Source organism: Corvus hawaiiensis, chromosome 19 (genome assembly GCF_020740725.1).
Source record: "Corvus hawaiiensis isolate bCorHaw1 chromosome 19, bCorHaw1.pri.cur, whole genome shotgun sequence".
Taxonomy (NCBI): Eukaryota; Metazoa; Chordata; class Aves; order Passeriformes; family Corvidae; genus Corvus; species Corvus hawaiiensis.
The window spans coordinates 7,686,694-7,958,004 of record NC_063231.1 but is presented as its reverse complement, the minus strand read 5'-3'; the positions used below and the strand labels follow the sequence as shown (position 1 = coordinate 7,958,004).

General features: G+C 51.5%; 18 protein-coding genes across 56 annotated transcripts in view; 11 read left to right on the top strand and 7 right to left on the bottom strand.

Annotated features, from left to right (window-relative positions):
- EXOC7 (exocyst complex component 7) overlaps positions 1-15,396 on the top strand; it is a 20,475-nt gene extending 5,079 nt beyond the window's left edge. Inside the window, exons 7-22 of one of the 13 annotated variants that reach the window (XM_048323593.1) lie at positions 782-793; positions 5,319-5,411; positions 6,397-6,465; positions 7,659-7,804; positions 8,034-8,186; positions 8,603-8,701; positions 9,280-9,342; positions 9,658-9,724; positions 11,159-11,197; positions 12,222-12,287; positions 12,914-13,034; positions 13,459-13,554; positions 13,844-13,907; positions 14,425-14,466; positions 14,630-14,763; positions 15,141-15,396. In XM_048323593.1, the coding sequence (XP_048179550.1) occupies positions 782-793; positions 5,319-5,411; positions 6,397-6,465; positions 7,659-7,804; positions 8,034-8,186; positions 8,603-8,701; positions 9,280-9,342; positions 9,658-9,724; positions 11,159-11,197; positions 12,222-12,287; positions 12,914-13,034; positions 13,459-13,554; positions 13,844-13,907; positions 14,425-14,466; positions 14,630-14,763; positions 15,141-15,243 (1,367 nt within the window). In that variant the 3' untranslated portion in view covers positions 15,244-15,396. The remainder of the gene's footprint in view (positions 1-781; positions 794-5,318; positions 5,412-6,396; positions 6,466-7,658; positions 7,805-8,033; positions 8,187-8,602; positions 8,702-9,279; positions 9,343-9,657; positions 9,725-11,158; positions 11,198-12,221; positions 12,288-12,913; positions 13,035-13,458; positions 13,555-13,843; positions 13,908-14,424; positions 14,467-14,629; positions 14,764-15,140) is intronic. The other 12 variants (XM_048323594.1, XM_048323599.1, XM_048323597.1 and 9 more) reach the window with 12 other exon arrangements.
- A 5,028-nt stretch (positions 15,397-20,424) lies between these two features.
- On the bottom strand, positions 20,425-24,067 carry GALR2 (galanin receptor 2). The gene is made up of 2 exons (XM_048324169.1): positions 23,211-24,067; positions 20,425-21,906 (listed from the first exon to the last, which is right to left on the bottom strand). Exons 1-2 carry the CDS (start codon positions 23,549-23,551, stop codon positions 21,126-21,128), a joined length of 1,122 nt encoding a protein of 373 aa, XP_048180126.1. The 5' UTR covers positions 23,552-24,067; the 3' UTR covers positions 20,425-21,125.
- A 3,243-nt stretch (positions 24,068-27,310) lies between these two features.
- SRP68 (signal recognition particle 68) lies at positions 27,311-42,620 on the top strand. The gene is made up of 16 exons (XM_048323790.1): positions 27,311-27,481; positions 29,331-29,397; positions 29,915-30,028; positions 30,869-31,064; positions 31,800-31,882; positions 32,098-32,207; positions 32,542-32,624; positions 32,872-33,012; positions 36,343-36,441; positions 36,726-36,790; positions 37,348-37,507; positions 38,176-38,270; positions 38,511-38,640; positions 39,057-39,132; positions 39,946-39,998; positions 40,435-42,620. The coding sequence occupies exons 1-16, from the start codon at positions 27,334-27,336 to the stop codon at positions 40,660-40,662; spliced, it is 1,848 nt and encodes a 615-aa protein (XP_048179747.1). The 5' UTR covers positions 27,311-27,333; the 3' UTR covers positions 40,663-42,620.
- A 7,626-nt stretch (positions 42,621-50,246) lies between these two features.
- On the top strand, positions 50,247-75,370 carry EVPL (envoplakin). 2 transcript variants are annotated; one of them, XM_048323916.1, is made up of 22 exons: positions 50,247-51,503; positions 57,841-57,940; positions 58,377-58,531; positions 59,200-59,323; positions 59,970-60,095; positions 60,376-60,414; positions 61,158-61,319; positions 61,868-61,975; positions 62,619-62,714; positions 62,953-63,078; positions 63,938-64,084; positions 64,229-64,383; positions 65,706-65,803; positions 66,360-66,541; positions 67,267-67,445; positions 67,862-68,000; positions 68,546-68,739; positions 69,082-69,232; positions 69,819-69,902; positions 69,988-70,098; positions 70,713-70,805; positions 71,560-75,370. In XM_048323916.1, exons 1-22 carry the CDS (start codon positions 51,430-51,432, stop codon positions 75,004-75,006), a joined length of 6,090 nt encoding a protein of 2,029 aa, XP_048179873.1. In that variant the 5' UTR covers positions 50,247-51,429; the 3' UTR covers positions 75,007-75,370. The 2 variants fall into 2 exon arrangements, with proteins under 2 accessions (XP_048179873.1, XP_048179874.1); XM_048323917.1 differs by lacking the exons at positions 50,247-51,503; positions 57,841-57,940; positions 58,377-58,531; ... (3 more) ...; positions 61,158-61,319; positions 61,868-61,975 and adding an exon at positions 62,221-62,378.
- A 2,622-nt stretch (positions 75,371-77,992) lies between these two features.
- Positions 77,993-81,970, bottom strand: LOC125336059 (collagen alpha-1(I) chain-like). 4 transcript variants are annotated; one of them, XM_048324165.1, is made up of 3 exons: positions 81,631-81,970; positions 80,854-81,128; positions 77,993-79,102 (listed from the first exon to the last, which is right to left on the bottom strand). In XM_048324165.1, the coding sequence occupies exons 1-3, from the start codon at positions 81,725-81,727 to the stop codon at positions 78,992-78,994; spliced, it is 483 nt and encodes a 160-aa protein (XP_048180122.1). In that variant the 5' UTR covers positions 81,728-81,970; the 3' UTR covers positions 77,993-78,991. The 4 variants fall into 4 exon arrangements, 1 of the variants encoding a protein (XP_048180122.1); XR_007207638.1 differs by having other exon boundaries at positions 77,993-79,116; positions 80,854-81,970; XR_007207639.1 differs by lacking the exon at positions 80,854-81,128.
- A 1,066-nt stretch (positions 81,971-83,036) lies between these two features.
- Positions 83,037-87,497, bottom strand: CDK3 (cyclin dependent kinase 3). Its single transcript, XM_048323536.1, has 7 exons — positions 87,327-87,497; positions 86,344-86,421; positions 85,886-86,006; positions 85,231-85,401; positions 84,716-84,817; positions 83,772-83,975; positions 83,037-83,376 (listed from the first exon to the last, which is right to left on the bottom strand). Exons 1-7 carry the CDS (start codon positions 87,452-87,454, stop codon positions 83,251-83,253), a joined length of 930 nt encoding a protein of 309 aa, XP_048179493.1. The 5' UTR covers positions 87,455-87,497; the 3' UTR covers positions 83,037-83,250.
- A 1,219-nt stretch (positions 87,498-88,716) lies between these two features.
- Positions 88,717-93,788, bottom strand: TEN1 (TEN1 subunit of CST complex). Of its 3 annotated transcripts, none has more exons than XM_048323533.1 (4): positions 93,608-93,788; positions 91,116-91,218; positions 90,839-90,996; positions 88,717-89,571 (listed from the first exon to the last, which is right to left on the bottom strand). In XM_048323533.1, exons 2-4 carry the CDS (start codon positions 91,199-91,201, stop codon positions 89,432-89,434), a joined length of 384 nt encoding a protein of 127 aa, XP_048179490.1. In that variant the 5' UTR covers positions 91,202-91,218; positions 93,608-93,788; the 3' UTR covers positions 88,717-89,431. The 3 variants fall into 3 exon arrangements, with proteins under 3 accessions (XP_048179490.1, XP_048179491.1, XP_048179492.1); XM_048323534.1 differs by lacking the exon at positions 93,608-93,788 and adding an exon at positions 92,512-93,041; XM_048323535.1 differs by lacking the exon at positions 93,608-93,788 and adding an exon at positions 92,982-93,041.
- On the top strand, positions 93,086-114,029 carry ACOX1 (acyl-CoA oxidase 1). 2 transcript variants are annotated; one of them, XM_048323532.1, is made up of 14 exons: positions 93,086-93,293; positions 94,354-94,513; positions 99,917-100,077; positions 104,915-105,022; positions 105,508-105,627; positions 106,777-106,892; positions 107,092-107,261; positions 107,564-107,726; positions 108,411-108,601; positions 109,208-109,387; positions 110,004-110,109; positions 110,190-110,333; positions 111,147-111,353; positions 112,300-114,029. In XM_048323532.1, the coding sequence occupies exons 1-14, from the start codon at positions 93,179-93,181 to the stop codon at positions 112,348-112,350; spliced, it is 1,992 nt and encodes a 663-aa protein (XP_048179489.1). In that variant the 5' UTR covers positions 93,086-93,178; the 3' UTR covers positions 112,351-114,029. The 2 variants fall into 2 exon arrangements, with proteins under 2 accessions (XP_048179489.1, XP_048179488.1); XM_048323531.1 differs by lacking the exon at positions 99,917-100,077 and adding an exon at positions 103,034-103,194 and having other exon boundaries at positions 93,088-93,293.
- Positions 114,030-115,125: 1,096 nt separating this feature from the next.
- MRPL38 (mitochondrial ribosomal protein L38) lies at positions 115,126-120,489 on the top strand. Its single transcript, XM_048323675.1, has 9 exons — positions 115,126-115,229; positions 116,383-116,562; positions 117,115-117,243; positions 117,328-117,536; positions 117,869-117,941; positions 118,609-118,654; positions 118,981-119,139; positions 119,473-119,609; positions 119,902-120,489. Exons 1-9 carry the CDS (start codon positions 115,163-115,165, stop codon positions 120,036-120,038), a joined length of 1,137 nt encoding a protein of 378 aa, XP_048179632.1. The 5' UTR covers positions 115,126-115,162; the 3' UTR covers positions 120,039-120,489.
- A 1,396-nt stretch (positions 120,490-121,885) lies between these two features.
- On the top strand, positions 121,886-127,873 carry TRIM65 (tripartite motif containing 65). Its single transcript, XM_048323674.1, has 6 exons — positions 121,886-122,790; positions 123,387-123,482; positions 123,554-123,787; positions 124,047-124,218; positions 124,560-124,640; positions 125,830-127,873. The coding sequence occupies exons 1-6, from the start codon at positions 122,344-122,346 to the stop codon at positions 126,357-126,359; spliced, it is 1,560 nt and encodes a 519-aa protein (XP_048179631.1). The 5' UTR covers positions 121,886-122,343; the 3' UTR covers positions 126,360-127,873.
- A 1,393-nt stretch (positions 127,874-129,266) lies between these two features.
- Positions 129,267-138,196, top strand: TRIM47 (tripartite motif containing 47). Its single transcript, XM_048323673.1, has 6 exons — positions 129,267-130,006; positions 131,726-131,821; positions 132,362-132,592; positions 133,152-133,347; positions 134,023-134,097; positions 135,233-138,196. The coding sequence occupies exons 1-6, from the start codon at positions 129,299-129,301 to the stop codon at positions 135,856-135,858; spliced, it is 1,932 nt and encodes a 643-aa protein (XP_048179630.1). The 5' UTR covers positions 129,267-129,298; the 3' UTR covers positions 135,859-138,196.
- Positions 138,197-140,950: 2,754 nt separating this feature from the next.
- Positions 140,951-148,722, top strand: WBP2 (WW domain binding protein 2). Of its 4 annotated transcripts, none has more exons than XM_048323773.1 (8): positions 140,951-141,058; positions 142,722-142,830; positions 143,366-143,501; positions 145,036-145,128; positions 145,351-145,467; positions 145,707-145,802; positions 146,910-146,986; positions 147,164-148,722. In XM_048323773.1, exons 1-8 carry the CDS (start codon positions 141,000-141,002, stop codon positions 147,215-147,217), a joined length of 741 nt encoding a protein of 246 aa, XP_048179730.1. In that variant the 5' UTR covers positions 140,951-140,999; the 3' UTR covers positions 147,218-148,722. The 4 variants fall into 4 exon arrangements, with proteins under 4 accessions (XP_048179730.1, XP_048179729.1, XP_048179731.1 ...); XM_048323772.1 differs by having other exon boundaries at positions 145,680-145,802; XM_048323774.1 differs by having other exon boundaries at positions 140,975-141,063; positions 145,680-145,802.
- A 3,061-nt stretch (positions 148,723-151,783) lies between these two features.
- UNC13D (unc-13 homolog D) lies at positions 151,784-171,032 on the top strand. 7 transcript variants are annotated; one of them, XM_048323326.1, is made up of 32 exons: positions 151,784-152,129; positions 159,036-159,068; positions 159,322-159,429; positions 160,123-160,182; positions 160,417-160,483; positions 160,567-160,744; positions 160,874-160,918; positions 161,336-161,404; positions 161,622-161,691; positions 162,006-162,110; positions 162,380-162,472; positions 162,709-162,815; positions 163,035-163,152; positions 163,711-163,835; positions 164,104-164,194; positions 164,470-164,526; positions 164,613-164,710; positions 164,945-164,996; positions 165,287-165,417; positions 165,688-165,808; positions 166,391-166,531; positions 166,690-166,788; positions 167,158-167,364; positions 167,537-167,605; positions 167,908-167,987; positions 168,206-168,311; positions 168,386-168,457; positions 168,580-168,663; positions 168,935-169,055; positions 169,653-169,776; positions 170,057-170,256; positions 170,349-171,032. In XM_048323326.1, the coding sequence occupies exons 2-32, from the start codon at positions 159,036-159,038 to the stop codon at positions 170,450-170,452; spliced, it is 3,135 nt and encodes a 1,044-aa protein (XP_048179283.1). In that variant the 5' UTR covers positions 151,784-152,129; the 3' UTR covers positions 170,453-171,032. The 7 variants fall into 7 exon arrangements, with proteins under 7 accessions (XP_048179283.1, XP_048179282.1, XP_048179284.1 ...); XM_048323325.1 differs by lacking the exon at positions 151,784-152,129 and adding an exon at positions 153,510-153,593; XM_048323327.1 differs by lacking the exon at positions 151,784-152,129 and adding an exon at positions 153,659-153,681.
- Positions 171,033-172,275: 1,243 nt separating this feature from the next.
- Positions 172,276-218,151, bottom strand: UNK (unk zinc finger). 8 transcript variants are annotated; one of them, XM_048323333.1, is made up of 17 exons: positions 217,996-218,149; positions 199,370-199,579; positions 197,740-197,916; positions 197,167-197,297; positions 196,902-197,037; positions 194,687-194,804; positions 193,661-193,745; positions 191,743-191,885; positions 190,433-190,480; positions 189,358-189,558; positions 185,113-185,181; positions 184,257-184,431; positions 183,020-183,121; positions 181,327-181,515; positions 178,340-178,437; positions 177,579-177,836; positions 172,276-177,199 (listed from the first exon to the last, which is right to left on the bottom strand). In XM_048323333.1, the coding sequence occupies exons 1-17, from the start codon at positions 218,091-218,093 to the stop codon at positions 177,044-177,046; spliced, it is 2,394 nt and encodes a 797-aa protein (XP_048179290.1). In that variant the 5' UTR covers positions 218,094-218,149; the 3' UTR covers positions 172,276-177,043. The 8 variants fall into 8 exon arrangements, with proteins under 8 accessions (XP_048179290.1, XP_048179287.1, XP_048179289.1 ...); XM_048323330.1 differs by having other exon boundaries at positions 178,340-178,521; positions 217,996-218,147; XM_048323332.1 differs by lacking the exon at positions 217,996-218,149 and adding an exon at positions 217,758-217,795 and having other exon boundaries at positions 178,340-178,521.
- A 3,528-nt stretch (positions 218,152-221,679) lies between these two features.
- On the top strand, positions 221,680-223,415 carry LOC125335606 (histone H3.3A). The gene is made up of 4 exons (XM_048323339.1): positions 221,680-221,825; positions 222,254-222,396; positions 222,473-222,626; positions 222,714-223,415. The coding sequence occupies exons 2-4, from the start codon at positions 222,269-222,271 to the stop codon at positions 222,840-222,842; spliced, it is 411 nt and encodes a 136-aa protein (XP_048179296.1). The 5' UTR covers positions 221,680-221,825; positions 222,254-222,268; the 3' UTR covers positions 222,843-223,415.
- Positions 223,416-224,130: 715 nt separating this feature from the next.
- Positions 224,131-230,511, bottom strand: LOC125335605. The gene is made up of 16 exons (XM_048323338.1): positions 230,408-230,511; positions 229,991-230,098; positions 229,835-229,907; positions 229,540-229,696; positions 229,412-229,457; positions 228,513-228,571; positions 228,371-228,406; positions 227,324-227,376; positions 226,921-227,053; positions 226,645-226,841; positions 226,376-226,421; positions 226,210-226,275; positions 225,634-225,693; positions 225,397-225,479; positions 225,145-225,239; positions 224,131-224,396 (listed from the first exon to the last, which is right to left on the bottom strand). Exons 1-16 carry the CDS (start codon positions 230,442-230,444, stop codon positions 224,362-224,364), a joined length of 1,284 nt encoding a protein of 427 aa, XP_048179295.1. The 5' UTR covers positions 230,445-230,511; the 3' UTR covers positions 224,131-224,361.
- A 1,021-nt stretch (positions 230,512-231,532) lies between these two features.
- On the top strand, positions 231,533-236,018 carry GALK1 (galactokinase 1). Its single transcript, XM_048323738.1, has 8 exons — positions 231,533-231,722; positions 232,558-232,747; positions 233,058-233,177; positions 233,677-233,812; positions 234,216-234,397; positions 234,617-234,767; positions 234,962-235,124; positions 235,824-236,018. Exons 1-8 carry the CDS (start codon positions 231,558-231,560, stop codon positions 235,893-235,895), a joined length of 1,179 nt encoding a protein of 392 aa, XP_048179695.1. The 5' UTR covers positions 231,533-231,557; the 3' UTR covers positions 235,896-236,018.
- A 279-nt stretch (positions 236,019-236,297) lies between these two features.
- On the bottom strand, positions 236,298-265,148 carry ITGB4 (integrin subunit beta 4). 4 transcript variants are annotated; one of them, XR_007207560.1, is made up of 42 exons: positions 264,664-265,148; positions 260,307-260,398; positions 259,948-260,030; positions 259,370-259,471; positions 258,761-258,965; positions 258,143-258,239; positions 257,563-257,734; positions 256,661-256,924; positions 256,171-256,260; positions 255,887-256,009; positions 255,603-255,770; positions 255,256-255,332; positions 254,888-255,099; positions 254,486-254,589; positions 254,235-254,333; positions 253,337-253,463; positions 253,082-253,201; positions 252,479-252,585; positions 252,121-252,154; positions 251,496-251,684; positions 250,888-250,991; positions 250,489-250,547; positions 249,880-249,903; positions 249,572-249,720; positions 249,311-249,490; positions 248,619-248,767; positions 247,943-248,147; positions 247,312-247,472; positions 246,775-246,955; positions 246,453-246,590; positions 245,767-245,949; positions 245,434-245,565; positions 244,227-244,427; positions 243,162-243,335; positions 242,504-242,677; positions 241,436-241,585; positions 240,605-240,793; positions 240,187-240,342; positions 239,582-239,746; positions 239,043-239,159; positions 238,177-238,487; positions 236,298-238,081 (listed from the first exon to the last, which is right to left on the bottom strand). XR_007207560.1 is itself a non-coding variant. In XM_048323734.1 (41 exons), the coding sequence occupies exons 1-41, from the start codon at positions 264,666-264,668 to the stop codon at positions 238,357-238,359; spliced, it is 5,592 nt and encodes a 1,863-aa protein (XP_048179691.1). In that variant the 5' UTR covers positions 264,669-265,148; the 3' UTR covers positions 236,298-238,356. The 4 variants fall into 4 exon arrangements, 3 of the variants coding, with proteins under 3 accessions (XP_048179691.1, XP_048179692.1, XP_048179694.1); XM_048323734.1 differs by having other exon boundaries at positions 236,298-238,487; XM_048323735.1 differs by lacking the exon at positions 242,504-242,677 and having other exon boundaries at positions 236,298-238,487; positions 264,664-265,147.
- Between the last annotated feature and the right edge of the window lie 6,163 nt (positions 265,149-271,311).

Sequence of the window (271,311 nt, the reverse complement as noted above, 5' to 3'; positions counted from 1 at the left end):
TTCTCTGGGTGCTGTAAAAGGAGCAGAGAGGCCCTGCATAAAGGGAGAGGAAAAGCCTTAACAAAGGAGATGAGTAAAAAGAGCCCTGAGGGGGCTGTCAAAGGATTTGATCTGAGAACACCTGTCCTCAGCCTTGGCATATGGCATATAGTCTGTGCCATAGCAAATAGAAAGCTCACATCTGATAAAAACATCACTTCAGTCATTACCTATGAATAAATTATTGTTGTGCTAGAAAGCAAGAAGTCCCCAGAAGTTGAGACGGGGATTAGGCAGGTGCCTACAAAAACGAGATATGACATTGTCTGAATTTTAGAAAGGCTCTTAAAGCTCTTGCCTCAGCCTGTCTCAGGAAGAGCTATGAATGTGGCTGGTGGGTTACTCCTCCTCTCCTCACAATGCAGTTTTGCTGCATTTGGTGCTGCTGGTGAGGGTGGTCACTCTGGAGTTCCTGTCTCTGGAATGTGCCATCTAGTGGGAGCACAGCCAGGAGGGACAGCAAAAGCTAGCACGGGGATATTGTTCCTCTGTGTCCCAGCACCCTGTTGTCTCCTCTGTAACAGTGATCTCATCAGAAAAGTCCATATTTCTGTGGGTTTACCTGGCCAATACTCCCCTTCCCTATTTTGTCCTGTGTTGTCCAAATACTCTTAGTGGGTTCAGGAAAATAGTAAGAAATGTGGGTAGGGACTGGGAATGGATGGGATGGGGAAAGGGAGGAAGAAGAAATACCCATTTTAATTGTGTTGTGTTTATTTTTATAATCCTGATGTGAATGCAGTCCTCATCCCAGGTAATGTGTGTCTGTGTATGTGTGTGCTGGCCCTGGTGCTCACTCTCTTCACTTCTGCGTGTGGAGAGGCTTTGCTGGGCCTCTTCTTGCTACAGCAGAGGGTGTGCCTGGGATATTTGGAGAGGGGGAAAGCTGTAGCATCCAGACATCACCCCTGTGGTCTTCTAAAATCAATCTGTGCCATTGCTGCTGTGCCCTGGAGCTGTCCCTGAAAGCTGATGGAATTGGTCTGTGAATTTCAGTGAATTTTCCCCTGGCAGCAGAGAACCACCTGATAAAGGCTCAGAGGCACTGAAAGGTGCCAGTGGGGATTTGTAGTTGAGCCATGGGAAGCTCAGGTTGCAGATGCTTCAGATTTGGTCATCAGTTCTCAGTTATCACCTGATTCTGAAAAGGTTCCTGTGTTTTTATTGCTGTGAATTCAGCATGGTCAGCAAACATTTCTGAGCAGCCTGACAAGTGATAACATCTCCTCTGTGCTCTAGATAAAGAGTAAGGGAAGGGGGAGATTGTTTGTTTTCATGGGCAGATTATTGAAAAAATCCTAGGGATTTTTTAAAAGAGTCTCAGATCTTGGATGCTCCCATAGAGAGGAGCCCACACGTTGGAGAGCACAAGTTCCTACAAACAGGATTCCTCCAAAGTGGATGCATTTGGGCATCCAGAATTACTTATCATGAGGAAAGTCTCAGCTGTAGATGTGCCAGAAGATTTTCATGTCTTTATGCCCAGTTTAGTTGGATTTTGTGAGATGGAGCAGGTAGAAGTCACAGAGCATGGTCTGAATGCAGTTACAGAGCTGATGGTGCATGAAGGAAAGAGTGTCCCAAGTGATCCATTGGGTTATTGTTGATGTCAAGAAAAAATAGTGGCTCATTTGTCTCCAGTGTTCTGTGAAGCAGACAGAGAACCAGACTGTAGCTCTTGAAGGACAGTGGATGTTGAACCTCGTACACCAGCCATCTCTTATGACTGCTGAGTTGTACTTAAGTGAAATTAAAAATGGAGAAAAATAGAGTCTTTGGGCAGAGATTCACTGTTTCTTCTGCAGTTCCATCAGTTTTCAAGCACAGCTCTTGAGGTGGAGCTCTCACACCCTCTTCACAGTGGCTCTCTTCAGAGCAGCATTACCTGATGGTGTTTGATTCCCCTGGGTTTAGCCTTTGTTCAATGTGGACAAAGGTTTTTTTCTGTTCTGTTACTTCATTTCAGTAAGTAAAGCCAAGTTCTGCCAATCTGAGTGTCAGACAAGGGGATTTTCTGACAGTTGCAACAGGAGAGTTGATTGCCTTGATCCTTGAGGAAGAATATCCCAGTGCACGCCCCAATGCATACTTTAACCTCTTGCAAGGGGTAAATAACAAACTAAATCTGATGTGCTATAGCTTTTTTTTTACCACAAAACAAAGCACAAGAGAGGCTCAAGGGAAGGTGAGTTATTAGGGGCAGGGTGACAAGGCAGAGATAGCCCCAGGGACTGTGCTAAATTCTAGAGAACAAGCTCCATATCCATGTGTTGTTTCAGAGGGTCTTCATCCCTCTGTTCCTGTTTTGTCTGTTGATGTACCCCGTGCTGTTTCCTGTTGTTATATCATGCAGTTAAAAATCTGACTGCTGGAGATGCTTCTAAAGCAGAGTTGTCTCCTCTTAAATGACACTTGACAGGTCAAGTTGGGCTGATTCTGAAGTGTTTTGTGGGCTTTTTCTGGTTTTAGTTTGCTGTTTGGAATGTCAGCACTCTGTCTCAGAGAGCAGGTGTATTCAGGTTCCCAAATCATCCTGCTGCAAGCCTGTGTGCATAAAATAAAGCTTCTTTGTGATACCTGTAGACCCTGTGCTCTCTTTTGGCTTGAGAGCAGCAGGCAGCTCAGCAGCGCTGCATTTTTAGGGAAGGATGGGGCCACCTGGCCTGGCTGCCTGCAAAAGCCAGAGAGCATTGTCTGGTTTCCTGCAGATTCCTGCAGCTGGTGCTTGAGAAAAGAGGACGTGTTGCCCTCCTGCTTGGATAGAAAACTGCCTAATGGAAGAGAGAAACAAGAGAATGAGTTGCAATTGGAAAAACGTGTCTCATGCATGCCCAAACCCCACTCTGTGTAACAACTGGGCCGCAGAAGCAAAGGTTTTGGGTGTTTTTTGACCTTTGGAGGCTCTTTTCAGACTACAGGGGAGCTCTTTTTCAGTTTCCTTAGTGCTCCAGTGGGGTGGTACCTGAAGGCAAGTTGAGTGGCAGAATAAAGAGCCCATTCCTGCTTCCCAGACTGCCTGGCTTGAATGTGATGTTTTTATTAGTAGCTGAAACACAGTCCCATTTGGTTAGGGAGCTGCCTAATAGGGGAAAACAATCCTGGAACAAAAGCATTTGGCTTCCACCAGAATCCATTAAAGCCTAATTATGATGCCAAGTCAGAGGGATCCAGCAGCACTGAAGTGATGCCCCCGGACACTGAACACTCAGTGTGTGTCAGTAAACACAGGTAATTGTGCTTATGCAAATAAAATGTAGCATAATCAGCTCCTGAAATTGAGAAAAAGAGGGGAAAAAAAAGGAAAAAGAGAAGAAACCATCAAGGGTGGGCTGTGAAAATGTCCACTGCATACCTGTGGAGTGAGATCCTGCTGACAGCAGCAGCAGTTGTAGTGTCTTGGTTTTCACACCAATTCACCTTCTATTTTTATTCCTTTGTATTTTCCCCCTCCCCCTAGATGCTTGGAAGTGGGAAAGATGAAGGAACAGATAGAAGGAGTACCTGGGTTGAGCTGCTCTGCAGCTGCTAGGCCATGGCAGCAGCAGTAAGGAAGGGCCCTCATTGCTCAGAGGAACTTGCTGGTGTGCCCAAGCTCTTGAGGTTTCTGGAAGCAGCTAAGAATAAAGTGGAGATATGGGGTGTGAAGAGCATCAGGAAGCTTGGAAGAAGAGGCACAGCCCTCATTTGATCATATGGCAGAAGCTTAGGAGCAAATGCATCAGCCAGCAGGGGCTTGAGCCAGCCCATCTCCCAGGTGTGGGTCGAGAGGGGAGAAGTTTTTCTAGAAGAACGTGCTTTATGGATATGATTTATTTTTTTTCTTTGCAAAGCAGTTGAGGACACTCTGAACTGGCAGAAGGACAATATTACCTGTGAAATATTACATTTTGGGAACCGTGTTCTGTCATTTAGTAAGTGCACCAGCTTAAGGCAGTTTGGTAATTCAAGGGGAACTTCTTTCTCCTGTTCTCCCCCAGTGGCTGGGGGACCTGAAGTTTCCTTTCCCTTGCCATAAATCCCTTTATGGGATGAAGCTGTCCTGCACCCTGGAATGTTGTTCTGCAGCAGTGTGTACTTGGGCTCCCTTCAGCATCTGGGCAGCCAACACTCATTTCCAGGCTGTGCTGTGGCTCACAGTTAGTGGTGGAAGTAGAGATTTTCTGCATGTTTGAAGTATTTATTACTTTATAGGGGAAGAACAAATCTTAATTTTGGCAGCAGCATTTTTATGGTTTTAGCTTCTTCATTTCCTCAGCCTGGTTCTGTTTCATTTGGGTATCCTATAGAAACCCCTTCCACCTTCCCAAAACTTCCAGTTCCCTGTTGTGCAGGCAACAGCAAAGCTCTGCTATGAGAGGGTGTCCGTGTGCTTGTGATAATTGTAGCTTGTTGCATGACAACTAACCTTTTAATGTGGAAACACTGCCTAGGCTTCAGTTGTCACATTAATGCTTTGTTTTGTGCTTTCCAGCTGTATATCCAGCACTGCCTTTTGTTCAGTTCTGTCTGGTTTTTGTGTGTTTCAAGTATAAATCTTTTAACCCAGTGTTATTTTTTTCCATGGTTTTAATTGATTTGCAGTTCTTTAGAAGAGAAGTGTCTTGGGGATTAGGGTGGCTTAGTGCAAGCTAGACATGGGTGGGCAGCATCCATTATTCTGGGACTCCTGTGATGGGAATTGCTGCTGCAAAAAAAGCGCAGAGGTTGTCACCCTTTTACTGCTTCCTGTACCATTCCTTGTCTTGGCTCTGGGGCTCCTGATGGCTCTTTATTGATTATGCTCAGAAAATACCCCTTGGAAAGGCACCTCTTACTGAATGACTGCAGTTGTGGCTCCGAGGAGCAGGTAACATGTTGCCAGACAGGAATTGTCCATATGCAAAGCCCTGCTTCTGCAGCTGAGAAAAAGCAGCAAACCTTGGATGCAGGGTACCAACTCCAATAAACCCATTACAGGGAAGGGAGCTTCATGCCTTCCCTTCTCTGATCATGTTTATCACCCAGCTGTACCATGCTGCATCTCCAAACTGATTCTGTATCCCTGGCTGGAATTTATGCCCCCAGCCTCAAAGCAGGGAGACGTTCTGGAAATGCCATTGTATCTGCACACTTGGACATGAGTTTGGGGTTCACGTTCCCGTGCTGAGCATCCTCATTGCTGCCCAGCATCCTCTTGCTGGGCCCAGGTGACTTGCTGGTGGAGGGCTGGTGTTCTGGGTTTGTTTTCTTTCACTCATTTTCTAGGTCTTCTTGTCTCTTCTCTCTGGTTCTGGTGACAGGCACGATCCGTAAGGCTCAGAACCTTCTGAAACAGTACTCTCAGCATGGTCTAGATGGGAAAAAGGGGGCCTCTAACCTCATTCCTATGGAAGGTAATCACAGCTCGAGCTATTTCACCCTTGACTTTCTCTGTGTATCAGCCTTGCTTTCCCAGGTGGGGCTTCCATTAGTTCAGTGCTTGGTGGACAGCATTGGATTGGGGAACCAATCCCCAATTTGGCTGAAGGGCCAAATTATTTTTCTTTTATTTATTCTATTTATTCAGCATTTACTATCTGAATTTCAAAGTCTCCATAAGCATGAGTACAGGTGGAGGGAAACGTTACCTTAACACTGACCCACCACAGCCACCTGGGTAATGGAAGCTCTGCTGACATCTGCTTGTGGTGTTCCTGTTCTCTTTTCTTTTTGTCTGGACTTTCAGACATCGAGTTTCCTAGTGACCTTTCCAAACCTGATGCTGCAGTGTTGGACCACAGGTAGCTCAGAGCATTGTGCCTGTACATCTCCTCTGTGGAGACCTGCCTAAATGGTTGTTTCCTGTTTTATGACCTCCTCTGCTCCTAGAGGTTGTGCCAGATGAGGGAGAAGACGTTTCAAAGCATCTCTAAGATATTCCTGCCTCCTGCTGTGAATCCATCCAAAGCAGGTCTCTTCAGCACCTCTGCTGTAGCCTGCTAAACCCCAGATGGTGACTGACATCACTCACGTGGGGGAAAATGCTCATGCTGAGCAGGAGAGGGGCTTTGAGTTTGGATTTGTAATGGTTGTGGGTAAAAATTGGACTCTGGTGCCTGCAATCCCATTCAGAACATATGGCAGGAGGTTCAAGGGACTATCGTGGTCCAAGAAACAACTTAACTCACACTTCTCATCAGGTTTCAAAGGGTTGCTACCGCTATATATAGCCCAACAAAAGGATTTGGTCAGGAAGCATTCCTGGGACTGTAGGGAAAAAGATGTCCACCAGATCAAATAAGCCAGGCTTGAAGCAGCTTCCAGCCAGAGTGAGCATCCTTGCTGTGACCACCCTGGATAAATTGCGCCTTCTGTTTGTGCCGGCTGCCATCTCACTAGGTCATGAGCATGACTTACGCGTTAAGCACCTTTCCGATGCCCTGAGCGACAAGCACGGGCCGGCTGCGGGTAAGTACCGGGTTGGCACTGGGCACCAGCTGGTCCCCCCTGCTTCCCAGCATGTCCCACTGTCGTGGTGTAGCCAGGGCTGTTCCCCTCCGTGGGCAGTCCTGAAGCATGAGCCTCCTCTGGCTAAGAAGCTCTGGCTCTTCTCAGTAGAATTCACTCCTACTAATCACACCCCCCGAAGGCCTCAGCCAAGGAACCCAGCTTTGTCCAACCAAAGGTCACCATGCTGAGGGGCATTTTCCTGTAGGTGGCTGGTGGCCTCTTGGGTGCTGAAGCAAAGCAAGCAGGAAAGGGATCAGTGCAGCACACGCTACAGTGTGCGCCACTGCACCATAAGCAGTCTGTGTGTCCTCTGCTGACCAAAACTTTGGAAATACCAACCTGAGGGACCTGTCAGCATAGGGAAGAATTGGTTCTTTCTCCATCAAAAGTTTCTGGGAGGAGAGAAGCAGCAGCCTATAGCATAGAGAAGGCCTCTCTGTGTCATCTTACTGTCTTGCAGGATGGGGTCTGTCCTGCAGACACATCCAGCAGTGGTTGGCATGAGTTGGTGCTGGTCCTTGTATCACTTCTCATGCCTACCACGTAGGATCTTTGATGGATCTTTGGCTGAGACATTCATATTCTAGGACTCGGATATTTGCATTTGTATGCAGCATTGTGGCAGATAAGTCACCTAGCTCTGCTGATATTCCTGCTTCATAGGATGTAAATGTTCATCAGCCTGGTTTTTATCTTGTTTCTGCAAGTGGGAAGAAGCTGCCTTCCAGGACAGCCTTTATTTCCCAGAAATGTTCATGCCAAATGGCAGTTCTTCATCTGCATGATGGATGGAGATAAGGAATTCTAAAAATACAAGCAGAGATGTTGAATAATTCACCTCAGACCTTCCTGAGTTTAGTACTCTGTGTTCAAGCCCTTGATTAAATTTAGACTGTCTCCTAGAAGAGCTCCAAACTTCCCTTCTGTCATGAGGCTGGAAAGAGGTGGTGCCCTGATGTGCATTTCCTGAACTGCGGGTGACTTTTCCTGCCTCCTGCAGGGTACTCAGAGATTCCCACACACAAACCCAGGGCAGGAGTGGTGAGAAGATGACTCTTGTTCTCACACATGGATGGGTGCAAAGCCAGAACCAACTTTCCCAGAAGAACCTCATGCTCCTTCTGTAAACCAAAGGCATCTTGCCCTTGCAGGGAGGGACGACGTCTTCGACATCGAGATCGACGCATACATCCACTGCGTCAGTGCCTTTGTCAAACTGGCCCAGAGTGAATACCAGCTCCTGACAGAAATTGTCCCAGAGCACCACCAGAAGAAGACCTTTGATTCTCTCATCCAGGTCAGTTGAGCCTCTGTGCTTGTAAAGGATGCTGGCTTGTCCTCCAGGACCTGTTCAGGGAACCAGGGCCTGCACAGAGCCTGGAGAACATGTGCTCAGAGTCCCTCACAGGCACCACAAATGACCCATCACCCAAATGGGCATCTGGAATGGGTGTCCTGCCTTGAGCCCTTTATGCTGCCTGAGCAAAAGTCCTGTCCTTCCTCATGAGTCTGTGGCTTTGTTGCAGGAGTCATTGGATAACTTGATCATGGAGGGTGATAACATTGTCTCAGCTGCCCGGAAAGCCATCATCCGACACGACTATTCAGCTGTGCTCACAATCTTCCCCATCCTGAAGCATCTCAAGCAGATGAAGCCAGAATTTGACCAGGTCTTGCAGGTAAATATGATGGGATTGGAGAGGGTCCTGTGGCTTGGGTTATCTGGAGAACTTCTTGAAATGGATTGTCACAGTGGCTTTGAGCAAAGCCATGCTGGTTCTGTCCCCCAGCGTGGACTGAAAGTGACACAAATACAGCTTACTTCTTTCTGTGGAGGTGAACGAGCAACTCAACATCTCTCAGCAGCAACTCTTTTCAGTTCAAGTCCTGACCCTGATGGAGCAGCACAACATCTTCCCTTTCTGCCTGGAGAATGTGGGATTTCAAGTGTTGTTGATGGTGCCGTAAATATTCTTCTGGCACATGGGGAGCTGAGAATGAGATGCTGGGGTGAGGGATGAGGAGGGGTAGGTGCTGGGTGGAAGGTCATATACTATTTGCTTTCCTTTTCTGATCTATTGTGGAACTGTTCCAGGGAACTGCAGCAGGCACTAAGAACAAACTGCCAGGGCTGATCACTTCCATGGAGACCACTGGTGCGAAGGCACTGGAAGAGTTTGCAGACAACATTAAGGTAGGATTCTCCTCAATGGTCTCTGCTCAGGGCTTGGAAGAGGGTTTTTTGGAGCAAAACCCCTAATTTAGCTTTCAGAGACATGAGACCATGTACTTTGTGACTGAATCAGGAACTTGCTGCATTGCTTGGGACAGTCAAATACCAAATGCTTGGTGCTGGTTTCAAACACAGGAGGCCTTTGCCTAACACCCTTAACAGGCATACTACAAGTAATTCGACATGAGCATCAAGGCTCATCTATCTCAGAATTAATCTTATTTAAAAGGAAAGGAAAATGGCTGCCTTGAAAAGTTTTGGAGGACTCATGTTAAGCTGTCCCTGTGTAAGGTGGGCTTGGTGAATGGTAGGTGAGCTGAAGGCGTGATGATCACATGCTGAGCAGACCCCTGAGGTTCTGAGCTGCTGGTGCATGGCAGCTCTGGTTTCTGAGCACCAGGAGATGGCACTGCAAGAGCCGGGCCTGAGGATGTTGGGAGTGGCTGGATAAAGAAGCCTTCAGCTCACTTGGAGCAGCAGTTGTATTGTAGGTGTCTCCCCTTACATGCTCATCTTATGTCTCTCTCTTCCCTTTTCAGAATGATCCAGACAAGGAATACAACATGCCAAAAGATGGGACAGTTCATGAACTCACCAGCAACGTACGTGATGATGATTTGAACCATCCTTTGTGGAAAACAGCTTCTGAAGGAGTTCTAAAAAGAGCAGTAGGGAGATTTCTTAAATTAAGGTGTCTTGGCATTAACAGTTACACAATTACCTGGGTTCCATGGCAGGATGAGCTGGTGACCCTTACTCAGCCATGTGTGGGAAAACACAGCAATTCAAAGGCGTGTAGTGATTTGTTTCTTGAATGCCTTCAAATGTGGGGAGACAAGTGGTCCTTCATGCTCCTTAATAGCAGAGCATAGGATATGTAATGTTGGTTGCTCCTAACTTCCCTCCCTTGCTTCCAGGCCATCCTTTTCCTACAGCAATTACTGGATTTCCAGGAGACAGCAGGTGCCATGCTGGCATCACAAGGTACGTACCTGCATGGGGCTTGCTTGGGCATGCAGTTCCTTCCTCCAATTCCCTGGACATCTTCCCTGAAGTGACCAAACCTCAGCAGGCACTGTGAGCTTGTTCTCATCCTGTCCTTCACCCTGTGGTTTGTCTTGTCCTGCGATCTGCCTTGACCACATAGTTGGTTATCTGGAGAACTCCAAGGGATGCAGTTTTCTGCTGGCCTTCCACACTTGCTCCTGTCAGGTACCATGGGGATGGTGTTTATTGCTGATGTGCTCTGAGAGAGGATGCCTGGGTCATTTAGCTCCAAGTCTGGCCTTGGCCTGATGCTCTGTGACTGTACTGGAGTGAGGGTGGCTGCTCCAGATGGGCTGTGTGTGGTGAACAGCACCTTCCTCTGCCACATCCTCTGCTTAGAGTACAACAGCAGCAGCAAGAATCTCCTCAGCCTCGAGGCATGGGCAAGCTGGGACTCTGGAGCTATTTGTGTGCCCTATCAGAGAGACAAATTTTAGTTCTGCTCTCCAGGCTGCTGAAGAGTCTCACTGCAGGAATAAATGCATAGATCAGAGTCTGAGCGCTGCTTGTGTAGCAGGGTGCTGCTGCATGTCAGCTGGAGTGGGATTCTTGGTTCTGTGCAGAGCAGCAGCTCCAGGCTCTCCAGTGAGCTCTTGGCCTTGGCAGAGCTCTTGCTTTCAAGGAGGTTGGAATAGAGCAAACTGGAGATTCAGGGGACATAGTGCTCTGAGGGGGCACAGACTGGAGAGGGTTAAAGAGCCCCTTTAGGAGCAGAGGTAGGAGGAAGCTTAGAGCTGCCTCCAGACTGTTACCTGCAAAGTCCTGTTTGGAAATCTTTGCTAATTCTAAATCAACTCAAATTAGGATGTCTCTGTTTCTGCCACATCTCCTCTAGCCACTGCCTCGTGCCTTTTCCACTTGAAAGCTCAGTGTGCTCAGACCCTTCTGGATCTTGACTCTCCTTGGCCAAAGAAGTGGTTTGAACTTTTTCTTGGAACAATGTTTCCCATGTTGTCCCCTGAATGGTGATGTCAGCACTGTTGTTTAGAAATCTTGACATGTTGTCTTGCAGTGAGATCTGTCTTAGCTGATTGAAAAGTCAGCATAGATTTGAGGTAGCTTTGCCTTGAAAGTGGATTTGGACTGATTTGGAATGAGGTGTCTTGCTAAATACAACCAATGACAATGCAAACAATGTCTCCAGCAGGGGAAGGAGGTTGGACTCTGCCTTTCCTCTGTGATCTCCACTCCATTTGTGGCCTTGGAGGGACTCCTGCCTGCTCTCCTGTGCACCTGCCTGTGGCTGCTCTGTGTTAATATCTGCTTTGTTCTCAAAGGGATGGTGGTCTCTAACCTGTCTTTTTGCACTTTTGCATTTCTTTTTCTCTCTCATCCCTCCCCTTTTCTCTCTGCTCTGCCTAATCTCTGTAGTTCTTGGGGACACATACAATATTCCTTTAGATCCCAGAGGTAAGCAAACTTACCCACACCTACCTGTTCATATTGCCTCGGACTCTGGTGATGTACAGTAATTCTTTATCCTCCAGCAGTTGTAAATAAATTAACACATAATTGAAAAGGGGAGGGTAAATAATCCTTGCCAGTGGGCTGGAGAGAATAGGGAGGGCTTGTCAGCAGCAGACAATGAGGGATGCCACAAGAGCTGAAACAGGCTCAAGACACTCTGATGGCACAGAATCTCTTTGGCACAGGTAGCAGATTGGCCCAGCTGGTGTCGTGCTTTATCCCATGTGCACTCAGCTCCTTATTGTCCAGCTCCCAGCAACAGGAGCCTCGAGGCCTTTCCCATGTGAAAGTGCTGGTGAACTCGGACCACCCGAGCTAGGTCTGGCTGCCAAACTCTCTGGAGGGGGCAGGAGGAGGTGGCCACCCCACGTGTCCTGTGGGCCCCATGCCCACAAGCCCTCGAGGGCAGAAAGCCATCTCCAGACAGAGGAGCATGTGCCAGCCTGGAGTCACTGTCGCCTGTAGGGGCAGCCTCCTGTGCTGGCACAGTCCCTCCTAGAGCAACCTCCTGTCAGCAGCCATGGGGATGGCTGAAGCTTTCCAGAGCCCTTCTGCTTGTTTCAGTTACTGTTGTGTGCTTGCTGTTAACAGCTCCAGCTCATTGTTCTCTGATTGCCAGTTTCTAGTGCTTACCAACCCTTTTCAGGTGGTGGGGGAAGGATGGGGAGGAGGAGTTTAATGACTCTCTTTCTGGTCAGGAGGATGTTCCCTGAGCATCTGGAAGGAAAGGAGAGATTTCTGCCGGGGTGCTCTGCCCTTGCTGCAGACACAAGGACTGAGGGTGCAGAACTCTTGCCCCCTCACCCTGGATGAGCTGCTGACAGTGGGCTCTGAAGCAGGAGCTTATTTCACTGTCCATGGGAGCTAATTCCATAGCAACAGGGATGAGGCTTGTTGGAATAGAGGCAGGCTGACCACACACCCCCTTCCCAGGGCATGTTAATTGGCCTAAGACTTTCCTTTTCAGAGACCAGCTCATCAGCCAGTAGCTACAGCTCAGAGTTCAGCAGGCGGCTGCTGAGCACCTACATCTGTGAGTACCCTGCACACCTTCCTACTTCTGCCCCGTGGACACGCCTTCACTGGGCTCACTCCTGGGTGAAGAGCACAGGCTGTGTCTCTTCTCCATGGGATTTTTCCACATTTGAGCTGGAGTCTGATGGGAGGGATGAAAAAAGGGTCAGACTGGGAGTTTCAGACTGTTAGAGTAGGACAGGGCAAAGCACAGTGCAGCAGCTCGCTGTGCTGCAGAGCTGCTGCCTTAAACCATTGTCACCTTCAACCCCATGAAGGATCCCAGCTGCCAAAGGGGGAGTTTAAGAAAGTGAGATCAGTGGTTTCTATCTCTGTTACAATGGAGATCAGCTCCTTCAGCTTCTGTGAGACTTGAGCCTGCATTGTGGCAGGTCCTGGGACTTCCTCTGAGCCCAAAATGCACCTGTAGTGCCAAGGCATGGAAGGCAGTAGTTTGCAGAGAGGTTTTGGTGACTTGCTGAAGAAAAATCTGTGTAAGGACTGTTAAGCGCATGTGATTGTAGCCTTTGTACGGGCAGCCAGGCCTGAGCTGTTCACTTTGCTGTGGGCCCACAGCTTGATTTGCTTTGTCAATATAAGAAGTTTCAGTGCAAAACTTCTTGTTCTGTGTTTTTCCCTCTTAAGGCAAAGTGCTGGGCAACTTGCAGCTTAACCTTCTTAGCAAATCCAAGGTTTATGAAGACCCAGCTTTGAGTGCCATTTTTCTGCATAACAACTACAACTACATTCTGAAATCTCTGGAGAAGTAAGTGTGTGTCTGAGTGAATCTCCCTCAAGTCCAAGGCTGATTGGATGGTTTTGGAGCAGAGCTCTGCCTTGAGAGCATTTACTTTCCAGCCTGTCTCAAATCTGCTTTTTGTTCCATTCTTGAAACTGCTTCTTTGAAGGTTTTGCAGTATTATAAACATCACATTACCTGAGAGTGGAAGATAAAAGCATTAGGAAATGCCTTAGGTTTTAGAGAATCCTTTGATCTTGGGAGGATTGAGGATGTGGCTTTGGAAAATAACTCGGAGTTGCTTCTGTCTCTCAGTTTGCACATTTCAAGGAACATTTTATTATGAAGGGCTGAAAGGAACTTGTTGATGGGGGTTTGAAGTGATGGCATCCTGAGAGCAGCCCAGAGAGCAGCTGGCTCAGGTGCTTCCTCAGGTTTCCTGCTCTTCCAGGTCTGAGCTGATCCAGCTGGTGGCTGTGACACAGAAAACAGCTGAGAGGTCCTACCGGGAGCTCATTGAGCAGCAGATCCAGACCTACCAGCGCAGGTCAGTGACATCCTCTGCCTTTCCCTTGCTTTTGTCACTTTGGGAACTCCTTGGGAGCCAGCACTGCTGGAGCAGCAGGAGAGATTCACCTAAACCAGAAACTTGTCTGAAACCAAAGCAGAGTATTTTTGGTTTACAAGCGATTAATCCAACTTGGGAAGGGGTCACTGTGGGAAGTTTTGGGGTGTGTATTGTCTGAGTTGGCCTTTGGGTCACGGGTGAAGACAGAGATGCTGTGGTAGAGGTGTGAGTAACTCTTTGCTTCTCTCCCATCTCATTGCACATGCAGCTGGTTGAAGGTGACAGATTACATCTTGGAGAAAAACCTGCCTGTCTTTCAGCCAGGAGTGAAGGTGAGAGGATGGGCTTGACATGACAGAAGTTGCCAGAAACATCATCTCCTTTGTCATATTAAAAAGTTCTCAGAAACCTTCTTTATATCTCATGCCAGTAGCACTCTGCAGAGTGAACACTGTGGCTGGCACAAGTGGAGAGCAGCAGTGCCTTCTGCTCTCCCCTGCCCCAGATTCAGCCAAGTCTTTTCATCTCTGCCTCTGCTCTTCTATCTTCACCTGAGCAGATGCCTCTATTTTGGATTTTCAAAACCCTGAGATCTTCCCTTGGAAAGGGCTGGAAGCATGAAGAAGTCTATTTTTGTGTCTGTTCTGGCTGAAAATTATCCTTGTTAAACCTACTTCAGCTGAGTGTAGGGTGTGCTGGTCTCTGCATCTCTCTCCTCACTACTGTAGGAGAGGGAATCCAGACCAAGTACTGGATATTGCTTAGGTTGGATGGGGAGTTGTGGGCAAACATTGGTGTTGGATATTTATTTCTGGAGATAAAATAAGATCCTTTCCCTCCTTTTTGCAGCTCAAGGACAAGGAGAGGCAGATGATAAAGGAGCGCTTTAAGGTAAGGAGGTGTTGGATGGTGTCAGAACATCCCCTGGTTGATAGGGACACACAGATCTGCCTGAGGAAGAGACCTCTTGGTGATCAGCAGGAGAGGGAAGGACCACAGACTGTGTGGAGATGTGATTGCAGATGGGCTGCTCACCGAGTTGCTCTTTGGACAGGGTTTCAATGACGGGCTGGAGGAGCTGTGTAAGATCCAGAAGGCCTGGGCAATCCCAGACATGGAGCAACGGGACAAAATCCGCCGGGCACAGAAAACTATTGTGAAAGAGACCTATGGTGCCTTCTTGAATAGGTGAGACCTCCTGCAGCACTGTCCTCTCTCTTTGGGTTTACTGAGGTCTTTGGGGCCTTGCATAGCCTGAGCTAAGCTACTTCTCTATTGTCCTGTCCTAGCTTCTCTGCTTTGCACACTCAGACATCCCCAAGCTGACCTTGAGTATTTGCAAACATCTGCTGTCACCCTGATTCCTTGGTCAGTGAGCACAAAGCCCTGAGCCACCCTGGGCTGTTCATGTAAAATTTGTGAGGCCAGTTGTAAGCAGGTCACTTGCTCTTACCCCGTCACATTTGAATGGGATGTGCTGGAGTGGAGCTGGTTTGTGACAGAGGAGGGGGCAGTGGATATCTTTGCTGGGTTCCAGTTGTTTTGTCACCTGTTTTCTTTTGCAGATATGGCAACGTGCCCTTCACCAAGAACCCTGAGAAGTACATCAAATACCAGGTCGACCAGGTGGGGGAGATGATCGAGAAGCTGTTCGACACATCAGCATAAATTTCCAGCTGTTGTGAACTCTCCAGCTGCCAAGTACAAGCCAGTGCTCTCTCAGCAACCTTTGGGACTCCCTTCCCTTCTCCCCTGCCCCATTGTGGTGGGCAGGGTGTTATACTTGTATTTATCAGATTTATAAACCTGTGGAAACACTAACTCCTGGCTGTCTGTGCTCCAGATCCATGGGATAAGGCAAAGTCTGCCCTGTGGGCTCCTGTGTTTGCACATCTACCTCAGCTGGGTTTGTGTTAATGCCTGGATGTGCAGCAGACATGGGGAGTGTGTTTAAAAAAAAGGAAAGAAAAGCACACAAAATACACCACAAAAAACCCCCTTATGGGTACACCCCTTCTGTTAAGGGCAGGAGGCTGTGAGCTCCAAATGGTGCCACCTGCTTCCCTGATGGATTTGGGGAATCTCAGTTCTGTAGGATCACAAGTTATTTTCACATTGTTAATCTCAACTGTTACTTAGTTCAGTGATGGGGCTTGATGCTGATTCTGGGGTTTGGGGATGCCTGGCAGGGCTGCAGTCCAGTCACATACAGGGATATTTTACCCCAAAACCGGACCTGTGTCAGTGCTCTGTTCCACGTGAGGCGGTGGGGTGATGGCAGGGTCTGGAGCTGTGACAGAGCAGTGGGAAGCAGAGGGAGCTCCATGGTGGCCTGGCTGGGTGCTGCTCCTCATTGACCTGAGGCAGAGCAAGTGTTCCCATAGTGATTTCCACTCAGCACCTTCCTCCCATACCTGTTTTTCTTTGTCTCCTGTCTTCCTAAACCTCATGCACCTCTTCTCTGCAAGCAGCCAAGCCCATTCCCTTCATTTAACCCATGGGCATCACGTGAGGAGCAAGTGCTGCTCTCCCATGTGCCTTGGAGCAATCTTGGCAGACTTTGAGACGGGAACTGGACTCTGACACTTTGCACTGAGGCCTTTCAGAGTGTAGGAGCACCTGGGTTGTATCTGTGGTCTCTGGTCAGGCACTTCCTGCTCCCCCCTCCCTCTCTCCTGCTGCCTGCTCCCTTGTTTGCCTGTAACAATTGAAATACAGGGTTTCCATAGAGCGAGGAGCACTCACAGTAGCTGCTGCTTTGCAATTTGAGGCAAATCCATTATTCACCTGAGCAGTGTTTACAGCAGTGTTTGCTGGTGTCTGATTAGCCCAGCTCCATGGAGGAGCTGTTGGGTGTTAGAGCCTGGATGAGAGCACAGGTCCTGCCATGGCAGACCCAGCTGCCTGCCTGGGCTGTGCCTCCTCAGACAGATGTTATTCAGGTAGCTCCTGCCCTTTCTGAGCCCCTGACCTCCTCTTCTTCAGCCTGGTGTAGCAAATGCCTGAAAAACAGCAGATGTGACAAGCTTGTCCAGCCCAGAGCTGGATGATGGTGTGAATCCAAGTCTTGACCACTGCACCTGACTATTTTTATGTGTCTGACCGTGCAGGCTCACAGTGCCAGCACGAGAGCCCTGCCTGCAGGGACCTTCCTCCTGCTGTCAAATCTCAAATATCTGTGGAAATCTGAGATCTTGTACTTGCTGTTTGTAACCTCTGCCAGCTCCAAGAGCCTCCGGAGGCCGGCAGGCGCCGGACAGTGTTTTTATACATAAGCAAAGCTCTGCTGACTTGAGTTACATGCAGTGTTGAGTCTGCTGGATACACACTCTGACACTCGCCAGAAGGAGCTGGATTCCATCTTTCTGCATCTGTTTCTGCCACTGCAGAAACAGATGAATATGAATTTCTTTCTTGAGGAGAGTGCGTGGAATTCACGCTGAGCTGTAAAACATGTTTTATTGCAGCTGATCCCAGGGCAAGGCAATTCACCCGGAACGGTCGCAGGCAGAGCCAGGAGAGGGGAGGGGGAGCTTTGCCTGCAGCATTTCTGGAGCGCCTGAGCTTTAGTGTTTCACCTCCCTGAGCTGATGCTTTTGTGCCAACCAGAGCCCAAAGAAAATGCATGATTGTCTGGGATGGGGCCACATGCTGTTCTCCAGCAGCTCTGGGAACGCCTCTGCATGGCTGGCCCCCACCAAAAGAGGCCTTTCTGGGCCTTGCTGTCAGCCTGTTGCCCCAGGAAAGCTGTAGCAGACGAGGGCTGGGGGGGAAATGCAGCCAGAGATGGGATGCAGAGTGTCCTGCTCCCTCCTGGTCACTCCATTACCAGCACCAGCTGACTGGGTTGTTTCTACCCCAGGGATGCCTTGGCTGCATCTGGAGGAAGGAATGGGGGTAAGAGGCTGCTGGGAGCTGAGAGCTGAGCTTGGTGATGTCTGTGAGGCAGTGAGGAGGAGCTGGAGGTGGTGATTCCCTGGTGGGAATCAAGACCCTCATTTCCCTGAGTTAAATGGAAAGCTGAGCCACCTGGTCCCTGTTTCCTAAATCCAGCCTCCCACACAGCATTCCCTCACTGTCTGCCTTTCCCCTGCACAGGGAATGGATGTGGGGAGCCAGAACTGCTTTGGGAGCAGCAGCACATTTTTTCCTGAGCCACCCCTTCCTCAGGGTGGGAGCAGGGGAGCCTCCAGGCTGAGCTCGTGTCCAACACTGCAGCACCAGGGGAGGGCTCCGTGTGCTCTTTGGCTTTTTATGGTAAGGAATGTGTTTGCAACACGTTAATTAAGAGCAACCATGGCAGCCAGCACAGTCTGACCCTCTCACAGCTGAGCCCTTCACGCCCCTCTAAGAGCTGAGAATGGAGCCTGGAGTGGTGCTGACACCGTGGTGAGGGGCCATGGATGGGGTTGAACCCCCTCTGCCTTCCCCGCTGCTTCCCCCAAGGCTCCTGTGGGGTTTTACCCCCTTCCCTCACCTCCCGTTCTGCCCTGACCCAGGGAACACTGATTTCCAAGGTTTTCGGGCCAGAGCCCCATTTCTTTGTTGTTTATTTTTTAGTGGCCCATGCTGGGGGCTGTGCCAAGGTCTGGGGGTGCTACCTGCTGCCTCCTGATACTGGGGAGCAAATTTGGCAGAGGAAGTGTTTGACAACAAACCCACAAACCAAAATAACTTCTCTAAGTTATAAATCTGTGTATAAATCTTCCCTAGTGATAAATCTGTGTGGAAAGCTCACTGGAAAACTCAGACTAACTGAGCTTTCAGCCAAGTGTCCCTCATCTTCCTGCTCACTCTTGGGCTTGATGGGAGCTGAGTTTAGCCTATTCATTTTTCACTTCCAGTTAAATATGCTTTTCTTAAATTTTAACTGGAACATGGGGACTTGTAGTGCTCTTAATTTAAGATAAAACCTCCCAAGGGAATTGACTAGGAGCCCATTTCTCTCAGCTGGGAGTGTGTTGAGTGTCAGCAGGTCCTGATGCTCTTGTCTTTTCCATCTGAGCCTGATACGCCCTGTTATTTGAGGGGGAAAGTAGCTTCCCCATATGGTTTTGTGTTTGGCAGAAACACCTTGTGTTTGCCCTTGGAAGGCTCATCAAGGCATGGGCTGGGTGTGAGGGCGATGGTTTCCTCCTCAGATGAGCTGGGACAGTGTCAGATAAGCTGGAGGGGGCTTTTTTCTCTAATTCTGTATATGCTGTAAACAGTGCAGTGATCCAGCAGCTGGCCCAGGCTTTACTCCTGCAGACAAGTGAGAGCCAGCGGATGGGTGAGGATCCATAAAACGAGGAGAGGGCTTGGATGTGTCACAACACAGAGGCCTGACCTTGTGAAAGCCCTGACCATGCTGTCTGACCATCACCAAGCCCCTTTCTGCTCCTGGAGAGGGTGAGAGCAGCCATGTGAGCCATGGTGCATGTCAGAGGGGATTTGGGGGTGCTGGAGGCAGCAGTGAGGTGCAGCCCCCCAGGCTGGGAGCTGTGCAGAGCCTGCCCCCAGCCCACTGTCACCCTTTGGGACCTCATTGCTGAACAGTGACCAGAAACAAGCAGGTGCCAGTGATGCCCATGGCCTGGGAGAGGGGCCATGGTGATGCTTTGGGCTGGGAGCTGAGTTAGGGTAGGGCAGGGTCAGCCGTGGGCCTGGGAGGCTGTTGGAAGGGCTGGGGTGGGATGGATGGGGGAGCAGAGTCAGTGTCTCCTCTGATGCCATGAAGGGACAGGGGACACTGCCAGCACAGGGACCTGTGCCCTTGTGCAGTGCAGAGGCGGTGGGACAACATCTCCATCCCCAAGGTGAGCTGATAACCGTCCAGGAGAGTGGATTGAACCCCTCGGTGTGTGTGGGATCCATTGGAGACAGATCCTGCAGCTCTCCAGGCAGAGGTAAATGAGGGCAGGAGGAAGATAAGGCTTTTAGCTGTGTTTGTGCAGCTGAGTCAATGTTTTCCCTGGCTGTGAAGGGTTGAGGGGGGAGATAAATGCAGATGTAATTAATGGAGCTGTTTATATGCTGCTCTCTGTGACTTATGCTGGGAACAGGACTAGACTAAATATCACCGTTACTGATAGGAGGAGGTGGCCAATTTATGGCCCTCTCCCCACGGAGAGGAAGATCTGGTTATAATAACACTCAGCAGGGGAAAAGAAATGTTTTACAGTCAAAAGCTTCTTAAGCAAAAAGGCCAAACACTGGGGCTGGGTGGAGGAGGGCTGTGTCAGGACCAGAACCCCAAGGAGAGCCAGGGTCCTGGACAGAAATATCCATCCCAATCCTGGGGAGCTCTGCCGTGGGGATTCACGACAGTGAAATCTGTGCAGGCAGACTAGAGCCTCTGGAAGTTTATAGAGACCTGACCTTCATGGGGGCTGTTGGGGTACACACCTAGGAATTGCAGGGATGCCCAGCACAGCTCATCCCAGCTCCCCAGCACTTTTTACACCACCTCTGGCTGTGCTCTTGCCACGGGGCTTTCAAAAGGGTGAATTGATCCTAGTCCAGTGATGCTCTTCTGGTGAAAAAAGAAAGATCTTCACTTAAAGCCCTTGGCTGGTGGCAGTCACAGGGCTCAGGCACCTGTTGGAGCCTTTGCAGGGTTAGGAAGTGAGGGTGTGAATCACAGCAGCCTCTTGTGGGCAGGTACAGCTGCACTCAGCGGCTGCAGTGCCATTCCTGTGCTGCAGTGCTCCCCCTCCAGGGATGTGCTCGGACATGACCCACATCTTCCATCCCTCCCAGCTTCCCTGCACCCAGCAGGTCCCACCACCCCCAGCACCTGCCTCTCCTCCGCTGCAGCTGTGGGGCTTCTCAAGGGAGCTGGACACAGCAGGTGGGATGGAGGGCCTTTATTGAGGCTTGCCCAGCTTGCTGGGCACTGCCAGCTCACACAGCCCTGGCTGTCCCACCCAGGGGAGCAGTGTCAGTGCCCCGCTCGTCTCCAGGAGCACCTCGCCTGGTTGAGATGCTGAGCTGTCCCCAGGCTGTCCAAAGGCATTAAAATCCTTCCCCTACCATGGGGCTGTGGTCCATGGCTGTGCTTCCCTGGCAAACAACCTCCCTCCTTGCTGGTCCTTGGTGACCTTCTGTGCTTTGCTCCTGAATTCTCCTGCCTGAGCTGGGTTTGTGTCCAGCGCTGCCCTGGGACAGCGCAGCTCCTGAACCAGGACACAAACCAAAACTTTCCAAATGTCCCTAGAAGTGCACCCACTAACTCCAGATGCTGTGCTGGTTGGAGGGACCAGAGCTTTCCACAGGCTCTGAGTGTAGATGCAACAGGGAGTCCATCCATGACAGGGGAACGGGTGTTTATACATGGCAGTGGATTTTTGGGTTTGATCTCTCTGCTCTCAGCAAGTGCTTGGTGGAAGCAAATTCTGTCCTTGGTTGGTTCTTGGCTGAGTCTGTATCAGCAGCATCACTGTTATGACATCTGGATGCATTTGAATGAAAAGGGTTCAACTGGACCCATTTCAACCCAAAATGTAGCCCGGTCCCAGGCCTGCGATGCTGCAGGATACTGCAAAGCCGCGGGGTGGGAGGAAGCTGTTCTAGCTGATGTTGAAGGTGACAGAGGAGCCATCTGCTCTCTGCTGCTGTCCCACCAGCTCTACCTCCTCCCAGGGCTGTGCGGGAGCCCTGCAGCGCGCGGCGGAGTGGCTGGGCAGGGCTTCACTCAGCTGGCTCACCTCGCTGAGCTCTGCCTCCAGCGTGCTGACTGTGTTGGCAGCCTGGGCCATGTGCACCTTGTGCGCTGCCTTCTTGTGCAGGAGGCAGCTGAAGATCTTCTTGAAGCCCTTGCGGAAGCGTTTGGAGACCAGGGCGTAGACGATGGGGTTCACGCAGGAGTTGGCGTAGGAGATGACGTGCGAGAGGATGCGGAGCACGTACGTGGAGTGGTTGAGGGGGAAGTACCCGAACCACACGCAGAGGATGACCAGGTGATGGGGCAGCCAGCAGAGGCAGAACAGGACAGCAACAATGATGATCATCCTTGTGACCTTCCTCTTGGCCTTCTTGGACTCCGACATGTCTTGGAGAGGGTCCACAGACCGCCACAGGTAGCGAATAGTCCGCATGTAAGTGAGGCTCAGGATGAGCACAGGGATGATGTAGCTGAAGATGAAGGTGCAGATGTCCATGACCTTGCGCTGGGAGATCTCCCAGACTGGGTGGCAGACGGTCAGGTTGGCCAGCTGGAACTCCTGGTAGTAGCTGAGGTAAGGGCCCGAGAAGATGAAGGAGAGCCCCCAGATGAGGCAGATGGCCAGGAGGGCATTCCTGGGTGTCCTCAGCTCCCTGGAGTGCAGGGGGTATCGTATGGCCAAATACCTGCACGGGAAAGGGAGAGGGACACAGCTGCAGTCCTGGGGAGGGCACAGAGAGAGCACCTCCAGGAGCAGATTGGAGAGAGGGCAGAAATGATGGATTTGAGCTTTCCAGGGCAGTTAGTCACACAACTGATTCCCTGGTGCTTCTTAGGGACCCTGTGCAGCACAAAGGATTGAGGAAGGTTCTGTCCCTGGCCCCATCCCATCACCCTCTGCTCCTAGCAGTGGTTGTGGGGACAATGGGGATGGTCTCATTCTGTCCCTCCCCTAATCCAGCAGACCCTCACTTGATCATCACTGTCTGGCACAAGTGATTGGAGCAGTGAGGATACAAAGGCAGGAGCAAGTCCCCGGGATCCCCAGACACAGCGTTCCTCGTACTGGCACACGTGAGAGCACATCTCCCTTTTTCAGTTCTGTAATTAGCTGGTCCATTAATTAATCTGAGGCTTGTGCAATCCCTCCCTTGCTCAACATGTCTGTTCCCTCCTGCTCCATGAGGTGCAGGGGGAGAGGCAGTCCCTGGATGTGTTTTAGCTCCTGGGGGTGCTGTCAGCAGCCAGTGCAGTGCCATGCTGGGATGGCAGGACACATCCAGCCTGGCTCCAGGGCCCCCCAGGGGACTTTCCACATCCCATCTCGCAGGTTTTGGGCACTGAGTGGAGCAGCACCAGGAGCTCCCAGCCTCTCACCAGCCTTGCAGAGGCAGGGACTGAGGTAAAGCACAGGCAGGAGCAACAGGCTTCCCAGCAAAACCCACCCTGGAACAGGCTGGGATAATCACTGGGACAAGGGACAGCATTGGGACAGAAAAGGGCTGCTTGCTAATAGACGGGGAGGGTGAGAAAATCAGTGTCTCAGCTCAAACACGGCAATGTTTTTCCTCCTCAAAGTCTGCCTGCTTTGCTGGGGGCTGTTGGGAGGGAAGGGGCTCTCTCCGTGCATCCCAGGAAGAGCCAGAGCAGCGCAGGGACTGAGCTTTGCTTGTCTCTTATTTTTCATTCCCATTTCACTGCCAGAGCCTGTGGACAAATCCAAGTCCTACAGCTTCTGGGTCTGAAAGCTTCCTCCAGCTGGGCACTGGGGCCAGGGCTCCCCATCCAGCCCTCTGCAGGACCTCATACTGGGTGGTTGCACTTCCTTGCACACATCAACTGGGAAATGCTCCTTGATTCCCCCAGGAGTCCCGGGAGATCGCAGGAACCAGGATTTAGCTCCAGGGGATTTTGTCCCCTCTCTGCCCATGTGGGACCCAGAGGAAGGGGAGCCTCAGGGTGCAGGGACCCCCCCCGTTCCCTTTCCTACCTGTCGAGGGAGACGGTGGCCAGGGTGAAGCTGCTGGCGTACATGGTGAGGTAGATGAAGAAGTGGACGGCCTTGCACATGAAGGGCCCGAACACCCATCCCTCCAGGGTGTAGATGGTGGCTTGGAAGGGGACGCAGAAGAGGATGAAGCAGAGGTCGGCCACTCCCAGGTTGAGGATGAAGAGGTTGGTTGTGTTCTTCACCTGCCCATTGCGCAGCAGCACGGCCAGGACCAGGCTGTTGCCCACTGTGCCAACGAGGAAGATGACGAGGTACACGAGTGGGATGATCACGGACTCGGGCTGCCAGCCCCCCTCGGAGCTCGCCAGCGAGCCGTTCATGGCCGGGAGTGCACGGACAGGGGCTGGGTGGGGGAGCGTGCGTGGAGAAGGCACCGGGGGGGGGCACACAGGGTGAGGGGGTGCACAGAGAGATCAGTGAGGAGCGCACCAGGGATTGCACGGGAAAGGGGGTGCAGGGAGAGCACGCTGGGGAGCACAGAAGGAAGGAAAAGGAAAAGGGGGTGCAGGGAAAGTTCAGTGACGAGCGCACCAGGGATGCACAGGAAAGGGGTGGACAGGAAAAGAGGTGCAGTGGGGAGTGCCGCAGGGATGCAAAGGAAAAGGGGGTGCACAGAGACCACGCTGGGGAGCACAGAAGGGATGCACGGGAAAAGGGGGTGCAAGGAGAGTACAGCGGGGAGCGCACCCGGGACGCGCGGAAAGGGGGAGAAGGGGAAAAGGGGCGCACGGGAGATGCACGGGAAAGGGGGTGCACGGGGAGCCGCAGGGGGTGCGGGGGAGCCGCAGGGGGAGCCGGGCGCCCTTCACCTCCTCCGGGGTCTGCGGGAGCCCGCGGGCGCTCGGGGCGGCTCCGGCGGGGCGGCTCCGGCGCTCTCCGTGCGCCGGCGGAGCGGGGGGGCCCGGGGGGCTCCGGGGCGCGGCTCCTGCCCGGCCCCGCGCATCCCGTCCCGGGGAGGGGATCCCGACCCCGCTTTGCCCTGGGATGGGGTAAAATGTCAGTCAGTGCTGTTATCCCCCGCGAGGGGCTGGGGCACCCCAAAAGGGAGCTGGACACCCAAAGTGAGGCGTCTGCGGAGCCTCAGTTGCGGGGGTTTTCTTATCGCCTCCCCCTTCGGTAGTCACTGGAAGAGGGTTTGTTCAGCCCCAGGGGCTGCAGGGCTGGTTTTTAGGAATGGGGGTCCTCGTACTGCGAATGTGTCCTCATTGTCCAGCGGGCAGCTAAACCCGTGCACCAAAACACCCGCGGTGAGCCCCAGTTTTCAGGAGAAACTGTGTTTCTCCCCACGGCTGGAAGAGCAGCTGATTCACTGCAGAGAGAACAAGTATTTTTCACGCCGTGTCTTCTTTTCCTGCAAAACTGCCTTTTTGTTCCTGCACAGATGGAAGTCCTGGGACCGGCCGGTGCATTCAGCTCTTCGAGGACTCTTCGTCTGCCCCCACCCCGGGCTGCCTTGCTTTGCTCCTGAGGAGAGAGAAATATCTAATGCATCGATTACTCCTGTAACTAACCCGCTCCACAGCGTCTCAGTTCTCTTAATGGGCGTTCAGAGCTGATCCTGCCGTGCTGGGAGCTCTGGGGACACTCACAGCCCTGCGACATTGCCTCCACAGGACACGGAGCCCTTTTCACCCTCGGCCGCCCACGAGGAGCCCCACAAAACCAGCTCCCGTTTGGACGAGGTACGTGGGGAAGTGAACAGACCACTTCGGTGTGAGGATGCTCCGTGTTCCCGATGACATCCCACAGGGAAAAGCGGGCAGTTAGGAGCAGCACAGCGGAAAACCGGCCACCCTGCAGGGCTCAAGGAGTGCTGGAGCACAGCTCTGCCTGCCTCTCCTGATCCCAGGCTGGCCACCTGCCCTCAGGTGATGTGCCACATCCCCAGCCACGACCATGGAGGTTGCTGGGACAATTCGTGGGGAAAGCCTGGCCACAGGGAGGTTTTACCCTGTGGGAATTGCCCCAGTTCCAGGGAGGTTTCACCCAGTGGGACCTGCCCTGTGTCCTCAGACACCGCAAGGCACTGGCATTTGGAGGATGGCACCGGTGGAGCTTTGGTCAGCCTGCAGAGAGGCCGGGTCCACCCTTATGCTATAGAGTGAGATTAAAGGGGGAAAAAGCGAGGGAAAACACTCAGTTTCTTCTCAAATATCAGCGAAACTCGCAAGTAGCAGGATAAAAATAAATAGCAGCAAAATAAATTCTTGTCCTGAGACATAGACGGGTTATTCGGGCAGGGGTGCAGGAGAATGATCCAGATCCCCAAAAGCAAGATCCTCTGGCCAAAATCCATAGGAAAAGGCACGCTGTGGAGCTCCCAGCCCTCACAGGCTGCAGGGCTGGCTGGCAGAGGGATGTGAATGCCTGCAGGCCGTGACTCTGTGGATTTACTCTCTGCAGCAATCCCGGTGACACCAAAGGCAGCTCAGCCTCGCGGCAGGGCTCCCCTCCAGGCTCTGCTCCGTGTGGAGCTGCAGGTTTGTGTGGTCCTCCTGTCCCTCTGCCCTGGGGGAGAGCAGAGCCAGCCCTGCAGGAGGAATCCACGCAGCCAGCCTGCGGCTGATGGTTTTATCCTCCTGTTTCCAGATTCCACAGGAATCCAGAGGAGCAGCAAAGCTTTGTGCCGGTGTACAAGAAAGGTGGTGCGGCAGAAATGTGCCTGTGCCACATCTGGTGGCTGGCCTGACACAGGAATAGGTCCTTTGGGGTGGTTTTTTGGGGCACCTGAGGGTGGGTGCTGCCGTGCCAGCCTAACCCGAGTCTGTCTGAATCACCAGAATGAGAGAAAGGAGCTGTTGTTTGTAAAATAGGCCTTAACTGCTGTGCCTGCTTAGTTCAGCATCATCCTGGAGCACAGTTTAGTTCAGATGGGGAATGAATCTTTGGGAGATGCATTTGGAGCCCGGAGCAGACAGGAACAGTTTAAAAAAGAGTTGCCACAGCAAGCTGCAACTTGAGGACATGGTTGATTTTTATCTCCTTTTTTTTTTTTCTTTTTTTCCCTTTGAGCTTTCCTGTCTATGAGAGGAAAGGAGAACTTTGAAATCAGGAATAACAGATCACAGCTGAGCATTTGGAAGGGGAGAGGAGCCAAATCGCTTCTTGCAGTATGACAGCAAAGTGCAGCCAGGCAGGCAGAGCCCAGGGCTGGCAAAGATGGGTCTGGGGGCACGAGCCCGGTGGCAGCAGTTCCTGGAGCAGTTTGTACTTATATGTTTATGTATGTTTATGTAAATATTACTATTAGGTGCTCAAATAAGTTTGGTGTTTGTCTCGAATGAGCTATTAAACCCCATGTGCAAAAGGACCTGGTCTGAAGTGCTTAGACCATGAAATCACTCCAGGATTAGGTGAGATGACAGCAGAGTCTCTTCTTTTATCAGTTTTATCAGAGTATCTTCTTTTATCCACCCCGGCTGGAGGTGGGAGGTTTTTCGGGCTTGGCCTGGGGGAATTTAAAGCCCCTCTCCCGAAGGGCTGCCCAGGGCAGCGGCTCACAGGTATCCCGGGAAGGTGCAAAGGGATGGATGGAGAGGCTCCCCCGGGACTGCCACAGCAGGAACAGCATCGCCAGGTGTGGGGTCACCCTGGGGCTGGGCTGGGGAGGCCAGGCTGGGGGGGATGGCCCCGGGAGCTGATTTGGGGGTTGGGGGGGGTCGGTTCTGGGGTGAGCGAGCGGGGCAGGGTTTGGGGTGGTGACTCTTGCGGCTGATTTGGAGGTCAGTTCTGGGGTGGGTGGGTGGGTGAGCGGGGCAGGGTTGGGTGGGTGACCCTGGGGGCTGATTTTGGGGTCAGCATTGGGGGGGGTGGCGCTGGGGCACAGCACTGCGACGGAGCTGGGGGGCTCCGTCCGGGATGGATGAGCGGGACAAGGGCGCAGGTATCCAAACCTTGGGTGACGCCCATCCCCGGGAGGCGGCCGGGATTCCCCCCATCCCCCATCCCCCTTCCCCCTTCCCGAATCCCCCGATCCCGATCCCGATCCCGATCCCGATCCCGATCCCGGCCTCCCCCCCCGGGTCCTCCCCGTTCCCGGCGGCCCCCGCGCGGCCCCTCGCGCCGCTCCCCGGCCCGTGATGCCCCGCGGCCCCGGCGCAAGATGGCGGCGGAGCGGCAGGCAGGCGGCGGCGGCCGCGGGGCCGGGGCGGAGGAGAACAAGGACCACAAGGACGGCAAGGACAACAAGGAGAACGAGCGGCCGGCGGGGCCGCAGCCCGGCGGCCTCGGCGACAGTCTGGGCCTGGAGAGCATCCTGCGCAGCGGCGGCAGGGGGACGTGGCAGGCCCGGCCCCGTGGGCGGCGGGGGGGACGTGGCGGCAGCGCGGGGCCCGGGCGGGCAGGGACGGCGGGGACTCCCCTTGGTCCGGCCTCGGGCCCCGTGCAGGGCCACCCCGGAGATGCGGGCGGTGTTGACCTGGGCCTGCGTGAGGGTTTGGATAAAACGCGTCAGCCTGGCTTTTCCGAGTTATGGAATTATCTGTGCTGCTTCTCCTTCTGAACCGCTGGCGTCAGTCTCCACAGCGGAGTTGTGTGCTGGGCTCTGTGCTTTAGAATAAGAGCAGTATCGTGAGCTGCTCGTGGTGACACTGTAGCTTGAAGTGAGCAGTAATAGGTAAAAAAATCTTTAACAGGCGCGCTGAGGTGGCAGACTGGCTCCTGCAGATTTAGCACTTCTGAAATCTCGGCGTGTAAAGCTCGTGGGGTTTTTGTAGGTGAAACTTCGATGTGAAACCAGTCCAGCTGCGCAGCTGTGATGGGGCTGAGTTTTATCTTCTAGGTCAGAGGAAAACCCGAGGGAAATCAGGTTGCAGTTTTCCACGTGGCATATAGCAGGTGTTGTGCAGTCAGTAACCGTTGAGTAAGATGCAGATATGGCAATTGCCCTGGTAATGTTGGGAATGTTTAAGTCAGTGAAAAAAATTTAAAAATTCATGGGCTATGAATTCACTAAGTAACTGTGCAGGATAAAAGAGAGTCCTAAGAAAATCTTGGGTAGACAACAGGGATGAGGAGGGCTGTGTTGAGACATTGCATTTCGACTTGGTTGTTCTGCAAATACAGAATAATTCAGTGTAATAACTATTGGTGCAGGTTTTTAATACTTCAGAGACTTTCTTTTAGGTGTAGTCCCAAGAAAACACCTTGATAGACACCTGGCATTTTAAACTTTAAATGTTTGGTTGTTTCTTTAGGTATAGTAACAGTGGGGCTTTTGTTGGGGTTGTTGTACAGTCTCTGTTGTGGGGTTTTTTTAAAGGCTTCTTGATGCATCTTAAAAGGGAAATTTTAGGATGTGAATATATATATAGCACAGAAATTTCTTGTTTGAGATTTTATTTCACAAAATAACCTGCCTTGTAAACAGAATGAAAACATCAGGTCTGCTGGAATGTGGCATGATTTTATTTATTGGGAATAACTGAGGGAATAAAGGAAGTGCAGGAAATCTGCAGATAACATTGAAGCATGCAGAGACTGGATGGCAGTGATGAAGTGGGGGTGTCACGGGGCAGTGCTTTGTGTCACAGGTATTTGTTACTAGAAATGTGCTGAAAAATTGAGAAAATCAGCCCCCTGAGTTATTTCCAAAAGCCCTTTTATGAGGTTCTGTGCTCTGTGGAAGCTGTGCTGGGCAGGCAGCAGTGATTCTGTTCAGGCTGGTTTTATCCTTTTCCTGGGAGAGGGGACGTTTCAGGGCAGGAAAGCTTCTCTCTGCCTGAGTTCTGCCGGTAAAACTGTGTCACAAGCGTGGCTGGGCAGTCAGGTGTGTTATCCTGGATGGGTCTGTTGGCACAGCTGCTTATCCCAGAACGAGCTCTGGTGACAGCAGCACTCCCCTGGATGTGGAGGAGGAGGTGCTTGAGGTTTGTCTTGGTCTCTGCTGACAGTCAGGAGCTCTGGAGTGAGCCACGGACTCATGAGGTGCTTTAGAACCATCAGCTCCCTCAGCTCTCTGTTTTTAGGAGGTTTTGAGGTGCCCCCGTGTTCGAATTGCGTTTGTTTAATGGGATCTATGGGGTTCCCTCCTGTTATTTTGGGGTGGAAGGAGGAGCTGGTGCCAGCTGCACTGTGAGTGTGCCTTAACACAAGTCGCAGTCCTGCAGATCGTGAAGGAGTCGCAGCAGCAGCACGGCCTGAGGCATGGGGACTTCCAGAGGTACAGGTGAGTGTTGGGAGCTGCTCCTGGGACTTGGCTTCACTTCATTTAAAGTGTAACCCACCTGTAGCAAGCAGCAAAATCCGTCTGCCAGGTGAATACCCCTGACAGGCTGTTGCACCTGAGGCTATGTGTGCTGATCTCCCTTGGCTGTACTGTGCTATGGCTGTGCAGATTGGCTCTTGCATCTCCACTGCCCACAGGAGCTTGAGTTCACACCTCCCTTATAGTCACTGTACCCTCCAGAACTCGGTGTTCAATAAACACACATAAAGCAGTTAGTAATGAGAGCATCACCCTGATTTTTTCAAGGTCATGCATAACTGCACGTCTTCTTATCTTGTTTTCTAGTAATTGCTGCTTTACAGGTAGTTCTAGAGCTACCATATGTCACACATGGAGTTTTAGTTGTTAAAACATTGCCTGGCACAACCTTCAGCCTTTTTTTTTCTGTTTGGATAGAGCAGTAAACAGAAGCAAAGATGTCCTTTGGCCAAACTGACTGTGGTTGTCTTTTCTTTAGGGGTTATTGCTCCCGCAGGCTGAGGCGGCTCCGCAAAACTCTCAACTTCAAGATGGGCAACAGGCACAAGTTCACTGGGAAGAAAGTAACTGAAGAGATTCTCTCAGACAACAGGTACAAGGATTGGATGGAATTGAGAATTCAGTGTGTTACTGAAGAGTTTCTTTCAGTAATTTCTGTTTCAGGTGGAAAACTGTTCTGTGCAATATCATCCAAAATACTTCGTTTCAGAGATGTGTGTTGTTGATATTAATAAGAGTTCAGGCTGTAGTGCAGGTGCAAGAGACACTGCTCAGATCCAGCTTCAACCAGTGTGATAATCAGTAAATTCCTATGACATTAAAGAGGAGATGCTTATTCAGGTCTGTTGCAAGATAGCCATGGGAGTTCTGGTAATGTAAGCGGTGCAGCCAGCAAGGTTGTGGTTGGAGATGCAATCCCTTCCCTTTGAACAGAAATACTGCATTGCAAGTTTTACTTAAATCTTCTAAGTTTGACAGAATGCTCATCTGACAGAATGTGTGGAGAATAGCCAGGATTTTGGGCTCACTTCCCATCTTTTAGGAACACTTGAAATGTCTCCTTCTCCCACCTTTTCTTGTGGGAAAACAGCACATGATGCTGCATTCACCCGTGTTGTTAAGAACATATTGAACCAGTTTGAAGAGTGGCCTAAAATGATAAATCCCTTGGCTTTGCAGTGTCTATGGTGCTACAGAATGATACCAAATTCTCTTCCTCAGTGGGGTAGTGACACTTCTGAGTGAAAAACACAGCAGAAACCAGTCAGGAATAACAAGACTCTCTGTGCTTAGAACGTTTAGAAGTAAAAGCATCTGCCTAACCAAGCTGAACTTCTGCTACCGAACTTCGCAGACGAAATGGCAAAGAGTGGTGGTGATGCAACTTGTCTGAGTGTCATTATTCTCCCATGGATCCTGCTGTGCCCTGCAGGTATTTGCTGCTGATCCTGATGGATGCAGAGAGGGCCTGGAGCTATGCCATGCAGCTGAAGCAGGAGGCCAACACGGAGCCCCGCAAGCGCTTCCATTTGCTGTCGCGGCTGCGCAAGGCCGTGAAACATGCTGAGGAGCTGGAGAGGCTCTGTGAGAGCAACAGGGTGGATGCCAAGACAAAGCTGGAAGCTCAGGTAACCAGTGATACTTTCAGCTTGTTGTACAGCAAAGGACGAACAAGAAACCTTTGGATTTGGGGTGAAGAAATGATTACTGTCTCTCAATAGGTAATAAAAGTACGAAGAATTGAGGGTGACTTAAGATGGTGCAACACAGCCTAAGAAACTGCTTATCTACTGTTACCTTTTTGTTAAATGTGCTGAAGTAGCCACCTAGAACACAAGATTTGGGGGTTCACTTCTGGGAAAACAGCAAACAACTGTTGTGACCTCTCTGAACAAGGGGCTGCAGTGCTGTACTCAGTTAATTAAACTGCTGTTGTATAGCATATTGCTGGGAAAAAAGTTTTGTGACATCAGTGGGCCATTGCATAACAAGCCAGAAATATCTTTGCTTTAATTTCTGAGCAACCTTGTCTCGTGGAAAGTGTCCCTGTCCATGGCAGGGGGGTTGGAACTAGATAATCTTTAAGCTTCCTTCCAACCCATTCCATTTTGTGATTCGATTTTGTGATTGTATTTTATGATTCTGTGGTTCCTTAGAAATGTAGCAGAGTCAGTTAAAGGAGAAAAGGTAGGTAGCTGTAACCTGTCATCCAAATCAAATCAGTTGTCTTCTGTGGGAAGCCCAAATGAAAAGGGCAAAGCTTAGTCACTCACTGCAGGAGTCACAGCAGTCTTCATGCTGAAGGTGGCACTAATTAGGCTGTTGATGGTGGGGAAATGACCTTGCTGTTGCTCTGTGTGCAGGCGTACATGGCTTATCTCACCGGGATGCTTCGCTTCGAGCATCAGGAGTGGAAGGCAGCAATGGAGGCTTTCAACAAATGCAAGTGAGTCCTTTGCTTCACCAGCTTCGTTCAGTAAATAGTGTTGGATCACTTTAGTTATGTACAGCACCTCTGTGAGTTGTTTAGTTAATTGTGCTTAACTGGGAGGTGCTACTGAAGAAATAGCATCCTCCAGAGCAGAGACACAAACTGTTCCCTTAGGATAGCACCTCCCAAGTGACACACACTGCAGTGTTAGCATTTGTCCTTTGCTGTAGGACCATCTATGAAAAGCTGGCCAATGCTTTCACAGAAGAACAAGCTGTGCTGTATAACCAGCGTGTGGAGGAGATCTCGCCCAACATCCGCTACTGTGCCTACAACATTGGTAAGGGAAGGGGGGGCTCATCTGTTCACAGGAAAGCAATATTGATTTAATTAAATCCTGGTCTAAGTGACACCGAGGCTGTAGTATTTGGGGCAAATTCCACACGTGTTCTGGGACAGTTTAGCAATGGAGAAAGGGCCTCATTTCACAACAGCACCTGTGGTTATGTGTGGAAAGACAGATTAACAGTTTGTGGTAGCTTGCCTGTGAAGTCAGAATGAAATTGCAAGTTTGTCCTTGAATAGACAGTATAAACTCTAATGATTAGTTTTTGTATATGAAAGTAATTTTGAAGTCAAATGAAAATGTGATCTCAATTTGTTGATTCTTTCAGGTGACCAATCTGCCATGAATGAGTTGATGCAGATGAGACTGAGGTCTGGTGGCACTGAAGGTCTTCTTGCAGAAAAACTGGAGGTAATTTATTTGCATGCTTTAACTTGAAATACTCATTATCACTGTGCTGAGCATGAATATTGCTGCAGCAAACCATTCAAGAGCTAGAATAGAACAGAAGTGAGTGAGCAAGCCTAGGCTCTGTGGGAAACAACACTTTCCCAAAAAGCCCTTTGATTTCAAAATAGTCAAGTCTAACATGAATTCAGGAGGTTCAGTTTTGCATCCCTGTAAGTTCAGGCTCCTAAGCTCAGTGTGTTCTGTGCAGGCACTGATCACCCAGACTCGGGCCAAGCAGGCAGCCACGATGAGCGAGGTGGAGTGGAGAGGGAGAACTGTCCCAGTGAAGATTGACAAAGTGAGGATCTTCCTGCTGGGGCTGGCTGACAACGAGGCAGCAATCGCTCAGGTAATCCAGCAGCCCTCTCCATCCTGCCCTTCTAACCATCCTCTTTCCTTCTGTGCTAAAAGCTATCTGAGCTAAAAGCTTTTGAGTAATCTTCTTTTTCAAACTTGGGGCTGGAAGGCTAAAGGTAAAAGTGGGAATACTGATTATAACCCACAGCTGAAGTGTCAGCTGGGGATAGCTCTCACAGGCTGCTGAGTGGGGTAGTCTGGGAGATCTGTTCTGAGTGTTCCTGCTCCTTGGAACATTCTGTGCTGCCTTTCAGCAGCAGGGTCATAACCATTATTATTAGTATATCACTTGGAAATGAAGGTTACATTTTTAAGAGTAACTGGTTTTGAATTACTCTTCTAATTTCTTTAAGCGTCTTGCTCAAATGCTCCAACTTCAGAGTAGCCAAAATAAAAAAGATATGTATTGACCATGGTTTTTTCAGCCATTTACCAGGTGTAGCAGGTGCTATGTGATTTATTCCATTCTCTTATTGCCTTATGGAAATCTTCAAAAGCAGGAAGTGGATTAATAAACGTCAGGATGTAAATCAATTTCACATGTAATGGTTCTGAAACACTTCATATAATCATAGAATATCCTGAGTTCGAAAGGACAAGGATCATTGAAGTCCAACTCACTGGAACTTGAAGTGGCACATGCTGTGCATGTCTTTAGTATTGTAGTCAAGTTTTCCACAGGTATTTCTTTCCTTGGAAATGGTGACCACATGGGGTATCCTGCTTTCCAGTGGCTGCACACACACTCAGAGTTTGAAAAGGCAGTGAAAGGATCTTCAGTAATAACTGTTGCCACTAAAAATGGGATTTTTGCATGCAGCATTAAAAACCTTTTATCACCAGGAGAGTAATGATGATAAATAAAAATATAAATTATAAAACAAAAGCCCTACAGAGGGGTAAGACCAGAGCAAGGTTTAGTGGTAAGAAGAGTGTGATTAGGATAAACAGGATGTGGCTGAGTTGGAAACCTGAGTGTTACTCACTCTTGCCATACTGTTAGGAATTGGATGTTGCTGAATGGAATTGGTTTCAGGAAGCACATAAGTGTGGCCAGCAGGTGGAAGTACAGCTCGGAGTTCAGTGTTCCCTCGTTTAACTTCCATCCTGGTAGCTGATAGTTGGACATTTTCAGTTTGATTGCTCTCTAAAGCAGTGGCAGAACAGCTGGAATTTGTTCTCGTCTTGCTTTGCATTCCTGGGAAGCTCTGACTAAACACAGGAGTTGAGTGGACTGGTGAGAGCTGAGCATGCAGCAGCACTATTTACATTCCCAGAGGGCTAAAACTTGCCCTTTTGGCAGCACTTCTGTAGTTGTGTCAGCTGTGATGGGCAGTCCAGCTTCAGCTGAATGAATTGTGCTTCCTGGGATCTTTGGCACCTTTCTGCTCATCTTCACTGAGCTGAAACCCTGATGTAACAGCAGTGCTCTGCAGGGTTTAATTAGAAGTAAAACCAGTCTGTTTTGTGTAAAAATGGAGTCTCCCAGGGCAATTATCCTATTGCCTTTGGTGCCTTATTGGTAATGGGAGGAACAGAACAGGTAAGCCAAACTGAAACAGGAATCCTGGTTTAAAATTGCTTATGTCAGTCCTTCTGTAGATTTGAAGGCGTGACTTTGAGGGCCCATTGGCTCTCACCAGGTAGAAGTGACAAGGCTGCAGGGCAGCATGACACAGGTGTGCTCCTACCTGGTATTGCCTCAAGGATTCTGTGCTCATCTCTAGATTGCAGCAAAAATGGGTGGTAATAACTGTCAGAGATGTTACACAGTGGTTTAGACCAAAGAAAAACTGACAGCTGAGCACTCCACACTTCTGGAGCTGGGTTCAGTGGGATTGGTTTCCATGAACCCTCTAACATGAACCTGTGCAGTTCTGTCAGGACAGTTGAATCGCCTGCTGTAGCACTTGTATCTCAGCTCTATGATCTGATATCTCCCAAATCAGAACATGTGTATTTATGCATAGAATCAGCTTAAGGAGTTTTTGCTTGGAAAGGAAAGCCTTTGTTTCATTGCAGGGCCCAGCCCTTGCCCTGTTTGTGCCTGAATGATGATCTGGCCATGTCTGTTTTCATTTTTGTGCTTACAGTGAAATTGCTGTGCTGCTCTGGGTGAGGTTGAGAATGCAGTCAGACTCGTCTCTGGTTATTCTCAGGAGTCAGTCCCACCTTAAAAATTCTTGCAGCAAATCTTAAATTAAAAACAAAAACAGAAAAACCAAACCCAAGAAACTGCCTTCATCACAGGATACCTGAGGCTTTGTGAGGGAGTAAAAATAACATTCCTGATGGGGTTTGTAAATGTAGGAAGTGCAGAGGCAGAGAGCATAGAGCTGTACAGAAGATAAACAAGTGAGCATGTTTTTAGACAGTTTTTTATTCATTTGGACAATTGCAAATTTATTGCAGCAAAGCTCATCTTACACTGTCACATGACATGGGAGTGGTAGAACATGGTGCTGGTGCTCTTGAATCCTCCTTCAATCCCTGAGGTTGAGGTTTGCTTCTGAGTAGTTTTTTCTTACTGAATCAGTGAGAGTCTTGCAATCCCCACCTGGTTTCCTTCTCAGCATCTGAATAAAGGCTGAGTTTGAGTTTGGGAGCTTGTTTAATTGGGTACACGATATGCCAGTAAATTAGGCAGAGATCAGGCTTCAACTTGTTTTTGAAACGTTGTTTTCAAGTTCTGGTTTTGGGGCAGAAGGCCAAAAGCTGCTTCACTTTTTTTAACAAAACTTACAACGACAGCAGAAAAGCGCTCGGTCACTCCTGCTGCTAAAATATAGGGTTACTGTAAAAAATGCTTCAAACAAGCAAGTTATTTCCACTGTGAGCATTGCTAGAGTGGGAGTGGAGGGAAGATAATCATCTGCATGTTCTTACCACATGGGAAAAATTAAATCAGCATAACAAGAGCTGTCTGCATTGGTAGTTTGCCAGTTCAGGACTGCTCAGCTCTTCTCTTGCTGGGCCTTTCCCACAGTGCAGTCCAGCCTCAGCTCAGGGAGCAGTGCAGGTGCCATCCAGGAAGGGAAGGGAGTTGCTGGGAAGGAAGGTGGCTGGTGCAGGAATGAGGCCATGGGCTGTGTCTGCTAGGCCTTCACTGCTGCTAAATTCTCAGCACTGACCCCATTCCCCACCATTTCTGGCAGATTTCCCCCAAGAATGCATTGCAGGCAGGCACACATCGGAGTCCTAACTACCCATGGACCGTAAAGACATAATTTGGGAGAAACTTTTGTTTAATTTCCTCAGTTAATTCATGCATCATACAAAAATTTCTGATTTCTAATCTGTCTTGAATCTCCTTTGCTCTTAGGCAGAAAATGAGGAGACAAAGGAACGTTTGTTTGAGTCTTTACTCAGTGAGTGCAGAGATGCCATTCAGGCTGTTTGGGAAGAATTGAAACCAGACCAGGTAAGCAGCAAACATCAGTTTCTACTTCCAGTGACACGGTGTTTCCTTGGAGCTGATTTAGTGTTAAACTTGCTGGGATCTCTTTAATAAAGAGCTGCAAAATTTGAATTTATTCTCTTCAGAACTGGAGTGGAAGAATAGCAGTGGAGAAGCCTTCCCTCTCTTGCCTAGAAGTCTGTTACAGCTTCCATGGTTTACCCAAACCTTGAGTTCTTCTGTGTTTTTTGTCCCTTGGCTGCCAGTTTTAAGTAAATCATGCAGTGTTTTGTCTCCATTGCCCACAGAAGCAGCGAGAACACTCTCTGGAAAATGATTCTGGGAAGGTGTCCAACATCCAGTACTTACACAGGTAATAGGCAAACATTGCTGCCAGTGCTAGTGTGAAGAAACCGTGTTCTTACGTCAAGATTTTATTTTTGTTTGGTTTGTTTTATGGGGTTTTTGTTCTGGGCCTCTGGGATCCCAAAGGATGACTGTACAGATAAGGATCTGATTGGGGCAGCTCTGTCAACATTTGACTCGAAGACTCTCACGTCGACCAGTTCAGAACACAGAGTAACGTCCGAGTAGCTCTGACAGTGCTGATGGGATTTCCTCTCCTCTCCTCTCCTCTCCTCTCCTCTCCTCTCCTCTCCTCTCCTCTCCTCTCCTCTCCTCTCCTCTCCTCTCCTCTCCTCTCCTCTCCTCTCCTCTCCTCTCCTCTCCTCTCCTCTCCTCTCCTCTCCTCTCCTCTCCTCTCCTCTCCTCTCCTCTCCTCTCCTCTCCTCTCCTCTCCTCTCCTCTCCTCTCCTCTCCTCTCCTCTCCTCTCCTCTCCTCTCCTCTCCTCTCCTCTCCTCTCCTCTCCTCTCCTCTCCTCTCCTCTCCTCTCCTCTCCTCTCCTCTCCTCTCCTCTCCTCTCCTCGCAGTTATTTGACCTACATCAAGCTGTCCACGGCCATCAAGCGCAATGAGAGCATGGCCAAGTCCCTGCAGAAGGCCCTGCTGCAGCAGCAGCGCTCCGACGAGGACGGCAAGCGCTCGCCACGGCCTCAGGACCTCATCCGCCTCTACGACATCATCCTGCAGGTAGTGCTGGAAAAACACTTCAGCTCTCCAGTCTAACCAGGCAACTTGGCTCCAAAAGGTTATTGTAGAAATACAGCCGTACAAGTGAATGCCATGAAGTCTGAAGGGCAGCTGAGTACCTTCAAGTACCTCAAAGATGTTCAACATCTGCATGAAACACAAAAAAAACCTCTTGAATGGGTGTCCTTTGTTGTGCACTCTAAAACAGTTTTAAAATAGTCTTTCTTACTCTTACACAGCATGCTTAGAGCTGCCTTAGTTTCTGCTGGCCAGGGAAAGTAGCAGCTAAAACTACTTGTTCTTCATAAGCAGGTTCTCAGTTTCTCCCTTAATTTTGCAGTTAACTGAGGGAGCCATGTGAATGGGAGAGGGAAAGGGAGCCATGTGAAAGGGAGAGGGAAATGCCTTATGAAAGAATTAGTTCATGGGAAATCTAAGGAGTCTTTGTCCTAATTCCTGTTTGTGTCAGGAAGTCTGTCCTGAGGGCAACTTGCACAAGTTTCGATGAGAGTCCGTCACAAGGTTAGAAAACTGATAATTAGAAAACTGGAAACTATTTCCCTGGGAGTGTGCTGTTGACTTGTCAGAAGGGGCAGCTTTCTCTTAGACCAGCAGATTCCAGAGGAAGGCAATGCCTGCACTTGTTACTCTGACTCTCTTTTGCACAGAACCTTGTGGAACTGACACAGCTTCCTGGCCTAGAAGAGGACAAGAACTTCCAAAAAGAGATTGGATTGAAGACACTCGTGTACAAAGCTTACAGGTGACTGAGAAACAGCCAGGTTTTCTTCAGCCCACATGACACCTTCCAAGGTTGTAATTCCAAAGCTCTGTGTGCTGTGCAGGCCTTGATGCAGTTTCCTTTCTCCAGTTTCCTCTATCCTTTTGTTCCTAAAGGGAAACTTCCCACTGCTACTTAAGGATATCTCCTGTTGTCAGCCATTTCAGTTGGCAAAAGGTGTGGATAACAAACACATCAGGAATGAACTCTTGACTGTTGCAGGTGTTTCTTCATTGCCCAGTCCTATGTCCTGGTAAAGAAATGGAGTGAAGCCCTTGTGTTGTACGAGAGGGTGCTGAAATACGCCCGCGAGGTTCAGTCGGGAGCTGGAGCTCACAGGAACAGCTTGAAGGTACGAACCCGGTCCTGAAGCTGAAGTTTATGAAGCAGCTCTGTCCCACAATTTATTGTTAATTAGGTGCCAGGCCATTACAATTCAAGACTGATCTTTAAGTAGGGAGAAGGGTGATGTTCATTACAGCAGAGACTTTCTAGGGACATGGGAACACTTCACCAGGCTGCTCGATTGGAGGAGGGACAGACTTGCACCAGCTCCAAAGCAGTTTATCACTTTTTCTTACCTGTGCATTTTCTCTTTTACAACTTCTGTAATGCCTGAAGCACAGTGCTGTAGCTTTTCCCCTTCTGGGAAAGCTTATCAACACTAGGAGTTAATTTCTTAGTTCTTACTTCATCTGGTTTTACCTTTGCTCTGACTCTTAGACTGGCACACTTCAGGCTCTCAAATTATTTTCTTTAATGCTCTAGGAGCTGCCTGATGTTCAGGATCTCATCACTCAAGTCAATGCAGAGAAATACTCCTTGCAAGCAGCAGCTATTTTAGGTGAGTAACACAACTATAGTAGAACTCTGCTCTAACGTATCTCAACTAAAACCCCTGAAGCTCTTTCATTCCTTTTATTTAATTTCTGAAGTTCCAAATGTTTTTCCACTTCACTCTGACTCATGCAGGCTCTGGAAAACTATTTTTCCCCTAGTTCTAGGTGCCTGTAGTTGTGTGTAGTGCAGGTAGGCAGGCAGCGACTGGACATTGGCATCTTGCTCTCTGTCCTTCCTGGGGATGTGCACCCGTTTTGGGAACCTGCACAGAAGCATTTCAGTTTTTTGCTGCAAACACTTTGGCCTTACTCATCCCAGTTTTGCCTGGCTGGGTGAACTACTGAGAAGAGGGGGAGCAGTGATGTTCTCTCTGTCAGTGCCAGCCTGGTCAGCAGAACTTTTGGGGATGGATGAACTTTGCGATTTCTCATGCTGCTGTTTTTGCTGTGCCTGCTGCTGGAAATCCAGGACAAGGAGTGTGTTGCCTCCTTTCTTGCCTTGATGTTGCTTTAACAGACCCCCCTGGGGTGTTCTCATCATCTTCTGCTGTGTGCTTCACTGAGTCTGTGCTGCTTTCCAGAGCTTCTCTTGACAGTGTGAAGGAGAAGCTCCACCACTGCAGGGCTGTATTGACCATAGATGAGTGTGTGTGGTCCTTACTCTAGAAATCAAGTTGATTCTGCTGAAAATACTGTCTTGTGCATCCCAGAGAGCAAGGATCATGGCTAAGCTTGGAGCACAGCTGCTTCCTGAGACAATCTTACTCTACACCAAGGTCAAGCCTGTTATTCTTACCCCTTTTTGTTCAATTTTGCAGATGCAAATGATCCTCATGAGACTGAGTCTCCATCTCAGGTCAAGGATGGCAAGGTAAGAGCCAAGAGCTCAGGCAAATTCCAGCTGTGCTCTTAATGAACATCACCTTTATCCTGTTACCTGAGTGTCTCTCACAGCTTAAGAAATGTCACATTGGTCAGGATTTGGTCATGACTGGTGTATTTAAGAGATGTTATTAGGCTTGGTGCTGAGGGTACCTGACACAGTGGGGTAGGAGCTTGGAGGCTGCTTGCAGCTTCCAGTGTGGCAGTTTTCTTTATTTGGCTTTCTCTCTGCACATGTGGGAGGGTTTTCCAGAGGTCCTGCAGCTGTGCTTTGACAGGGGGTTAAATCATTTTCAGGGTCCCCAGAGGCCTCCCAAGGGAACTTGAGCTTCTCTTGTCTCAGTTGCTGTTCAGTCCTCTTTGCTTGTTTGACCCTTGTGATGTGACTGGAGTTTAATTCGTGTCCCTGCCTCGGTCTCTTGCAGCCACTCTCAGAACGGTTTGAGACTTTCTGCCTGGATCCTTCCCTGGTCAGCAAGCAAGTCAGTCTCGTGCACTTCCCACCAGGATTCCAGCCCATTCCATGCAAACCCTTGTTCTTTGACCTGGCCCTTAACCATGTTGCTTTCCCACCTCTGGAGGACAAGGTGGAGCAGAAGGCCAAGAGTGGCCTCACAGGATATATAAAGGGCATTTTTGGATTCAAAAGTTAACCAGGACCCCCAGAGGAACAGAGGTTTTATTCTGTATTGAAGGAAAAGCTCCAAGAGGTTCTAGGACACAAATATCTGCACCTGAAACCAACAGAGGGAAGTTTCACCATCTTCTCCCCTGTGTCCTGTGTTTATGTCTATGCACACACATTCTCTCCCAGTGTATTAAAAGACAAACAATTACTCAGAAACAAACATACACTATAAATAGCTGAAAATAACCTGGAGCACAGAGAAATTCCTTTCTGCTTGGAGAAGTTTTGTGATCAGTGGCCTGTTCAGGGCTGGTACACATCTACTTACCCTGGACCAGGGTATAGATACAATTTGATTCCTCTCTCTGCCCCATTATTTGACACTATAATTTGGTATTTTTGATCTAGAAATTGGGGTGTAATTGGGAAACACAGGCAGAAGTAGATGCAGAACTAAACCAGCAAGGTGAGGCTCCCACACAAAGGCTGTGGAACAGTAGCCAAGGGGGGCAACTTCTCCTTTCCTTTAAATTCCCAGAAGTCTCTATATTTTTTAAGAACGTAACATTGAGAAATGACAAAAGAGAGCCTCTTTCCTTATCAATAAGGATGGCAAATGTCAAATGTTGATGGTTACTCCTGCTGTGGTGGTGAATTTGTACTCTGGGCCAAAAGCACCCTTCTTTATTCATACACACACTTCGTTAAATACCTAAATACAGTATAGAACCTAGTCCTAAAAGGATTTTCCTGGGAAAATAGCTTCATGGGTGGCTTTAGAAATAGCTGCTTGCTCTTCTTGGGAAGTTGGGTCTTTTGGTGTTCGTTTTGTCTCTGATCTAAACCTTGCCTGAAAACAAGATGATCTTTTTCTGGAGTTCATCTGTTGTTTTGTTTCTTGTCCCTGGTCAGTTCAGCTACACCTGAAAAGAGGGATAAGGAACAGGAGACCAGTAGGTTTGTGAGTGATAATTCATCTCTGTCGTGCCAGACAGCTTTTTTTATAAAGCACCCAGGTGCCATGGGGATGGGCACTTTGAAAGTGCAGATAATTTCATAATTGTGATCAACAGGAAAAAATCCCACAGCACATGGGCAGAACTGTTCCTAAATAAAGCGTTTGGAAGTTTCCACCAGAACTGTGTGGGTTTTCACTCAGCCTGTAGCTGGCAGGTGAAGCAACAGTTTGTTCTGGTTGTCTGGACTTGGTGTTTTCTCTCTTTTAGGCATTGGAGTTAAGGTTGGAAACAGAAGGACTGTTATTAATGACTGGAGTTTTGTTGTAATGGGAATTTTCCTTGCAAGGTGCATGTCAGATGAATGGGGGGAATTAACAATTCCCATTATTTTATTATGAATGTTCACTTTGTTCCAAGTTGACCTGATTTGTGAGTCCTCAAAGTACAGAAGGACGCTGTACTTAGAGAGGACTCTGTGCTCAGAAAGAGGTGGGAGGAGGAACTTCTTGTTAGCGTTTAATTTTTGCAACCTGGGAACAATGGAATTTCTGGTGTTGTAGCCAATTCCCTTTGCCTCTGGACTCCAGGGGCATTTTACAGGGGAAAGGGAAGTGTCCAGGTGAAAGAAACGTGGAAGACTTTATTCATCAGATGGCAATTTCTAGAAAATTTGGTCTTGACTGGCAGATTTCTCTTCCCCATAAAGCCAATTTCCTTTTAGACAAGGAACGGCCCACAATGACCAGGCTCACATGGTGCCTGTGTCCAGCTGAGCTGCTCTTCTCAGCTTTTGGATCAAATCACTGAAGTGTTCTCCTTTGGTTTGCACCAAACTCTGCTTTCCTTCCACAGACCTGTGTGGTGCCTGGATTGATTCCAGGGAAACTCCTACTGCGGCCACTTTCTAGTTACAGTTACAAAAACCTAAGAGTAATTGGCCTCTTTCTGCCAAACATCTTTTGACAGATAACTGGTGAGTTGAACGCAGATAAGAAATTTGAAAACAATAAAGTTTTATTCCTGACCTCTGAGGCGTGTAGTTTGTATTAGGAACACTGAGCACTCTTTGCCTCCCAAGCACTCAGAAGATCGAGGTCACACCATCACCTGGGGCTACTGAACTCCTGGGGAATGGCCACTTAGTGCTAGAGGAGGATCTTGTCCCCCAAGGCTCAGATAACACCACTCCGGGGGTGATTCGGCTTGTTTGTTTTGGTGTAATGCTAGTGGGAAGTGAATGGAGTGGGGTTTGTGAGCAGTGGTGAGGCTTAAATCATGGAAGGTGCTGATGAGGCTCAGGAAAAGAAACCTGAAAATGTGAAAAAGGAAAAAAAAAGTTGAAGTCACCTGTATGCTGCAGACCAGAGCAGACTGACAGAGAATACTGAGGCTTTTAGCCCTGCAGTGGAGCCTGGGCCGGCACAGGTGAGGCTCAGGCAGCTGCCGGGGGACGGGGCAGGCAGGTGAAGTGTCTGATGTGCCAAACAAACCAATTCCCCTGGGCCTGCCCGGGTGTTGGCCCTGGAACAGCCGGGGCAAGGTGCAGAGCACTGGCTTGCGGGGCTTGGAAACTTCCTTATTGCACTGCTCTTTCATCACTGTTCCTCTAAAGTGCTTGCTCTCTTTCCATGAATTAATTGGCAAGGAGGCCACGTGATTGCCCTCAAAACAGGAAACTCCGGCAGAATGGTCGAGAGGATTGCTTTCAATCACCTTTTCCTAGGGAGTATCTCTGGGATTAGCACTGGAATTTTAATTACAGGCTGAGCTAGCCGTGCCTGGTACCATTGCATCTGTTAAACTAGGAATGAGATGTTCATCATGGCCCTCACTCCACCACCAGTGATAGGCCTGTGTCTGAGCAATGTTTATTTATGGCCGTGCACTCCGAGGGGTCTGGGGACAGTGGATGCTTCTGGAGGGGCTCGTGGGGGACAGAAGTGAGGAGCATGAGGCAAACTGGGCAGTGAATGAACTGAAAGGTGGCATGTGGGACTGTAACAGTCTGGCCTGGGAGCTCCTAAATAACAGTGTCTGCCTCCTTTAAAACCAGGAGTTGGGGGTATTTTAAACAAGGGACTGTGATGCTAGAAAATTGTTGCCTAATCCAAGCTACTCCAGCTATGGGACATCCCAGGTGGGCACTGTCAGGAGTTCTCTGGGGCATTTGTGGCTGTGGCTCTTGAGCAGCAGGTTGTAGGTTTGGCTGGCAGGTGCTGAGTTGAGGTGTGGGAAGTCCCTGTCCAACTGCAGTGGGAGTAGAACTCATTCTTGGGAGAAGATGCATCGGTGGAGGGATTTCTGTGCTCCCTCACAGCTCTTGTGCACTGCGCTGTCAGCACAGGTACCCCGTGGGCTGCAGCCGGGCTGTAAATGAGGTGTTTGCTCACTTAAGGAGTGATTTGATGTGATACTGACTCTGTGGCTGCTCCTCTTTCTTCAGGATGGGATTGTTTTCAAACAAGAACAGCTGGAGGTCGGTTTTGCTGCCAAGGAAAAGCGCTTTGTGACCCGGGAGGGAGGGATGCGTGGTGGGGATCCCGGCAGAGCGGGGCTGGGAGCAGCCGCTGTGCTCGGGCTGTCCTGGGCTGCAGCAGGAGCAGCACCAGCTCTCGGCTGCTCTGCCTTCTCCTCCCTCCCTGCTCCGGGCTGAGGAAGTGCTGGGACCGCAGCTGCTCGTCCAGCCGAGCTCAGAAACCGGGGTCACTGCCCGAGTCCCTCTCCTTCCCGGCACTCGCAGGGTTCGGTGACTTCACCGGGAGCTGATCCCGCAGAGCTCCGGGGGGACGCACCTACAGCCGAGGTTCGTGTTGGGCTCTGGCGTACGCGGCTCACCCAAACCACGCCGAGGGTGAGCAGGTTTGAGAAACGCAGCCCCTCCCTGCCCCTCTCCCTTTGGGCGAGGTGTCCCGGGGCTGACGGTGCTGCTTTGTGCCTGAGCAGAGGCTCGGTCCTGCAAAGCCGCTGCGTGGCAGCTGCTGGCACCGGGCTCTCGGGGAGGCGGATCGCGGTGGGATTTGGGTGGGGACAAAGCAGCGAAGTCCTTGCTTGGGAGCACCACCCCCGGAGTGTGCTCACGCTGTGTGTGTGTTTGCATCGCGGATTCACTTTGTGACCAACAGCGCCTTGCTCAGTGCTGGTGCTCGATTACAGCGCTCGGGTTAGGGCTGAGCCCAAGTGCAAACTCCGCGTGGGACGGAGGAGGCTGTGTCCATCCCCAGCCCTTCCCTGGGCTGCTGCGAGGGACCTGGGGTGAAAACCTTCCCACCTCTGGCCTAAAAAGCAGTAATGGCTCAGAGGGGGAGGTTTAAAACCACTTTCAAGGGGTGTCATTTACGTGTCTGTTGTGCAGCTTTTATGTTCCCCGGTGCCATCCGTTCAAATCCAGACCCAGGTCCGAGCGTGCACTTGGCACTTCCAGGCGCTGCCACACATTGGGGTCTTCCTCAAACTCCTCCACTGCTGAGCAGCCGAGGTGCTGGGGTTATTAAAGTTAAAATTCTTGCTCTGGAAATGATCTTGTTGGGCTGCAGGACATTGCTGGCCGTGCACAGCACAGACACGGCGCTTTGCCCCAGGCTCACACGCTGTGCATGAGGATTAATGACTCCCATCCCTGCCCGTGGTCAGTCCAGGGAACGATGCCGGTGCCCGAATGACTAAAGAGCAGCATCAAAGCCTCTGAATTACCTTCAGTGCTTGCCTTTTTTCCACAGAAGCAGGAGAAGGTCTAATTTTCTCACAGCATCAAATTAAGTCGGGGAAGGTGAGGTCTGGCCACGCAGAATTAGCTGTGGCAGACACATTCAGCCTGCTCTGGTCCCTGCCTGTGACACAGAAGCACTTGATGCTGAATCAGGCAGCAGCAGCTCAAAATTGGAGCTTTGCAGGAGGTTTATGTGTGATTGAAAAACATTTGGGGCTCTGGGCTGGAAGCTGCAGTTTGGGGTATGAACCCCCTTGGCTCAAACGTTCTTGGCTGCTGCACCCTCTGCCCTCACAGATGGGCTGGGAGGTGTTTTGCAGGGGCTGTCACCGCTCTGTCTCCTGCCTTAGTCACCCAGGAGGGGTTTGTCTCCTCTCCCTGATGCCCTGTGGTGCAAACAGAGCCCTTCCAGGAGCTTGATTTGGTTGGGTTTGGTTTGGTGTCTGAAAGCAGGATCCTTCCTAAGAGCTTCCTAAGGTCTTGCCAGATGAGATGCTCCAGCCTGGGCCCCTGTTCTCTGAACGCTGCTGCTTCAGTCAGCTCTTTGTGTTGGGGCTATTCTCCCAAGCAAGAACATCTGTGAGCTGTTCCAGGGCACGTGTTCCAGCTGGCCACCACCTGCAGTTCACCATCCTGCAGGTATCTTGCACATTGCAGGGCCTTTGTCTTGCACCTGAGTGTGGAGAGCAAACCTGCCCTCATGTTTGACTTTCCATCATCCCAACACGGGCCGGTTGCCTGGTGCTTTATCCCAGCACTTGCAGGGGATGGTCCCTTCTCCAGGGTGCTCCTGTTTGGGCAAAGCAGCCTTGAAAGAAGCTCTGATCTCCCACCCTGATTCTGTGGGTTTCTTCTCCAGCTGTGCCATGTGTGTGAAGGCTGCCTCTCCAGGCAGGTGTTTAATTACCTCGTTAATGATCTAGGAGACATCTTGTTCAGATCCAATCGCTCTGTTTGGGAGCAGCTCCCTTCAGCCGTGTCACTGGATAATAAAGCCAAATTTGCAGGCTGCATCCTGTAAGTTATAAGCAAGTTTTCCAGACAAAGTGTCCTGAGAATCTGCCATTAGTGAATTTATTTAGTGCTATTACAGCCTTGCTAATCCTCTGGGGAGAGGAAAATTAGGCTAACGCATTAACTGCTGCAGGGAATTGCCCTGATGTCCTGCTCCTTAGCTCTGGGGCTTGAACTCAGAAGGAGCTGTGGGATGCTGGAATGAGGCTGGAGAGGCCATGGGGTGGGAAGCAGGCAGGTCCTTTTGATGTCTGAAGGGTCTGGAGATGAGTAGTCCACAACAGCCCTGGGACTGGGCTGTTAAGGAGATGGCGTGGTGGGAATGTCCTCTGTATTTAGAGAGACACAAAGGAGCAGGACAAGGGCTGCCCGTTTGTGCTGTGCTGGATTGGGCCACCTCTGGTTTCTGGGGAAAGATCCCTTGGAGCTGAGCTGGCTCTGCATCCAGAGCCCCCCGACCTCTGCAGACCCTTCATGGTGCTGAGCCTGCCCCAACCTGGGAAGGTTTTTAATGGGTTTTAATTCCACCTGCAGGGAGGAGAAGTTTTGGGGCCTTTGCACTTCCCCTCTGCTTATCAGTTGGCAGAGATAAGGCAAAGCAAAACAATGTTTGAGGACCCAGTAATTTTAGACTCCAGAAAATCAAGTGTATTATTTTCCCAGTGGTGAGGCAGTTTTTTCAACTAGGCTCTTCTGAGGCTCTGGAGATCCGCTTTGCCTTGTATGAAAACTGCTCCATGAGGGGGAAAAAGGGCTGGAATGGGAATTGTATGAAAAGGTGCCATCCTTGGTGTCTGCAGGGCAAACAGAGGCTGATGTGTGTGTGGGACCAGGCTCTGATTCCTCCCAAGGTGGTGTCTGGGGGCCCTGATTTAATGCTCCACCATTCTCCATGGCTTTGGAGACACTCAGAAGGGTTTCCCCATGGCTGAGGTCAACTCAAGGGTCACAGGCTCAGTCTCCAGTTGCAAAGACCAGGTATCCTTTGTAAGTCTTGGCCTGGGCTGCCTGTACCTGCTGGTGCTGTTGCCAAACAAGCAGCACCTCCACAGAGCAGAGCATCCCTCATGGTGCTGCTGGCGAGATGGGCCCTTGGTTTTATTTGGTGTAAATATGGGTCATCACAAGCAGGGGCTTTCCAGGGTGAGGGGATGCACAAACTGCTTTTCTAGAGGTGTTTTGTGAACAGCTCCAGGCTGTTTCCAGGTGCTGAGCAATTGGAGAGCAAACCCCAACCACCCTCTGCATCTGTGCTCACTGCTTGTTCCTGTGTTTCTGCTCCTACTTCCCAACGGTTCAGTTTGTTGTCAGGGTCCTTCCCTTGCTCTGCTGTGGCACCCACTACTCTAAAGGGTCATTTAGGACCTTAAAAGTGGAGTTTCCCCTGCAGTGTCTGGCCAGTAACAGCTCTGGCTGGTGTGACGACATGGGAGGTTTGTGCACTGCTTTGATTTTGTTGCATCACTTCCCAGGGGGATGATTTCAAGAATGAAGAAGTTCAAAAGCAAGAGGTGAAATGGAAAGAAAACTGATCTGAAGGAATGATGTGCAGAGGGTGATCAGGAGGGGAGAGGCACAATGGGGGAGGCAAGTTCGTTGTCATCCAGGAAAGCAAAGGTAACAATAACTCATTTATGGGCCATGTTCACCTGGCATCTCCTCTGTAAAGTCCTATCAGAGAGGCCAAGCTGATAATGAAGGCATGCCATCCTCCAGCCTCTGCCAATCCCTTATGAAAGGTTAGCCCAGGATGGTTCCTGAAATCTCCCTGCCCCGAAATGTTCCGTGCTCACCGAGGTCCTCTAGGCAGCTGCACCTGCTATCTGTCCCTGCAGGTGACTGCTGAGCTATGTGAGCAGCAAGAGGCAGCTGCTGGGGCTGTGACTGCCCTGTAAAACCAGGCATCTGCATCCTGGCACAGCTCCCGGCCACGGGGATAAACCCTGTTCTGGAAAACGAATGAAGTGATTATGGATTCCCATACCACCTCCTGTAGTGTCTGGAGCCCTGCAGGAGCAGCCAGCCCCAGGTCTATTCCCCCAGGAGATGCGTCTCAGCCCCCAAACAGAGCTGGAGCCCAGCTGGGAATGTGCCTGGGCAAGGCACAACCTGCTCGGGGATTGGCTTTGCCTCTGGATCAGCAGCAGCATTTCCAGGCTGGAATAACTGGGATGAAACTAAGGCTGCCCACCCCTGACCCATCTCTGGGCAGCTGTGGCAGGAGGGAGCTTAGTCCCTGTTGCAGCACAGAGTGATCCTGTTGGAGATGGAGCTGGGTGGGGGCTGCCTGACTGGAGTGGTCTGGAGATGGGGGACCCTTGGCAGTGCTGGTCTCCTCTCAGACCTGTGCTCAGGTTCCAGCTGCAGGGGGACAGGTAGCTCCTGCCCGGGATTTTGGGCCCAGATCCCAGTGCCAAGTGCAGCTGTGTGGGTGGCTGTGGTGGAGAACTGGTTGAACTGGTCTCCTTGCCTGTTGCTTCTTGCAGGGTCTGGGTTAACCACCATGCTCTGCCCTGGCATGGCTTGGGCTGGTCTGGGCAAAACCCATGGAGGATCTGGAAGTGACCTGGGCTGAATCCAGCAGTGCCTGTCACAAGTGTGAGGATCTGTCATAATCCCTGGAGGATTCCTGCAGCGACTTTGCCTTCCCCTGAGCAGATCTTGGTGTCCATCACAGAGCAGGCGAGGCTCAGGCAGCAGCAGAACATTCCTTGTGTGCCACAAGTGTTGGGCAGCAGCAGCAGAAACTTCTGGGCTGGATGCTGTGCCAGGGCTGCTGGGCTGGCCAGACCCATCACCCCAGAGCCATCCTCTGGCTTCTGCTGCCAGTCTTTTCTCCTGAGGCTGGGATGGGGCTTTGCTGAGGGCTGGGCAAGCCCTGCTCCTCCGAGGCTGAGCAGGCAGCCAGGAGCTGCCCCTCACATGGACTCTGCCTCTCCTCCTCCCCTGTCTGGCTGAGTGAGGGAGAGGCAGCTCGAGGCAGGTGCCTCAGCATCGCTCCTGCACCAGGCAGGACCCGGCCTGGCTTCTCAGCTCGTGTCTCACACAGTCTGTGAGCAGCCAGGTGCCCTGCCAAGGACGCTGCTCTCCTCCCAGAGATTATCCCTGTGTTTGTCTGTCCTGTCTGTGTGGCACAGAGGCTGCTGCTGCCTCATGCCAGGGCATGTGTCCGTGTGTGCACAGGGCTGACAGCAGAAGCTGCTGCCTCTGGAACACTCTGTCTGTCCCAGGGATCCTCGCCAGGCAGGGACCTGGCTGGGGGAAGGATCTCAGCTGTGTCTTGTTACACAGAGGAGAGGAAGGTGCTGTGGTGGAGCTGTGCAGGTGAGGAGCCCCAGCCCTCGGCCCCAGGCTGCTCCAGGGTGATGGATGGCTTGGGAAGCAGCCTGTCCAGAGCCTGTGTGGTATGTGCTTGCTTTACTCCTGGTGCTAATTCTTAGAACTTCCTCCACGTGCCAGGGGCTGTTTTCCAGGGGATTACAGGCAGTTGATCTCGTCCAATTTAGTTTCCTTTGTATCTACAGGGAAGCAATCCCCTCCTGGCCCATGCAAACAGCAGCCCCACACAGAAGAGCTTGTCCCATGCTCCTGTTTTGTGTGGGTACAAAATCAGGTCTCTGTAGCATCAAATGCTTTCAACTCTCACCCCTGGCAAGGCTTCAGATCACTTAAAGCCTTGGAATGCCAATGACAGGGACTGGCCCTGGTCTGGGGATCCTCCTGGGGCTCTCCAGCAGCTCTGGTCAAAGAGCATCACTGCTGTCACCAGTCAGTGGGATGGCAATGGAGAAGGGCTGATCTCTCAGCAACCACTTTCCATCCTGTCTGCATCTTTCCCTCTCTCCTGAGACAAGTGTGATTTAAATTTAAAGAGGACAAAGAGGCCACCCAGGAAGGGACAATGGACCCCAGGCCTTTTCCTCTGGTCCTGGGTTGTCCCTGGACCACACAAAACAGGGAAGAACAGCCACAAACCTGTGTTGGCATCACTGGTGTCTGGCTGGTGCTTATGTGGGGGCTGTGACTCCCATCTTCTCCTGTCCCCTTCCTCCTCCATCCTCCCTCCTTCCCTGGTCCTGCACTGGGTAGGATCCCGTGTTGCTGTGGGATCTGTGATGGATCAACCTGAAACACAGGGTTCCTGGTTTGTGGAGACCTTTGAACTTGGCTTTATCTGAAACCAGCAGGTAGCCAGCCCTGGCTGTGGCTAAGGAGAGCTGGGCAGCCCCACTGGGCAGCTCGGCCTGGACGGGCATCCCTGGGAGCCACAGAGATGCCAGGGCATTGCTGGGAACCACCTGGGACTCTGAAAGAGAGGAGAAAGAGCTGCCCAGAGGCAAAGCCTGGTCTGAGGTCTTGTGTAGACAGGGTGCCTGGGCAGAGCCTCAGACCCAGATCTGTGGGGCTGGGTTTGTCCCAGAGCCTGAATCCCACTGGATCCCTGAGGCTCCTGTGATGCTGTGCTGGAGCCGCTGACCTTCCCTCTGCCGTGAGCCTTCGGTGCTTTCCTGGGAGCCAGGGCCACCTTGTGCTGAGCCTGGGCCAAAAGTTTACTGGCCTGCAAAGTAACACCATGTTCTGAGAATTGCTGATGCCCAAACTGCTGCTGCCGCCTTGGAAAACGCTCGGTTGGCTTTGTCCGTGGGGACTCTGCTGTTCTGTAGGATTTTAAACAGCCGCTGCCAGGGGATGCCTTAAAACGTGTTTCAGCGGCAGCAGTGCACTCCCTCCAAGTCGTGCTCCCAGGCTTTTCCTCCCTGCAAAGACCCTCTCTGCCCCTCTGCCGGGCAGCTGCTGCTCGGCTGTGCCTGTGTGAGCCCAAACACTCTCCGAGCCAGGGCGAGGTCTCCCGTTCTCCCTCTGGGGCGCTGCTCTTTCCACCCTAAACTGGTTTTTCGAGTCATTTTTTTCAGATGTGCCTCCATCTCCGCCGCTGGTGCTGCTCACCTGCGTTCGGGGAGGAGCCTCCCGGGAGCTGCTCTTTACTGCGCCGCCGACCGTCCCTCGCTGAGTCCTGGCCTTGCACCCCGACAGAGCCGAGCAGCGAGCAGGGAGCCAGCGCCCACCACCAGCACTGTGCAGACCCCGGGACACCAGCTGGGACCTGGCCAACATGTTCAAGGGGGTGGGCAAAAGCTCCCCGAGCAGAAGTTCCCCCAGCAGAGGTTCCCCTGTCAAACCGAGCAAGTAAGTGGGACCCCTCTCCTCTGTCTGCGCTGTCCCGTGACCCTAGGGGGAGATGAGGGATGGGTGGTCCATGTCTTTTAAGCCACCCTAAGTGCCATCGCTCCGTGGAGCAGCAGAAGGTGGGGGTTTTTCCAAATCGTGCTACCCTGGCTGTTGTACTCGTCTTTGGTGGGCTTTGTGCTTCCTCCCAGAAGTGTCCGTGCAGCCCCTGGGATGTGCTCAGAGCTGTGATCACTGAGCAGGGAGGTGCAAAAAGCAACTGGGAGCAGGATCAAAGCAGCCCCTGTGCTTGGGTGGAGCGGGATCTGCTCGGTGGTGAAGCAGATCCCACCCAGCCTGGCTCTGAGATCCTGGGATTCCCTGGCTCTGTCAGGTTGGTGTGATGCTGCCCAGGGATCCCTGGAGAAGGATGCTCAGCCTGGTGCTGCTCAGGTGGTGGAGGTGGGTGAGGATGGGTTTGCTGGTGGCTGCTCTAACCCAGCCTGGGACAGGCCGGGTCTCTGCAGGTGGAATCGCTGAGTTTGCCTCTTTCAGACCTGCTTGGAGCAGCCTGGTCTGGTGGAAGGTGTCCCTGCCCATGGCAGGGGCTTGGAACTGGATGGTCTGTAGGGTCTCTTCCAGCCCAAACTATCCTGTGATTCTATGAAGAGATTCCCTCCATTCTGAGGGAGTGAGGTGTGTGATGCTTCCCTAGGATCAGGGAGTCCTCTGGGAGGGAGTGCTCCTGCAGGGAGATCTCATCCCTCCCTCCAGCTGCTGTTGTTAACTCAGGATTATTTTCCACCTTCCTCAGCAATTTTGCACACTGTAGTGTTGGTGGACTGATTCCATGGGAATTCTCTGCCCTGCCATGGTTGGAAACCGAGGAAATTGCCAGGGGTGTTGTGCTGAGGAAAAGGGGACAAGAAGGGAGAAGGGGTGCTGGCCACATCTCCTGGGACCACCAGCAGCAGTCCAGGACAGTGTCTGTGTGTGTGTGTGGACACCTGGCTGGTCACAACACGGTGCTGGCCCTCAAATGTGCTGGTTTGGGGGCCCAGGTCAGCCAACAGCCACTGAGGAGTGGGGTGGATGGGCAAGGCAGCAGGGCCTGGGGACAAGGTGACCCCAAATAGGTTGGGGCTGCCCATGGGGATGTTGGGCTTACTGGGAACCGCTTGGGACTCTGAAAGAGAGGGGAAAGAGCTGCCATGGGAAGCTTCAGTGGAGCTGAGCACTCACAAACTCATCTCAAAGGCAGGTCTGGGGGCTCTCTGAACACCAAGCCTTACCTGGAGCCTGGCTGCAGTGAGGCACCTCCCCGGCAGTCCAGGAGCTGTGTCAGGCTCTGGTTTATTCAGCCTTATTAATGCAATCTCTCCACCTCCCCAGCCAGCTTCCAAAGCAGGCTGGGGATTCCTCAGGACCCTGCAGAGGGTTTGGGCAGGCTCTCCCCCAGCATGAACCTCTCAGAATAACTGGAGCTGCACCCCAGCAAGACCTCACACCTCTTCCCCGTGCAGGATGGAGGCTGGAGCCAGGAGCACAGCAATTACTGAGCTAGTTGTGCTTGTTTCAGGAGGCACCAACCATCAGACACGGCCTAATTTGCTTGGCCATGGCCTGGGGCTTGGTCAGCGCCCAAAGTAGCTGAGAAAATGAAGGTGGATGAGTTGTCTGCGGAGCAGCTGCCAGCACACGCTCTGCAGATGGCCCCAAGAAAATGTTGATGGCCCACAGCTGCTCTTGGTGGCCCTGAGGCCAGAGCCTCAGCAGCAGCTGAGTTTCCCTGTCTCCGGGGTTCACGATTAGCAGCTGGACCCCCATAGAGGGGCCTTGGTCCCCAGGGCCATGGTGTTGAGCCTCCCAGCTCTCAGGGCCCTTTCCTGCCTCGTTTGGTGGATGCATCTCAGGGAGGCACCAGCGAGCACAGGTTTGCCCCCAGGAGCAGCCTGGATGTGCCCTGCTCTAGGTGGAGGCACTGCGGGGCTGAAAGGGAAAACTCCTGAGAAGGTGGAATTGAGTTGGATCTGGCTGGACTGGCTGTGCCTGGGTGTGATTTTGACAAAGGCTGTGGGTGGTTTGGGAGGTGGATGGCAAGTCATCTCCCGGGATTTAAGTGTCTCCTGGGATTGCTGCTTTTTCCACCACCTCCCTGTGCTTCTCCCCAGTCAGCCTGGAGCAGTGTGGGCCCTGGGGACAGGCAGGGGCTCGGGGACTAACCCAGCACTAGCAGGGGGTCAGTGGTGGCCTGCTGGGATCTGCTGGCAAGTCAAAATGTGCCAGGACTTCTCTGTGTCAGGGAGAACAGACCCAGCTTTGGGCCCTGCAGCCATAAAGCAAAGTCCCCATGAGGAAGGGACAGAGGGGTCAGGGACTGCAGTGGGTGGTGCTGTGGTCCTGCCCAAAGTGCCCTGGCAGGAGTGACCAGGAGTGGGGGACAGCCCTGCTGCTGCTGGGAGACACCGCCCCTCGTGTGCAGCTGGACTGTCCAGGAGGCAGAAAGTGGTACAAGAAATGAACCAATTAATAATGATAATAACAGTGCTGTGCCTCTCCTAGGCATGAGATAGCCCTAGGGAGGAGGCTGCCCTGGCTCCTGAGGAGGAGAGCAGGAGGAGCTTTGCCCAGCCTTGCCCTCAGCCATCCCGGGGCTGTGGCTGTACCATGCTCTGTGTGTGGAACCAGACCTGAATTCTGGGCGGCTGAGGGGTTTCCAACACGAGCTCGTGGCTCCCTGTATCCCACCTGATGCCAGGCCACCTCTCTGCAGCCCAAATGCCAGCATGTTCACCCTGAAATGCAGGGCCCACCTGGCTCAGCTCAGGTTGAGTGAGAGCTCCTGCCCAGGGGCAGCAGGGATGGGCAGGGGGACATCCCAAGGAGGGACAGTGATGTACCCGAGTCACCAGGGGCTGGGTGGGTGGGAGTTTGCATGGACTCCTCTCAGCACACCCCTGCTGCTCCTGAGATGGTGTTCTCCTCTTTTCTCTGAAAATCAGGCTGTTTGCAGCATCCTGGTCTCCAGCCTCAGGTGCCCCGTGCAGCACAGGCTGGGATGGGCTGAGTCCCCATGACCAGGAGGTTGCTGACATCTTTTCAGTCCATAGTTTTATTCTGGCTCAGCCTAAACAACGCAGATTCCTGTGTCCAGCCTTAGGAACTAAGGGATGGAGTGCCCCAGTGTTTCCTTCAGCCAGAAAGGGAGTGCCAGCAGGAATAAACAGGATTTAGTTGGTGATCTACCACTGATGCCTTGAGAGGCCACCTAGAAACAGAGACTGGACAGGAGTAAGGGAATAAGGCAGGTATTTATTTGAAAGGCCTTCAAAGGTACCCCTGGGGAGCCAGAGGCCACTGCCCAGATGGACCCCAAGATGGACAACAGGTCACGAGTTCTTCACACTTTTATAGGTTTGGTTCATTTGCATAGCAGGGTTAATTCTCCAATTAAAGCTTCAGGTTAATGATGTAATTTCCCCTCAGCTTGCCCCCCTCTCAGAGGCTTTTGGTTTATACTTTTTGGGCCTAGGACAGCCTGAGTGTCCTTGAAGAGCAGGTCTGGAGAGGCTTTGTTATGTGTGCCTGGCACGAGAGAGCAGAAATTAACAGGCTACAAGAAACTCAGAGTTACACACTGGGCAGTGCAGGATTTGAAAAATACAAAAGTTAAAACCTAAGGCATCACCATCCCTGGGAAGGCCAGATCTTCATTCTCCCCTCTTGGAGCGGCACAGAGTTTTCCACAGCCACAAGACAAACTGGGATGGGCTCAAACAGGACACCCCATTCACGCTCTTTGGGCAGGAGCTGAATTCAGCCAGACCTCCTGGGAGGACGATGCTGTTGCCGGCGCTCTGGGAGAGGCTCCGTGCCCCGGGCCAGCGGCCAGCGCAGCCCGTGACTCACACTCTCCTCCCTGCGCAGAGAGCCCGGGCAGGAAACCTGGGTGGTGCTCAAGTATTTGCTCATGGGACACCACCTCATTCCAGGCGTGTCAGGGATGAGTGGGAGATGGTGTAACCTCCTGGGGAGGGGGGACCGCTGAGAGCTTCCAGCCTGCTGCACGCTCAGGCTGACGGGGACCGAGTCCTGGCTCTGTGCTGCTCCCATCCATCCACCCCGTTGTGCTGGGAGTCAGGGACAGCACCCATCTCCGTGAGCACTGCAGCTTACACCGGGAAAGGGCATGGATGGAGTAGGAGGGATGATTAACGCGCTATAAAACACAGGTTGTAGCAGGGGATGATGCTTTGATGGTGATGGATGTGCTGCTTAGGCTCTTGGGCTCCATGATCCCTGGAATCAGACCCTGCACAGCAGTCCCCTTTTCCTTTGCTGATGTGCATTCCAGGCAGGAAGGCTGAGGCATGGCCGGGAGATGCTGCCAGCCCCAGACCCCAGGGGCCGCTGAGAGCTGCTGTGTGCAGGCCCACGCTCGGGAAATTAAAAACAAGGGAGGAGCTGGGGAAAGGGGACAGGAGGATGCTGTGAGCAGGAGCGCTGGGGCTGTGCCTCCTCTGGAGTCACACGGGCCGTGCTCAGTGTGGGCTGAGCTCACTTCAAACGGGAGCTGTGGCACCCGAGTGCTTGGCTTGGGGTGACTGTAGCACTCCCTGGCACATTACAGTCACTTGGGGCTGTAATAAATGAACATCCCAGCATCTGTTCCAGCCTATGGAATGAACTGTGGAACAGCTGGAGCCACGATTAGGAGCTGGAGCAATGACAGAGCCATTAAGGGAATAATTTCCCTCTGTCCTTTGCTGGATTCAGGGGCTCAGAAGGAAAGCACGTGGCTAAAGGGCAGATGTGGTGGCTCTGCTGCAGGACATCACCTTTCTCCTACCTTCTTTGTCCAACCTGCCCTGAGGAAGTGTCCCCCCACCCCAGCTGACCCCCAGTGACATCCCACTGTTGCTGCTCAAACTCTTTCCTGCTGGTCTCAGGTCCCAGCACGGGCACATAACGTGCTCAACCTCTGCTGAACTTTGTCCCATCGGCAGCATTCCGAGGGCTCCATCCCTGCGTGATGCTATCACTCCACACCCTCCTGCCTCTGCCCACATCCTGGCAGTGCTGTGCTCTCCCTGCCTGCAGGGTAGGGCCGGCACTGTCCTCAAGGGCAGATGCTGTTAGAAACAACAGGACACGAGGACAAAGGTGGCACTGAGGTTTGTGCTTCCGTGACTGCAGGGAGCGTTGGGAACCATCCCGTGCCTGGCTGCAGGCTTTGGATCCAGCTGTTGTGGCAGGGCTCGAGGTGCTCATTCCCAAGGGTGGTGGTGGGATAAGGGCTGTGATGGCACCGTTGGTGGTGGCACTGAGGTGTCAGCAACTGGGAATGGTCTGTTGGGGACCTTCAGTGACGCCTCACTGCAGCAAGGAGGGCTGGTTGGTGTGCCATGGCCTTGGGAAATTAGTCTTGGAATCATAGGATATCCTGAGTTGGAAGGGACCCATCAGGATCATCAAGTCCAACTCCTGGCCCTGTGCAGAATACCCCAAGAATCCCCCCATGTGCTGGGAGCATTGTCCAAACGCTCCTTGAGCTCAGACGGGCTCAGTGCTGTGACCACTTCCCGGGGGAGCCTGTTCAGTGCCTGAGCACCCTCTGGCTACAAAACCTTTTCCTGATATCCAACCTAAACCTGCCCTGACTCAGCTTCATGCTGTTCCCCAAGCTCGGAAAACACCACAACTACAACAGCCTGCAGCACCCAGAGGGGCTTGTGGTCTGCATAGCAAGTCCTTGTCCCCTGCAGCCCAGTCTTGGGGTGGCACTGGGCTCTCCAGTGTCTCAATGGGCCCAGCTGTGGACAGCTTCACATGGAACAGGATGGCAGCTCTGGGCTGGGCTGAGGGGCCACCTGTGCCAGCAGCCAAGGGCAGGCACCCAGGGAAAACACCTCCAAACAGGGTGAGCATGTTGTGCTGCCTCTGCAGGGTGCTCCCCTGGCCTCCAGCCGTCTGTGGCTTCAGGTCTTCCCACCCCAGATGTGGTGTCGATGCTTTTGGGAACCCTACAGCAGTTTTTTTTCTCTTCATTTTTTCTGGGTTTTTTTTCCCCTCTCTGATGTTTTTTTGAATCCACACAAAGTTTTGAGCATCTGCAGCAAGGAGTTGTGCAAAATCCCACTACCACTAGCTCTGAACACACCAGCTCTTGGCTGAGGGCAGCAGCCAGGCACTGACAACTTGTGTGTGTCCATGCCCTTGGCCACAGCTCAGACTCTTTCTTCAGAGACACGGAGGACGTGGGGGAAAGGCCTGGGACAGGTCCTGGGCAGTGATGGACGGGGTGAGCTCTGCTTTATCTGCTTTACCCACCCATCTGCTTTGCTGTTCCCTCTCTCAGGTCCTCCACAAACGAGCTGGCCGTGCTCATCTCCCGCATGCAGACTAATGCTGACCAGGTGGAGAAGGACATCCTGGAGACTCAGTCCAGCCTCCAGCAGGTCAGTTGTGGCAGGGGGTGGGTGGTGGGAGGTGAAAGGCTTTGCCTAGAAATGCAGTGTCTGGGACAACAGGTCGGGTGTCTGCTCTGTGCATGCTGGTGTGGGTTTGGGGGCTGACTCGAGGCTGGGGAGGAACAGACACCCCACAAAGCCTCCCAGCCCCTGGGCTGCATCCCGAGGCCACCCAGATTCTTCCTGCTCGGTGCCTCAGGCTTCCCTCAGCCAAGGCCTGTGCCTCACAGCAACCCTGGAGGCTGCAAGCCTGACCCGCACAGCCCCTGGGTGGCAGGGAGCTGGAGCAGGAGGCTGGGCTGGGCACCAGGGCTCCTCTGTGGTTGGTGTGTGGAGGATCCAGAGCCTCTGTGTTGGCCAAGGAAAGTGTTGTGAGGTCTGTGTGGTCCAACCAGGCTTTTTCTTCGGTCTCTCTGGTCTCCAGGATTCCAGCAATCACCAGAAGAACAAGCCTTTTGAGTTCCAGACAGAGAATGCCAGGAACTTGAAGGAAGCTGAGATCCTGCTGAAGGATCTCTTCCTGGATGTGGACCGTGCCAAGAGGCTGAAACACCCACAGGCTCCTGAGATAGAGAAAGAGTGAGTACAGGGTGGGGACTGGTGTGATGGGGGCACCAAGCAATTGGGAAACCCCCAGGACATAGGATGAACTCCAGGCCTTGCCATGAGTGCTAGTTTCACTCTTCTTCCCACAGAGTTTAGCCCTAAAATCAGCTTTTCTGCCAATATATTATAAAGATATTGGTATGCAAAGTGGCTGCCAGAACAATTGCCCAGTCTTTTGGGAGCTCTTATAAAAGGTACTAGAAAAATGCAGAGCTAAAAAGTGGCCCCACTCTCAGGACAAATCCCCTTTTCCTCTTCCTTCCCTAAAATAAATACCTTTCATTTGGGGCAAGCACAGAGTCAGAGATGGGTGTTGGAGTGGGAGAAGAGCTTCAGTTGGCTTCTGGTGCTTTGCTTCCCTTCACTCCCAGCCCTTCTATGTAGAAATCAGGAGGGAGTTTCCTGGCTGGGAAGGGACAGCCCTGACTTCCCTGCAGCATCCTCCTGGGTAGTAATTCCTGAGACATCCCTGGAGATGGAGAACAGCAGGACAAGTGCTGGACACTGCTGAAGGAGGCCAGGGCCACGAAGGGACAGCAAAGTACTCTGGGTCTTGCAAGTGCAATCTGGGCTCCACAAGGCCCACCTTGGTTCTCCTGCTTCCTGACTGACACAGGAACCTGTGCCTTTCCCCTTGGCAGCATCCAGCAGCTCCATGACCGTGTGACACAGCTCTGTGCCGAGTACCGGGCCCTCTACGAGCAACTGAACGTCCCCGAGCTGGGGCCCAGGGTGGACTGGGCCAGGATCCTGGACCAAAAGATGGTAACAGCAGCTGGGTTTGGATGTTATCTCCCAACTCCTACCAGGCCAGATAATGTTTGCTGTTGCCTGTAGGGCTGTGCCAGCCACTGCATGCTCAGCATCACGCAGGGATGTTGGAGGTGGTGGGAATAATTCAGTGGCCCTGGGTGGGAGGAAAACTTTTCTCTCACCTCTTAAATCCCTCTGGAGCACCCTCTGAATTAGCCTCTTCAGATTAAGAGTTACCAGAGGGGGACCAGGTAGAGAGTCCTGCTGTGGGATGAAAGGGTGGAGAAGGTGATGTCTCCTAGGATTCTACAGCCCTGCCTTTGAGGGTGTCACACTGCAGGGTCTGGGTATGTGGAGTGCCCAGACTGGAATCAGTTTGGATTCCCCTGAAAGTTGGATGGTAATTAAGTGCATCCAATGCAGGTCACCATGGGCAGGGGGCTGGCTCAGCTCAGGTCTGTACCCCAGGGTTATGTGGCCTGGTTATATTTGCCCCTGTGTATGGCTGGGGAAATGGGAAACAACAAGAAAATCCCCTCCCTTCCTCCTGGACCACTATCAGATACCAGATCTTTTCATGCCCTGCCAGCCCTGCCTGGGGTTTCTCCCTGAAATGAAGCCTTTTGCTTTAGTCTCTGCCCTGACTCCTTTTGCACAGAAACAAGTCAATGCAGGACAGTATGGCCCTGGCATGTCGGAGCTGGAAAAGCAAATAGCTGAGCACAACATCCTCCAGAAGGAAATCGAAGCCTATGGGCTCCAGATCAAGAACCTCCGTTCTGGGGTAAGGCACCCGCCGTCCTCTCCTTGTCCCTGCCACTCCACTGGGGACCCTGCTGGCTCTGCTCAGTGTCTGGCCCTGTGTCCCACCTGCTCCTCTGCACAGTGAATGTCCACCCTTGTTCTGCAGAGGGCATGGGGGGGCCAGGGACGGGGCTCCTGGGTGGTTTCTAAAGCGCATTCCATAAATCAGTTCATCAGCATTCACCACATGTTTTGCTAACAGCTTTTCTTTACCTATTTTTTTTGTTCACCTCCTTGGTCTTGGCTGTGTTGTAACCCAGGATGTGGCAGATTTAAAAAGCCAGTACAAGGACTTGCTGGTAAGGTTCTCGGTGGTTTTCTGAACAGATGGGGTCTTACAGCAGAGTAACACCATCCCTGATGGGCAGGGAATGCCCAGCTCAGAACAGGAGCTACCCCTGGGCTTGCAGAGTAAAGTTGTGTCCCTCGCATCATTTCCCCATTTCCTCCCCTCCCTGGCATAGGTGTAAAGAACTCTTGCTGCCCTCAGGGCAATGCTGAGAGTGAGAGCCATGTCTCTCCTCTTCATGGGTCATGGATCTGCAGTTGCCTCTGTGTCCATGAGCACAGGGACCAGGAGGCACCAGGAAATCCACCCCAGCTCACACGCTGTTCCCAATCAGGATTGCAAATGTGGAGGCTTGCCCTGATCCCTAACAAGGGCTCCAGAGAGGAAATGAGCAGCCAGAGCAAAGGAGGTGGCCAGGAAGAAGGTCCTGGGTTTACCCAGCTGTGCCCATGAAGGTTGATGCTGAAAATGGGATTTGTGAGAAATAAAGCAGAGCTGGGCCAGCTCTGAGGCTGCCCCAGGCACCAGCCCACACCTGGGATTCTGGTTAGACAAACATATCCTGTCTGTGAGGAGGGAAAGGGAATGGCAGCCCCATCAGATAAGAGCCAGCGGTGGAAGATTTCTCACCAAGGTTTCTGGGAATCTCCTGCTGGATGTGCAACAGGAGTGTGGTCCTGGGGAGCAAGAGGAGGAGGGGAGGGGACTCCCCAGGCTGAGCACTGACACTGTCTCTGTGCTGTGTGTGGGCAGAAAGCTTCCATCTGGCGAGGGCAGAGCCTGGGCAGCCTCTACCACCACCTCCAGGGCTGCACCAAGGAGCTGGGCTACCTGACAGACCAGCAGACCAAGATCCTGAAGCAGGACTGGAGTGACCAAATGATGGATGTCCAGAGCGTGCGTCGGGAGTACGAGGTGAGCTCTGTGTCCTGGCCATGAAAGGCTGGCCAAGCCTGGCATGTGGGATCTGCACATCCCCCACTAGCCCTGAGCATGGGGCTTTCCAAAACAGAGGGGGAAGAGACCCCCTGGGTCCATGCTGGAATTAGGGATGAGCTGCTCTGTGTGACCCCTCCAGTCCCCTGAGCTGACACATGGGATCAGACACTGGAGAGCTCTCAGGGAGGCTTTCCATGGTCACAGAGGAGGGAAGGGCTCAGTGCCACATCAGCCTCAGTGGCCACAGTACAACACCCAGTGACTGCCATTTGCTGGGACACAGGAAATGAGAGGGATAATTGCTTAGGAAAATGCTCTTTGAATGAATGCCCTGATGCTTTCTGAGGCCTGAGCGTGTCTAATTTGTTTTAGCTCTGCCTAGCCCCTTCTGTTTTAAAAAACAAACAAACAGGCAAGGGTGCCTGTGCTTTGGGAGTCTTACCTCTGCCATGTTTGGTGCCCCAGGAGACCACTCTGTGCTCCCTGCATGCTCCCAAGGTCAGGAAGTTTCTCTTCCCCTCCAGGATTTCAAGTCCAACGAGCTGCTCAGCCAGGAGGAGTTGGTGAACCACCTTCAGGACGATGGGGACAGGATGATTGAGCTGAAGCACCCAGCCATCAAACCTATCCAGGTAGGCAGGAGGGTCTCTTCTCCAACCCTGTGGGAGAATGAGAGTGTTCATGTGCCTCAAGAGCCACGTGGTGGGTTGGAGGAGACTCCTTCACCTCTCCCTGCAGTTATGTTACTCTTTCCTTCCACACTGCACTGGCTGCACTGCAGCATCTTTCTGCCTGCCCTACAGGGAAGCTGAGGGAAGTGCAGGGTCTTCATCCTTTCCAAAATTTCCAGGAGACAGTGGCCAACATCTGTGTGCTGGGACCAGCTCCCGCTCAGGTGCTCACACACATCGGTGCAGCCACCCTCACACTGTTAGGAAGTCCCAGCTATGACATGGAGTGACTTCTCCCAAGTGACACCAGCTCCCAGCCTCCAAGGCTGAATTTCCAAGCCTGCAGATGCAGTGCCAGGCTAAGGTGGGCTCTCAGTCCCCAACACCACTGGAGCTAAGACCACTTGAGAAGTGATGGCTGCTCTGTATGAGCCAGGTCCTCCTCAAGGGGTGTCCTCACTCAGGCTCAGCATCAGGCAGGGCCTGGGCACAGCTTTGTCTCTGCTCTTCCTCTGATCTCTGGGACTTCTGAGGAAAGGAGAACCAGTGGTGGGGGAGGTAGGACCAGCTGGAACCCACTGAGATGTGCTGTGTCCCACCACAGGCTCACCAGGAAGCCTTGAAGAATGAGTGGCAGAATTTCCTCAATCTCTGCATTTGCCAGGAGAGCCAACTGAAAAGTGTGGAGAGCTATAAGAAGGTAAAAAGCCAATTCATGGGCCATGGCTCTGCAGGTCAGGCCAGAGTGGGCAGGCTGGGAGGACAGGCGACAAAGGGATAAGGATGGGAGACCCTTTGCTTGCACCTAGCAAAGGTATTTTGGGGAAGCACCCCTCAAAACATAACCTTTTAGAGGTGCTGGGAACTGAGAGACCCCACTGGACTTGGAGACAGTGATGTCCCCCCATGCCTTACTGTTTCCCTCCCCACACCTCCAGTTCCAGGATGATGCTGAGGCTGTGAGCCAGTCCCTGAAGAAGATGAGCTCTGACCTGGACACCAAATACAGCAAGTTCAACAAAGACAGCCCTGGGGTGGTGTCAGATCTGCTGCTTCAGCTGGAGGTGAGGCCTTCAGGGCTGGTGGCACCAGCCAGACCTAGAGGCAAACCCAAAGTTAAAAACTCCCCAATAAATGACAGAGGGGAAGGGAAAGAGGTGGGTAAATAATCCTACAGGGAGAGCTCAGCCCAGCTCTGTGCAAGGGAGGGGGAAGCCCAGAAGATCCATGCTGCTCACACTGCCCTGGGATGTCACTGTCCCCATCAGTGACACCCAGCCAGGCCCCAGGTCACCATCAGAGCAAAGGAGAAGTGCAGGGAGGAGCCATGTGTTGTCCTTAACATAAAACACTTGGATTAGAGGGCCTGCAGAGTGTGAGCCGCTGGCATCCAAGCAGGGAAAGATCCTCCCATCTCCTCAGCATTCTCATGAGCCAAGGGCAAGGGTGGGAATAAAGAAATCTGACCTCAGGGGTGAGAGGCAGATAGGAAAGGAAGATTTGCCCCGGAGAGAGGGAGGGGACACGTTCACCACAGTATCTTCCCAAGCATGCAACACATTTTGCTCTCAAGAGATGCTGGAATCTTGGTACTTTCTGACACTGGAATGCAGCCACCTCTTGGCAGGCCGGTGTTCCATTTCGGAATAGGAAAACTTGTTTGGGATATTTGATATGACAGTGTGGGTTCACCTAAGGTTAACCCAGGCTGTGTCCTCAAGGGCAGATCTGTGAGCAAAGGAAACTGAGGAGAGTGCTGGTAATGAAAAGGGGAAGAAGGGACATGGAGGGATCTAGAATGGAGAAACTCCCGACTCCACCCCACAAGGACAGAAGGGTCCCAGCATAATCACTGTAGTGTGACCCTCCCCTTCTGTTTTATCCCAACCTGGTCACAACCACTGTCTCCCCTGTTCTGTCTAGAATGAGGAGAAGGCATTGAAACAGGCAGAGAAGAGCATCGCTGACCTGAAGAGAAGGAGCAAAGAGATCAGCCCACTGAAACTGCGCAGGACACGTCCCTCCCAGCCCCTCACCCTGGACACCCTCTGTGACTGGGATGCTGGGGAGGTGAGGGCCAGACTAGCAGCACCCTCAGAAGAGACAGAGAACTGGATTCTTCTCTGGTTGCTCCAGACCTTGGCTCTGTGGTGGGAGGAACCGTCCTAGTGCCAGGAAGCCAAGCCTTTCACTGGGTTTTGTGTTCTCTCCCAGGTGCAGCTGACCAGAGGGGACAAGTACACTCTGAAGGACAACAGCAACCCCCAGATGTGGGTGGTGCAGAGCAGCACTGGCGTGGTCCGGGAGGCACCTTCTGCTTGTTTCTCCATCCCTCCTCCTGACCCTGAGTCCATAGACAAGGTCAATAGGTGAGTCTGCAGCAGAGACCCTGACCCAGAGAGACATTTAGACTCTCTCTTGGGTCATAACCAGCCTGACTGCAGAGAAACAGCAGCTGGGGACAGGCTTCTCCACTATCTAGTACTGAATCCCTCCTGGAGGGGGATTTTTCCCTGCACCCAGGTATCTCACCCAGGTGCCTGCCATTCCTCAACATCCCTGCACGCTGCACAGCCCTCACTGTCAAAGAGTTTTCTGGCAGTCAGGTTTGATTTCTTCACTGAAACATGTGACTCGCATAGGTTTGACTAAATTCATTGCAGAATCAGTCTGGAGCTTGGGACTTGCCAAACAGGACAGAGTTATCTGTGGTATCTCCTCTCAGCCAGCCCCAGCTGGAGACTGAGAAATGCTCCTTGAGCCTCTGTGTAGGTTTGCTGCCTGCCTGTTCCTGCTGTTCCCACAGGATGGGGCGGTGGTGCAGGGAGGTCGGCATTGCCTTTTTAATCATGGCCTCAGGTGTTTGGGTAAATCAGTGCTACTCCAGTGCTGAGGAAAGGCCACAGCCCAGACTTGGAGCTATGCAGGCATGCCCAGGGTGGGAGCTTTGGTCCCCAGTGCCATGGGTGTCATTGCTGCATTGTGTTGCTCTTCCTCAGTGTGTGCCCCTCTTCACACATCCCAGACTATTGAAGCCTTTGGATTTATGGGTTTCATGCATGTTTTAAAATAGAAATTCAGTTCCTCTGCACAGAGGGACAGCCCTCATCTGACAGCAGCCAGGCAAGCTGGGAATTGCTGGTTTTAGCCCACAGTGTTTAGCTGGAACAATCCACAGCAGGGATGAGAACTGGCCTGGTCCTTTCTGTTCCCCCTCCTCCTCCTTCCATGAGTCTTTTGTCACCCAGAAATATTTTTCTGTCCTTCCAGCTCTGGCAGATCCCAGCCCTAGTTTCATGAGGCAGGAACCATCCTTACAAGACTTGGCATTTCCAGTGCAGCAGCCACAGAAGCAGCCACTTGTACTCGCTTCCTGCAAGGCTGCAAAGCACTGCAGCCATATGAAATACATTTCCAGCTTTGGTAGCTTCTGCTGAGAGTTGGAAACACTGGCTTCCTTGGGAGAACTCAGCTGCTCAAACCAACCAGCTGCTCTTGCTGTCATTCCCTTTCCTAGGGGATGTCTCCAAGTTACAACAGGCTGCAGGCTCCCAGCCTTTGAGGACACCTTCCCTTGCCTTTGGGGCCAGCTCCCCCGGACAGCCATGCAGCTGCTGCTGTGCAGGGCTCTGTCAAGGCTTGCTCAGCTCTGTGTCCCTTCCTGGCTGATGATGCCCCTCTCTGCTCACAGGTTGGAAGGGGAACTGAACACGGTGAAGCAGAAGCGAGCAGAGGTTCAGAACACCCTGAGACGCAGCCAAAAGGAGCAGGTCCAGCCCAGCCAGCAAGGTTTGTCAGCTGGATAGTCCAGCCCTCTCCAGAGGCAGCCCTGGCAACAGAGCACCCACCCAAGGTGGGCAGAGGCACCTGCAGTTCACACACAGACACCTGCAGAGGTCCCTGTGGGAGGCTGCCTTCTCCTCCATGGCAAGGAACAGCTGACAGGATAACTTGACTCCTGCCTCAGCAATTCACTTAAAGTCTGCTGCCCTTCTCAGGCCTCTGAGATTGACCTCCAGCTCCATCAACAGCTGCAGGGTATTTAGGATTTCAGGGGGATGTGCCTATCCAGAAACCTTAATTAAACCTGCTTTGTAATCTGGGTCCCTTGCAGTTCTCTTCCCTAGCTGGGGGCTGTGGGATAAGCAGGCACAGCCATGGCTAAATCCCAACCCTGGGTTATCTGTGTTATTCCCACAGCTGTAGTTCAAAGGCTCCCAGCAAAGCTGAGAAGGGATGTGTCTGCATGGCAGCATTTGGCTTTGTCCCTCCTTTGGACTTGAGCTCTGGCTCACCATGGCAGAGCTAAAATCTGGGGATTAACCTAAGATATGTCTCACTACAGCTCTATCCAGGAACCCTCCAGCAGTCCAGGATGATCCCCAAGCTGACCGGCTCCTCAGCAGCCTGGATCGTGTTGGCAAGGACCTGGTCCAGGTAGAGAAGGAGGTCTTGAACCGAGTGAGGTCTCCTGTGAACTACAGCGACCCTACAGATGACCTTGGCAGGAGGATCAAACAGCAGCAGGTGAGTTGGAGCAGGAGCAGTTTGGTAGTGCTGGGTCCTTGGCCCAAAGCAGGGTGACGTGGGAATAACATGGGAGATGACAGCTGGTGCTCCAAAGGAGAAAACCATGCTGCAATTTCAAGGGTTTCAGGCTGGCTTGAGCCCTTGAAATGGGACTAAATCAAACCCTCAGAAAATGCAGGCCCTTCCCTTGGCTCTGGAGCAAGAGGGTCCATTCATTTCAGAGCTGTGATCCAGGTGCCAGTCTTGGGAATGCTGTCACCCTGCATTCTCAAGTCTGTAACAAAAAGACTAAGGGATAAAGGGAATTAATCTAAGGGCCAGCTTTGGCTCACCTGATGGGAAGTACAGACTGGTAAACGTCAGTGGGACAGGAAAAGAGGCAGTGCCCTGGAGCCCCCCTCCTTTCCTCTGGGTTAAGGTCTGGGTTTGCAGTATTTCAGCTTCTTACAGCTTCATCTGTGAGTATTTATCCAGCCCCAGCAGCAGGATGGGCTCAGGCAGGTAGGTTTTTTCCATCTCTGTCTATTTGGATCTCTTTCCCACACCCTGCCACTGCCAGACAGCCACAGTCTGGATGGGGCTGTGCCCCAAGGGGCAGCTCCTTATGAGAGGGGTACCACGCCCTGAGCCCCACAGCCAAATCCGCCCCTGAGGGAGACATATTTCCACAGCAGCACTGTTATGGCTGTGTTGGGTGACTCTGCTTCCATCTGGTGTGCCAGGAAACAACAAAGAAACTTGAGAACCTGGGGGCAGCCAAGGATGCCTTGCAGAAGGAGTGTGAGACCTACCTTTCCAAGAAACCCACCAGCACCTCGGCTTCCCAGCTCCCAGTCACGCTGAATGCCCTCAGGAGCAAATACAATGATGTCAATATGCTCTCCAGCCTGTACAACGAGAAGTGAGTGATGGGGATGAGGGAAGGAAGTGTCCTTGCACAGGTGTGCCAACACAGAAGCATGACAGAAAATGCTTTTCATCTATATGAGTGGTGGTTGAGGTCCAGTGCAGGTTGGAAACCTCCCATCCATCATCAAAGGCACCTCTGAAGGAGTTCCTGTGTGTAATTTGTGGGCAGATCCCCCCAGTGTGGAAAATGCACCACAATGGGTGTGTGTCCCAGCTCTGCTGTGTGGTGAACTGCAACATATCTGACTCGTGAGCAACACGACAGGGGTGTGAGTGCACGTTGCTTGTTCTCTGACATGTTGCAGAAGCTCTAATCTTAAGTAAGGTTAAACATCCAAAAACAGGGAGAAAAGGAGAAGAATGGGGTTTCTATAGCTAACCTTGTCCTGTCGTTTTCCCCTTTCCCAGGGCTAAGGCTGCCCTGAACCTGGAGACTCAGATTGAGAACACAGACAAGATTGTCAGCACGTTTGAGGCCAAGCTGGCTCAGGACAGCATCATTCCTGCATCCCCCAATGCCCTGCAGGATCGAGCCAACGATCTGCAGGTAAGGGAGCATCAGGCTCTTCCTTAAGGATGGGAGATCCCTGAGCTCGGGGAGCAGGGTGGGAGGAGCTGGACTCTGCTGATTTGAGCACCTTGAGGCACCAGCAATGAAGCCTTTTTAAGGGCTTGTTCCTTGAAGGTTTAATGTTGGTGTTTCAGGCTCACCTGCTTTCACTGGACAGCAAAAAACTTTGTCCCTCTGTCCCTCCCTTTGGGGTCCCTAAAAGACATCATGACCCCCTTAGCATCTAATCTCTGTTGCTCTGCCTCACACCTATCCCTAATATTTCCTGCTCCCAATCTCCTTGCCCCATCCTTAGCACCCACAGAGACTTTATTTTTTTCCTTCCTCAAAATCTCTCTGTTCTGCTCCCTGCGCTGTCCAACCTTGCTTCCCAGCTTCGAATAAGCCTCACTGCTCCACCTCTTCCACCTTGGAGAGCCTGACCATCCCCCAGCTCCCACAGTTAGTGACACTTTAAGGAGGGTGTTTGAGTGTTGCACTGACTGCTGCAAACCTGGAGGTGCCTTTTCTCCCCCCTGCAGAAGATGAGGCGGGACCTGGTGGCCCAGGAGGACTGTGTGCTGAAGCTAAACCGGGGGCTCAAGGATGCTGAGCACAGCTGCAGTGCTGTGCAGAACAACTTCCAGGAGTACTGCCCTGACCTGCCCCGGCAGAAGCGGGAGGTGCAGCTCCTCAATGATCGCTACCACGCCGTGGCTGACCAGCTGGATCAGCGGTGAGGAACTGTGGGGTCATCTCTGCTGCTCTTAGCTAAGGTGGACGGGGAGGGGTCAGAGCCCTGAGTATGTTCTTCATTGCAGGACCCTGATCCTGACCACAGTCCTGTAACATTGAGGACCAGTTGTGTCCTGCTGTGTAGTTGCCACTTTCCTACTCACAGCACAGGCTTTGAGCTTCCAGAGTTGTGCTCCCCACTCAGGGATCAGTTGTCACCCCCCTGTTTTTGTTATCTTGGTGTTTGTTGTGGTGATATTTTCACTTTAGTGTCTTCCTAGGAACTTGCACATGAATCTTTGCCCTTCCCCTTAACATTCCTATCTGCTTTTGTGCTGTGCAGAGAGAAGACCCTCAGAAACATCAGCCTCACCTACCAGCAGTTCCAAAACTCCAATGAGAACCTGATGTTCTGGATGAACAACCTGCCCAAGCACCAAGTGAAGACCACTGATGGGCCAAGCCAGATCAATTACAAGCTGCAGGCACAGAAGGTGTGTTCCAGGGCAAGAATACCCTGTAACTTTACAGGGATGGGGCAATTTGCTTGTGAACAGCACATGCAAAATAGTACCAGCCAGCTCGTAGCTGTGTGCTCCCCCATCACAGTGAAAGAACTAGAGAAGGATTGCAGCCCACAGATGGTGTTACCTGGTGTTACCTCACCTTGCTGGGTTTATCTACAGTGCTGGTGTCCTCCTCTGTGCCAGTCACCTCCAGGTTGAAATCCTCTCCGTGGAGAGGACGCTTTCAGATCCTGAAACATTGTACTTTGGACTGAGATGCTGCATCCAGGTCCTTCACTTTCCTCTCCTTGAGCAGACTCTAAACTCTCTAGCTCAGACGAGGAGTTGGGGAGGTCTCTGCATTGGCTGCTATTTATCTTATTTGTGATAAATCCATGGGGGAGGTCCTGGGCAAGTGATAGCACTGCTGAGATATCCTAAAACCCTGGAGACTCTTCCTAAATGTCTTCCTGTTCCCACCATTCCCTCAGCTGAGCTGACTCTCTAGGCTGCATGAGTATTACCAGGCAGCTGGATTTCAGTGTGTCCTTAACACCATGTGTGTCTCCTGCAGAGGCTGGTGGAGGAGATCCAGAGCAAGGAGCCTGAGAAGAACGCCCTGGTCAGGCTGTCCCAGAATGTGCAGTCCACACTCAATGTAAGGATGGGTTTTCCCATTTATTACTGCCTTAGCATTTCACCCAAGAGATCCTACCTGATTCTCGTGTTTCTGCTCTGAACAGGACTATGAGCTTGAAGCAGGCAAATACAGCTCTTCTCTGGACCCTTCCCTGACCGACTCTGCTGCAAAGAGGCTGCGTGTGACCCCCCTGCAGGAAAGCATCCAGGCCCAGGTAAAATGTTAAGATGAAGGCATGGAAACCATTGTCCAGCTCATTACCCATGCCCCAGTGTCCTCTGCAAGGCCTTAATCCACTCTTACAGCCACCACTGATTATGGTCCTAATCCCAGAGTCAAAGTCCTTGGGGGACCCCTTGGTCCATGGGGCAAAGCAGCATGTGAGATCCTGAATTAGGGTTGTGCCTGGCACCTTGGTTGAGATTGCTGATGCTCCTTACCACATTGTGTATGAAGATAAAACTTACAGGGTAGGTGTGTGGGGAGAGGAAGGAGCCAGAGTTCCTCTGTGCTCTTCCCAGTTGCAGCCCGGTTCTCCTACATCACCTTGAGGCTTTTGCTGACTGCCCTCCATGTGTGAATTTGGAAAACTGGAACCTGTGTAGAGCTGCAAGCATCTAACAGGCATTCAAATAACAGGGACAGGGTCTCCTGCATGAGTCCTTAGACTCTGCATCTCTCTAAAGAGTCAGATGGGAAGACATTAATCCCTAGAACTGTGCTATACACAAAACTCAGCCAGGTGAAACAAGGTGTGGCAGAGTCTGCCATGCAACAGAGCTGTGTCAGGGTGAGGGGACAAGCCTCTCACCGCTCTTTCTTTTGCAGGAAAATGATGTCACCAAGCTCTACATGGAGCTGGCAGCAGAAAATAAACAGCAGCTCAGCCGGCTGGAGTTTGCCAAGAAGATCGTTGAGAAGGTACCAGCTCACTGCAAGATTGGGGTACTCTAGATTGGGGTCCAAATCTGCTCAGCCTGGGGCTTCCCCACCCCTCCCTGAGTCTCCATATCCAGGTGTGAGGAAGGACAGGAATGGAAACCCCTCTGAGAAACAGACCACAAGAAACCACAGTTTCACTGACACTGATCCTGGGTTGTGACTCTCATCACCTCTGGGGGCCCTTCGCTTGTTACTGAAGCTGTAGTTTATGCTTGGAAAAAAAGCTTAGGGCTTTTAAGTCCACTTCTCTTAGCTATAGCTCATCAGCGTTCACAGACTGAGAATTTCAGATTTGTTTGTGGGTGTGGCTGGAATTTAGTGCTCACCACCTTCTGGAAACACTTCAAAGCAATAGGATTTTTATACCTTTCTAAGGTTTGAACCACCTGTAGGAAAGGTCTCAGGACTGGGTGACTTTAAGTCAGTTTAAGCTGGAGACTGGCTGTGATGCTCTCCCTCAGCTACAGCTACAAGAAGGCAGCACAAAGCACCTTTGTGGGCTGCTGCAGCACCTCCATCTCAACGGGAGGACACACCAAGTCAGTTGCTTGACATGATGGGATTGTGTCCTCATTTTCCATTTACAAACAGCCTTTTTGAAGACTGCCTGGGGATTTTGTGCCAGTTTTGCCTCCCACCATGCCATGTCATTTAAAAGATCTCTGAGTCACCTTAAAAGAGATACTTGGTTTCCCTGCCTTTTTTAAATTTTTTTTTTGTTTTTCCCTTACAGAAGGAAGTGCATGAGGACATTGAAGCTGTACATGAGCAAACCCAGAAATCTGAAAACAAAGCCACAAGCAGGGAGTCCGAGGGGTTGAAATCGCAGCTGGAGGAGGAAAGGAGGAAAGTGGCCAGGATTGAAGAGGACCTGGAGGAACACAGAAACAAGCTGCTGATGTTGAAAACTCAGAAGCCCATTGAAAGAGTGGAAGAAAAGGAGGTGATTGAATACTACAGAGACCCCCAGGTGGAGAGCAACCTGTCTAGGATGGTACAGCAGATTGAAGAGGAAGGCAAAAAGAGGCAGAGCCTGCAAGAAGACATTGATGTGATGAGCCGTAAGCTTGCCCAGATGGAGAGCGAGAAGAAGGTCACTCCTGCCCAGCTCCTCACCAAAGAGATCACAAAAATTGAGAAGGATCCAAGCCTGGATGGCCAAGCAGCCAGTCTTCGTCAGGAGATCAAGCGTCTCCAGGAGGAAGGCTTGGCTGCTGCTTCTGAACTTGAGCAGCATAAGAGGGAGCTGCACATGCTGGAGAGAAAGCAGCCCAACATCCGGGAGAAAGTGGTGGTGAAGGAGCTCATCAAACTGGAGAAAAACCCAGAAATGCTGAAGTCTGTTAGGAACCTGCAGTTACAAATTGATGAGGAATCCTTCAAAAGAAAGTCTGCAGAAGAAGCAATAGTAAAAGTGAAGAACAAGATTGAGGAGGTGGAAAGACTGATTGAAACAGCAGAACCCAAAATTATTGTTAAGGAGGTGAAGCAGGTAGAGCAGGACCCAGAGTTACTGAAAGAGACTTCCAAGCTTAAAACTCTGATTGAAGAAGAGAGGAGCAAAAACTTGATGCTTACAGGTGAGCTGGGAGAGCTGCAGAGCCAGTACAGCATTGCAGAGAAGCAAAAACCCAGGATAGAGGTGAAAGAGAGGGTCAATGAGATCTTCCTGGTGGACCCTGAAACGGAGCGGCAGATTGCACACCTGAAAAGGGAGCTGCAGGAAATCACTCTGAAAAGGACGAAGATTGACAGTGAAGTGGAAGAGGCCTTAGCAGAGCTCAAAGTCCTCAGGTCACAGAAACCAGAGGTGGAGTTTAAGGAGGTCATAGAGGAGGTGGTGAAACATGAAAAGAGTCCAGAGATTCTCAGAGAAATTGACAGGCTGAAAGAGCAGCTCAACGAACTTGTGAACACCAACGGCAGGACCCAGGAGCAGCTCATTAGGCTGCAGGGGGAAAGGGATGAATGGAGGAGGGAGAGATCCAAGGTGGAAACCAAGCTGGTCAACAAGGAAGTCATCCGCTATGAGAACGATCCGCTCTTGGAGAAAGAAGCCGATCGCCTGCGTCAGGAGGTGCGCAACATGTCCCAGAAGAGGAGAGCTGCAGAGGATGCCATCTATGACCTGCAGAATAAATACATGCTGCTGGAGAGGCGTAAGCCAGAGGAGAAGGTGGTTGTTCAAGAGGTGATACTGACCCAAAAGGATCCAAAGCTCCGAGATGAGCACAGCAGGCTGAGACGGAATCTGGATGAGGAGGTGAGCAACAGGCGTCGCCTGGAACGCGACGTGCAGCAGGTTCGTGTGCTGGTGGAAGAGCAAGAGAAATTGCTCAACTTTCAGGAGGATCGAAGCAAGAGGCTTGCACTGGAGAAGGAGATGAGACAAATTACACTGAGAATAAAGGAGCTGGAGGAGAGCCCAGCCCCAGTGCAAGAAAAGATCATTATGGAAGAAGTGGTCAAGCTGGAGAAGGATCCAGTCCTGGAACAGTCTGCCAGCAACCTGCGCCTAGCGCTGGACCGGGAGAAGATGGAGGTGCTGAGCTTGCAGAGAGAATGCAAGAACCTGCAGGTGCAAGTCGATGTCCTGCAGAAAACCAAGTCCCAGGAGAAGACCATCTACAAGGAGGTGATTCGAGTGGAAAAGGACAGAGCACTGGAGAGTGAACGTGCACGCATCTGGGAGCTGCTGAGCAGGGAGAGGGGAGCCAAGCAAAAGGCAGAAGAAGAGGTACGGCGGCTCCGGGAGAAGATCGAGAGAGCTGAAGGCATGAAAAGGACATGGGCTCGTGAAGAGACGGAGCTGCAGAAAGCCAGGAACCTGGCCATCCAGGAGAGAGCCAACTTGGAGAGTGAACTGCGGGAGCTGGAGAGGCAGAAGCAGCAGAAAGTCCTTTTCCTTCGGGAGGAATCCAAACTGCTCAGCCAGCGGACTGAGAATGACAGGCAGAAGAAGAAGCAGCTGGAACATGAGGTTTCCCTGCTGGAGGCAGACATCCTTAGGGAGAAGGACCAGATCTACAACAAGGAGAGGTTCATTCGGGATCTCCAGTCAAAGGTCAACCGTGAAGAAATCAATCATGAGACCCAGATGAGAGAGACAAACCTCTCCACCAAGATCTCTATCTTGGACCCTGACACAGGGAAGGACATGTCTCCTTATGAGGCCTACAAGCGAGGTATCATAGACAGAGGCCAGTACATCCAGCTGCAAGAGCTGGAGTGTGACTGGGAAGAAGTCACCACCCTGGGCCCAAATGGGGAAGTCTCACTTCTCCTTGACAAGAAAAGTGGGAAGCAGTATTCCATCGATGACGCGCTAAGGCTGAGGAGGATCACAAAGGAGGAGTACCAGCTGTACCGGGATGGCAAGATTCCCATCTCTGAATTCGCCTTGCTGGTGGCTGGGGAAACCAAGCCTCCCTCGTCCCTCTCAATTGGCTCCATCATCTCCAAATCCCCGCTCACATCACCCACCACCCACCAAACACAAACTTTCTTCCCCCCAGCCTCACAGAAGGGCATATCTGATGACACATCCCCCATCGCCGGGGTGTATGACACCACCACCGACACCAAGTACAACATCAAAACTGCCGTTGCGAAGAAGCTGCTCGATCCCATGACAGCTCAGAAGCTCCTGGAAGCCCAAGCTGCCACGGGGGGCATCATAGACCTCATTTCCAGGGACCGGTTCTCGGTCCATAAGGCGATCGAGAGGGGGCTGATTGACAGGACCTACATGCAGAGACTGCTCAATGCCCAGAAAGCTTTCACAGGCATTGAGGACCCGGTGACCAAGCGAAGGCTGTCTGTGGGGGAAGCAGTCCAGAAGGGTTGGATGACCAAGGACAGTGCTTTCCCCTACCTTCAAGTCCAGCATCTAACTGGAGGGCTCATCGATCCCAAGAAAACTGGTCGCATCCCTGTGCTGGAAGCTGTCCAGACAGGGATGATAACGAGCAACCTGGCCAACAGGCTCCAGGATGAGTCCAACTATGAAAAAGATCTCATTGACCCTGTCAGTAAAGAGAAGATAAATTACAAAGAGGCCATGGCCCTCTGCCAGAAGGATTCTCTGAGCCACCTTCTGCTGCTCCCGGCCGCGTCGGAGGGGTATCAGCGGTACCACCAGGCGAGCCGTTCCCCCAGGCTTTCACGGTTCAGGCATTGAATGAATTCAGGCACATACTGGGGCTGGTTCCTTCAGGAGTTCATCCCTTCAGAACACCTCTCCCCACGGGGCAGCAGGCTCACAGGAATGGAGCATCTAGCATTTAGGGCTGCCTACTTTTCTCTCTTAGCTACCTGCTTCCCAACACAGCTCAGCGGTGTGAGGAAGAAAACATGGTCATGGGCCGGCCACAGAGGGGCCCCCACAGTCCCCAGGTGGTGTTCCCTAATCAGCCCAGAGAGAGGTTGATTGCAAGAACTCCACGGGCAGTAGGTTAAACGTGGCTATGCCCAGAAAGGGGGGAGAGCCAGAGCGTTTTCCAGTTGGGTCATTCTGCATGCAATAAACTTAGCAAGTGAGTGTCTGTGGCTGTGTTTTCTCTGCAGGCTGTGGCTGCCATGTGGCTGAAGGCACAGCTACTCCTCCCCCATGCAATCCCATGCCCTGCAGCCCAATCCACAGAGGGTTTGCTCTCCCTCATCTCCCAGCGCTGAACCCCTTAAAGTGTCCTTCTGCCTATGAGTCCATATTTTCAAAGATTCTGTTATATTTGTCTTTAAAACTGAAAACCAACGGGACTTTGCTTCCTGGTCATTTGGACACCTCTAAAAGAGGGACTTGAACGCCAAAGGGGTGCAGTCCCACCCAACAGTACTGGAAAACCTGCACTTGCTATTTCTTTAGGTGAACTAAAAGGAAGTTACTCTTCTGTGTAACTTCCACTGCTCAGTCCTTCCTGACACAAGCAAGTCTCACATCTCAAATATTCCTCCCTAGTATCTACCCTATTGCAGAGCATCCCCTGGGTTTATGGGATGAGAAAATTACTTTCTATTGATACCAGCTGCTCCTTTCCCTCTCCCAAAGGCTCTTTTAGATGATGCTATTCAGGAACTCCAACATACCCAAAATAATCCATGAGAGTAGAGGTTTTCTCCCCCACCTTCACCCACCAGAGCAGCAGCATAACCTCTATTTCCATATAGCCTAGCTGGAATTTGAAGTCTGGGCTCCAGGAAGAAACTGTTTGCACTCTGGCAGGCTCAGCACACTCAGCTCCCACTACCCTCCTGCTGGTAGGTAGTCCCCAGCATTAATAATCTCTAACACCAAGCTTCCAGTCTGAGATCTGCCCAGGCTCTGTCCAGGCTCTGCAGGGACTCTGGTGATTGTCAGGCCTATGGCTGCTGTTCGTGGCCATCTCAGCTGCCATGATCAATGCTGGGCAATTTTTTGGTTTACAGTAGGGAAAACCATTGCACACACCCTGAAACATCTATTCCCAGCCTGCTTCCTTTGGTAGAACACTGCTGGCACTGCTGGTCTGGGCCAGCAGCAAGGGCTGGAGCTGGGCAGTCATGGACCAGGAGACAAACTCTGCCCAACAGCCCCTGAAGCACTGGAGCATGGCCAGGTGAGGATCCTGTCCCAGTGCAACCCAGGAATCCTCGGGTTCCAGCTCTTCAAAGCTGCTGGGAGCAGCCTTGCTGTGCCTTGGCTTTGCTTCCCTTGGCTGGCTGAAAGCAGGAGGATCCATCAGAAACAGAGCTGCTGCCTTTGCTGCAGCTCAGCCCAGCCCAGCCCAGCCCAGCAGGTGAGTTTGCTGCCAGCCTTCCTCACCCTGCTCTGTGGGGTGATTAATGGTTTGGGGGAATGCTCTGTAACTATGAGATTTGGAGTCCTGGTGATTAGGCAGGCAGTTAATCAGTTTGGACAAAGTGCTCCCTAACTGTGGCAGGAGGGATTTACCTGGGGTTGGGTGAAGTTGTTAAGAGATGATGGCGTGGCTGAGCAGTTTAGTCAAGTCTGAAAAACACTCACTAAAATCCTTTTGTTTTTTACCAAGTGGCCCTTACCTTCACAAAGTAGCTCAGGTCATGTCCTGATGTGTCCATATGAAGCACCACTCAGACATGAGGCTTTCCCCAAAGCCTGGCTGTCTGGCAGGGTTGTGAGTTGCTCAGAAAAAGCCGGCTAGAACTTTTCCTCCCTTCCCAAGTACAAGGTGATGGTGCTATGTGGCAGTGCAAATGGCTGCAGCCACCCTGACCCCAGAGGAACCTCCAGAATCTACAGTGTGGTGATTAGGCACCAGTGTTTAACAACTCACTCTGCAGTTAGGGTGAACCCCCCAGTTCAGTAATTTGTGTATTTCAAGTTGATTGGTCGATGTTTTTCCCCTCCTGTTCTATGTATGAAGTTGTAAATATCCATTTCCCCTAGTTAACCATGTATTAGTTCTAGAAAGTTCTGTTCTCCTCGACATCCCATTGGTTGCTTCCCTTGGTCCCGCCTATGTGTTGTTCCCATTGGTTCCCTCAGATTCAACCCCTCAGATTCAATCCCTCTATTTCATTGGCTTGTCCCTTATCCCCACTTTACTTACTCCCAGTATAAAATCCCTGGATGCTGGCTTATTTTTGGCTCTTCGTCCCTAGTCCCTTCACGAACAAACCTTCGCATGGAACCTATACGAGGAGTCCCCTCCCTCCTCCTTTACTTCTTCTGCAAACAGTTTGTCTGGTAAAACATGAGCATTGTTTGCATAGAGCAAACAGCAGAACGTTGACTTTACAACATATATGCAAAGGCAGGGAAATGATTCCCACAGCAGAATTCATCCATGTTTCCATGGATTCATCCACAAATGTGTGCCTCCAAGCTGGCTGTCACCACACAGAGGCCATGAGATGAAGGAGTACAGCTGTCAGGTTGTGCTGAAATTGGTTTTTTGGGAGTGCTGTTACTAGGAGAGCATGTGTGCACATGCATGAAAAACAGGAGTGCAGAAGTTTGGCTTCCATAAATTAGATCTGTCTTTTGAGTATTTAAATAAGTAGAACATAACTCTGAAATAGTGTGTTGGAACTTCTAAGGGAAAGCAACCCCACACTGAGACATCACTGGACTGCAGAACCATCAGCCCCTTGTTCTGTCACTGAAATTAACCAAAAACCGAGTAAAATAAAACTCCTTAGCACCAATGTAGTGTTAAGAAGGGGGATCATTTATTACAGGATAAGCTCCACCTAACGTGTGCACGATTCACTACAAGTGCATTGCTTATATACAGTCACCACATGCATATTATAAGTGCCCATTACCATTAAACCATCCCCATGCTCCCAGGTTCAGCTTTTTTTACAGCCTTGTTTTGGCTGTAGGTGCATTCCTAAGCCAGATGTTTTAGGAATTCAGTATGTCCTTGCTGAGAAAGCAGCTCCTGCGTAGCCTTTTTCTTTGCTAAAAGTACAAACACACAGCAGAAACTCGATTAACCCTTTTAGTGTCATTTCCCCCCTTTGAAACATCTCAAATTCCTTAAGGCCATTTGGTAAGTTCCAACTCGATTTCTATCTATAGTCACCTATATTCCCACAAGATTGACTGACCATTTTGCAAACACAATCAGTAGCAATGCTGATAATTATAACAACTACAATCACAGTTACGATGGTTTCCAGTATTCCAGCCAGCCTTCCTTTCAGGGACCATCACCCTATTCCTTGAAGAATTTCATTGAACCAATTAGTTTCAGGATAGCATTGCTATTCTCAGCAACTGGCCACATTTTGTGGTCTTTGGAGATCTTCTGTTACATTTGGGATGTGTACACAACTATGTTCTCTGTCCAATTTTAAATACCCACAACCCCCTTGTTCTTTGCCCAGCAATAGAGCTAAGGCCATTCTGGTTTGCAACGTCAGATTACCATACTGAATCACCATTGACAGATATATAGGGATAATTCCCCAAGAAATAGGTTCCCCTGCTGAATTAGGGACAAAGAGGCAGGCTGTAATGCTGGACAAATTGTGCATCTTACCAAACCCTTGGATTAAAGTCAATATTAAATTTTCTTCAACACTTCCACCTAATTCCCATAATTAGTCCATACATTTCACTGCTCATTTACAGATGTCTTTTCAGCTGCAAGGGTCCGGTGTCAGGAGTCCTCTGAATTCAGGTGCAATGTATCCAGGAGTTAGTTCCTTTTACTTTCACAGCTGTTCTTGTAGTCAGCAGAACCAGGTCCTTTCCACTGCTCCTGAAGTGGCTCAGATTTCCAGGTCTGGACGTGTATGTGATCCCCGGGCTGAAATGAGCGAACTGGGGTGTTTAGGGTAAGAGGTTTTGAGAGAATGACAAACCTTTTTAGTTCATTCAAGGGTTTATGCTACCTTCGGCCCTTTCAGGTTCTTGGGACGTTCCCGTTTCCAGTGCCCAGGCCCTCTACAGCAGCCGCACGGATTCAGCCGCAGCTCTCCGTGCGCAGAGCCCCTCTCCGTTCTCCCATTAAGTAGCGCCCTCTGCAGAGCTACACTTAGCATTGCATCCCTACATCTTTCTCTTTTCTTTCTTTCCATTTCCCGTTTCTTTTCTCTCTCCTCCCTTTCCATTTCCCGTTTCTTTTTTCTCTTCTCCCATTCCACTTCCCGTCTCTTTTCTTTCTGCTCCTTCTCCTTTTCTCTCTCCCGGATTTTGTTTTCTTCCTTTTGTCCTGTATTATTAAAAGCTATCCAGGCCACTTGTAAGAGTTTTCCTAGGTCACAAGAATCTGCTCCCTCCAGCTTTTGTAACTTCTTTCTAATATCTGGTGCTGAGTTCCCTATGAAAATGGAAGCCAGCTGTACAGCTTCCCCTGGCTTTTCTGGATCAATATTAGGGTATTTCCTGGCAGTTGCCCTTAGATGTTCTACAAATGCAGTCGGAGTCTCATGCAGTTCTTGTTTCACCTCATAAAGTTTAGACCAATTGGTTGCCTTTGGCATTGCATGTCTAAAGCCAGATAATATCCACTGTTGATGCTGTCCCAGAGAAACCCTCTCCTCCTTTGTGTTAGGGTCCCAATGGGGGTCCTGCGAGGGAAAATGCTCTTCCACAGTTCCTGGTAATGCACCTGCTGTACCTGTCCTGTCCACCTCCTTCCTAGCAGTCCTGAGTACCATCTCTCTTTCTGTAGAGTCTAACAGAGTATCTAACAGAACTTGTATAATCCCCCAATCTGGGTTCTGGGCCTTGAGAATGGTTTCAAACACTCTAAATACTCTCTCTGGATCTTCTCTGTAGGGCCCTGCCAGTCTCACCCATGCCTCAAGATCGACTGGGGAGAAAGGGACCTTCACCACTATCAGGCTGTGAGATCCCACCCCTGGCCAGAGCTGAGCTGTCGCCTCCTGCTTATCCCCCTCCTGCTTTCTCACCACCTGCTCACCCTGGGTTCTCCCCATCACTGGACTTGAAATTAACTCTTGCCTCCCAGCTGACTGCTCATCCGCTCCTTGTGCTTGCCCCTTATCAGGCACACGCAGATTCTCTATTCTCATATCTCCTGAGTCTGGTGCCTCCATCATTTCTACATCATCCTCCTCCCATCAGCTTTGGCATTTCAAACAGTGGTGCCCAATACTACAAGAGGAAAAAAATCGCTTCAATGTCCTATCCTTTTCCCCTTCTTTTCCAAAAGCTAACATGAGAGAGTTTGACAGGGTGGGTAGGCACCCCCTTTGCAATTCCAGATGGTTTCTTAAAGAAAAGATCTACGTAAGGCATCTCATTCCACTTCTCCTCTCTTCTACAAAACAACCTCAGCTGTAGCAGGGTGTGATAATCTAAGGTGCCTTTCTCCGGCCACTTTGCCTCATTGTCCAGTTTATACACTGGCCAAAATATTGGATTAGTTAGGATTTAAGTAGTGAGTCTCCTCTCATCTTTTCCCAGTGGTTCAATATACATTTCAATGGAGAATTCGGGATATCATTTCCCACTCTAGCTTTAGAACAGACCACCCCCATACTCAATAATACAAGTATATAACAACGGCTGGAAAGCGAATACAACGATTACCTGGGCGCGGGGAGTCCCTGCGGCTGCTTCTGGGCTGCAGCAGGGGGGTGACGCTGCCCAGGCGGCTGGCGCTGGAGCAGGCGAGAACCTGCCGGGCCGGGGCCGGCCTGCTGTGCTGCGAGTCACAGCAGTTGGTCTCTTTTCTCTTCTCTCCTCCGTCTCCTCTTCTCTCTCCTCTTCCTCTCCCCGGAGCCAAGACGGCGGCGGGGGAGCAGCTGAGCTGTAACCGGGGGTGCCCCCGCCTGCCCGCCCGCTCCCACTGACACGAGAGGGCGCTGCGCGTCCACCAATGCGATTTCGGCCGCGCACACAGAAAACAAATCAATAATCGAAACCCCAACAGAGAGTTAAGTTCCAACACTCTTTCAGCAAACGAGCTTTATATCACAGGCGTCCCAGTGTTGATTTTACAGGCTGGCAAACTCAAATCAACACACAACCCACTCACACCCTCCCAAAGACCAAAAAGAATTCAGGGTATCTAACCAAACTCCACCACAAAAGCAGGTATAGCAATGATTTAGTTCCTGTGTTACGAGCTTGTTTTTAGTCTCCTTGGTCAGCTGCAACAGTGCTTTAAGTTTCTCGACCCAGGGGAACCCCTCGGAGGGAACTCAAACCCCATAGTCCTGAGGGACCGGAACCCCCAGACAGTGAGCTTACCCAGGGACGTGAACCCTGTTGGATGATTCAACCCCCTCACCAGTAACTGTGAGGGGATTTGTACCCCTCGTCAATAACCCCAAGATAAACAATTTAAATGATGCCTTTACTCACCCCAGGGATCTTGCCTTGAGCCCCTGACGGTCTGAGGCCGAGGTTGTCCCCGGGAACCCCTCGGTGCCGGCTGGAGATCTGTCAACTGCAGATCCATCAGGGCTCAGAGGTGAGCTCCCATCTGGGTGGCCAATAACTGTCACCGAAATTCGCCGAAAAGCGCGTAAAATAAAACTCCTTAACACCAATGTAGCATTCAGAAGAAGTTATCACAGGCCTGGTGCACGGGGGATAAGCTCCACCTGGTGTGCACACGATTCCCTACAAGTGCGTTCCTCACATACAGTCACCGCTGTCTGTTATCATTGTTCATTACCATAAAACCTTCCTCACGTTCCTGGGTTCAGTTTTTTTCTGCAATCTTTTTTTGGCTGTAGCTGCATTCCTAAGGCAGATGTCTTCCCCTTATCTTCCTTCTGTCCTTGATGAGAAAGCAGCTCCTGCATACCCTGTTTCTTTGCTAAGAGTACACAGACACAGTAGAAATTGGATTAACCCTTTCAGTATCAGTTCCACAACAGGACTGAGAGCACATCTCTGCACCTGCTAAGGATTTGGGCTGGAAAGGATAAAAGAAAGAGTGCAGGAGATGAGGAAGGGAGGGCTCTCTGAAAAAAAGGACCTGTTCTGTGTAACCAGCCTGATGGGCTGTGCCAAAAAACGAACACCAAGGTTTCTGAACGAATTACAAGTATTTATTTTATACTGAAGAAAAAGAAATTGTCAAAACCACACCAAGAGTCAGAGACAATCTCGCAAACATTTGAAGAGCAAAAACATTTCCGAGACAATAAAGCAAAGGAAACAGCATTACATCGGGAATTGAAGAGCAAAAACATTTCCGAGACAATAAAGCAAAGGAAACAGCATTACATTGGGAATGATGAAAGCCAGTGGTTTAGCTGCTCCCTGTTTGCAGTCATATGCAGCGCTTTATCCTAACTGGATCTGCTTTATGCTAACCAGATCTTTTGGCTTCTTGGTCCCAGCTAAGGCACAAACTAAGACACTGATAGTGCTCTTCAGCTTGTGAAAGAGCAGGATGTCAGCTCTGTTAAACAGCTCAGACTAAACAGCTTGTCTAGTGCTGAGAAGCCTGGCTGACAAACAGCAGCAAAAGGCTGAGAGAGAAGTGCCCGCCTTCCCTGGTGCCAGCAGCTGCCCAACAGAGCTGAGGATGCTCCAGTGCTGGAGACAGAAATCACTGTGTGTCACCTTAGCTCACTAATGCAAGGACAAACCTCTGAGAGATGCTCTCTTCTCTACATTTCAGTGGTTTATGCTGTTAATTTATTTTATATTTATATATATATAAATATTTATATATATATATATTAATTTATTATATATATTAAATATTTATATATATATATATATTTATAATTAATTTATAAATAACCCCCACCTTTTGCACATGACCTCTTCGAAACAGGTCTCCGGTCTGTAACCCAAACTTTCCCCCAGCAACAGACTGAAAGTCTCTAAATGCCAAGAATGTCCCCTCCCAGGCTCCTCAGGAAAAGCAAGACCCTGGATTCCAGCCAGGCCCCTGCTAAGTGCCCCAGACCAGATCTGCAGTGCTACCTGGAGGTACAAGAGCTTGGGGACAGCTATGGCCTCTCATCTGCAGTCTCTCCTCAGCACAGATTGCTGTTCAGGGCTCCCGGAGTTTCTGCAGAGGAAGTACTGGTGGTTGAGGGCTGCTTTGGCTGAGATGCGCTTGCTGGGATCATACAGGAGCAATTGCTGCCAAGAGAAAAACCCAGCAGATTTAGGATTTTAAAATTGGGTGATTGATTGCACCTGCATGCAGCTGGATGCAGTTGCAGATGTTGGTCTTGACTTTTTCCTTCTCTGGGCTTCAGGAGTCACCCACAACTGAACTTAATCTGGGGATTATGTTAGAAGAGTTTCTTGACTCCCAATGCAGTGGTTCCTGGAGGAACCTGCAATGGCAGTCCTTCTTCAGAGTAGGACTGAGCCCTATTCCATTTTTCAGTTCTTCTGCAATGGCAGAGGTGGGCATTCAACCCAGGTCAGCTAACACACTTCCAGGTAATTCAATCTCAAATATCCCTATTCCTTGCCCAGTTTGAAAACATCCTGTCTATCCCCAGGCCTTGTTCTGAGCCCTCACTCACCATCAGTAAGTCTCTCCCATCTCGATCTAAGTTGGGAACAATGTCCTTCATGTCCTTCCTTGGCCACCGGGGAAAGCTGCCCTTGTAGTCAGGGAGCTGGGTCACACCAGGCCAGGTCACCTCGGTGGGAGTACCCAGGATGCGAAAGATCTGGAAGAGCTGATCGATCTCACAGTCCCCTGGAAAAAGGGCCTTCCTGGTCATCTGGGAGAAGAAAAGAAAAAGCCAGGTCTCACCTTTCCATCACCTGTGTGTGCTCTATTTCCTGCTGCAAGCAACCTTCTGTCCCAGCATGTGCAAACAACTGCACGGACCAGGGCAGTCACAATGCAGTGATTCTGCCAGGCAGTGGTTGGGAACATCACAGGTGTCTGACTGCTTGTCTCCAGCTCCTCTCCATGGATCCACACCACCTTGGGGCTGTCCTCTTTCTGCCAATCCCTGATTTCTCTTTGTCTCCAGTTTCCTCACACCCACTCTTGGCTAGCTCCCTCCTGCCTGCTCTGGGACTTTGGGAATGAGGAAGTGCTATTATAATGCAGGGCTAACCAGAGCTCTTCCAAGAGGAGCATGGACCCCTAGGAGATCTACTTTGCCATGCCATGAGAGTGCTAGTTCTCTGCAGCCCACCATGGGGACATCTGGAAGAGAGTCATCTCCTCCCAGGATCAAAATGCTGCCGCAATAAGGCTGAAGTTACCCCTTCTGCAAGGAGAGCCATGGTGTTCCCATGTACTTGGAACTGCAGCCTTCTGCCAGGCCCCCGAGGGTGGTAGATTTCCCTCTGAGATAAGAACCAGCTAACCCTTGGGGTGGACTTTCCACAAAGCACACCTCAGGACAGGGTGGGAACACAGTATCCCAGATGTTCTGTATCTCATCCCTCCTTCCCACTGCAGCTGCCTCCTCTGGCTCATGAAAGAGATGATTTAAACCCATCCTACCATTTCTGCAAAGATGCAGCCGATGCTCCAGATATCCACAGGGGTTGAGTAGTATCTGCATCCCAGCAGTATCTCAGGGGCTCGGTACCACAGAGTCACCACCTGGAAAGGAACCAACAAACAGGCTGTGTCTGGTTCCCTGGATGAAACCAGAGGCGTGATACCCTCCCTTCTCAGCTGTAATGCAGTGACTGTACGAATCAAGCATGCTAAGGCCTTGCTGAATTTACAGACACTTTAGTGCCAGCAGGGTTAGGATTACCAGAACATTCTTCAACAACACCCTCTGGAACAAATAAATGTACCCTGTGCAGAGAAGGTGGGAGCTCAGCTGGCAGCCAGGCTCAGGTAGAGCCAGCCAGCACACCTTGTGGGGACATGAGGTAATCCCTTAGGCTGCAGGTGAGGTTAAGAGCATAACACAGGCTGTGCCTGTTATGGATGACCAACTTCTGCTGCTGCTGCTGTTCACCCACTCTGGATTGTGTACCCTACTGAGGGAGCCTCGACACTACCTCATGAGTGTATGTGCGTAGCGGGACCCCAAAAGCTCTCGCCAGTCCAAAATCAGCCAGCTTGATTGCTCCTGCTTCGTTAATGAGCAAGTTCTGTGGCTTCAAATCCCTGTGGATGACCCTGTGCGAGTGGCAGAAGCTCACACCTTGCAGCAGCTGGGAAAGGTAGTTCTAAGGAGAGAAGAGATTTCAGATAAGGCCACAATGAAAACGCTTCGGATCACGTGAATCAACACACTTTGGATCACTTAAAGATCTGAACGGGAAGAAAGCGCTTGCTACAGTGCAGCATCAGGCTTATGGGCCACTACTCAGGGATACACACCAACTGCTGCCGTGCCACATGGGGACAGAGAGACACTAATCCAGGCACTGTCAGTCCCTTCCACCCACCCATTACTCTAAAAACGCAATTAGCAACACATCCCGCCTTTGTTCTGCAGCAAGATGGGCAGGAAGGCCTGGAAACGGCTGGGAAATAAGCGTTACTGAGCAATAGTGCCATGAGGGTTTCCCAGCTGAAATGTTTGAGATCTGGGAGGCTGAGGAATCATTTCCGGGCCCAGTCTGAGCAGCTCTGAGATGGCTCTGCCCAGCAGAAGGCAGCAGGGACATGCTGTCTGCCCTTCCTGTTGGCAACCCTTTCTCACTGTACCTTGACCAAGCTTAAAGGAAGGTCTCCAGCTTGGCATGAGTCCATGTACTTCTTCAGGTCCTGATTCAGATACTCAAACACTATATAGAGCTTCTTCTGGCTGTGTATGACATCTAGGAGCCTGGAAAAGAAGTCTCTCCCTTCAGTATCTGCTCCAGACCTCTGCAAATACCCAAACATCCCTCCTCCCACACATGCCTCTGCTCTGTTAGTCCTTTGGTGCAGAGAGGGGCAGTTTAAGGGCAGCATCTAGTATGGGGCAGCAGCAGTGTGTTGCTGAAGTGGCAGAGCCATGATGTATTGCTGAAAGCCAGGGAAGTGCAAGTGATTCCTGCATTTTCCTGTGTATTTTGCTCCAGCCTGTGCAGTTGGGGAAGGACAGAAAAAACTCCTTGCTGTCTGCTCCTGGAGCAGGAGCTCATGGATGAGCTGGTGGGGAGGGTTCATCCAGGTCTTACCTGACTATGTTGGGGTGCTTCAGCTCCTTCAGCAGTGAGATTTCTCGGATCGCAGTGCTGGGGACACCCTCCGACTCCCTGTGGCAGAGACGGGCTGTACAGCACCCCATAACCCAGGGGGATCCCACAGCCCAATGGGGCTCTGTGTCCCTTCCTTCTTCCACTGCACCCCAAGGGAGCATTTGAGTTTGGGGTGGAGCAGTGGCTGGGGCGTGCTGGGGTGAGGCAGGGAAATGAAGTTGTGGGCAAGGAGAGGGAGAGGATGACCTAGACATGCAAGCCTTGGGGCAGAGCTTGTTTGGAAGCACCTGAGGGTGCATTCTGAGAAGCAATAATGTATTGAATATCCAGGTCTCTTTTTTTGGAGGTGGGAGGAAATGAAAGCTCTTTGCCCCTCAGGCAGCCACCTCCCCCACCCTGAGGGGCCACCATGGGGTGCAGCCCCAGCATATTGGCTCCCGGTCCACACAGACACCCTCACTGTGCAGACAGCTCAGGGCCAATCCAGAGGAATAACAATAAGCTTTTACCTGCTCTGTCCCACCCTGGAGGGCCGAGGCTGACTCTGCCCCCACAGCACAGCCCTGAGGGAGACACTCCCTCACAACACGGCAGCTGCTTCCCCCTGCCCTGTGCCATGGACCCAGGGCCAAGCGGTGCCAGGTCAGGCCTTAAACACTTGCACTCAAAGATTTTGAGCTGCTGGCTCAGCAATGGGTTAAATCAGCCATTTTTCAGGTCACCTAAAAGTTGGAGTCTTCCCTGTGGACCCACGCAGCTGCCATGCCCATGAGACACGGAGCCCCCAAGCCCTCCAGACAACATTCCCTTTGCCTCTGCCTTTCTGGGAGCCACAATACATAAGATTATTTTAATCCTAGAGACACCTTTGTCCCCCCTCATGTCAGGCTTTTTTGTGCCTCTCGCACCACACTGGGCACCGGCCTGGCGCCGTGGTGGGCCCAGGGCTTTGCCCCACTCACGCGTCCAGGCGGATCTTCTTCAGGGCCACCAGCTGCCCCGTGCGCTTGTTGCAAGCCTTGTACACCACGCCATAGGTGCCCTCTCCAATCTTCTCCACCTTCTGGAACGACTCCTGGATGGCCTCCATGGGGCTGCCTCTGCCTGGTGATGGCAGTGGGGGTGGCCGGCACTGTGCTCTGAGGGGAGGAAAAAAAGCGGGAAACAAAAAGGTGAGTGTGGGGAAAGCGTTTGAGCCCCCCAGGTGTTCTCTGAGGTGCTGCCAGGGTCTGGGTCCCACCTTGCTGCTCCTTCAGCCTTGAGGGACACCTCAGGGACCTGCCTGGGGCAGCTGGGAGTGGACAGGGCTGCCTGGTGGGGTCTGGGGTGGCCGGGGGGCTTCAGGTGGACAGAGCCAAACAGGAGCTAGCCAGGGTTGGTTGTTCTGTTGCCCAGGTTGTGCAGTGTGCTGGCTACAGGCAAAAATTGAGGAAAATGGATGTAAAGAGGTACTTCGGGGCCTGGGGAAGGGCAACAAGAACGGCACAGGGCCAGGGGAAGCTCTCCTGCTCCATCTGCACAGTGGAGTAATTGGGTTCATAATTACGGCTCCCTGGGACACACTGAGGGCAAACACCCAGCAGAAATGTCTTTTTTACTGGGTTTTATTTTGTCTTTTTTTTTGTCTTTTTTTTTTCCCTTTTATTTTGTCTTGTGCAATTGTCCCTTGAACCTCCCCAGCGTGGGCTGTGCTGCTCTGTCAGCCTTTCAGGAGATGTCCTTGAGGAGGAATTAATCATTGACTTGATAGCTGACAGAAGACAAGATTAAAATAATCTTGTGTATTGTGGCACCAGGAAAGGCAGAGGCAAAGGGAATTTCATCTGGAGGACTTAGGGGTAGGTGGGCATGGACATTGCAGCTGCGTGGGTCCACAGGGAAGACCCCAACTTTTAGGTGACCTAAAAAAGGGCTGATTTAGGCCATTGCTGAGCCAGCAGCTCAAAATCTTTGAGTGCAAGCAGAAAAGGCTGGAGGTGGCTGCATTCCCTTGCAAACCACAAGCACAGCTCACTCCAGATCTGGGGATTTCTACAGTGCAGGAGACTCTTCTCTCCCTTGCACAAACATTCAATTCTCATCTGACATTAGCAATGTTCTGTTCTTTTGTCAATGATTTAATTCAGCTGGGTGGGCCTGGAACCATGTTCTTCAACCAGAGTGACTCTGATGTAACTTCATCTCCTTGTCTTACAGCTTTTTTAAAGCCAGTCCCTTCCTTACACACCCAGTACTTAGGAGAAGGAGGAAGAGGAAGAAAACTGAATTTTCTTACATCATCTGTAGGGTTTGTGTAGGGGCTAACACACTTGACTTGGCAAGAAAGAGGGATTTAATCAATAAAAGACAGGCTGCCTTCTTTTTTCATCTTTATTAAGGAAAATTTCAATCAAAATTTTAGATACTTCAAAAATAGTGATTTAAGGTCTCTTGAACTTAGCTGTGTCAAGGAAGAAAGTCAAGTGGTGGTTCTCAGGGTACTGCAAATATTTATTTTAGAGTTAGAATTAATCCTCCCCTTGGATACCAGTTCTTCCTACCTGAAGAGGCAGGTGCTACTGAAAATAGGGACTCTTTGTTCTTCTTGTTTCTTTGGTCAGTCCAGATACATGAGTGTTTTGCCAGGAATGCTCCTGCGTGGCAGCTGAGTCAGGGTACCCCAGCACATGCACTCATGGGCCTGCAGCCAGGCAGGGCTAATGAACTTTGTGCTAATGCCCTCTCCCCCCATCTGCCAAAGGTGAGATGCTTAGCTCCAGATTCAGAGACTACTTCTGACTTCTTCAGGTCGTGCATTACGGAAGGACCAGTATAAGCCAAGTGTTCCCCTTCCTTAACTACCCTTTCAAACAAACAACAAACCTGCTTCCCAGAGCTGTTTTCGGTGATGACACCTGAGGCAGGAATGGACAGCCCACAGTTACACACTGACTCACAGTCTTCAAGTGTTTCCTTGCTCAGTGACTTTGCTGTTTGCCACAGCAAACCCACTTCCTAATTTACTTTTAACATATTTGTTCCAAATAGTAGTCCAAGGACCAGTGTGTGGCTGGTCTCGGAGCTGCTGTCAGGATGTGCTGTTTCCCCTCTGCTCCTGCCTCTCGTTGAAGTATTTCCTCTGCTCCTGTATGGCTTGTTCCAGCAGGGGCACATTCATCCCTTCCACGCAGGTCAATATCCGTGCTTTCACCACAGGACTGGAAGTTTCTGGAGAAAGGAAAACAGACAGAGCAGCTTGGAGGCAGAGAGTTCCCTCAGGCAACATACGACTCCAGCTGGGCAAATAACCATAGCCTGAGAACTTCCAGGAGGCTGGACTGGCCACATGCTGCCACTGATGTGAGCAGCAGGACCAGCTTAATTCAGTGACGTGCTTTCCCTCTGCTCTGATGGCTACAAAATGCTGGTGACTGACACTGCACTCCCCTTGTGACTGACACTGCACTCCCCTTGCACTGGCGAACAGTGCCAGTGCCTGCCATGCAGCATCTGTCTCTGTCGTGGCGGGATGCACTTTGGTTTTCCCTGTCTGAAAAGCAGCAGTGATGGGTCTGAGCTCATTTCTGAATGCCCCTGTGCAGACAAGAGGGCTTAGAAGAGGCTCAAAGCTGGCTACAACCATCAGTTCATTGGTAGCATTCAAGTGGTAACATGGAGCTGCACAGAAGGGGCCATGGCAGGTGACATAGCCTTGGTGACACAGCCTTAGTGACACAGCCACCATCTCAGTCTGCTCTCCTTCCACCCCTGCAAAATGGGGCAAACTCACTCCTAAGCTAGGATGACCAAAATAACAACTTCTAAAGCAATTTTGCAGCAGTGGCTTAGTAGGTCACTCTCTAGAGGCCATGTGCAGTGTGGCTTTCCACATGCCAGTGAGGACTTCTATGGCATGAATGCAAATGCTTTTTATCAGGTATGGCCAAGATAACAAAGAATTTGCTTCACCATCCCATGGCCCAGCTCAGATCAACTCCCCACAAAGCACCAAGCAGCTGGAATGCAGGGCACTCCAGGAAAAGACAACAGGGTGAGCTGCATGACAGAGCCTTCCTCACGCGTCTGAGGGCAGGGATAATAATTAGAGCCTTTCAAGGATGGCAAAGACCAACCCAGCCACTTGCAATGAGGTATTGCTGCAATCTGCCACATTTGGGGTGAAGGCGGTCGGTGTGGCAGCTGGCAGTGATGCCAGGCTTTTTAGTACAGGTTTCTCAAGCCCAACAATGCTGCTGAAGTACTTCTTGTTTCTAAAAAAATCTGTGCCAGAGGACCAGATTTTCACCAATGGTGGCTCTTCTGATGGTGAGCAGGGACAGAGAGGCTGCTCCTACCTTGAATCACTCGCTCGTGTGACTGAAGGAGCTGCATGAGATGAACTGGCTTGGCCCAGGCTGCCCTCAGTGACTAAGGGAGCTCTGAAGGAGCTGATGTACCATGAAGAGCAAAGGGCACCAGCTCCTGGAGCATTTACCTTTCCTGTGTTCAGCCTCTCCCAGGACCATGAAGAAAGATCCCACTTGGGCTTGGAATGGCTCCACAAACTTGGTGTCAACACAGACTTGGTACTGAGCCGAGTTGTGCTGAGTGGTGAGAATGGCTTCAGATCGGGCCAGGTCGTAGCAGCATAATCTGGGAAGGATCAATTTGGGAAGCTCAGCTGTGCAGAAATCCAATTACAAACCAAGGGGGGGTGCTCAGCCAGTGAAGGAAAGGCCTGGCCTGCAAGGAGAGCGGGGTACCCTTCTCACCTGCCAAATGTCCTCAGTGTCGTCCCCTCGGGGACTGAGCTGTTGATCTCCCATGGGAAGTAATAGACACCAGCACTTGGCAGCATCTCGCACAACGGCTGGCCTGCAGTAAAGCAAAAGGTCTGACTCCATGCTTCTCCAGTACCTGATCCAAATTATAAGTGACACTGCCCTTCAACTCCGTCCTTGCCCAGGTTCCACCATCCAGGAGGCTGCAAGAATTTCCACAGCTTCCCCGCTGAATCCTATTTGCAGCTCAGTGCATGTGCCAAGGCCAGGGCATCCTGGCACAAAGAGGAGCTGCCTAGTCCCACACAACCCACAGCATGAAATACAGGCAGCCCACCAGGTCCTCTGGGTCTCCCTCAGGCTATGGATGAGTTGAGAAAGGTTAAGGAAGGAGGGAAATTGGTGACTGAGAAGTTCAGACAGTGTGAGGGACTGAGATGCAGGGATAGCTTCAGCTGCTGGGGTGACAGGGGACTACTATGCAGCAAGATTTAAGGAATGATCCTGAGCCTGTCGTCTTACTGCAGCATAAGAAATTCTGACAGTGTGTGATCCTGCAACTGGAGAACAATAAATTGCATCCAAGCCAGCCTGGTTTCATCAGAAGTCTGGTAGGGTTTAGCAGACAGCGATGAACGAGCAGGATTAATTCCAAGACAAGGCTCAGGTGGGACCTCCTGGGAGCTCCTGTGGTGGAGCAGGGCTGGCACAGGCAAGTCAGGCACACCACAGAGCACACAGAAAGGCGGGAATGCAAAGCAGCTCCAGAAAGGTCCTAATCCTGCCTAGTCAATGTCATAGCCAGGCTCCTGGCTGTGCCCTAAAGTGGTTCCTTTTGGCCTTGTTTTCCCTCTGATCTCCCTTGCAGGCTGCCTGTGTTTGGAGAGTTTCCATGCTCCATTTACTGCTTTTCTCTTTTTTTTTTGCCTCACTGTGGGAGACCCCAAGAGCCGCACAACAGCCCAGGCAGGGACTCCTGCCACTCAGAAAGTGGGTCTATTGCAGGGCGTTCAAGGACCCCCCATACTGACTAGGCAGCAGTGGGGACACTGAGCTGACACACGCCGTGGCTTTAATGCTTGGCGTCCCTTGCCCACCCCACGCATTGCTCACGGGGTTGCAACCTTGCAAAATGCCCCACAGAGGACTCCGTGGGAGGCTGTCGAAACCTGGGCAATGCTGGCTTACCCCGTCCCTACACGTGCCTCTCTCTGTGCCTGCTGCCCCACAGCCCCATGCCAGGCTGTGGACACCCACAGCGGGCTGAAAAACCCCTCTGGCAGGGTCCCAACGTGGGCTCCGTAGGTGGAGACCCACCTCCCCGCTCCCTACAGCTCCGTGCATCCCCGCCGCACCTAGCATTTAAAAAGCAAGGACACTTCTGCACCTCCAGAACGGCAAAGGCTGTCCTGTATTGCTCGGGTTTTGCTCCTGAATCACGCTGTGCAGCAAGGTGGCTCAGCCAAGGATGCAAGACGCTCGGTGTGCCATTTAATGCACTTTCTAACGAACAGAATCATTTAGGCTGTAGAAGCCATACCCCAATCGCCATACACGCTGTGCCCACCCAGTGTGCTATATAATGCGCGCTCCACCCCCACTGCAGGACCTCGCAGGGAGATTTCTGGCAGGCCCAGCCCCAAGCGCAATCCTTCACACGCAGATCAAGAGCACTACCCAACACCGCACTTAGCGCGTGCACAGACGCAGCCCGCTAACGGCATGTAACGAGCTGTTTATTTAATTAGCTACTCCGTGCCGACGCCGCACGTGCCGGGCGCTCTCGCAGCGCCGCTCCATGCCCATCGCAGCGCGATTTAAAGCACCGCTCCCAGCACGACTGAACGCGCCGCTCACCGCTCCTGCTCCGCCTCACGGGGGAAGGGCGGGCACGGCCGCGGGACCCACGTGGTCAGGACCCACGTGGCGTCGCGGGAGTGACGTCACACGGGGGCGGTGCCGGCGCAGCGGGATCGGGATCGGGATCGGGATCGGGATCGGGATCGGGATCGGGATCGGGATCGGGATCGGGATCGGGCAGAGCCGCCGCCGCGATGGCGATGAACAAGGACCTGCAGAGGGAGCGCGCCGGCGCCACCTTCCAGCCCGAGCTGCTCACCCACATCCTGGACGGCGGCCCTGAGCGCACCCGCCGCCGCAAGGAGATCGGTGAGGGAGGGCCCGGGCCATGGGGACGGGGAGAGACAGCCCCCGTCAGGGCTCGGAGGAGGAGAAGGATATGCGGGGGTGGGGAGGGGAGAGGCTGCGTGATGAGGGGGATCCAAGGGGCGACCTCCGGGGAGAGGGAGAGCGGGAAACAGGGCGGGGGGAGCGGGGTGGGGAGCCCCGGGGAAGGTGAGGAACGACCGAGTTGTGAGGGGGTCGTGGGGCGGGGGGGGTGTGGAGGAGCTTTTGTGGAGAGGAGAAAGTTGTCAGGAGAGGGTTGGCAGGTGGAGGGTCAGCGTAAAGTAAAGGGGTCTTGCCTCATGGGTTAGAGAGGAACAGGAGCAGCGTTACTTCCCTGGTCCTCCTCTTCTCCCCTTCCCAGAAAAGGATTTAGGGTGGCCCTGACAGAGCAAGTGTCCTTTCAGTTCTCTGTTTCCCCTTCCTCCAGAGGGTCAGAGGCAGCTTCCCATGGGCATTTCTCATGGGCTCTGTCCCCTCCTTTTTCCCTCCTAGCCCGCTCTTGCCCAAGAGTACAAATGTCACCTGTTTGTCACCCGGCACGACCGTGGTTTTCAGAGATTAATGAACTACTTCCAGTCTCTTCCCTGGGCTGGGACTGTCAGAGGCCGGTGTTGTGTAACTTCTGTGCCAAAGGGGGGGGACACAGAGTCTGTGATCTCTGGTCACCCTGTTTTCCAGTTGGCATAGTGGTAATAATAACTTTGCCCTTCTGCAGGAGTTGCGTGGGGATCAGAGTTCACGAGGCTGCCTGAGCCTCAGGCTGTTGGTGAGGAGCCTGCAGGTTTTACATCAGTGAACTGCCCTCCTGCCAAGTCCAGAGTGCTTTGAACTGAAAATGGGGTTTATGTGTGGAATGAGAGTGCCAGGAGTTGAGCTCTCAAAGAGCTTTGACTTCTTTCTCATTTTGTTAGCTTCTAATTTTATTTTCAATTTTCTTATACCTCTGCCTTGAGCTCTAGCAGGTAAAACGCTGGGTTGTTGCTCACCCCCTGCTGAAGTTTGTGGAAGCTGAGCTTGTTTTCCTCTTCTGTTCTATCCCCAGAGGCCTTAGTTCTTAATGACCCTGACTTCCAGCACGAGGATTTGAACTTCCTGTCCCGTAGCCAGCGCTATGAGCAAGCCATCAGGAAGAGCTCCTTGATGGTGATGAAGCTAAGGGAATATGGAATTGCAGATCCCGATGAGATCTACTGGTTTAAAAGGTACCTAAAAAGATCCAGAGTTTGCTTCTTGTATGTACTTCAATCACCACCAAGGACGTTAGAGTTGTGCTTTTTTCCTATGCTTGTTGTCTAAAGGAAGCTCAAGACTTGTATAAAAGCCCACTCAAGTCTGCTTCAGTGAATTTCAGATGAAACCCTGAATTCCTGAGTGTTGTGTTTTCCTAGGGTTTTTTTTTAACAGAAATGCAACATTAGCAGTTACACCCTGTTCACTATATGTGGTGCAGAAACTGAAAAACTGAACTTGAACTTAGGTCTTTTTTTTTTCCAAAAGGAATAAAAAAATTATACTCATTATTTGAATCTGAATAGATCTGATGAGTTTGCAGCTTCTGATGAAATCTCCTAAAGCTGATTACTTCACTTTGCACTTAGACCCAATAAAGTCACATTGCAGAAATACTTGAAAATGTTCCAAGATGCCTTATAAGTTCTTATCATTGTCTGTTCTGTGTCCCTCCTCTAAGTTCCTGGTGCTACAGAGGTTCTCTTTGACCCTGAGGCTTTTTGTTGCATCTGACCTTTGCTAGTACCACCCTTGGATCAAGTTAATGAAAATAAGACTATCTTTACATCTGAGCTCTCATTCCTTCCAGAAGGAATTAGAGCTTAGTTCCTGGTTTTGATGTATTTCTCCCCCTAATTCTGCTAAACTCAATCTGATTTAACCAAACAGAAACTGGTAACAGAGAGATTACACAGACCTAGAAATGTGTTGTAATCCCATAGGTATATCCTCTGACACATTAAATAATGAACCACAAGCCCCCTCTGACTGGTTTTGTAGAAAAGCTGTTATGGGCCTCAGGGCATGACCATTGGCACTAGGAAATTGAAATCATCTTGTCCACTGTGGTTTTGCTTTCAGAGAAACTGGTCTGCACTGACCTGTGTCATGAAATTTCTCGTGGAAGTAACATAAATAATTTGAAAACTGTCATTGGTGGACAGTGATAACAGGGAACAAGTTCAGTGACAGTATTGGATTATTCAGGTGCTGTACAGCCGAAGTTAATAATTAATTTTTTTCCTACACAAGGTTTATTGAAAGTGATGGGGAAGTTTCTTCATTTATTTATTTATTTCTAAGGAGAAAATTCAGCAAAGTCTATCCAGTCTATCAGGTGGAAAATTTTAACAAATTTTCTGTCTTTTTGTAGCATTAATGACAATATTATATGAAAATAGACTTTCCTGAAGTAGTCAAATGAGAGATTCTAGTTTTGTCTTTCCATAAACTTACTTTGGAGTCAGCAATTCTTAAGTGGATGAAAGTGTAAAATTTCATACAGATACCAAATAGTACCTCCATACCCAATGTGGTATGTATGGTCAGGTGGGACTAGTCAGAAGTCACAGTCCAAAACCAACTGAAACAATGAAAAAGACTTACTTTTTTTCAAGGTAAAATCTAATTGCAGCCATTCAGGATTTCCAAATACAATTGCAATTACTGTGGACTGACTATATTTGCCATTTTTTATTTATTTTATATACCATATTTATTCTGTAATAACATGTAACAGAATGAAGCCCAGTGCATAAACTTCTTGCCTACAGGTGAGGTGTGTTTGCTCTAAGAGCTGTACACTGTTAATATTCTGATTTGATTTCTTTACCATAATGTCTGGTGTTGGCAAGGGAGGATGTGGGCTTGCTGCTGCTTAAAAAATGGAAGAAATTAAAGGATTATTTTTTCATCCTTTGATTTCATTTGCATTTTAGCATCTCTCCACACTTTCCCACCTGTTGAGTGTCAGAGTTTCTTTTAGATTTGGTGAACCTGCACCCAACTGACAAAATTATGTTTATTTCTATCCCATATCCATGCTAATTGGTGCTAACTGGAAGGGACTTCATTAGTGTAAAAACTGACCTGGAGAAATTGTGTTTGGGCTTACTCATTTTTCCAAACTGAAGACTGAATGGATACGGTGTTGCAACATGCCTCAGATTAAGTTTATGAAATAGATTGAAGTCCTTGATTTGGATGTCATTGTATTTATTGTGATTGACCTTTCTATTTATGGAAGCTTAAGAAATTTTGTCAGTTATCCCCAAATGGCAGGGACAGATTTATATATGCAATTTTGAAGAATTTTGAGTTCTTTTTCTAAAGAACTGCCAGAACATCACTAGGTAGCTTTGCACATGACTCACCAACTTTATAGTTTGATTTATGAGTAGGTGAGGAGAAATGCTGCTTCCTTCACTGCCCTGAAGAAACACTTAAACAGTTGCTGCTGCTGTGACATGTCTAAGTGAATGCTCCTCCTTCCTGTTTCCAAAGGGTTTTGTTGGACTCCATAAGAGGATCTGTTAAATATACTTTAATTGCTTCTCATATAGTATTTCTTCTATGTTCACACTGCAGTTGCTGGTGTGACTGTAGCTTTGAAGGCCATCAGCCTAACAGTGCCAATATTTCAGATTTCTTTTGCAGTCTAACTGCAGCAAAATGTAAGTCAGCATGAAAAATGGGAAACGTTTCTGGTGTAGTGCTCCAATGCTCTTGGAAGAGAGCAAGCTGCTCAGTTTTAATTCACTTTCAAGTTTAATTAACCTTCATTGAGGAAAATGGGGTTAAACAAAGAAGAGAAAAACAAACTGGGTCAGAGAAGAAGGAAGATCTGAGAGCTGCTGGTCACCAGGTGATTCCTGTGTTCATGAGCACTGCACGAATGTGCACTTTCCCTGTTGGAATTTGTTCTTATGTCTTTAAATTAGGACCTGGAGCAGCTTTGAGCAAATCAAAGCAGAAAAACTCTACTGTGGGCCCTACTTGCCACTGCTTAATTAATGTGGAGTGGATGAGTCTGGCTTGGTCTTACTTTGATACAGCTGGAATAGGAGTTTATTGCCACAGCAGTTGTGAGCTCTGAAGCCCAGTTAGCACAGCTCAGACACAGCTCCTGCTCCTTCTCCACTGGGATGACCCATTCGTGCTCATCCTTGAGAGGGTTACTTCAAGAACTGCACAAAGCAGGAAAGTTTGCACACAGACTTTCATTTAAAGTAAATGCCCCTGTTGTGTGAGCCAGTTCTGCAGCCTGAGAATGGCTTTGCAGTTGTTCCCATAGCTTTGGAGCCTCTGAACACACAGACTTTGTTTCTGTTGTCCTCTGTGCACTGAGCAACAGTGACTCACCTGTCACATACGTGCCTTCTACTGTGTGGGTGGCACTGGCTGCTGATCTGTAATGCCAAAGCACATATTACTACACAGCCTTTTCCCATAAGTGGATTTGGAGCTGCAGCCTCATTGTGACACTGGTGGTTGTAGCAAGGCTGACCTCAGAGCAGCTGGTGATTGATCAGATGGTCACTGCCACCATCAGTCTTGATGGAGCAGAGTATTTGAACAGTTACGCACTGCAGCCTTTGGAGAACAACCAGTCCAGGTGCTGGGAGCGTTGAAATTCTGATGGGAAGCAGTAAGTTCAGAGAAAGAAAAAGAAGGGAAGAAAACCTGTTGTTCCTCCTTTCACAGCTGGTACCTCTTCTGTTTGCCCTGTGTCTTGAGGAAAACAGGATTCTCTCTCATTGTCATTCAAGTCGTTAAAAGGCACGTTAAGGAAATCCTCAGTCTTCAGTGTGGAGTATGCAGAGATGAACGGTTTTTGCTGTAATTTAACTTTCAGCTTAGTTAATGCAAGAAGCTGTTCAAATGCTGCACAATTAGTTACTGACACATCATAACCTTCTGACACAGGGGTGTTAAAGCATCCACTTGCAAAATGTCTGCTGTCTTACCCCTGTGGCAGAAGGTGGTAGTTAAGCATGAGATATATCTGCCACTTGTGATTAAACTTACTCATAGGCAGTGAAAGTCGCTGGCCTGACCTTTGAGAAGATTCCTGGGATTTTTTCTTGGAGCATTACCTTCAAAGAAGCAGTGTCTGACCTGATTTTTCTGACAGCAAAGCATGAGCTGCACCTTTTTCTCAAGTTCTTTCAATGACTGCTGAAAATACGCAAAGAGCCATTCAAGCTCTTCTCAAGCTGCCCTCAAACTTTGTGTTCCAAAGTCAGTACTCATTTTCTCCCCGTAGATTTGTCCTTTTGGGGCCTGAGGAGTAGGTGCACAATAATTGTGCTGCAGGCAGTGAGGAAATAAAGGGTGCTGCTGTTGCTGTATAGGTCCTGGGCTAAAAGAATAACCCACTTAGGAAACCACAAGAATGTTGAAAAGTATTCTGTCTTGCACTTTTAAGCCCTTGGTCACCCTGTAAGCATCAGCTTTGTTAACATGTGCTGCTGTAGGCAATAGAATATTTTTTGGTGACGGAACTGTCTGCCTCCATTCCAGGAACTTGAGACGCTGTAGCTGCACTCACACCACCTTAAAGCACAGTTAATACATTCAGCACCAGCATTAGATTACTTGATTACAATAGTTTTGGTCCTGGAAAAATCCATGGCTCATTTTGTCTTGTTCATTTTAAACAGGCAACATGCAGTTCAGTGGTGCTTTGCCTCTCACTCTAAGGCTGGTTTTCACAGTCTGTATCAGACCTGCTGTTGAATTATCAATTATTTACTCTCTGCATGGTGCAAAAGGCCAGTCACAAATGCTGCTGTAATTGACAAACCACATGCAGAGCATCCCCTATGGTATTTATGCAGAGGGCTCATTTTTCCTCCTCTATCTTAGAGTTTAGATGGAATAAGCATTTGTGTACAGTAGATTGAAGATGAAGAAACTGTTCAAGCTGCAGAAGGGAAGATGTTTTAATTGAGAATGTACTTTGCCTGCCATTGTGGCTACTAGGTGATTAGAGTTTTCTTTCATGAAATAACTTCTGTTTTGGTGAAACACACCTAAAATGTCTGATTTTTTCTTTCCATTTCCTCCAGCACTAGACTGTAATGGTAATTTTAATTGAAGGTGTGTTCCAGATCTCACAACTGATAGAAGCAGCTGCAAGTGATACAGAGCTGTTCTGAAAAGAACTCAGTCACCAAAGAAACCTTTTCCTTTTTAATACATATTGGTTCTACTTAATAATGCCCTAGTTGTAGGCTACCAGCAGCAGTGGGATTTAGTCCCACAAAGCCTGAGAGATGGGGAAGAAAATAATTTGATTTTCATGTCCTTAGTTTTAAGTTCCTCATGAACCTTTGTAGAATAACATTTTTTCCAGTTACATAGCAACAGCAAGATTCATGGGGTGAAGATGCCTGGAAGAAACATCTATTTCCCCATTAGCATTGCTTCTGATGCCTCCACGTTTGGAGGTTGCTTGTGGACAAAAAAAAAAAAAAAAAAAGGTTGAAAAAGGCAAAAATATTATTTGTCTTATGCTCCAGTTGGAGAAAAGCCTTTCAGGTTCACAGTAACAGTAAGACTGAGATCCAGATCCCTCTATTTCTCTCCTGTAGAACATGCTTGGGCAATTTTCCTGAACCTTTGGGTCTCCACTTCAGCATGTTTCACAAAACCATAGAGACCCAAACGACTGATGCTCAGAAGGAGAAGTGGCTGCCCCTGGTTCGTGGAGTCAAGATAATTGGCACCTACGCCCAAACCGAAATGGGACATGGTTAGTTCCCTTCAGGGATCAATGGGTAACCTCTTTTCTCTAACTCCAGTGGGTAAATTGATGATGTTCCCTGGGTCAGTCTAAAGGGGGAAAGGTAAAATTCCTCAGTTAATGATTGATGTCTGTAGCCAGACAGCTGCCTCGTTTCACATCCTGACAATCCCAGGATTTCTTTTGGTCTTTTCCAGAATGCACCTCTTAGCTGATCTCTGCATTGGTAGTTGTTACCTTTGTTTTAAAATGAGGAGGTTGTTCTAAGCCCTGAGAGTCTGAATTTCACTTGAACCAGTTGGAACATGTCAGTGAACAGTACTGTGGGTTTTATTTCTGCCTAATTTTGGGACATGTATGCCAGAGCCCTTAGTGCATAGCTAGCCTGCAGGAACAGGTCAGGAGCATTCCTTTAGGAGCAGTGGAGCACGGTGAGATTGTGAGTTTTGGGTTGAAAGTCAGGTATGCTTTGCCCCAGGCACTTTTCTTCCAGATGCTGCTGCACTGCAGCTGTACAACTTCATGGAAAGGTCTTGGTTACAAAGAAGAAAAACATCTTATGCCTGCTGTTGTTGAAAGCAACTTTCACTGCTTTAAGTGGAAAAACATTTAATGCATCCGAAAACAGTCTTTTAGCCCAGAACCTGGAATTATGGCTGTTAAATACCAGCAAGAATAGTTTACAGACAAGGACTCCAGTGTTTGTGCTGGCATCTGAACTGGGAAAGCCTGAGGTGTACAAGTCTGGACACTGCTGGATGGCAGTGCCAGCTGCCTGGTTGTTCAGTTACAGCTGCTGAAACATTTGTAGAAGACTCAATGGAAGAAATCCTGTCCTCTTTCCTGCTCAACAAACCCAGCTCAACACCAGAAGCTGAGAGATAACTGGATGGCAACAATCAGTGCCTGCTGGCCTTGTTTGCTTTCTCACACCAGCTGCTTTAAATCAGTCACATCCCCACTGCAGTGATTTGTTTTACTTCTAATTTCACATTAGAAAATTGCACTTTCTTGCCTGGTGATGGTTGATTTCCTTATGGTTCTCATGTTGTTTCATGGTTAAATTGGTATTTTGACACTGCGTAGAGCTAATACAGTAAAGCAGATATACTTTCTATGCTGAATAATTAAAATGCCAGAATTTGGGGTTCCTGCTGTGTTGAGTATCTGATACTTCATCAGTGAAGCTGCTGCAGTAATTGTCACTGAGCTGTTCTTGGGGAACTTTAATTGTATAATTGTTTAATTTAATCCTGATGTTTAAAATGTGGTAATGAAGAAACAGATCTCTGGATTATTGAATTGAACCTTAGCCTGGATGGGTAGTTACTCAGTTTTATCTTGGTGACTATGGGTGTATTGATTTTAACCTGTTCCATAGTGAAGAAATCTCTCTCTCTCAAAAAAAAAAAAAAAAAAAAAAAAAAAAAAAAAAAGAGAGAGAGAGAGAAAAAAATCAAAGAAAGAAAAAACACAAATAGCACAGGGCTGAAAAAGAAACAAGGAGCAGTGAAAAAGTGAAAATATTGTGCTGTTTCTGTCTGGTTTATAACTACTGCTAGTAAATAAGGATTTTTTTTTTTTCACTCTTTGACTGTCAGCTGTGTACTTCACTCGTACTGAACTCACTTAAAATCTGGTGTTCCTGGTAACCCGCTAGTCCCTGCTGGGTTTGGTCACTGTGCAGTCAAAAAGCTTAGAAAACCTTGCTGCTGGGTTTATTAGATAGTTGAATTTATTTATAGGAGTCTGATAATATCAAAAACCAGTTCTTGGGAAGCCCTAGGGACAGAACTAGTTCATATTAATGTGTGTTTGGAGAACACAAGGATGCATTGTTCCCACTTTGCTAAGAATGTCAGATGAGTTTGAGCCACGCTCAGACCTCTGCTCTTTCCATAATGCAGATCATTTATATATATATATATATTCCTGTTAAAGTCCAATTAAATTTATTTCATACAAAAATGAGCCAGATGGAGGTGCTGGTCCTCAATCTATCCCCACTATTTTAATACTCAAAGCTGTCAATATTTTAAGATTTAATGATGAATTAATTCTTTATATTGAAAATCTTAATAGACCACTTAATTACCTCACACTCACTTAATTACCTGGTGTTTGACAGAACATGGAGGAAAAAGTAATTCTAATGAAAGATGTTTAATTGGAGATAATTTGTGCTGGTGATTTACATATTGAAAAATGTTGGCTTTCTTGCCAAGTTATTCATGTTCACAACTTTGACTTACACAGAGCACTGTCCTTTTAAGAAAGTTCTTTAAAATAGCAGAAGTTGAAGGGAGTTGATTTGAAATGCCATGTACACTAATTGTGTCTGATCTTTAATTTCAAAAAACTAGAGTAAATAGTGCAGCCAGTTAGGATTTACCTTTTTTAAAAAAAAAGGAAGTTCATTGTAAACCTAGCTCCTTTAGCTGGATAAATTGGGACTTCTACCAGGCTCTACCTTCAAAACATGGCAAAAAAAATAAAAAAAAATTAAAAAAAAAGATGGACTTCCTTTATTTGGTTGCAAGCACACTGTGTTCAGCCACATCACATCTCCAGCAAAGTGACATTCTCAGCTGACTGCCTCAGCCCTTTGAACTTAGGGATGCTCCGATGTTCAAACCAGAGGGAAGGTTTGGATTCATCTTTTTTTTTTTTTAATCAATCATAGTGCATCAAAAATAGGGGAATGTTGCAGATGCACTTTATGTATGATTACAGAGGAAGTCATTGCAGCATGTTTATTTCAAAGTGTGTGCCATTTCTTATTACTCAGGCCTGAGGAAAGGACAGTGCTCTGGCTCTCTAAAATACACTTGCTGAATTCTGATTGACACATGAATCATTTTTTTTTTCTTTTTGTCTCTTCCTGAATCTCCACCATGAATCCTCATGCTTGCTTCCCTCCCATAACATTCCCTTCACACTCCCATCCCATGACAATTCTTCACAGCTTTGTTCACCGCGGACGGCCTGAACCTCTGGACCTTCATCTGGGCATGTTCCTCCCCACCCTTCTCACCCAGGCCACCCCAGAGCAGCAGGATCGCTTCTTCATGCCTGCCTGGAACCTGGAGATCATTGGCACTTATGCCCAGACTGAAATGGGCCATGGTACAGTACATTCAATAAATGCTCTTTCTAAGAATGGCTTTGTGTACAGAGGATTCCCATGCCTGAGAAGAACAGTGTGTGTGTATCTCACAGTTTTACACGTGCAGCTGTGGTTGTAGGGAAAAGTGGACAGCCTCTGGAAGGGTTATTAGAACATTATGCCATGTGCTGCTTCCCTCTCTTCCTCCTAAGGGGGGGTTTGATGTCTGTAGCTCTATGAATGAGCACCTGGGTGCTCCTCGTGCCATTCAAACCAGTGTCATTATTGCCCATCACTGGTGCTGTCAGTTTGGTGGCATCTGTTCATTTTACACTTGCTCTTCTTTCCAGTTTGATTTCTGCTTTGCTTTAATTAACCTTCAGTGTGAAGGCAAAAGGACAGAGCTTTGAGGTGTTGAAAGAGATGCCAAAAAATTAAGAGTTGCTGATCTTGGGTCAGAGAACATGCGGATGACTTGGTTCCAGTGCTCATGGTCTGTAGGGAGCTTTATTCCCCTTGGTTCATTCCCATGTGTTCTTTTTAACTGACCATGAAATGTGTCAGGTTTTTTGAGTCCTCTGTCTCAAGCTGACTTTGTTTTTTGTTGCTATTCCTTTGCTTTCAAGCTTTGAAATGGATTTTGATAACTCCAGCAGTATTGTGATTGCAACACTTTTAACTGAAGTTTCAAGGGGAGAGTATTATGCCTTGGGGAACTTTAATTTTGGTCATCTGAGAGTTGAGGATGAGAATTATTTTCTAAAAATGAGCAGGGTTCACCTTTGTGCTGAAGTGAAATGTAGAGATTGTGTGAAGCATAAACTAACTGCAAGTCTAAAGAGAATCTCTTGGAACTAGTGAGGTTTGAAGATCCTTTGCCAGCAAAGTGAGTCTGTGTTGAGCTGCCTGCCAATGGAAGTCTGCCATTACCTCCATGCTTTGGGAACGTGGTTGCTGCAAGGTGATCTCCTTTTTCCTGTTGGAGCTCTTGTCCTGCCCTGGCAGTCCAGACTCTCAGGAGTGTTCACAGCTTGTCTAGTTTAAGCAAGTAGGCCTTGTGACTTTGGGAGATTTAAGGCATTCAGGGGCAATGCCACTGCTCTGAGACAGGTGTGTGAAGTAAAGAGTTTGGGGCAGAAGACAAAGACTGTTCCTGGAATTACCTCCCATCTTTTTGCAGTCTTTTCATCTACCTACATCAGTACCTGGGACACACATGCCATTACCTGCTGTCTTGGAGCTATGGATGGTCTCGTTTGGGAGATCAGCTCCATCAAGTGAGGAGAACGTAGACTTGATGAGGGCATGAAGAGGTGGTGGGCACTGTTTATTTCATCTTGTGGCTGAGAAGTGGATGGTTTTATTTTGCAATTTAATCAGATTGCATTTTAGTGAAATTCAGGTGAGTGTGTTCCTGTGGAACATTTTAAATGAGAAAGGGCTTCTGGTGTGTGATAGCAAAAAGGTGTCAGATTGGAGGTGCTTGGAAAACTAGTCTTAGACCACTGGGGGAAAAAAAAATCATTGTTTTCTGAGAATTGGCTTCAGGTCCCAGAATGTGGTCTGGCTCTCACTTGTTCTTCCTTAATTGGTTGGTATTTAGCTCTTTATATATATAGCCTAAAAGCAAAGTTAAAATTTAAACATTACTACTGGAGTTCCACTTTCCATTGTTCAGCTCTGTCCTAGTCTGTTTTGTGACTGACTTCCTGCCAAAACAATGTGTTTGCTTGTTTCCAGGGACTCATCTTCGGGGTCTGGAAACTACAGCCACTTATGACCCCTCTACGCAGGAGTTCATCCTCAACAGCCCCACTGTCACCTCCATTAAGTGGTGGCCTGGTGGACGTAAGTGTATCTAAATCTGGAAGATGTATGGAAGAACTCAGGGAGGTGATGCCATGTGTGTTATATCTACAGAGTGATGGCTGGAAGTTGGTCCAAAGAGTGGGCTGAAAGCCAGTCGCTCTTGCTACAACAAGCAACAGACTTACCAGAGCATGCTAAACATTCTCTGTGTGCTCTGGACTGTTGCTCAGCATCATTCACGCTGTAGATTTGGTGTAATTTTTGATTGCTTGTATCAAATTATTCATAGTTCCTTCAGCTTCACTGGCAGGTGTGCCAAGGACCTGGTGTTTTACGGTCAAGAAAATTGTGTTGTGCAGCTTCCATTGACTCGAGCAACACTTTGCCGTAGAGCTGTATGATGGGGGTGACAACCAGTGAGGTCAATCTGGTTTTCCAGTGCATGATATGATGAGGTTATCTCAGAGGAAAGACTCTGAGAGTGTCTGACTGTGTTTTTGTGTTGCCTCCTGCTCCTGTTGCAGTTGGGAAGACATCGAACCACGCCATTGTTCTGGCTCAGCTCTACACCCAGGGCCAGTGCAAAGGCCTGCACGCCTTCATTGTCCCCATCCGGCAGCTGGGCACACATGAACCTCTGCCAGGTACAAATTCACACTCAGGGAATAGATTAAATCCGTTTCTCTCTGAATGTATACAGCTGCTGTGTCTTGTTAAAGTCTGTGGCTTATTTCATTAGCTGATTTCACTTGGTAGATCACAGGGCTTAAATGAGTCTTTCTAATGACTGAGCTACTACTAAATCATCTTTTCCTTTCATTTCAATGTGAAGTTTAGTTTGGGATTTGATTCTGCCCCTGTGAAGTTTAGTTTGGGATTTGGTTCTGCCCCAGTGTCTCCCAGCTGTGCATTCCACGAGCAGCACATCCTGCTTTCTGAAAGGGGAAGAAGAGCTTTCATCACTCTTTAGCTGGAAGTGAGCTGCATGAACTTTAGAGACAGCTCCCACCATGAGTGGATAGTAGGGCTGCATGGAAATTATGGAGATTCCCACGTTTTGATGTCCAGTTGTTGTGGTTTAACCCGTCAGGAAACTAAACACACAGAGCCATTCCCTCCACACAGAAGGATGGGGAAAAGAACTGTGAAAAAGGTAAAACTTGTAGGCTGAGATAAAGACAATTTAATAGGACAGAAAAGAAAGGGAAATTAATAATAATGATAATAATAATAATAATAATAATAATAATAATAGAATGTGCAGAGCAAGTGATCACTGTGTGATTGCTCAGCACCAGCTGACTGATGCCCAGCCAGCCCCTGAGCTGTCATGCCCGCAGCTGACTTCACCCAGTTTTACTGTTCAGCATGATGCCACGTGGTGCAGAATATCCCTTTTTCCAGCTGGGATCAGCTGTCCTGGCTCTGTCCCCTGCCAGCTTCTTGTGTCCCCCCAGCCTCCTCACTGGTGAGGAGTGTGGAAATTGAAAAGTCCTTCACTTGGTGTAAGTGTTACTCAGCAACAACTGAACCATCAGTGTGTTACCAACAGTTCTTGTGCTAAATCCAAACCACAGCACTGTACCAGCCACTGGGAAGATAATTCACTCTATCCCAGCCAAACCAGGACACCACTTTTCCATCAAAGAGGTTAAGGTCCCTGTTAACTCTTACTCATAACACTGCCAGGACTTACTAGAAAACTAAACAATCTCCTTACTGGAGAAGGCTTGAACCTCTTGTGTGGTATTTAGTTCCTGTTTTTTTGATGCAAGTGGCTTTGTCTGTGGCAGGTATTACAGTGGGTGACATTGGCCCCAAATTTGGCTATGATGAAATGGATAATGGCTACCTGAAAATGGACAACTACCGAATTCCTCGGGAAAACATGCTGATGAAATATGCCCAGGTAAAGCAGTGAGTTTTGGCATCTGCTGTTAGAAATGGACACACTGAATGCTCTTGTGAGGGTGAGTGCTGCACCAAAAGGATTGTGAGTGGCTTGTAAATGCTGCTTGATGAGCTTAGAGTGTGAACATGTAAAAGAGAGGAAACTTCACAGATCAACAGGCTGTACTTTTTTTTAATCTTTCTAATTTTTTTGGTAGGTTGAACCAGATGGCACCTATGTGAAACCAGTCAGTGACAAGCTGACCTATGGGACCATGGTGTTCATCCGTTCCTTCATCGTGGGTGACTCTGCTCGCTCGCTGTCCCGGGCCTGCACCATCGCCATCCGCTACAGCGCCGTCAGACACCAGTCTGAGCTGAAGCCAGGGTGAGTGCAGGGAGACCCAGAGCAGCCCAAAGTGCTGAGGGAAACTTCTCAAGTACTGGGAGGAAGAGGGGCTGTGGTTGATGTTTGCTTTGGCACTTGGTATGGTTTCAAAACACTCTTTGTCCTGGGAAGTGCATAATCTTCCATTCTTGGAATGTCCTCCCCTGCCAGAGGCTTTTGCTGGATGGTCTTAGAGAATCTGGCTTGATATGGATGGAGAATGTACTTAGAGTAGGGATAAATGGGATTTCTGCAGCAGTTTGCTACCACTGACATGCTAGCTCATCTGTGTTCTGCTCTAGGGAACCAGAACCCCAGATCCTGGATTATCAGACCCAACAATACAAACTCTTTCCTCTCCTGGCAACAGCGTACGCCTTCCATTTTGTGGGAGCCTACATAAAGGACACCTACCATCGTATCAGTGGGGACATCAGCAAGGGGGACCTCAGTGAGCTGCCAGAGGTACTGTGTCCTCTGGAAACCAGAGTGTTGGCTGAATTTGTGTGAAGTTTCTTTATAGCATGGAGAAAGAGGCATTGAGCCTTTTTGGCTTTCACTCATGAGATGCCTTCTCCTTCTGTAGTTTCAGAAGCCCCCAAGGCCAGTATGTGCTGGTGACATTTATTTGCTCTATTCATTTAGAGCACTTTATAAAAAGCAGGGAGTAATGCACAGTGAGAAAGCTACTGGGAATATATTTTTATTTTAAAAAGGTGCATTTCCAGGAATTATGGAGTATTGTTTGGGAGTTCAGACTGGTCTTGTGCTTGTGCTGTAGCTTCTTAATTGTTCTTCCAAGTGCTTAGGGTAGAACAGGTGTGTTGATCAAAGTATACTGAGGGGTTAGGGCTGTGAGGTGTTAACTTTCTGTTAGTGTTTGTGACAATGGGCAGTTGAAAACAGTCTTGTACATAAAATGTTTACGGGCAGAAGGAGTGGTGTACTTAAAAGAAGTCCTTCCATGTACAAGGGTTTTCATATAAATATTTGACTCAGGAGAGAGTTCCTGCAAGAAAAACAAGACCCTGTGGAACGGTGCAAGAATGGTGTTGACTCTACTTTGTTTTTCTGGGAGTTGCAGTCCTTAACACGTATGTGTGCAAGCTAAGACTGGAAAATAAACCTGGCTTTCCTGTTGCCCCTCAGCTCCACGCCCTGACAGCAGGACTGAAGGCATTCACCTCCTGGACTGCCAATGCTGGCATTGAGGAGTGTCGGATGGCCTGTGGCGGGCACGGCTACTCCCGCTGCAGTGGCATTCCTGACATCTATGTCACCTTCACCCCATCCTGCACCTACGAGGGGGAGAACACGGTCATGATGCTGCAGACAGCCAGGTACGGTGGGAGCTCTGCACAGGGATGTTCCAGCCTCTCCTCGTGGTCCTTGTGGCTGAAGTTTATACCAACAGGGTTAATTCGATTTCTGCTGTGTCTGTGTAACTTTTAGCAGAGGAACAAGGCATGCAGAATCTGCTATCCCAGCAAGGACAGCTGGAAGATAAGGGGGAGACATCTGCCTTAGGAATGCAGCTACAGCCAAAACAAGGACTGAGTCTGGGAACTTGGGGAGGGTTTTATGGTAATGAGCAAGTTATAATTTGCATGTAGTGAGTGTATGTAAGCAACACACTTGTAAAAAATCATGTGCACACAAGGAGGAGCTATCCCCCATGCAACCAGGCACCTGTAATAAATGATGCCCTTCTTAACACTAAATTGATGTTAAGGAGTCTTGTTTGGCCAGTTTGCAGTGAAGTTGGTGACAAAGTGATGAGCAGAAGTGACCACGAAACTGGCGTCGTGTTTCTGTCCCCTGCCCCATTTTTGGCAGAAAATAGTGTGCCTTCAACTGTTCTTGCTGGCCTGAGCCTCAGCGAGATGACTTTTGTCCATTCAAACAACTCAGGAGTAAGAGTTGCCATCTGCTGTCTCTATTTTCAGGTTCCTTATGAAAAGCTACACCCAGGTGACCTCTGGCCAGCAGGTCACTGGCATGGTGTCCTACCTGAACGACCTCTCCAGGCAGCGCATCCAGCCCCAGCACGTGGCTGCCAGGACTGTCACCGTGAGGATCAATGACCCCACCAGTTTGGTAGAGGCCTACAAGTCACGTGCTGCCCGGTGAGCTCACACTGACTGGGCTGGGCCCAGGAAAACTGGGTGTTTGGGGAGGTGCTGGTGTTGCATTGCCCTGTTAATGCTGGATTCTCGAGGTGTGGCTGGTGAAGCTTTGATCCGTGTGTTGCTTTCAGGAAGTGACACACTTAGCTGGGTTGGGGTCAGGGTTAAGTGTTTTGAGGTTGCAGGAGGCTGCTCATAGCCTTGTTACTCTGCTCCCCATTCCTTTGGGATGTATCTTTTTCTTATTTATGTGTAAAGTATACTCAAACAAAAATAACAAACTGCTCAGAGATCTCTCTGGAGAGAAACAATCCTGATATTAAAGTTCATTGTGAGGGAAGTGGGAGAGTAGAGCAGACACTTACTTGTGAGTAGGTATTGAAGCACCACATGCGTGCTGTCAGAAGTCCTCTTACCCTCTGTAGCTGTGTCGTAGCTACAACAGTGATTATTGGTATTTTAGAGGCACAACTTGTCACTCCAGTCTATGTCTTCACTCATGGCACATGAGAAGAATTCTGAGCTCATGTGCCATGACTGACATGTGTATGAATTCAGTGTCTGTCATCCTGTTAATGTGATTATGTAAACTGTTTTTCTTCCTCATATGAACCAGGCTTGTAGAATCTGCAGCGAAGAATTTGCAAGCTGAGCTGAACCACAGGAAGAGCAAGGAGGATGCCTGGAACAGGACTTCTGTTGATCTTGTGCGGGCATCAGAGGTCAGTGGTGTATAAAGAGACGTGCTGTGAGAGCTCCTCATCTTTCTGTGCCCCTGACTGACTTTCCTTGGTTTCTGCAGGCCCACTGTCACTATGTGATAGTGAAGCTGTTCACAGCCAAGCTGGCCGAGGTCAGTGATGCCGCTGTCCGCGCTGTCCTGACCGACCTGTGCCTCCTGTACGCCCTGTTCGGCATCAGCAGGAACACGGGCGATTTCCTGCAGGTTGGTGTCTTTCTCCAGCACTCCAAATCTCCAAAACCAGGTTCACTGTTTGCAAATGTGCTTTACATGCCAAGCCAAAACACCCAAATGGGTGTTTTAGGTGGAAGTTCTTGGCTGTTGGCTGCCAGAAGGTCATTAGCAGTGCAGGTCTGTTGGAAGGCTCTTGTCAGGTTTCCCTTGTGATAAATGGAAACCAGGCATGTGCCAAGGGTCAGCTGAAATGGTTTCTAGTTGCTGATCAGCTGCTGTGTGCTAAAAACCAAGGAATTAATAAAGGAGATGCAGTTAGATGTACTCCCCAACCTATATCCCTCAAAGGGAATCTCGTGCTCCAAATCCCAACCCTTCCTTCAATGAATGGCTTTAAATTGTCAGGCATTGCTTTTCTTGTCTTCATTCTGTCAGTTGGAGAGTGAATTTGTGCAGCAGTGTTTTGTTTGCTCTTCAGGCAGACATGGTATGTTTTGCCTTCCCATTTTCCTCTTTGCTGCTTACTGAAGATTTCCCTGAAGCCAGGCACAATTTAATATCCGGATATGCATGTTCTCCAAGAAAACTTGCTCCTGCAGTACCTTACAGGTACTCACAGAGTCTGCCATCCAAGATTAAATAGCTGGGCAGTATGGTGGGCTGTGCTGGCATCTCCTTTTGCTTCTGCACTGTGGCAAATTGACAATTGAATTACTTAGTGAAGGAAAATAAACCTGGTTTTTTTACCAGCTGCTGCAGTTCTGTGTGGGAAAGCTGACCTGTGTGAGACCTTGGGGAAGGGAAGGATTTGTGACTTGTGTAATCCATTTCTTGCCTCTCAAGGCGGGTATCTTGACCAGTGCCCAAGTTACCCAAGTGAACCAACATGTGAAGGAGCTCCTGGCTGTCATTCGTCCCAATGCCGTGGCACTGGTGGACTCCTTTGACTTCCATGATGTCCATCTGGGATCTGTGCTTGGCCGCTACGACGGCAACGTCTACGAGAACATGTTTGAGTGGGCAAAGAAATCCCCACTGAACAAAACACAGGTAAAGAAACCTCTTTTCTTTTCCTCTTTCTCACGTGACCAGAGAAACAACTCAATTTAGGGTTGTTAATTACGCTCCAGAGATCTCACCAGGTAATTGAAGAAGGGTGGAGAAAAGTCACAAGTAGTAATGGACCAAAACTAACAACCTACTTTCAGTTGGCTCTCTGTAGTTACTCTCCCTGTGGGATCACATGGGCTTCTCAGTTGAGGGAGGAAATGGTGCACTCCACAGAGAAACAACTGAATTATCTCAGTGAATTTAAAAGCAACTACCACTTGCTGTTGATTTTGCTTAATGAGAGTAGCTGTGGAAGCCTTGCCCATTTTCTGGCAAATCCTCCAGTCTTCAGGCAGTAGCAGTGAGTGGAGGAGAAAAGAAATTGCTCCCCTGTAGTACTTAGGTGTCAGATGTTGTGTATCTGACCTGGGATTGGAGCTGCAGCTGAGCAAAAATAAACTGAAGTGTCCCTGCTCCATCAGCCAGAATGGTAAATCCTGTCTCCTGGTGCCTTTACTTGCTGAGGGCAGACTGTATCTCCTACAATGGGCTGCCAGAGACTGCAGCTGGAGTTAAATCCCACCACAACTTGCTCAGTGTTCTGTACTTCTGAAGTCAGTGGGGCTTAGGAGCTTCATTACAGCCCCCTTAGGAAACCTGTACCAGTTTTCTTGTAATTAAAATGCCAAACAGTTGTATGGATATAAATCTTGCATTCCTGTCGTAATAGAAAAGTAGTGGGCAGGCTGTTTTTTATATTCTCAAGCTTTGTATCATGTAGACTCTGAAACACAGAAGTTACCTGGTTGTTCTTAAATCTCCAAAGTGCCTCTGGGTCAAATTTCCTTAGTATACAAACACACTGAACACACTGCAACATGTGAGGAGGTAAAACTGTTTCAAAGCTCAAACCTGGCCCTGTAACCAGTGTCTTGTTGTCTTGCAGGTTCATGAATCTTTCCACAAACACCTGAAGCCAATGCAAGCCAAGCTGTGAAGCCTGCAGGTTTTTTAAAATGCACTCTTGTCCTGCCCTGAAAACTGGGTGTTTGCATCCTTCCTTCAGGCACCTAAATCAAGCCTTTGAATCCTGTAGCTGTAGGACAGTGAATAATTGTAGCCTTTCTTTCCTCTTTTATAAACGGAGGAGGTGTTTGGGGAGAGTGCATAGGGATTGATGCCTCTTTTTAAAGTGCAATTATAATGGTAAAATTAACCTTTTAAAAATCTGGGAAAGCTTTATGGATCTATACAAGGATTGCTTTTGTGAAGCTGCTAACTAGAGAGAAGTTCCTGTCAACTGGAAAAGGTGGCAGGACTTTACTACGACGTAGTTGACAGCCCTCAGGCAGTAGCTTCTGGTGAGCATTTGTATCCTCCCCTCAAAAAAAGCATCAATGTCTTGCTTTTTCTTTTTTTTTTTTTAAGATTAGCCCCACTTCTCTCCTTGTATGGCAAATGCTTGTGCTGTGTGAAGCCTCCTGCAGAGCTCTGTGCATGTGGGTCTGCATGTGTTTTCCTGATGGATCTGGGAAGTAAATACCCATCCTTCCCTGGAGCTCTGCTTCAGGCATCTTTCCAGAAGAAATCCTCATGTTTCCTTTGTTTTTCTTCTTTCACTGCCCTGCACAAACTCCTTTGCCCCGTGTGCCATCTCCAGCTCTTGGTTAATAGGAGGTTAAAGGAGAACATAGTGATGCTGCTCTGAGGATAAAAACCAACTCGTAGTCATCAGCTGGGTGCTGATAACAGATGTTCTGCCCCTCTTTCCACTCTTAGTATTTTCTAGCACTATCTCAAAGCACTTTACAAATGTTACTTATGTTGATTTGGTGGGAAAAAAACCACACATAGTGGTAAAAACTGCAAATTTGACCTGGAATGATGAAGCCAGTATTGGAGGGCAGGAATCAGTTGACCAACATCCTCAGGTCTTCTGATTTTTCTGGGATGCTGTCCTGGTTTTGAAGGCATTTGTCAAGAAAATGACAATCCCAAGTGAAGTGTCCAGATTTTTTTTTTTCCTAACCATGCATTTCCAAGGAGCTTTCTCTGATTTGCCTAATTTTGTTTTGATACTGACTTGGGCATTGCATGGTGCTGAGTGAACAGGAATGATTTAGCTTGGAAGAGAACATCCTGCTGCCCAGGGAAATCAGTGCAACAACTACAACCAAGCAAAATCTTTGCTGCTTTTCCACACCAGTAACTGTCCAGTAACCATAAAACCTCTTCACACTAAAGAAGGGCAACCCTGAGCTTAAAATCGTAGAAAGCTTCAGCATCAACCCAAATCCTGCAGTTCTGAGGCAACACCTGAGAAGCTGCTTCTCTGCAGCTTTGGTCTCTGTTAGTCTCTAATTTTGAATCAGTTTTCTGGCACTAACAATGGTCAGACACAAGGTTTGGCTCCACGTGCATATCTGAGTAGCTGAACAGAAAGAAATGTTTAATTTTAAATAAACTAATCAAGCTTGCCTTTTGGCTGCCGAGTGTTTCAGGTCCCATGGAAGTTCAGGATGCCAAAGGAGGCTGAGGGCTCGGCCTTCCCTGTGCCCAGTGGAACAGGCTGCTGGCCTGGGGAGGGATGGAGGAGAAGGTTGAAAATATGCTAATGAGAACAGCACTAGCTGTGTACAGATCTAATAAATTACAAAAATGTGTTTTCAGTCAAAATGTCTTTCTTTTCACACACTGCCTTCAGCGGATCTCATGTAAAGTAATGGAGGAAGTAGAATGAAGTATGCAGAAGACCTTAAATTAGCGGGCTTTTGGTGTTTTATAGAGTCCGACCTCCTTGGCTTTGCTCTGCAGTGTTGTAGGGCAGCCAGCCCCCTGCCGTGGTGATGCCTGTCCTATCCCACAGCGATCCAGCCTCCCCTGCTGCTCACAGCCACAGGGGAACACAGCTGGCTGGGGCGTGTGCTCGGTGCCACTGCAGCTCAAACACCAGCAAAAGCTGGGCAGTGCCCGCAGCGAGGGTCTGACCGCGGTGCTGGGCAGCAGCAGCAGCTTTAATCCATCCATAGAAGTTGTTTTCCATTGCTTTTGAGAGTAGATGTACTGCCAAACACTCTCCTTCCTTGCTGTCGGTGAGGCTTTTGTGCACTTCTTGTGTCATCGTGCTGCTGCTGCTGGCAATACCGAACGCCACAGCCCGGCGTGATTTGCTGTCTCGGGGGCAGCAGACAGTCCTGCAGCCTCACCCAGCTTCTGGCACCACGATGGTGCCATTTCCACAAGGGCTGAGCCCGTTCTGCTGGCGCCGGAGCAGTCCCAGTGTCCGGCACTGACGCCCGAGAGCGACTCCAGTCCTGGAGCGAGGGTCTGTGACTCTTAAAATAAATGCCACGTTTGGGGAAGGCTTTACAAGGAGCCCGTGTTCCCAGACGGACTGGCAGCATGTGTGGTGAAAGCCACGGTCGGATGGGTCTGCAGGTTCCAAAATAGCAGGCAGGCGATTCCCGGGGATTTGGGGAAAGCAGGAGCTCGAGTACAAACAAGGCAGGAGCAGGGCTGGCTTTGTCCTTTACTCGGCGTTGGTGTGAACTGCCCACGGCATGAAGGAGGTTTGGGACAATTCACTCAGTGGGGCAAGAGCGGGAATGGGGAGATCGGGGCGAGGGAACGGCTGCGGCTATTGGGACGTTTCTAATCAGGCACTACCAGGGGCAGCCCCGCCGCGGGGACAGCCCGAGTCAGGCGCCGCGGGGGCAGCCCCGCGGCGGGCGGGCCTTCCACACCAGGCCTGTGCGGCGCAGAGCCCGTCGCTGTGGCAACGGGGTCCTTCCCTGAGCGCGGCGCACAACATGGCGGCGCCCCTGCTGAGCGCGGCGCTTCGCGGGGCCCGCGGCGGACGGAGCTTCGGCACGGCCGGTGAGAGACGGGAGAACCAGGGGAGCCCTGAAACCCGCCGGGGAAGGAGGGGGGCGAATGGGAGAATGCTCTCGGACGGCTGTGTCCCGAGCTCCAGGCCCTGTCACTGGTGGTGTCCCCCCGGGTTCAGTACTGGGCCCAGGGTTGTTTCATTTATTCATCAATTGGATGAGGGGTCGATGCCTCCTCAGCAAGTTCGCTGATGGCACAAAGCTGGGAGGGATGGCCGATAGCCCAGAGTGCTGTGAGCCCTTCAGAGGGACCCAGACAGGCTGGAAAGAAGGGCAGAGAGGAACTGTCTGAAGTTCAACAAAGGCAAGTGCAGGGTCCTGCACCTGCGCAGGAACAACCCCAGGCACCAGCACAGGCCGGGACTCACGGGCTGGAAAAGCAGCTCTGTGGGGAAGGAGCTGGGGGTCCTGGTGGCCAACGAGCTGTCCGTGACCAGCACTGTGCCCCAGGGGACAAGAAGGTCACTGGTGTCCCGGGGTGCGTCAGGAAGAGCATTTGCAGCAGTTCAGGGAGCGATGCTGCCCCTCTGCTCAGCCCTGGCGAGGCCTCCCCTGGAGCAGCGTCCAGTTCTGGGCTCCTCGGGATGAGAGAGACACGGAGCTCTTGGAGAGGGTCCCATGGAGGGCCACAAAGATGATTTGGGGACTGGAGCATCTCTGTCCTGGGGAAAGGCTGAGGGAGCTGGGGTCAGAGGGGCCCTCGGCCCTGTCTGTCCCTGTCTGCAGGGAGGGGGCAGAGCAGGGACCAGGCTCTGCTCCGTGAGGCCCAGCCATGGCACAAGAGGCCACGGACACAAAGCGATGCCCAGGAAATCCCATCTGGACACGAGGCAGAATTTCTTCCCTGTGCAGTGACCAAGCCCTGAACAGATTCTCCAGAGAGGGTGTGGAGTCTCCCTCACTGGAGATATTCCAGAGCCATCTGGACACAATCATGTTCCATGAGCTCTAGGATGACCCTGCTGGAGCAGCGAGGTGGGACCAGATCACTGAGGTCCCTCCCAGCCTCACCCACCCTGTGACTCCATGACGGTGGTTGTGGGAGGTGGGGATGGTTCCCACCCTGTCCGTGCTCTGCCCATCCCAGGCTCGTTTCTCTCCCTCTGAACCCCGAACCCCTCGGGATCTCTGTTGCCCTCCAGCTGTGCTCTGGAAGAGGGCAGCCCCGCTGGGGCCGATGCCCAACGAGGACCTGGACATCGAGAACTTGGAGGCGCTGGAGAAGTACCGGAGCTTCAGGCGGTACCTGCGGCTGGCAGAGCAGGAGAGCAGGAAACCACACTGGTGGAACACCTACCACAAACACACCAACCCCCCTGCAGGTAGCCAGGGAACATGGGTTTCTCCCCAAACCAGCCTGTGAGGAGCTGGTGAGGTGCTCTGGCACAGGGTCCCATGTACAAGTTGGCAGAGTGCAAATGTCTCCAGGAGGAAGGGGTGGCAGTTTTCCAGAGGGAGGGAGGCTGGCCAGGACCTGCCAAAAGACACAGAGCAAAGAAGTGATTCCTTGGAGCCCCAGTGGTGCCACAGGGAGCAGACAAGGACCCAGAGCTTCAGGCCTGCAGCAGATAACACAGCTGGGCTGCTCAGCGGCTGGAATGGGAGGGCCATGGGGAGGGAGGAGCAGGAGCGTGGAGGTGCAGAGGGGACAGAATCAAGTCCTGATTGTCCTCTCAAGTCTTTTCTAGAGGGAGGTGTCCCTGTCCATGGCAGGGGTTGGAAGTGGATGGTCTTTAAGGTCCTTCCCAACCCAGACCCTTCTGTGATCCTGATCTCTGGAAGTCTGTGTGTCTCAGACGTTTCACAGGGGTTTGTGTTTGGGTGGTTTGAGTGCTCACATGTTTCACCTCCTCTCTTTTCACCCCTCCCTGAAGAGCCCCAGACAGACATCGGCCTGCCACGTGAGAAGCTGTCACGGGCAAAGGAGATCAAGGAGAGAAAGAGGATCCTGAGGGAGAACCGCCGGAATGCTGAGATGGAACGAGCAGCACGGCTCCGGACTGGTCAGTGCCCCAGCACCTCCCTTCCTGCTCCAGCTGCCCCAGCTCTCCAGCAGCTGCCTCTGCATCCTCCCTCTCTCCTTGCAGTGCTCATTCCCCTCGACGACGTCAGGGCTGAGTGGGAGAGGACCAGTGGCCCGTTCCACAAGCAGCGCGTGGCTGAGCACTGCGGGGTGTTCCGGGACCTGTTCAAGGGGGCCACCTTCACCCCCTGGGTTGCCCTGAGGGTGCACTACAGCCAGGAGGACGAGCACCTCGTGCCAGTCTACTATGGGAACATGGTGACTCCGTCAGAGGTGCGTGAGGGGAGCTGGGAACAACCTGGAGCCCCTGGGAAGCCTGGAAGTTTCTGCCAGATGCTTCCAACAGGCATGGCTCATTCCAGGGGGTGCCTTTTACAAGGGCATTTCCTCTGTGCTGAAGGAAACTATTTTATGGATGCAATAGGGACAGAGATTGCAGGTTGTCTGCCAGGAGGCTGATGGTTATTTATGCCCTGGGGCTCTCCAGGTGGATTCCTCAGTGGTCTGGCAGTGCCCAGTCTGTGTTGTGTCTGAGCCTTGCCCAGACACAGTTCATGGAAGCTGTTGTGTGTGTGATTTACATTCTCTTTATGTTGCTCTTTTAGGCTTCCAGTCCCCCTGCAGTGTCATACGAGGCAGACAAAGGTTCCCTCTGGACCTTGTTGCTCACAAATCCAGGTGAGCAGAGAGTTCTTTCAAGGAACACATTTAAACTGGGTTGTTTCACTCAGCTTTTGGTTAACTCCTGATTCTCTTGGCTGCACAGTCAGAGATGATGAAGACTGGAAGTGTTCAAGGCCAGGTTGGAGCAACCTGGTCTAGTGGAAGGTGTCCCAGCCCATGGCGGGCTTTAAGGTCCCTTCCAGTCCAAACCATTCTGCAATTCTGGGATGTCATATCTGCTAGGTACCTATGGAGGAAGGATTGTAGCCTCCCCAAATCTGTAGCAGTTGAGAGAGGGGATGGTGACACAACAGGACCTGTGTCATACTGTAGAGGAAACAATTCTGACTCCCATCTTTTGTTCACCTCCAAACTCCTCTCCCTGGGCAATCTGCCTGGAAGGCAGCTTTGCTGACATTGTTCATCCTGAGAAACCAAGGCACAATGAGGCATGCAGCTGCCCAAAAAGATTTCAAGAATCCTGGAATTAGATCTGCAGAGTGCTTCGCTCCTCTTTTTAAACTCAGTCCTATAGGAATGAGTTCCTTTTCCACTAGGGAAGGAATGCTGGGAGGTCTTGAGCTGCTCCCTCTGGTCAAAGCAGGTTTGGGCCTTCTGACTTTGGGGTCAATGGTGGCACCAGGGTGTCCCTAAGTCACCTTTCTGTGTTGTGTGTTGGCAGATGGACATTTGAGGGATGCAGACTCGGAGTACCTCCACTGGCTGGTGTGAGTACATCAGAGCCACGTGCTCTGTGCTTGTGGAGTGGGCAGAAACTCCTCCAGCAGCTCAGAACCAGTGGCTTTCCCTGGTGGTCCTGCCATCAGCTCCTTTAGCCCCATGTTCTGGCTCCTGCTAAAGGTGCAGGAGTTCCAGATGTTGCTGCTGTTTGGCATTCCAGTCACTGGGTGGGATTTTTCCTCTGATGAAAGCAATCTCTGCTATCTGTTCCCTTATCAAATGGGGCAGAAATCACATCACAGCATGGCAGAGTGATTTGCAGTCCTGCATGAATCTGCTGGAGGGAAATAAGTGTAAATGTGTTTGTGTTCAGGACCAACATCCCAGGCAGTGACATCAAGTCTGGTAAGGAGATGTGCCATTACCTGCCCCCCTTCCCTGCCATGGGGACGGGCTACCACCGCTTCATCTTCCTGCTCTTCAAGCAACGCGGTCCCATCGACTTCAGCCAGGACGCTCGGCCGACGCCATGGTAATTCCTCTGCTCACGTGCTGGGCTTGGCTGCTGCTGCTTCTGGGGTTCATGTGCCTGTCTCTGCAGTAGGGGAGCAGCTCCTGTCACTCTCTAGGGTTCTCCAGGGTTGCTTTGAGTTTGTGTGTCCTCTGCAGCCACAATCCCAGCACTGCAGAGTCCTGTTGCTACAGAACAGGCTGTTAGAGTGGTTTGTCGTGCACAGAGCTGGAGACACTGGGAGATTTCCTTTTAGTGGCTTCCTTTTCCACCTCTTTCATATGCTCTGGGGTGATATGGAGCAGGGTACTGCTGCAAGGAGAGGTTCACCTGGTGCTTGTGTCTTGTTTCCAGCTACAGCCTGAAGATGAGAACCTTTAGAACATTTGACTTCTACAGAAAGCATGAGGATGCCATGACCCCGGCAGGGCTGGCATTTTTCCAGTGTCAGTGGGACAGCTCTGTCACTTCCACCTTCCATCAGCTGCTCAGTAAGGAATGGGGATGCTGGAGGAGGGGGTCTGTGGGTGGGACATGGCCCTGGGGCTGCAGGGCTCTCACTTGGTCTTGGCACTTGTCCAGGATCAGCACAGAATAAGCCCACCTGAGCCATCCTCCTCCAAGCTAATGGCAGCCTGAGGGACCAACCCCTAAAAGGCTGTTTGGATGAGGATTTTAAAATAACTCCACTGGTGTGTTTGAGCAGCCCTGGATCTGTGTGGGTGAAGGGGGCTGTGGGGTTCAGATGTGAGCCCTCCTGCTGACCCTGTCACCCCTTTGCAGACATGAGGGAGCCGGTGTTCGAGTTTGTGCGGCCGCCCCCGTACCACCCTCCCCAGGTGAAGTTCCCTCGCCACCAGCCCCTGAGGTACCTGGACAGGTACCGAGACACACAGGAGCCCACCTATGGCATTTACTAGGAGCTGGCCCCCTCTGGTCCGTGGGATGCTGGCTCCTGGATTTCCTGCACTCCCCTCAGTGCCTCAGGAGGGAAATGACAAAGTCTCAGCCCCTCAGCTCCCAGTTCCCCTGTGCTGGGAGCCGGCATTGGGTGCTCATAGGGCTGGCAGCTGCGTGGTCAAGAGGCTGCTTAACGAGAATGTTCAGAGTGAATCCATGGCCAGGGTGAAACCCTGCTCCTGATTCTGCAGCAGAGCTGAGCAGTGGCTGGCAGGTTGCATCTCCCCAGAGATGCCCTGCCTTGCTTCCCTGCAGGGATCACAGTTCTCCTTTTGCCTGTTTATGGAACAAACAGAGCCAGGCCAGCCTGGATTTCCTCCTCTCACAATGCTGCGGTTCAGGACTGTGTCAGATTTTATTTGTGCAGTCCTCCTGGAGAGATGAGTCTGATTAAACACTCTATGAGCAGTGCTGGCATATGTGTCTTTATTGGAAAGAGCCTGTTACCCTGGCCAGCTGGCACAGAGCTGGGGAGCTCAGCAGGATGCAGGGGAGTTGAGCAGCCCTTCCCCTGGCCGGAGTCACTTCCCTTCTGGGATGTTGTACTTCGGGAAGAGTGTGGCTGCACAGGTGGTAAACCTGCACAAAGTCGGTGTTTGTGGAGGTGGCTTCAGCTGCCCAAGCACACAGACCTCAGCCTCCTTCCCCTCTCTCCCTGGACAGGACATGCCTGGTGTGGGCAGGTGGAGCAGAAGCAGAGCTGCTGCTGGTGGTGGCCTGGCACTGCTGCTGCCGATCCTGTTCCCAGGCCTTGGAGAGCCTCTGCTCTCTGCTGTGCTCCACTGTGCATCCCCTGTTCGCATGAACCCCCAAATACCAACACGTTCTGCTGCTACAGCTGCCTCTGCCCAGCTCTGGTTCCCAGTGACTTTCCTTCTGTCAGGAAATTGGAGCCTTCAGCAAACAGCTGAGATTGGGCTGAAGTGCCCCCGTGCTGCCTATATAGGCTCAGGGTTGATACCAGTTACCCCAGAGCTCCTTGAACACCCCTCCCATCCTGAAGGGTTCTGGGGTCTGGTTTAAGCTGGGATGAGTGCACTGGGGAGGTGCCCACGGTGGGGGCACAGGTTCCAGGCAGATACACAGGTCATGTTATGCCTCTCTGGGCTTTAAATATTTGGTCAGAATTGACAGATTGAGCCCAAAGGAATGTTTGGGGGCTGAAGCTCTGCTGGGACATGCAGGGAGTTGTGACATATCCTAAGTCCTCTCCTGTGGTTGGGGGCGTGGCTCTGAGCCTGCCTGTGGTACAGAAGCTGGTATGGATGATCCAGCAGAGACCTGCTCCCTGCTTGCCCTCACCTGTGCAGGTGAAAGGGAAGCTGCTCACGAGGGGAGGCTGCAGAGCTGCTGCAAAACGAGGCCATCCCGGCAGCGTCAGCAGCCTGGGAATGTGCGCAAGAGATAGCACGGGGGCCTGGTACAGAGATAAGGCTTGGGCTGGGAAAACTGGAACTGAACTGTGTGACAAGGAGGTGAAGGTTTGCAGTGCACAGGCACCACACTGGCCTCCGGGCAGGAGACTCCACCTGCCACCTGAGCAGGGACAGGTGGCCCAGGCGGCATCTTTATTGCGTTTCAGGCTGCTGATGTGCACAGGTGTTGCAAGGAAGTTCGTAGGAAAAGGCGTGGTGGGTGTGCATGAGGACATGGCAAACAGCAGGAGCTGTGCTTTAAAAGATGCAAGGGAAGAACAGGGCTGGTGCTGGTGTGTGTCACAGCCTTGCCGCTGCACGGGGAGGTGACACGTGGCTGCAGCAGCAGTGGGTGCCTCTCTCTGTTGGTTCCCAGGCAGGAGCTCTGTACTGAGGTCTCTGTGGCAGGGGGGACTGCCCAGCCCTCAGGGACCCAGCCCTGGCAGAGCTGAGGATGCCTGGAAGTTCCCTCAAAGGGCAATGGATAAAGGAATGAAAATCCAATTGCACATCGGTATACACATGTGTTCATGGAAATACACATTGACCCCTGTCAGCCCCCTGCGCGTCTCCGTGCTGTCACTGCAGCATTCCATCCTCTCCGGAGTCTCCCACTGCGCTTCACAGCCCTCCCTCTCCACGGGGGAACAGCTCCAACCCTCCCTGTCGTCTCGTCTCCCCAGCGTGTGGCACAGCCAGCGTGACGAGGGGGCAGCCACCGGGTGTCACTTTAAGAGCGCGTCTGCTCGGGAGCCCTGCCCCGCCTCTGGGCTCAGCGTCACCCCCTCTCCATCTGCGCGCAGGAGTTTCTATTTCCCCGGCTTCTCGCCCGGATCCCGGCACAGGCAGGATGGCATCACCCATCTCGCAGAAGCTGGAGGAGAAGCTGGTGTGCTCCATCTGCCTGGAGCTGTTCAGGGTGCCCGTCACCTTGCCCTGCGGCCACAACTTCTGCAAGCGCTGCATCGGCGACCACTGGGACAAGCAAAAGCAGGCGCCCGCCGGCAGCGAGGCGAGCTACACCTGCCCCGAGTGCCGCAGGGGCTTCAAGCAGTGCCCGGAGCTGGAGAAGAATGTCACCCTGTACAGCGTGGTGGAGCTGGCACGGGACGCTGACGCGCGGGGCTCGGCCACGGGCCGGTGCGAGGTGGCCCCCGGCGAGCTGTGCCCGCAGCACGGGCGCCCGCTGGAGCTGTACTGCCAGGACGAGCGGCGCTGCATCTGCTGCGTCTGCACCGTGCGGGACTGCCAGCGGCACCGGCGGGTGCTCTTCGAGGAGGAACGAGCCAAAAAGCAGGTGGGTGACAGGGCTGGGGCCATGGGACAACAGGGGGTGTTGTGACAACTCAGGCGCAGCGCGACATCGACTTCCACCGCGCCGGGTCCTGCTGCAGGGATGCGATGTCCCTCTGTGTGCCAGAGTGCCCGCCCTCAGCTGGACATGGGGTTGGCCAGGGAAATGCCACCAGTGCCCGGCTGCTCCTTGAGAAACCAGGTGTTGTCAGCAGCAGCAGCAAGCTGGATAAATCCAGCAGCACGGGATGAACGGTGCCGTCTGTGTTTGTGACCCTCTGATCTAGAGGAAACAGCTAAAAAAGGGGTGAAAGACAGCACGAAAAAATCACTTCTTTGTTACCCTGAAACAGAGTCCCCTTCCCGAGCCACTTCCTTCCCCATTAGCCTCGTCCTGCAGCCCTGAGAGAGTCCTGGCGGCGGAGTGGGCAGCAGTGGGCTGTTCCACAGGATGCGCAACTGGACGCGACTGGGAGAAATGACTGGATGTGACACTCAGTGCTCTGATCTAGTTGAGGGTGTTCAGTCAAAGGTTGAACTCGATGGTCTTGGAGGTCTTTTCCAACTATAATGATTCTATGTTGGTGCCTCTCTTCACAGACCCTTTTGAAAGTATCCCTGGAAAAAGCCCAGGAGGAATCGGAGAGGATTGAGCTGACAATGAAGGAGCTGGAGGTGCAAACACAGAGCATCAAGGTAATGTTGCAGCCTCCCTGTGCTGGCCTGTGGGTGGGGGCACACTGGTTCTCATGGCTCTTCCTGCCCAGGACTCCTCCGAGGAACTCAAAGCTGGGATTCAGAGCAAATTCACCCACCTGAGGAAAGCTCTGGAGGATTTCCAGTGTCGGACAGTGGCCAGTATTGAGCAGGAGCAGGTGGTGGCACTGGAGCATGTGGAGAGGAACTGGAACCTCCTGAAGGACCGCCTGGATGTCCTTGGCCAGCACAGGGAGAGGGTTCAGAGCCTGCTGGCCTGCCCTGACCACAGGACCTTCCTCCAGGTATCACTCTGGCACTGAGTCCTTCCCTTTCCTTGGGCCTGCACCCTTTTGATGACAGCAGAATCATGTTCAACCCCTTTCCCACTGGGAATGCATCCTCAGTTTGGCTCAGAGATGTGATGGGGCTGTGGAGAGGAGCTGTTTTTTGGGAGTCCCTGAAGAGTTGTGTGGGTGATGCTGGGATGCCCCTGTTGCCCTATAGGGAGACATGCACAGTCCTGTCCAGACTGGTGCATGGTGTCCGTGCGTCTGTCCGCAGGAGTTCCCCCTGCTCCCACCTCTGGAGAGCCCAGAGGCACTGGTGCCTGTGCAGTTTGATGTAGCTGCTGTGGTCAAGCCCATCTCTGAGATCCTCACCGACCTCTCCAGGCTCCTGCTGGAGGCCTCGCCTGGCTCTGTGGTCCCCAAGGTCCCCGACCCTGCTGGCCAAGGTAACCCTCCTGCTCTCAGGGGTACTTTGAAGGGTTCTGAGTCAGCCTGAAGCAGAGCCTGGCCTGTGTCACTGCTGGGGACACAGCTGCTGGGCACAGGGGGTTGGAATGGGGACGCACATTTAATGCTCAGCAGATGGAGTGGGATGAGCCCATAGGTGGCTTTCCTGTGGCCCCTCCTTGCTGGAAATGCTGAACCATGGTGGCACGTGCCTGCTCCCAGGTTTGGATACAATGGAGTTCCTCCTCCTCCTCCTCCTTCTCCTCTTCTTCCCGTGAAGCCAGGAAGAAAAATGGTTTTGGGTGGCATTACTCAAAATGCCCATTCCCATCCTCCACAGGCCCAGGGCATCCCCAGGAGCTGGCGGTGAAGGTTGTGGCCCCTCTCCCCAGGTGCCAGCTCCGAGCTGAGCTTCTGAAGGGTAAGGAGCACAGGGGGGCCTGGTGGGAGAAGCACCTCACTGGGGTCCCCAGCAGGAAGAGATGTCACCAAGCTGGGCTCCTTCCTGGGAGGAGGGTGGTCGTGGCTGCAGGGACAGGGGCTCCTTCCCTGGTTCTTCCAGCGTGTCTCTCTAAATGCAGAGAAGGGTGGTGTAGGGACAGGGTGGATGGGCTGGGATGGGAAAGGACTCATTAAGGGGATTAGCAGCACCAGGAAGTGCTTTCCCATGGAAACTGAGGTTGTCTGGTATTGGATCAGTCACTGCCCTGCATGGCATAGCCCCAGTCCAGAGCCCTGCCTGCAGTCATTGCTCTCTGTCCAGGGACATGACCTCAGCATTCCTAGCTACAGTCCTTCATGTCCCCTTTCCTCCCCAGGCCCATCCCTCTCCAGTTCTTAGGAATTTCCTCTGTGCTCCTCTTCCTATCTCCTCACTGTTGGGAAGAGGGCTGGGTAATGTTCAGGCCGTGTTGGTCGTGTCACTCTTGCCAAGGAGGCAATCTCTGCCTATGGGACCTGTAGGAATTCCTTCCATCAGGCCCCACAGAACATTCTTAGGGTTATTAATAGGAAGCCCCTGTTATTTATGGGCAGCAGGCAGGAGCCCAGCCAGCTGCCAGGCCCAGGTGTTGGGGGAGGAAGGTGGGGTGCTGGTGGCCAGTGAATGCCCACAGCAGGAGCTATCACAGCCCATGCAGAGGAGAGTAACTCCCTGTAATACCATATTTGCTCACTTAACACTTGGTTTTCTCCTGCTCTCCCCATCCACACTGGTGTTTTTGCTCTTAAAACCAAGCACATCCCTCTCAAAATGGCCACAGAACCACTGTGGTCACAGTGGCCACTTGCTGATTGTTAGCTGGGTTGTGCAAGGACTCTGCAAAGTGACCACTGGCCACTGTGGTCACAGTGGCCACTTGCTGATTGTTAGCTGGGTTGTGCAAGGACTGTGCAAAGCATCGTGTCTCAGTGCCTCAACAGCTATTTCCGGGCTTTTCCATTCCCTCTAGGGCAGGTGTTGCATCCTCCCTACTCCCCTTCCCCTCCAAACAGCCTGTTCCCTCCTACTTCGGGAGCCAGCCCTACAGAATTTAAACCCCATCGTTGCTGGGGGAGTGCAAAGGTCTGATGAAGTATTTCAGCCCCATCCATGTCCTTGTTCTTCCCAGACCACCGCAACCTGACCTTTGATCCCAAGACAGCCAACAAGTACCTGGAGCTGTCGAAAGGTGCCCGGAAAGCCAAGCACAGCCCCAGCCCCGTCCCTGGGCTGGAGCAGGGCCCCCGCTTCGAGCCCTGGCAGGTGCTGTGCACGCAGAGCTACGGCCCCGGCCACCACTACTGGGAGGTGAAGATCTCCAGCCACTCCATCATCCTGGGGGTCACCTACCGAGGGCTCCCCCGGGAGCAGCAGCAGGGCCACAGGTTCAACATCGGGCTGGATGGGGGCTCGTGGGGGCTGCAGGTGAGGGAGGATTGTTACCTGGCCTGGCACAAGGGCCGGGCTGAGAAAATCCAGGAGCAGCTCTATAAGAACCTGGGGGTCAGCCTGGATTATGACAAGGGGCTCCTCTCCTTCTATGGCCTCGGGGAGAGGACACAGCTCATCCACTCCTTCCACAGTGTCTTCACTGAGCCGCTGTACCCCGTGTTTTGGCTGTGTGAGGGGCGAGTGGTGACGCTGTGCCAGAGGGACTGAGCCAGAGCCAGGCTGGCAAGTGCCAGGCTGGTGCCATAGTGGAGCTGCAGCTGAGGCTGTCGTGGTACAGTGGGACCTCAGTGCTGAGGCAGGTGTGGGGTGCAGTGTTTTAACGAGTTGATGAGGACAGATATGCAAATGAACCCGTTTGATTTGCATATGCAAATATCACAATAGTGACACACAGCAGGGCGGCAGGGCTGGAGCTCACTGTGGAGGCATATGTGGGCCCTGCCCCTGCAGACTGAGCGAGGGAAGGGGTGATAAGAGGGGTGAAAATATCAGGTTTTCCTCTTTCTCCTATCCTTGCCAAACCTCCCAAACCTTGGAGAAGGTTTGGGATAAGGGGGATCCCGGAGGGAGGTGTTGCTGCCACAGGATGCTCTGAAGCAATTTGGAGGGATCCCTGTGCTCCCACTGCCTTACACGCAGGCAGGTCCTGCTCCCCCAGCCCCTCTTGGTCCCCTCTTGCCACTCTCAGGCATGGCAGAGCAACTTCTCAGGGTTCTATGCTGCAGCTCTTTGTACAATGCTGCTTTTCCCAATAAAGCTCTACTTTCCAACTGGCTTAACCTTGCTTCTGGTGGGAAATGTGGGACCAAGCAGCAGTGGGGGCGAGGGGGAGCTGGGTACCCCTGCTCTCACACCCATTCCTGCAGGGCCCCATCCTGCCCTTCTGTGTCCCTGTGGGGCCTGTGACCAACCTTGGAGTGAGCAGCTGCCAGGGACTGCAATAGTTCATGCCTCAAACATTGATATAAAGTTTTGCTCGTTATAACAAAAACTGTATAAAGAAGCTACCACCAAAGAAGCCTCCCTGAAGATACCTGGCTGGGACTTTGGACTGTAAGTGAAGCTGCCTAGATGTTCAATTATCTCAGGCTTAGGGAAAAACAAACGAGGCTGAGGGAGAAGAATGCATCCACAAGAAAGCCAAACCCAGCAGCTGTGGGTCACCCAGCTGAGAGTCACCTCTGGCTGGATTTGGGCTGGGGGAGACCACAGCCCACAGAAGCCAGGTTCACACCTAAACGAGGTGGGGGAAGGAGGTTTCAGGTGTAACCTCTGGTCAGAGGCACTGAACACCCATCCTCCTTTACACAAACTGGCCCAGCTGTGGAACCCCCAACCCCACAGGCCACATCCATGGGACATTCACATGACAGGCAGCCAAGGGGGTGTCATAATCCATCAAAGACCCCCCCAAAGTGCCCCCCCAGAGTCATTCCTGGAGCCTGGACTGCATGTGATGCAACAAACCCAGAGTCTGTTTTAAGAGACAATGGCAAACTCCCCCTACCAGGGAGGTGCCTGGGTTTTCCTACCTGGCCTGAGCTATATTAACCCATCAGATTCTGTGCTTTTTGGGGGAGGGGAATCATCACCACCAAGAAGACCAGCTGGAGAGGATCAACAGAGCATTGTTGGGATCCACAGATGGTGATATTTTCCTTATTCTATCTCTGTCACTCTCTTTCTGTCCCCCCCACCTATTTTCTATTTCTTTCTCTCTCTCTCTCTCTCATACTTACTATCAAATAAAACCCATATTGTCACTGGCATATGGTCTCGTTTGCACCTTCATTTGGGCAGAGGCATTTCTAAGAGCTTTAATAACCAGATCATGGCACCAGCTGGCAGCAGAGCCAGAAGGTGCTTTATTTACCATAGCACTGTGATAAAGAAACCTGGTTTCCTGCTGCTCTGCTCTGAGGTTGATTTGGCACAGAAGAAAATCTAAAGTTTTCATTGATGTTTTTCCAAGGCCGAGACCACAGGTCCAATGTTTCCTCCTGCTCCCGTGGGAATGCTGGTGAGGATTAACAGGATGAAACTGGGCGCTGCATTCAAAGGTGCTGGGGACATGAATGCCTGGGGGATGAATCACATCATTTTTTCCTTTGGGGACAAAAAGCTTAAAAGGATCAATCCCCTTCTTCAAGAACAGATGTGATTTGTTTTGTGCTTCCTCCTTCACTCGACACCTCCCCACTCCTCCCAGCCCTGTCCTTGGGTGAGGCCTTGGGCCAGCGTGCACCTGGGACCTTATCCAAGTCAAAAAATTGTCTGTGTATCCTGCACAGAAGGGGTCCAGAGATCTCATATTTATGGGGCAGATCTTCACTCTAAAAGCACTTCAGGGTCTCCCGTCCCTCTCTGGTGCCTGCCAGCTCCTGCCAGACCCCAGAGGAAAAGGGGACAGTGACTGAGCCGGGATGTGGGCACTGCAGCCCTTTTTGGCCATGGGGAGGGCTGATGTGGGTCCATGGACACAAGGGCTGGCAGGAGAGCACCTGCACCTATGGACTGGGGGGACTCAGGACCTTCCATGTGGCCCCAGGGTGGGGAGCAGCTCCTGGGGAGCAGTGGAATAGCAGCAGGTCCTGAGGGGGGGGGGGGTGGGAAAGGAATGCTCAAGGGGAGCAGCAGACCCTTGGGAGGGGGATTGGAATGGGCTGGTGACAGCTTCCCGAGATGGGAGATTTGAGGAGGGTCAGCAGCTTCCCTTGGGAGCAGAAGAACGCTGGGGAGGGTCCAGATCCTTTGGGGGGGGCAGACACTGGGTGGGGGACAGCATATCCTCATTAGGGTGACAACCTCTCGGGGGTGGGGGGCAGATCTCCCTGAAGGCAGCAGATGCCGGGGAGAGGGCCCAGATGGGAGCAGATCCCATTTGGGGCGAGACACTCCGAGGAGAGCGAGTGCCTGGGGACCAGATCCCATTTGGGGTGAGACCCTTCCCAGGAGGGCGGGTGCCTGGGAGCAGGTCCCGGGGTTGATGCCGTGAGCTCCCGGAGGACGCAGCAGCCCCTCCGGCACCGCGGGAAGCGGAGCCCCGGCTGCGGTCGCGGGGAGGAGGAGCGGGCGGGCGGGGCGCGGCTGCCGCCCGCCTCCGTCGGGGCTGGGACCGGGGCCGGGGCCGGTCGGGGCGTTCAGGGATGGATGCTGCGCCCGGGAGCGCCCCGCCGTCCTCCGCCGCGGCGTTGCGGCTGGTGCTGGCGACTCCGGGGCTGCCCGAGGGTCCCCTCGGCTGCCCCATCTGCCTGGACGTGCTGCGGGACCCGGTGACGGTGCCGTGCGGACACAACTTCTGCCAGGGCTGCTTGCAGGCGCTCCGCCAGCGGCCAGGCCCCCCCGACGGCGGTGGGGCGGGCGGAGCCGCCCGCTGCCCGCTGTGCCAGGAGCCCGTCCCCGCGGCCCTGCGGCTCTGCAAGAACCGCGCCCTGTGCGAGCTCCTGCCGCTGCTGGCGGCCGCCACCGGCGGCTCGTCCCCGCCGTCCCCGGCCGCCGCGTCCCCGATGGCCCCGGGAGCCGAGGAGGAGGATGCTGCGGGAGAGGAAGGAGCGGCGGTGCTGTGCGATGTGTGCCCGCCGGGGTCCCGCGTGGCGGCGGAGCGGTCGTGCCTGGTGTGCCTGGCGTCCTTCTGCGGGGCGCACCTGGAGCCGCACCGGCGCGCCCCGGCCTTCCGCGCACACCGGCTGGTGGCCCCGCTGCGCCGGCTGGAGGAGGGGCTGTGCCCCCGCCACCTGCAGCCCCTCGACGGCTTCTGCCGCACCGAGCAGAGCTGTGTCTGCGCCCGCTGCCGCGCCCACGAGCATCGCGCCCACGACGTGGTGCCCCTCGAACAGGAGCGGGAGCACAAGCAGGTGCGTGGGGTGGGGAGGGGCGCGGAGGTCCCCGCGCGGGTGCTGCGCGGGTGGGACCGTGGTGTGGGGGTGTGCTGGGTGGTGTGAGCTGCGGCATCCCTCGGAGGGGTTCATCCTGCGCCCGTGTCCCCACGGGGAGCCCAATCCCCACGTGGGTGTGTGCAGGTGCAGCACTGGAGGGATGCCCTGTGTGGGGGGTGCTGTGCTCTCACCCCTCGGGGGATCCCACCCCAGCATACGGACAGGGTGCTGTGCCATCAGGGAACCCCTGGGATTGGGACAGGATGGGCAGATCGGGGCAGAGCCGCTGCCAGGCATCCCGTGGGGAGTTCTCCCGCTGCGGAGCCGAACTCGCAATCCCGTGGGTGTAGGGCTGGGGCGACGGTGCCTGGGACACCCCACGGTGGCCACCCCCGCGGTCATGGGGCACCCGCCGTCTCCGTCTCGTTCCCACAGCTCCATCAAGGCGGTTTTTCTGGCCGCGCTGGCAGCCGGCCCGGCCGCCGCTCCCGCTCCCCCAGCCTTTTGTATCCTGCCGTTTTGGCAGCGGGGGTTTTTCCATCACTCCCATTCCCAGATGCGACTGAGTCACCTCCTAAACTCACACCCACGAGCCTTCCCAGGAGCCGGGGCTCCAAGCCCAACGTGGTGCTGCCTTCCTGGGCACTGCTGCCTTGAAGGCGTGGGGCCTCTGTGAGGCTGCAGGCAGGTGGGAACCTGTGAGGCTCACGGTGTGGTGGCATCTCGCATGGCCATGAGACATTTGGAGACCTTGGGAAAGTTTGCCTTTTCCAAGGAGGAGCCCGGGGTCTGGCAGGGAGCACAGCAACAGCCCCAAGCCAGCTCCACCTCCTGATCGGCTGTTAGGATTGCAGGAAAACCCTTTTATCGGCATTATTAGTCATGAGGTGCCTTAAAATAGAAAGTGTGTGTAATCCCAGCCCCGAGGAGCTGTCAGACCTCGGCAGGCGCTGCTTAATGTCGCCTGCACGGCCTCTGTGACTGCCCTCGGGCTGGGATGGATGCACGGGGAAAGCACCTGTAGCTGCTCCCCGGGCACAAGCACTGCAGGGAGCAGGGCCAGGGGCTGGGCATCAGCAGGGAGCTGCCCTGGCTGGGGAGAGCCCTCCTGGCTCCCGAGGGAGCCGTCCTCGTGATGGGCAATGGCTGAGCCAACAATAGCGCGTCAGGAAACACTGTGTTCGGAAGGTGCTTCCTTTGCAGCCCGTGCTCCGGAGCTGGTTTGCGTTGCTCCTCAACAGAAACCTCCAGGGGACTCTTCGCTAAGTTTCTGAGCGCTCCAGGTCTGCCTTTCAGCTTCTGCACCAATCCCAGGTGGATTTTTCCCAGCCGTGGGTACTCGCTAAGAGCATGCACTTAGCTGTAATCACTGCCTGATGGGTTTGCTTTCAGATTCCTGTTTTGTTTGCTTTCTGCTGGGACCAGGGCGGGGAACGTGGAGTTGGACATGATCCTTTGCAACCCAGGCTGCTCCTTTCGTTTTCCAGCTGAGTGAGAAGGGATGTTTGCAGATTGGATGTTGCAGGGAAGGAAAACAGGAAACCAACTCATGGTTCCCCTTGCATGCTTCACTCGAAGCCTGGTAGCGAGGTCACGGTCAGAGAGGCTCTGTGGGTTGAGCTTCAGGAGAGGCAGGATGCCCTGCTGCTCCCACCGGGACTGGGGGTGAAGCTCAGTGTTTGTCCTTGATGTCTGCAGGCCCAACAAGCCAAATTCCTCAGCGATGTGGAGAATGAGCTGGAGGAGCTGGCAGTCACCATCGCCCAGGCCAAGAAAATGGTGGAGCTCATTAAGGTGACTCTGCGATGGCTTTGCTCTGTTAGTGAAGCTCTGCTGGGCTGGGGGTGGAGGAGAAGGGGCTGTGAGATTTTGGGGTGCATGGGGTGTAGAGATGGTGCTCACAGGAGCACCATAAAACGATGGTGATCCTGGCAAAGATCCCTGAGGATTCTTGCTCCTCATCTCTGCTAACCCTTGTGGCATCTCTGGTTGCTTTAGTTTTTAACACGGAAGAAGGAACAGGGCAAGAGCCATGCCAGGGCATCCTCTGGGTCTTGCACCTTCCCTCCCCAGGCTCATTGGGGGTTGTCCCCTTTGGCCCTTGTGCAAACACATCACTTTCCTGCTTGGGGACACCAAATGTGGTGCAGCAGTCAGTGGCAGTGCCCAGCCAGGTCTCTTGACAGCTGGGCTATGATCTGAGTTCTTGGGGGAAGGGGGTGATGGGGTGTCAGGGGGACCCCACAGAGCTGAGAACTGGGTGCTGGGCAGGGCACAAGGGTGCCCTCCTGCACCCTCACCTGCAGGACCTGACCCTTCTCTCCCTGCACTCAGGGTGCTGCCACAAAGGAGAGGGAAAGGGTCGAGAAGCTCTTTGCAGAGGCCTCTGAGGTGCTGGCAACCTTCCAGAAGGAGGTGATGGGATTCATCCAGGACGGGGAGCGCTCCATGCTGGGGGAGGCCGAGGCCGATCTCCGCTGGAAGGAGGAGAGACGAGCCAAGCTGGCCCAGCGCAAGCAAAACCTGGAGAACGTCCCCAGCACCGACACCATCTACTTCCTCCAGGTGGGATGGGGCAAGAAGGAGCTGACAATGTTGTATTTTGGGGTTTTGTCCCATTCCCCATGGAGCTGGGGGCCAGGAACCCTGGGATGTTCAGGCTGCAGAGTCTCACTCCTGTCAGCACAGTCCTCTCCCCTCCTCTCTCCCAGGGGGACCAGGCAGCCGAGATTTTCCCCTCCATCACCCCCACCTCTGTCCTGTCTGTGACTCAGGAGAGGCTGATGTGCTGCCCAGAGCGGTACCCCGGTGTAGGGGGCAGAGAGTGAGAGGTTGGGGTGCCCCACTGCCTCCTCCAGCATCCCCCCCTCCCTGACAGCCCAGGAAGAGGAGGAGATGCTGCTCCTTGTGAGGTGGGCATGGTCTGAGTCCGGGTTTGAAAGTGAGTGAAGAGAAGGTGCCAGGAACACGTGGCCGGGAAAGCGCTCTCCTCCCTTGTGCTGTCCTTGGGCCAAGTCCTGAGAGCTGCCAGATCCCAAATCCTCCAGGGCTGGGTGGGGTTGTGGAACAAGAGACAACTTTGGCTTGTTTGAAACCTTCTGAAACTCCATCTTTTTTGGCTCAGGAATTTCAGGCCTTGAAAGTAGCCATGGAAGAAAACCTCTCTCCACCTTTGAGCTTCCAGAACGAGCTGAACTTCACCAAGTGCACCCAAGCCGTGGGTGCCGTAAAGGATGTGCTGTCCACTATCTGCAAAAACCAGTGGAACCACTTGCAGGGGAAAGGAATAGATGGATTGAGTTGCCAGGAGACGGAGGAAGGTTTGTGTTCACTCAGCCCCTGTGCCTGGATGGTTCCCTGTCCCTTTCCCTCTTCCCTGCGTGGGTGGGAGGCGGCTGCAGGCTCCATGAGCACTGGCCCCTGGCCTTCCAGCCCTGGAAGCTGCTCAGCACGGGTTCCCTGCACGTTGCACAATCCCTGTCTGGGCTTACGCCTCTTTGAGGTTTTGTGAATTTTTCCACAGAGACCAGAGACTGGAGAGGCAACAAACAGCCTGGGAGTTAGGCAGGGCCCTGTGGGAGGGGGCAAGTGGCCAAAGTGGCCTCCTGTGAAAGGGGACTCTTCTTCCCAGGACAGACAGTTCTCCTCACGGGGCAGGCTGTGGGCTCCCAAACCTGCCAGGGTTAGAGAGCTGATGTGGCAGCTCTCTCCCATGCTGTCGCATGTAACCTGAGCTCTCTCCTTTCTCATTTTCTTGGATGCCCACGGGAATTGCAGCTGGTTCCTTGCACCCCTGCCCACCTCCCTGGGGTGACCAAAGTGGTGTCTGTCCTTTCCTATGTGGGAGCCACTGGGGATGTTCAGGGGGAGTGGGGATGCTGGCTGGGGCTGTGACAGCTGGGTGCCATCAGGGGCAGGGGGCGATGCTCCAGTGACCCCTTGCTGGTGGTTTGGTTCCTTTGCTGATGCAAACCCTTCTGTGCCTGTCTCCACAGCATTGGCTGAATCTCGATTTCCAGACAAGCCAAACAATCTTGCCTGCCTGGAGAGCCGTGATTATTTCCTGAAATGTAAGCAGGGGACTTTTGCGTTGGCGGTTGTTGCTAAGGCCCATCTTCCCTTTCCTCTCTCTGTCCGCCTGCCCGGCCAGCACCAATCCAGCAGCTGTGGGAGTGCTGCCACCAGCAGAGGAAATACTGCTTGGCTAACAGGGAAGCCTCCTGGCTTTCCTGACAACAGTCATAGCCTGGTTAGGTGATGGTTTTTTCCCCCTCATCTGTGGTTCTGCTGGCCCAGCTGCCCATGGGGGGCTGCAGGCATCCTGTGTAATTCCTGCTGCCTTCCAGCCCTTGGCAAATTGGATCCTCTTTAAGTTAGATCAGAGCTTGGGCATCTGCCTTGTTTGCTGCAGGACCCTGAGCTGGTGAGGGTTGTCTGCAGCAGCAGAATGACAGGGATCATGCAGTGGTTGAGCAGAGTGGGGCTGGAGAGGCTGAGGCTGGGGGGTGCAGGGCTGGGCTTGAGCTCCCACACCCCACCTGTGTGTCCCCAGCCTTACAGGGATATGGGGTCACCTACTGACATAGGGGACAAGATCTGCCTCAGTGGCACAGAGCAGAATAACCTGGGCTCAGGGAGGGTGTGCTCTTCTGCTGTCAGGCTGGGACATGCAATGCAGTTGATTGTGATCCATGTCCAGGGTTGTTCCCTGGAAGAACTTCCTTGGGCATCCCTCTCTTTGGGATCCATCAGTGGTTCTCACATGGCCCCACTTGCCAGGGGCTGCCTGTCTGTAGCTGAGACATGCCTGGCTGTTCTCTCTTCTTGGGGTCCCTCTTGACTGCATTTATCTGTGGTTACCTGAAATATGCTTTTATGTGAGATTTTCTTACCACCACTCTGTCAGGTGGATTCTCCAATGTCTGGTATCATGGTTGAGCTCATCAAGCAGCCCCTCTGCTCTCTCCTCTGCCCAGTTACCTATATCCATCCTGCTTATGAGACTATCAGCTCTTTCAGCCCCTTATCTTCATTGACTGAAATTTGCCATGGGACTTAAAAGCAAAGGGACAGAGTGATGGGACAGGTCAGAAAGAATCATACTCATCATCGAAGGCTGGGGCAGGGGGATCAGAGCAGGGAGAGCTGGGAGGATTTCCTCACATTTCCCTCCTCATGCTCACTTCTCTCTCTTGCCCCACGCAGTCGCCTTCATCATCGACCTGGACAGTGACACAGCTGACAAGTTCATCCAGCTGTTCGGCACCAAGGGGGCCAAACGGGTGCTGTGCCCCATCCCCTACTCAGAGAGCCCCACCCGCTTCATCAACTGCGAGCAGGTGCTGGGTTTGAACCTCATGAACAGGGGCAACTACTACTGGGAGGTGGAGCTGATCGACGGCTGGGTCAGCATCGGGGTCATTGCCGAGGACTTTGACCCGCGGGAGCCCTACAACCACGGCCGCCTGGGCAGGAACGACCGGTCCTGCTGCCTGCAGTGGAACGGCCAGAACTACGTGGCCTGGTTTGGTGGCTTCGAGTGCCCCATCCAGCAGCCCTTTTTCCACACGATCGGCGTCTTCCTGGAGTATTCGGAAAAGGCTTTAACCTTCTACGGAGTCAAGGACTCCAAGATGACCTGCCTGCAGCAGCTCAAGGTCTCCCCTTCTGCCAAGGGGAAGTCTGACCCATTCCAGAACAAGATCAACCGCCAGTTTGCCTCTCTTTTCTCGTGCAAGCTGAAGCCAGCCTTTTTCCTGGAGAGTGTGGATGCCCACCTGCAGATTGGGCCGCTGAAGAAGGATTGTGTGTCGGTGCTGAAGCGCCGGTGACTGCCCAGGGAGCAGGGCACAGACAGACCCACAAAAGCCTCTCCTGCAGGTTATTACCACCTCTCTTTGGTAGCCCTGTCTGTCTCTGTGGCAGCCCTCCCTCCTCTCTGCACTGTTGGGGACCCAGGGCTGGATGAAACCTCCTGATGGGCAGGGCTGGGGGCCAGGATGGGGCTGGATCCAAGTGCCAGCTCTGCCACTGAGCAAGCTTGGGCGAGTCCCTGTGCTGCTCCCTGCCCCTCAGCTTCCCTTTCTGGACATCAGGGACTGCGACAGCCTTTCTTGGTAAAGTGTGCTGCTCAGAAGTGCCACAGGGATTTGGAGCTGTGCCTTGGCCACCTGCCCAGTCCCTCTCCTTTACCTCTGCTCATGCAGCCCCAGAAACTCGTGCAGATGCTTTGTGCCTTATCTCAGGCTCTGTTGCTGATGCTTTTTTAAGTGCTGCCTCATCGACACCTTCTGCATGCTCCTAAGGAAGTGCCTTTGATGGAGCAAGCCCTGCATGGACCAGGTGAACCCCCAAGGCAGTCTTCCCTGGTGCCACATCACCGCTGTGCCCTGGCATGGGTGAGATGGTACTCTGGGGAGAGGGACGTGGAGGAGCCTGGCTGGGTGCTGGGGCGATGCTGGGGTGATGCAGCACCTCTCCATGCAGGGCTGCCCTCCCATTAGTGCTGCAAACGTGAAACGAGGATCTCTGCCCAGCTGGGAAAGGGAGAAACCTCCTGCCGAGAAGCAGCACCACTGTTCCCACCTGGAGATGGGGAAGGGAACAGCACAAACCAAATTTTGAGGATGTGCTTTAAGCAAACACATTCTTTGCAAAGTTTTACAGCCAAATTTTCCCCCACGTTTTTGTTGACACTACTGTTTTGGGGGCTTTTAGTACTGTTAAACTACCAACTCTTCAAGAGCCCTGGGCACACTTGAGCTGAAAATCTGCCCCTTAGCTTAGAGATTTTTAAGTGACAGAGGTGCTGTGAATATGTCCCAGAGATAAATGGTCTGCTTTAGTGTTGTAGGGACAGCTGTGAGTGCCTCGATAAAGGTGCAGCATCAGTCAGCTACTAAATGACCCTTTAGACTCTGGGAATAAGTAACAATTAACAAAAACTACTCTCAAGCGAGAGGGAACACTGTTCCCTTCAGGAAAGGTGGAAACTTGAGGCTGAGAGACCAAACTGCCAGTTCACATGTCCTAAGGGAGCTTTTTCAGAAGGAAAACACAGAAATACTGCCTGTGAGGGCAGCACAGAGCAGTCCCTGTCTCAGCACAGCGTGCCTTTCCACAAGTTTATTTTTTCTGGGGTTATTTTGCTACCTACCTCCCAAAGCTAGCTTTACAGAACCGTGGTGCTGTGTAATGTACACCTGGAGAGAAAATACAGAGGGTCAGGTTCTTCACTGGCATGAGTGAGTCAGGGATGATGCAACAACAGTCAGCAGGGATAGTAAACAGCCCATTTAGCTAAAAATATGATATATATACTTTTTTTCCCCCCAAAGGATAAGCTGGAAATCATAGTGCTATATTCAAGTGAAGCCAAGGGAAAAATGTGAATGTGAATAAAAGGCAGGTACAAAGCTGGGAGGTTTGAAGTTAAAGGCACGGTTCATGTAAAGCCACGTTTACATGCTGAGGCTCAAAGAGCTCCTTTACTGTGACTCCTTTGCCAGCGCTGCCAATTCCTGCTGGCACAGAAAGAGCTGCCAGTCCCCAGAAAATTGGAATATTTGAGTGGATGAAGGGTCTGAGCGCAGCCACCCCTTCCCCGGGGCAAGGCTGGTGAGTCAGTTTGGGAAGGGGCTTGCTGGGATCTGTCTGCCAATTCCTCCTCCTCCTCCTCCACATAACGTGACTCCCAAACTGCTGTGAGCAGTGGGAAAAGGAACAGTAGGCCTTCCAGAGTGAAATCTTCAGCTGAAATCTTGGCCTTTCCTGGCTGGTGGGAATGCTGCCCAGACTTCTGCCCGGATGGGAATTCATTCCCTGCGTCCTGAGCTCCAAACCCTCTTTGTTTGGCTGGCGCCAGCGGCCCCTGCAGAGCTCAGGCCTTGCACGAGATGTCAGCGGTGACACAGAGCAGGCATCGCTGCTGCTCTGTGCACACGGGGAGAACTTGGAGTCAGGAATTCCTGATGGGATGAGAATGATGGAGCTGTGCCACAGCCCGTGCACGGTCACATCCTGGGAGGACGAGGAAGGGAAGGAACCTTCATCTCTACAGGAAGAGATCTCCCATGTGGGCTCCCATCTGCGCCCTACATCTCATTTATTCAGGCAAAACTCCCACCGTTTGCAGCGAGGAGTTTTGCCAGAGTAAACAGAGCAGATCTGGGTCTTTGTGCTGTTTCATTTTGCTGTAGGCAGATTGATTGCTCCACGGGGAAACCCGTGCTGGAGCCACGCATCCCGCCCTTCTCCACATTTCCCAATGCACAGACACTAACCTCTGACCCCCTTCAGGGCTTGGGAGGCTCAGAGGGATCCTCTCTTTCCACCCTGTCACCACGTGGGAGCAGCTCAGGAACCCACGGGGGTGTCTGGGCATGGTGTCTGGTTGTGCCGTGGCTTTGGCTGAATTCATGGGTGCAGCTCTGATGCCTTTTCCTGGTCTTAAAATCAAGAGTCAAACATGGTTAGAAGGGGAAAAGGGATTTTACCTTGGTATTTATTTTAGGGATCCTTAGGTGCACACGTCCAGGTCATATGCATCGAAATGCACCCTGCAAAAAAATGTCCACCCCAAAAGATCGGGTATATCATTATAGGTTTTACTAATTAGCAGATCTATCAAAGATTCCCCAATGAGGGGCTCGAGTGAGCCCCCCTCCCCAAGGAGCCTTCCCCTGGATGGTTCTATCTTAGTTTACAGAATGTGTTCTGGAGAGGACCTTGGGGTCTGGGGCACACTGATCCCTAACTACGAAGCTTCTGAAATGCTGAGTCTCTCAGCTTGACAAACAAGTCCAAGAATGTAGGCAAAAAAGCACTAGGAATACAGAAGTTGTAAAAAAAGGTATAACAGGGGTATAAAAGAAAAGGCAAAAAATCTTCATGGCATCAGCTCCATGGAGCTCCTGTGGATGCACCGCAGCTGGGAAGTGCTGCCCAACCCTCTCTTTCCTGCTGCTTGCTTTTATCCCGGTTGGGAGCACTATAAACCCTCCTGGTTTAGGGGTGATTTACAACAGGAGCAGTCCCCCAGCAGCTGGGTCAGAGCTTGCTCTGTGCTGCCAGTAATTTGGGGTGTAAACTGGAACCATTAGGGAATGTGCACTGCGCCAGCTCTGGATCCCTGATTTTGCTGTAAACAAGGGGTTAAATGCAGGGTGAGGTGAGTCGAGATGGATCGATAGCACTTGGCAACTTAAACAGCCTTTCCTTGTTCCCTTGGGTTATTTCTGCTGTCGAAGACTGTTCCTCTTTTTAATTAGGATTTTTTAAAATACAGTAACTGTAGGGTATTTTACAGTGTGTGAAAAAAACCATAACAGAATAATATAATGGTGTCAGAGACTATGATTTGTCCATTAAATATTATACAGTCATTGCTCTGGGTTGTCTTTCCTTTAAATACCAAACCGTTTGAGTTGTCCCATTATCTCATGTTTACTTTTCTGTGTCCTGTACATCTGACATAAAATAACACAGATTTTATTTTCCAAGTGTGTCCAAGGGAATTCTGCCATATACACATTTTTATTGCAAAAGGAGCGGAAGAACCTTAAAATCCAATACCAGTTGTCAGCCCTGGGCAATTCAAAGCAGCAAATTGTCTCAGTTGTCTCTTCTGTGTCCTCATACTACAAATAAAAAAGATTAACAGATTAGGTGTTTTTTCCTTAGTGTTTTCAAGTTTGAGAGTATAAATTTCCAAGATTTTCTATGTGATGAGGAGGTCTAGAGCTCCACACACACACTAGCAATTACAGCAGCATCTTTTTTAAGTGAAGGCTGCTTTTTTTAATCCCAAATGCCAACTGGAGTTAGGATAAAAATGTTATTTGAGTCTTAGTTCGTGCAAGGTGCCAATGCTCCATCTGGGCTTTTCAGTGGAAGCCGAGTGGATTCTGCTTCTGACTTTAATAGGAGAAGAATCAGGACTATTTGTTATGGCTGTTTCTTAAAAGGGAAACTTACTGCTTATTGAAAAAGCGGATATGAAAAGCACAAACTTGTTCTCTTCTTGCCAAGAAACAGTACAGATTATGTCACTGCATTTATTTAAATCTGGTTTCCATTATGTCGTTTTTCTGCTTTTCCCCCCAACTCGCGTCTGGTTCTCAGGCACTCAGACAGGACTGGGCTGCAAACCCAGGGAATAGCTCAAATCCATCTAAAAAGATATAAGGTAATACATGCTCTTATTTGTATATTTTTGATACACAGCTGTCAGTTACTGATCTGAGGGAGCCCTTCAAACAGTGGTTAGTTTTGCAGGGTTCCTATTTTTAATGAAGTTATGCAATCATTAAGTTTTTAAAATTCCTCCTACTTGCACACCTGGAGGCAGGAGTTTAGACCCTTCCTGCAGATCTGCACATGCCACAAGTATTTCCTTGCTCCCAGATTCCTGACAGACAGACACACAGACACGGTCCTGGCTTGTTTATAGGGCAACGGGTTAGCCCTTCTAGTTTAACACACTCCAGTAGAAAGGGGTAATTTTTTGGATGTGCTTGATTCCATCACTGAAAGCAGCCAATAAGAGGATCAAAAATCTGTTTGCAAGTGTGCGAAACAGGAAATGCCCATCTAGTGGGAATTTTAAAAACCGTTGGAAATGGAGCATCTTCGCTGTTTAAGGGGGTAAATTTCACTTCATGTGCAGAACCGCCAGATATGAGGGATTATTTATTATTATTATTATTTATTTTACTCTACCAAACAGCACAGTTATAGAGAGACATTGTGGCAGGCCCTGAGGCGGGGAAGGGGGGGTATCATGGCGGCTGGCCTACAACTCCCAGCATGCACCGCGCGAAGAAGCACGCGTTACCTCCTCTATCGATGGCGATGACTACAACTCCCAGCATGCCCCACCGGCCCAATGACGCCAGCGCCTTTTTCCCGCGCAGGCGCAGAGTGGGCTCGATGCTGTGAGGAGGAGGAGGAGGAGGAGGCGGAGGAGGCGGCGATGGCGCTCAACAAGAACCACTCGGAAGGCGGCGGCGTCATCGTTAACAACAGCGAGAAGTGAGGTGCTATCCCCTTCTCCCTTCCTCCGGCCGCGGGAGCCGGGGGATAGCGGCGCGCTGCCTTCTCCCCCCGCCCTCTTCCTGCCTTCCCCCTCAGGGGGAGGGGTTGTGTGGGTCGGGGTTGGGGGGGTGCTGAGAGGGTGAGGCGGTTAAAGGGGGTGGTTTAACCCTCTCGGTGCCGGCGTTGTTCGTCCTCCCCTCGTTTCCCTACGGCTTAGGGGCTGTACGTACCCTCCTGCCCCAGGGCCTGCGCGGGGGGAGCTCTGCTGGGCCTCAGCCGCGGGCCTTGCTCCCCCTACACCGCTCCCCTCAGCATCCTGCCGGTCCCCCAGCCTGCTGCTGACTCTTGCTGCTGTGCCCAGTCTCTCCCCCGAGGGCTCAGGAAGGGCTGGCAGAGCTCAGCTCCCGCCCAGGTGATCTGGCCTGGACGCAGGCCTCCCCTCTCGGGGATGCTGCACCTGCATCGTGCCTCAGCTCAAAGGCTGCCCACGGTTGTTTGCTGGGTTCCTGGAGCACAGCTCCCTTTCTGTGTGTGCGGGAAGGAGCGACAGTGTTGGAAAAAGGTGCTGGGATATAACCATGGAAACGGCAAGCCTCCACAGAGCTGCCTCTGTCTGCATGGCAAAGGGCTGTCCGCACCCGCTGTCTGCCAGCGTGGTTCTGACGTGGCAGTCATCTGCTTCGGGGACAAAGGAGTGGTTCATCCTTCAGCGCTTCTTTCCACGGGGCCGCTTAAACATTGATGCAGGAATTCTGCGCCTGACTTCCACTTGGGATGTGGCATTTCTTAGAAGGCTTTAGTAAGATTAACTCAGGTACTTAAATTTGCATTCCCTGAGAGAACTGCAGCAGCTGAAGGTGTTGCTGTTCCCGGCTGTCAGCCTGCCTTGGATCAGGGTCTGTCTGAAATGCTGCAGCCTGAGCAGAGCTGGTCCCAGTGCCCTTCCCGAGCTTTTCCTGGAGGGACAGGTATTTACTGGCAGAAGGGAAAGGCAAATGACTGAGCATGGAAACACGTCAGCTGCCAAAGATAGAGGTGGTGGAGGTTTCTGCAGCTTTAGGGATTAGAGTTCCTAATGTGGGTGCTGTAAGGTCAATACAAGTTACCTGCTGTGTCCATGCAAAGGTTTTAATCAGGTCAGTTTGTAGTTGAGAATTAAGGAATCAGTGCAGGCAACACGAGTTAATGAAGTCTTGTGGCAAGGAAGGGGAGTTCCTCTGGATCACATTTTTGTGTCAGAGGTGCTTGAGCTGTGGTGAGACCTTCGAGAGCCGTGTTGCGTAAGCAGCCTGAGCAGTTCCTTCTCCTGCAGTCCTTTCTCTGTCACATTACTTGTGGGCAACTGACTTAGGGAACTGATCCAGTAGAAATGCAAAATGATTTAAAACGAAAGTAAATGTCTTGAGATTTCGATTGATTTGGTGCCTGGTTATGCAGACAGCAGCAGCAGCTGTGTCAGCACACTGAGAAGGGAACAAGCAGCCAGTGATACTTCAGTTGCTGCTGCCAACAACAACAACAAAAAAGGCAAACCAGAACTGATTTTGTCTGCTCAGCATGGCCTGAGGTTACAGGTGGTTTTGGGAGGTCAGTAAACTTCTGTGCAGGCTGCACTTCTGCCTTGAGCTGTAGCTCTTGTCTCTTCTGGCACCTTTTGCAGTGTTTTGATGACCTATGACCATGTAGAAATTACCTTCAGTGATCTGGAGCCGATGCCAGAGGCCTTCAAGGGGACCAAGAAAGGGAGCGTTTTCCTGACTCCCTACCGGGTAAGTGGTGAAAGGCTTTATCTCGTGTAAGGAGATAACAGTCCTGGAGTCTGTATTTAAATGTCCTCAGTGCATGAAAGTCAGGATAATCTACTCCTGCTTGAAGTGTAGCTCATCCTCTCCCTCTGGAAAGCATTATGAATTCACGGCATATCCCATCTATTTGTCAACAGATAATAAATCTGATTAGTTCTTGTACAGGCAGCTGTTTAGTACATCAGGTATCTTCAAACTGGAAATTAACAGTGGTCTGGAAATGCTGAATGCAACAGCACAGCTACTAAATCATAGCTGTGTGGAGCAGCAGGTTCTCTGGGAGCTGGAAGGAGTATTACCTGAGCAAGGGACTTCCTGGAAGGCTTTATTACGTTGAGGATTTGGTTTACCCCTGTGGCTGTTCTCTGTAGCTTTTGGCTTGCAGAAGTGGTGATGTGGGAGGGAGTTTGAGTCCATGGAGAAGTCTGTTCAGATAATAAATCAGGGCTGTGTTTCCTGTTTATTTTGAATAGCTCTTGTAATGTTACTTTCTTTTCAGGTTATCTTTGTGTCGAAGGGGAAGGATGCTATGCAGTCATTCGTGATGCCCTTTTACTTATTGAAGGATTGTGAGATCAAGCAGCCAGTGTTTGGAGCAAATTACATCAAGGGCACAGTGAAAGCAGAGGCAGGAGGTAGGTATCACACAGTGTGTGTTCTGTGTCTCAGTTCAGGGCTCACTTCATAGCAAAAACCTGGCTAACCAAAACTTGACACTGTCCAAATGCATTTTCACACTCCTGCTAAAATGTGTTTCTTTCTTTGGCAGCTAAAAATGCTCCCCTTATCAGCTCCCTGTTCAGTTACAATGAGCAGATCTGCTCTGCAACCCACCTCATTCCTGCCCTCTGCAAAATACTAAGTTCAATTAAACAAGTGATCTCAGCAAATAACCATCAGAGTGGAGTCAGCAAGAATGAGCATGTAATTTAGCTTTGGTCACTTGGGGTCACCTCTCCCACCTGTATCCAGGTCCTCCTGTGCCAAAAACTCAGATTCTTTCTGGCTCTGTTTGGGTTCAGGTGGAGATCCCCAGAGCACTTTTTCCATCATGTTTCTTGTGCAGTTCAAGGACAGGTGTGCTGTTGCTGTAGTGCATCCTGGCAGTGAAAATGGCACTTGGAAAGGACTGTCTTGACATCAGGGAAGTTAAGGAGCTGTTTCACATTAAACTCAGTGAGAAGGCTGTGGCAGGCATTTTCAATAATAATTTTGGTTTTCACTGGTTTTTTTACCAAAGGCACAAAGTTCAGGAAACTTTCATCCTCAGCTTGATTCAGTCTGTAGTTGTAGCACAGAAGTCACAGCACAGGGTGTAGGAGCTTTCAGCTGGAATCCTGAAAGCAGCTTCTGCATGGGAGCTGAGTGGGACAATCCAGCATGAGAGGGAGCCTGAGCAGTAATGACAAACTAAACTGTGTGAAAGGCAAAGGGCTTCAGCTAAATCTTTGTGAATTTTCCCCAGAGGCCATCTCTTTTAATGATGTTGTCTTAACAGCCATGAGAGTCTGGTTTAGCTTAAAAGGCTCTTTAATCTACTTGTTTCTGTTTCAGCACAGCTTCTGCTTTGATGCTTTCTTGGGACTCTGGACTGTGTGTGTTTTTCTTTTTTATACTGTAATATGAGATATCACTAATTTATTTGTTTTTTTAATTATTATTTATCCTGACTTGAAATGTCTTCCATGGGCTCTAATGGATTTATGTGGACCATGTTTTTCATTAAGCTCTTTGCTTCATTGGGCACTCAGACTCCCAAACTAATTTGGAGCTGACAGGTGTAGTTGCAAAGGCTTTTTAGCAAACGGGATTAACAAAATCCCTGTCTTCTGCACTAATCTTATCCAAAGCAAGAGCAAATCCAGCACTCCTGATAGCTTGGCCTGTGGCAGCTGCTGTGGCAACAGCCACAACTCCAGAAAGCTTATGAAGGTCTCCCTCATGGATGTTTCTGCTTCAGGTGTCTCTTGACATGACAATACCCCAGTGTGATTTTTTTTCTGATGATACCATAATTCTGCCACTTCTTCTGCTTTGTTTTTTCTTTTTCTTTTAACTTGGATATTTGGGATAAGCTCTTTAAAGAATTATATACAGAGCATCTGTAGATAGAGCATATAACCTAAATAGCATGGAAATGGCTTCTCCTTGCTGTCTTTCCTCCCTCAGGTGGCTGGGAAGGATCTGCCACATTCAAGATGACCTTTTCAGCTGGGGGTGCAATTGAATTTGGGCAGCGGATGCTGCAGGTGGCATCACAAGGTATGGAAGTCTGGGGGTGTCTGCTGGAGTTTTGTGGGTTTAGGACCCTTGGCTGTGTCTGAAGCTTGCTTTAAAAAGTATTTTTTTCACATCCAGTGAGCAGCAGATTTATTGGGATGACACTTTTTTTTCTGATAAGGACTCTCTAAGTTTGTTGGAGTTCTTGGCCTGCATTTGAGGCAGGCTTGATGTTCTGATGAGGTCTTGTCTTTGTTTTTCCAGTCTCCAGAGGTGAAATACCCAGTGGAGCTTATGGCTATTCCTACATGCCAAATGGATCCTATGCTTTTGCACCCCCTGCAGCTAACGGGGGCTATCCATACCCACCTCCTCCTCCAGGTAAGCCTGGGAACTGAGGCTGGGGATTGTTCTAGTTAGTAAGAGTTAAAACAGGTAAAAAGGGCAAGAAACACAGATTTTACACGGTGTTTTAGTGATGACTTGTGTAGCTTTTGTTCCTGAGTTTAGTTATGTTTGCCTTGGCTTCTTTGGATTGATAACTCCACCCAGGGGAGTTAAGTCTCTTGCTGTGTGATTTCCTTTCCTGACAGACTTTTATCCTGGTCCTCCTATGGCAGATGGAGGCATGGGCTACATGCAGCTTCCACCCCCACCATACCCAGGGCCCATGGAACCCCCTGTCAGTGGCCCGGACCTGCCCTCCACTCCTGCAGGTAAGGAGTGTGTCCAGGTGAATGAACTCACCACAGTTTTGTTAGGAGTGAAACAGACTTTACTTCTTGTCTTTTGGGGAACTTTGAAGCTCCACTTAGAAGTTGAAATTTGTTTAGAAAAGGGATTAGGAAGCTCCCCTAATCTCCAGCTTTGTATGTGCAGCTCAGTCTGGAGTCCAACCTGATTCTCTCCGGGGTGGACACCATTAATGGGCATTTTACGGATGGATTTATTATTCTTTTGATAGAAAAAATACAGTTTGTGATTCTCTTGTGGTGGTAGTCTTGCCCTAATGGATGAATACAAGGAAACTGATGGTGAAACGTGTTTGTGGTCCATTTTAGTTCTCAACTGTGTCTTGGGTGATATTTTCTTCCCCTTCCCCTGTTTCACTCTTAATGTGATTATTTTTCCTGAAACAATATGGAACAGGGGAAGAGATGATGGAAAGGAGCTGGGGAAATATCAGCCTCATTTTTCACTCATTTGGGATTTATTAAAATGAAAAAAGAGCTATTGTGGTTGGACATAGCCATAGACCTCTTGCAGATAAGAATATTTGTTTGAATAAGGATTTAACTTTTCTCTTTGGTTTGAATAAACAACCATTCATCTTTGAACTATTATTTGGAAAGCGGCACTGCTCCAGAGGGTTGTACAAGATTTTTGTATTCTGCAGAAATACAGGATGTGGATTATCCTCATAAATTACCATCTTTAATGCAAGAATCCCCTAAGCTGCTATAAACTTGTGCTGATTTTTGTCTTGCCTGGTGTTTTCACTCCCAGGGAGGATGGTTTATTCACTGCCGGTTTATAAAGGGTATTGTCTGTATTTAGGCAAAGCAGCAGCAAGCATTTCTTTATGGCTGACATGCAAGTCCCAGGTGACATTTCCAAACTCAGTCTTTGCCTGTTTCACTGGGTATTGACAATTCTGTGGTAACTGGAAGAGATAATGCTCAATTGTGTGTGTTGTAGCTATTTTGCAAATTGAGCACTGGTCATATGGTGCTCTGTTAGTAACTCTTGATGGCCAGGAATTCTTGTTTTATTGTAAGAGTTCTCTGTGTCCCCCTAACCTGACTCTTCTCTCCGTGTGACAGCTGAAGCCAAGGCTGCTGAAGCTGCTGCCAGTGCTTACTACAGCCCAGGCAACCCCCACAATGTCTACATGCCCACGGTGAGTCCCTGTTGCTCTGCGTTTGCAGGGGAGCCCAAGTGTGTGTCTGGCAGATCTCTCAGTGGCACAGCAAAGTTCATCTGAGTTCATGTTGGTGTCTTGGGTGTTTTGGGGGCTTTGAGTTTAATTTTTTATTCTTACCCATGCACTGATGTCTTTTTATCATCTTTATTGCAGGACCAGCCACCCCCTCCTCCATACTTCCCACCAGAGGACAAGAAAAACCAATAAGCTGACAGAGAACTTCTCCACGACTCTCATTGCTTTCTTTTTTTCCATTTTGGCAGAATTCTGGGGCACGGTCCATAGCACTGAGGAGTAGAGCCTTCCCCCAAGGCACACTGCTTTCAGGGGCTCTAGTACTAGGTCTGTGCAGAGCAAGGGGAGGGATGTTGGCAGCCTGGCTCACCTCTGGAGCTCTGAGGGTTTGCTGTCCTGCAGCATTCCCTCCTCCCTTTGTGCAGCATCGCTACACCTGGGGGTTCTCTTCATCTGTGACTGCTTCCCTTAGCTCTGTTTCTTTTGATACTTAAATTATACCTCTTTAGAGTCAGCATCTGCTCTAAACTGCTAATTAACATGATCATGACATGGAAACAAGGCCCTTGGACATGGTGGGTGTCTTGAATTTACCTGAGTGTGCATCCAAGAGCACCTCTGGACACAGGGATGCCTCTGGTTATTCCTTTTAATCCAGAGTGTCACGTCCAGCTCTTTGCTCTTGAGAAAGGGCTTCAAAGGAAACCTTTGGGATCTCAAAGGAAATACACACCTGTGGCATTTTTCAGATATATATTCAACTTTCTTGGGTTTCTTTGTTTTTAGTCATTCCTGACAATCATAGTGAGTAATCTGGTAGCCCTTCAGATTTCCCTGCTGTGCGCCATGTATGACAGTGCTGACCAACTTCCCTTCCTCAGACACACTGCTCTTCACAGGGTTCTCCAGTAGCATCTGACCAGTTTAGATCCCATGGGAACACTAATATTTCTGTTGTCTCTATTTTCCAGTTAGATATGTGAGTTCATGGAATAGTCTCCTCATAGTCTGTAACGCACTTTTGTTTTTCCTTTGTTGTAACACAAGTTACACTTTTTGGCCAGTGAAGCATCTTCCTGCTGTGATTTACCTGGTGAATTAACAGCTAATGGGCAGAAAGCAGTTGACTTCTGCCCTGGAAGCACTTGAGAGAATATGCAAAACATTGGAATAAGCTGTAAGGTCCAAAGTGTTGTTTATTGCTGTTTGTGTTCCTGGTCCAGCTGTGAATTCCCAGTCACCTGAACGCAGACTCCTCATAGCATTGATTCCTTGGTCTCATTAGCAACAACTCCAGGACTGATCAGAATCTGGGCTATGAAACTTTTGTGCTGTTCAAAGCTTTGCACAAGTCACACTTTGCTGACTTCTGACAGCTGGGAGAGAAAATCCTTCCCAGCAAAGTGTGACAGAGGATTCTGTGCTAGGGAACTGCTGAGACTTGCTGCATGCAGCCTGCTCGGAGAGAAAAAAGGTCCACCTCTTGTTTTCTTTTTGTTTAAGTTTAGCTGATTAATGAAATTGCTACTGTTTGTGCACTGACTTTTCTAGAATTGCTACTGCGGTGATGTAAAGAAATGGTTATTTTAAAAAAATATTTATTTTGAAAGCATTTGATTAATATATTAATGTGAAATGACTTCTGAATGCAGATCTGTTTTGCTAAGACTGTGAAGTAAAGAGAAATGAGCTCAAAACTTGGGGTGGTTGTGTGTGTGTGAGCAGGCAAACTTCTGGTGAGTTGGTAGCTTTGGATGGGGAGAGGAAGAATTAGAAGCAAAATCACTTGGATTTTGTTTGTGGCTCTTCACTGGTGACATCATTTGCTAGATTTCTCTTGGGTGACTTTATGAATGAAAATAAGATGTTAAAATATTTCAGCAGACTCCCATTTCACAGTTCCTGTTGGAAGCTGGTGCAGCAGCTGCTTTACTCTACCCAGATGTGTCACCCAGGTTGTTTTTCCAGACCAATTGTCCTCATGAAAGTTACAACCTGTTCACTATTTTACTTTGCAAGAAGTAGCTGGGTGATGCAGCATAATTAATGCTTCTAAAATATGTCTCTAATTAGAAACAATCCACAATTTTATCTTCTTTTTTCCTGTAAGTGTGCTGAGGTGCCTGGGTGGTTGTGCCCAGTGAGGTCGGAGCTCTCTCAGGTGTGCTCCACCTGTGCTCCTCTCCCTGGAAAAGCTGAGAGTTGTGCTCCAGCAGCAGTGCCAGAGCCGTTCCTCTCTCTGAGCTGAACCAGCTGTGTCAGTCACCTGGCAGGGCAGGAGGGGAATGTTCCACATGGGAGCAGGTCCTGCTTAGTCCCCCTGGCTCACACTGACACCTGTCAAACAGGAGTTACCCAGAAGCTGCTCTCCAGGTATCATCCAAACCTCACTTGGTTTCATTCCTCTTCCCAGCAGCTGCTGTGGCTGCCTTCATTCTCTTGAATTCCCTGACCAGCCAGCAGGGGACATCTTCCAGATTCTGCTCATTTTTTACACCCCTTTTGCCTCTCACATCCTCCCACATGGCTGTTTTACTGCATTTTAAGGCTGGCTGAGCCACTTGGGTTTGTTTTCTGTAGAAGAGTTGGGTGAAGGAGGAAAGCATTGAGACAAAATTTTACAGTCCAGTAGGAGCTGAATAAATCCTGACTTCTGAATTAAATTACCTCAAGGTTTCTTCAATCACATCTGTCCAACTGTGAGATGGTGCTGAAACCTTTCTGTTCTGGCTCATTCCCAGTTACCCTCTACTCCGAGACAGAATCCTAGAAAACACAGATTGCATGAACTTTCCAGATCTCTCACCCAACCCCACTCCCTGTGCAGCTCTCAGGCCAACAAACAGAACAAATCCATGAGGGTTTTTTAAAAGCCTTTCCTCAGCTAAGTATGCTTGAGAGAGAATATTTCGATATCTGCTCCTATGGGAACTCAGCTCCATGGTTCGAGCTGAGTCACTTCCCTTAGAGTGGAGAAGTGGCAAGACCTGCAGAGACACCATGAGGTTTCTGTCTGGCAAAAGGGAAATACATTCAAAGGATGAGTCAGGCTGGAATAAATGAAATACTCCTTAGCACGGGTGTCAGAGGGCTAAATCTGGATCTGGAGCTGTGGGCTCTCCGCAGTGGTTTGAGGTTGAATGTTCCCATTTCCCCAGGCTGGAGCTGGGCATGGTCTGTGGGGAGGGGAGGAGGACGAAGCCAAAAAAAGAGATTGGGCGTGGTCTCAATGCGTTTGGAGTGTGCTGATGGGGAGTGAAGCACATTTTGGGAATGCTGAAGCTGTGGGGCCAAAAGGCTGGGCAAGTCACACAGCCAGCAAGGGTCAGGCAGGTATTGGGCTGAGTGGAGCAGCACGATTTGGGAATCCAGATTTTAGGGTGCTGGTGAGAATCCCTGCCAAAACTCCCAGATTTAGCCTTGGTACTCAGCACTCCCTGCCATCTTCTTGTTGGAAACTGGGAGCTGTTCTTTGCTTGGGAAAGGGCTCAGGGAGGGTGGAAGGGTCACCAGTTCTGCAGCCCATGCAGAAGGTTTTAAATATTAAAGCAGGGAAGTGCAATTTGGAGTCTGCTGCTGCTCTGGAAGTGCAGTGGGAGTAGGGCAGGAGGAGATGTTGTGCATTAATATGACTCCAGGTCTGGTCCCTGCCTCAATGATTAACTGGCTGTGCAGCAGGAGGCTGCCATGTGACAGCTGGATTGGTACCATTAAATTCCAATATTTGGATGGTGTTCTACTACTGAAGGAAAAGAGGAGGCACAGGGAACAATTGGTGTTGGATCCTTCGGCAGAGGCAGATTTTTCCACCACCACCACCATCTACAGTTCTGTCTCTTTGATGTGACTTGGGCTCTTCACTTGAGAAGTCTCTCCCTGCCCCTGCTGCTTGGAAACGTGGCTGTTTCCCTCCTTTGGGGAGTGTGGGGTAACTGAGTATTTCCAAAGTGCTTTGAGATCTTGTGCAAAGAGGTGTTGCTGCAGGAACCGCAGGTGCTACTGACAGATTTCCTACTGTCAGCCCTGAAATCTTGGTGCTGTCCCTGGGGGCTGGGAAAGGCCTTTACCTTGGAAGGATTACCCCATCCTTAGGGATTAAGGATCCTTACCCTGGAAGGGTTGCCCCATCCTCTGTGTGCTTGCCCAGGGTTGCTTCCAGACAAAGGAAGAAACAGAGCCCTCCTCTTCCTCCACATCATTCTGCCCAGGTTTTACCTCAAGTGCTCCAGCTTCATGCAACCTATTCCCTAAAAAACATCATTTTGCATTAATTTCTTTCTGGCTGGGGGGATGCACTGAGCAGCCATAGGGACCAGGGTTAAGGCCACTTGGCCAGCACCTCCCTGTCCTTGGTGTGCCTTCTTCTGGAGATCATGAGGACTTCCCACCACTCACAGAGCTGTAGATGGTCAAACTGTGCCTCTGCCACATGATGGACACTGTGATTTATCAGCTCTGCCTCACAGCGCTGTCTCCCTTTGCAAGCACGGCTGGAGGTGGTGGGAGGCGTGGGGTGAAGTCTGGATCCAGCTGCTCCCGGAGCACCCAGGAGCAGAGCCAGGAGCAGAGCCAGCCCTCACTAGTGAGCAGCTCCTGTCGCATCACAGGCACCTCCAGCTGTAAAGAACTGCCGGGGTGTGTTGGAGGTGAGTTTTGCCAAGGCAGGCTGTGATCAGGAGGAGTTTCAGGTTAGAGCTGCACAGAAAAGCCCAAGTGACAAATGTGAAGTTTGTGGGTGGGGAGGAAACCCTGGGATGTCCAGGGTGGGGATCTTTATTTCAGTCAAGGCTCTCTCAGCAGCCGTAGCAGCTGTTACTCACCTGGTCTGCTCTCTGGAGTGAGTCAGCTCCAAGAGACTGGAACCAGTATTTCAGCCCCCTCCTTGCTCAAGGGCTGGCCCTGTGCCACCGAGAGAGGCCCCAGCGGGACATGAAGTGGCCCACGTCACGGGGAGCAGGAGCACGGACTCGTACCTGCTGCTGCTGGCTGCTGGATCTCCCACCTCAGGTCCTCAAACAGACCAGGATCCCTCCCTGCTGGGTCCTCCCAGCCCACCTGCCATTTCCTACACAACTCCTATGGTTTCCAGACGCTGGAGCAAAAGGTATCAGCTTGGCTCCATTTAGGAGCTCAGCTCAGCAAATCCCGTCTTTCTAAACTTTTCCTTTCCCTTGTTCAACTTGTGTCTCTTCCTCCTCCTCCTCCTCCTCCTCCTCCTCCTCCTTCTCCTCCTTTTCCATGTACTTTGCTCTGTGAGGGCTGGGCTCTGGCTGGGACACACTGCCTCTCCCCGTGGCCCAGCCTGACTGCAATAATATTCCATGTTTTGGCATGTCCCTCTGGAATGTGGGGGCGGTGGGAGGGGTTGTCCTTCAGCCTCCTCCCATCATCCAAGCTTGTGGAGCTTGGTGGGCTCCTCAGGGGCTTTGGCAAGGGTGTGGGGAGAACTGTTGGTGGAAAAGCCATGGGGAGAATGCTTTGTGCTGAAGTTGGTCAGTATTTGGTGTCTGTGCTCCGGAATAACCTGGTTCATGGGCACCATGGGGGCATGGAGGTACCTGGGTGTCAACCCCAAGTTCTTCCACCTTCACAAGCATTCCCCTGGCCCCTCCTCAGCTCAGACACATGCTGTAGGTCCTGCTTTTCTCAACTCAGCCCCCAAACCAGCAAATAAATTGGCTTTGAAATCTGTATCCCCCATTCGCTGTCCTTGCAGTGAGGGGATGATAAATCCAGTGTCTGAAATGGAATTATCTCACTGGGAGAGGGAAGTGGAAGAAATACTTGCTGCATACACAGCACATGACAGTGATGGTGGAAACATTTTAAAGTGGTCACAAGGTGCTGTGAGGCAAATGAGAGACATCCAGGTCTACACATGAAGTCTGTGACCTCCTCAGATTCATCCTTGCGCATCCCTGCGATGGAGCTGGCAGCTCTTGTGCCAAACCCCTGCTCCTGCACAGGGCTCCCAAGGGGAACAGAGCTTTCACAACTGCCCTGTCCTGTGTGGGTGGCTGGGAGTCCCCTTTGCTCTTCCCAGAAGGATGGAGTTTGCCTTGACATCCTTCTAAGATGCCCCAAATGAGGTGGGAGGTGCTGTGTGTTCCCCACTTCCTTCCCAGGTACCACCATCTTTTGGGAGGTGCCCCCAAAGTGCTCAGGAGAGCCTGTGGCAGGAGAGATGTGGGGTCAGGGCAGGAGTAACTGGAAGGCCCCACAGGAAGCAGGGAGGGGGGATGACTGACATCCCTCCCAGGTATGGAATCATTGGCCCCACAGCACCCAGTGGGTCTCAGGGGGATTCCCCACCTGGGCAGCCCCAAAGAGGGAGAACACGGATGTCTTTCTCATTTTGAAACCACCTTCCTCCCCCCTGCCTAGTGACTGCACTGTCCACCTTGCCAAAGCCTGGAAGGCACCACTGGGTTTTGCAGAGTCATTGGACCCGTGGTTAAAAGGAGAAGTGAGGGAGGGACATGTTGAAATCAGTTTTTTGACTATTTGCCCATTTCCATCCGAGAGATAAGGGTGAGGCCAGGCTGCGGCTTCAGGATCGAGACAAGAGGTAGGAGATAAACTGCTATTAATGCTGATGGAGAGTCCTTTCCTAACAGGTTTTCCTTTAAGGGGAAGATGATTCCCTATAAAAGAAGGTGATGATGCTTGTTCTTTGGAGATCTGTTTTCTCAGCAGCCCCTACAACCCCACTCACCAGCGACCTGTGGACTTTAGTTATACCGGGGACAGTTATAAAGGGTTTTCCTTTAGGATGACTTCTTTTTAAAAGGAACATAAGGCTTCAGTCCATATTGTGCATAAATATGGTGGCTATTTTGGGAGGCAGACTGACAGTGTGGGAAGGGGGGGCTGTTGTGGGGAATGCCGACCCCCTCCCTCTGGAAAGTCCTGCCTCGGATGTCTGGGATGTTTTGCTAGTTGTCTGCCAGCGTGGGGAATGGAGTTTGCCAGGATTGTCTCTACTAACTAGAAATCCTTGCTCATTCTGGAGCTGCCTTTAGGGCTTCTCTTATTGTTTCCTGGACAAGGAGTAATTCGAGGTGCAAATACTGGAGCTTGGTGATTTTTGTCACCGGTATTTTGTGGAAGGGATGGCTGCTGGTAAAACCCAGGGGGGAAAAGGACCAAACAGCTCTCCCTTGGCACACAGAGAGGCTCAAATCCATGTGATCCCTGCACTGAGTCCTGCCTAAGGACCGTGCTGGCCTCTGACGGGAGCTGAGTGCTGCCCACCCTGCCGGGCTGTGCCTGAGCATTTCAGTGGGCATTGCAAACCAGGCAGTGGCCACCTGGGGAGCTGCTGGGGAAAGTGCTTTTAAACAGACTCTCCCACAGCAGCAGCTGAACTTTTCCTTTGTAAAGCCTGCACAACCCCAGCCCAGCCACCAGCTCCTGGCTGGAGGGTCACTGCCTGATGTTTAGCAATAGTTATGACTGGATTTTATTTCTCCAGTGTTACAAGGAGGAAAGAAGCGGATTTGAGGACTGACTAAACTCTTTCAGCTGTTCTCTGTGCTGGTTGAGGCAAGAGACATCCTGACTGCTGTTATTTTTTGTTGGCAAGAAGCAGTGAAAGGTGTGAGCAGCTCAAGGATGCTGTGTCCATGTCCTGCCTTCACCTCTGGGGTTGCTCTTTGCTGGGCCAGATTTTGCTTTTGCAATCAAAGCTAAAAGCAGAGATGACAGCAATGGTTTCCAAAGGCCATTGTGCACTTTTCTCTACTTCCCACTGACAACATTTTGCAGGGGAGCAGAGCACTGATGTCCCAGATCAATAAACTGCATTTGTGTGTGTCACGGGGCAAGAATCAGCTTCTCTACCACGTTTCCCTCCATCAGCAAGGGAGGAGATGCTTTTAAAGCTGTTTGCCCAAGGTGAGCCAATAGGAAAAGGCTGGATAAAGCCAAGGCTGAGGCTGGCAGGGCTGGGTAAGCACCTCTGAGCATCTCTGGCACCAAAGGGAATGGGCGTTCTCACTACATGTGGGGTGAGGAGGGGGCTCCAGTGCCAAACTGGGGAGTGCACAAGAAAGGGTTCTGAAGCCCAGTTGCTTGGGGCGCCCAGTTCCTGGGGACAGTTACCAGAGCCCTCCTGTCAGGGGAGACAGCAGAAGTGTAACAAGCAGCTTTTTTCAGACCTCAGGGAACGAGGCTGACAAATCGCAGGAGTGGATTTCAGCTTTTTGGTGTCTCACTGTATCTCTGGATTATTTTTCTGTAGATTATCTTGGCATCCCTCTGCCCTGGCAATTCACTGTGTTTATGTTGTGCAGCCCCTCTTGGCCCCAGTCCTGTACTGGCTGACCTGGATAAAGAAAATCTGCCCCCCACATCAACCCCCTGCCTGTGCTCTCAGCCCTTTGTCCATCTCCTGGTCCTGCAACCTCAGGGAACCCTTTTGCCATTATCACCTGCTCTTACAGGGTTCCAGGGCAAAGGGAAGGTCCTAAACTAACCTTCCTCAACTGAAGGACTGGATGAGTGCAAGGCTGGAAGGGCCTGGCTGCCTGCCCTCCTCCTCTCGCAGGGATGCTGCTGCCAGCATCCTCCTGCAGCCCTGCTTGGAGCCAGTGTGCTCTGGGTCTCTGTGCTGATGGACTCTGACTCCTTCCCTGCTGTTAAGGAGACAAACTTTCCAGTGCAGTTTCCATGGTCATGGTTTCCTGTTTGGATTCAGCACAAATCCCTGAGTGCCTGCACAGTACCACTGATCCCAGCGTGGAGCCACTGCTGCCTGTGTTACAGCTGAAGCACCTTTTTAATGGCTTTTGGACCTTCCAGGGGACAGAAAGAGGCTGGGAACACAGCACAGGGCCTGTGGCTCCTCAGCAGCCCCGGCAGGGACACCAAACCCCAGCAGTGACACTGAGCATGGGCTGTCATCCTTGTCCTTCCCTGGCCTGTGGGTCCGGCCGCTGAGCAGCAAATGCTTGTGCAGCTCAAGAGCTCCTCCAAAGCCCAGGCCGCTCTCAGCTGTGTCTGTAGGCACAACAGACACCCAGGAGCAAGCTGGCTCTTCCCCATGCCATCTCCTGATGCCCAGCCAGGCCTTCCCCCACCCAGTTTGTTATCAGTGAGAGCATCCTGATAGGGATCTGCGAGGGGAGGGCACGGCTGCCGGTCTGTGACAGGCAACTGCCTGGCAGGTTCCAATCAGATAAAGCGTTTACAAGAATGAAAGCTGACAGTAAAGAACAAATTTTCAACTTCATTTCTTGCTGCTTTTTTTTCTCAGTAGCTCTTTCTGGACAGCCCGTTTGGGGAAAAGGTCACAGGCCCTTTCTCAGTGCTGTTTTTGGCTCTTTACTGCATCTGTTCTCAGCCCAACCTTGTGCAACGCTCCTGGGTGTTGCAAGGACTTCTCACCCTGCAGCTTTTGCATGGGGTTTCAAATCCCCTCCACCCCCCGGGGCTGAAGACCCCCCCTGCTTTCTGCAAGGTCCCTGTCTGTGCTCTCAAGGCGCTCTCAAGGCACGATGGATCCGAAAGACACCTCGGAGCTCAGATCCTTCTTGTTGCCTCCACCAATCCTCTCCATCTCCCCTTCCCCTGCTGGCCTTAGCCTTCTCAGGACTATTTCTCTCCACTTACTCCCAATTCCAGGCTCATAAGCAATAGCAGGGACTGGATGTGACACCTTCCTTTTGCCCCCAGCCCATGAGTGCCACACAGTCCCCATGCTGTGGGGACGCCGGGGCGCCTGCGTCCCTGGGGTGCTCTGGAAGGAGCCCTGAGCACGTTTCCGCTTTGCTAAAATGGCCACGCCGTGATAAGGTCTGTGGTTTCCTCCTCTGAGCAAGCGAGGGAGGCCACAGCTTCAGGCAGAGCTGCAGCCCTGCCCCACGCTCAGCCTCCCCCTGAGATGGATCGTGCTGGTGGGAGCCCCCAGGGGACCCTCCCCGGGGAGGAGAGCCCCGAGGTAGGTGGCTCTGAGCCCGGGGGGCTGGGGAGAGTGTTTGGGGTGCGATGGCACCAGGCAGGGTCAGGGTGGCTGTGCCCAGGGGACCCGGGGGGCAGCGCTGGCTGCTGAGGCTGTAAAAGGGGAATGAGAGAAAAGGGGCCGAGGCCACGTCCTGGGTGTGATGCTTTGCCAGGGTCACCAAGGGATGGGGGTACCATACCCATGTAAATGTGCACCCCAGGGTGAGTACGGGGTCAGCTGCAGCTCTGTGCCCCCACTGAGGGTCCCCTTTTAGCTTGGCTATGGCTTCCCAGCCCCCTCCCAGCCCCTCTGGGCTCTCTGCTGCCAGCAGCTCCCCCAAGCCCTGCTCTGGGCCATCCCAACCTGACGCACTTCCTCTGTGTCCCTGCGTCTGTTCCCATGAGATGGGACCCACAGCTCTGCTGGGAGCACGAGGGCACAGTCCCCCGTGTTGGACTCCTGGGATGATCCGTCCTGGTGGACTTGTCCTCCCTCTCGAGCACCCCTGTCCCTGCAGCCCTCACTGCTGCAGCTGCTGGGGTGGGCTGATGCCGGTGGCTGTATCTAGACCCGGATTTAAGCAACACTCCTGGATTTGAGCTGGGTTCTTGGCATGGGGATTAGCAGCAGTAAACATGTCCTGGTGGCTCAGCCCAGCTTTAGCTTAACCAGTCCCGTGTGCACATGGGAGCATGGAGCAGATCCCGCAGCGTGTCCGGGGGCAGAAGGGAACAGCAGGGAGCTGCTCCCAAAACCAGCAGGGATTCCTCCCCCTGCCCTCCTGTGCTGCCCCATTGCTGGGCAAGGAGCAGATGCTCGTGTCTTGCTGATAAATAACAGCAGCAGAGAAATAAAATCCTTTTTCTGTCCCCTCTGCACTTGTGACCTTGCCATGGGGCAGTGCTGACTGTGGGGATGCTGAAGGATTTGGGATGGGGCCATGTCCCCCATGCCTTGGCACAGGCAGGACAGTGCCAGCAGCAGCAGAAGGTGGATGGTCCCTGGGCAGGGGCAGGCTGGGACCCTCCTGAGTGCAACAGGTTTCCCTTTCACAGGGGCTGCTGCCCCCAGCACCCACCAGTGGGTACAAGAAGGGATGTGGAGGCAGGCGGGAGAGAAGCAGCTCAAGGGTTAAACTTGCCAGGGCCGGAAGGGTTGAATTCAGTCCAGATGGCCGAGGGATTATGCCAGCCCTAGATTTGCCATAAGCAAATGTTAATGTTCAAGCTCAGGGTTGGTTTATTTTTTTCTGTTAGGGGTATCCTAAGGTCACTTTGGGGCCTGGGCTGACCCACAGGTAGGACTTGTCCATCCATCCATCCACCCATCCATGCATCCATCCATCTCCACCAGCCCTGGATGAGCAGGTGCTGGGACCATGCTCTGCAAATGCCTCTCAGCCCAGAAAAGCCCAAACTCATTTTAAAAACTTCTGTTACATTTTTTGGTGTCACCCCTTGTATTCCCAGAGGCTCCAGTGCCAGGACCAGTAGCAGATGGCACAGGGACACTGGTCCCCTTCCTCTGCTGGTGTCACCGCTTGGATTTAATTCTCGTTTGGAAAGTCAGTGTTGTTGCTGGTCACCCTTCACGTGGGGAATGAGCAGTGCACCCTTGCAGCTTTCAGAGATTTGCAGCAGTGCACCAAATCCTGATGGCTTTTGGCATCTCCCTGCCCAGCCTGGAGCTCCTCACTGTGCTCTGGCCCCCTGCCCTGTGCCTCACCTGCTTTGCTCTCCAGCCTGGTGCTGCTGGAATGAGCAGCTCTAGGGGGTGAGAGGTGGGTGGTTGGCTTTTAAAGCCTCCTGGGGGTAACCCCAAGCTGCTGTTGCCACCCTTGCAGCCCCCTCCTCAATTAATGGGGCTGGGGGGGAAGCCCCCCGTGCTGCCCTGCTGGTGGGTGATTCTCCTCGGCTGTGGGGTGTCACAGCATCCTTTGGGACATCCCACCCTCATGTGCTGTGGGTGAAGCCACCCCGTCCTGGCTGCCCTGCCTTGTCCGGCCGCGATTTCCTCCTCAAACCATGCTCGTGATGGGAAACCTCTCTGCTTCTCTTCTCTCCCCAGATGGATCTGTCCCACCGGTTCTCCAAGGACGAGGTATGAGCGTGGCCCTGCTGTGGTCTCCCTTGGCGGTGCTGGAGGGGGTGGCAGTGCTGCAGGGGCCTGGGGACATGGCTCAGCTCCTGGAGATGCTCCCCAGGGACAGCCGGTGTGGGCAGGCAGGGCTGGATGCAGGGGGTGCCAGGAGCTCAGGGAGCTGTGAGGAGGAAGTCTGCTGATCCTGGGGGATGCATGGAGCATGTCCCCACTGGCTGTCCCCACACGAGGTGCCAGCACTGTCCCCCCACAGCTGGCCCTGCTCTACGAGGAGGTTCTCTACACCATCCGGCACCGCCTGGGCAAGCCCGAGCAGCAGCACATCGGGGACTCCCAGGAGCTCTACTCCTACGTGCAGAAGGTGTGTCCCTTCCTGACAGGGTCCCCAAAACCTGGTCCCTGACACATCCATCCTCCCAGCTACAGGGGATGGTGGGGGTCTGTTATGCCCCAAGCTCACTCAGTGGGTTTTTAAATGGGCTTTGATTTACTCTGGTGGTTCACAAGAGACCACAAAATTCTCAGGAGGCTGAATAACAAACTTTCACTTGCAAACTTGAGAATATTAAAGCTGAATAAGGTTGTGCTTTCCATGTGCCAGGGGCTTGGGCTTGACCAGAGGCTCCAGGAGCTAGGATGTGGAAGTGCCCCATCCCACCTGCTCAGAACTTGCCCTGACTCCACACACACACTTTCTCTCTGGTTGTTTGGAGACAATAATCATTCCTCTGGGCCCTACAGGGTCACTCAGAGGGAGCTCTTAACAAGCACCATAAAAGATGCAGCAGCAGCATCCAGCTGGAGGGCTGGGAGCAGCCTGTGGCTGGGAAATGTTAGCCCTGGGGAGAAGTGTTTATCTTAGGCTGGGGATGGTGGGAAGAAGGCTCTCCCTCAAGGGCTTTCAGCTGGTCCCCAGCCTTCCTGCCGGGCTCTTTGCTGCTCTCCTCTCTCCTCGGGCTGCAGCTGGCTCCCAGGGAGCAGCAGGAAGCCCCTGGCTGCTCTCCAGCCCCTGTTAACAGGGCAGCATCCATCAGCAGCCCCGATATCCACACAGGCTTTTGGCATGGACGCAGAGGAGCACAGTGTCATCATGCAGAAGGTCATGGAGCTGGAGGTACAGTGTCCCCAGTATGCAGCTGGGGTGGTGCTGGGTGGCTGCAGTGCCTCTGAGCCCCTGTGATTGTGATTTGGGGTGCCCTGGGGTTGTCACTGCTTGGGTGGGAGCTGATGGCGTGGTCCTGCTCGAGCCCCATCCTTCCTTGCAGGGTTGTTCCTTCCTGGCAGGGTTGATCCTTCCTCACAGGGTTGGTGACCCCACACATTAATAGCTATTTCTTCATTTTTCCAGAGCCCCATTTACTGCCTGAAAGCCACTGTGAAGGAAGCCAAGGGGATTTTGGGTAAAGACGTCAGCGGTAAGTGGAGACGGGTGGGTGTCCTGTGGGAAGAGGGGCAGCTGCTGCTCCCGAGTGGAATTCCCACACCTCCGCCCTCGCAGGGCTCAGTGACCCCTACTGCCTGCTGGGCATCGAGGTCAGGAGCCAGGAACCAGCCCACCCTGACCACAAGAAGAGGATGAAGGCTGTGGTCAAAGACCTCATCCCCGAAGACCAAATCCATCGCACCCAAGTCATAAACCAGACCCTCAGCCCGGTGTGGAACGAGACGTTCATCCTGTAATCCAGCCCCACCCCTTGGCTCTGCTCTCCGGGGGGGTGCAGGGGGAGGCCGGGGCTCTTGGGTGTGGATGGAGGGTTCACCACTGGTATGTTACTCGAGTAACAGCATCCCCTGGTGCCTTGCAGGGAGTTTAAAGATGCGGAGACAGCCAGCTTCCACCTGGACATGTGGTGAGTGACAGCATCCCAGTGACCCCGGGACCCTGCCCCGAGGGTGTTCTGCCTCCTGGGAGAATCCCTGGGGTGTTCCTTCAACCTGCACCCTTTTCAAGGCCCAGAAAGCAGCTGGGGACCCCTTTCCCCATCACTTTCTGTGGAGCAGTGCTCAGTGCAGGATGTGACCTGTGCCAGGAGAGAAAACCCAGGCTGGCTGTGCCCAGGCAGGGCTGGTCCTAAGCCCTGGTTTAATTTATGGAGAGAAGCCACGCGCTCGCAGATTTGGGCTGGGTTTTGGGATGGCCTCAATCCTGACAATTCCCTGCTCCTGTACTTTCCCTTCTCCACTGTCATTGCAATTCCCTGCTCTGTTTTTCCCTCATCTGGGTCTCCCCCTTTCCCCGTGGTGGGTTTTGCCTCCCGTCCTCACAGGGATTCAGACGTGGTGGAGTCGATGCGGCACAAGCTGGGGGAGCTGACGGACCTCCACGGCCTCAAAAGGTTGGTGCCGGTGTGGCCCCAAGGCTGCTGAGGAAAGAGGGGGTGGAAAATGCTCATTTGCCTGCTGGATTTTAAAAATCGCCTTTGGAAGGAGGGAGGGAGGGAGGGAGGGAGGGAGGTGGGGTGGCAGGTCTGTGTCACTCTTCTCCATCCCGAGCACGGCCGGGTCACAGCTGCAGGACACCTTCCCACCCCATCCTTTGTCTGTGCCTTTCAGGATCTTCAAAGACGCTCGCAAAGACAAAGGGCAGGACGATTTCCTGGGGAACGTGGTGGTGCGCCTGAAGGTGAGCGCCCAGTGCATCCCCTCCTCCAAGGGGCTCCCCAGGCGCCAGTTCAACCTCCCGGGATCCGGGCAGGATCCCAGCCCTGTGGCAGCACCCAGCACAGCCCGGATCCCGTCTCAGAGCCACGAAGTGATGTCAGGTCCCTCACTGTGCCACAGTCATTCCAACACGCTCAGTCACTGTATATCCTGTATTTTTAATCCAATCTTCCTGCTCCATGAACGCAGTGGGATGAAGATCCCCTGGTCTTTGAATGAGATCCTTCTCCTGGGAAGGCTGCCCACGGCTTCCCCCTTGTCCCTCTGTGCCCGCAGGACCTGCACTGCTGGAATGACCATTGGTACCAGCTGGAGCCACGGACAGAGACTTATCCCGACCGGGGACACTGTCACCTGCAGTTCCTACTGACTCACAAGAAGGTGGGATGGAATGGGAAGAGGGGTCCTTTCCCATTGCCTGGGCAGGATGGGACAGCTGCCTGTCCCTTGGGGCTTGTCTGGGGCCTGCCCCAGGAGCAGTGGTGCCAGCACCAGGGTCTGCATGAGCTGGACCCTCCCCAGACCCTGCTCCTGGTGCACCTGCAGCCCTTGGCTCTCCAGGCTCACTTTTTGGGTGCTGTGTCCCTACTGTGACAGTGTCCCTGTGTGTCCAGGCAGGTGATGGTTCTCTCTGCCTTGTCTCTTTCCAGAGAGCCACCACGAGCAGCCGGACACAGCCAAGCTACACCGTCCACCGCCACCTCCTGCAGCAGCTGGTGTCCTACGAGATCCTCCAGCACCAGGTACCACCAGTGCTGGTACCAGCACCAGAATCAGCCCTCCAGCAGCTGGGCTGGGGGAGAGCTTCCTTTGCAGCCCACACCCCGACCACTTGTGTGATGGGAATGAGGGTCAGGATGGTGCCAGGCATCCTTCTGGGGCTCCCATTCCTGCAAATACACCCCACCATGGTGCCTGTCCCCCTCCTCGCTCATCCTGTCTTGCTCCAGGACACATTCCCCTCCCCCTTTCCCCCCAGCAGGCCGGCAGCACCTCCTGGGACGGGGAGCTGAGCAGCCACGCCAGCACCGTGCTGTACCTGCACGCCACACAGAAGGACCTCTCCGACTTCCACCAGGACATGGCGTGAGTACCCCACACCCAGGGAGCCCCAGTGCAGCACCTGGGGGGTCAAGGGCCCCAAAACCTTCCCTGGGACCATCTGGCCATAGCTGGTGTGTCCCATGAGCTCAGGTGTTGCCCCCAGGACACCTGGGTGCTGCCCCTGTGATCCCAGCTGTGGCTGTGGCTGGCCCCTGGTGCCCCCAGCCCCAGGGGCTCAGCCAAGCCCTCCTTCCTCCCCAGGCAGTGGCTGGCCTACAGCAAACTCTACCAGAGCCTGGAGTTCAACAGCAGCTGCCTCCTCCACCAGATCACCAGCATCGAGTACCAGTGGGTGCGGGAGCGCCTGAGGCCAGAGCAGGTGAGGGGGCTCCAGCACCACGTGCGGGGTCAGAGATCAGGGGAAGGTGCCCCAGGCACCCAACCCTGAGCCTCTCCTCCCAGGAGCTCCTGGGGCTGTTTCACTCCCAGTGTTCCAGGAAGGGCAGGAGGTTGTGGGGTACAGGGGTGCCAGGGTGTCTGCAGGGCATTTCCCAGTGCTTTGTTCCCCCTCTCTGTGAAGAACCCCTTACCCTTTGCACTGACATCCTCCTCCTCCATCCCTGCCATCAGGTCAATCCCAACCCCCTGCAAAACTCAAACATGACCCAATTTCTGCTTCTCCCAGCCTGTTTTCCCAGAGCATCCCTGCACCCTGCTGAGACACTGAATTTTCCATGCATAGCAATGAGGTTTAAGCACAAAGCTCAGTTCAGCCCCTCCAGGGAGAAGCTACCAGAGACATCAGGGGTTTTCTCCCATTCCTGGAGCAGGCTGGAAAGGAACGGGAGCACCAGCTCCCTCCACTGTGGTGCCATGGTCCTGCCAGCATCTCCCTGTCACTGAGGAGGACAGTGCATGTTTCCTTTCTTCTCCTCAGAAAGCAGAGCTGGCCGAGTCCTTCCAGTCCTTGCTGACCTACGGGGTCTCCCTCATCCGTAGGTTCCGCATCATTTTCCCCCTCTCCGTGCCGAGGTCCACGGAGAGGCTCCAGTCCCTGCTGCGGTGAGTTGGGCACTGGTGCCAGCTGTGTGTGGGGTCCTGTGGCTTGGCCACTGTAATGGCCAAGCCCCTGAGCTCGAGCAAAACCAGTGTGAGCCCTTCCTCCCCCATCTAGGCTGCTGTGACACTTGTCCTGTCCCATCCCTCAGCCTGGGCTCCCTGTGGGGAATGTCACTGGGAGGGGAAGTCTGTTTGGGCTGTCTCTCGGGGGGAAGAGGTGTTTGTTTCTCATGGCAGGTGCTGGGTTTCACTCGAGGTTCTCACTTTGTAGGGTCCTGGTTCAGATGTGCAAAACAAAAGCTTTCCGTGAGCTCTGCACACCCAGCCCTGACCTTCCCCAGATGGTCTCCACAGCTCTGAAGGTAGTGGGGGTCTCACCCACCCCAGCCCCAGCAGGGTGGGACCCTGTGGGTCTCCCTTCCCTTCCATCCCCTGCCCAATGCCCACAGCTCAGCAAATCCACACAGATCACCATGGTGTGGGAAATACTCGCCCCTCTTCAACCTGGTGGCCCCAGCCTGTGGTTCCCACCACAGGTCCTCACCCCACCCAGGGGACAGGGAGAGTGAAGGGGGTGACAGAGCTGGCTTTGCTCCTCCTGCTTCCCTGCCATCCCACCAGGACTCCTCTCTTGCAGTCAGGCACCACGGAGTGGTTTCACATGCAGAAGCAGCACCTCAAGCCCATGGTGAAGGTCAGTTCCCACCTCTGTCTCTCCGACACGATAAAGTCACCTCGAAATGTCTGAGCATCCAAAACAAGCTGTTCCTTCCTTTGCAGAGCATAGAGGAGAATAGCAAAGCCTTGTCCAAGCTCCTTCTGGAGGTGATAGAAGATCTCAAGCAGTGCCAAAAGATCTGGAATAAATTGTTCAGCACGTAGGTTTCAGTGCTTGATCTCGCCCCCATCCACCTTCCCTGGGGTCAAGAGTGACAGAGCACTTTGATGCCTCATTCCTTGGCCTTTGGGCTCCCCAGATGGGATCTTTGGTCCCATCTCTGCCCCTTAGAGCTTTGCTGTCCTCACCCAGGACGTGGCCCGGCAGAGTTTGCTGGGCTGCCTTTGCTGGGCTGGGGTTGGCAGGCTCCTGACTCCACGTTTCTCTCTTGCAGCAACCTGAAGCTGAATATCTTCTCCATTGCCTACCTGGAGCTGGAGAGCCTGGTGAGCAAGCCTGGGCTGCTCTGCCCTCGAGGGACTAAGGTCTAAAGACAGGCTGAGGTTTTTGGCCACCCTTCAGGAGGCAACTGCTTGTTGCAATCCTGGAAAGGGAGCAAGGGAAACTGCCTGTCTCTCCCTGTGCACCCATAGAGTGATGATGGTGACTATTTGACCCGACAAATCTTCTGAAATGCCACCCAAAAGGAATAGGAGTCCCCTGAGCTGACCCTGACTCCAGAAGGAGCCTTCCTGGCTGGACTTCACTGTGTCCCCCCGTCCTTGCTCCCATTCAGGTTGCGGAGCATGTCCAGGAGCAGCTGCACAAGGTGGACAGCAGCATGTCCAGACCCACAGCTGAGAGCCTCTTTGATCTCTACAGGAAGCTGCAGGAGCTCTATGAGATGAAGGACTCCCTCTCAAGGAGGTATCCAAGCCCAGGAGAGGGGAGGCGCGAAAGGGAGGGATCGAGCAGTTAACTGACAGGATCTCCAGATCCTTCCCACACATTGCTAATTGCACCCCAGGCAGAGCAGGCTGTTGGTGTCTGGTGTCAATGGGAGCATCACCAGGAGAGTTTTGGGCTCATCTCTGAGTGGGGTTGGTGTGAGAGCAGGAGGAGTGATGTGAGAGCAGGAGGGGTGACGGCCCCGTGCCGCTGCTGTGCGGTTGGAGAAGCCGGTGCCTTCATCCCTAGGGATGGACCTCTGGCTCTGAGCAATTTCCACCAGTGGTTCGAGGAAGCTTTGCCCCTGTGGCTGCAGAAGGCCTACACCACCACGCTAGAGAGGGCTCAGAAAGCCATCCAGATGGACCAGGTAACGTGGAGAGGAGAAGTCTCCCTCCTCCCTTTGGGGACACTCCAGCTGTCCTCCATGCCTCACTGCTGTGCCTGGCTCACAGCACTGAGACCACCACATAGGTGCCTCTGGCAGCCCAGGAGCTCCTGGTTCCTCTCCCAAATGACATAACAAAGTATGTGGTCCCCTGGGCCAGATGATCCCACTCACCCTGGCCCCACACAATGTCCCTGTGTCCCTTCCCTCGCTGCTCCCTGGCAGCCCGTGTGAGCTGAGGACCCTGCATTTGGGCCATGCTGTGAGAATCCCCTTTGCTTCCAGCCTCTGGGAAGAGAGAAGAGAAGGCAGCCATGAGGCCACAGGCTCCTCTCCCTGCTCTTCAGTGGGGTCCAGCAAAGCTGGGTTGGTTATGGAGGGAAGCAGGGAGCTCATGCTGCTCTGTCCATCCTCATCTCCTCCACTCTCCAAAGTGGTTGTGTGGTGATGTTGGGATATAAGGAGCTGATGATGGGCCAGAGAGCCCCAAAGTAAAGAAGCAGCTCTGCTCCCTGGGATGGCATCTCTCTATAAGGAGCTGTGTTTGCCTTCTCTGCCCCTCAGCTGAAGCCTTGCGGGTACCAAAAGCACAGCACATCCACTGTTGACCTGTCCACCTGCTACGCCCAGATCGTGACGACCTGGCAGCAGCTCAACTGGCCAGACCCTGACAAAGCCTTCATGATCATGGTCAATCTCCTGGAGGTTTGTACACCTGGGCACCAGCACCTGGAGTTTCCTCCTCCTCTTGGAGATGTGTCTCCTTGAAGGAGCCAGTACTCCCCAGTGATGTGGTTCCCTGAGCCCACGGTGGTCCCTGTGTTGCCTGGTTCAGTCCCGTTGGTTTCCTCTCTGTCCTGCAGGACATGTGCAAGATCTCCCTGATGTACTGCAAGCTCATCAAGGAGAGGGCTGAGGCTCTGTCGCTGAGTGAGCGGAACGAGGGCGAGGCGGCCAACAAGGTTGGTATTGCAACCTGTCCTGGTTTCTCCAGGAAAGGCAGGATTTGGCCCTGGTTTCTGGGCAGAGAGGGAGCTGAGCTGCTGAGAACCCAGCTGACATCCCCAGTTTGGGTTCCACAGGGACCAGTTGGCCATCAAAAGCCATAATCCTGGAAAATCAGGAGGGAAATGGTGTGAGCAGGGGGAGCGGAATGGGGATGGGGACACAGGTGAGGGTGAAAATGAGTATGGAGATAGTGATGGAGATGGACTAGGGATGAGGATGGGGATGGAGATAGGAATGGCACTAGTGGTGGAGATCGCACTGGGGATGGGATGTGGGATGCTTCAGGGAGTGTGGACACCCTGAAGCAGACCCACCTCCCCCAGCTCTGCATCGTGGTGAACAACATCGAGCAGCTCCGGCTGCTGATGCTGAAGCTGCCGTCACAGCTGGACTGGGCCCAGCTGGAGCAGCGCATGAGGGGCGTCATCGACCCACAGCAGATCCAGAACGCTCTGCACAACCAGCTCAACAGCACCGTGGCCTGCCTGGACCATGAGGTCCGGGATGTGGTGCAAGCCCTGGCCACCAAGGTGACCACCTGCCTTTTGACCCCCCATTGGCTTTCACCTGGTGCAGAGCAGTTTCACCCAAGGTGTCCTGAAGCCCATAATGCTCCTGGGATGGAGACAAGGTGGAGCTGGGCATGGGGAGGCTGATGCAGAGGGCAAGGTCCAAGTCTCTTCCTGCATTTCTCCCTGGCAGCTGGAAAAGGGCATTGCCAGGCACATCCAGGAGCTCTCATCTTCCAGTGACACCCAGAAGCCTGAGGATGTAAGTATCTAGTCCAGCCCCTCCTGGACCATCTTTTTTGGGCAGTCTTTTCTTGCTTGGTGGAGGCCTCTGTCACCCTCCATCGCTGCTCCCTGCCCATGCCTGGGGCACAGGACACACCAGTGATGGGGCCCAGACCTCCACATGCTTCGCTTGATGCCTGTGTCAGCAGCAGGACCAGATCAGGCACAGCCTGCCCATGTTCTGTGGGAAGGAGCCCCTCTGGGATCCTCCCTAGCCTGCTTTGCCCTGCTGGACACAGCCCCCCTGCCCTCCCCAATGCCCCTCTCCTCTTGCTGCAGTCCATCATCCCGCTCATGAAGTTCCTGGAGTCGGAGCTGCAGTACCTCAATGAGCATCTGGTCCAGGAGAACTTCAAAAGGTGACCAGGGCACTTGGGATGCACTGTGGCAGAGGCCACCAGTGTCACCATCCCTCGGGCAGGAGCATCCCCTCAGCTCCGTGTGGCTTGGGGCCATCCCACTTCAGGGCTGGCAGGATGAGGCACTTTCTGCTGGGGCTTTGCAAAGCCCTTCAGCTGAAGACCATCTCCCCAGCCCACCCCCTGGATCCTGCTCACAGCCTCCCTCTCCCCTGCAGCCTCCTCACTCTCCTGTGGCACCACACCCTGTCCGTGCTCTCAGCAGCAGGGGGGCCGCAGGTGCCCTCGGTGCAGCACTACCAGAGGTTGTTCTGTGCCCTGAAGGTACCAGGGGGAAGCAGGGGGTCCCTGGCAGGGACAGGGGTTTGGTTGGTGGCTGACAGCATCCTTGTCCCCAGAGCCTGGAGCTGTGCTTCCACGCCGAGGGCTGCGGGCTGCCGCTGGAGACCCTCCACACTGCAACCTTCCAGGTATGGAGATGGGGATGGGGAGTCCCCGTGGGTTCCTTTGGGAGGGAGGGTTGCCAGGGAGGACATCCCCAGGCTGTGGACCTGTCTGTGTGCTTGACCATCACCTCTTACCCTCCCCACAGACACTGGAGACTCACCTGGCCCTCTGCTCCGCCAGCAGCCGCAAACTCATCCAGAAATACTTCAGCAACAGGATCCAGCAGCAGGTAGGAGTCCGGATGGTGCTCCCAACCTCTTCCCACATCCCACCCTTGCTCACAGGCCTTGCCTGTGGAAATGTGGAATTTCCTCCCAGTCCTGGGGCTGTTGGGGCAGGTTTTGCCACAGTGTTGAGAGGAGTGAGCTCAGTTGCATCCAGAGGATTCCAGCAAACCCTGGGTACCCCAAAATTCCTGCCCAGCCTCTGCCAGACCCTGTGCCTCCCCTCCATGATGAGGATGAAGGACAGCACCCTTATCCCTGTACCCCACTTTCCAGCTGGACACCAGCTCAGAGAAGTACGGGGCCGTGACCATCAAAGCTCTGTACCGGCCTTTGGAGCAGAAACTCCATGTGGAAGTGCTCAACGCCACCAACCTCATCCCACTGGACTCCAACGGTGGGTGTGGGTGGGCAGGGGAGCCCCACTGTCCCAGGACCCCCCTGGGTGGGCAGGGGAGCCCCACTGCCCCGGGACCCCCTGTCCTTGGTCCCTGGAATGCCCCAGTCAGGAGAGGTCCTGGCAGTGCTTGGACTCTCTCTCGATTTCTTTCTTTACCCAAGGAGGTGGATTTGGGGGAAAAGGGGGGTTATTGCACTGGTCCGGGGTGGTCCAGTGGGATGTGGCAGGCAGGACCAGGCAGGACACAGTACCCACATCCCACCGGCCAGCAGCCAGGGCAGGCGGCTTTTCTTCATCGTGCAAAGCAGTCGCGGATAAAAAGCCGCATGAGCAGGGACCTGCTCGCGGTCCGGCTGCCGTTCGGGGAGATCTCCAGGAGAGGTCACTCCTCCTGCGGCCACCCGCGGCCGATCGCTGTGCGGGCAGGGTTAGGGCGGCTCCCGCACCCTCCAGGAGCCCGGGCCGGGCTGGGGGTTGTGGTGACAGTGCCCTGACCCCCTCCTGCAGCCACCCCAGTGTGTCCAAGCCTCCCCGGCCGGGTTCATCCCGGGGCAGAGGGGCATGGGGAAGGGGCTGATGTCTGCACCCCACCAGGCTCCAGCGACCCCTTCGTCCAGCTCACGCTGGAGCCCCGGCACGAGTTCCCCGAGGTGGTGGCCCGGACCACCCAGTGCAAGAAGAACGAGCTGCACCCCCTCTTCGATGAAGCCTTCGACTTGTATGTAGGGGCTGACGCCCACCAGGGGCCCCCCAGTCCCCACAGCCCCTCAGGCTTCAACAGAGCCTCTGCCATGGGGCTGCTGCTCCAGGAACTGCGCCCTGTCCAGGGATTTAACCCCCTGCACCCCAGTGGGGTCCCCCCAAACACCGGGGAGGGTGCGGGGCTGTGCTGGGGCCCTGAGTTTTGAGGGGTTTGGGTCAGTGTGGAGCATGGAAGGTTGAATTTTGGGACCGAGGGGGTGGGATGTGATGATCCCCAGCCTGCCGTGCCCCTGCAGCTTGATCCCCCCCGAGAAGTGTCGGCAGGAGGGGGCCTGTCTGCTGCTGACCGTGTTTGACTACGACGTGCTGGGGGCCAACGACCTGGAGGGCGAAGCCTTCTTCCCCCTGTGCCACCTGCCCGGCCTCGACACCGAGGAGGCTGACATGGGACGGGTGCCCCAGACCCGGCTCCCCCTCACCCACCCCAAGCCCACGGGTACGTGGTGCCACAGCCGGGCTGAGGCCCTGCAGCGTGGGGAGGGGGCTGTGGGGAGCATCTCCCACCATCACTCCCCTCTTCTCCGGCAGATGAGATCCTGCAGCTGCTGGAGTCCAGGAAAAGGGACAAAGAGGCTCAGGCCTTCGCTAAGCTCCGCAAGCAGCGAGCCAAGCAGTCCAAGGAGAGGGAGTGAGGGAGGGCCAGGAAGATGGCCCTGAAAGGCCAGCGGGACCACGGGACTTCTGTGGTGTTGGAGCCAGAACATCTGCAGGGAGTGTGGGGACAGAGGGGTCCCTGTGCCCGCCCCACCGCACCCGTCTCACCCCCACCTTCGGGCAGCAACGCTCCCGTGAGCCGTGGAGGGGGGACAGCTGGATTTGAGGGGATTTCTTGGCCTGCCTGGATTCGTAACACTACACGAGGGATGTGGAAGTGTGGCTGTCCCTGTCCATCCCTCTGGAGCTTGTCACTGCCAGTGCCGCATCTCCTGGCCGTGTCCCCACCCTTCCTGTCTGCAACACAACTGATTCAGGCTGGGGACAGCCATGGCCAAACCAGCCTTCATTTTTTTTTTTAAATTTTTAAATTTCTTTTTTCCCTCATTTACTTGTGGATAAGCCTCTTATTTTAAATGAAAAGCCACAAAGCTGATGCGTGGGCTGAATCTGTGCTTTGGGGCAGTGGCCCTGTGCTGGGAGCAGCAGCACAGTGGGGTGGGACATGGCATTTGAGGTGCTGAATTTCTCCTTTTTTAAAAATGTGCATCGCTTTTGTGTCTGTTTGGTTTGGTTTTTTTTTTATTTTACCACCAATTTTATCAACCTTCTGGAAGCCTGGGATCCTGCTGGAGCCTGGGCAGCAATAAAGAGCATCACAGCCCTAGCAGCCAAAGCAGGACATTTTGGGCAGCTGACAGCCCAGACATGGGATGCAGATCCCTGGCATCACCCCCAGCCTGTGCCAGGGACCTGGGTCCCTCTGGAAGTGGTGAGAAGCTCTGCAGGGTGCATCCATGTGGGGTGACCCAGTGTGACAGCAAAAATGCCTGGCAGGGCAGGTGATTTTAACAATTTGTTGGGTTTTTTGGAGCTTGTTTTTGCTGCAATTAGTACTAATTATACACCTGGAGCTCCCTCTACCCCCACCCTGCACGGAGGTGGCTGTGTTTGAGCTGCAGCAGGTCCCTGCGAGCTGCCAGGGACCAGGGAATTAAAAGCATCCCCCTCCCGGGTGCCTGAGCACCAGCTGTGCCCTCGGAGGGCAGAGCAGCCGCCGGGTCAGCTCAGGTCAAATCCTGGATGGGGGGGGGGGGGAAGAAAAAAGCTCCTTTGGTATCTGTGTGACAGAGCCCACAGCAGGAGGGATTAAGGCGCTGCTGGCTCCCAAGGAAGCTATTTGCTGGCTTAGGTTTCAGTGCAGAGAAATAATATCCCAAATCTGGGTCTGGGATTGTGGAGATGCTGTCCCAGGGTGTCATTTCAGCCAGGTCCAGCACCCTACAGCCCATCTGGAGTTGGCCCCTGCTTGGCAGCCCCCATTTTATTACAAGGTTTACTACACGAGGCTGGAGGTTTGAAGATGGTCTCAGCTCATTTTCAGCTGTTTGTTTAAAAACCACTGTGCTCTACCTTGCCTTGGGCTGCCAGCAGCCAGGTGTGTCGCAGGGAGGAGGTGGCACGGGCAGACCTCTCTTTTGAGGTTGTTTGCACCATATCATTCAGGGTGTTTTAGCTTCATTTTTGCTCAGCTCCAGGCAGTTGTGTGGCTCTTTTCCCACCCTAAAAGAAATCCCACCCTTTACAGAGAAGGACTAATAAACCTTAATCAATCAGAGCACAACTAACCCCACGGAGCAGAACGGCCCAAGCATTAAAAAACAAGGCTTGAAGCACACAAAACCAGCTGCTAGTAAATGCAAGACCAAGGAAGAGGAAGAAATCCCCATCATCCTCCTCATCCTGGTGAAGAATCCAACACAGGTGGATAGCTGGAACACAAGAGGGAAGGGGCTGGCACTTACACCTACTGATTTTATTGTGTTACCAATACTCTGCAATACAAATGGGCCCATTCAGATTATTGTTGTGATTGGACTAATGGGAAGTGGTTGATACACCTTTGAAGCGTTAATTAGACCAAAATTAACAGGTAATTACTGGATCCACAAGCCAGGTGTGCTCTTTTGGGTGCCAACACACAAACACTGTTTGTACCCACTGAGCTGGCACAGCTCACCTCTGCCCAGCCTGGCTCTGCCAGAACATAAATCCACATCCAGACCAAGAATTTGGGTGAGAAAGTTTTGGATTTGTCACTTCCAAAGGGGTCTCTGCCCAACCTTAACCACATTGCATCGATGTTCCCCCTCTTCCACCACACCTCCATCAGAAAAGTGAATTGCAACCTCCCAAAAAGGAAGGGGAGCTCAGAGAGAAATCATTTTTGGTTGTGTGAAAGGCAAAATTTGCAACAGATCTGTTGTTTCAAGGGGTCCACAGGCCAGATTTCTCCACCCTCCCCAAGCCCCAGAGCAGAGCCTGGGGCTGCACATCCACCCGGGCACGCATGCGCACACACACACGCACACACCGCTTCAGTTTGTATTTTTTTTTCTTAGCAAAAAAATAAAAATTTATTGTCGTCTAAAAAAAAAAAAAAAAAAAGAAAAAAAAATCCATCCTGCCCTTGGAAACTGTGACACAGATTGAGTTCTTTCTTTCCAGCCCCACATGCAAATTCACTCTGCCAAGAAAAGAGTCTAAACCAGGTTTCCGACAGCCAAAACACATATTTACAGAGTACGAGAGAACGACAGCTGAAATCACAGTTCTATACATGGAATCAACAACACGTTTTACACCACTGATCACCATTCTGCCAACTTCTACACGGACTAGGGGCGCCTCTGCCCAGTGCCCTTCCTCCTGGGGAAAGCAGGGAAGGGACTGGGCAAGAATTGCCACCAGAAATACTGCAGTGTGTATTATTATTATTTTTTTAAAACGTATACTGTATTTATTTTGTTTTAACATTGGAAGCTACGGAGTGGGGAAGCCCCAGAAATCTCTCCGATGCAGTCACTACTTTGCAGGAATACTTCACCTTTAAAATACTAGGTTTTACATCAGTAACATCTATTTTGCTGTTGGCCATCACTCCAAGGATTATAATAATTCTGGAGGAAAACACTGGTAATATTCTTCCTTCTCAGATAGGGGAAAAGGAGGAAGAGAGGAGGTTCGGAGGCTGGTGGAACAGCAAGGGATGACTGAGTCCATTCAGTGTTACGGGCTTCCTTCCCAGGGTAAGGAATTCTCTTCATTGTCTCAGCTGCACAAGCCTTGCAAGTGGCTCAGGTTCAGCTTCAGAGATGTACAAAGTGTAAAACCCTTCGGCAGGGGATCGGCTGCAGTGACCCCCAGGGGTGGGATCTGCTTAAGGAAATGTGCTCCAGCTCCGGCCCTTTCCCGGGTCCCTCCTGTGCCACAGCGAGCACATGGCTACGGCACCTAAAGCTGGAGAGGAGCTCAAAGTGGTCCTGTTAGCCCAAAATGCTAAAATCCTTCAGCTCCTGGCTCTCACCTACAGCTCTGGCCCTGCTTGTTGCTCTGCATCTACCCCGGGTAGTGCTGTCCCAAGCCATCTGCTTCTAGGTTGGTTTTCCGTAATAATGTAGAAGTTTATTGACCTTTAGGATGCTGTGGTTTCACAACACAACCACAACTCCCTTCCCCCAGCTCTCAGCTCCGAAGGGTCTGACCTGCCCAATTCGTCACTGAGGCCAGCGCTTCTGAAGCTCCCAAAAATCTGGGGAGGAAAATGTCATTATCCACTAAGGAGTCTGTGTGAGGAGGCAGGACCCAGACGTGGTCAGGGCTGTTCAGCTGGGCTGCTCCCCAAGGAACCTCGTGGACCCCACTTTTGTTTTGAAGCCCCCTCAGCTCTGCCGTGTTACTGTGTGTCCTGTAAAGGGAGCTCCTGCTTCAGAAGGAAGCCTGACAGTACGTGACAGGGGCTGCACTTATTAGCACCAGGTTTATTTCAGCTCTTTTTACACCACGCAAAAGCTGATCACAGACTCTTAAGCCTTAACTGCAGTGCTGTGATTATGGTTTGTCCTTCCTGCCTGGAGCAGGCAGCAACAACTGCTGGAGTGGGTCAGGAATGCTGCTCCTTCCCCCTGCTCCTACCTCATTTGGTTTGGAAATTGTCTTTAAGTGGCCCCCCAGAACATTCACGAAATATGCAAAGATGAAGTTCTCTTTTCCATCTGATGCTTAAGAAAATAAATTCACATTTCAATATTCCTCTCCTTTTTTTAAAAGCAGCAAACAAATTGATAGAAACCTAAATTTAGGAAGTGTTTCTTCAAGAACCAGAGGAAAGTGAGAAAGTCTATGTGCTTGTGCAAAGAGAGTGCTGAGAGAGGTTGGGTGGGGGCAAGGGATGGGTCTAGTGCTAATTCCTTCAGGCTGCTCTGCCATGAGTGCAGTGTGGCAATGGAAAGTTAAAATGTAAGGGCCACAAACAGGTGAAATTCTGAATTCTTTGGTCCTTCAGTATAAGTTTTAAAACAGAGAAACTGTTTTACTCAAAAGGGGAAAACACATTTTCTCTGGCCTGGAATTTTTCCTTGTACCCCATGGAAATTGGGGGCAAACAACTCTTTCCCCTTAACCCCCCCAAGTCCTGCATCAACCCGTGACTGAAGTCCCATGGAGACAGCCCAGGCTGCCCTCAGGGGACAAGTTCCATGTGGAGGGATTCCCTGTTGGAATCACGGAGCCGGTGCCGGACAGATCTGGAAAAAGAGGGTTGGCAAAAGGCAGCATCACCCCTGAGCAGCCCCCGGGGAGGCAGAGGAGCAGAGAAACCCCCACGCTCATAAAAAGTGTTACAAACCATAGCCAAAAACGGGCTGATCAGCTCTGCTGCTTATAAATATTAAAGACCTGATTTAAGAGTTTATTTCCTATGATTTAAGTTAGTTACAAAAAAACATTTTAGTAAATTTTTTTAATCTTAATTGGGCTTTTTCCTCCTCCTCCCCCCCCAATTTTTTTTTTTTTTATTTTTCCTAAAAAAAAAAAGAGAAATGTTCATGTATTTTAATAAAAGGTCTTTCCTTAAGATCAGACCAAGGCAGATGTGCTGCCCCATGGCACAGACATTCAAAGGCTATAACCAAACAACATAGCCACAATAGTCACTCAACAGTGTCTCTCCATTAAAAAAAATTAAAAAACCTGATGCTAGTTACAATAAAATACACATGGAAAAAAAGCATTTTTACCAAAAAACCCAAAAACAAGTTAATGGGAAAACATAAAAAAGAACTACACAGAGCTGCACTTAAGAGATCATCTGGGAATGCATATTAACCCCTTCCATGGAGAGGAAAGGTGGAATTATGGAAGCAAACCTAATTATGTGTTTGTATTAAATATGAAGCTTTCTGAGAGGCTCTGGTAAAAATTCAGTTTTCCTACAATAGTGGGCTGCTGGAAGTTCCAGTGCTTTTCCAGGTCACGGAGGGGCAGCACAGGAGCATCCCTGTGCAAAATAAAAATGTTTAGTCAACCGAGTGGCCTTTTGGTTGAGATCCCAGCAGGTTACTGCAATCCACCTGATGTAAAAATCCAATGGACACGCTGGTAAGGAAAGTCACAGGAAAGCTCAGCTGCTGGACAGGTCTGAGCTGGTGGCATTTCTCTGTCCTGCTGGACTATTTCTGTCACCACACATCTCCAGCATGAGGGTTTCTGGAGCCAGCAATCCACAAACCATCCTTGAGCTGCTGACACAGGCAACAAAAATGTCCTCAGCCTACCTGGAATTGTTTCATGCACTTCAGCAGTGACTACGAATCAGGTCCCTGTGGCTAAAACAAAACTAATCTCGTCTGAAACAGTAAAACATCTCTAGACAGACACCAAACAAAGGGGTGCCTGGAGAGAACTAACCTCTGCATCCAAATTTCCTTCATAAAGGGCTTGGCTCACCCAAGGGCAATACTTCTAAGGCTGCTCAGACCTGGAACATGTTGGCTGCATCAGCAGTGAACATTGGTCACTGAATTTTGGGGCTTGGCTTGCTCTAGGTCCAATATAAATTTTTTTTTTCCCTCTTTTCTTCTTTTCATACAAATATACAAAGAGTGTAAAAAAATTTAAAAAGTGAACTTTGCTGATTAAATGACAGACAAAGTTCCTGCACATTCAGAGATGGGCAGTGTGAGGCCCTCCAGGCAGGAGCCTGGCAGAGCTCCCATCAGGGGGGACGGCTTTAACCAAGCTGGGTCAGTGAAAGAGCAGGGGGACCGAAGGCATGAGCAAGTCATTTCAATCCACCTCGATCCTCCCCGTGATCTCAACTCTTCCTCTGGAAAGCACGTGGAAGCCCCTCTTGCCCACTCTAAGTCCTTCTGGAAATAGTCAAAAATTTGTTATCACCTAAATAGAAAAGAGGAGAAACACAGACTCTTTGCAAATGGCCCTTTGATCTGTATTAAAAACAGCTCTCAAAGTTCATCAAGAGTTAGAATTAGTGGGGCACGGGTGAGGGGCAGTTTAGATACGGGATGTAAAATATTAAAAAGTGCTCTGCAACTAATTTTCTGTTTTCATGTGTGCATGTGCGTGTGTGTGCACGTCCCTACACGTGCACAGCCACGCCCATCCACACACATATATACATATATATATATACACATACATATATATGTACGTATGTATAAAGTTAAAAAGTTCTATAGGATATGATCAGAACGAGTGTCCTCGCAAGGTCACGACTGCAGAGAGTGGGGCCTGTTGGGGTGGCAGATGGGGCACTCGCCCTCCTCGGCGCACGTCTCGCACAGCACCGCGTGTTGGCACGGTAACACCACCCGGTTCTCCTCCTGACACTTAAGGCATTTCACTGACTGCATCTGAAATACCGCCTGCAAGAGAGGGGGACAGGGCACAGCGTCAGCGTCACACGCACGGCAAAGGGCTCAGCGGTTTGGGGAAGGGCAGGGAGGACTTGGCAGCTGTCCACCCTGTTCATCTCCTGAAGCAAAAGTGCAGCAGCACAGCGTGATGCCTTTCGGGACCTTTAGGATCAACAGAGCAGCTTTGATTGATTTAAACTCTGTACTTTAGGCACAAAGAAGATGAAGTTATCTTCCTGTGAGCCAGCTAGAGCTCACTTTGGTTACATCTACCTGGAAGTGCTCTGATAGGCTTCTGATTTCTAGCTCTATTGAGGAAAAGGGAAAAAGCTGTGACCTGCAGGAGCAGAGAGGGCAGAGCTCTGCCCTGCCAGGCCCTGACACTCACCTTGTCCACTTTCTCCAGGTTTGCCCGCAGCTGTTTCTGCAGGGTGTAGAGCGACGAGAGCGAGAGCGTCTCCAGGTCAGAGAAGGAGCGCAGGAACTGCGGGTCCTGGCCGGTGTGGATCCTCTCCAGCTCCTCCTGCAGTTTCTTCACTTGCAGCTCCAAGGCCTCCCTCTGCTCCCGGGCCAGTTCACATTCCATGTTAGCTGTGTTGGCGCGATCATTTGCTTCCTCTGCCTCCTTTTTCCAAGCATCACAAGCCTGCAAGTTCCGACAAAGAGGGTAAAAGAAGCAGTCTGAAAACTTGGTCTGTCTCCAAAGAGAAACCCAGAAAAGTTATCAATTTCCATACACTCCTCACGCCAGTTCTGACCAATCTGCCCAAATTCTGTTCCCAAATTCTGAAACACGTTTGGAGCCTTGCTTCAAGGCACTGCTCATTCCAGATATCCCATCTGCTTGGGCTGTGGTTCTACACTTCTGGCTCACACTGTTCAGGGGATGAACTTTGCATACTGACAAATTATCATGGATCAAAGTCAGCTGGCAGCTCTGAGAGACTGTCAAACACTTCACAACACCTGGCCTTGAACTTCCAGCACCTGAACACACCAGGCCCACTGATTTGGTGATTTCCAAGGGGGAAGAAAGAATTCTGAGAATCTGTAAAACCTACAGTTCTGTCCCTCACCTCCAGGAGCCTGTTAAAAGGCTGACACCCCCTACTCCTTTACACTCCCTAATCCCAGGATTTGCCCAAGTACCTGCTTGGCTTGTTTCCAAGACTCTTCCCACTGCTTTATTGTGCCGTTGGCTTCATCCAGTTCTTGTCGTAGCCGTGCCAGCTCTGCAGCACCTGGACCTGACAGAAATGCAGGTGAGGTACTGGGCGAAAAACTCCCCGAAGCAAAGTGTTCCCATATGCTGCTGTTCATCCCATTTAAACCTGTTTCACAGGGAAATAGAGAGGGTTATGTCACAGGTGCTGGCAATTTCCCCATTTCCTCCCTAACCCTGTGAAATCCAGGATTCAAAAACGTGTAAACAGGATAAAAAGTTCATCTCAAGAATCAGTTTCATCCCCATGACCCTGGAGTCCATCATAGAGGGACTTTATAGGGAAATTTCACACCATTAGGCCTCATCTTTTGTGATGCAGGGAGGACCCAGGAACTCTTGAATCAGGCTGTTTTTAGAAGCATCACTTTTACAGCAGAGCTGACCATCAGCTTGAATCCCCCTTCTTTCAGGAGAACCCCTGACCTGCTTCTACCTCCCCACTTTTCCGTGCAGCACAGCCACCAGAGTTGGTTCACAGAGCCCAGGTGGTGCTTCGTCCCACAGTACACCCTGAGAAACTTCTGCTTTTGTCTCCTCAACGTGGGGCTTAGAAAAGGAGCCTCACTTCCAAACAGTGACACAAAAAATGCTCCAAGTCATTACTATTTCCATACACAAGGAACAGAACTGGAAAATCCTGTTTATAAACAAGTAGAGACAATAGTATCTGTATCTGCTTCACCCTCTGCAGAGTTCTAGCACTGAGCTAGTGAGCAGCACCACAGAAGACTAATTAGCCACTTCCCTATTTTAGTTTGTTCAAATAAACTCTCTTTTCAGGAAGAAATTCAAGGTTTAGGAGACAAAGAAGTAGAGTATCAGTTGTAGACAAAACTGGCTATTTTTCCACAGAGTCCAATGTTTGTAGTCTTTCAATAACAAAAATGCTTTCACTTAAAATTCACTTTGCATTCAGGGGAAAACTAGTAGGAAAAGGTAATATTGAGACAGAGTGTGGACTCTTACCCAAACAGTTTGCTCCAGTTTGATGTGGGAGTCATTTTCATGCCCACTGGCTGGGAACACTCCTAAATCGAGTTGCAACTGATAATTCTGATCTCACAAGCAGCTGAGCTGTGCCTGCAAGTGAGCCCTGGAGTCAACAGCCTCTCACTAAGGTCTACCCCAGCACCACTGAGTTCCCATTATTTGTCTTGTAGCCAAGACACAAATAGTTACAAAATACACAGCTGAAAAATAGTAACTTGTCTTCACCAGGGGCTTAGGCACATTAACAACTCACTCAGCAGAGCAGCAAGGGATCTTTGCTGGCTCAGGCCACTTACCACAGATCCATCTCAGCTGCTCTGAAGGGTGCTCAGTTGAAAGCAAGAAGTTTTAATGGAATCCCAACTCACATTTTGTTTTTTAAACTGCAGTTTTCTTGAATGGGAATCCAGCATTAAGCAGGATGCTGGCAAGCCACAAATTCTGCCACAAAGCTGACCAAGCTCTTCCTGTAATTTGTTTTAACCCCCTCTTTCCACCTGCTGCTCTCATTTCACATTGGAAGTATCAAGCCCCTTTGGTCAGGAATGCCTTCTCTGCACATTTTGCACCTAGCACAGTGGAAACCAGCCCAGAACTAGGCATTTTTAACTCAATTTCAATACAAATCAGTGATAACTACACACTTGACATGTTACGTGCATTCACCAAGTTACATGGAGCAGATGATTGCCAACTGCTAAGAAACTATTCAAATATCTTCTCAAAACCCCAGCAAAGGATTTGTTGTATTTATGGAAAATATCTTTTTTTTTTTCTTATAAATAAATTATTTAAATGCATTTACGAATTTCCTGCGATTTTTGGCTTTTTATTTGTATAAATACATAGTCAAGATAAATATAACTCATTTCTTCTGAAACAGCAATTTTTCCTTTTCTTACAAAAACTGGGGCAAACAGCCAGCCTCAACCTAATTAAGAGCAGAGATGGCCTCTGATGTCTCTTATTACAGTAATTGTAAAAGCTGTTAAAGCCAAACAAGCAGCAATGGCAAGCATGGAATCATGGGCTTGGGCTGTGCAAACAAGGGATGCAGTTACACAGATAAGTGCATGCAGAAACAGCTTACACAAGCATGTAATCATTTTATTAGGTTAAGCTGAATTTTAAAGTGTATCTCAGATTTGAAGAGGCATTTATGTCTAGCATCAATAGAGAGAATGAATATTTACTGTTACTAACAGAAATGAGCAGAACTGGTGTCACTGTAGCCTGGAGGCCAAACAGCTTTATTTCTCAAGGTAATCCTGTGTCTTGATAATAAAATAGATTTGTCTGCTAAATCTCCTCTTCTTCCTGATACAGCTGAAACTCCAAAGCAATTTCTCTTCCTTCACTCCCTCATACATGAAAGAGACCCTCAAGGAGGGGAAGGAGCGAGGGAGACAAAACTGAAACACTGACTTTGTATAAAGTCCACACTGCAAAACTGGCAGAGTGTCAAACAGGAGAAAAAGTTCTGATGGCCCAGGCCTGCTCTAGAGGTCCCAGAAGCTAATCTGACCCACAAGCAGTCACAAGGGCAAACTGCAATCCCTACCTAAACTCAGCCAAGATGAGGACCCAGCTCTGAGTTTTATATGAAGTCTCAGCAAAGCACTGCTGGCTGGAAAAGGCAGTGCTCTTTTTCCTGAAAGGCATCATCAGAGCAAGGCAATTAACCTATCTGCCCCTTTTCCCCAGCCTAGAAACATGGGAAGTAGAGGGAATTGCTCCCTTGTTCATGAGGTATTAGCTGACTTTGGTAAAGCAGCTTCTAGTCCCGTTGCTGTTCTCATGGGAAGAAGAGATCCATGGCAGCAGTGAAACAACACATTGAAATTAAAGCCAACTTAAAAAGAAAATACTTACATGGCACAGACAGGCATGTACATGGGACACACACACACCATGCATTTACCTAATGATCCATGAGAAGCTGATGTCCCCAGGAACGTGTTTTCTGACTGGCTTAAGTGTCCCTGGGGCTGATGGAGGAAATGCGATGAGAGGCTGACCGGTGGAGAAGGAGAGGCGGAGTGAAAGGAGGCAGAGCTTCCAAGGGACCCGGGGATATTTACAGGAGCAGAACTTTGCAGCAAACTCCCACCTGGACAAAGAACACACAGAGAGGATGGCTATGTATGACCACGAGGCGTGGGCACAGGCAGGAGTTCAGAGCAGGAGGTGTTAGGTTCCCTTTCTCCTCCCTGAGCCCCTCGGGATTCCCTCCACTTCTCCTGAGGTTTCATTCCCCTCTCAGCCTTTAAGAGGAGCACTGAAGCTGCCATCCCATGACCCACATAGGTTAAGGCCCGCAACAGTTCAGTGGATTGCTCTTTGAGTGGCCAAAGGAACAAAAGGTTTTCTGAGCAGAGCTCGGTCCCTGTCAGCCTAGAGAAGATGAATTTGGTATCTGGTGAAATACTTTGTCATGAAAAATTCACTTCTAAAACATGTGCCTCTGCCTTTAATACTTCCAAACAACCTGTAGTGAGAAGACTGTCATGCTGGGTGAGCTCATGATCTCAACCACTAAAAACCAGTGACTAGTTACAGATACCTGAGTGCCTGGATCTACCAGTAATAAAAAACCCCAAATAAACAAAAGCCTAACCACAAAAGACATCAACTTCCCTTACACCAGAGGTTGTCCTGCCTGCCACTCACAGATTTAGGGAGATCTCAGCCCCGCTCTCTCCTCATCTATCTCCCCCCTTAGAAGGTCACCAGGTAACACCCAGGCCTGATGTGAAGAGAGGGAGAAGGGCAGGATCCCTAAGGCACGGCAGGTGGGGAGCAGCAGCAGCAGGGCTGGCAGCAGACAGGGACAGTAAACCTCCAGCAGGCTCTAATCTTTGGCAGGGAAGTGGAAGTGATATTCTTTCCACAGGTCCCTTCCTACCTCGATACAGCTCCAGGCAGTGCAGTTCCCTTGGAAACCTTCAGACAACCAGAGTTAGCTCCTGTTCAAACACCTGCTTTACACAGCAAGGGTAGCCAGAAACTACAACCACTTCCAAAAAAGTTACGAGACATTTCTTTTTTTCCCTGGACACCCATCAGAGACAGGTAGAAGAGGCCTTAGCCTACCTCCATGTATCAAAATGAGACAGACATTACAGGAACCAAATCAGCAGACCATGATGACACTCTGACAGATGGATGGCATTATCAGGTCAGTGAGTTTCCTGTTACAGCTAGGGAGAGTTTTCTGCTTAAGATGCGAATTGTTATACTTTGGCCTGATTTGAAATGCATCAGATGCCTTCTGGAGTCTACTTACACACTCAAAAAAAAAGAAAAAAAAAAGGAAAAAAAAAGAAAAAAAAGAGAAAAAAAAAAAAAAGAAAAAAAATCAGGCAAGACCCATTCAGTCTCAAGAAACATCCCCAAGACACCTGGGCCCAATGGCAATAACTCAGCTCTGCTAGTCAGTAAGGGCAAGCTCTCACTTCAAAGATGCTCAGGGGTTGCCAGAGTTCGTTGTAATTGCTGTTTTAACCAATGTTATTTTGGGACTGGTTTTAGAGCTTGGTTGGGCTGGCTCCACTGAGGTGACTGGGCAACACTGCTTGGCAGAAGATAAAGAAAGCTCTGTTGCTTTCATGTACCTATCATGATGCCACTCGTGTGGGGCACTGTGCTGCTGTCAAATGTCTTCTCCAGGGCAGCCACTCCGAATTCATTCAGGTCCAGGTCATCCAAGGCAGACTCTGCCAGACACAGAGGTACCAATTATGTTATAAAGGACCAACAACTTCAAGAGATAGGATGGCCCAAAGAGCCTACATGCAGAGGAGCCTGTGCTCTCTACCTCTCAGGGCCCTACTCTCCATCCTGTTCTCAGATGGTTTGGCAGAAGTGTCATGGGCAGCTTTTCAGTTCAGGTTCTTTAACCTGACCTGTCTCCTTTTGTCTCAAAGTATTCCCAAATGGTTCATGGAAACAAAAATCTGATGAATTAACAGCAGATCCCACAAGTCTTCCCCAAACTGCTCTTTTAAGTCTGTCCCTTAGACACAGGAACACTGGCTTACGGCATGTCTGGGTCTGGTTTGTGCTTTGTCCCTGCTTTCCTGAAGAGCCACTTGGAAAAGAAATACAAGGAGAAGGGAACACTTGAAAAACATCTCTGAGGTTCACATATAGGGTAAAATAAAGCTTATTAATGCCTGAATCTGTTACATCTATTTGAACATGCCTCATCACTAATGATGATCAATATAATTCCATCCCACACATGCCCACTCATTTCTATTATTATTTTTAACAAATTAGTGAGATCACCTCAGAAACGTTACATTTAATTAAAAAAAGGAAAAAAAAGAAAAAAAAGGAAGAAGAAAAACAGGTGACCAAAAAGCCTGTGCCTATCTAAGAGTGACTCCACTCTCTGGACTCTCCTGTTTTCCTTTCTCTTACAGCCTCTGTCCTACACTCTACAAAGGGCAAAGTCCTTACAATCTACCTGGTGGTAGCTCTGGCTATAAAACTGTCATTTAGAACTAAGGGGTAGTAACTGTGGAAAATGCTCCTGTGATTTCCTGCCTAGTCCAAGACCTCTTTGTCACTTTGACAAAGCTAAAACTAAGGCCCTTTTACGCCATGTGACATTCTGAGTGAATGGCTCAGAGGCCTTCAGTTGGTCCCGTGGGTGAATTTCATCCAAAATGACCTGCAGGAAACATCAGATGTGCCACAGTCACAGAACAAGCTTCAGGAATCTGCCAGCACTGACAGACACGGAAAACTGGAGGTCACTGGAACACCCACGTTATTCCAAGTCTCACATCTGGTGATCCATGGCTGAGGAAGCCCTATTTTCATAAGTGAAAAAGGCAAAGTTACCTATGACAGACTCAACGGTGTCACTGGTTGGGTAGAAGGGAAGGGCATTGGCATTCATGCCTGGAATGCTGCTGGTGCCGGCGGGGCTCGGGGGGGTTGCAGCCAGACTGGAGGTGATACTAGAGGAGATGCTGGATGTCAGTGGGCTCCCCACAGGGAGAATGCCCAGAATGTCCTGAAACAAGAGTGGGAAAAGGGAAAGAGGTAGGAAACAAAACATCTTTATAGAACAACCCCGTCAGAAACGTGCAGGAACGAGCCAAATGCCAGCAGCAAACCTGTTCCTGCCTGCTTCCAACCTGACAGATGGCTACTGCTTCCACTGGGCTGGGGGTGGGGAGAGATTAACAGCTTTTCTTTAATTTCTGTCGACTGTTCTCCATTCCATGTCCCCCCCCCCCCCCCCCCCATCCCCAGTATTCTAAACATCTTTCAGGCTGCCCCAGAATTAACTCCTGTGACCCACAGGTTGCATGCAATCACAGCCATGGGCCACACAATCACTCACTCAGACTTAGTTCAGCACACGACTTAGAACCTGATATTAAATTCTCTTTGCCAAATCCTTGAACTTAGATGACTCCAGAGATCCATTCCAGCTCAATTTTCTGTAATTTGAAGACTCTCTCCAGCACAGTTCAGCCCATGAACTACCCTGAATTCACTCAGGTCTAACTACTCACAAATAACACCTCCAGCAAATCATCCCATCTTCATAAAGTAATCCCTCCACCTGAGCATCCCTAATGGTGTCTGGACTGTTATTTACTCCCTGCAGAGCTGTCTGGATCCACAGATCTCTCTGTGGTGCTGGAAGCCCTGAGCTGGGTTCAGAGCCCTGCCAGCCGTTCCGTACCTGTTTGGGCTGTAACAAAGGTTGCTCCTGGCTCCTGTGTTCCAGGGAGTGGGACTTCATTTTTGCTTGCTGCAGTAAAGAAACAAAACAAAAGATAAGCAGAGGGATTATTTAGCAAAATTAAAAATGGCTGGCTGCTGGCTTTGGAGAGGCCATGGGAAACACAGTCCACTCCTCTCTTAGGCTGCTCAAGGCACTGGAGAATTTGGAGAGAGGGAAAGCTCAGCAAACTGAAAACATCCCAAGTAATTTGCTTTCTGTATACCAAGACATCACCCCTAGAGTTATGCAAAGACTCGTCACAATGACATTTGCCTTTAATGTTGCTGTAAGACCCCTGTTAGCACATCCTAAGAACCAAGATCAAAACCAAATTATTTTGCCTTGCTATAACTAACTCATCAGCCCTACTAGCATTTAACACCCAGAAAGGGCCAGAAATGCTGGGAGGCACACTGCATTGTTAAATTATGTAAATATTTTTTGGTTTGGGGAAAATAGAAGTATGTAGGTTATGTTTTCCCTCAAACTTTTCCAGCTCCCATCTACGACTGCAAAGTAAAACACAGTAATAAGTAACCAATTTTCAAAGCAACATCATCAAAACTACCTTTATAAAAATATCCTCCCCTCTTCCATGAACATAAGAGCTCAAAGGTAGAAAACATAAGTGTGGCCAAGGCTGTCTGGAATTGCAAAACTGCATGAATGCCAATACACTTTTAGAATCCCACCATCCAGGCTAAAAATTCAGCTTAAGGTCCTTTCAGCATTATATCCTTAATGGATATCAACTCTCTTGCCTTGCAACATCAGTCAGTTCTGCTGGGGTTCAGCTGGGAAGTGGCCTCAGGAGCCTGTCAGTGGGTAACAGTCTGTCTGCAGGCCTTGCCCCCTTCCTCCCGTGCTGTGACGGCACAGGGAGATCAATCCCACCCTCTGGGCACAGAGAGGCAGCAAAAACTGCTGGGAGTCAGCCCTGCTTGTTTTCTCACTCTCCAATCCCCTCAGTGTGAAACACAGACATATTCCAGCCATGAAGTGCGCTCGATTTTCATCCCAAATCCAGGCAGGCACCAGCCCTGCAGGAGACTGAGGCACGATGTACGACAGCAGCACGCAAGGCACCACCCTGAGCTGAAGTGATGCCCCTTGACTTCTTGGCCTGACCAGTCTCATGGCAAAGACAAATGACTGCTGCAGAGGGGTGACGTAACCAGACAGGCAAAAGAGCAGTGGAAGAATTCCTCCCTTGGTTTTACTTCATTAAATCATTTTCTCTGCTCAGCTCGATGCACGTGGGCAGATGAAGAGGTCAAAGCCTGGCAGACAGGCAGTTGGGAGATGGACACAAAGATCCTTCTGCAGTGAGGATCACTCTCTCCCACTTCCCTGAACACGTTCACAACACTGGAGCCCACGGCGGGCTCATTCCCCTGTGTGTGCGAGAGCTGCGTTCTGTGAGTGCCTCTGTGTGTGTCTGATAACGCTCCTGCTGCATCACCCAGCCCAGCCCTGTCCCGTTTGACACTCAGCTGAACACAAAATGTGCTATCTCACACGTCAGCAGCTGAGGGGAGGGCACACACGCAGCCGTGCCCCCACTGAGAGGCTTCCTGCCAACATGGGGAGCTGGCTCTGCTGCAGTTAAGTCTTACTGGAAGTGCTTTTTTTCTTTAAGGAGGAGAAAAGTGAGCATATTTCCAAGTTAGCCCCAATTCCCACTGCCCAGAATTCACACGACACAAGGGAAAAATAGAGCAAACCAAATGTCACCACTAAGCCAGTCTCCTTTAGCTCTGAATAACATTAGAAAGGGCACACATCGAGACAGACATACAAATGACAGGCTGAAATTCTCCAGCTCGCTCTGCTGCAGTCAAGGAAGAGAACAAGGGACATAAATTATGAGTGAAACTAAATGTTTTCTGACCAGCATGGAAGAAACCTACTGTGCTGTGTGTCAAGACTTGGGAACACCTCCTGGTCGTGGCATTCAAGTCCTTCCAGTGCAGCCAGCATTTTTCCAGCTTGCTAAATCTTTTGGGACTGGGGAAAAGTATTTTTAGCTTTAACTGCTGGCTCAGCCTTACCACAAACTATGTGGAATCTATTGAGACAGAAGGTGCATTTTTCATTCTACTAAGATAGAAACTATTTGTACCAATTCTACAGGGGAAAAATGACAAGCCTGTTGCAGAGCTGAGCCAGAGTTTCTCCTCTGATGTTTTCATACAGGAGTTGACAAAGTTAAATGCTTCATTATTGGTCTAATTTACAGGGTATATGAGAATCTCTGGTGCCCACTGCAGCCAGGGATTTACGGAAGTGAATTACAGAAGAATTTTTCACATAAGTAATTATAGATTAAAGTAAAATTAAATCAGGACACTTAGGAGACACCTAATTTTGTCTGCAGAAGCCTAGCATAAGGCAACTGTGATTACTTCTGTCTATATCTTAATAGCTATTTATTCCTACTTAACACAGGTTTTGCTTAATTAAAGCCACATAATTAAGCAGCTAGGTGAATACAGTATCTTTGTAGCACAGATCTGACTTTGGATACAAATGCTCATCATCTGGCCTTCCTTTTAGAAGCCCTATTCATGCTCCATCCCCTTTCTCCTTGGCTTAGGCTTGCTGCCCGTTTTCTCCAAAGCAGGGCCTCCCTGGCACCCTGCCTCTGCTGGCAGCAGACAGGGGTTCTCTCAGTCCTTCAGCTCTGGGTTCACTCCTCCTTTGCAGCAGAGGCCACAGAGAATGAGGACATGTTTTTCCTTTTGTTTCTAAACAACTGTTACAAGCTGCTGTGCCTGCAAGAAGTGCCAGGATCACAGCATGCTCTGCTCTTTACCCCCAAAGACGTGTTGCATCAATTTGCAGTTTCCTAAGGCACATCCCCCTTAAGCCAAACAAAGGGAGCATTGATAAGAGAGCACACATGCATATAGCTTAATCTGGATTTGACACTGCATCATTTTAATTAGACTAAACAGTGCTCAAGACTGGCCCTACTGCAAAGCTTGGCCATATTTTCCCAAGGCCATAAAAATAAATAAAACAAAACCCGTGGAGTCTGCTTCTGAATTCAACTACTTTATGCAAGACCTTGTCTGGACAGGATATTTCTACAGTTTTCTCACAGCAGTACAGGCTCATTAAGACTGACTTCTTTAATGTCACAGACCAGAGTTAAAACATAGCCAGGCTGAAAGCAGTGCTTCTTGTCCTCTCTTTTCTCAGGCAACACAGACCTGGTATTCTTATCCCTTTTTATACTTTTTTCCAAAAGAACTTGTAGGAGGTATTTTTGCAGGCACTTCCTCATACAAGTAGCTATTCCCCTCCCCCTAAATCAAGACACAATTACAAATAAATTAGAAATAAAAAGTGAAATAAAAACCCAAGCTCTGAGTTGGGCTCAGGTTAGAAGGGATGGTGCAGAGAAACCATTAATTGTAACATCAAGAAAGGAAATTCACAGTAAGAAGCTGACTGTGGAAAAGCCCGTGTGTGGCAAGAGATGGAAGAGACTGTTCCAGGCCTAGGGAACAGCACTAATAAGGCACGACACCAAGAAGAAGACTGAGAAAGCAGCGAGGCAAGACTTGAGATATCCAAAAGGGATAAGAGGGAATGTCATTAAGAGATGTGGGTTGGGTAATATTCAGAGGGTTCTTCAAATAAGAATGAGGAATTCTAATTTAATACAGAAGCCACGGGAGAGAGTTAAGGATCAGAATGATACAGCCACAGAAGCAAGAGACAACTAACAAGACATTTTTAATACACCAGAGGAATGGTGAACGGAGGACAAACCAAGTCATGGAGATCAAGGTAAGAGTTTGGAGTGGCAAGACAGAAAGAAGGATGAGTTTCCATGAGACAATACAGCAAAAGACACAGCAACTCTTGGCAAGGACCTAAACATGGAAAAAGAAAGAGCAAGAAGTGATGTGGGAAGCTTCCCAGAGTCAACACAAGACAGAAGCTGTGAGGGGTTAGGAAAACAAGCAGCAGCTTGACTTCTACAAACTGGGTGTGTGATGGCAGCAAGGGAGACAAGACCAGATGTGAAATGACAGAGGCTGGAAGGGAGGCTGAAAGCAACAGCAGAGATCCAGAAACTGCTCATGAGAACAGTGCTTTCCCATCAGAAAAAAATCCACATTCAAGCTAGACTGGGCAATGTCTCATTCTTCCTCATCCCCCCAATTCTTCCAACCAATATTCCCCACTAACCTGGCATTTGAAACTCTTCAAATACTCGGCCCCCACCTGATCTTCTCGCTCAAACCCCGGTGCTTTCTTGTAGCTGCCAGCTGCTGTGACTGAGTCTGGAGGAAAACCAATGGTCTCCAAGCTGTGGGGCTTCCCAATGGCACCGGGAGGAGACCCACATATATTAGATGGGCTTCCAAGACTGCTGTTCCTACAAAGAATCTAACACAGGGAACAAGTGTCAGGAAAGTACAGCCAGACAGCAGGAACCGCTCAAAGAGATGCATCCATGGAAGTGCTCAATCACGTCACTGTTTGTAGATTGATTACACTGACAGCCAACACAACCATACAAGCTTCCAGTAAACACTAATTAAAAAACCAGGAAAAAGCTCTGCTGGATTTTTACAGTCCCACAATTATGGTTTTATTGTTGTTGCTTTGGAGTGCAGTCTTGTAAAACCCAGCCTACAGCTCTAGGGACATTTATTCTTTCTGAGGCCTCAGAGGTGACTGATCAGGTTCCCAACATGACCATAAGTCTCTTCTCCTTCCTTAGGCTACCGTGGGTCCTGTCTGACTCTGGGCAGTGGTGTGGAACCTGGAAAGGTGCTGTGGCAGTCACAACAATCAGGTGTATCTGAGCTATATGCAAACTGTATTTTTTGCTTTTCCAGTTGGAAATCTCAAAGTTTTAATGCAGACACAAGTCAGGTATCAACAACTGCATTAAAAAAACCCAATGATTTCCAACACTTCCATTCTTTGGACTAATACCAGGGATCACAATCACATGCAACAAGGCTAGTTTTGCACTGTAGATGAAGCCACAGACAGCAGCAAAGGAAGTTGAGTTTTAGAGAATGTGTCCACCTGGATGAACACAAATATCCCATTTCTCTGGGACAAGAAATTATTTGTCTCCACTGGCAAGCACAACTGTGCTTCAGACATCACAGATTCAAACATGGCACAGTCTGGGCTGGCATTAGCGGGGAAAAAAAAAAAAAGGAGCAGCCTACAATGTTTTGATTTTATTTTCATACAGACATTCTGCTGTCCACGCTTCCCTACAGTCGCAAAGATAACTACTCACTGTGGTGGAGGTGGGGCTAGTTGGCAGAGTTCCTGATTTATTCCACACCTACAGTACAAATACAAAACAGAACAGGCCACGTGAGGCTGGCTGCTACAGGGACCTTTTTCTCTGATTAATTCATCATGTAAAATGATCACCAGCAAAGCCATATTTTGTTTGCAAGCTACATGCAGATGCCCTGTGGATGATGAAGTCATAGACAGACATGTGTTGCCATTTGGCACATATCCAAGGATTAGGAAAGACTGTTTAAAAGACTTAAGAGCTTGAGATAGACAAGATTCTAAATTCTAAAAGTAGGAAGCATCTTCAACTGCCCTTCAGTTTTCAGAGAATTTAAACAATACCTTCATAAGATGGAGGGGTTTTGCTTTTTACTGCTTTCCAGAGTGTTATTTAGTAAGAGACAACATTATGTCCAGACTTTTCAAGATCTGTTTGGAATTCTACCTGCAATCCAATTCAGAACAGCTATGAACTGTTAGGTTGGCTCAAACACAGCTTCTCTTTTCAAAGAGAGGGAATAAAATAAAGCAGAGGTCCTAGATGAGTTCACCTCTGACCAGTTTCAAACGAGTTAAACTCATGTCATGGTACCTTCTCAAAATCTCAGCCAACAATTTGAAAAGGCTACACACCTTATCAAGTGCAGTGCAAACAGGAAAGACTTAAACAAAAAAGAAAAGCTAAGTAAAAATGCAGTCTAGCATTCCATGGGTTTCTAATCTGACTTTGAGTATCTGTTCAGCATTTAGACATCTCCTTTCTTGTATGGACAACTAGCTACCAACAGTCTGGGGCATTACTGAAACATATCCCAGAGTTTAGCTATTTCCAGAAGTACAAGAGGGAGGGAACTAAGGATATCCTATAATGCAATACACAATACGCACAGGCTAAGGCTCTGAGATTACATATGTAAACAAACTCAATTGCAGTTATGTACTTTAGAGTTTGTTGGCTCACAGCCTTTAACTACAGGTCTTGGAAGCTAAGCCCAATATGTACCTCCAGACAGGAAGGAGTTGGACTTCATGTGTGGATGTATTCCACTTTCCTGAAAGTACATCAACAAACCCTGCACAGAAAGGAAGGCCTGGAATTTTTATAGGTGAGAGGACAACACTAAAGCCACTGAATGTATGTTCCAAAAAACCAGATCCCTCTAAAAAGTGAGGAGTTGAGAACTAAAAGAAAAATCTCATATCCTCTGGGCTTTTGGATACTTTTCTTGGGAGAAAGAACAGTGACTCAGAGAAACACAGATTTGCACAATATGGACAAGGCTTCTCCACAGGGCTACATACATTGCTAAGGTCTGGGGCATGTGGGCTGGAAGGGCTGACTGGAACAGAGTCCCCAGCTGCTGAGGGCATGTACATCACTGGTGCTGTCTGGGTGGGGCTGGACACGGCCGAGGATTGCTGTAAATCTTCACTGAGCGCGGGCTCTGCGGGAGACAAAGCACAGGGAACACCACTCAAAGCTGGGCAATTGCCATGGAGCACGAGACATTTAGGAACAAGAACACCCAGATATTCCTGAGAGAAAACATACTCCACAAGCACTTACTTATAAATATAGAAGTAAGGGGAAACCTTATTTGGCTGATTTGCTTATCTAATATTCCTCACGTTTTTACTGTCATCACATACACACTGTGCTGCTCTTTAGCTCATTAATGCTGCTCCAAAATTATCTTCCCTGGATGAATTGCATGTTATTCATTCAGCTCTCTTGAACTAAGCAGAGTTTCCTTCTTTGCTAGGCACAAAGTTGATGGGTGCACTATAATTAGCTGAGCGAGTTAAAGTTTCCATCTGTGCTCAGTACAAACCATTACAAAAAAAAAGTGGCACTGGTTTGGAAGGTAGAGATGCTTTAGATTTGTAGGATTTACATCTAACACTCAGCATCTTCACAAAAACTATAGAATTGACACTACATCCATATTTCAGTATCCTCAAAATGCTGGTTTCTTGCTATTAACCAGTAAAACTCAGGTTAAGAGCAGATATAATAAATGGACTCCTGTTATTTTAATTGAATTAGGCTGTCAGTGTTCACCTTGCTAAGGAAGGACTAAATCCATAAGACAGCACAAGAAATAACCAAGTTGGAATGGTGCAAGTGCCACAGAATGTTACTCTAAGTAACATAATATCAAGTGTAGTAATCTTATTAGGAATAAGGCATCCCTAATCAAAAATACTATGTTATACCCAAGGAAGTTTGCTAAACATTGTTCCTTTATCAAGATTTCATTTCCTAAAGCTTGCTGGATCCCACTGTGTAGTTGCACTGCTGTGTTTTGGGCCATTACAGCCCACAGCTCCAGCTATAATTACTTGCTTGTCAACAAGGCTTCCTATAAAAGGAACTGCATAACCTGTAGAGAATTTACTCTCCCCGTTCCGTGTCAAAGGCAGCAATTACTAATTCCCTCATTTACAAAGGATAATCAAATAACAGAGAGATTTTCTCAAGGCCATGTAGTGAGTCAGTATCAGAACAAATCTGCTCTAATTGTTGCAAATTCAGCAGTGAGATTGCAGTGCAGCAACTGAGGAGGAGCCCTAGGACAGGAACTAACCATTATTTATGAATGCTAGGACTACCTGCACGTAGAAATTCCACAACCAAAACTGCATCACTAGTTCCTAGTTGATTAAAGTGAGGATTGAAATAATGCCCTATAAGTCAGGGAGCTATTGAGAAAAGAGGATTTGAGATAAAGCAGTAAAAAAAGAGCCGCATATTTTTCTTCTCCAACCTGACTAAAGACTTAAACTCTAAGTAAAACTTCATAAAGAGTAAAATAACATTTTTTTAAATGGATCAATAAATTATCTATAATCAGCAATTTTATCTTCAGCTTTTTAAGATACAACACTTGGCAATTTAGCTACAGGTCATCCATGTACAGAAGAGAAGCAGCTTTCTCCACTTCCATCCTCCTGAACTGACACCCAGAGAACTGAGCAGGTGAGAGGGAACAGAGGGAGGTCCTTCAAGAGACAGCACAGTGAGAGCTAAAGGCTGAGTCCTACAGACACCTACTGCCTCCAGCTCTGCCAACACCTCCCACACCAGCACAGTTCTATAGAAATCAAAGTTAACCCTTCACAGAAGCTCTAGTTTTGCAGCTCTACATTTAAACTCTCTTGGGCAGAAGCTTTCCATAGCTCAAATATCCAGGAAAGATGAGAGAAGTAGTGCACGTACGTTCTACGTGTGCAAAGGCACAGAAGGGTCCTCGGGGACAGCTGCCAGACTGCTGCATATCATTGCATTTGGTGGATTTGTAGATCTAAGGATGGGGAAAAAAAAAAGAAACAAAAAAACCACCAAACAGAAATGAACAGAAAATAACAGTGACCAGCAGGTACAGAAGTACTATGAAGAAACTTGACAGCAAGGTAGGGACACAGATAAGAGATGCAAAGGCCAGCAGAGCTCAGGGTGACCATTTCAGTGCTTTGCTTCAAAGAAAGGAAAACCCACTATAGTTCTGGAAACACCAAAATATGCCCATGACAGCTAAAGCTCACCCAGAGACCAACCCACCACACACCAGCTCACCCAAAGGTCACCATCTGCCATGAAGTCCCTCAGTCTCATTGGAAGCTCCATGGACATTACAAATGGCAAAAGGTAGGAAACAGCTGACAGATGACAGCACAGAAAGTTGCAGCCACATGTTTGCAAGGAAAATAACAAACCATTGACAAGGACTGTAGCAAATGGATTATTCCCTTTCCCCCCAGTTTGACAGGCGGTGACAATGGTTACTGTGCAGATACGGGCCCCACAAAGCTTTTCAACACTGTAACATGAAGCAGACTACGAAAAGGTCTTAATTACACTTTCTGTAAGGATATTGGAATGCTCTGGGCATGCTCACAGCTAAGAGCCTGGTGGTGTTTAGTGCTATCAACATGAACCACAAACTCTTAAGTCAAGGAAACAGATGCTGTTTGCTCACATGCAGACCCACATGGTGCTTTCCAAAGGACCCCCACACGTGAGACTGCTCCTACACTTGAGTTTTCCCCCACTTTTCTTACCTCCTCCCATACAGTCTATTCTGTCAAGCAGCTGAATTGCAGCTTACTCCCAACATGCAGCTTCTCTGTATCCCAGGACCACACTAACAAGCAGCCCACATCCCTCTCCCACCTGCCACAGTAATTTCCTTTGTAGGACTGGAATGCTTTTGCTTTTCTAAATGGAGTGAGGAGGTTACTGTACCTCTGGATGGAACTGCTGTTCTGTGCGAGTGTGGCAGTACTGGCAGGAGTCTCCATTTTCACACTTACTGGGATCTCCCCACTCGTCCCCGTGCTTCACACTGGGACACGGCGAAGATCTGTGGAAATAAGGCAGCAGGGGAATGTATCAGACTCCCAGACGTGCTCTGAGCTTTGATTACTTTGAGCGGGTGGAGGGAGGTGATTCTCCCCCTCTGATCCACTCCTGGAGGACTGCATCCAGCTCTGGGTCCCCCAGCAACAGAAGGACACAGACCTGCTGGAGCAAGTCCAGAGAAAGCCAAAAAGGTGCTCTGAGGGCCCCTCTGCTCTGGAGCCAGGCTGGGAGCACTGGGGGTGTTCAGCCTGGAGAAGAGAAGGCTTCAGGGAGACCTTAAAGCCCCTTTCAGTGCCTAAAGGGGCTCCAAGAGAGCTGGAGGGGGACTTTGGACAAGGGCCTGAAGTGCCAGAACAAGGGGGAATGGCTTTAAATGGAAAGAGAATAGGTGTAGATTAAATACCAAGGGAGAAATTCTTCCCTGTGAGGGTGGCGAGGCCCTGGCACAGGGTGCCCAGAGAAGCTGTGGCTGCTCCATCCCTGGAATTGTTCAAAGCCAGGCTGGATGGGGCTTGGAGCACCCTGGGATAGTGGAAGGTGTCCCTGCCCATGGCAGGGGGTGGAACGAGATGAGCTTTAAGGTCCCTTCCAACCCAAACCATTCTGTGATGTTACAATTCCTCAGACGGGGGCAGGTCTGGCTGCTCACCCTCAGCTGTACGATCTGCTTGGCTGCTGCTTCCCCAGCCCCCACCCAGCTGCTATTGCATCTTCTCCGCCTTCTTCCAATTTCCCAATGAAAAAACCATGGCTTAATTCTCCATTTGAAACCAAATACAACTTGAACCAGCATTACAATATTAGCAGCTGATGTGATTAGTGTCAGAAACGGTGGGTCTGGTTTCTGTTTTGGAACTGCACCTTCATAGAAAGCTAAGAAGTTAATTGGCTAATCCTAAAACACCTAATACCCTTACAGCAGTATGTTTCCAGGTTTATAGTGTGGCCATGTGGAAAAGAGGCTGAGTCAGGTCACCGGGGAAAAGGCAAGTCCGTTTTCTTTCTCCCAGCCAGGAACAGTTCCTTTTCCCAGATCTGAATTTTTGCCGTGACCTACTTCCCCTGCTCTTTATGCTCTTAACCATTCCCTCAAACAACAGCAGAGGGAAGCAGATAGCAGCACCAGCACAGCCACATCAGCTGGGGTGGGGAAAACACAGGAGCAAGTGGAGAGCAGCAGAGAAGCTTTCACCTCTTCCCCTCCCAAAGGGCTCAGGGAGGGGCAAAAAGCACATAGCTGCTGCCTGAAGACTGACCTAGTGGTTCTATTTCTCCTTAAAGTGTTGAGATTAACATTCCTTTGATTGCTGTCTGTTTAATTTTTTTAAATAGAGAATTTCAGTGCCAATTCAAAAATTTCTGTGAATGTTGGGGGTGGGGAAGAGAAGCGAGAACATCCCTGGTATTTTCTTTCCTGGCTTTCTGGTCAGCTCCTATGTTTTTCAAAAAGGAACTAAGGAAAAGCCCCACTGAGACCACAACAAAAGCTCTGTTGTGTTGGAGGAAATGAGGGCCTATAATTTGGATGAAATGCGTTCAGGGAGACACAGCACGCTGAAAAATCCAGCGACAGCTGAGTGACAGAACACCCCGGTGCCTCAAAAGCAGAGCCTTTAGCAGCTGGTTAGGAATGCATGTCCAGCTACAGTCCCTCCTCATGATCCCCATCAGCAGGCATACACAACAAGCAGCCTGATCATTCTGAATCCTTTACCATGAAAACACTGTTGTGTGAGTTTGTTTCTAGATGGGGATTAAAACTTTCTTTTGTTTTCTTTTCCCTGCACTGCTTTCTAAAGCAGAGGTTTATGTGGCAAGAGAAAGCCAGACACAGGTTCTCTTTGCTATAAAATCAGAGTTGTAACACGATTTAACAATTCCTGTATTAGAGTACTGGTTACTATACACAGGAAAACTCCTTGTTTAGTTTGTTCTCTTTCTGCTAAGAAGAAATAATAGTCCGTAACATCTCTCAGTACACGACTTGGAAATATACTAAAAACAACTATCTAGTGGTCAAAATCCGGCCTCCTTCACCCTAGATTTCCAATACACTGCACCACTGAGCTAGGAAGTACAATATCCAGGACCACAGTACCTGTATTTGTGTTTTCTTGGACTTCTTCTTCTGTCTTTGCTATTGTGGTAGTAGGGACAGGCATAACCCTGGCGACAGAGCCGGGGGGGTTTCTTACACTGCTCTGTCTTGTAATTTCCCAACACATACGTTGTATCTGCAAAAAAACCCCAGTGAGTCAAGAGAGATGACCACAATCCATATTTACTGCAGAAAAGTTTGGGACAGGAGCAGGCACTCCATGGAAACCAAACTCCCAGCCCCACAGACCCTCAGTGACACTCACCTTGCCACCTGGGCTCCTCACTGAGTATTTTCTCTATCATGGCATGGCTGGCAGCGACTGCAGACTGACCCTCAATGCCTCCTTCAGATGTTGTCTGACCATTCTGTAAAGCCTCCATCGCCTGAAGCTCTCTTCAGGGACAGAGTTAAATGAACAAACAGACTGAGCAGAGGAAGAGTCAGATAAATGTGTATAAAAACTGACATACTGGAGCGTTTGCTAAGTGGGTGCATTTCAGCCCTGCATGTTTTGTCAGAACATCTTTAGCTGAACAGCAACTGCAATAAAAAAAAAGCCTTCATTCCCTGGGAATTCCAGATGCACTGTTTTGACCCCCTTCATCAGATTCCAAAGTGTGATCCCTTCCCCCACTTTGAGAATCCTCCCTGGAGGTTTTTACATTTGCCTTATTAGGAAGGGATATCTCGCCATCGCCTCATTTCAGGCTGAAGCAGTACCGTCCTTCAATCATCTCACTTTTCACTTGGGTACAGAAATTACCTTTTCCATCTTCACCTTTTTCATTTGGGTACAGAAATTACCCTTCTCCTAGGAGCCCCAAGCTCTACTAACCTGATGTCATACACGGGCGAGCGCAGGTCGTGGGGCCCATGAGCAAAGGCGCAGTGGACTCCGTTCTTGGTGCAGTTTCCCTTGGAGTCTGTCTCATGGATGCAGATTCCAGTTTTGTAGTAGCGCAAGTGATACCTCCTCTCTGTGTCTCCAGTAGTTCTATGCAAGAAGGGACACCTGAGGAAGGAAGGAGGGGAGGAACAGACAAGGTTTAGTCACACAGGTGAGGGATTCAACTACCAGAAGACACTTTGCTGAGAGAAGATGCTGCAGTTGACACCATCTTTGCTAACTCTGCCCCTTCTCTTATGCTGTGCCTTCCAACACTTCAGAGAATCCCCAAACCTGTCACTACAAAGGATGCAAGAGTTTCCCTCCCTAAAGGAAAACTGGATTATTAATCCAGTACCTTATTATTCCAGGAGAGTGGCTGCCAGGGATTTGGTAAAGAGCAAGGACACTGGACAAGAAAAGAGAATTACAAACCTACCATTTTAACTTGTGTTTTGTTTCCCAAACGATCTACACTGAGAAATAAAACAGAAATATAACAAGATGGAATGGACAAAATTTAGATATTGCAGCATTAAGCTAAAAATACAAATGAGCAAAGGTTCCTAGATGACAACGGCTTTCATTCACTGAGTTTGAGCCAGGTATCAACCAGTGCTCTTGAAGCCAAAGCCCACAAACATCCCATTTCCAGTTCCTTCCAGATCTCTTCTAACAAGGAAGAAAAGTATTGAAACTGAAGCCTTAGGCCTGAGGGACTATTCCATTCTGCTGTAGTCACAAAAACTTTACTTAATTGAGTTGAAAAAAACAAAAAACAAGAAAGTTTTGCCAATAAATAGCATTTTTCTATGTTTATACTGGCACCACAAAAGGGAACTGAAATTCTATCTTTTTGCAGCATCTCTCTATAAAACACTGTCCATATTTGACCACAGTTTGGCTACACTATTTATCCCATATCTGTCACGTGGCTAAAGTTATATTAACCCCTTAGTTGCTGGGGTCTGCCACACGCACAGCAGAAAGACTTGCGGTTTTGCCCCTGTTAACCTACTGCAGTCATGGGGAGAGAACACCCAAAAAACCCAAACTCTTCCTCATGCTGCCTTATTCTGGGTACCTCTTAGTTCTCTACTGGCTTCTTAAAAGTTCAGAAAGACAAAATAAACTTACATGAGTTAAAAAGCTGGGACAGAAACTCAGGGGGCAGACTGGAGGACAAAGTTCCTCATCTTTCTTCAGTCTGTGAAAAACTAAGCTACCCTGCTAGTGAGCAAGAGCTGAGAGTCAGGGACTTAGAGAACAGAGTGTTTCTGAACTCATTTGTCACCGAGCTGTTTTTCCCACCTCAGCTTTGCTGAAGATGCCCAGGCTTGCAAAGCCAGTGAGTTCCCAAGAGCTGAACTCTCATTAAGTCACCCTCAGTATTGTCTCTGCAGCAGGCCTGGAGCACACGGGCTGCTATTCCAGATTTTACATCTGGTCTCACGTTACGTATGTGACAAAGCTGCTTTACTGCTGACTTGCCTCATCTCTACAAGAACTGGCTGGAATCATCACCTGGCCTCATCCCAAAAGCCTAATGCCTGAAAAGCAGGGTGCAGCCTCTACTTACTCATCTCCTTCTGGGCAGATTCCCGTGGTCTCGTCATACTTGGTGCAGTAAATGTCAGGGCTGTAGTTGAAGGTCCCGTCGCGGCGGCGGATGGACCTGCGCCGGCGCTGGTTGACAAAGTGCCAGTGGAAGCAGGTGTAGGGCCGGTGCTGAGTGCACTTGTGCTGCACGAAGAGAGGGCACTGCTCCGTGCGGAACTCCTTCAGGTACCTGCGGGAACCGGGACGTGAGCACCGGGATGCTGGGCAGGGGCAAGATCCAGTCACCCTGCAGAGCCCCGAGCTGCGTCCATCACAGAGACGTCTGCTGTCCTTCCACACCCTCCCTGCTTCCCCTCCCAGGATGGAGGCTGGGAGCTGCTGGTGTTTGTAATGGCAAGATATCCATTACACACAGGAATGTAACGAGAGCTGAAATCACTTTCTGTCGGGATCGTTTTGAAGAGGCTTTTCATGAGCTTAGGAAAGAGTCTGTGAGAAAATAGAAGTCTTAAGTACCTTTCTATCCATTTCTATATCTGTGACCTATCTGGGCAAAAAGGGGTTTCCTTCCTATATGTTTTTAAAAAAAAACAACAGAAAAAACCCCCAAATAAAATACACTTCTTTGAGCCACATTTAAAGCTTCAAGTTACTGAGAAAGAAAGATTTTTAAAAGACTATTTCATGCCTCGTCCTCCAGGTTTAGCTCTGCTTTGTCAGTACATGGTCAATTACGAAATAAAAATTAATCAATTTCTCTCTTGCAATCATATGAATTCAGGGCTCAGTCTTGAAAAGTGAGATAACTATCCTCAAACTCCCACATGTTTATGTTGCTTTAATTTTAATATGTAATTCCCTTAAAGTACATGGCTTCTTTTATCCTGAGAACTAAAGAAGTCACAAGCTTTTATTTGTGACACTAATAACAGTCTCTAAACCCAGATTGTAGAGGATTACAAAATGGTTTAGATCAACATAATGATCTGACTGTGATCTGTGTGTAGGTGCTTACAAAATCCACACTGCTGAAACCCACGGGCTGCCCTGTATTTACAGGGAACATCCAAACAGCTCCCACAGCTCAGACCCGAATCCCAGCAGGTTCGGTCTTGGAGACACACCCAGGAAAAAGGCAGAAAACCCAGAGCATTCTGGTCTCTTATGTTTAGAGGTCAGTGTAAGTAGTGAGGACCAAGATTTGTAGGTCAAAATAAAAATGCGAGTATTCTGCTGGAAGCAACAGGGTGATATAACAGCAGATTCGGACTCATTTTAAACTGCGCGTGTACTCCGAGGCAACAAAAAGGAGTGTAGGAATTTGTCTAACATTCATTCCCATGTCAGACAGTCTTTATCTCCTGCTTCTAAACAAATGGAAAGATGTCTGATGCCCAAAGATGTGTTTACAGATAATATCACAATGCTAGGCTCATTCTGAAAGCAACATCTGTAAATAAAGCCTCCTTTCCTCCTTACCCCGGCGGAGGAGAAAGCCTCAGGAAAATGCAGATTCAAGTGAAGTGGTTTTATTTGTTTGCTGTGAAGAGGGAGTATCAGTGGCAAGAGCTTTCCTACACTGGATTTTGCAAGCATGAAAGGATAAAAGCTCTTCTCTTCTTCAGCCTCTAAATACGTGAGATTTGCAGGTTCCACTGCTTGGGATCTACGAACGCCCGGGGCTGGAAGCCTCTGCAGCCGGCTGTAAGCCCTTCTCTACCCAAGCCCATCTGTCCCCTGCAATCCAGAGTGGCTGGAACAGTATCTGCACTGGGGCCCAAGGCTTAACAGCAGAAAAACCAGAGCCAGCTGCAGAAACAGGTCTGCTTGGCGTAGGTGAGGGCTAACAACATCACTTTGCTCCTTTTCCCAATTCCAGCTCCATTCAAATGGAGATCCCTACTTCAGCCACACCAGCAATTCATCTGGAAGCTGAAAAGCTGCGGTAAATTCATCCATTCTTGAAAAGCCTTCTAAGTTGTTGGACCAAGTAGCTGTAGAAGGTGGAATGCCACAGATTATTTTATCTTATCAGCACACTAGGAAGACTTGGAACAAAAATGACTGCTACAACATTTTGGTTAGAAAGCGAATTAAGTAACCTTAAGCAGGACGATGCTGTCCACAGACAATACAATCACCAACTAGTCGATTCCACTCACACAGCTCCACGGACACCTCAGAGACACGAGGTTTGTGTTACTCCCATTTTACACATGGACAAACTGCAATGCAGCTGGCTACGAGCCCCAGCCAGTATCACACAGCAATCAGAATCCCAGACAGAAACCAAGAGCATTTTAACTCCTCCATCCTCACCCAGCGCCAGGCTTAAGTTCAAGAACAGCATCCTCAACCTCCTCAATGGTCCGGAAACTAAGGGGAGATACCAGGCTTACACAACCTTGGTATCAAGCCCAGCACTCCAGATTTGTGATAGGCCCAAATGAAACACTTAAAAATCCCAGAATTTAGTAACTCCACAGTCAGCTGAGCTGTAGCTGCTCCCCTTTAGCAGGGAAGTTTAAAATGTACACAGTGACTAGGGATTTCGGTCTCTAGTGTCTCAATTGCTGCTGAAGAGTATTTGAAAATTAATTGCATTTCATGATTGGCTAAACTCCCTGGAGAAACATTATAATAAATGTAAATGAGAGATAATTACATAAGTAAATGGTTCACCTGAAAAGTGTTTAACACCTACCTTGCTTCATCAGAAAGTCATCCTTTAATGCTCTCTATTAAATAAACAATGTCTCACTCTTAATTTCAAAGCAAGTCCTGCAAACAGGTACCAGTGAGCTCCACAGACATTAACTGTGCACAGTCACCTCTGCAACAGACCCAACAGAGGAAAGGAGAGTTGTCACATTAACTCAGTCATTTCAAGCCTTTCAATCACTGCTTTGGGTTTTCCTTTTTTCCAAGCCACTACAGTGTTTTAAATCACCCTCTTCCACAATAGCCTGAATGGTAAATTGCCTTACAGCCCTTTATTTTCTTGATCCATGAAGTGAGTTTTGGCTCCTCTGGGAGAACACAGACCACTCAACCAGCCACTTTGTATTAAAATAAATAAAAGGCATGTAAACCACATGTGTTTTGGGAACACAGAGAGGATACAGAGCCTGCACCACCGCAATGTGATGTCTCACAAAGCAGAAAGCCATTAATATTTCAGGAACCTCTTTGCAAAGGCTCTAAACAAAACGCAGAGAACACTGTCATGACAGATCCTTCTGGTGTCAATGGTCTCTCTAATTTTTTTTTTTCCTGAACAGCTGAAAAAAGGAATTTTGGAATGACCCTCGAAGCTGAAAATATGTTGAAAACTGGTACACATTTCACAGCATGTCAGCCAAACGCTGTGTCTGTACAGGAAGAGGAAATCCAGCAACGATAACCTGCATTTCTCAACTCCTCTCAGGAAACTCTACAGCCCTCACATGAGGGGCAGAAGAATTATTACCCCTATTTTATATTGGAGCTACCTCCATATTTATTTGGTTAAAAAAAAAAAAAAGTGAGTAGATGTTGTATCTTCATACCCATGTAATTTTTAAAAAGTGGAAAGCACATAGCACTGTCTTCTGATACAACATTAACATCAACAGCAACACCCAGATTCCTGGAGGAAATGTTATCATTTATGAGCCCTAGTAAACAAAGACAAATGCAATTCTAAACAAATAGGACAAGACTGGCCAGAACAATGCAGATCAAAGTCCCCAGGCTGAGCTGAACTTGCTGTCAAACAGGATGGAGGCTACTGGAAATGAAAGTTTTTTTCCCTAGGAAGACAAGAGGAGAGGTTCTTGTAGTTTGAGGAACTCCCAGAGACCAACAGGAGCAGCAAAGCATTAGAAAAACCCCAATGTTACTTTGCTGAAATTCCACTTCCTCTGGGATGAGGGAAGGGGCAGTGATTATTCTGCAATAATTTATATTAGTGGGGAGCTGCTCACTGTCTTTAATTGCCAGCAGCAGCTCGACTCTCCAGGGCAGGGCAGCAAGTGTTTACCTCTGCAGCTTGGAATTGCAGGAGTTCCCCCTCTGCCCTGGAGGAACGGAACAGGAACCTGCTCTGGGAGCTGCAGGGAAAAAGATGAGTGGAGTGGGGGAAGAAGAAAAAAAATTCAAACCTAGAAAGAAGGAGGGGAAAAAAGCAAACAAAGAGAGAACCCAAGAAGAAATTCTAATCCAGAAGTTTCATTTTTATTCTCCACAATTGCAGCCATGTCCTGGTCCCCTCCTTGCCTGCTGGTGCAGAGATCTCTCATTTTTCTGCAGCTGTTCTGGTTCACATTGGTGTGCTCAAGCAGCTCGGTATGAGAGAATTCCTGCATCCATCCTGCTTCCAGGGCTGCAGCTTCCTGTCAAACTTGACCCAAGTCACACATGCAGTGGAGTGAGCTCAATTCAGGAAAATGTGCTGGTAGTGCACAGCTGAGCTCCAAATTCCTCATAAAAGCCTTAACCCAAAGCTCCCAGAAATCACTGGAAGATGCACACTGATGCCAAGACAGTCTTGGCTTTGTAACAGTGGGATCAGGAAGACTGGGGAGAGAAACAATATCAAGGAGCAAGGAAATGAAAAGATTAAAACCAATTCCTCCAAACTCTTGTGACTTCTGTGATGCAAAGCCAGGCTCTGCTTTGCTTCCAACACCCCTTGCACTGTTTGAAATCTTTACATAGGTCCCAAGACAAGCTCCTCTCCTTTGCAGCCCTTCTTGCTCTTCCAGGTCAACCCCCTTTCTGCCAAAATTCCTCTTGGGCCCAAAGAGAGGCTCACAAACAGGACCTGAACCTCCTGCAGCAGAATGACACCAGGGAGAAAGCCATCAGATAATTGTCTGGCTAATCCAGACTAGGACACGGTCTGCAAATGTAGGGCAGTAGTGAGATCTAACACCGCCACCATCTACATTCCACACATGGGTGGGCGTGTGTTTACACCCCTGAAACTGTGCTGTGGCACCTCAGGAAAGGCCTGTGCTGAGAGGTTGTAGCAGCACTGCTTGTCTGGTGTCACACCAGTGTAAACTACGAGCAGCTTTTACACCAGGTCCTCACTCAGGGCACAGCCACTGTCACTGGGGCTCCGTCCCTGCAGCTGCTCCCAGGTCACAACAAACCAACCCAGAGGAGACAGCCCAGGCCTGGGTCATTTCTGTAAAGTCCAGCCTGCTGTGGGCACTTCACTTTATTATTAGCATTAATATTAGAAATTACTAGTTCACGGCTGTACAGAGATTCTCAGCCACTGTACAAAAGAGCCCACAGAGGCAAATCTAACAACAAATCTACAAATTAATTTTTAGGCTGGGTGTTTTATCTTGGGTTTTGGTCTGGAGTTTTTTTTTCTGTTTTGCTCTGTTTTTTTTCTTCAAACCAAGTCTTACGTTTCTGATAAGATTTCAGATATCAGGAAGAAAATGCTCTTCTGCCATTACCATTTATTTTAGTAGTGTCTGTCTTCTCTCAAAGTATCACACTGGCAAAAATGCCATTTCACTGGCACAAAAGTACATGGGAATGCTGGGGACATTTGCTGGCATTTTTATATCAATCACGTCCTGCTGTTTCAGACAGGACTGCATGAGGCCATGGACCTCTCTGTAAAGTCTCAGGTGGTCCTAGTTCACATCCTTCCTGAAAAATGCAGTCTGACTGAGAGGTCACTGCTTGCAGCTGCTCATCAGCTTTCCTTCTCTGGAAGCTCTGAGTGGCACTGATCTGTCCAGACAGCAGGATGGAGAAAGTGTTCCTAATTCAGGTTAGGGGGAAAAAAAAAAAAAAAAATATATATATATATATATGCATATATATATGTGTGTATATATGTGTGTGTATATATATGTATATATATATATATATGTATATATATCCCACCAGCTTCACTTAAAAATTTAAATTAGTGGTTTGAGCTAACACAGATAAAATTATCTGAAGCAAACCAGGCTGTGCTTATCCAACAGACTGTCTGCTCAGTAGACAGCACTGCAAAACCCAGGAGAAAATATCTAACTATAGATATTGATATTTCTAATTCAATAATGCTTATCTTTTGGAAATTATTTTCAAAACTGCTATTTTCTTCTTAAGCTCAAAGAGCTGCCCCAACACAAGAGGAAAAGAGCTGTCCATATTAAATCAGCTCTCTAAATTCATTTCACCCTCATAGAATTATATTGCAAAAGATGATATCAGACACACTTTAAGTAAGAAACCCATGACTCAATTATTTTCTTTTACTGAACTGTGGTATTCCAATTGAAATGAGTCAGTGGTGCATGACAGAATCTACTTATTCCAACAGGATACTCAATAAAAATCCTACTAATGCACCTTTCATTTAACATATTACTGATAGAGAAAACCCATGATATGCAGCTCTGACATTGCTCAGGAGTTTTTGCTCTTGGGGCAAGGGAGGTGTTTCAGAATAGGCAGGGAAAAAACAGAGTCAGAGAATAGGATTGTTCCAAAATAATTCAGAGAGTTTGATACCAGCACTCACACAATGTCTTAGAAAATGCTGGCATTTCAATCCAAAGCTTCCTGACAGGGAACAGAACCTTCAACTCCCAAGATTTCTTGGAATTTGGGAGGGAAGATGGGAAACAATCTGACTTCATGGGAGTTGTAGTTCCTTGTTCAAGTGGAGCAAATCCCTGAACCAGCAGCTGCAGACCACCAGCAGCCTGGTTTACAACGCTGCAATGTTGTAAACTTAGTGTCCTTCCAGTACGAGCAGAAGTCAAGACAAGTCTGTTTCAATAAATATTTTTTTACTGACCGGCAGATGTAATTTAATATTGAAACAGAGCCTCATATGAATCAATGTTGAATGTGAAACAATAACAAACAATTTTAGCAGCAATCCTGAAAGCTTTAATCATAATTTTAGGGAAAATTCTGATCAAGTTCTACCAGAAATCCATGTTAGGGCATGTTTTGGGTTGAAAGGGACATTAAAGATCATCTATTTCCAACCTCTTTCAGGGATGCTCACCCACTAGATGAGGTCTCTCAGCTACTGTGGCTCACCAATATTGGCTATTTCCCCTTTTTCCACATTTAACAGTATTTAGAAAAATAACCTCATAGACCTGGCCAAGCCCTCACACTTCACACACCAAGCTTTTTGCACACACCATGCACCACTTGGCACAAAAGGCAAACATCTCTCTCAGGACATCTCCACAACCATCAGTCCATCTGCCTTTCCATACCCTCAGCAGCCAGGTGCACTTCTGTAAACCTTGAAAAGATTAGAAAGCATTTAAATCTCAAAGAAAAATATATGGATCACTTTATAAAAACAAAAGGCTGACCGTGAATGTGGGGAAGGAGAAAAGGATGAGGAAAAAGTTTCAGTAAGCTCACATCTGTCAAGAAGATAGACTTCACATGCCTCAGTGTTTTCTTTATCACCTAAATAAATTGAACCATCAACTGGAAAAAGGTCACACAGCAGACAGCAGTGTGTGATTTTAAAGCTGTTAGATTTCCCCTCCTCCATTAGAGCTTGACAATAACGTCAGTCTAAGGGCAAATAAAGAAAGTGAGAGTTGGAGAGACTTATTACAGATGCATGGAGTTGGGTTTGTTTGGTTGTGGAGCTTTTTTGTTTTAAGACTTCATATAACTCACTGTGTACCTCAGTGGTCAAAATGACAACTGCTCACATCCATAACCATGGCTCCCCCAGTTTTTGTTGCAGAAATAGGTAGGCAGCACTCAAATCTTCCTTTTTCGAGGCATCTGAATGATTTAGCAAGCAAAGTTGAGCTGGATGCTTCCAAATAAATGGAAACGCAGAGCGCGTACCGCAGAAGGTAAACTACAAACTGCTAGATTACAGAAAACTGGGGATAACACACCAAAATCATATAATCATATAATCATATAATCATATAATCAATAATCATATTCAACAGTAACCTGATCCCTACTGGAGCTCCATTTCTGGATTTCAAAGGAGATCACAGGCTGGACAAGAACACAGCGAATTCATTTCAGCCGCGACGAATGAATTATGTACTACCAATACTTCACAGATAACTGAGTGACTGCAAAAGTTCAGGCTAAAAATAACACGTGTTGGCAACTATCAGAAACAATCAGGATGTTTTTCAATTAAAAGGAAAACATCAGGAAAACAGTTGTGCCTTGGCTACACTGAAAAACTAAGGGAAAACAGAGAAGCACTACTGTGTAGTGCCAGCCCATCATAGGAAGACAGACTTACACCAGCTTCAGGCAAAACATTGTTTGGTTTCCACAGTTATAGCGAAAATGGCTTTGTTTGGAGAGAAATGCCATGCTGCAGCTAAGAGGCTCACCAACACTGTCCTGATGAGGAACAAAAATCAAGGCTTTCAACCTGGAGTTCACTCAATAAAATGCACATTTCTCACATTTGTGAGCAGCCAAGACATGAGCTGCTCGAGTCACAACTGTGTTCCTGTCTGTGGGTGTCGGGGAAGAGGTGCTTGCTCAGACTTCCTGGGAGCTGTGCATCCCTTTGCTTGGCACCCCTCGAGTTGTCACTCAAAACCTGACAAATAAAGCAATTTGAGTCATTTTTTGGCAGTGTGCTGTCTTTAAAAAGCAGGCACTTGTTGCGTCAGCAGACCATGAAATGTATATAACCAAGTCATACCAATAAAATCCGTTTCAAACGCAAGTGTTTGTTTACACAGAGCTTTCACCTTTTTAATTAAAACAACCCAAGCACTGGCAAAGGCAAACACTTAATGGCACTACACTTCAGAGGCATTTCCTTAAAAGCCATTCACCAAGATCCAGAATTCTGCATAAAGCCTTGAGCTTACATTTACATTTCCTTGAGTTAGTTCTCCTTCTTTCCCCAAATTACTTGGCCATGAATATGTACTAGACATGACCTCAAAATTAACTCAATATTTAGGCAGTTCATGCAATGTTTTAAACACACAGCCTATTTTTCCAAGTTTAAATGACATATTTGCAATTTGACACCACTAGTTTATGTAAACTGTGCCTAAAGCACATTTCTCTGTTTTCAAACATGGATCACCCCAATGGAGACAACCCTCAGCCCTCTCTGGGTTGGTTTTTGCTCCACAAACCATTTAGTTGTCATTAATCCTTCCCTATGACACCTGTGTAAGTGCTGAGTCTATGAAAACAGGATCATATGGAAATAATTATTTTTCAGGAACGTGAGTTGAGCCTGTTGCAGGGAAAACACTGGAGCTCACTGCATCCAGACAGCTGCACACTGCTGATGGTCTGTACCTGCTTTAGCTGTCAGCACAATATATCAACATAAGCTTAAATATGAGCAGTTAAATATTTTACTGCTAATTACATCACAAAAACATCCATTCCCAAGCTTATCTATTATGGTCATTTATTCAGCTTATAGGCAGATAAATTTTCTCTCTTATATTAACTCACATATTAACTTATATTATCCCATCTCTTATGGATGGGGTAGACAATACCTCTTTATCTCAGTGTTAGCATTCGTAGCCTCAGAAAGGTAGAGCCCAAGGAAGGTTAACACACACCAGGTTTGGTACAACAAATAAAAGTCTGAATAACACCCTGATGTCCTGTGCTGTAAAAATTACAGTTCCAGTTTCCAGTAAAGCTTTTTTTCCACACTGTACTTCTCTCACCACCGATTCAAGCACTAACAAAGCCTACCCAGGGCTTACAACTGTAGAAACACCAGGGAAGGCTGGGAACAGGGCTGGGCTGTTTGAAAACTTGTGTTACTCACTCTGCTAGTTCCCTAAAACAAAACATCCCACATGCAAGAATTCATAATGGCCAATTCAGAAAAATATTATTTCCATACAAGCCATTCCACAGCTCAGGCTTTCAGCTGCAGATTGTTAGCATGCAAATGTTGAGCATTTTTAGCCAGCTAAGCCTCAACATCGTGTCTCATGAGAGGTGCTTTGGAAACACAGCACAGTAGCCTTCCCTCTCCTGGCCATGCCAAGACCCTCCTGATTTAACAGACAGCTCATAGATCAACTGCAGCCCCACACTTAGAACACTTTTAAGACAGAACATGAGCTGTTTGAAAGGCTGTATTTACACAGGACCAAAACCAGACAACCAAAGCTCCACGTGACATGACAGGTCTATAGCGCTCTCACCCAGCCCAATCTACATTGGAAATGAAACAGCATCTGCTTCTTCTCAGGTTAAACACCAACCAGATTTGCAGCAGCCTCTTTGGAAAGGCTTTCATTTGTGAACAGACATTTTCTGCTGTGAGTTTGAAACAAAACACGGTGATTATCTAACAAGCATGAACCTGCATCCATAACACATGTGCCAGCACAAAGATAAAAGCCAACCTTTACTGGTAGATTTTGAAGAATCAATGTCAACCATTCAATCGATTTTCTTTTCCGCTCAGCACTCAAATCAGACTTCATCTGTGCCTGCTGTGGCCCAGTGGACTCTTTCAACACTCCACAAGGCAGGCACATGTCTGAATAAAAGTCCTGCACACTCTGGTGTCCAAAGAAGCACCACTGCAGGTTAACACCAGCTCTCCTCCAAGGGGAAAGCAGGCAAACCCCAGGCTATGCCACAACTTCTCACTTCCCCCTTCCCACTTTGACTAATCAATACATGGATAAATCTGGTGGCACTCTCATGATATTTTAAATGTGCAAACAATATTTTTTTTTGTTGCTGTAAAGCTGCACAGTTGTCCTCAGGCATCTGCTGTTTGTATTTCTGCTATGACAGTAGCAGTCAAGTGCCATCAATGAAAACTCACGGTCTATTGAAAACTTTAGAGGAGAAAAAAAATCACCTCTGAGCACACTGGGTGTGGACTGACAGCTTCTTTTTGAGCTGTGGTGACATTCTGAAGACAAAGGATAACAAATAATACTGACTTTAATTCTTTTTCTTGAATTAAATTTTTGAATTTTAAAATCATAGAATGGCCTGAGTTGAAAACGACCTTAGAGATCATCCAGTACCAACCCCCAAATTCTAGTTCCAAGTTCATCCAGAATAGTTTCAAAAAACTAATTCCCTTTCCATATGGCAATGACTGCATATTAATCAAAACAAATTCTAGGCATATAGTGATAAAAAGCCATCCCACCTTAATTTCTTAGCTTCACTTAACAGTGCCATCAGTCTAAGGAAGGCAGTATATGCTCACTGAAATGGATTTGCCATTTTGACCAACAGATAGTCAGAGATGGTATGAGACTTTTCTTGTCTGACCACAAATTCAGTGCAAGTTTCTTTTCTACCACTGTTCTGACATCTTAATTCAATTAAATGTCTCTGAGTTCTAACAAGAGATAAGAATCAGGCCAGTATTGAGCATTTCAGTGATCTGGCTCTTTTATTGCCATCACTGCACTTTAGCATTTAAAATTGCTTAAAATATCTCTTTCAAGTAAGACCTAGAGCTTTCCTTGTTGTAACAATCACCTCCTAAACTTGAATGAACACTACAGCAGGATGAGGGTCTGTGAGTCAGAAGCCAGCCTGCACCAGAGCTAAGGAGAGAAGGAATTGTTGGTATTCATTTCAAGGGAACATTCATTCCAACTGATATTTCAAATGTCAAGCTGGTATTAACTGCATCAAGCACTGATCAAAATACACAAGAAAAGAGATTGCTGAGAAAATCATCACAAGCATCTAAATTGGCTGTCAGCACTAGGAGGAGTTTGGAAAGGTACAAGCCTTTAGCCTCCCTATGCATCCTTCTGCTGAGGCTCCGTATTTTTGATGCCCTGATATAAAAGACAAACTCTCTCTCAATAAATTAGAGGGAAAGAAGGTAGCTAAGAAACAGCACTTGCTCCACAGCCTGCTGACACGTGACCACCCATTAATTTAGGACACTGGGGGGGAATTGCTGGCTGGCTCTGTGCACACACAGCTTTCAGCAACAGCTCTGTACCTGATTTGCAAGTGATGTGCTGAACATTACAGAAAGTTTATAGAGTACATAAATTCTTTATAAGATAGAAGCTGCTGTGATTTACTCCCTCTTATAATTCACAATTCCATCAAAACCCAGTTTAAAGAAGAAACTGACACAGTATTAAAAATCAATGACAATTAGACCAAAAAAAAAAATCTTAGCTGAACTGATGTAGGCGACTCTTAAGCAAAGGGACCAGATAACTTCTCACCATCTCTTTCAGCCTATTTGTGCTGCTTTTTAAACGCAGAAAGTTAATGAAAGGAACAAAACCTCTCCTCAGCATCCTCTGAAAGTGAACGTGGCTCCTCATGTCTGACAAGCAGGTTCTCACGAGCTTCAACACAGCAATTAAAGACAGTATTGCCTCTTTATTTTGCTCCTCTCTTGGAAATTACAGCTCCTTTAACAAGGACCACAGAAGGGCCGTGCCCCTGCCCAGGCTCAGCCGGGTGCATTAACACAGTCCCCAGCGACAGCTCATGCTAATATGCCACACAGTAAGTGTGATTAACTGATGTCCTGACACATTCCCTCCTGCCACACTGTCACAGGGGCAGAGACATCCAGCAAGCAGCCAGGCAGGGATGCTGGAACGCACTGCGGGAAGGTTTTCCCAAGGACACTGGTCAGACCCCTTGGAAGAAAAAGGCTGAGTGTTTCAGCTGCTCCTCGAAGTTCGTAAAACCTTATTCTGGAAGAAGAATAGATCTGAAGACAATAAAATGTTAAATTCCAACAGAATTTTCCTTAAAATAAAGCCAGGCAATATAAAAAACACAGACAATACATAAACTTACAAAATGAGAAAAACTGGTATAATGGGAAACACTGAGCTCTGAGGTTCTCAGGATCACAGAATAAATGGAACCAGAAGGGACCCACAGAATCACCAGGTCCTAGATTTTCTAAAACAATGATTAACTTCAATTTTGCCTCCCATGCCACAAAAAACTATCCTATGTGCTAATGTAAGCAACATATAACCATCAACATAATACATTTCATTACATTAAAAATTAAAAAAACATCTTCCACATTAGAACAATTCTGCACCATTGAACCCCTCTCCTCTTCCACAGAGTTTTGGATTTTTGGAACACCAAACCTTGCCAGACCAAAACTAATTCTGAAAACGTCACAGCAGTACACAAAGCTTTTTACTCTGCAAAATATTGATATGACACCTCTAGAGCAGTTATCCATATGTGAATTCCCTGTCAGACTGATATCCAGAAGTAGTGAAGAAGTGGAAATGCAGCAAGCAAACCACAGGTCCAGCCCCACTTCAACAACAGGGAAAAACCCCTTTTTGCACTGACACATTTAGGGCACAGATTGGGCACAAACACCCCTCGCCAGCCCCTCTCTCAAGCTGCAGCTTTTCAGCACTTGGCCTTTGAAGAACCATAAAATCTGAAATGTCCTTTTCATCACATGTGTTCGGTGGTGAGAGCATACTGTGAAGGCAGCTCTTCCTGTTCACACTCCAGCACTTTATATTTCCAACTTCCTGTAACTATTCACACTTCCTAATAACAGCTGGCAGTGGACATGCATTCAGTGAAGTTCACACAGACTCAAAAACCAGCAATAATAATAACAACCAGCTTATACTTCCCTGATAAGATGACATTTACAGGTAATGATGTAATAGACCACTGGTAAGTCCCAGGTTTAGAAGTATTGACTCACTCTGTGCTTTCCTAAGGGTATTCCCTTACATTGTACACAATACAATAATAATATAATATATTATACATCTTCTGTGCTTTCTCCAAAGGTACTACCAAATCTGAAACCTAAAACCACCTGGGTTTCTTTTTGTTGTTTTTGTTTTCTGGGTTATTTGGGCTTTTTTTTTTCTTTGTTTTGTTGAGGGTGGGTTTATTTTGTTTAAACAATAGGCCTAGTTCCTACTTTTTGTATAAGTCCATATCAACTTATTGATCTAAGAGTTATCACCAGTAAAACCAAAGCAGAATTAGGGCAGCAGTTTGTTATTTTAAGAGTCCTGATGGCTTAAAAAGAACACAAAAGGTTTCTAAAAACAATATCCAAAGCCTCAACTCATCCAGAAGGGTGTGAAGACCACCTAACTCAAACACATCAAATGTATAATCTAACAGACTGTGCAGGCAAATGTTATGGGCCCTGGAAGAGCAAACAGCAATCCTGAAAAATTGCTAGCTACACATCTGGTTTTTGGTTTTCTTCCCACAGACTCTCAGTCTGCACCTTTGAGACCAGGCATGTCATGTTTGCTCTGCTAGTGGTAAGACACCATCCACTGATAAGAAGATAAGGATTACTCTCTGCTACCATGAATGCTCCGAGGTGAGTTTTTGAGTGATGTTGGTTTTGAGTAAGAATTCACACGTAAGATTTTGAGATAAATAAGACTTCAAATAAGCACACCTATGGTCTTGGTAATTTTACTTCTTCTTCACCCGTATTTCCATCACTGTCCTAATCTGAGTTCCTATTTAAGGCCAAGAAACCACCTGACAAGGCCCAGTGCAGACACAAGAATGTCTCTGATTTCAGTTACAGCCGAAGTATTGCACTAGCTCCATTTCATTCCCATTTACAATGTCCTTCATTTGATTCCTCTGGTCCTTCCATGCCTAAATGGCAACAGAATGGTTGCAAGACAAAGCTTGGGTGAGCACAAGCCAGCAGTCACTACAGGACAGCCCAACCAGCCATAGAGATGCAGCTCCAGCTCAACTTACAGGGTACTAATCCTTCAGGAATTTCCCACAATTCCTCTCCTTGTGCAAAAGGAAAGACAAGTTTTCTGCCTTTTATGCTGCATAATCACAAAGCTTATCTTGATGCACTGCAAAAGAGGACAGGATGTGCTCCCAGGCATCTCACCCAGAACTCAAGTGAGGGTACAGCCGGTCGGGACACGGAATCCTGAGGGTCACTTCCAAGAGTGCTGCTTGTATTTAAGATGGGCACACTCAAGACAAATGTCTTGAGTAGCAATGACTTGGGTTATGCACAACGAATCTGTGTCCCGAAGAGTTTATCACCTAAATCAGAGTATTTTCCAGGCCACTTCTGAGCGTGTGTACTCTGAATGCAGCAGACTGAAGGGACTCTTTGTTTTTTTTATTAAATGGGTTAATTTATCTCCACCTGAACGTTTGCTTTCCTGCAGAGTTATTAAACTGACTTTCAGGTGAATGCACAGTGAACAGAGGGCTGCTCCACTTTTACTTATCTAAATTCTGCCAGATCAATAAACGCCCAAGCAGTGGAAACAATCTTTACAATTCACAATTAAAGCATCGAGTCTGACTGAGACCAACCACGCCGGCAGCAGCTGAACGGACGAACTGTACCAAAACAAACCTACCCCAGAGCACTCCGTACCTACAGCTCCAGTGACTGAGCACTTGCTTTCAGTTTCTTCCAACTCAAGCTCTACCCACATGCGTAGATACACATTAAAGGCAGAGGTACCTGCAGAAATAACGTGCTAGACAGAGTCGAGAAACGCTGCAAAGCCAACCCTCAGCTGAGGTTTGACAGAGCCTACCCCAAACCAAATCCACTTCCCATCCAGCCCCCGCAGAGCACATCGTCCCAAGCTGATCGCAGCCTCCAGGAACGAGCCTGTCTCACCCCTTTGTTCCCGGGAATACGCTGGTCTCATCCCGCTACGGGAGCTGCAGGATCACAGAAAGCAGCCCCATGCAGGAACAACATCTAATCCAGCCACCCGGGGAGAACACGGCAGCAGCCACGGAGTATTTTGTTACTCACTTGGGTTCTACAAATGGAATACCAGATCCCCAGACAAGGAGCACGCCATCCATAATTAAACAGCAAAGTTTGGCATCTACCAGTGACTTGTCTCCAGGAATATCCAGCTGCACGCTACAACTACTACCAAAGGACACAAATCATAGAAGTTTGGCCTCTTCTGCTAACAAACAGCGAAAAAGGTGTGAGAGAGCATCACCAGCTTTATTTTTTCCCACATTTTCTTTTGCTGAACATCTAAATTAAATATAAAGGCTTCCTGACAGAAGAACTGAGGTCTAAAGTATCTAAAAAATCTCACGCAAGTAACACCAAGAATTTAGAAATCCACACTAATACAGAAATTGGAACATTTCCTTACAAATACAATCAAAACTTTCCAAGAGATCCCCAGCACCAGATTGCCTGTCCCCAGGGAACAGCAAAGTATGCAGATAATTAAGCTTACTTGAGTTTACAACTTGTAACCTTTGTGTCATTTTATGGAAACAAACTGTATTTAAGGGGGAAAAAAAAGGAAGAAAATATTTACATTTTGACAACATACAACTTGTTCACATGAGCGACCACCAAATAATTTCCCATATGTTATCAGGAGGAGGTTTACAGTCTGATGTGACCCAGTGTACACATCCTAGACTTCCGAAGGATGGCTCGCATCCCGCTGTCAGCACTCACCAGCCCCCAAACCCATCTTTCACTTATGGTTATTCAGCTCCTCTGCAACTGTTTTCACTGAAGTATTTTTAGCATCCATCTTCAAAACACAAGTTTTGCCTCTCTGTAAAGAAGCTAATTGCACCACCAGCTTTGCTCCATGCTGTCCCATTTCCCTCCTTTTTCCCAATCTCCTCCTGCTTCTTGAAGTCTTTCTTCCTCTATTTTTCTTAATACTTGACATCCTTGTTTCCATGGTCATGCTTAGCCAAGTTATCACCTTCATCTTCCTCCATCCAGTGTCCTCACACTTTCTCAACCTCATCTCCTTTTTTTCCTTCTCGCTTTTGACTGATTCTTTCTCCATCACTGGAGAAAGTGAACTCCACCTCTACGGGCAGCTCCTCTTCCCTCTTTTTCCCTACAGCAACATTCCCAGTAGACTCTTCCATGCCCACTTCCCCCATAAAACTGTCAAACTTGTAGACCGCACCAGAAACTACGCAACCTACAAGACTGTGGCTTGACAGTTCCCTAAAGATCATGACAGGATCTTCACGATGACAGTAAAACCTGGAAGCCCTCACTCTGCCACAGTATTCCAAACAACCTGAAGGAAAGGGGTGGCAGGCAGCCTGTGATCCCAGCAGCAGGCACACAGGTTGTATAGAACCATGCCTGTGAATTCCTCAAAGCTCTTTTTATTCCAGGTATCACAGTATGGATGCAGGGAAGTCCACCACCAACTTTATGAAAATGGAAATTAAAAGCACACAGAGCACACGTCTTACTTTGGGTGGGGGCATCGACACAAGCCAGAGAGATACGGGTATTTCTAGGGTATTTGTAGGACAACACCCTAAAATGATAAGGGCAAACGGTTCAGCACACATATTTTGTTCATGAGGAACAGTCCCAAACTTTTCTCTTTTAAGGACAGGGAACACATGACCTATTTCCAGCCATGCCCATCCATCGCCAGCCCACCTCACAAAGATAATGCTCGCTCCCAATCCATTATCCCTATTGCACAAGGCAATGGGAATATCATCACCACAACCTCCAACTCCAACAGCTCATCACAGGCCAACTTCACACAGCTCCGACAGGTTGTGCTTCCTTGGGACAAGGCAGTGAAGTGGTATACTTTGGTTAGGAAAGACACATTCCAGCAACAAGTGTTCCCTGAGGGAGTGTCTCCAGTAATGGAGGTGACGCACACCAACGGTGCGCCCCACACAGCCCCATCGCACCCGCGGCGTGTGAGGAAAAGAAGGAATGGGGCAAACGCTCATCGGGATTTTGGTGTAACGCTTCCAAGGGAGATATTCCACACGCGTGTGTCGTTCCCAAAGACACCTGCCCTGAAAGGGACCTGCTTGAACCCTCCACCACCAACCACTGAGGCTGCAACCCTGGGGACCTCCTGTCACCTCACCCTTCCCTCTACAGGTGCCGAGGAACCCCCAGGACCCTTCAGGGGATGGAGCACAGCGGTGACAGCCCTGGGGGGCAGCTCACCAAAACCTCAACCCCCCAAAGCACCACCACCCCACAGGTGACACCCGGGGGAGCAGACCCCCAGCCTGGGCAGGGGTCAGAGCTGGGGATCCAGGAGTGCCCTCACATCCCGTGGGACAGACCCCAGCCTCGGGCGGGGTGTCACTCGAGAGTCCAGTCCAGGGGTCCCGTCACATCCCGGGGGAGGGATCGGGGGTGTCACTCGGGGGTGCCCTCACATCCCGGGAGATGGACCCCCCACCCCAGGCGGGGGTGTCACCAGAGGGCCCCGCGGTCCACCAACACCACGGGGGAGGGGCCAGGGGTGTCACTCGCGGGTCCCCTCACCCCCCGGGGAACGGATCGGGGGTGTCGCTCGGGGGTGCCCTCACATCCCGGGGGATGGACCCCCCACCCCAGGCGGGGGTGTCACCCGAGGGGGAGGGACCGGGGAGTGAGGGGCCGAGGGTGTCACCCGCGAGTCCGGGGGTCCCCTCACCCTCCGGGGGAGGCGCGGCGGCCCCGGTGCATCACGGGGGCTGCGGGGGGGGGGGGGTCGCTCATCCCCCGCCCCTCCCTTTCCCCCCGCCCCCCCCGGCCCGCGCCGGCCGAGGCCGGTTCCAGCCGGTGCCCGCGCGTCCCCCCGCGCGCCCCCGCGCGCGCCGCACGCTGACGTCAGGCGCGTGTTGGCGCGCGGGCGGGCGGGCGGCGGCGGGGAAGCTCCCGGCTCTACGTACGTGTAGTGCTGCGGCTTCTCGGGCTGCGCTTGCAGCGCGCTGGCGGCGCTCGCCGGCCCGGCCGCGGCGGGGCCACCCGCCACCGGGCCCTTGGACATGCCTCCCGCCTTCCGCCGCCGCCGCCGCCGAGGAGACCTTTATTATTCACTCTGCGCGGTCCGCACGGAGGGCGCCGCGCGCAGGCGCCGCCACCGCCATTGCCGCCCCGGTGGCGCGCGGGGCGGGGTGGGACTTGTAGTCCCGCCGCGCGCGCGCCGCCCGCCAGCCCGGGACGCGGCGGGCGGCGGCTTCCGGCCGGCGGGACTACAACTCCCAGAGGCGCCCCGCGGCGGCGCGGCTTCCGCGCTTCCTGCCGCGCGGGGCGCGACGGGAGGTGTAGTGCGCGGGGCGGTGGGGCGGTGCGCCGCGGCGCCCCCCGGTGGTGGGGCGGGATTGGGGCCCGGGGAGCCCCGAGCCCAGGGACGGCACCGACCCCCGGGGGGAACCGAGCCCCTGGAGGGACACCGAAACCCTGGGGGTGAGGAGCGAGCCGCAGGGTTGCACTGAGCCCCCGGGGGGACAACCGAGCCCTGAGGGGACCCCGACCCCGGGGGGACACCGGCGCCGGGGGCGGCACAGCCCGCTCGGCCCAGCCCTTCCAGGCAGCCTGGGACGGGAGCGGGGGAGGCCGGTCCAGGGGGCCGGTGAGGGGAGTTATTTGTGTCAGGCGGCCTCACTTCCTTCCTCCTCCCCTCTTCCTCTGCGTCAGGGGCTGAGCGTGGACGCGGGAGCGCGGCCAGTGGGTTATTTTAGTGCTGGCATCGCTCACCGCTCCACGGCCCTCCCCACCCACGGGACAACGCTGTGCAGGAAGTGCCCGGGAATAGCACTGCGGCCCGAGGAGGAGGAGGAGGAGGAGGAGGAGGAGGAGGAGGAAGGCCTAGCGAGCGCGTGGAAAACCTACCTCGGAGCAGGTGACACCAGTGGCACCTGGCTGCTGGGACATCGGAGCACGGGCTCCCCGTCCTGCCCTAGGAGAACCCCCCCCCCGAAGGAGCCGTGTCCAAGGAATCGGCCGAATTCCCATGTGGAGCACTTCCTCTGCCAATTAACTTCTCTCCCAAGGGAGGAAATGATAACGAGTTTCTTTTAATAGGACTTTGATCTCTGGGGCTCCGCACAGAACCGCTCCTGGCGCTGGGATCTCCAGCGGTGTGGGAAAGGGTACACGGGATTTATCAGGCAAACACCTTTCTTACCTCTGCCAGCGCACGCAGGGTGAGCAACGTTAATAATAAACTTCAGGCCTGGTCTCTGCAGCTGGTTTGGGGAGGGAAATCACTTTTAGAATTCCTATTTACATTGATTTAGTATCTACTGCAGGCACGCTTGTCCTGAGGTGATTTAGCAGCTTATTTCTAAGCATATGCAGGAATAAGTCACAGGATATCAATACCTTCTTATTCATCTAACCACCCTCCCTGGGAGTCTGGAGCACTGTAATTATGCAGCTCCTGGTCAAGCAGGGCTTTTCCTTAGTCAATGTGTGTGCAGGTGTTTCAGGGAATATCTCCACACACACCTGTACACCCAACCCAGAGCCACTGTCAGCCATGAACCTGCTGGAAAACCCACTCAATTATTGAGGAATCACACTGAAAACACCACCGACCTGCCCTTTGTCCAAGGGGATTTGGATGCCACAGGCTCCAATCCCTCGTGGCTGATGTTTACTCTACAACCTGGTGCTGACGCTGTTTCCTCTTCCTGTTGTCTTTTGTTTCACACCTCGACACCTGCCCTGCCAAGCGATGGGGGAACCCTGAGGACTCTCCAGGTGATGTGCCCAGGGTGAATTTACTCCCACCTTTGCTAACGTGTGCTGGTTTGCTCTCCTCGCTTTCTGTGTGTACACCTGTCCCTCACCCTGCTCCACCCCAGAGGACACCTGGCTTTTCTCCAGGGTTTCAGAGACCAAAAAAATCTAAAGTATCTCTAAAACGAGAAGTGCAAATAGCCATTGCTGGGAAAACATGGAGAAGGAAATAATTGAGGAGCCTCTGAGCTCCTGGTAACAAAGTTTCACCTGGTCTCCCGGCATTAGTGGCAGTGCAGCGAGCTCTCTAACAAATTAAATGCATTAAACGCTGTTACCACCAGAACCGGTTCCTAATTTTATTTTCCCAAAGCATGAACAACTCAGAACGCAAAGGGAATTCTTCCCTTTCCATCTTCCAAACCAACGCAGTGAATGTTTACTTACACCTCCCAAGCCACTCCGTGGATACACAGCTTTTTGCCTCTGATAAATAATTAACATTTTCCTTTAGAAGAGAGAAAATTAACCTGAAAATGAGGACCAGAGGCAGGGGAGATGCAGGGGAGACGACGTCCCTTGGGCAGCCCCGGCCTGACGGCCCTGTCACACCACGGTGCCACGTTTGCTGGAGTGGCCGAGCGGACGGAGGAGCAGAACACTCTCCCGACATGTTCCCAACACGCCAAGCTCCATCCTGGCTCTTCCCACCAGGCCAGCACTGACCCAGAGCTGAGGATGCAGAGCCTCATGCAGAGAGCGATTCCAGCTGCACTCCGCTTTGGGAAGCTCACGGACGCCTTTGGGAGCGTCTGTTTGTGTTCCCTGCATATCCTACGTGCTACAACTGCAGGGCATTTGGGACCTGTTCTTCTTGATCCTGGGAGCCTCCCCTTGGGTGCAGCGACCTGCCTCCACAGTCAGTGCAAACACAGTAAAATAGTGATATAAATCAAGGTATAACTTAAGGAAGCAGTTTCCCCCAAAAGACAAGTTTTTTTTACTGAATTGTTATTTATCTTAGGGAGCTAAAAGCTAAGATGGTACCAACAGGGAGCATGGATTCTGGATTTCTACTTGCAATGAAACTTTGTGATTCGCTTTGGGGATGAAGGTGACCCACAGAGTCAGAGTAATTTGGGGAATGGCAGCGCAGCGGGACTGAGCCCCAACTCCTGAATGCTCCCTTCCCAGGGCCAAAGGTCAGGCTCTGACTCGGGGCACTCACATCCCAGCCCCGCTGCCCACTGCGAATCCAAGTCCCGTCACAACCCTTCCTTGCCACCTGGAATGATAAATCCAGGCAAGAAATGCCGGAGGCGCCGCCAGACTCCCCCCGCCCTTCCCTTGCGAGGGCCTCCCCTCGCCCCCACGGACACCCCCGAGGGCGGGTGGCGAGCGGCCGCACACCGGCGGCTCCCGGGGGAGAGGGGGCGGAGGCGGGGGGGGCCCCGCGGCCCGGCCCTCGCCTCTCGCAGCCCCCGCCGGCCGCCTCCGCTCGGCAGGCCGGGGCCGGCGCTCCGCGGCGGGGGCGGCCGGGGCCGGCCGGGGGTGCCCGGGGAATCCCGCGGCGCCGGCGCCGCTCGCCCCGCTCCTATTGACTTCCCATTGTGGAGCTTCGCAACAAAGGGTAGGATCCAAACCCTGCCCCGTTTCGTCCAATCAGCGCGCAGAGCGCCCACCCGCCACCGATTGGCTCCTTCTGCCCTCTCAACACCCAATCGGAAGCCTACTTTAACAACCAATCAGCGCTCGGCCGCGCGCCCAATCAGCGCCGGGGAACCGGAGCACGGCCTTTGTGTGTGGTGACGCGACGGCGCCGGCGGAGGTCCCGGCCAATAGCGCGGCGCGTTGCTTGCAGGCATTGTGACGTCACCGCGGCGCGCGCGCACCTCCACTATAAAATGCGTGTCCCCGCGGCGGGGAGGGCGCAGTGAGCGGCGCGGCGGCTGAGGAGCGGCTCGAGGTAGTACTACAGCGCAGAGGCTTCGGCGCGCAGCGCTACCGACACCGGCGCTTCCTTCTCTTCCTACCGGTAAGTACCGGACAGCGGGTGCGTCCCGAAGCGGGCGGCGGTGCTGTGTGGCCGTTCGCGGCCTTGCGTCCTCCTGGAGCGCGACGGACAGGCCGGGCCTTGCCTACGTGCCCTGAGTCACGGCCGGTTCCCATCCCCCTCCATTGCGCCTCCCCCCCCCTCCCCCCCCCACCCCGGGGCGGCCCAGGAGGAAGGAGGAGGCGGCGTGACTCAGTCCGCTTCCCCCGGGGAAGGGAGCGGCTGGGCCGCGAGGCGGGGGCGGTGGGGTAACCGTGACTCCTCCTTCCCGTCCCGGGGGAGGCCGCTGGCCGCCTGCCCGCGGCGGGGGAGGGGGGCACTTGGAGCTTGAGGGGATTGGCTGGTGTTTCGTCGCGCTTGGGGGTGACGGGGAGAGCTGGGCCCCGTGTCACGCGTGCCTGTCTCTGTAGGTAAGTGAGGAAAAAATGGCCCGTACAAAGCAGACCGCCCGCAAGTCCACTGGGGGGAAGGCGCCGCGCAAGCAGCTGGCCACGAAGGCGGCCCGGAAAAGCGCCCCCTCTACCGGCGGCGTCAAGAAGCCTCACCGCTACAGGTAAGGCCCTCGGCTCGGCCCTGGCTGCCGCAGCCCCTGCCCCGCTTCACCGCCCCCTCCTCCCTCTTCCATGCAGGCCGGGAACCGTCGCGCTCCGTGAGATCCGTCGTTATCAGAAATCCACGGAGCTGCTGATCCGCAAGCTGCCCTTCCAGCGGCTGGTCAGGGAAATCGCCCAAGATTTCAAAACAGATTTGAGGTTCCAGAGTGCAGCCATCGGTGCGCTGCAGGTACTGCTGAGGGCCGGCTGGGCCGCGGCGCTGGGGGAGCTGCGCTGAGCGTTTCTAACAACATTTCTTCTTGTGCTCTTGAAACAGGAGGCCAGCGAGGCATATCTGGTGGGTCTGTTTGAAGACACAAACCTGTGTGCCATCCATGCCAAGAGAGTCACCATCATGCCCAAAGATATCCAGTTGGCTCGCAGGATACGGGGAGAGAGGGCTTAAGTGAAGGCTGTTTTTATGGTGTTTTGTAGTTAATTCTGTAAAATACTTTGGTTTTAATTTGTGACTTTTTTTGTAAGAAATTGTTTATAATATGTTGCATTTGTACTTAAGTCATTCCATCTTTCACTCAGGATGAATGCTAAAAGTGACTGTTCACATAAACCTCAGTGATGTTGAGCCTCGGGCTCGGGAGTGACAAGTTGCTAATATGCAGAAGGGATGGGTGTTCTTTCTTGCTTCTCATGCATGTTTCTGTATGTTAATGACTTGTTGGGTAGATAAACTTGTAAGGTACTAGAATTGATATAAATGTGTACAGGGTCCTTTTGCAATAAAACTGGTTATGACTTGATCCAAGTGTTTAACAATTGGGGCTGTTAGTCTGACCATGCATCACTGTGATCAAATGTGGACTTCCTTCAGAGGGTGAAACTACAAGTCTTAACCACAGTGTAACTTACAGTTTCCTAAAAACGTAAACCTGGCAGCTATAGAATACACTATGTGCATTTATAATAGCTATTTTATATATTGTAGTGTCAACATTTTTAAATTAAATGTTTTACATTCACATGTGAGGAGTCTTTGTCATTTGGTTTGAATGGGCTTGAAGATTCTTCTGCCTCCCCTCCCTACAGCTTCCTAGAATCCTGGGCTGCTGCTGTGGCTACTTAACCTCGGCTGGCAACAGACTGGAGAACTTCTGGAATATTTTGGAGATTTTGATGTTCTGTTTGGAGATTTTGATGATGCTCTGTAGGATCCAGGAGGACTGGCTGAGGCTGCAGCAGCTTTTTGGGGGGGCTTTTCTCTAATTAGGGCACAAACCCAGCTCTTAGTTCTTTCCTTCTTTCCAGTGGATGCAGGGAAAGTTTATTTTGGAATTGGGATGGGTCTGGCTGTTCCCAAGCAGTGCCGGTGCTGAGGTGTGGGGGAGCGTTCCCAGGTGCTGGGGCTGTGCCAGTCCTGGATCAGCTCAGTGGGATGGTGTGCAAGGAGAGCAGCTAATTATACACCCTGGGAGCAGATGGGCTGGGTGCTCGATGGGATTCATTTCCCACCCTGGCTTTTTTGGATGGAGTGGGATTATATTCCAACCTTTGCTTCAGGCTTGGCTAAGACAGGTCTGGGTTCCTCAGGGCCTGCTGGGCTGTGGTGGAGGGGAAGTGCTCAGACCGCGCCTGAACCACGGGTAATTAACGCTGAAATTGGAGGGCAAGGCTGCTCAGCCCTGCCAGAACAGGCTGCACGAGTAAGGCTGGAGTTGTCACAGAAAGCAGCACAGGGACGTGGTTGAGCCAGCCTGGCTTGATTTATTGCAGTGAAAGTGCTGTGGTGCTCTGGGGAAAGAGCAGCAGCAGTTCTGACCAGGCTCGGGTCAATCGGGACTGGCTGTCCATGATCTCCCCCAGGATGGTGGGGAAGGGCATGAAAACCTTCCCAGCTCGTGCCCTGGGAGCCAGGGCCTGCATCCCTCAGCTGCTGCTGGGGCCGTGGTGGCTCATCAGGCGCTTCTCCCTCAGACAAACCACTCCGTGTGCTTAAATCCTGCAGCTGGAGGAACAGGCCCTCCTTACCCTCGTTCTTACACAGCCTCCTCCTCCTCTCCCTATGCTACCCTGCTCCAAGTGCACCCAGAGCAAACCCAGCCCTTGGCTCACAGCAGTACCCTGCAGAAATCCTGTTCTGAAATGATAGGTTTTAACCAAGCGTTTTCCTCTTCTCCTTGCTAAAGCTGTAGTGAAAAAGATCTCTTTGATAGAAAGTAATTAAGTCCACAGAGGCAAAGTTAAGCACCACCTCAAACTTTAGGTGAGGCTCAGTGATCTCAGGCCAATCATCTGGACAGTTCTTTCCAGGGCCACTGCCTGGCCGGAATGTCCCTATGGGAAATCTGAGGATCCTCAGCAGTCCAGCTTGCATTTAGGCCAATTGAAAATAAAAAATTCCAAGTACTGGGATTTGTGAATGCTTGCTTTGGTGCTGAGCTGCAGTAGCAGCCTCAGCTCCTGCAAGAAAATTATGTTTAAAATAGCATCCCTTGAAAACAGTATTTCTTCCAAGTCCTTACTGGAAACAATGAAGCATCTGGGTATGCCTAGAAGCTGTTTCTTAAAATAAAATCATTGTCTAGTGGTCCTTAAAAAAAACCCCACACCAGAAAAATATCTAAGTATCTCTCCATCTTAGTAACCTCAACAAAAGGAATTAAGTCAGATCCTGCATGTGCTGGACCAGAACAGAATTCCTGGTATTCCAGAGTGTGCCTGAAGGTAGCTGAACCCACAAGCCCTTCCCTTACCGATTCTCCCGATGATTTCCTCGCATTCTTGCTCAGAACTGGATGCAAACACCAGGCAGTCGAACGTGCTCCCGTCAGGGCTCTCGGGGGAAGAGCTAAAAATGGAAACACGTCCATTATCCAGCAGAGCTCCGAGCCCAGCCCTGCCTTCAACCGCACCAGGGACCCTGCAGCTGCTCTGGACCCCTTTTGTTTATTTTCCCAGACCCACATCCCTCTATCCCCATCCCAGGGCCCACAGGCAGCACTCACACCACACAGAAAGCGAAGATCCTGGGGCTCCACGTGCAGCGTCCCACGCAGGAGATGGAGGGGTAGGGATGGCGGCACAGGAGCTGCACAGGGAACAGGAAGGGGCCACTGTTTGGGGCTGTGGTCAGTCCCTGTCGGCCCCATTCCTGGTTTATACTGTCCCCAGGACCCCTCCAGCTGCGCTCCACCAGATTCCCAGCATCCTTGGGAGTCACCCCGACCTTGGATGTCACTCACCTTGGAAGAAGCCTTCTCCTGCACAAGGACTTCTGCCTCCTTCACATCAAATAAAACCTCCTGCAGGGGGGATGAGGGGGAAGAAGCCCCAATCAGCACAGCCCTGAGCTCTGTTTTTAATCAGACGCTCGCCAGAGATTATCCAAATGCAGAGGTTATGAAGCACAGTCAACCTCAGCTTTTTCAAGTTTCCTCTGTGCTGCCCTTTTTTCCCCACTTTCCCCATTAAAATGCTTTCACACTTTATAATCTTTTCACAAACAACCCCCCAAAGGCTCAAACAACAGTGACCTGAGCCCTAAAGCAGCCCCAGAACCAGACTCAGACTTCCCAGAGTTTTCCAAGTGCTTTCCTGCATGTGGTTGCTTTTTTTTTTTTCCTTAATGCCCTTTCCCATCCTGGCTGCAGAGATGCTTCTGACCTGAAAAAAACCCCACAGGGGTGATGGGGCGGCAAATACTCAGCCAAGCTAAGTGAACCTGGAGCTGGCAGGAAAAAATATCCGTGGCAGAGACCCTGTTTCCCTGCATTCTCTCACAGAGCCCTTCCCAGGATGTCCCCAGCCCCGGCGCTCACCAGCGCTGCCAAGTCCCTCTCCAGCACGGCAGGGATGGCCCCCTCCAGCACCTCTTTGCCACCAAACTGAAATGGAATGGGAAGGAGGGAATAACCCTTGGACACATGAAAAGAACTGCAGAAGAGACGATTCACCCCATGGCAGGTCTCTGCCCCACAGCCTCACCGTCCCAACGCTGGTCTGGCCCAGGTACCGCAGATTGTAGAGCAGCCTGGGGAGAAAAGGGCTCGGGGGCATCAGGAGAAGGACCCCACACATCCCTCCTGCTGCTCTTTGCAGGGGAAGATGCTCCCAGCTCCCTCCTCACCTCCAGGCCATGGGGGCAGCTTTGGCCCCACAGCCTTGAGCAGAGATCAGGGATAGTGCGGGCACGGGGCTACCCCAGTGCCAGGACTCTCAGCCCAGCCTGGGGGCTCCCCATGGCACAGACCCACCTGCCCCCCTGCAGCTGCCACGGCTCCCCCTCACCCCGGTGCCGGGGGCTGTGCTGGAGCTGGAAGTGGGGCTCCTTCTCCTTCAGGGCCTTCAGGTAGGGCAGCAGTGGCTCAAAGACGGCCCCGTCGTGCCACCGCCACCGGAGCAGGCGGAAGGAGAGCGGCTGTCCCTTCAGCCTCTGCAGCATGGCCCCAGCCTGGAGGGAGGGAGGGGGGAGCAGAGGGGAGCAGGGGGGCAGAACGGGGGGGACTCCCCAGCCCTCTGTCCCCACCCACCTGCCCGGGGCAGGCGTATCTCAGTGAGCAGCCGTTGATCTCGTCGAGGATGTCACCGGCCAGCACCACCTCCTCCACCTCCGCCTGGCTGTCGGGGAGCACCTTGGTGACAAAGACTCGACCGTCCACGTACCTGGGGGTGCAGCTGAGCCTCAGCTCAGTGCCAGGGACCCTGCCTGGCTCCCCTTTTGTACCATGCATGACATTTCACCCATACATGGAATGCAGGGAAAAGACACCTCACAGACAGCAGATGCTGGCAAGGCTGAGCTGATGGGGAGAAAAGCACCCAAGACAGCCCCAATGCTCTCAACAGGGTATTTATTACCCTTTTTGGGGCATTTTCAGTGCTGTGATGACCAGATCCCTCTGGAGAGTGGAGAGGAGGATCAAGGGTTCCTACCTGAGCACCATCCCCAGTGCTCGGCACGGGACTGTCTCGTAAGTACAGCACACCTGAAAGAGAGTGGCTGGTGACAGTAGCCTTGCCAGTGGCCATGGGACACCCAAGGGACCCCATGCCCTGGATCATTTCTGGCACTGATGCCAAACCAGGGCTTTGGGAACCCAGGGAGAGACCAGTCCCCAGTGCCCCAGGCTGAGCCAAGACCATCAGTGGCTGCTTGTCTCTGTCCTCTCTCGGGATTTGGCTGTGCCCAGACCCTGAAGGGACAAAGCTGCTCTATGGATGGGATAGCAAAGCAACAGCAAACCCTTAACTCATTGAAGAGCCCTCCTGCCTCACCCCACATGTCCCCACGCAGCCGGGGGATGCAGTTGCCCCTCCCCAAAGTCGCTGCTGTTTGCAGCAGCACTTACTGTCACATCGCATTAGCCGGGGACCCGAGACACGGCCAGCTCGGCCGGAGGCACTGGCTGTCAGAAATGCCCCAAAGCCAGCGGGATCCCAGGCTCTGCAGCAGCACCATGGCTCAGTGCATGCCTGGACCAGCCCCAAAGCTGCCTGGAGCTTTTTGGGGATTCTTTTCGGTTTAAAAGGCGGTGGAGGGATGCTCTTCATCGTTAAAAGACATGAAGGCGTCCCCGCTGTTCTCAATAACACACTGATGTTTAACTGAGCAAACCAAGAATGAAACCAACTGATGCGTAATCTGTGTCAGCCCAGGGAAATGGGGATTTTTTTGGCAAGAAATCAGGGAAGGGAGCACGGGAAAACTTCACTTATATCAGCAATGTAGGCCTGGGTACTTCTCGTGCTTGGTTTTACTCCCAGGAATGCTGGGATCTGCTCCTGGTGATAGCGCAGGCACTCAGCAGGATCCAGCCTTGATAGCAGAGGCAGGTCTGCTCATCCTGGTGAACCTGAGCCAATTCACCCTGGGGTGCGTGGCAATCCCTCCCCACCAAACCATTCCTTATCTTCCTCATTGGACTTTTCAGGGAGGGCCCGGTGGCGGAAGGATGGCTCCCGGGAGCCATGGGCTCTTACCGGCAGCAGCCAGCTCTCGTCCAAGAAGCTGCAGTTCTGCAAACAAAGGAGTGTCGGCGCCATCAGTCCTGGCGAGGAAGGGGCCAGGGCCCCACATTGGCAGCCCTGTGCTGGACATCACCCCACTGATTCACCACTGCACCTGCACGTCCAGGGAGAAATCTATCTCTGTCAGCACCAGCAGCAGCGAGAGGAAGGGCTCTGCAGAGGGATGGGGATGGAGAGGCAGTGTCACCACCGGGTTCCTGGCAGCCACCGCCTCACAGGGACACGGCAGAGGGCAGAATAAAGCCATTTTCAGTGTAACTAATGAGTCCTGGGAGCGAGGCCTTGAGACCACCCCAGCATCCAGGCTGCTGCTGGAGGCTCATCCCAGGCTCCTGCTGCTGGCACAAGTACAGCTTGGTACCTTTTTTCCCCTGAATTCAGACCAAGGCTTGCAGCAAATGCTACTGACTCTGTTTCTCCCCTTAGAAGCACAGCAAAGATGCCCAGGCTCTCCTGCACAAGCCTTGTGGTCACACTGCCGGGTCTGCAATCTGCTCATGCACCAGCAGCGCGGGTGATTTATAAACCATTGATGTACAGGTTTAGCATGGGGTTATTTATCATAATCAAAAGATTAAAGGCTTCCTCCCTGGCCTGGCCCCCCAAAGAGCACGGCTGTGGATGGATGGAGTGCTGCAGCCTGTCAAGGCAATGCAGCCATTTAAACCCCCTGTGCCACCCCTCAGCCCAGGCCCATCTGACATGGCCTCCCCTCAAAGCCAGACTGGGTCTGCTTAAGCCAGAATCCTTGGTACAAAGGAATAACATGGAGGATACTTCAGAAAGAATTTCTCTATCCCATGCCATTAAAGCCAATCTTAGATGGATTCAAATACTGTCTAAATATTTACACCTTTTTTTCCCCCCCATCACTGCAGCAACGTATTTAGTTTCCAGCGCTAAGTTTGGATTAGAAAAATCAAAGTGGACTCTTCCCCCTCCCCTGCAGCAGTGCAGTGCCATAACACAGGCTCGGGCGAGCCACCATCTTACCCCGGAGATCTTCACTGCCGAGGATGGAGCTCCCAGGATCATAAAACTGAAACACAGTGAAACGGCACAGATTAGCCGCCGTTTCGCAGCCCATCGCCCGTGGGTAGCAGCTCCCCCGCGTGCCGCACCTCCAGGAGTCGGGGGGTCTGTGCCAGCTGCCTCACGGCCACCGCCAGCACCTTCCCTTGCAGGGCCAAGCGCAGAAAGTACCGCCCCCGGCCCTGCGCCGTCCGCGTCCGCTCGCAGCCCCCGGCTCTCCGGATGCTGATGGAGAGAGGGGTCGGCCTGTTTGGGGAGAGGGGAAGCAGCTTTGGCAGCACACGGGAGCGTCCTCCCTGCACCTGGGGTCTGTGGGATCAGCATGTCGCGACAGACGCCGCCACAGCTCAGGTTTTCACCCCGGTCTGGCTCGGGGACTCTCACCGGCCGCTGGTCCCCGTGGGAAGCTGCTCCAGCCAGTGCCAGTAGTCCCGTCTCCGGAAGCCCCAGGCCGGTTCTGCGGGAGAAACGGAGTGCGAGACCCCTCGCCACGGGCCTGGGGACGCTGCCACCCCCGCCCGGGCACGAAGGGTCACTCACGTCGGAGCCCCTTGCGCAGGATGCTCTCCAGCAGCTGGCAGAGGGACACGAGGTGCGGCGAGGTGTCCGTGCAGGGCCCGCTGCCCTCCCGCAGCCGCAGCACCCCTCCTGCGGGGAGGAGAGAGAGCGGCGGCACCCGTGGGTGCCCAGCCGGGGAAAGGGGAGGGAGCACCCAGGGGACAGCTCTGCACGGCCCCGCGGGGGGGTCCGACAGCCCGGCACGACCCTCCCCTCCCCGGCTGCCGCCGCTGCGCTGGGCAGGAACTCGGCTAAACTTCCTCGAAGCCAAGGTCGGGCGGCGGGGCTGGCGCGGGGAGCCCCGGCACGGCCCCGCCGTCGGTCCGGTCAGACCGGTACCGGTGCGCGGCCGAGCGCTGCTGGAAGAAGCTCGCACAGGCGCCGGGGCCCCACGCTCACCTTTAAGGGCGCTCAGCAGCGGCTCCTTCCTGGCCATGGGCTCGTTGTCCCCCAGGGCCAGGCGGTCCCGCGGCGGCGGCTGGACGGGAACTGGGAATCGGGAATGGGGAACGAGCCCCGCCCCAGGAGCGGAGCAGCCCGGCCCCACGGGCGGGGGAAACCTCACACACACACACAGGTGTACGTGTACTTAAGCTGAAAGCACGGCCACCGAGGTATATAGGTGTAACACAGTGACACATACACATATTGATCTGTACAGATACATCAATTCCATGCATTGTATCGGCAAAACCCACGTATATGAGACACACGTGCAGAGAAGACACAGATTTATCTCTACGTGTATGAGGACAGGCTTTGGGATACGTATTTACGTGTTATAAAGCCTCGGTGCCGGCCCCGCCGTAGGTACACATGGAGGGTGTGTGGGCGAGCACTCGCCCTGTCCGCAGGGATGGCCACACACGAACAGCTATTCCGAGGACCGTGGGAAGGGGCGGTGCGGGGCTCGGGGAAGATGCGGGGCTCCCGGGGGAGGTGCGGGTCCCGGGGGGGGTGCGGGGTGCTCGGGGACGGTGGGGGGCGATCGAGGGCGCTGCGGGGCTCCCGGGCGTGGTGCGGAGCTCCCGGGGCGGTGCGGGGCGATCGGGGGCGGTGCGGAGCTCCCGGGGGCGGTGCGGGGCTCCCGGGGCGGTGCGTGGCTCGGGGGCGGTGCGTGGCTCGGGGGCGGTGCGGGGCTCCCGGGGCGGTGCGTGGCTCGGGGGCGGTGCGGGGCTCCCGGGGCGGTGCGGGGCTCCCGGGGGCGGTGCGGGGCTCTGGGGCGGTGCAGGGCTCGGGGGAGGTGCGGGGCTCCCGGGGCGGTGCGGGGCTCCCGGGGGAGGTGCGGGGCTCTGGGGCGGTGCGGGGTGCCCGGGGAAGGTGCGGGGCGCTCGGGGGCGGTGCGTGGCTCGGGGGCGGTGCGGGGTGCCCGGGGGCGGTGCGGGGTGCCCGGGGAAGGTGCGGGGCGCTCGGGGGCGGTGCGTGGCTCGGGGGCGGTGCGGGGTGCCCGGGGGCGGTGCGGGGCGCTCGGGGGCGGTGCGGGGCGCTCGGGGGCGGTGCGGGGTGCCCGGGGGCGGTGCGGGGTGCCCGGGGGCGGTGCAGCTCGGCCATGGCGGAGCCGCTGGATCCCGGTTCGTTCCCGCTGCTGGCGGCCGCTCGCCGGGCGCACGAAGCGGCTTTCGGGGGTGCGGCGGTGCTGGCGGCGTGGGCCCCTGGCCGGGTCAACCTCATCGGAGAGCACACCGACTACAACGGCGGCTTCGTGCTGCCCATGGTAAGGGCCGCGCTCCGCCGCCCCAGCCCCGGGTTCTCGCCGTGTCACTCTTCCGGGTCCTCCTGGCAGCCGCTGGGGGTCCTCCACCACCGCCTTCCCACCCCCGTCCCAGGATGTCCCCTCCAGGATAACCCACCCAGGAGCTTGAGGGATCCTCCGGGACCCCGCTTTCACCATTCTCCCCGCGGGATCCCCTGCCCAGGACCATGGGGTTCAGAGCAAGACCTGCTGCAGCCCCCCCCTGCAGACCACCTCCTCACTCGCTTCACGGGGGATTGATTCCCTTCCCAACCACCTCTCCGAGAGGCTGAAGCCTTTTTTCTACAACCCCGTCAAACAACTTCCCGTTCCCAGAGAGCGATGTTTTGGTGGCAGAGATGGTTCAGAACAGCAGGAGCTTCCTGCTCCTTCCGAGCTCCTTTGGCTCAGCGGGGAAGTCCCCACTCAGTCCTAAATCAAACCTACAGCTAATTACTGTGAGGCCGAGGAGCGTGGGAGCAGGTCAGCTGAATTCCCTGGCAGGCAAGAAAACTTCCTGAAGCCTCTCCTATCCTTGACGTGGTTACCACGCCCTCGGAGCCCAACCAGCAGCACCTGGCACCGAGCTGGGGGCGTCAGGCACAACAGTCAGTGGGAAGACTGACCCTGGGTGTCAATAAATAGCCAGGAAGTTTAATTCTGTGCCAAGCTGAGCGTGCAGTGGAGGCTCTGGGGTGTTAAAGAGAACACTCGAGTGCTCCATCTGTGGGCTGAAGCAGCCGTAGCTGTCCCCTGCCTCCCGTGGGGATGCTCCAAGGGATGCCGCGGGGTCTGAGCCCACTTTCCCCACCCCCAGGCCCTGCAGCTGGGGACGGTGCTGGTGGGATCCCCCACGCAGGACGGGACCATCTCCATCGTCACCACCTCGGCGGAGGCGGACGAGCCCCTCAGGGTGCAGTTCCCGGCTCCCCGTCCCGGCAGCTCCCTGAGCCCGGGGCTGCCTCGCTGGGCCAACTATGTCAAGGGAGTCATCCAGCACTACCGGGGTAAGGCCGGGCTGAGGGGCGGTCAGAGCCCCCTTGCTCGGGACTGGTGTTCAGACCCGGCTTTGGGAGCGCTCCAGGGGCTCTCCCAGTGCCGGTGCAATCTTGCAGCTCCGCCGGGACCAGGCTCCAGCAAAGTCCATCTCAGCTCCAAAGGTCTCTGTGCTTGGGGGGCTGCCGGGTCCTGCTCTGCTGTGGGTCAGCCTGTGTTCTGAAATGTTGGACAGGGGCTCCTTGTGTCATTCCCCGTGAGCTGTGCGGCACACGCAGCCCTGCAGGGGCTCACGGCCCCTCCTCCCTTCTCTTCCCGCAGCTGGTCCCGTGCCGGGCTTCAGCGCCGTCATAGCCAGTGACATCCCCCTGGGCGGGGGTCTCTCCAGCTCGGCCGCTCTGGAAGTGGCTACGTACACCTTCCTCCAGCAGCTCTGCCCTGGTAAGGCAGCAGCCACTCCTGGGCCCTGGCATTTATTTCCGCGTGGGAGCTGGGATGAGTGGGGTGCACTTAGTTAGATCCCAACAGCCCTTGGGAAAATGCTGCTGTGAATGGGTAACAATTCCCCAGCTGGCACTGTCCTGGCTGTGTGGCTCTTCCAGCTCATCCAGCCTGACCTGCCCAGACCTCTAAAATCCATGGACCACTCCTGGGGCTGGCCAGGGGGATGAGAAGAAGTTCCCTTGGGAGCATTCTCTCGCTACCCTAATGCCCCCAAAAATCAAGAGACCCAAAACGCTGGTGTCAGTTATCACATCCAGCTGGATCTGGGGGCCCAGGCTGGCATGGATGCCATGCAGTGGTGCAGGAGCAAGCACCTGCAGCTGCAAAACCTCATTCCATGGGAAAACAACCCTTTACCTCCATGTTTGCTCCCCCTGCTCCCAGGCAAGGGACCAAGATCCTGGAGCTGCTAACCTGTGTGTCTGCTGTGGCACAGATGACGGGGATTTGGTAGCCAAGGCGCTGGCGTGCCAGAAAGCAGAGCACACGTTTGCTGGGATGCCCTGCGGGATCATGGACCAGTTCATATCCGTGATGGGCAGGGAAGGCCACGCGCTGCTCATCGACTGCAGGTCAGGGTCGAGCGCTGAGCTCCCTGTGCTGTGCCCACCTCCTTGGGCAGCTGGGCATGAGCTGGCCCTGTGCATATGAACTAAGAGCAGGGAGGGGTTAACCCTTGAACCCAGCCCAAAACCTCATCATGGGGACGGAGCAGCCTGCATTTAATTCCCCCTTGTCTTGATTCCTCCTCCTGCAACCTTTCTGCTGCTTGCCTGGGCTGTCTTTCCCGCGGTCGTTAGGGTCTATTATGGAACTAATAATTGGGAGGGAGTGAAACACTAGAGTGAAATCCTAAACCACCTGGACTTTGCCTCTTTAGTTCAGGATCTGCCTGCCACGTAGCCTCACTCAGGTGTCCGAGGGAGGGCCGGGGCGGGCAGGGGGGACGGGCACACGGCTGAGCGCTCCCTGCAGGTCCCTGGAGACCGTCCTTGTGCCGCTGAGCGATGCCAGCCTGGCCGTGCTCATCACCAACTCCAACGTGCGGCACACGCTGACGGGCAGCGAGTACCCCACGCGCCGGCGGCAGTGCGAGCAGGCAGCAGCGGCTCTTGGCAAGGCCAGCCTGAGGGATGCCACCCTGGCCGAGCTGGAAGGTGGGGACAGTCCCTCCCTCATCTCTGGTCACCATCTTGGGGCGTCAAGGTCTTGGTGCTCCGTGGCCTGAGGCCTGGGGCAGGCAGGTGGGCACACAGCCTGTGATGGGAGCGTGCTGCATGCAGAGAGGCTTTGGCACAGGATGGTTGCAGGATGCACCCCAGCAGCATCCTGCAGGCTGGGGGGGCTTTGCTGCAGGGACACAAATGTCTCTGCAGAGGCCAGGAGCCGGCTGGGGGACGAGGTGTTCCGGCGGGCCAGGCACGTCATCGGTGAGATAGCACGGACAGCACAGGCAGCACAGGCACTGCAGCACAGGGACTACAGCATGTTCGGGAGGCTGATGGTGGAGAGCCACAACTCCCTCAGGTGAGGATGAGCAAGGATGCTCACAGCCTTCCTCACGTGTACCTGCACTTCCAAGCAGAGCTGGGCCAGGATTTGTGGATCCGGCATCGCTGCCATGGCAGTGGCTGCACCAGGACACGAGTTCCAGCTGTCCGTGGTGCAGTGGTTGTGCCCAGGGTGCAGGAGAGGGCAGAGCACGGGTCTCCTCTTTCCAGGGATGACTATGAGGTGAGCTGCCCGGAGCTGGACGAGCTGGTGGCAGCAGCCCTGGAAGTCGATGGGGTTTATGGCAGCAGGATGACTGGGGGAGGCTTCGGAGGCTGCACGGTGACACTGCTGGAAGCTGGGGCTGCAGAGAGAGCCCAGCAGCACATCCAGGTACGTGGAGAAAAGCACCAGGAGATTGACTGAAAGATCCCGAGGGGCACAGCACAGGGACACTGTTGAAGTGTCACTCCTGAGCTATTTGGGGCTGGGGGGGGCCCATCCAGGGGTAGCCCTGAGTCTGTTGATGCCACTAAGCTCCTGCAGTCAGTTCAACACCTGTGCCAGTCACAGGGCCCTGCCCCAGGACCTCACTCCATCGAGAAAGGGAGTTGAAAAGGTGCTGGGGGAGCTTCAGGAAGGCCAAATCCATCTACAGAAAATTGGTCTGAGCTGAGCTTGGGCACTGCTGAGCTGCACACTGGCAGTTACAGCCCAGGAACGATCTCAGTGCCATCACCAGCATTCCCTAAATCAGCACCTTGGCATGCACAGGTAGCTGGAAATGCCAGCAGAATGGGGGTATCAGGACATGGGGCCTGTGAACAAGGCAGAGCATCATTTTGCTGCTCTATGAGATCATGGTTGCACCCTGTAAATAGCTGAGGGTGGGGAAAGAAGGGGCAGAAGAAGGCCTGAAATGGGGAGAGACCAAAAGGACTGTGGCCTCTGCCAAAGGTGGGAGAGAGGGAACATGACCAGGACTTCCAGTCCATTGAAGGGTGGAGGTAGAGTGAGTGTGGAACTGACCAGCAGGACCTTTCTCCCCAGCTCTGGCATTTCCCAGCCTTGACTGCTCCTCTTGTTTTTCAGGAGAAATACAGTGGCACAGCCACCTTCTACCTCACCAAGCCCTCGGGAGGGGCAAAGGCTCTGCCCCTGTAGAGGAGTGACCACCTCACCTGGGAACCTTGGGCTGGCATTGCCTCCCTCCCAGAGGCTTTCCCAAGGGGATCAGTTCGTCCATCTGCAGTATTTGCCTAATAAACGCAAAACATTTGCACGGTTGTTCTGTGCCCATGTGAGCCAAAATCACTGGGGCCTGTTCCTCAGAGGATACTGGTTTAAATGCAGTTTGCACTGGTGGAGGGAGCTGTTACCAGGGCTGCAGTCACAGGAGGGGATGGCAGTGGAGGAGCAGCAGCAGGCACTGACACTTAGCAAAAGTTCCTGCTTGGGAATCTTCCTCTGGCACCTGCCCTGCAGCTGCTGCAGATGGAGGGAGGATAGTGAGGGGGGGAGGGATTACTTAAAATTTGCTTCAAACAAACAAACAAAGAGGCAGAATATAGAGAAAATATTTATTGAGTGCAAGAGGAAGTCATCTGATCAAAGACCCGGTCTGGATCCAGCTTGGAAAGGCTGAAGCAGCACCAGCTCTAACAACCACATGGAATTAAAAAAGACAGGCCTGGGTTAGTGCATGTGCATGGGGAAGGTCTGGCTCCCTGGAGAGCAGCTGATGGGCCATGCTCTGAGCTTGGAGAACAGGATCATCTTTGGTTTAAATGCTTGGGAAACTCCCTTTATAGGCAGTTCTCAGTGTTGTACCCGGGACCACAAAGCTCAGGGAAAGGGGCACACAGTCCTTGTGCAGGAGGAGAGAAAACTCCAACCCCAGGCGACATGGGAGCAGGCAGGGAGGCAGGCTCAGGCCACTGGCATGTGCTCAGGAGAAATAAGTGCTTCTTGAAGGCACAGTAAAACCCCAAGTTTGGTGAAGGATCCCTTGAACCAAGTTAAAAACTGACCCAGCTCCATCTGCAGTAGTGGAGACTCCTGTGGACTTGATTCACCCACATCCATCTTTGGCTGAAAGATGTACAACCCTTCCCCCTAGTGAAATAAAAAGCCTGAAGAGGAGAGGGAACTGTCCGTGATGAACTCTTCTTCAGAGTCCAAAAGAAAACAAAGGAAAAAGAAATTAAAACACAACAAAAAAAGAAAACCAGGAAAAAAAAAAAAAAAAAAGCTAAGGTACTTTGTCAGACCAAAGCAGGCCGGTGATGCTGCCAGGGGGCCCAGGCAGCTGCTGCTTTGGTTGGAAGCTGCTACCACTGCTCTGGGCAGGCTCCTCGCCTGCTCCCATGCGGCTGGAATGCGCCAGGGAAACCTTGCACTGCTCTGCAAGGGAGGGAGACTCCAGGCATCCTGCCCAGTACTGGGAAATGAAGCCCAGCAGGGTCTCAGCCCAGCCCTGTGTGAGTGGACCTGAAGCTGGGGCTGAAGGATCTCAGATGTGCTCAGGAGGGTGGGAGTGCCTGTTGTTCCCAGGCTTGCTCTTCCTTTGTGTTTGCTGATGTTGCTGCCGAGCACAAAGTCTTTTAAAAGATACCCAACGTCCTCTGCCCTGAAATCTCACACTTTCCACAGCAGCTGTGTAAGGAATCCCAGCACAGTTCCCATCTCAGCTGCTGGAGCCATCCCCGTCCCTCGCCTCTGGGCAGCTCCCAGCCCTTCTGTGTCCAAGTGCTCCAGCTGATGGATCTCTGCAGCGAGTGGATCTGGCACCTTGCAGCCTTCTGCTGGAGTCTCTGGTGCTGGAGGATACAAGGTCCAAGGCAGAGCCCGCCAGCTCATCACAGGGTCCAAGTGGCCTTTGGATCAAGCCCTTAACTCATTTCTTGCCATTATTCATGTTTCCCAGCAGCCACAATCCCAGTGTAACCTCTACATTCAGGATAGATCTTATCCACCTCAATTTTTTTATAAAATAATAAAATACATTTATATATATTTATATATATATACTATGAAAACTGTACAATATTGTATGCAAAAAAAAAAAAAAGCATCAGAGGCCATCAAGTAATGCAACACAAATGAAGGGTTATTCTTTGCTATCGTGGTACCAAATGCCAGCAGCGAAGGACAGACACAAATAGGTGCAGTAAGAAAGCACAGGTTACCCCAAAACCCTACCTTGCAGCTCTCATTAAAAAACCCAAACTGAACAAAACAACCATCTCCAGTAGACAGGCGAGTTGCCAGAGAGCCTGGAGCAAAGATGGAAATGGTGACCCTCTATAAATCTGGATTTTGACTTCTGAGGTCCTCTCGAAACCAAGGAGCTGAGAAAAAAATCATTCTGTTCCATTTACCTGGGGAGGCTGGAGCCATGGAGACACCCCCATTTCTGCCCTGAAGGATGAGCTTACACACCCACCTGTGCCAGAGCTCTGAGTGTGCTGGGCTCCAAAGAAGTCCAGAGGCTGGAGTGCCACAGACGGTCTGTGCCCACAGGAGGAGCTGCCCAGGCACCGCCTGGATGAAGCCCCCTTGGGTCATTCCATAAAATCCTGCCCTCTGATCCCAAGAGTCCCGCTGGTGCTTGGCCTGCCCCAGCTCAGGCCTCGTAGAACTGCCTCTCCACCTGCTGGGTGAGGGTCCCGCTGGCCATCACGGTGCGGCTCACGAACTCCTGGGTGAGAGTGCTGCTGGAGTTCTCCACGCGCTGGGTGGTCACCAGCATCCCGTCTGCAAGGGGAAGGCACCAAGTATGGGCTCACAGGGAACAGGGTCTGCCCTGCCTCGTGATTCCAGGCAGTTTGCTTTCCATCATAGAAAGTGGTATTTAAAGGCCTCTCCACACCAAGGGATCCAGTGCTTTGCTGTGTCAGTCAAGAGGATGGATCTCCTAAAGCTCCCAAACTCTCCGTGTTGCAGCATGAGCCCATGAGCTGAAGTGGGACAGCATGGGACAACTACATTGATGTGAATAAAGGGTTTGTCACACTGCTCTGTTTTTACTGCTCTGAAGAGATCAAACCTTGCAGGAAGAGCTATGATATGGTCCCCAGTGACAGTGCTGGAGGACTCTGGAATTCAGCATTCCCTCTGGGACTGGGCAGCACGTGTGGGAATGACTGCAACTGTCCCTGGGGCAAAGCGGGGACACAGTATAGGAAAATCCCACCTGATGGACCCTCCTTCCCTGCCTTTGGCACTTGAGGTAAAAGCAGCATCAAACCTTTGGCCAAGCAGAATTCCCCTTTGTTTTCTGAGGGTTGCAAAGCAACAATGAGCCCCTACCTGTGAAGTGGGGGTCCAGAGAGGAATGGCTGATGCTGGTTTTGGTGGTGTATTCAGTGGGGAATTTGTAAACTTCTTCTCTCATGTACTGCTGTCCTCCAAACTGGGAGAAAACACCTGGGAGAAGGAAAAGGGACAAATCAGTCAAGAAATAACAAGGAGCTTCCAATACCTCAACCCTGCACAGTGAGCACCAGCAGTCTCAGGAGTTTTTCCTTGCTGATATTGGAGCCAGGTTCAGGAGGAACTGAGAGGACTGGGAAGGTCTCACACCTGGGCAGTAAGAAGCTGCCTCCAGGTATTTGTACAAACAGGCAGAAGTTTCACCGTAAGTTAAACAGTGGCAGGTGCTCCCTCATTCAGTGCACCAGGACTGGGACAGTGCTCACCAGGCACAGCACTGCCTTCATGGAAAACGCTGTCTCCATGTCTTTCGTGGAGCACGGAGTCACCACCAGAGCTGGCGAGTGACTGTGGGAGTTGGGTTGCCTGCTCTGAGAGGTTTCTCTTTGCACCTCCACAAAGACATGGTACTGTACCTCTGTCCTGAGATTCAATGGTGATGAGGCCTTCTCTCTCTGGCCCAAAGCCTTGGGTGGTGTTGGCTTGCACTTTGAACTTGTACGGGACATTCTCACTCAGGTGGGGCACAGTCAGGGTGGTTTCCAGGTTGTCTCCTTCGACATAGATTGTTCTGGGCTCCCCTAATCCACACAGAGTGGTGAAGACAGACAAGAGTGATGGTCCCTCCAAACACACTCCCCCCACCTCTGCTGCCTTGGCTTTCCCTGAGCTTTATACACTCCATGGGCTGTAGGATTACACCCACTTTTACTAAGGGTTAAGACAACTCCATTTCACTACAGCAGGGAACCTCAACAACCAACTCCCACAGGGTTTTGGCTGCAATATTCAACAGGTCCTTCCTCTTCCCACTTTAGACCAGACCATGCAATGGCACAAAGTGTCAGGAGCCAGCAGCTCCCAGGCCTGGAATCAGCCTCATGTCCTCACTTTGTCTGCACTGATGTAAGCAAACAACTCTTTTATTGGTCCCAGCAAAAATGCAGCAAGTTGCTGCCTTAGCTGGAGGTATCTTGTGCTCTACAGAAGGGAACTGGGCTGCCTCAGCCTGATACCGTACCTCCTCCATGCAGCATCTCACAGGTGATCCTGTAGCCCAGGATGGGCCCATTGGGCTCACGGGGTCTCTCCCAGCTGAGGTGCAGAGAGTCCGGGCTGAGGGCAGTGAAAACCAGTGGTCCAGGGGCACAGGGGGTGCTCAGGGTGAAGGGGGTACCTGCAAGGGCACCGGGGACAGGTCAGAATCACAGCAGAGGGAGCCTGAGAGGAATGTGCACATAGCATTTATGGAATGAGCCAGAAGAGCTCAGCTCTCTGGACGAGTGCAAAGTGAGTGTGTGGGGAAGAAGGTCCTGTTCCAAAATGAGAGGAAGGAAAGGAGAGCTCAGGATGTGGCTAGAGGAGAGAAAACAGCCAGGCCAGCACTGTAGACAGCAGCAGAGACATCAGTGCCACCCTTCTGTCCCCAGCCACCTCACCTGGCACGGGGCTGAGCGGGCTCTGTGGGTCCACCTGGGACTCGATGGTGATGACTCCCTCCCTCTCGGGGCCCCAGCCCTCCTCGCTCTGCGCCTTCACCTTGAAGATGTAGGAGTGGTTGGGCAGCAGGTCCTCCACCACCACCGAGTTCTGGCTGGGGTTGGGGATGGTGATCCTGTGCACCTCTCCTGGGACACACAGGGAAGAGGAGGTCAACACCTCGTTGCAGACACAGAGCCACAACTTTCACCTAAACTCTGTCTCAAACAAACTGCCTGCAAAAGCCATCCAGGGGCCCTCCCCAACCATCCCCATCACACCTTGCCACCAGCAATGGTAGCGCAGGACAAGAGGTTTTTCCAAAAAAGCTTCTTGAAAAGCTCGAGTTTCAGACAAAAGAATTCTATTTTCACTAATGCTGCCCTGAGATTCATGAAAAAATAAGATATTTTCATTTCAGTCCTTCTTCTAAGTCCCATGTGTTGAAAAAACATTCAGGTTAAGAAGCTTGGGCTGATGGAGAGAATCAGTCAAAGGGGAGTATTTTTGGAGGAGAGACGATTCTACAAGCAACCCCAGGAATTGTTCTCGCTCTGAGAGAAACAGGGAATGAAAGCTGTGGGGTAGCTGCAACATTTCCTGCACAAAAAAAAAGGCTACACAAGAAGCAGAGTTAGGACCCTGAATCCCAGAATGACTGAGGTTGGAAGGCACCTCTGGAGATCATCTGGTCCAACCCCCCTCTCTCAGAGCAGGGTCCTCCAGAGCCAGAAGACCCGGAGCAGACTCTCCACCACACGAAACTCCAGCCAACCCCCCAGTTCACTGACCTCCATTGAGGAGCTGGTACTGCACGCTGTAGCCCTGCACCTCCTTCTCGCAGCGTGGCTCCTGCCAGCTCACCTTCAGGGACGTGGGGCCCAGGGCAGAGAACACCAGGCGGGTGGGGGTGTCAGGGATGCCCAGCGGCTTCCTGGAGTCTGAGGCAGAAAGGGAGCATCAGGATGGAGATTTTGGGAACGGGGGCTAAGGGGACTGGGGGAGAGGAGGGGGTGGCACACACAAACATGGGATGGTCCTGATGGTTTGGGGAGGATGTGGTGAGATGTCATCTCTGCAAGCTGACCTGTCATGGGGTGGGGGGGGCTGGCTGGCTCTGCACAGCTACAGGGAAGTCCCACGGCCTCAGGGTGCCAGGCTTGGGTGGGACAAGTTAAGGTAAGCTTCATGCCCCTGTGGCAGAGAGCCCAGAGCAGGGGCCTGGTGCTGGCTGTGACCCTCCTCGCTCAACCCTAAGCACCCTGTCCAGTCTGCTAGAAGCTTCATAGACTTCATCAGGTGTAGGTCAATTAAGACTGACCCTAATCTACAGCTAAATCAGCCCAACACCTCCAGGCTCTGTTCATGTGGCCTGGACCACATCTGGGTGCTCCTCAGCTTGTCCCATTGAGACACAAAGCTCATGGAGAGCACTACAGGCCCCCAGGTGACACACAGGGACTGAAACCCCTCACTGAGAAGGAGCTTGCAGAGGGACATCTCAGAAGGAGCACACGTTCTCCCCAAGAGTTCTCCAAAGGCCTGTGGAGTAAGACTGAGAACAAGAAGCTCATTAGGAGTGAAGAGGATGGGGACAATGAGTTGATGATCAGAGCACGGTGGCAGCAGTGGTGGTGAATGTTAATCAGTCCAGGTGGGTTGAAACCTGCAATTCACCTGCAAACAGAAAGGTGATGTGACGGAGGCGCAGGCTGGGTCAAGAGGAAGATCAGCACAGCACACAGCAAGCCATGGAGAGGAGGTTTGGGGTGAGCAGTGGATGGCAGCAGCTCATGGGTGGACGGTGGCTGGGCTGTTATGGGATGTGTGGCTGGGAGGAGACACTGCACAAGCTGTACCTATGTACTTGCGCATCCCTGCGGACCCATCGGTCATGATTATAGAGTCCCGACAGCCAGTGCTGGGGTAGTAACCCTTCACCTTTGCCCTGCTCCTGAAACCCACGTCCCGGGGCCGGAGGAGTGTCCTCCCAGCATCTTCATGGATGGGAGGGAGGAGTGTCCCCGGGTAATCTACAGAAGCGGTGCAAGAAGAAAGAGAAAAACACCATTGGAGATCTCAGAGCAGGTTCAGCCCAGGCTCCTGCACAGGTGACTTTTTAAGGCTCAGGTTTGAAGAATCTTTGAACCACCTTCTGTCAGCACCAGCTGATTGACACACGTGGAGCTGAAAGGCAACCACGCTGCTGGATAGAATGAGGAGAAGAGACACGTGCTCTCCCTGGAGTGCTTTGTGGTGTGAGGATAAGGATGGAGCTCCCTTCCCTGAGCACGCTGCATGTGGGGGGTGCGAACCCCTTCCAAACTGGTCTGGAAGCAGAGAGGCCTTAGCAAAGCACCAAAGATCAGTGGTGGGGACATGACCTTCCAGACCTGGGGTTCATAGGCCCCCTTAGCTGTGAGCACAGTCCTCACCCCACGAGGACTTTAGGGTGCAGGTCCAAAGGCAGTCATGGGGATGGAAGGGAAGGATGGGTCCCATCCCTGTGGTACTCACCGTGCCCCATCAGCATCGTGGAGTAGTCTCTTGTCAGCGAGGAGCTCCCCATCACCCTGTGCTCCTGGTGCATGTGGGAGCTCAGCTGGTGGTAGCTGGTGTTGGCTGTCCTGGTCAGGGTGCCACTGCCGCTGCCAGGGAAGGAGAAGTCCACCCGGCCATTCAGCAAGTGCTCTGTGGAAGAGGGCACACCGTGAGGAACGTGGCTGTGGACAAAGCTGCTGCTCCGGTTTCTATGGAGAGGAAGCAGGAGGCATCATGGTGCCCCCCCTGCCTTGGCTACATCCTAGGTTCAGCTACTCTGGAAGGTGGTTCTGGAACGCTACATCTAGAACAAGCCACAACACCCAACAAGTGACACAGAAACAAAGAGGTAAACAAAGACTTCTCCCTACACCCAGCACCAGACACACCCATGGTGCCCAAGGTAACTCCAGACCTCGGCCTTGCTGGGGCACTGCCTTGTGGTTCTCGCCACATTCTCTCACATCTCCCCTTAGATGCAAGCACAGGTTTATAATTTCAGATTTTAAAAGAAGGTGGAAGAAGGAAAACGGCCCTTTATGGAGGCGGTTTCTCCAGATCTCATCCTGGATCCCATCTCAGCTGGATCTGAAAAGCAAACTCCACTCCGTTGTTCTGGTCCTTGACAAACAAATCCCCATCCCCTCCCAGCAGGCCAGGAGAGATCAGCCACCTGTGAGAGAGTGATTTCTGTTTAACAGTCCAGCAGATCTGCCCCAGAAGCTTGGGGCACTTAATTTAAGGTGAAGAGCTGCCCTTGGAGGTGGCACTTAGCTGGTATCATCTGAGTTTGCTCCTGCCTCGAAGGTCCAGCCTTTGGTAGAAGCAACTTGCTAGCAGGCTCCCAAGTCCGTGCCGAGATGGGGGTTACCTTGACACTCTCATGAGCAGACACACCGGGACAAGGTTTTGAAGCAGATCACACCAACATGAGGGTGGGCACACAAGGGGAGGCAGGGGACACAGAGCCCATCCGCTGGCCCCTCAGCTCAAAGCAGGACGAGACAGGACACTCAGTGCTGTAATGGAGCCGTCCTTCACCTGCTTGGGGCCGGAGCGTCCCACTCCTCCTCACACTGCCAGGAGCCACAGCGCTGTCCTCCTCGTGGAGGAGCCCCTCGGTGTCCGAGGAGAGGCGGCTGCTGCCAGAGAGGCGGGGAATGGTTTCGGGGGGGAGCCTCCAGGTGATGCGGCGAAGGTCCAGGTCTTCTCCCAGCAATGGCACAAATTTCCACCTGGAGCCTTTTGGGACAACGCAAGCACTGGTGTTGGCACGGTCTGCAGGGGTCAGGGTGGGCCACCCACCACCTCCGTGCTGCTTGCTGGGACAGGAAGGGACAAGAACCAGTGGGGACGATGCCTGTTCACAGCCTGTGTTGCCAAGTGTGAGCTGAGGAGTTCAGGTGGTGCAACCATCTGGTAGGTGGAGAATGGTGGGAGCGTGACATGCAGGGGGTTCCTCAACCCCCGGACTGTTTTCCAGCCCTGTGTCCATCATGACAAAAGGTGAGAGTCAAAGTCCCACCAGACGCCTGTCCCTGCATGAAGAGTCTGCAACAATTGTCCTCTGCTCAGGAGAGGTTTCGTCACTCTTCGATGCTCACTTGGGGTGGTTGGACTCCTGCTGTTCCCGTCACCTTGCTCTCTGAAAGGACCAGGGACTCGCTCTTGGGTCCGAGGCCCTGGAGAACCCCCCCGGAGAAGATCCTACAGACACACCCCATCGCTTCACTTATGGTTCATTTCCCCTCCTTTTCCCAGCACAAGACCAGGGAGTCAGCCTCACTCAAAAAGTGAAGGGATAGAGGAAGAGAGGCCAGTGCCCTCCCAGCACTGCTGAGTTCCCTCCTGTTGGCTTAGCCTAGATCCCAAGCATCCAGGGGACTCAGAGCTCTGTGCCTTTTCCGGCGCTTGTTTGCTGATGTCAACTCTCATGGTCCAGCCAAATGGCAACACAAAGGGAAGATGAGCAGGGAGGGCCATGAAGAGCTCCTCTCCCACCCCACACTGAGGTTTCTCTTTGCCCCATGGCTATGACAAGGAGGCACTGGTCTTATTTACACTGTGAGCAGCCAAGTGTTCCCATGGATGCAACTACTGAGCTTTGGAAAGGCCGATCTCCACCATCTCCACGACTGGATCTCCCCATCTCTGAGAGATGGAAAGGAGCAGTGAAGCTCGTTACTGAAAGCTGGTATTAAGGAAAATGAATGTTAGAAATGACCTTTTCAAACTCCGAGACACGAACCTGAATCATCAGAGACACTGGGCCGCTTGCTGCCGGCTGGAGAGCGGAGCACGTCTGTGCTGTACATCAGGTAGCTGTCGTAGTCCTCACCTCCCTCTGCATCAATGATGGGGACATCAGGGATGATGGGGACTGCGGGAGAGGTGGAAAGCGCCATTAGACAAGCAGCAAAAAAACCACACAAGCAGCAAAAAACCACACCATGCTCAGGCTGGCCCTCAGCATTCCCAGGGTGGCTGGAGCAGCAGAGCAAACAGGAGGCGGGGAAGCAGCTGGGGTGATATCCCCAGCACGGCTCCTGCCCCTCTGCCCCCTGGCCAGGCTGGCACTCACTGGACATGGGGCGCTTGGGCTGCGTGGCGAGGTTGATGGTGGCTTCTCTCTCAGGCCCCCAGCCCGCGCCGTTCCTGGCCTTCACCATGTAGCGATAGGGCTGCGACTCCCGCAGGTTCTCGATCAGCACCATGCGCTTCTTGGGGTCTTCAACCAGCACCTTCTTCATGGGCCCAACGGGTACTGCAAGGCATGAGCACGCCTGTCACCCACCAGGCACAGAGGACCCCACAACACCCTGCACTTTGGTGTCAGGATACAGCCTGGCTCTGGAAAAAGTGCAGCAGCTCTTTGGGCTGCTCACAACAGGCAGCATCATCTCAGGGTAATTCCCAAACTGAATGCTGAAGTCAAGCTACAGGAGAGGTGTTCTGTGTCACAAATAACACCTTCCTGGCACCCCATCCTTTATCTAGACCTGTGAACTAAGTTTTTGACATGAAAAACAACATAAAACACTTTGGAAGTGAATGGGAACAGAGTTCTCTGGCATTTGCAGGGTTAAATCCTGACTGGTGATTCTTCTGTGCTCTTTCCATCAAGTGACCCATCCAAATGCCAGTTCTCAAAAGAAACATGCCTGGAGCTGTTCTGGTTCTGCTGCTGCTTGGGACCAGCCCAGCCTGCAGAAAGTGTCCTCTACCCCTCACCTGGCTGCACTGTCCCATCCAAAGATGAGCTCTTACCGTTGTCATCGTTAACGAGCCCATAACTGACTTCGTAGGCCGTGATCTCCCCGTTGGTTTCCGCAGGCTCAGCCCAGCTCAGCTGGGTCACGGTGGAAGACACGACGTTGAAAGCCAAGCGCCCAGGCTCGCTGGGCACTGGGAAGGAAAAGCAAAGGGTCCCCATCACTGCAAGCCAGGAACCAGTGGGTGCCCAGAGTTCCCCAGATCACAGCTGGGTTGCAGTGGGAGACACTCGGGGCTGGAGGCCTCACCCCAGTGCTGGGTGCAGAGGTACAGACTTGCTCCCATGTGGAGGGAAGGAAGGTGTGGGGTCACTCACCCTCCTCCAGCGTGCGGCAGCGGATGATGTCCGAGTAAGTCCCTTCTCCCATGGCGTTGTAGGCGCAGACTTGCATCTCGTAGTCGCAGAAGGGGTAAAGGTTACTCAGCTGTGCTGATGGGGTTTTGACATCAATGAGATGGGCTTCTGACTCAGGGTCTCCCTGGATCCAGTATTTCACCTGGCAAAGCAAGAGCAAGCCGTGATTCCTTCAGATCCTCACATAATGGGTGATAAACTCCTTGTCTCTTACTAAATCTGCTCTGGGAACGGTGTTGTGTCATTCCTCTGAAATGGGAGGCCAGGACAGCCTGGGCACTTCATGGTAAGTGATGGAAAGGGAGATGGAGTCACCAGGAATCCTTCTTGCATATCCCTCATCCACCCAGCAGTGGTTCCTCAAGGATGGAGGGGACCAGAAGGGATGAACTTGCTCCCTTTTTGGGTGTGTACTTGGATCCTTTCGGTACAAATGTCTGTGTGAAACACCTGCAGGCTGGAACCCACACTCTTCCCTGGGATCCACTCACCCCTTACCTTGTACCCCAGGGGTTTTCCCGGTGGAGGAAACCAGTTGAAGCTGATTTCCCTGGAGCTGAGGGCACGGGCATCGGGATTCAGCGGCGCACTTAGGCGGCCTTTGGGGGACTGGGGGACCTGGCTCAGGCCAGACATCGAGGGGACACCATCCACCAGCTCTGCAGACAAGAAAGATCACATCAGCGCCAGTCCTCCCCCTTGGATGAAAGAAGGAAGCGTGCCTCTCTCAGCACTGCCCTGCCATGCTGTGATAAATCCATTATTTATGTCATTGACCCACTTGATGACAGTTTTCCTTGTCCAGCCACAGGAAGCACCACGCACCACTCATGGCAAGTCCTACCTCTCCCTTATTTTTATGGCTTTTCACTCAAATTCCCAAGGAAAAGGAATTAAGAATCCCTTTTAATTTCCTTTACCCAGGGAGACGATCCATCTTCTCCCTGCCCACTGATCATTCCCACTCGTGCCTCTAGAGGGGGACCCAAATCCGCCAGTCGGAGCTGGAGGAACCTCGCTGCGGCTTTTTGAGCAACGCTGGAACTCTGTGCACCACATCGGGGTGGGCTGGTCCGGGGAGTCCCACAGCCCCCGCAGCCACTGTCACCGCCTGCTTGCCAGCCCCTACCTGGGTCAGCGATGGTCACCGTGGTCTGGGGGTAGCGGCCGATCTTGGCGCCGTACTTGGGGTGGAGGAGGTCGATGGCAAATTGCTTGGGCTGGCAGTTGTTGAGGAGGGTGTCTATCTCTGTCAGCTCCAGCAAGGGCACCTGCACCTCCTTTCGGGTCTCCCCAGGCTGGAAGACCAGTTCACCCTCCGTGAGGATGTAGTCCTGGAGGAGAAGGAAGAGGTGTGTTCAAGGTGAGGTCTGATGGGGCTCTGAGCAACCTGATCTAGTGGAAGGTGTCCCTGCCCATGGCAGGGGCTTGGAACAAGGTGATCTGTAAGGTGCCTTCCAACCCAAAGTATTCCATGATTCTATGATTACAGCCTGCAGCATCCATGAGGAGACTCCCAAAGAGCTTTCCCTCATTCCCCAGTCAATCTCCATTTGCCTCCCAGTGCCCACAGCTCCAGGGGCAGCCAGTACCCTCTGCCTCAGGCACAGGCCTCCTCTCAGGTCCTCCCTCCCTGAGGGACCAAGGGATGGAGAGGAATGTCTACCTTTGTGCTGACCTCAAGCCTTGGGTCCCCTCTCCCCCAGCCACATCCTGATGACCCCTCTTCTGCACCCCCAGGGCTGGCCTTTTCCCAGCCCTACATTCCCACTCCTGCCTGCCAAGGCCAGGAGCACCACCCTTACCCTGCCATTCTTGGCGGTGAGGTCCCGGGTCCTGTAGGTGACTTGGGATTTCCCGTTTTCTAGGATCTCCCTCACGACAGGGATCTTGGCCAGCTTATCAAAGCGGCTGTGGGAATAGGCTGGCTGCAGGAAGGTGATGAGGCTGCTGGCTGGAAAGGGCAGGAGAGAAGGAATATGTAGAGCAAGCACACAAAGAATCACATCACAAACACTCAGGTGTCCTCCGTGAATAGAGTTCCTGTCACCCAGGTGTGAACTGTGCAGGAACCCCATTGCATGGGCTGGAGAATCACCACTCCCCATTTGTGCTCCCTGCTGAGAACAGCCAGGTGGGAAGCAGAGGGAACGTGCTGGGGACGTTAGCACAATAACATCAAGGGGGTTTGGGTTCACTCCAGCACTGTATGAGCTGGAGCAGCAGAGGAATGTGGTCAGCCCTTACTCGGTCATGGAACTGGTAGCATCTAAACTTGTGATGGTCAAATGTTTCTGCCAGCAGGGAAGATGCCCCTCCTTTGGATGCTTTAAAGGATGCTCCAGTTTAGACCCAGGTGACTTCAGAAAGGAGTCACCAAGCAAGTCTCTGCTCTGGGGGTGCCCAGGTATGCAGACTGTGCCTCACAAACCACACCAGCCCGTCTGCACACGGGACACTCAAACACCAACACCTTCAAAGAGTCACAGCCCCTCACCTTGTTCTTTGATGATGGTGATGTTGACAACCCTGCGCCCAATCTTTGCGATGCCGTTGGGGACCTCGATGGCCTCCACCTGCAGCTGCTTCTCATCATCATCATCCTCCCTGATAAAGAGCGGGACACGGACGTCCACCAGCTCCACGGCCTCTTGGAACTCCACCATTCCCTGAGCATCTGGGGGAAAGGGCAAGGGTGAGAGGTGGGAAATAACCCCCTGTACCCAGCCAGGAGGCAGCGCTGGGCTCTGCTCCCTACCTTGGTCTGAGGTCACTGTGTAATAACCCGGTGCAACCTTCAGATCATTGAAAGCCTCGTGGGAAACGTGTTTTTCCACCACTTTGATGATGTCTGACTTGGCTGAGTAAGGGGCGGTGAGCACCGTGTCCACAATGGTGTGATCCTGCCTGGGAGGGGGGGAGGGAAAGGCAGGTGAGAGCTGAGACCAGAGTAACTCATCTCATACAGCAGCTGGGGGCCAGTGAGTGTGTGGGGCACTCAGTCACCCCACACGTGTGTGTACAAAGAGGGAGAAGCTGCACCAGAGAGCTGCAAATTCCTCTTACCTTTTCCCAGAATTGGGCTGTAACCTGGGGGAATAAAAAAACCCAACCAAATCAGAGTGACTAACACCTTTAGAGAGACAAAGTGCTGTGTGAATCACAGCCCTGTGCAGGTCTGAGCTGCAGCACTGCCCCGAGGGTGCCAACCCATCCCGCAGAGCCCCAGCACATGCTCCCTCCTGCCCTGGGTTTCCCAATGCAGTGAGGAAACGTGCCCACAGGGGAGATCACATCTGCATCAGGCTGTAGGGAGGAGATACCACTCCCTGCTCAGCACTGGCATCCCCAAATTCCTCCCGGCCTGCACCAGGCTCTCCTAAGTTTGCATCAGGCTGAAACTTTTGAAGCCAGTGGGAATTCTCCCATCGAGCACCATGCAACCAGGATTTGTTCCTGCTGCTCCAAAGCCAGACTCAGCTGAGATCTCCTCCACAGCCAGGTGGGCTCTGCTCTGCAGCCCTGGGTGGGTGAAGCATCACACCAGGCTTGTCTCACAGCCCACGCTCCCTCCCAGCATTGCAGATTTCACCCCCCAGCTCTTTGGTCCATCCCATCATCAGCAGCACCCTGGGGGAACCCTGCCCTGCAGGAGTCTCTCCCCCACTGACTCACCTGAACTTGGTCTGCTGGACCTTGTGGCAGCCAGGAATGTGCTTGAAAACGTCGTTCAGCTGCACGGGGCAAGAGGGGCTTTCACAGTGTATCCCTCACTGAACAGGGATGTGCTCAGTGAGCAGATGCTGCTGCCACAAAACACAGGAGCCCTCTGACCCACCCCAGGCCCTCCCAGACCAGTTTTCTCCCCAGGACACGGCAAGAGGCTGCAAACTGAAGCCAAACAGGAGCTTCAGATCACATGCCCCAAAGCAAACCTGAAACCTCAACGAGATTCTTCGCTAGTTCTTACAATTGTGACCTTAAAAATTGTGCTTTCTCACAAAAGAAGAAAAACTGCTCCTGTGTGGCTGTCCCCAAGGCCACCCCAAGCCCCCCTTGTGCCCAGGCTCCTACATTCTCCTCCACTTCCTTGCGCAGCTGCTCGCACTCCCGGGTGTCCGTTTTCACCAGGTTCTGCGTGAAAAGCCGGGCCAGCCTCAAAGACAGCCCGTAGGGAACTGGAAAGAGAAATTCCCAAATCAAACTCCTTCCTTCTTGGTCAGAGAAATAACCCACCCAGAGGCTGGGAGCACGGGGACACACACCCTGCTCCGTGTCCAGCTCCTGTGTCACCAACACCCCAACCCCACAGCACCAGCAGGGAAAACCCTCTCTGAGAACGGGAGGGAGAACTGGGAAGCTCTCTGCGAGATCCAGAGAAGGAAACAGTGTCCAGTGGTGGCTCTGGACTGATGAGGCAACAAAATCAAGGCTGGGTCACTGAGCTCATGAGACTAAGACACAAGCAGGGCACATCAGGAGGTCTCCAAGGGCCCTGCCACAGAACAGGGCTGGACACGGGACTGTGCTGCTCAGCTTCCCCCAGGATGGAAGCAGGTAAAGGAACAATCACCCTTGTAATTGGGCTGGGAGGTGACACTCCGGGGCCACCAGCAAGGCTCTGGGTCCTTTACAGCAGCCACAACACCTCCCCCGCCCTGTCCCTCACAGGTGACACTCACTGAGGTCCTTGGGGTTGGTGGCAGCAGGGGAGGGGACGCCCTGCTTGTGGACATTGTTGTGGATCTGCCAGCGGACCGTGTCCCGACCCTTGAGGGACCCGCTGCGCACCAGGGGCGTGTCCAGGTGGTCGGAGGACATGAGGCTCTGGCGGAGCATGTAGTGGTCCTCCTTGAAGCCAACGGTGCGACCTGCAGAGCCAGGGGCGGGGTCAGAGCCTGGGCACACTGGGACAGCGACAGCCACCAGCTTCCCAACGCCAGACACTCTGTTCTGGGGGATATTTAGGGTTTCCACCATGCTAAGGGGGTTAGGATCTCGGGAGGGGAGTGAGATGAAGGGAGCAAGGGGTGGCCATGAGCAGGGAGAACACATCTCACCAGCTAAGCATTACAAGGCCAGGAAGAGCCAGCAGTGGGATTCCCAGCAGGGCATCCCATGGTGTGGGGCAGGGAAGAAAAGTGGACCAGCATCTCCAGGGCTCCTTGTCTCAGGCTCTCTGCTAGGAGCCTTCTCCCTGACACACCTCTCCAGCTCACAGAGGAGGGATCCCTATCCCAGCACACCCCCAAACCAAGGGAGGCAGTGCATCCCCCAGACCCTTCCCCCAGGACCAAGGGCTGGTACCTCGTGCGCAGCAGGGAAGCAGGGCCAGGCAAGCCTAGAAAACAAACGGCCAGAGACACAATCACTTTGTGGCCAAGGACAAAACCCCTCCACGTCTCCATCGGGAGGATCCACATCAGCAGGGATGCGTGGGCAGCGGGTGCATGGGGCTCTCAAGCTGATTTTAGCCAGATGGGGGATTATCTGGCTAAAATTTCACCAGTGGCTCATGTCAGCAATAACAGAGGTGCTGGATACCACAGGGACATCCCCAGCCAATCTGGCCATGCTGGAGGCTGGGTGGATTCTAGAAATGCGTCCTGTTTTTGGCCATACCTGATTCTCTCCCTGGGCTGGGGCAGCCAGCTGAGACACTCACCTTGCAGCAGGCACAGAACTTCCAGCAGAGCAAGAGCAGCAGTCCCAGGAGCAGGATGAGGAAGATGAGCAGTGGGATGAGCCAGAGGAAGCTCCCAGGTGGGCACTCTGCAAGCGACAGCAACGTCACTCCCAGGCATCAGCCCCCATGTGGGGTGTGCAGGGAGGGAGCAGGGAGGCAGGGACAGAGGGGAACGGCTGGACCACAGCTCTCTGAGGGATGGAGCAGCCCAGTTAACCTTGGGAATTCCTCACAACGAGGAATGCTGTTCAGGGAGGGCTACCACACCTCTGCTCACACCCAGCCATACCAAAGGGCTGTGCAGCACCTTGCAGCATTCCCTGCCCATGGCAGCAGGGGAAAGGCTCTGATCCCTAAAGGTCTCTCTGAGTGCGCCACGCTCCACACCTTGCAGTTCACGTGACAGACAGTGTCACTCACCCGTGTCACACAGCAAGGTGGGCAGGGAGGTGCTGCCTGCAGCTGACCCTGCCCAGGGGCACAGCAAAGGGACAAAGCAGGGATTGCAGGCACTGTGGAGTTGGTCACTCTGATCCAAACCCCAGGCTGGACATCCCCTGCTCCTCCCAGATCCCTGCTCACCTTTATTCTTCTGCACACGGACGGTGGTGTTGGGGAGGACGCTGGGGTCTCCCTCCAGGGTGTAATGGTAGGTGCAATCATCATCCTCATCCTGGAAGGAGCAGTACTCGCCAGCCTCCTCTGCGGGAAGAGGGGACACAGTTGTGAAGTCACCAGGGCCAGGAACGACTTGGGGAGCACCCTACACGCACACACGGAGCAGGGCACACAGGAGACACTGCACGTGTCTGCACCCAGCTCTGCTTCTCATGTTACCTTTCTTCAGCTCCTCCACCATCTGGATCTGCAGCTGGCATGAGCTGCAGTTCCCTTTCAGGCTGCCCGTCCCCCAGGTCTGGCAGCGGACACAGTCCCGGATGCTCTCACACACAGCCTGGAAGCCCTGGGAGAGGGGGGGTGGGATGGTCAGGGACACCCACGGGAGCGAGGGAGGACACAGCCTCTGAAAGGCAGAGCTGGAGACACAGCACTGCATCCTCACCCCAGAGCCAGGGCAAGGTCCAGGTCAAAAAGAGGAGTCACTGAGAGCAGGCAGCTAATGAGGGATTTATAAGCCCAGCTGCCTCTAAAATCCCTTATACCAACAGCCTGCATTTGGGCAGCAATTAGATCTTCTCCAAGGGTTTCAGTGGCCTTTCTAAAACACGATCGAGCCAGCTTTCTCCATCCCCCCTGTGGGATTAGCCCATGTTTGTCAATGGGGAAATCAATTGTGTTCAAGGCCAGGTTGGGTAGGGCCCTGAGCAACCTGATCTAGTGGAAGGTGTCCCTGACCATGGCAGGGGAGTTGGAATGAGTTCAGTTTTAAAGTCCCTTCCAATCCAAACCACTCTGTGATCCTATGAAATGAGTTTCTTCCCAGTCTTGAGGCAAATCAGAACAAGCCACAAACTGAGCCTCCAACCTCTGCCCATCACCAGGGTGCAGATAAACACAGACAGACTCCCAACAGTTGCTGCTGGTGAACAGGAGGGCAAAAACAGCTGGTGGCTACAAAGCAGCTCCCATGCCAGCCCCTTCCTGGCCACAAGACAGGTGAGAAAAACGCTTGCTCAGGATTTTGCTCCTGACTGAGATGTGCCTTCATCTCTGCTTTGCCTTCCTTCCCTGGAGGCTCTGCGTGGGAATAAGTGATAAACCCGGAGGGACTCACCAGGGAGTAGCTGATTTCACAGGTGGAGCTGGTGTACAGCGAAGCCATGTCACAGATGCACCTGCCACATTCACACCTCCCGTGGTTATTGCAAATGCCCTGGGAGAGAAGAGGCGGCAGCCGGTGTCTGAGAGCAATCACAGACACACAGTGGCTCTGGGACTCGGCAAGGTGCCCCAGCAGCCCAGAGATTCCAGCCCTGAGGATCTGCCTGGAGCAGTGGTCCCTGGGGAGGGCAGGGCAGCACCTACCCCTCGGCTGTCGATGCAGGTGTCGTTGCTCGTGGGACATTCACAGCCTGGGCCCTCCCAGCCGCTCTCGCACACACAGGCGCCCCTGGAGCAGCGGCCACGATCTGGGGGTGACAGGAGGGGTTACCTGAGCTCCAGCGCTGGGCCATTCCCCCCGCCCTCTCTGTGGCTCCCCCACTTTCTTCGGGGTGCACAGGGGCTGCAAAGGGGCTTCTTCTTGGGGTGCAAAGGGGCTGCAAACAGACTCCACAGCATCCTCCCTGCCCGTCTGCAAGCGCAGAGTCCCTGCCGCCCATCACTGGTCACTCAACCCCCCGTGCCAGTGCCACCAGTCCAGGACACCCCGTCTGTGCCACCAGACCCAGCACATGCCCCAGCTGAGGGGCTCTGGGGTGCTCTCACCGTTGCAGAGGAAGCCGGAGGTGCGCGGGCACTGCAGGACGTCGAACTCGCAGAAGGCGCCGTCGAAGCGCAGGGTCTGGTCCTCGGAGTAGCACTGGCACTTCCCGCACAGGCACTCGCCCCGCCCCGAGCACGGCTCCGTGTCCCCCGGGCGGATGCAGGCTTTGTTGTTGAGGGATGAGGCCGGGGAGCAGTCGCACGTGTCCCCTCGCCTAGGGACAGAGATGGTGCTGAGAGAGGCAGGAGCAGAGCGCAGCACAGCGGGGTCCGGGCCAGGGTGCCCAGGGCATGAGTGTGTGTCACTGTGGGTCCCCGGACCCAGCAGGATCCCTGGGAGAGAGGGGTGTGGATCCGGACACAGCCCTTACCAGCCCGGGTGGCAGATGCACTGTCCGCAGACAAAGTTCCCGTGGAAGCTGCACTTGGGCGAGTCCAACTCTTGTTGCTGGAAGAGAGGAGAGAAGAGGCATTGCTGAATGGGCCCAGCTGCCCCCAAGGCCATTTCAGGAATCAGAAGGGCAGATCCAGGGGCAAAGTTTTGCCCTGAAGACCAAGCTCTGCCATAGGACACCACGCTCAGCTTGGAACAGGGCAGTGATGGAGATCTTGGCCAGGCTGAGCATCGCTGAGGGGTCGAGCAGGACCCACATGCACCAGCCAACACATTCCCACCCCAGGCTGGCCTGATGCAGGGGACCTCTCTGCATCACCCCACCTGTTCACAGGGACACACGTCGCAGACGACAGCAGTTTTGATCGCCAGGCTGTCGCTCAGGGACGTGAGTTTCACGCGGATGACTCCGTCCCGCTCCTTCTCGGGGAGGCTGCAGACGTGCTGCCCACCGACGTACTCCAGAGCGTTCACATGCATGTGGAACTTGCCCTGAAGGAAGGGACACACTGCAGGGATGAGCCAGCTCTGCTGGACCACATCCCACCTGGACATGGGAGCTCATCCCCTCACACGTGCTGTCCCTCCGCTGCCATCCGAGGACTTACCACTTTTCCACGGATGATGTGGAAGGAGCCAGATTCTGTCTTTTCAAACATTGGGGAGGTGAACTCTGTCTTCAGGCCTTTGGGGGTGGCATCAGCCCGAATGTCCATCTTGGAGCGGATGCGCTGGGTGGCAGAGGATAAACACAACGTTGATTGTCAGCAGGACCCGGGAGCACCCCGTGGCCTGCTCCAGAGGGGCCACATCCTGCCTCCTGCCCGCTCAGGAGGTGCCCACCCTCTGCCCTCCCTGGGAGCCAGAGTGAAGCCCCAGAGAGCACCGTTACCTCAAAGGCTGTGTGGAGCAGCTCCACAATGTTGGAAGAGTCTTCCTGGAGCACCCCGATCTCAGAGATGGGGAAATACTTGTGCAGCTTCTGCAGAGAGACAGGAGCTCCCTGAGCCAAGGCCGTGAGAACCCTCCTCTATCACGGGAGCAGGTTCTGCTTTGAGCAGGACTTGGATCAGAGACCTCCAAATGCCCCTTCCAACCTAAATTACTCTCCAACTCTGTGCCTCCACTGCTTTACAAGAAGCAGAAACCACCACAGGGAGAGCTCTAGAAGCTCAGATTCCTGCACCCAGTAATACACCCCGAGACCTCCCACAACCCAGAGCAGCCCCCCAGCACAGTGTGGCACCCTCCCAAATATCAAGGTATTGGTTCAGCACTTGGGGACAAGCGATGGCAGAACAATTTCTCCTCACAGCTGAGCTGAGGCAGAGGTCCTGGAGGAAAGGTAATCCCACGTGGCATCACTGCCGTGGTCTCCTCACCTCATAGTAGCTGTAGGAGTGGTTGGTGACAGCAAAGATGGGGATGATGTTGTGCTGGCCCAACAGGCGCACGAGCGTGGGCACTGAAGGATAGTCCTGCTTGGTGTCGTACACGTAGGTGCCGTGCCTGTCCAGGTGGCACTGCTCATCGTTCCTCGCCAGGATCCCTGCCAGGACGTTGGTACCATCAGCTTCATAGTGAAAGGCAGACTCGGTGGAGAACACGAGCAGGTGAGTGCTGTCATTTCTCCAGCCAATCTTATCCTGCAGCCAGGGAAGGGGAGAAGGAACCTTTATCTCTGTGCCTCCCAAACCCCTGCGCAGCATTTGCAGCCCTTGGCAAGCCAGCACTGACAGGAGCTGGAATACCCAAGGGACAAGGCACCACCTGCTCCTGGCAGCAAACACAACCAGCCATGTGCCCCCAGGAACCCCAGCACCTATTGGCACCCCCAAAGCATGGGGTGTCTCCCACCCAGCAGCTCAGTGCCAGGCACATGTGTGTACAGGGGGCAAGCCCACGCTTCCCCGGACATGTCTGGAGCTGTGCTCATCCCTCAGCCAAGCAGTCAAGCCCAAGTGGGCTCTTTTCCAGGGAGCAGAGTTTCATCACCGCGGGCACGGAGGGGGACAGAGCAAAGAGCACATGCAGGGTGCCCAGCAAGCAGCTCCTGTGCTGGGCATCAAACACCAGGACACACACATGTTCTTAAGACTTAGGAAAAATTTGGAATGCAAAACAGCTTGGCTCTGGGAGTGTGTGGCTGGGAGGGCAGGAACCAACTGTAGCTGAACCTGGGCTCCCTGGCTGCCCTCTGGGCTGCCCAGTGTGTGGCTCTTCTGCTCATCAGTGGGCATCAGGAAGATCCGTTCATTAAAAACACAGCCCTGGCCATCCTCACCTTGCAAACAGCTGTCTGCAGGATGGCATCGAAGCCGCCCTCGGGGGCATCCAGGTTGCCAGAGATGCGCTCCTTGCTCAGCTCCTGGCTGAAGTCGTTGATGTTGCTGGTCAGGCGGATGACGTTCTTGAAGGAGAACGGGGAGTCGGCGTTTGGCCAGGGCTCACGCAGCCTAGGAGAGATGGAACCAGGGGTCTTGTGTGGGGCAGGAGCAAAGGGATGCTGGGGTGCAAGGAGAGGAGGTGTGGGGAGAGTCCCTCAAGGGAAGTCACGGAGCTGAGCAGCTCAGCCACCAGCACTGAGAGGGAGAAGGGATGAGGGCAGAGATAGAGGAGAAGACAAGCTGTGCAGTCTGTTGTGGCACAGCAGGGAAGGTCTGAAAGCAGGGGATGACACTGCTGGCATTATCACGGTGCTGCAGCAAGCCCTGAGGGATAGGGAGACCAGGGAAGACACGGGCAGTGAAGGCAGAGAGATGGACGGAGGCTCTTGCACTGCAGGCACTGAGAGCCACAGAGAAGCAGAAGGCACTTTCCCACTCCCTCTACTCCCACCTCAGGGACCCAAGGGGCTCACTCACTTTTCGGGTCTCATGTCTGTCTGAGGGGACGAGACTTTGTCCACAAACTTGCCAAATCCGATGGTGTAATTGGAAGTCAGGTTTTGCAGGAAGCCCGCTGGGAGGAGAGGAAAGAAAGGGGGAGACTCATAAATAAACAGATGCCTGTGAGCTCCCTGCTCCAGGGAAAGAAGTCCTTTTGTGGGCACCTTCTCTGCTGGTCAGTTCTTAGATAAGATTCCCAAACTGTCATCTTTTAAGATCTCTGGGGTTTTATAGGCCAGAAACCTACACCCCCTTTGGCAGCTCCAAAACTGGAGCTCCTGCAAGAGCACCCAGCAGGTTCAAGACGCCAAAGGCCCTGTACAAATCAGCTCTGAGAGGCACCAGCCCCACGCTGGGCTGGCAGGGGAGAGCATATGTGAGGATCCCTGCAGGACCAGAGAGACATCCCCACACGGGGCTGCACAGAGCAGTGATAATGAGAAGCTCTAATTAAAACAGACACCTCTCAGCCCACTGGCAGCTGCTTTCCCCTCTCTGGTGCTGGCAGAGGACTTGCAGCCGCAGGCAGGAGCAAGCTGCCTGCCTTCATCAGCACAGGAGCAGGCTCCCATCTTCTCCCAGCTCTGCTCTCACCTAGCTGATGCCCCATGCTTTTGAGGTTGTCCAGATCATCAGACATAGAGTAGGAGAAGTCCATGAGGATGTAGAGATCCACAGGGCTCTCCTTGGGCTGGAAGACGTCCATGACAAAGCTCATCTCCTCCCCAGCCCGCAGCCGAATGGACATGGCCTGGGGGGACACCTGGGTCCTCTGCAGGGACGTGTTGATGCTGGCATTCTGTGAAGAAGAGTGACGTGAAGGGGATGGACTCCATCTCCAGCGTGGGTGCGACGAGGAGGAGGAGGAGGCAAGGAGCAGGGAGGTGTGTGGGGAGTGCAAAGGCAGGGATGAGCACGCTCCCCTCCCTCATGTACTGCCCAACAGCCTCCCCCAGGTGTCCAGCCAGGCACCTCCTCCAGAAGGATGTGAGCATTTTGCTTACACGTGCTTTGTCTGCAAAGTCACCCCGGCCTGGATCAGGACCAGTGGCCCACATATCCACCAGCCAGGGAAGGCATTGCTTTGAGCAGACACTCAATAAACAGTATCTGGGCCTTCTTGCTGAAGACTCTAGAGGAGGATGGAGGATGTGAAGGACCCCTCAGGAGAGGCTGAGCACGGGCTGTGTCCCCAGCACGCACCTTCAGTGTCCTCATCTCTCCCTGGGTGTACACGATGTTGGCCTCGCCGCAGCCTGAGCGCAGCAGGTTCTCCCGCAGGTCACATCGTGGCTCCTCAAAGCTCTGCCAGGGAGAAAGAACAGCCTCAGAGCCACAGACAGCACCAGATCCACTGTGAAAGGGGGAAATAAACAGGGCAGGAAGCAGGGTCCTGTGCCAAGAGCATTATGAGCTTTTGGGAGCAGGAGATGGGCAGAGAGATGGGGACGAGCCTCGCACAGAGCCAGCAGCTGAAATGTGACCACCAGTGAGTTACTGGGCTGTGTGGGATAAAACTCTCCCTCCACCCCTTGCACACCATGTTTCTGGCACAGTGACATTTTCTGATAAACCCCTGTATTGCCGCAATTCTGCCCTGGACCCCCCTCCCTCCCCATTTTCCGCACCAAAAGGAAATCCACATTTCAGTGCTTCCCATCCAGATGAGAAGCTGGATCCAGAAGCTGCCTCTGCTCATGTCCCTCTCCCACTGAGGGCGGTGGGATCCCTCCATCAGCAGGCTGGGAAGGGGAGCCCCAGGCTGCCCTGCAAGGTCTCACCTCGTCGGTGCAGAAGGAGCAGTCCTTATCCACACGGATGCACTCAGTGCAGCTCTTTGCCCGGGACAGCACACAGCGGTTATCTGCCAGGAAAGATCGGGGCATCAGGGATGGGGAAAACAAAGTGAGCTGTGGGAGGGTGTGAGAAAGGCTGATCCCATGGAGAGAGGGAGGTTGTGCCTGGTTAGTGAAAACTGGCTGCAAAACAGCAGCGGGGTAGCAAGCGTTGGGCCCCAAAACAGCAGGAAAAGCACCCAGCAGGTGTTATCCACACGAGGACTGGTGTTTCTGGAGCCCAGGACAGGTACACACAGTGTCCAAGGGGAGGTGGCAGACAGAGCCAGCACGGCTCCACTCACTTTTGCTCCATTGGCAGAGGCCGGTGGCGCAGAGCAGGGACAGGAGGAGCAGCCTGGCACACGCCCGTGGCAGCACATTCATCCTCTTCCTCCTGAAACAAAGGGATCACTACATTGCACAGAGCCAAGGGATGGAAATGGACCTGGATATGACCGGGGCAGCTCCCACAGAGCCCCTTCCCAGCCCCGCCGGGGTGGAACAGCCCTCACATCCCAGGCAAGCCAAGGCTGGAAGCATTTGCTGAGCTCTGCAGGGCAGGGCACGAAAGCAAAGCCAGGCATCGAAAAAGGCTCAAAATTCCCAACAATGCCACCCCTGTGCCTGGAGTCAGGGTACCCAGCTCGACAGCAGCAGCACAGCGCAGGCAGCTGGAGCACAGGAGGCTCCTGGCCAGAGCCCAGCACCATCCACACGTGTGAGCACTGCCCAGGCCAAGACATTGCTTCTCCTGGCAGGTTAGGGAAAAAAAAAACACGGAGGAAAACAAAGCGACTGTCCACATCTCTCCCCAAAAGCAACACTGACCCCTCCCTTCAGCTATTTCCTATCACACTAAGAGTTTCCAGGATGGTCAAGCCAACAATAAAAAGAGGGTGAGGCCTTGGGAAATGCCAGGCTTGGAGTTTTGGAGTTGTTGAATGAATCTGTGGTTTTGAGAGCCTGGCAGCTCCCTTTTGTCCTGTCCAGGGCAGCAGGACTCCTTGATGGACACAGAGGCCAAATCCTAAACAGAGTGAACCATTCTCCCTGCACCACACGTGACTGAGAAAACAAGAACCTGCCACCCAGAAGTCAGCATTTGGATATGGTAAACAAAAGGGACAAAGCTGGAACTCGAGTTCTGCAGCTGCTGTGCCAGAAGTTCATTCTGGCACCCAGCAGGGCAAGTGAGAGCAGTCAAGGAAAAAACAACACTGTAAAGATACAATTAAAGCATCTCCTTTCTGGAAGATGCAATTATGAAATATAAAATGTGAATGAAGCTACAATTGTCTTGTAGCTTCTTGCTGTGTAGCCCTGACTTTAAAATGAAAAGAATGTGAAAACCACTTAAAACAGGGAAAGGAAACAGGAATAGGTGTTGTGTGCAGTAACAGTGTCCAAGTTCCCTGAGGGACATCCAGCACACACAGCAGTCACCTGGAGACTCAGCTACTCACAGCCTGGCCTGGGCTGCAGGGAAACCCCTGGAAAGACCCAACCTGATCTCGGCAGCACCAGATCACACTTGGCCTCTGCCTCCTGCATTGGCCACTGCAGCCAGTGGAATACACTGAATGCAGCAAGTGCTGTGACACAGGGCTCAACCAGCCCAGCATCGACACCACAGGACATCTCCCTTGGTAGCTGCACTTGGTTCCCTGTGACTGTCACTGGATACACAGGCAGCAGGTGACAGGACATCAGTGTCTCATTCATCCTGTCAGCCGTGCCCAGAGGGATTTATCACAGTCATTAATGCCCAGTGGCTCAAATGTGAGGAACACGGGAGCCTCAGGGCAGCATCTCTGCAGGGAAACCCCGGGAAGCTCTGCTGTTCCTCAGGACCCATAGCCAATGTGCTGTTTTGCCAATGGGCTGCTTTTCTGATGGGTAGAAGGGACCAGCTGGCCAAGGGAACTCCTCTGCTTCCCTCCCTGCCACACTGACTGTCCTCAGTCAGGCCCTTTGCAGGTTTGGCTTAGGGTGGTCCCTGTCCCTCCAGGCCAAGTCACAGTGCTGGCTCTGAGGCCAACATTCCTCACTCTGGACATGCCTGTGACCTCCTTCAGTGACAGTCCTCACACCAGCACTCGCTGGCAAACGTTGTGTCCCTTGCTACCAGCACAGGCAGATTTTGAAGCCAGGAAAATCCCTTTTTCCCTTGTTCTGCCCCAGCCTAGGGCAGTGCTACGGAGGCGTGGGGAGGTGCCAGTTAGAGGTGGGATGAAAGGGTAGGGAGGAAATCCTTAGAGTCCGTGGAAGGAAAACAATCAAAAACATCACCTGAGCACTCAGCAAATCCCATCTCCCACCATGGCATGAGCCACAAGGAAAGGACTGAGTATGAGACCAGACTGCTCAGCTCCCAAGGACCTAATTCCTCATCCTTTAATCACCAGCTAGGAAAAAGTCACCAAGGAACAGACAGACACACCCTGGGCCTCGGGCACATAAATTGCCATCACCTCTTTTCAAGTGCTGAGATAAAAGGCCATAAAATCCTGCTCAATATTAACGTCCTGTTGGCCTGTGAGCCTTCAGCCTTCAAGGATTTTGCTGGGCAGATGCCAGCAGGCCGGGTGCTGGTGGCACAGAGCATTGCCACCGCAGGAATGCAGCCTGCAATATTTGTGCAAAAATACGGGAGCGGCCACCCCTCGCTTTCAGAAGTGTCCTATGGAAGGGAAAACGCCACTTTCACTTCAGGAAAGCTGCAGGATTTGGTTGGGTTTTCATGATGACAGCAGCAACAACAACAAAATCTCTTCAGTAGTGCAAAAACAAGGAGAAAGGCAGAACAGCTCCTGGCTGCACACAAACTTCCTACCACTTCCCAGACCTGCTCCAGCATTTCCTCCTGGTCTCCTCTTGCTCCCCCAGCCTTTGCCCTGCTCCTCAGCACAGCCAACAAACCTGCTCCAGGAATATGCCAAGAACCCCTCAGTCTGGAGAAGCTGGGGCTGGCTACCTCATCCCCAAAAATCCAGGCAATGCTCCGAACAAACCCCTGGTGCAATGGGACAGAGGACAGGGCTGGAGTGGCAGACTCCAGGGGGAGAGGGAACAAGGAGGAGGTTGTGATGAGCCACAAAGCAACAGCAGGAGCCTGGTCCCAGCTGCCACGTGGGGGACACCTGGCAGGTTGGGACATGGGAGCAGGAAATCGGTGAGTTCCCAAGCACAGCCTTTCCTCCCTTGGGTGGAATTGCCCTTTCCATGGCTGCAGCCATGGGGGCTGTGTGGGGGACTGACCCTGGTGCACGGCATCAAGGACCATCCACGCATCCGTGTGTGCTGGGGATGGGCACTGCAGCCACAGCCCAGGGGATCGGGGACACAGCTCGTGTTCTCTCTCTCCCCTGCACCTGCGGTGCCACAGAACTGCTGGGACCATGCTCCAAACCTTGGAAATTATCAAGCCAGGCCCCCAAAAAAACTCCCAAAAACTCGACCCACAAATCAAATCATCATTTACACAGAAAATCATACCGGTCTGGTTTTGTTTGCCTTCCCCATCCATTTCCCTTCCTTCCCCAGCTGGGACACTCCATGCAAGTGTCTCCGTTTGTTGTTTTCAGCTCCCAGGTTGAGCTCCAGACCCCAGACACAGCCCCCAGCATCCCCCAGCCAGGGACAAAACACAGCAGGACCCAGCCCAGGGACCCACCTGGAGCTGCTGGGAGCTCTTTGTGTGCTGTGGAGGGCTGGTGGCTGTGGTACCACCTCCTCCCTCTGCCCCCGGGTTCGGGCAGGGAGGAACCCCAAAGAGCAGAGAAGGAAGGGCAGGACCCTGCCTGGGGACTGCCCAAATGCCCGCACAGCCCCGGGACCCTCCCGTTCCCTCCATGTGCTCTTCCTGCCACTTTCTCTGCTCCTTTGGCCCAAGACACTTTTTGCCTCCTTCCCCTGTGCGGGTGCTCTTCATCCCCCTTTTCCCCCACCTAACCCATGCTTGTCAGCCCCCTCACACCAATCCTCCTGTCCTTTTTCCTATTCCCTGTCCGTTTCAGATCCACCAATTTGCAAATACCCCAACACCTGCAGGTCAGCCAAGCCCACCCTGAACCCCCCACTTCCTCCTGGCCTTTTCCTCCGGGAACCCCCCTTCCCTTGCTCTGCCCTTGCACGGGCAGCCAACAGTTCTGGAAAACAACCCCGGTGGGCTCCGCGGGTCGGAGACACCCACAGCCCCGCTGACCTCGCACACTTTCACCCGTGAAAGCTTTCCCTGGGTGCCAGCTCCGAGGCACAACAGCCTTTCCCCCTGGAACTGGGCTGAGGGACAGGGCAACCCCCGAAACCTCCAACAGCCTGTCCCCAAAGGGCTCGGCTCTGCCGTCGCACCCACGGCACCCCCGCCACCGCTCCCTGACCCCCACCCAAATACCTGCGGAGACAAACCCCGACCCGTGCAGCCCCCAGAGCCCTGCCCGGCCACGAGCGTTGCCTTTCCCAGCCAGCCCAGAGGCACGGGACAGTGTCCGACAGCCAAAACCCGGGGGAAAAACAGAGGGAACAGGCGGGCAGGGGCTGAGCCCCGCGCTCCGTGTCCTGCCCACCTGCCCGCGCATTAATTCACTGCCCGCTTCATCAACGCAGCAAAGTTCAAGCGAACTGGACACTGCAGAGCACAGCTGAATTAACTCCACAAACCTCATTAGCGCTGGGTCTGACTCAGAGTCCAAATCCTCTGCCGCAGCCCGAATAACAGGCACCCACACACCAAGCCAAAAAATTCTTCCGAAGGCAGAGGGGGAACGTGCTGCTTCGCTGCTGCAACTTGATTTCCAGCTCTGGGCTTTTTTTTTTCCCCCCCTTTTTTTTTCCCCTCCCTCCTCTCTATTTTGTGTCCCTTTTCTCTTTCCGGTTAAACGTCAACTCCTGGTCCGGCGGGGAGGGCAGCCAGCCCGCGATCCCACATAACTCCCTGCAGGTTCCTGTACCCTCCAGTCCAATATCCACTTTGTTCTCACTCCCCTCGCCCTCCCGAAGGGCTGGCAGGGAGGAAAAGTGGGAGCTGCGATAAATGAGATTGGATGCCAGGTGAGGAGAAGTTTTATCCCAGCCGGGAGGGAGGAGGGGGTGCCCGTGACGCAGGGCTGGCATTCACTGCTCCCTCGCACACCTGGCCGAGCAGGAACAGCTCTCTGGACCCTCCCTCCGCACAAGCACCATCCCACAGGAAAAGGGCCGAGCGGGACGTGGGAAGGCGTGGAGGGGCTGCTCGGCTTCACTTCCCCGCTCAGGGCAGAGCTGAGGGAGCTCCCCGACCTTCCGTGCCAGGGGTTTTTCCTCTGAATTTCCCCCTGGCACGAAGGGGAGGTGTCACCCTCAGTGCCCAGGTAACTCCTTGCTGAAATACCAGGTAAATTCCTGCCCCGACAACCCGCAGATGGCGAGCTCAGCCTCGGTGCTTTGCTTGCAGAGAGGATGGATCTGCATCCTGCTTTATCCAGGGCATGGGCACGGCAGACCACTCCTCACTTGCAGGAAATCTGCCTCAAGAGTCAGTGCAACCCCTTGCAGCACCTGCATCCCAGCGTGGTCCAAAGCTGCAACGAGCAGCAACCCCACAACTGATTCCAGTCCTTCTCCTGAGCTGGATCTAAAACCCCTTCCCCAGTCCAAGGAACAGCAGAAGAGGGTTCAGGTGAGGTTGTTTTTCTGTCCACAACACCCTTTTGCTTTAGAATCTGGGGTTTGTTGTGGCTCAGAACCACTCACACTTTCTACAGAGCGGAGCACGCACGTCCTGGAGCAGATGCAATGGCAAAGGCTGCATTTCAGCTCCTTGATAGATCCTCACAAGGAAAACTGAATCCCCTGAGCTTCAACACAAACAATAGCAACAGCCAGATGAAAAAATGGCACATTTCCTGCCTGACTTGGAGATTAAAATTACGAGCAGGGCAATTTTGCCCTCCTTGTTATCATTGTGGGGTTACAGAGCCTGCTGCTCACCAGAATTGATCGAAATGTGAGGAGCAGGATTCCTTTCACTACAAGAAATTAGGAAGCTCAGATGAATATATGCAAATTGCCTTAGCCCCGGGATAAAGGAGGATGTGCATGTGCCATTAAAAACTGCAGCAAGTGGGAAACAGGCAGGGGTGCAGGGGAAGATGGCCCGGGCAGTTAAAATCTGGCATTTCCGAGTTTCCCAGCACATGACTTGGCAGCCCCAACGCTTTTGGAGATGTGATTTCCTAGATTTAAACAAAAGTTCTGAAAATGAAGGAGGTTTGCTGTTGTTTTTTTAAAAACACATCAAGACAGCGACTGCAACATGAGAGCTGGGACATGAGACAAAATAAAGGCAGAGCAGGACCAGGCTGTGGTTGCCAGGTGCTGGAGCTGCTGGTGAAGAGCAGATTGTTCCCATGGAGGGGCTGAAGGCAGAGGGTCCTGCTCTGCCTCAGGGGTTGCAGCTGCAGCAGATGTTGAACACTGCAGATGAATTAAAACTGGGCTTCAGCTCCCAAGATGGGAGGGGAGCTTGTGCTGGTGCTCACAGATGTATCTGGTCACCTCACCCAGCCCTGTCCACCAGCAGGGCCCAGCTCCCACTAGCCCCACCCCACCTCCCACTGCTGCAATTTTCCTCTTTGATGTAAGCAAGGCTGCCACTGCAACTGAAAAAGCCAATTTAGGCTGCAGCAAGAAGCGTAATGGTAAAAAACCCAGTTATTTTAGTGATGGATCCCTAACAGGAATCCCAAAGCCAACCAGAAAAGCTCGTGAGCACCCACCTTCCACCACAGTACTCGGTGTCCTGACTTTCTGGATGTCCTCCTTTCTCCACCTGAGATGGAGAATGTTTATGTTGGCTCCTGTAAAGGATCTCTGGTCTCACCTGCAGACTCTGACAGCCCCAGGGCTTCCTGGCACCACCTGCCTCCCCTTCACCCCTGCAGCCTGCAGCAGCAAGGAGGGACCAGCTCCTTTCAGCGTTTGCAGCTGGGAGGAGAAGGCCAGTTGCACCCTCTTGGTGCTGCCAGAAGAGCTCAAGATACCAATTTTGCACCTTTCTTTGAAACACGTCCCCCCAGCACCTAAGAGACCTCCAAGCCCATGGAACATGAGTTTCCCCAGAGCTGTAACTGGGCTGCTTTTATGTTTGCAGGGCTGATAAAGGCACTTTTCCAATATAAAGGCAACTCCACTACCAAATTTTTAGGGCAGAAAAGCAGAGAGGAATTAGAAAATCTATGTAAATACTCAGAAGAATGTAAAAAGGTTTTAACTTCATCTTGGTTTTTTTTTTAAAAAAAGGGTGTTTTAAGAGTTGTCTTTCAGGCAACTTCTCCAAATTACTTCCAGCAGGGAAGAACACCTGGTGAACTCAAGTTCTTGCCTTGGTTCCATACCTTGCTGTCCCTGCCTGCTGGATCAGGCTTTTGCCCCACAAATTTGCTGTTTTTAAGAACAGGGAACAGGGACTTCAGAGGCAGGGTCAGCAGATTCAGTGCAGATGGCTCCACCACAGCTCACAGCCACATTTGTAGTGAACCTCTCACTTATAAATCAGCGATTTTCTGCTGTGGCAACATGGCCTAGAAATTTTTGCCCTAGGAGGGAAGACAAGTAATTTTATAGCTCACATGAAATTATTGCTCTCTGCTGAGACTATCAGTCCAAGTGCCAATTACTGATAATTACAGGTGATTTCAGGGTTAATTATTTTCTTCTTTTTTTAATGCCACGCCAGCTTGCAACACAGCCTTTCTTCTTTCTGTCCTGCCACCACAGCGTGCCTGGAGACAGCTCTGGGGCTTTTTCTAGGTCTTTATTGAGCAGTTACAGCCAAAATCCTGCTGCTGGAGCACATTCACCCCCTTTTAAAATTCTGTAACAACACACATTGCTAAAAGAAAAATAAACACTTAATCCCATCACTGCACTGCACACTGTAGTGACAATATCCTGCTATGTGGCTTAAATAAAAGGAATGTGTAATAAGGTATTATTAATGTACATTAATGTGCACATAATTTATTGCACTAAATGGTGCTTAATATAATTCCCAGTGCAATTAAAAGTGCCAGATGAAATCCTGCCATACTCTCTCCCTCAGCCTTTCCCCCAAGGCAGCATTAACTACACGTGCCCCTGTTCTCCAGTGGATGTTCCTTGTCATGAACATGTTCCTAAAGGAAAATCTCCTTGCTGAACATCCCTGATGAACGTTTGCCTCTGGGACAGAGCGGCAGCTAAAGGGAAGTGGGACACAGAAACAACGCCAGAGGAGAACATTAGTGAAGGATCCAGGATAAAAACTCAGCCTGAGACAATCCTAACACCCATCCAGGGACAGCAAGGCCTTCCAGGGATACATCAGCACCTCACCCAGCTGCCAGAGGTGGAGCACACACCGATGTCTTTTATGTGAAAAGGCAAAACCTTTCCTTGTGAAATCCCAGAGCTCTGCTGTTTACCGGCAGCAGAGAGCACGAGCCTGGCCCCAGCCAAAGACAAGCTTCAAATAAACAAAGACCAACTATTGGAAGTCATTGGTGTCCATGGTTCTCGCTTAGAACAAAAGGAAGGAAGTGGAATATAAACAGTCCGAGGAACAGCAGCCCAAGGAAGGCTCAGGGGTGGAAAACTGCTCTGTAAAAGCCCTGCAGGAATGTGCTGGGGTAAAGCTTCCCCCCAAAAGGGAAGAGGAGACTTTGGTGGAACCTCGCTGCCCCTTCAGGGGGTCTTGAGCCTCCACAGCAATTTATTTATTTAAACATTTAACATTAGACAGTATTGGGGAGCCCTGCTGAGAAGATCTCCATTTCTCTCTCCCTCTCTGGAGATATTCCAGAGCTGTCTGGACACAACCGTGTGCCAAGTGATCCAGGAAGATCCTGCCTGAGCAGGGAGGTTGGGCCACTGTGGTCCCTTCCAGCCTCACCCATCCTGTGATTCCCTGTAGGTACCAACTCTGGGCTGTCCCAGGCTCACACCATTTCCCAGGAACAAGCTGCTCATATCCTTTGATGACTCTCTGGGCACATTACAAAGCCCACCTGTTTGAGGGGCTTCACAAGAGCTACAACTTCTCCCCTGCAAAGGAGAAGAGCTGGAAAGGAGCTTGTGCAGGTGTTGGCTGCAGCCATCGCCTCCCTCACTGCTGGAGCTGTCATCAGTAAAGCCTTGGCATGGCCCAAAGCCTTGGCAAGGTAGACTCTTTCTTTCATTTTTTGTTCATCTCAGTGCATAACTGCCCTAAACCAGACAGTGCAGCAGCAATCCAACTAAAACATAGCTTCAGGTGCTCCCATTCCACGGTTTGAGGTGGGGCTGGCAAGGGCTGCCCTCCCCACCTGCTCCCTCAGCCCGGCAGCGCCCAGTGAGACAGAAAATAAAAGCGAGTCCTGAACACCCAAAATCCCTTCCCACACCAGCATCAAAGGAGGGCAGATCTCTAAAGCACAACAAGCAAATAGGAGAGAAAATAACACCTCAGGGCATGGAGGTGGGAGACGACTTCAGAAGGGAGAGGGAGAGCAGAACCAACTCTGCCAAGGATGACTTCATTCCTGCAGCTCTCCTGCCTCTGCTGAGGCACAGACACAGACTTGAACGTGGAGTTTCAGCTGAGACAAAGCTCCTCGAGCTATGAGACATCCCTGCTTAGGAAGGAGATAAGCAGAGAGAAGCCCCGTGGTGTTCAAGGAGCAGAGATTGTAATTCTTGGACTAAGGAAGGATGAAACTGGGACTGGTTTTACTCTCCTGGGTAAGGGTTAGCATCCCTTTGGAAGGAGAGGTGAGAATGAGTATCTACAGCTTTTAGAGTCACAAATGCAGCCTGAGCATCGCTGTTGCAGCAGCACAAGGAGCTTTTTCTCTGTTTCAGCTCTGAATTTGCCTCAGTGCAGCTGGGGCACAGCTGCAGTTCCTGAGGGCTGTTCAGCACACAGGCACTGGCACACTCAGCAGGTCCCTCAGCAGGGCTCTCACACAGCCAGAGCTCCAAAGCAAACGAGTCCAACCTCCTGTCTGAGGGCTTCAGGCCATGGTTCCCAGGCCAGGAGGGATCCTTTTCCCTCAGGACATCACCCTTGTGTGCCTGACGTTCCCTTCACCTTCTCTGGGGCACTGATGCACCACAGCCCAGTGCAAGTCACCAACCAGTCCAATCCTGTTCTCAGAGCTGGGAAAAAGGCTTTTCCCTCAGAACTGCAGTTTCCACCAACCTGTGTAATCCATCTATTACCTCTGATCCAACATGCAAGACAAACAAGAGCAGTGAGTTATTGGCTGCAAGTTTGTTATACAGGGGTTGGCATCCTCACTCCAGCTTTTTGGAGAGAGAAAAAAAAACCCAAACCCAAATCATGCCTGTTGCAAGCTGCTTTCTCCACTGCAGACAGCAAACACCAACTCCTGGGAGCTCAGGAGGGAACTGCCAGAGCACAGCCCACTCCTCCAGGTCTCTTGCAGAAGCTGTTACTGCAGGAGTCTGGAAAATGCTGCTCCAGGAGCCTCATGGCAACTCTGCTCAGCAAAGCTCAGGGAGATTTCTCCTCATCCCTCATGCAGCAGCATCAAGCCCCTGTGATCAGCATTTTCCCATCACTCCAGATGCTGGACAGTGCCACTCAGTGTCACTCCCTGCCTGCCAGAGCAAAGCAGGAGCTGAACCACCACTTCTCAGATCTGATCCTAAAGCCCACAAAGAAATCCAGAGGTTTGGAATGACTGTGGATGCTGCAGAGCAAGGAGGAAGAGGCCCACGGAAGGAGTGAGGTGCCAGGATGTGTGATATGAATAACATACATTTAAACAATGTTCAGTACCTTCTGTAGTGGGATTCAACCCCAGGAACTCCAGCAGTTGCCCTGTCAGGGGATTAACTGGTAAGGGGATTAACTGGTATTTTTCCGTAGTGCTTGGCGCCTAACCAGCGTCAAACTGCCACAATTGGTTAATTAATGTGGTCTCGTCAGGCTCTCCCAGTTTGTGCCTACCACCAGTGACAGTGTCAGATGGGGCAGAGCTGTTACTCCATAGGATGGGGACAGAGTTAAGGCACCTTTACCAGCTTGCAGGAGCCATGTCAGCAGCCCAATGCAAAGTAAATTAACAGAGATGTTTCCACCTAACTATTTTCACGCCTTTCAATATTTTATGCCTTTAAAAAGAGCAGTTCCACCATCTCCCCAAGTTCCAATGCTACAGTCACATCTGGTTTATCTCCCATGAGCATTCCTGGATACACAGACACTTTTTTTTAAAAAGCTTAAATGACTGCCAGGACAGTGTGTTTAACATGTTTTAAAATTGTCTAAAGCCAGGATATCAACAA

Excerpts from the sequence above, each read along its gene's own strand:
- TEN1 (XM_048323533.1), bottom strand. The coding sequence starts at position 91,201 with ATGCTGCCAAGTGCTGGTGTCTATTACTTCCCATGGGAGATCAACAGC. Across the intron at positions 90,997-91,115 it reads ACACTGAGGACATTTGGCAG|ATTATGCTGCTACGACCTGG; the intron begins GTGAGAAGGGTA and ends GATCCTTCCCAG. Across the intron at positions 89,572-90,838 it reads AGAGGCTGAACACAGGAAAG|AAACTTCCAGTCCTGTGGTG; the intron begins GTAAATGCTCCA and ends TCCTTTCTCCAG.
- LOC125336059 (XM_048324165.1), bottom strand. The coding sequence starts at position 81,727 with ATGGATCTGCAGTTGACAGATCTCCAGCCGGCACCGAGGGGTTCCCGG. Across the intron at positions 81,129-81,630 it reads CTCAAGGCAAGATCCCTGGG|CGCCCTCTCGTGTCAGTGGG; the intron begins GTGAGTAAAGGC and ends GTGGACGCGCAG. Across the intron at positions 79,103-80,853 it reads CAGGGACTCCCCGCGCCCAG|CCCGGGGATCACATACACGT; the intron begins GTAATCGTTGTA and ends CGCTCATTTCAG.
- ITGB4 (XM_048323734.1), bottom strand. Across the intron at positions 250,548-250,887 it reads GCAAGGAAGTGGAGGAGAAT|CTGAACGACGTTTTCAAGCA; the intron begins GTAGGAGCCTGG and ends TGCCCCGTGCAG. Across the intron at positions 242,678-243,161 it reads CACGATGCTGATGGGGCACG|ATTACCCGGGGACACTCCTC; the intron begins GTGAGTACCACA and ends CCGCTTCTGTAG.
- UNC13D (XM_048323323.1), top strand. The coding sequence starts at position 156,909 with ATGGATCGTGCTGGTGGGAGCCCCCAGGGGACCCTCCCCGGGGAGGAG. Across the intron at positions 156,966-159,035 it reads CCGGGGAGGAGAGCCCCGAG|ATGGATCTGTCCCACCGGTT; the intron begins GTAGGTGGCTCT and ends TTCTCTCCCCAG. Across the intron at positions 165,418-165,687 it reads AAGGACTCCCTCTCAAGGAG|GGATGGACCTCTGGCTCTGA; the intron begins GTATCCAAGCCC and ends CTTCATCCCTAG.
- EVPL (XM_048323916.1), top strand. The coding sequence starts at position 51,430 with ATGTTCAAGGGGGTGGGCAAAAGCTCCCCGAGCAGAAGTTCCCCCAGC. Across the intron at positions 70,099-70,712 it reads AGGAAAGCATCCAGGCCCAG|GAAAATGATGTCACCAAGCT; the intron begins GTAAAATGTTAA and ends TTTCTTTTGCAG. Across the intron at positions 70,806-71,559 it reads CCAAGAAGATCGTTGAGAAG|AAGGAAGTGCATGAGGACAT; the intron begins GTACCAGCTCAC and ends TTTCCCTTACAG.
- GALK1 (XM_048323738.1), top strand. The coding sequence starts at position 231,558 with ATGGCGGAGCCGCTGGATCCCGGTTCGTTCCCGCTGCTGGCGGCCGCT. Across the intron at positions 233,178-233,676 it reads CCTCCAGCAGCTCTGCCCTG|ATGACGGGGATTTGGTAGCC; the intron begins GTAAGGCAGCAG and ends GCTGTGGCACAG. Across the intron at positions 234,768-234,961 it reads GAGAGCCACAACTCCCTCAG|GGATGACTATGAGGTGAGCT; the intron begins GTGAGGATGAGC and ends TCCTCTTTCCAG.
- LOC125335606 (XM_048323339.1), top strand. The coding sequence starts at position 222,269 with ATGGCCCGTACAAAGCAGACCGCCCGCAAGTCCACTGGGGGGAAGGCG. Across the intron at positions 222,397-222,472 it reads AAGAAGCCTCACCGCTACAG|GCCGGGAACCGTCGCGCTCC; the intron begins GTAAGGCCCTCG and ends TCTTCCATGCAG. Across the intron at positions 222,627-222,713 it reads CAGCCATCGGTGCGCTGCAG|GAGGCCAGCGAGGCATATCT; the intron begins GTACTGCTGAGG and ends CTCTTGAAACAG.
- ACOX1 (XM_048323532.1), top strand. The coding sequence starts at position 93,179 with ATGGCGATGAACAAGGACCTGCAGAGGGAGCGCGCCGGCGCCACCTTC. Across the intron at positions 107,262-107,563 it reads CAGTCTGAGCTGAAGCCAGG|GGAACCAGAACCCCAGATCC; the intron begins GTGAGTGCAGGG and ends GTTCTGCTCTAG. Across the intron at positions 109,388-110,003 it reads TACAAGTCACGTGCTGCCCG|GCTTGTAGAATCTGCAGCGA; the intron begins GTGAGCTCACAC and ends CATATGAACCAG.
- TRIM65 (XM_048323674.1), top strand. The coding sequence starts at position 122,344 with ATGGCATCACCCATCTCGCAGAAGCTGGAGGAGAAGCTGGTGTGCTCC. Across the intron at positions 123,788-124,046 it reads ACCACAGGACCTTCCTCCAG|GAGTTCCCCCTGCTCCCACC; the intron begins GTATCACTCTGG and ends GTCTGTCCGCAG. Across the intron at positions 124,641-125,829 it reads CCGAGCTGAGCTTCTGAAGG|ACCACCGCAACCTGACCTTT; the intron begins GTAAGGAGCACA and ends TGTTCTTCCCAG.
- SRP68 (XM_048323790.1), top strand. The coding sequence starts at position 27,334 with ATGGCGGCGGAGCGGCAGGCAGGCGGCGGCGGCCGCGGGGCCGGGGCG. Across the intron at positions 36,442-36,725 it reads AAGAATTGAAACCAGACCAG|AAGCAGCGAGAACACTCTCT; the intron begins GTAAGCAGCAAA and ends CATTGCCCACAG. Across the intron at positions 37,508-38,175 it reads TCTACGACATCATCCTGCAG|AACCTTGTGGAACTGACACA; the intron begins GTAGTGCTGGAA and ends TCTTTTGCACAG.
- UNK (XM_048323330.1), bottom strand. The coding sequence starts at position 218,093 with ATGTCCAAGGGCCCGGTGGCGGGTGGCCCCGCCGCGGCCGGGCCGGCG. Across the intron at positions 197,917-199,369 it reads ATCTGCCCAGAAGGAGATGA|GTGTCCCTTCTTGCATAGAA; the intron begins GTAAGTAGAGGC and ends TTCCTTCCTCAG. Across the intron at positions 184,432-185,112 it reads CTTTGTTACAGCCCAAACAG|GACATTCTGGGCATTCTCCC; the intron begins GTACGGAACGGC and ends CTCTTGTTTCAG.
- LOC125335605 (XM_048323338.1), bottom strand. The coding sequence starts at position 230,444 with ATGGCCAGGAAGGAGCCGCTGCTGAGCGCCCTTAAAG. Across the intron at positions 226,842-226,920 it reads GATACGCCTGCCCCGGGCAG|GCTGGGGCCATGCTGCAGAG; the intron begins GTGGGTGGGGAC and ends CCCTCCCTCCAG. Across the intron at positions 226,276-226,375 it reads GCCAGACCAGCGTTGGGACG|TTTGGTGGCAAAGAGGTGCT; the intron begins GTGAGGCTGTGG and ends ATTCCATTTCAG.
- CDK3 (XM_048323536.1), bottom strand. The coding sequence starts at position 87,454 with ATGGAGGCCATCCAGGAGTCGTTCCAGAAGGTGGAGAAGATTGGAGAG. Across the intron at positions 85,402-85,885 it reads TTCCTTTAAGCTTGGTCAAG|AACTACCTTTCCCAGCTGCT; the intron begins GTACAGTGAGAA and ends TTCTCTCCTTAG. Across the intron at positions 83,377-83,771 it reads ATGGGAGAGACTTACTGATG|CAATTGCTCCTGTATGATCC; the intron begins GTGAGTGAGGGC and ends TTCTCTTGGCAG.
- MRPL38 (XM_048323675.1), top strand. The coding sequence starts at position 115,163 with ATGGCGGCGCCCCTGCTGAGCGCGGCGCTTCGCGGGGCCCGCGGCGGA. Across the intron at positions 115,230-116,382 it reads ACGGAGCTTCGGCACGGCCG|CTGTGCTCTGGAAGAGGGCA; the intron begins GTGAGAGACGGG and ends GTTGCCCTCCAG. Across the intron at positions 117,942-118,608 it reads CTTGTTGCTCACAAATCCAG|ATGGACATTTGAGGGATGCA; the intron begins GTGAGCAGAGAG and ends GTGTGTTGGCAG.
- WBP2 (XM_048323772.1), top strand. The coding sequence starts at position 141,000 with ATGGCGCTCAACAAGAACCACTCGGAAGGCGGCGGCGTCATCGTTAAC. Across the intron at positions 145,468-145,679 it reads ATACCCACCTCCTCCTCCAG|ACTTTTATCCTGGTCCTCCT; the intron begins GTAAGCCTGGGA and ends CTTTCCTGACAG. Across the intron at positions 146,987-147,163 it reads ACAATGTCTACATGCCCACG|GACCAGCCACCCCCTCCTCC; the intron begins GTGAGTCCCTGT and ends TCTTTATTGCAG.
- TRIM47 (XM_048323673.1), top strand. The coding sequence starts at position 129,299 with ATGGATGCTGCGCCCGGGAGCGCCCCGCCGTCCTCCGCCGCGGCGTTG. Across the intron at positions 133,348-134,022 it reads TTGCCAGGAGACGGAGGAAG|CATTGGCTGAATCTCGATTT; the intron begins GTTTGTGTTCAC and ends CTGTCTCCACAG. Across the intron at positions 134,098-135,232 it reads CCGTGATTATTTCCTGAAAT|TCGCCTTCATCATCGACCTG; the intron begins GTAAGCAGGGGA and ends TGCCCCACGCAG.
- GALR2 (XM_048324169.1), bottom strand. The coding sequence starts at position 23,551 with ATGAACGGCTCGCTGGCGAGCTCCGAGGGGGGCTGGCAGCCCGAGTCC. Across the intron at positions 21,907-23,210 it reads GCCACCGTCTCCCTCGACAG|GTATTTGGCCATACGATACC; the intron begins GTAGGAAAGGGA and ends TTTCCCGTGCAG.